We start from the raw sequence: 277,846 nt of genomic DNA, 5'->3' as shown, positions 1-277,846 counted from the left end.
CAACCCCATTGACTATAATGGGGACGGGGGCGGAGCCCCGGCGCAGCACGGCAGTGCATGGCGAGAGCCGCCGGACTAAAAAGTCGGATATGCAGAACTTTTAGTCCGGCGGCCTTTCGCCGTGCTGCGCCAGAGCTCCGCCCCCGTCCCCATTATAGTCAATGGGGATGGAGCCGCGAAATAGCGGAAGGACGGATCCGACATGGTGAACAGCCTGTCGGATCCGTCCTGCCGCAAGTGTGAAAGTACCCTTAGAACTTGATGGCAGCAACACATCTATCTCAAAATACTTGGGACAGGGTTATGCCTGCCATTGTGTAACATCCCCTCTTCTGTAAACGTCTGGGAGGAGACCAATTGCTGGAGTTGGAGGAATGTTGAACTATTTTTATCTGATTCTAGCTTCTCAACAGTCCTGGGTCTTCTTTGCCAGAAGGTTTGTGCATGATGTGCCAAATGTTTTCTGTTTGTGAAAGGTCTGGACTGCAGGCCGGCCGGTGCAGCACCCGGACTCTTCTTCTGCGAAGCCTTGCCGTGTCTTGCTGAAATATGCAAGGCTTTCCCTGAAAGAGACTGTGCCTGGATGGGAACATATGTTATTCTAAAAGCTCTATATACTGTTCAGCATTGATAAGGCCTTTTCAAATGTGCCCACGCCATAGGCGCTAATGCAACCCCATACAATCAGAGATGCAGGCTTTTGAACTGTGTACTGATAACAAGCTGGATGGTCCCTCTCCTCTCGAGTCCGCTGAACACGGATCCATAGTTTCCAAAAAGAATTTGATTTATCTGACCACAGAACAATTTTCCATTTTGCCTCAGTCCATTTTAACTGGACTTTGGCCCAGAAGATGATGTTGTTTCTGGATTGGATTGACATATGGCTTCTTTTTTGCATTATACAGCTTTAAAAAAAAGAATTCCCACAAAATTTTAACAATGAAAGGTACATGATGTAAACTGTAGTGAAGGTCATTTTCTTACCTGTGACTCCTTTCCGCTATTGAGATCCGTCATTAGGATCTCAAAAGCGGAGGAAAACGCTTCAGTTTTGTCCCCATTCATTGGGGACAAAACTGAACTGAATGGAACGGAATGCATCAGAATTCATTCTGTTCCGTTTTGTCGTGTTCCCATGACGCACACAAAAGCGCTGCAAGCAGCGTTTTGGAGTGCGTCATGGGGTACTGATCAGGACGGATCAGTCATGGAATACAATGTAAGTCAATGGTGACGGATCCGTTTTTTTCGGACACAAAACGGATCCGGCGCCTGTTGACTTACAACAACGTCTTGTTCATTTGGGATATAATACAACCTGATCCGTTCTGAATGGATGTAGACGGTTGTATTATACACCGGATGTGTTTTTGCTGAACCCATGATGGATCCAGCAAAAACGCAGATGTGAAAGTAGCCTTGGCGAGCCTCTACCCATCCTGTTTCTGAGACCCTCTGCCTCTCTAACATGCTCTTTTTATACCCAATCATGTGACTTAGTAGCAAATTGCTCCTCCAGCTGTATTTTATTAGTACCATGTACTTTTCCAGCATTTTGTTGCCCCTGCTCCAAAGTTTTTGAAATGTGTTTCTGCCATCAAATTCTAAATGTTTTTGTTTTTTTGTGAAATGGTAAAATTTCTCCCTTTGAACATTTGATATGTGTTCTATGATCTATTGTGAATAAAATATGGATCTATGAGATTTGCAAATCATTGCATTCTGTTTTTATCTACATTTTAAGAGCTCATGCACACGACCGCAAAACACGGATCCGCAAAAAAAAACTTGGTTTACTGTTCTTATTTGATATCCATAGGAAATGTTATGTTTTAAGGAATAGTTTAGCTTTTGTAATACCTGTATATTGTACCATCCTGTGTTTGTTCCAGTACATGAGATAAGCCACCATGTTTGTCACATTACAGGCATAGTGTACTCTGGCTCCACTACAGTACCACACTCCTTATGTAAAAAGGACAGATTTTACAATTTTTGTTTTTCATATAAATGTATCTGCAGTTTTTCTGACAACATGCTGTTAATTATATATTGTGGTCCATTTAACATATTCTGTTGCACTGACCATATTACTCTGTACAGAGCCCTTTTGCCTAACGGTTGTTATAATCAAATAAAACCTGTCCAAACTGCCTTCTGTGTTTTTTTTTTTTGTTGTTGTTTTTTTTTGGGGGGGGGAGGGGGGTTACAACTTTTCTTTTTTTTTTTTTGTTTTATTATAAAGTATAACTTTTTAAGGGTGGTTTTCCAGGAGTTAAATATTTATGACCTATGCTTAGGATAGGTAATCAACTTCTGGTTGGTGGGGGTCCGAGTCCGACTCCCAGCACCCTCACCTGTCAGCTCTTTGAAAGCTCCACAGGACTCAGATAAATGGTACGTCCACTTTACAGTATACCAACCAAATTGCAGTATATTGTATAGCGGCTGCGCTTGATATTGCAGCTCAGACTCAGACGGGTCATATCCCCATTTTCACTCAGGCAGCCCCTGCGATATGAGCATCAGAGTATTTCATGCTCCCATGCTCTTCCTTTCCCTGTGCTGTATCGACAGGGCAAGGGCTGTTTGTTTATATTTTTTACACTGCTAGGCAGATGCTTCCGCCTAGCAGTGTTCCCGGTGATGTCACTGGCACTTATGGGCCAGCTCTAGCGCTGCCCTAGCCCGGTGGCGGCACCGGGCTCACTGCTAGGCGGGGGCCTCTGCCTAGCAGTCCCTATGGGGAGCCTTGTATGTCACCGGATCTCCAGAAAAAGCCTTTGCCCTGCGCGATTCAGAGCCCCATGTCAGAGGGGCTGCCTGGATGAAAACGGGGATATGTCCGGAATCAGCAATGAACCTGGACAACCCTTTTAAGCACTCAGTCTCCCATATGTTTGCACAAAGTAGCCCCTGCTCTTTGTCTCCATGCTTGTCAATCTTGGGTATATGGACAAAAGTATTGGGACACCTGACACACCTCTTAATCATGGAATTCCAGTGTTTCATTCCATTCCATTGACACAGGTGTATAAAATCCAGCCCCCAGCCATGCAATCTGCCTTTACAAACCTTTGTGGAAGAATGGTTTGGTCTAAAGAGCTCACTGAATTCCAACATGATAATAGGAGGCCACCATTTCAGCAAGTCAGTTCACAAGATTTCTTCCCTCCTAGATACCGTATTCCAACATCAACTGTTAGTGGTATGTTTGCAAAGTGGAAGCATACAGGAACCACAGCAACGCAGCCATAAAATGGCAGACCACATAAAGTTACAGAGCGGGGTCACTGAGTGCTGAGCATATAGTATATAAAAGCTGCCAATTCTCTGTTGCCTGAATAATTGCAGAGTTCAAAAACCTCCTCTGGCATTACCATCAGCACAAAAACTCTGCGGCTGTAGCTTGATGGCATCAGTTTCCATGGCCAAGCAGCTGCACGCAAGAGTAATGCCAACTGTCAGATGAGGTGGTATAAATCACACAACCAGTGGACTCTCGAGCAATGGAAACGTGCTCTATGGAGTGACGAATCACGCTACTTTATCTGTCAGTCTGATAGATACGTTTGGATTTTACAAATGCCAGGAGAACCTTACCGGCCTGATTGGATTCTGGTGGAGGAGGGATAATGCTGTGGGGTTTGGGGGTAAGAGGGTGTGTTCTCCAAAATGTCACACATGATGGCGAGTGGAAACTCAGTGTTTTTTCCTGAATTAAATCTCTGCAAGTGTATTTCCATGGGCTGCTTTACAAAGATATTAAATAAAATAAAAAATATAAAAAAAAAAGGCACATTTTTGTTCCTATTGAACTGTGAGTGGTGAATGTTCCTCACTGTGTGGATATGTTGTCAATTTTGCTGCATGTCTTTTGCTTGGTTTGAACCGATGCGTATTGTGGAGAGCGAGGTGGAGCTCTAGCAGGTAGCAGTTGAGGAACGTTGTGTAGACGTGGATTATACGAAAAGAAAAAAATGTTTTCAGCTCACCATAATGGCATGTAAGAAGCCCACTGGAGTATGATTCCACTCGGTGCCCAGGGAACGCTGTCTTGGCCACAGGTGCTAATCCACAAAATAAGAAGAAAAGTCTCCAGCCCTCGAGGGGAAATATTTTGCATTAAACATCCATTTATTGAAAATCCATTAAAAATACATAACACGGAGCCCCGGTCAGCCTGCGGATGTTTTTATGCAAAATATTTTTTTTCCCTTCGAGTGCTATACATTTTTCCACTTATTTGGTGGTGTAGATGTGGATACAATTGATCGGTTGTTCTTCAGAGGCCTGACCTCACCCCCATCAAACAACTTTGGGATGAACTAGAACGGAGATTAAAAGCCAGGCCGTCTTGTCCAACATCAGTGTCTGACCTCACAAATGCTCTTCTGATGAATGGTGAAATCAAAAATTCCCACAGACACTCCAAAATCTTGTAGATTGGTCGCTATGGGCAACTTAGCCAGTTTTCCTTTATACCAGTTTTGATAAATCTCCCCCTATGTATTTGAGAACCGCTTATCACCTGCACTAAAACTTTATAAAAAGTGCTTTGAGCAAGAAATACCCTGGTAATAATTAGTGATGAGCGGCAGCGGCAATATTCGAGTTTGTGATATTTCACGAATATTTGGGCGAATATTAGCCATATATTCGAGAATTCGTTAACTCGAGACATTATTTTCTTGATTGTGGAAATCGGCAATTGAAAAATTTGCATTACGAAAATTCGCAATCAACACTACTCCTAAAGTCAAAGTTACTGCAGCCTTCTCATTGGCCCACAAGCAAGAAGCAGGGAGGGATCATGTGTACTGATTTTAAAAAGAAATCTCAAATATTCGAAATTATGAATATATATCACTATATTCTAAATGTTTGCGAATTCTCGAAGTGGCGATATTCGCGATACAAATTTGCAATTCGAATATTCGTGATCGACACTAGTAATATAATATTATTTGTAATTAACTGGTCATAGATATTAGATTACAACCTTTTCTGCAAAATTTACAGAGAACCCAATAGCTATAGGGAGTTGTCTGAAACCATCAGCATCTCTTCAATTAAGCTGAATTTTTTCTGTCCGACCTCGTTATTTTGCTCTGGGATAAGCAGTGACAGAGATGTCTGCCACCTGCTCCCTTCTCTAGGATATTATATTCTTGTTTATTTGAAAGTTCTCAGAAAAGACAATGAAATGTCTGTCTCTTACTATGGAGAGCTTTGCGTTTCCTCCTGCAATCCCCTGTTGCCTCGATTCCCATAAAAGTGAACTACGGCCTAGGAATAAGCTTCTATCCAGCTCCTGCCATCTGCGGAGTGTAAGAAAACAGCTTAATTACCTGTCTGGAAAACATGGACAGTACTTGCTGCGCAAGCGTTATGTGCATAACCCTGATATTCCACATCAGCATTTCTACTTAATTACTTTCTTTGGAATATGATGATAACGCTCATACTACGCTCGATATAAATAGCTCCCCTGTATGCACACATTTACACTATATCAATAGCAGTCAATTCATGAATTTGCATTTAGAATAGTAGTCACGTAGACCTACAACAAGCGTCCTGTCCGGTCCGTTTTAGTAGAAATTTCCCCATTAAGTAATAGTGGAGCATCATGTCTTAGGACTCTTCACTGTGACATTCCTCTGTTATTTCTCCTGGAAACTTCTGAGTAAATTCACAACTGGTTGCTACCATTTCCCCTGTCAAAGGTCTCATGTGTGTTTTGCGGTCCGCAAATTGCAGATCCGCAAAACACGGATGGCGTCCGTGTGCGTTCCACAATTTGCGGAACGGCGCGGACAGCCATTAATATAACTGCCTATTCTTTTGCGGCCCCATTGAAGTGAATAGGTCCGCATCCAAGCCGCAAACACTGCGGCTCGGATGCGGACCAAAACAATGGTCGTGTGCATGAGGCCATAGGGTGTATTCCTACATAGTTTGGTGCTGACTGCACAGTGTAAGGCTTTATTCACACAGTCAGGGTTCGTTCACACGTCCGTGTTCGGTCAGTGATTTCCATCAGTGATTTGTGAACCAAAACCGGATGCGGCTCTAAACACAGAACAGGTGCAGATCTTTCCATTTTATACCTGATCTCTGTGTAGCCTCCACTTCTGGTTTTGGCTCACAAATCACTGATGGAAATCACTGACCAAATGCTGAAGTGTGAACGAAGCCTCAGTATTTGGTCAGTGATTTCCATTAGTGATTTTTGAGCCTAAACCAACCGTTATACCTTATCTCTGAGTAGCCTCCACTCCTGGTTTTGGCTCACAAATCACTGCTGGAGATCACTGACCAAAACACTGACTTGTGACTAAGGTCTGATCCACACCCTCAACTGTTAAGACCCTTGTAATGTATTCATACATTTCTTGGAGGAATAACAGGAGCAGCACAATGCAGAGTTCTAAGAAAAGATGCTACACGATTTTTATATTATGGCAAATACGAGTATTTATTAAAACAGACATGTCAGAAGATTTCACAGGTTTTCTTTACTGCGTGATTTTACGCTGGAGTTAGGCGCTGTTCACACATGTGTAGTGATTTCCATTCATAACTTGGGTTCCACTCCGAAATCAGCAAAGCATGATGTGGTATTCGTGCTGTCAAATTAGATGAAACTGCCAGCTTAGGTCTCCAGTGCCAGTTTGAACATAGCCCATGATATATCTCATGACAAGGGGAAGTACAAAGAGTGACGGCTGCTGCTCTCAAGTCGGCCATGACAATTTGGAATTTCCCATTGGTGGTAACTAATTGAAATTCCAAATGTATGGATTATATAAAAGTTTTTGAGAGACTTTTCTGAAATCTGAAAGGCATTGTTCCTTCTTCAACTGAGCTTTACAACATGCTGTCGAGGTCCGGGCATACGGTATAACCTACAGGCATGTTTTCTTTTCTTCCTGTGCATTAATGAAGAGTAATGGCAGCACTCTAGTCCAGAGTTGTAAAAAAAATGTATCATTTTTTCATCCGTCCATGATTCTCAAGCTGTTGGTATAGAGCGAAGACTTTCGGGGTCATTTATCAAACTGGTTTAACGTAGAATTGGCTTAGTTGCCATAGCAACCAATCAGGTTCCTCCTTTCATTTGGGGCGTTCAAAAATGAAAGGTGGTATCTTATTGGTTGCTATGGGCATCTAAGCCAGTTCTACTTTATACCAGTTTGATAAATGACCCTATTTGTACTTAACACATTGCTCTTGTTAGCTCACAACCACTTTCATTACCGCTATAATGACCTGAGTCTTTCTTCTTTTTTACTATAAGCAGCTGCCAACTGACCCCGTTATATGACTGTTTTTTTGTTGTTGTTGTTGTTTTATGATTTACAACCGCATTCATTCCAGTTTAAGCTTAACAGAAGTGATTATTTCCACAGTATTTTTCCATAATCTTCCTTTGAATTGGTACAAACCCCTGGACAGCATCGCTCCATAGTGCCTCTCCCTCCCTAATTGAGATTGGGCATCCTCCCCACTTCCTTTGACCCCATCCATACTCCATCCTGACCTCGACAGTTACCCAACCCCATCTAAATGGCATATTACCCCACATGTACAGTGGCTGATTTTAGGGTTTTCTTTTTTAACTTACAGCTTTTCAACTTGATGATAACAAGAAGCAAAGTATTACACTTTTTGAAAAAAAAGAGCAGATTTTCTCCTACTTCAGGTGAAACACTTGATTAAACATAAATCCCCAGACTTCTATAGGCATTTCTTTACTGAAAAAATCACAAAATAAATTGGTATAAAAGGCAAAAGATGCTCAAGACCCCAAATGCTGTTGTGCATTTCTACCCGGGGGAGCAAATCCTGCACATGTGATCCGTTGCTAACAGCAATCCCTAGCAAAAAATGCATACAATGGAGGATGCCCGCAATGGACCACATGTAAGACAAATGTGCGGATGTGGCTATAAGAAACAGAAAATCACTGAAAATGGTGAACTGCAATGCTAAATGCAATTGACAATATATGGCTAAACCCTCACACTGATATTAAAATGAGACTTTCGCCAATATATTCTTATATCAAGAACATATCGGAGCCAGTGCACCCCGTCAAGATATCTCAAAATAGCACGGGACCGAACGCTAACCTACCTATGCTGTATGGACAATTTATGATAGGTGCATAAAGTCCGACACACAGCCAGCAGATCCCAGTTACACATACAATGGGAGGATGGAAGAGGCTGTGAGTCCCACCTATAACTGGCTCATGTGACGCAGGCTGCCCAAGTACACCTGAATGTTACCCATAGATGAAAATGAAGGCACATTCAGACCTGAGGTTGCCCCACCTCCAGGCATACATATATATACAGACAAAATCACAAAATAAATTTATATAAAAGGCAAAAGATGCTCAAGATGCACATTTTTAACCAGGTGAGCAAATCCTGCACATGTGATCCATTGCTTACTGCGTCACATGAGCCAGTTATAGGTGGGACTCACAGCATCCTCCCTCCTCCCATTGTATGTGTGATTTCACGCTGGAGGTAACTGGGAGCTGCTGGTTGTGTGTCAGACGCTATGCACCTATCATAAATTGTCCATACAGCATAGGTAGTTTAGCGTTAGGTCCCGTGCCATTTTGAGAGACCTTGTAGTAGAAAATTGCAGCACACAGTATTTTTCTTTGCTTGTTTTAATCTTGCATACAAGATTAAAACAAGCAAAGAAAAATACTGTGTGCTGCAATTTTCTAATACTTGATCACGACTAAACAAGTCCTTGCTGGCACCAGCAATCACGGTGTGCGGTACTCGAAATTTAACATTTTGAGAGACCTTGACGGGGTGCGTGGGCTCCGGTTTGTTCTTGATATAAGAATATATTAGCGAAAGTCTCATTTTAATATCAGCGTGAGGGTTTAGCCATATATTGTCAATTGCATTTCTTTACTGAGTGGTATCACTCATACTCTTCCCAGAAGGGCTCCAGGGGCATCTCTTTTGCTAAGCACAGTTCCTTTGAATTCATGTCTCCGCAGGGAGATGCTGGTGGTAGGTTTCTATTTCTAGAAGGGAAACTTTAAAGTACCATGGTTGGGTTAGACCATCTATGTGCTCCAAATGAAAATTACACTTCATGGCTTGATGCTGTTCTCTTGGCTCTCTCTTTAGTCCAGGAGGGAACTTTAATGGGAGGAGGCAACGTAAATGTCACTTTAGTATCACCAATTGTAGGTGATTCTAAAAGGTAAAGCAACCTTCTCACACAAATCCTTCAGCACAATACGCAAATTCTTAGACTATTTGAAACTTATTCATACTTGGCGACTTCTCAACTCCCATGACGGACCAAACTCTGTTCATACCATCATATGACTAGACTATATATTTATACAATGTATATTGAAATAGACCGGCACTCAAACATATGGGTTCACGTAGGAGACTAGGCAGGTGAATGTTGAATAAAAATGGTGCAACTTATTACAACTCTAACATAAAAACATACATTGACATAAAAATGGATATGCAAAATCCTATGTGGGGTCGTGGATATGCTATCTTGTAGATTGAGTCCGCAAAAACACAGGTTGATAAGTACGTAGCAGCTAGTTGATATATGGATAGCGTCCCGCTATATAGGTAAGTCCTATTGTACTGGTAAATCCTATTTAGTGTAGTTCGTAGCAATCAATCTCATAGTATAACTTGTTGAGTACTCACTGTTTGGTAGTGCGCATACTTGTGGCGTCCCACGTGTCAAGGCGCTTACCTCGTTGTGGATTAAGTCAGGTACACACGGCAAAAATGGTTGCTTACTGATAGCATAGATCGGAGTTGTTACCTTTCTTTCGTATAATGTGTAATACAGACTCAAAATCGCAGGCCGAAAGTCGCAATGAATCTTCGATCTTTTTTTCGCTAAAAACGAAGTTTGCCTTACTTTCGTATGTTGCTATAGATAGTTTGCCATTGATAAATTCAATCACCAGTGAGTATTCATTTGTGCTCTCGAGAAAATGTTTTCATCAATATCTTTCAACAATGCATGGCCATGCTTGAAGTTTCGGACTCTTTATGAATAAGCCATAGATCCCAGACGCGTTTCGAAATAGATCCCTATTTCTTCCTCAGGTTAAACCCACTGAGGAAGAAATAGGGATCTATTTTGAAAAGCGTCTGAGATCTATGTCTTATTCATAAAGAGTCCGAAACTTCAAGCATGGCCATGCATTGTTGAAAGATATCGATGAAAACATTTTGTCGAGGGAAAGAAGTGGAATGTTATGCAATGGCCAAGTCAATCACCTGACCTGAATCCGATTGAGCATGCATTTCACTTGCTGAAGACAAAACTAAAGGGAAAATGCCCCAAGAACAAGCGGGAACTGAAGACAGTTGCAGTAGAGGCCTGGCAGAGCATCACCAGGGATGAAACCCAGCGTCTGGTGATGTCTATGCGTTCCAGACTTCAGGCTGTAATTGACTGCAAAGGATTTGCAACCAAGTATTAAAAAGTGAAAGTTTGATTTTTTATTATTATTAATATTATTATTATTATTATTATTATTATTATTATGTCCCATTACTTTTGGTCCCTTAACAAGTGGGAGGCACATATGCAAACTGTTGTAATTCCTACACCGTTCACCTGATTTGGATGTAAATACCCTCAAATTAAAGCTGACAGTCTGCAGGTAAAGCACATCTTGTTCGTTTCCTTTCAAATCCATTGTGGTGGTGTATAGAGCCAAAAATGTTAGAATTGTGTCGATGACCCAATATTTATGGACCTGACTGTATACTATCTCATAGTTGAGATTGATTGCTACAAAGTACACTAAATAGGATTTACCAGTACAATAGGACTTACCTATATAGCGGGACGCTATCCATATATCAACTAGCTGCTACATACTTAACCTGTGTTTTTGCGGACTCTATCTACAAGATAGCATATCCACGACCCCACATAGGATTTTGCATATCCATTTTTATGTCAATGTATGTTTTTATGTTTGAGTTGTAATAAATTGCACCATTTTTATTCAACATTCACCTGCCTAGTCTCCTACTTGAACCCATATGTTTGAGTGCCTGTCTATTTCAATATACATTATTTACCGACTTTGAAGGGGTGATTCAGTATAGACCTTGGCGCCTTTCCGTGAAATATAGAAAGTGAGCCATCTTACTACCAATTTTATATATTTATACAGCTGGCCTTAGTCCCCTATCTAAGACATAGACATCTACACATAAATAGACAACAGGTTACATTTAACATGTTTAGGAATTCGTATCTGGCCAAGAGAGCTACTGAACTGGAAAGTTGTTAACAAGGAAGGTCCAGACTTTATGTGGTGTAGTCTAAGGTCTCAGATTCATTGAGTTTTATTTTTTTATTTTTTTATTAAAGTTAGAAAGATCTCCAACATCCCAAAACAGTTCTTGGATCCTAGGAAAGGTGGTGGAATGGTGAGATAGATGTAACATAAAGTCATATGCATAAGCAGCAATTATACTGCATGATACAGTAGGTTTCAAAATAAAAACTGCATGTTATTCTAAGTGGAAAAGGGGTGTGGACGCATCTATCTCTATCGAGGAAATCAAGGCTGTAATTATGAATAGAAAAAAAACGAAAAAAGAAAACCCTAAAGATATAAGAATTTACTATGGCCCCAAATCTGAATTGGAAAATGCATGATTGTGGCACTGTATGTGGTTATGCCCAGACATCCAGAAATGTTGCAAGGGAATTGAGGACCTGAATCAAATATTGTTTAATATATCATGAATTAATAAACCTTTCTTCTCAATTTTTTTTTTCATAATGAACTTGATAATATAATACTCGACAATAATTATAAACATAACATATCCATTTGTTACCACAAAAATAACTCTTAATTTCCGGATCTACAGTATGCAGAACCTCCAAAATATAAATATTTTTAATGCCTTAAAACCTATTGCATGCAAAAATAGGGACCTATAAAACTTAACTTTTAATCTTAGTGCAATTAAAAAATATAAATGAAAAAAAAATACAAATCCCCCTATTGTGGGGTACTTAAATAAGGACAGCAAATAAAGCTTACTGCAAAACCACAGACCTCCTGCTAAAACCTCAGGGGGAGGAGGAAGGTAACCCCTACCAACAATGTATGCAGTACGTATATTGCAAAGAATAATTAGAAGGGGGGGGGGGGGGTACTTTCTTTGACTGTTATGGTCATCTTGTGTATTTGGAGATCTTCTAACTCACCCCTGACTCAGGACGAGTCCCACTTTTGGTTCTCAGAGTCTAAGTCGTGCTTCTTTGTTTTGATTGCAGGCTGGTTGTGGCAAGTAATAAAATGAAGAATAAAATCCAGACGGGTTGGGATGCCCAACATGCCGTGTATGGATAAAGCTGGACTCTTCAGGGGACTTCAATGCCAGTAAAGTAATTATGAATCAAAAGCTTAAATTGGTATGGACAAAAAAAAAATAAAGAAATTAGCCAAAACTGGGGACTGACCCGGTAAAATGGGCCTACTCGCTTAACATCATGGGCCCCTTGTCAGTATATCTAGGGCCTAGGTTGCTGTCATTGGGCCTGGGTCCCAGACATCTTTCTTGCGGTCTAAGAATGACAGGTGGTCTCTCAAGGTATAGGAGAACCACTCTGACATACGAGATGCTTACTGTATATATAGAAAACATGGCACCTAGTGTCAAACATCACTCTGCACCCAATGCCGTGCGTCATGCCCGTCATCGTATAACACATACTTGCCCAAATCGGGCACAGGGAAACAATCCAATGGGGAGCAATAAGTATCCAGGAGATCTAGGACGCTCCCAAAAGACAGTGCAGGTAGATTACACTGCACCTTGTGTGGTGGACATAGACGTGCGCCAGGGGGTGCCCTTAGTTTTTGTTGTGATGCCAGTTGCATTTCGGCAACAAGAGACAGAGTCCACTTAAGTAGGTGGTATTGGTGGTATCCAGGTGTAGGAATGCCAGAGTGGTGTAAGGGTAGCCTATAATGTCCCTTTAGATGTGGCTGTGCATGTGTCACGGTGCTCCTACCTGGATATCCTGGAACCCCAGGGGTAGTCGTCCGAAGCAGTGCAAGGGATAGTTGATGAATGGGATGAAGAAATGAATGGAGTCCAAACTTGTGTTTTAGTTAATAACAGCTTTACTTGAATAAAATTTTATCAGGGAACAATCTTCCAACTTTATCTTGGTGACCAGAGGGTAATATAATGTCGGGGTAGTTGTTAATGAATTTATGCACCACCAAATTCAGCATATATACGCCAGGCAAAGGATTTGCGTCAAACCAGCTAGTCCCAGAGCTGCAACGAGATTTCGCCCATTATCGCACACCACCAGGCCGGGCTTGAGGCTCACTGGCAGCAACCACTCATCGGTCTGTCCTTCTATACCCCTCCACAGCTCCTGCGCGTTGTGGGGTTTGTCCCCCAAACACATCAGTTTTAGAACCACCTGCTGACGTTAACCCCTGGCTGTGCTGAAGTTGGTGGTGAAGGTCTTTCGCTGACCGGATGAGTAGGTGGTAGAAGAGGAGGAGGAATCCAAGGAGGAGGCAAAGAATAATGCCCTGCGATCCTTGGTGGTGGAAGGACATGCTCCAAACCGCTATCCGCCTGGGGCCCAGCCGCCACTACATTTACCCAGTGTGCAGTGTGAGATATAGCACCCTGCCCGTGCTTACTGGTCCACGTATCTGTGGTTAGGTTGACCTTGACACAGATGGCGTTGCGCAGTGCACACTTGATACTATCCGCCACTTGGTTGTGCAGGGAAGGGACGGCTCGCCTGGAGAAGTAGTGGCGGCTGGGAACGACGTACTGTGGAACAGCAACCGCCATCAGCTGTCTGAAATAGTCCGTCTCCACCAGAAGGAATGACAGCATTTCAAAGGCCAGTAGTTTAGAAATGCTGGCATTCAGGGCCAGGGATCGAGGGTGGGTAGGTGGGTACTTCCGCTTTCTCTCCAGGGTTTGGGAGATGGAGAGCTGAACGCTTCCGTGTGACATGGTGGAGATGCTTGGTGACTGAGGTGGTGGTGTTGGTGGCACATCCTCTGTTTGCTGGGCGGCAGGTGACACTGTTACTCCAGAGGTGGAGGAAGAGGCCGAGACAGCAGCAGAAGAGGGAGCAAGAGGGGCCTGAGCCCTTTCTTGGTTTTTAAGGTGCTTACTCCACTGCAGCTCGTGTTTTGCATGTAGATGCCTGGTCATGCAGGTTGTGCTCAGGTTTAGAATGTTAATGCCTTGCTTCAGGCTCTGATGGCGCAGCGTGCAAACCACTCGGGTCTTGTTGTCAGCCCATTGTCTGAAGAACTGCCATGCCAGGGAACTCCTTGGGGCTGGCTTTAGTGTGCTTGGTCCCTGGGTGCAGTGGGCAGTAGCAGGCGAACTGTCTTCAAGATGGCCGCTCTGCTTTTGCACCCTGCTCCCTCTTTTGCTGTGCTGTTGGCTTGATGTGACCACTGCCTCTTCCTCCGAACTATGAAAGTCACTGGCATGACCTTAATTCCATGTGGGGTCTAGGACCTCATCGTCCTCCACATCATCTTCCACTCAGTTTTCCCCCCTGCCCTCCTTGTCGGTCTGTACACTGCAGAAAGCCGCAGCAGTTGGCACCTGTGTTTTGTCCTCATCAGAGACGTGCTGCGGTGGTCCTCCCATGTACTCATCCTGAAACATAAGTGGTTGGGCATCAGTGCATTCAATGTCTTCCACTTCTGAGGCAGGGCTATGTGGATGGCCCTCGGAAACCCTGCTAGCAGAGTCATCAAAAAGCATAAGAGACTGCTGCCTGACTTGGGGCTCAGACTGCTTGGCTGATTTGCAAGGGGGTGAGGTGAAAGACTGATGGCATGGGCTGCAGGTGCCAACTCTGATCTTTTTGCAGAGGACTTGGTGGGAGATAATGTGAAGGAACTTGATCCACTGTCAGCCACCCAATCTACTAGCGCCTGTACTTGTTCTGGCCTCACCATCCGTAGAGCGGCATTGGGGCCTACCAAATAACGCTGCATGTTCTGGCGCCTACTCGCACCTGAGGAAGGTGTTTCACTTGGACGTGTAGCTGGCACAGAACGGCCACGTCCTCTCCCTGCAGCAGGAGCTCCACCAACACCACCACGACAATGTCCACGTCCCTTATTTGATGTTCTACTCATTATTTGCATTCACCCACCAGGTGTCAATTAAACTGCCAATAGTCAACAATTAAGTTCACTAACAGTAAGGCAGTGCCCATTTCATAAACAGAATAAATTTCTTTAGGTCACACACTATCACCAAAAGTTTGAATTTTCAAACCAACAATTTAACTGCAGAAGATAATGGTTTAATTTGACTGTCAGAAACGCAGCGTACACCGCAAATGTGCAATCTACCACAAAACCAGTGTTTATTGCAAACAACTGTAGAAATGCAGTATTTCACAGGTAAATTCTAAAATAGCTAATGCTGCGTTGTACGCAAAAGTGCTCTGGGGCAATAGTACAGCGTTTTTTGGCAACCAACTGTGTAAATGCAGAGTTCCACTGGTTACTTCACATGAAAGAAACACAGGGTAGGCCTCAGATCTGCTATGTAGGCCGAAACCAGTGTTTATTGCAAACAACTATAGAAATGCAGTATTTCACTGCTTAATTATGAAATAGGTAATTCTGCGCTGTACGCAAATGTGCACTGTGGCACTAGAAAAGTTTTTGGGGCAAACAGCTCTAGAAATGCAGTATTTCACAGCTTAATTATAAAATAGGTAATACTGCGCTGTACGCAAAAGTGATATCTAGCACAAAAATTGTTCTTTTTTACAGCACCAAGGTAACGGCACTATTTAACGGTTTTATTGGACTGTCAGACACGCAGTGCTTGTGGCAGACAGATAAAAGAACTTGCTTTAGGTCACAAAAATGTGTGACAATCTGACAGACTAATGTAATTGAATAATTTTCAATGCCAGGTATGCACTGCCAGCTGTAGGGGTACTTGACCTGGCAAAAAAGGGAATTTCACCTCCACTGAGCTACCAGAACAGAAGTAGACTAATGTCCCTGGCACACAGGCAGTTAGCATGCAGTTTCAAGGTGACTGCATTTGACAAAATGGCCGCCTACGCCAACAGATGGATTAAAAATTATTTTGGAGTATTACTGGGCTCAGGGCTGGGTACAATATTGTAGCATAGCACCCTCAATTATCGCCATAGTTTGCAGATTGTACAACACCAGAATTCTGCCCTAATCTGTCCCTCACAGCAGCAGCAGCTTTCCCTACACTGACAAGAGCAGAGTGATGTGCGGCGCTATGTGACTCCAGCTTATATAGCCATGCCTACTAATATCACAGCCATGCCATTAGTAGGCATGGCTGTGATGGCCTCTTAGGGCAAGGTAGTTAAACGCTTGTTGATTGGCTGCTCTGCAGCCTTTCAAAAGGCTCCAAGATATCGACGAACACCGAACCCGAACTTGAACTTTTACGGAAATGTACTTTACAGTTCGGGTTCTCTCAGCTCTACTTGTAGATAGTTCCCCTGTTGCTGATATCTTAATTATAATATCTAGAAAGGGCAACGTAGTCTTGTGGATTTCATAGGTAAACTGAAGACCAATGGGATTATAGTTGAGGTACTCTACAAATCTCCCAAAGTCTTCTGATCCACCATTACAGATGACGAACACATTATCTATGTACCTCAACCACAATCCTATATGAGTGGTGAGTACTGATGTCTCATATCCAAAAACCAGGGCCTCTTCCCACCAGCCAGATTGGCATACATTAGTGCACAGGGGCTACCCGTCTCAGTGCCCCAGAGCTGGTGGTACACCTGACTGTCAAATAAATAATTCCTAGTCAAGATAAATTCCATAATTTGGAGAATAAAGTGACTGTGGGCAAGGAACAGACAACCCTGGGAGTTCAAAAAGTACTCCACTGCGCGTAGGCCCCACTCATGTGGAATTGACGAATAAAGGGCCTTAACATCTATGCTTGCCAGGAAAGCCCTTTCCCCTAGTGTGATGCCCTCCAAGTGCTTGAGCAGGCCCATTGTGTCTCTAGCATATGGGGGGAGTGCCATGACAAACGATCCCAATACCTCATCAATGTAAATACCAAGATTCTGACAAAGACTGTTGACCCCAGACACAATGGGCCTGCCCTGCAGGAGTTGGGTGCCTTTATGTACCTTTGGCAAGCTATAGAATGTTACCACTTGTGGGTACTTTGGTAACAAAAATTTCAGTTCATCTTTGTTGATTATCTTAGCTTGTGTCAAAATGTCCTTTAATTCCCTACAATATGTGTCAGTTGGATCCCCTAGTAACACCTTATAACATGTTCTGTCTTTAAAGGGTTTCTACCACTTTGTTTTCACATAATTAGCTTTCAGACACTAGCTATCTGCTAGTGTCTGCTCTACCAAACCATCCTAATAAAATAGTTTTTGGGGCAGCCGTTTCGCAAAAAAAAGAACTTTTATTGATATGCTAATGAGCCTCTAGGTGCTATGGGGGCGTCATTAGCACCTAGAGGCTCGGTCTACCTTCACAAAATGCCGCCCCCAGCGCGTCCCTCCAGCCCGCCCATCTCCTCCGGAATGCGATCCTCCCTGTGAGCGTATGTATTCGGCGCATGCGCAGTGAATGTCTGACCGCTTCCCTGCTCAAACATCTCCACTGCGCCTGCGCGATGACGTCATAGTGCTCCGAGGAACAGGCGCAGTGGAGATGTCTGTGCAGAAAGCGGTCAGACATTCACTGCGCATGCGCCGAATACATACGCTCACAGGGAGGATCGCATTCCGGAGGAGATGGGCGGGCTGGAGGGACGCGCTGGGGGCGGCATTTTGTGAAGGTAGACCGAGCCTCTAGGTGCTAATGACGCCCCCATAGCACCTAGAGGCTTATTAGCATATAGATATAAGTTATTTTTTTAGCGAAACGGCTGCCCCAAAACCTATTATATTAGGATTGTTTGGTAGAGCAGACACTAGCAGATCGCTAGTGTCTGAAAGCTAATTATGTGAAACGAAGTGATAGAAACCCTTTAAGCAGGGAAAGGCACCTCTCCTTATATTCAACGGTGTCCATGATTACAATGTTGCCCCCCCCCCCCCCTTATCGGAGGGCTTAAATACAATTGTCGTGTCTTTTTCAAGCAAATCAAGTTGGAGTGGAGGCGCTGATTCTCTAAAGATTCAAGATCCACTGTGGTCAAATTTAGAAACATGTCAATACACAAGATATCTGAAACTGGTGGCATTTTGACACTCTTATTTTAAAAAAACCTATCCTATTAAAGGGGAAACTGTCTCCAGGAAATTTACTGATAATGCTGCTCATTTGCACATGGATTAAAAGTACTTTTTCTCTAGAATGAAGCAACACATCACTAAGTGAAAGGTACCATTACATTCAGCCGAGCTAGTCATACAAGACATTGTGCCTGGTTTACTCACGCATTTCCTGATGACAAACTTCTTTTAATGTAATCGCTGAGCATTAGACAAAAAAACTTTTACCTAAACATGAAAAACTCCTTATATCACTGTAAGCATGTGCTAAAGTGGGGGTGGGGGATGGGAGGGAGGTTGGACATAACATATAATAATTGTCTTGTTTTTTTCTTTCATCTGTAAAGAAATAATAAATAAATAAATACATCTGGCACGTGAATGGCAGTTCTTAGTCAGAAAACAAAAATGTGAGAGAAAACTCATTTTTGACACAGTTCCATATTTTAGATGGGAGGGAAATTCTGTGGAAAATTGTTTTGTTCTGACAAATACTTTGAAGTAATGAACTCTCAACATTCACTATAAAATAATCGTTTATGGATTTAGTTATGCAATCCATTTCAAATAATGTTCTTTCTTGGATTTGTAGTACAGTGAATTGAGAAAGTCTTCAGACCTTTGCACTTTTTGTTATGTTGCGGCCTTGTGTTAAAAGTACCCCATAATGAGAAAATGAGAACAGAATGTTCAGAAATCCACTAATAAAATCACCACCAATCCTGGTAGGTGCCTGATTGGCTTGTTTATGTGGTAAATATCCTGTGTGTATTACGAAGAGCTGTACATATACCTGTAGTTACTACACACAGTAGTTTAGGGAGCAGTGGTCGGGCATGCTAGTTGGATTCTGGACATTGATAGCTAGTGCAGCCACAATACCCACCTTATTCTTCTCAGTTGCTATTGAGTCGACAGGCCCAGGAGAGGTCGTTCTGTTTAGTGTAAGGTACCCATCTGTAGAAGCCACCTTGACGCCGGTAGATGGGCCTGACACATTTGATCAAAAATGTATGCAAAGAGGTTCCATTTTTCATGTATAGTAGTGTAAGCATCCAAAGGGTGAGGTTATTGATGGTAAGTATGTGTCAATGAGGCTGCTGCTCTCAGTGATGTAAATCCTGGAGGTAAATGGCAACCAGTGATGTTAGATCGCTGAGTCTGTGGTAGCTGGAATTTGGGTCCGCGATTTAGGAGTGACTGAAGAGTTTGGGTGGGAAGGTCACTCCCATACTCCATCTCCTGTGTTACCACCTCACCCAGCTGGAAGCTAATTTAAAAGACACACTGTCAGTGTGTGTTTGGTGTTGGTCTGCAGAGGACTTAGGAGCATTCCTCTCCACAGTGTTCCTGAGAAGGGAAAAGACAAGATTCTGCACAAAGGTGACGCCTGTATTTTTGCCTGTTTAAAAATTTAACTGTTATATGACACATGAGGGCTGAAGATAAGTGCTTTATGTGACTGAACTTTGATGGGCTGAAGCCAAGCCATCCGGTTGGAACAAATTTGAGTTGTGTTTTTTCCAATAAAACCCTTATGTTGCATCCAATCCTGCCGACGGCCTACCATTTGTACAGCTAATCTCTATAGTAGCTATAGTGCCACTTTAATCCAGAATAATCTCTAATCCTTAGTTCTATTGTTTGCATGTGTAATGGTGTGCTGCCATACCTTTTTTGTTTAGTGTGTCTACATGTGATGGTTACCATCATGAAGTGGTGCATTACCAGCCTGTTAATAGGAATTCACAGCTTTACATATTGCACTGGTGACATTACTTTGCATTAAAGTAAGCACATTTTCATAAAACACAATTACAGTGTCTAGCAGTGTGCTTCAGGACACTGCATGGAGACTTACTAGAAGTACTCCATTTTTATGGAGACTTATTGGCAATGCTCCATGGGAAACTAATATGCAAATGCAATGGGTGGCCCCCTAGGGCGATCGAGTCCCAGTGGTTAGGAATGGCGAGTGGTATGTTGTAGCCCTAATAGTTTGTGTCACAAAGCTTCTACCTGGATACTTGTTTACTGTCGCTCCCCGGGGTTAGGCTCCGTAGCAACAAAGGAGTTGTAGTTGGTGGAATAAGTAGAGTCCAGACTTGGTGAAGTTTAACTGTTTTACTTGAATAAACTTGTGTCATCCAAGCAATATTTGATCTTTCTCTTGGCTCCAGCAGGCTCAGGATAAACTGGCAGGTAAACTTGGATACTTTGCTTTCTCTCTCTCCCTCTGCTGTGCTAGTCTCTGGATCCCGTCTGATTACTGGACTTTCTAGAGGTCCTGGTACCGTTGAGTGGGGTGCCTTTGGTTGCTGACCCCCTCGTAATACTCAGTCTATAAACTGCAAGGAGTCAGGGTGCTTCCCCTAGAAGACCCCTGCTGCTAGAGGGGAGAACACCCCTCAATGCACCATGTTGTCTGGTCTCCTTCCAACTCTCAACTAACTACAGCTTTCTGCAACCCCTCCCTTGGCGGGAAGCAGGACTAGCCCGATTCTTCCCAAAAAGGGGGATAATGGAATGGTAAGTTCCATTCTGACTAAAGATCTCTGCTAGGTTCACTGCCACGTGCTGGACAACCAGGCACATTACATGTAATAATAGCTTTTGCAGATAACAAAATGACACTTTGCTGGTGGTGGTAAAGTTGGTATACAAACCAATACAATGGCAGCAAACAGGCTAGCAATAGGAATGTAGGAGTGGTGGTGTCCCTCTGGGCTACTATACAAAGAGGCATTTTCCAAGAAACAGAACCATCTCGACAGCGCCCCCTATTTCGAATCCCAAGGCTTGTTGAAAAGTCAGCTCTTGACTCATAGGGAGCCTCTTCCAATAGATGGCTCTGGCGAGATGGTTTTCTTTTTTGGGAGATACTTCTTTGCATATTCGTTGCCCATTGAGCACTGCCAATGGAGTGCTTCCAGTAAGTCGCCATACAGGACTGGTCTCTTTAATCTAATGTAGGAAGAAATTGTCTCCTAAACTACATTGTAAGAACTATTTATGTTACTTACGTAATGCCAACATATTCCACAGGGCTTTATAGACATAGAAGTGTGGGATGAAATCCATGCAAACAGATGGAGAACATAACGACTTCATGTAAGTGTTTACCTTGGTCAGATTTGAACCCAGAACCCCATGACAATAAATTCTTACTCTGCACCTCCAACATGGTACAAAATATGATGTATATGATCATCAAGAGGGCAAAGGAACAAGTCTTTAGCATCACTATTAATATCATTATATTGTTGATGAACAGGAGTTTCTACAACATCTTGAACCAAAGGATGCAACAATATTCAGTTTATTTGTGGTAACGAAAATGCTTCAATATCAATACAAAAGACACATCTTCATACAACACTTATAATCTGCAACAGCCCAATACAGAGAAAGTAAAAAATCCCAGTATTTTATAAAGATATCACATCATATTATTAAAAAATTACAGTGCCTTGCAAAAGTATTCACCCTCCTTGACTTTTTTCGTATTTTGTTACATTACAGCCTTCAGTTCAATGTTTTGTTAATCTGAATTTTATGTGATGGATCAGAACATAATAGTCTAAGTTGGTGAAGTAAAATGAGAAAAATATATAAATAAAACTATTGTTTAGAAATAGAAAACAGAAAATTGGCATGTGCGTATGTATTCACCCTCTTTGTTAGGAAGCCCATAAAAAGCTCTGGTGCAACCAATTACCTTCAGAAGTCACCTAATTAGTGAAATGATATCCACCTGTGTGCAATCTAAGTCTCACATGATCTGTCATTACATATACACACCTTTTTTGAAAGGCCCCAGAGGCTGCAACACCTAAGCCAGAGGTATCACTAACCAAGCACTGCCATGAAGACCAAGGAACTCTCCAAACAAGTAAGGGACAATGTTGTTGAGAAGTATAAGTCAGGGTTAGGTTATGAAAAAATAGCCAAATATTTGATGATCCCCAGGAGCACCATCAAATCTATCATAACCAAATGGAAAGAACATGGCACAACAGCAAACCTGCCAAGAGACGGCTGCCCACCAAAACTGACGGACCGGGCAAGGAGGGCATTGATCAGAAAGGCAGCACAGAGACCTAGGGTAACCCTGGAGGAGCTGCAGAGTTCCAGAGCAGAGACTGGAGTATCTGTACATAGAACGACATAGGACATAAGCCGTACGCTCCATAGAGTTGGGCTTTATGGTAGAGTGGCCAGAATAAAAGCCATTACTTTCAGCTAAAAACAATAAGGCACGTTGTGAGTTTGCGAAAAGGCATGTGGGAGACTCCCAAAATGTATGGAGGAAGGTGCTTTGGTCTGATGAGACTAAAATTGAACTTTTCGGCCATCAAAGAAAACGCTATGTTTGGCGCAAACCCAACACATCACATCACTCAAAGAACACCATCCCCACAGTGAAACATGGTGGTGGCAGCATCATGCTGTGGGGATGTTTTTTAGCAGCCGGGACTGGGAAACTAGTCAGAGTTGAGGGACAGGTGGACTCTGTGCGTGATTTGAGGCTAGGGCGGAGGTTCACCTTTCAGCAGGACAATGACCCCAAACACACTGCTAAAGCAACACTTGAGTGGTTTAAGGGGAAACATGTAAATGTGTTGGAATGGCCTAGTCAAAGCCCAGATCTCAATCCAATAGGAAATCTGTGGTCATACTTAAAGAATGCTGTTCACAAGCACAAACCATCCAACTTGAAGGAGCTGGAGTAGTTTTGCAAGGAGGAATGAGCAAAAATCCCAGTGGTAAGATGTGGCAAGCTCATAGAGATGTATCCAAAGCGACTTGAAGCTGTGATTGCCGCAAAATGTGGCTCTACAAAGTATTGACTTTAGGGGGGTGAATAGTTATGCACATTGACTTTTTTTATTTTGTCCTATTTGTTGTTTGCTTCACAATAAAAAAAAAAAGAAAAACATCTTCAAAGTTGTGGGCATGTTCTGTAAATTAAATGATGAAAATCCTCAATCTATCCATGTGAATTCCAGGTTGTGAGGCACCAAAATACGAAAAAAGTCAAGGGGGGTGAATACTTTTGCAAGGCACTGTATATGACATGTAAGGCAAATCCACATATGAATGTCAGTAAACCCCAGAAGGGGCCAAAATGTCTAACACTAGCAATCAATACAAAGAGGAAGACTCCTACCATGTACCAGATCCCTCAAACAATTGTTTGTATGGAATTTCTAGATTGGTTGTCTGGTGACCGTGACCACAGTGGCCGCAGGTTCTTTTGTTGATCCCTTTACATTATACTGTTGGAAGTCCCTCAAAAGGATGGCAACTCATGAGGTCATGTTCCCACATACATGTCACATACATGTCAATAATCACATATACACTCACCTAAAGAATTATTAGGAACACCATACTAATACGGTGTTGGACCCCCTTTTGCCTTCAGAACTACCTTAATTCTACGTGGCATTGATTCAACAAGGTGCTGATAGCATTCTTTAGAAATGTTGGCCCATATTGATAGGATAGCATCTTGCAGTTGATGGAGATTTGAGGGATGCACATCCAGGGCACGAAGCTCCCGTTCCACCACATCCCAAAGATGCTCTATTGGGTTGAGATCTGGTGACTGTGGGGGCCATTTTAGTACAGTGAACTCATTGTCATGTTCAAGAAACCAATTTGAAATGATTCGAGCTTTGTGACATGGTGCATTATCCTGCTGGAATTAGCCATCAGAGGATGGATACATGTTCTCATTCTGTTTACGCCTAATTCGGACTCTACCATTTGAATGTCTCAACAGAAATTGAGACTCATCAGACCAGGCAAAATTTTTCCAGTCTTCAACAGTCCAATTTTGGTGAGCTCGTGCAAATTGTAGCCTCTTTTTCCTATTTGTAGTGGAGATGAGTGGTACCCGGTGGGGTCTTCTGCTGTTGTAGCCCATCCGCCTCAAGGTTGTGCGTGTTGTGGCTTCACAAATGCTTTGCTGCATACCTCGGTTGTAACGAGTGGTTATTTCAGTCAACGTTGCTCTTCTATCAGCTTGAATCAGTCGGCCCATTCTCCTCTGACCTCTAGCATCCACAAGGCATTTTTTCCCACAGGACTGCCGCATACTGGATGTTTTTCCCTTTTCACATCATTCTTTGTAAACTCTAGAAATGGTTGTGCGTGAAAATCCCAGTTGCTTAAATCACCTTTCTTTCCCATTCTGACATTCAGTTTGGAGTTCAGGAGATTGTCTTGACCAGGAGCACACCCCTAAATGCATTGAAGCAACTGCCATGTGATTGGTTGACTAGATAATTGCATTAATGAGAAATTGGTGGACTCTGCACCTTTCAGAGAACTGATGGCTTGTGCCGAGCCGAGGTGGAGAGTCCCAAGCTGTCATTTCTTTGCCAAAAAAGCAGTACCAGCCCTGCACAAATATGCACAACACAAGGTGGGCCAGTCCTTGAGCCTGTTGGTGTCTGGCAAAGTGCACGGCAGCGCCGACGTGTGGAGCTGTAACTACGGTCATGGACAATATAGGTCCTACTGGGTAAATGTGGTTCCTGCCCAGCCAAACCAGCAACTTGGCCAGGTGACGCCGCTTCCGCCTCCACGTTCTCACGCCGTTGGTCCTGCAAAAATGTCCGCCTCTGCCTTCTCATCCTTCACCGTCTCCTCAGGCTCCACTGCAGGGACAATTCACAGTGCTCCTCCAGCATACCACACGTGCAGGGCATGGCAGTGTCACGCTGTTCTACAGCTCATTTGCCTGGGCGAACGGAGTCACACAGGGGAGGAACTGCTCAATGTTCTTCATCAAGAAATCAAATCCTGGATTTCTACGCGACAACTCAAAATCGGAACCATGGTGACCGACAACGGGAAGAACATGGTGTCGGCGCTGAGTCAAGGAGGGATGAGCCATGCACCCTGCAAGGCGCACGTGTTCAATCTGGTTATCAAGCGGTTCCTGAAGTCTTCCACCCATCTGCAAGACATCCTAAAAATGGCCAGGAAACTTTGCATGCACTTCAGCCACTCGTACACCACCAAGCACACCCCTCCTTGAGCTGCAGCGGCAGAACGGCGTCCCCCAACATAGGCTGATATGCGACGTTTCCACCCATTGGAATTCCACCCTCCATATGTTGGACCGACTATACGAACAGAAAAAGGCCATAAACGATTTCTTGATGATCCAAGCGGACAGGAGTACTCCCCTGTGTAACTTCAATGTCAGCCAGTGGCAGCTCATGCGTGACAACGTCATTCCACTGCTTAATATCCTTGAACAGATGCTGGTACATCTTGCTAGTTAGGGGACTGGAGACGTGGCACCTACATCTTACAGCCACATGAGCCCTGTGGGAGCTGAACTGGAGGAGGAGGACATTGGAGCATTAGCAGTGTGTAGCGAAATGGGTGGTTTTTCTACACAGGTGACAGGAGAGGAAGAGCAGGAGCAGCCGGAGGAGCAAGAGGGAGATGAAGAAGACGAGGCAGATGACCCAGGCATACCGTGGCAGTATGCAGTGGAGATGGAGGCAGGGAGTCACTCCAAGTCACTTGCACAAATGGCCAGCTGCATGCTCACTCACATTCGGTAGAGGGATGACTTCATTCTCTCCAGTCCCTCACTACCGGTCTAAAATGGGGGCATTTTTTTACACCCGCTGAGAGGGAGGACAAACTGTACTACTATAGAGACATCCTATGTAGTCAGTTGGCCGCTGCCTATCTGCGCCATCATCCATCCTCTCGCAGGTCTGACCGGGAGGGCCTTCTGCACGCTCGTTTCACTCGCAGGGTGGGGGTGGGGGGGGTAGGAGCAGTACCAGTGCCATCAGCAGCAGCTTGAGTCTAGAGTCGATGATAAGCAGCTTTCTTAACCCGCCTAGTGAAGAAACTACTCACCAGCAGCAGAAGATAGACCTGGAGCAGAACCTGAACCAGCAGGTAGTGGCATACTTGGACAGCATCCTGCAACCCCACATTGAAGATTCACTGGGCCACTCTGTGGTCTCCTCATGCTGCTGCTAAATCAACACTATGTCACTGGGCCACTCTGTGGCTTTCTTATGCTGCTGCCACCTCAACACTATGTAAATGGGCCACTCTTTGGTCTCCTCACACTGCTACTTCCGCCACCTCCCCACTATGTCACTGGGACACTCTGTGGTCTCCTTATGCTGCTGCTATCTCAACACTAAGTCATTGGGCCACTCTGTGGACTTCTCAAGCTGTTCTCCTATCCTCCCCACTCCATGACTGGGCCACTATTTTGCCTTTTTGGCCTGGTTGACATAATCATTTATTAACTGCCCAAATAAGTTAAGTGTGCAGTGATTCTAAGAGCGACACCTGTCATATGTGTGTCATACTAACTAAGGCCTCATGCACACGGCCGTTGTTTTGGTCTGCATCCGAGCCGTCGTTTTGGCGGCTCGGATGAGGACCCATTCACTTCAATGGGGCCGCAAAAGATGCGGACAACACTCTGTGTGCTGTCCGCATCCATTGCTCCATTCCATGGCTCGCTAAAAAAATATAACATGTCCTATTCTTGTCCGCGCTTTGCGGACAAGAATAGGCATTTATATTGAAGGCTGTCCGTGCCGTTCCACAAATTGCAGAACGCGCACGGACACCATCCGTGTTTTGAGGATCCGTGATTTGCGGACCGCAAAACTCACCATGGTCGTGTGCATGCGGCCTAAGAGTATTGTTTTGCTACCACAGCAGACTCTCTATGCGTGTTACTGCAAGGCACAGTGTTCCACACCACTATACAGGCTCTCTGCAGCCAGGAAATAGCTGTTTCTTAACATGATTCGCAGCAAATAAATTCGGATTGAATCAAATATTTTCAGAAAATTTGGCGAACCGACCAAATCGAATTTTTGAGAAATCCGCTCAGCTCTAGTTATCATAGCTGGTACAGCAACGTTAGTCACTACACAAAGTTCAGAGGGTTTACGTTCCACCTTAAAAAACTATTCACTGCATGAAAGAACGTTTTGTGTATATATGTTAAAAGGTTATACTTTATTTCATTTCTCATTAAAAACGATGTGAAAAAGAAAAGGAGTAACTCTCTATGGTCAAAGTAAACTTAGCGTAGGTGGTGTAGGTCTGATACCAGGCATATAGCTAGGGCTCATCAAACTCAATAATCTCCCTAGTATTGGTATAAAACCCCAGGGTTTTGTACAGAATAAACCCGTGGGGTACCGGGGAGGTATGAGCCTGACCCAAAATATCAAGCTGGTTGCCCACATAGATACCAACCTCCTGAGAGAGAGGACCTCCCGCACGGTGTCATGGGCATCATCAAACGTCACAATTATGCCGACCTGATCATTGTCCAATTCCTTCACTTTTGATACCAGTAGGGCATCGCGGTTCACCGCTAGTGAATGTTGATGTGCTCTGGCCAGTACGTGCTGTGGGTAACTCCTATTTCTGAACCTGTGTTGAAGGTCCCTGGCCGCCACACGATAATCCGACACCTTAGAGCAGTTGCGACGTAACCGCAAATACTTAGGGATGTCTCTCTTAAGGGCTATAGGATGACAGCTGTCCCACTGTAGTAAGCTGTTGGTGGCGGTCTTTTTACGAAATAGGAGAGTCCCCAAGCACCCCTCCTGGTCCCTGAAAATTGTCAAGTCAAGGAAGGTAATCTGGTCCTCATAAATTTCGGACATAAAGTACAGTCCCAACTCGTTTTTGTTTAAGTCTTCTACAAAATTGTCAAATTCAGATTTATTTCCTGACCACAAAATGAGAACGTCATCAATATAACGTTAGCTCTATGGTATATTTTCAGCTTTAGCTTTTTAGCAGTGATTAATGTATCAATAGAGATCTTTGTCATATTTTGTGTACACTCCAAATGATAAAATGAAGGCAACATTATAATATTTGTCAAAATCGTTATATTTGAGCTGTACTGTTAGTCTTACAAAGCGAATATTACTGGTCACTGACATAAAACATATGATATACATGAATATATACTGATCCTTGATTGAAATATGTCAGAATGTATCAGGTTTTATAATGATTTATAGTGTATAATGAAAAAATGCTAGGTACAAGATGGTGAGAATCAAGTGGATTCAGTTTATAACTGTTTGGGCTCATGCACACGAGATGTTGTTTGGGGCTGCATACGAGCCGCATTTTTTGCGGCTTGGATGTGGACCCATTCACTTCAATGGGGCAGCAAAAGATGCAGACAGCAATCCGTGTGCTGTCCGCATCCGTTGCCCCGTTCCATGGCCCTGCAAAGAAAATATAACATGTCTGTAAAACGGACAAGAATAGCCACTTCTATAATGGGCGGCCCGTTCTGTTCCGCAAATTGCGGAACAAACAAGGGCGGCATCCGTGTTTTGAGGATCTGCAACTTGCGGACCGCAAAACACGCCGCTGTCGTGTGCATTAGCCTTACATTGTGCACAAACATAAACATAGACCTTGTAATGAATTTCTTGTAGATTTACAACCGATTCAATATTCTAAATACAGACAATAAAATACATATGGACGGAGTCTTGTGTAGACCTTGTCAGAGGAGGGAATAAATAAAATAATGCATGGACTGCAGTGTACATGTACTCTATGCATATAGCCAATTGTTAATGGTACATTCTTCTTTCTATATGTAACACTTACTACATGCAGCAATTTTCACATTAGCATTATGGTAAGCTATGACAGTTTACTTGGATAAATCCCTCTGAATCATGATGCATAATGAATGGTAAGCTATGACAGTTTACTTGGATAAATCCCTCTGAATCATGATGCATAATGAAATTGCTGTATATCTAAATCTGAGTTTTCCATCTGTGTGGCAAGTATAGCTCTACAGATTATTGTAGAAAACTGCAATATGGACGGAATAGGGGGAAAATTCACTTAAATTGAGCTATACTGCAGTACTACACAAAGCCTTTGAACAACACCTTTACAATAGTGATGGAAAGCAATCCAGTAGAGATGAGAACATTTCTTAAAATTTGATTGAGGTCCGAATCGAACAACTGCATAAATTTGACCCGAATTAAAAGTGCCCCGATCGCCTGCAAGTTTGTTTCTCTCTAACTCTCTCTCTTTTTACAAAAAAAATTACTTCTTTCCAACCCTAACCTTTTGGAATATCAAAGTCAAATTCTTCAAATTTTGGAATCGATTTGCTCATCCCTGAAGTTTGGGGAAAAAGGTTTATTTAAAGAGGACTTTTCACCACTCCTGACACGCCTGTTTTAATAGCTTCATGCATTTCTCATGTAATACCCATTCTGGAGCATCTATTCCTATGTCTCTATGTTGTGCCATTCCTGTATTATTTCTACTAGAAGTTATGAATGAATTGCTAGCAGTCTGCAGTAAGGGTACAGAGAGGTGGTAACCAGTTGGGGTGTGTACCTGCACAGATTTACTCTATCCAATCAGTGCTGCCATTTTCAGTCTGTGCAGGTACACACCCCCAACTGGTTACCTCCCCTCTGTAGCCTTACTGCAGACTGCTAGCAATTCATGCATAACTTCTAGTAGAAATAATTAAGGAATGGCACAACATACAGACATAAGAATATATGCGCCAGAATAGTTATTACATGGGTAATGCATGACGCTGACGTGTAAGGAGTGGTGACATGTCCTCTTTAAACATGCAAATTTTAATACTAAGGCCCCTTGCAGACAAGCGTGTCCGGATTAGGTCTGGATGCGTTGCGTCTGTGATTAGGGAAAATCACGCGAGTACGTACGCAATTTCAGTCAGTTTTGACTGCGATTGCGTTGCTCAGTTTTTATCTCGCGGGTGCAATGCGTTTTGCACGTGCGTGAGAAAAAACTGATTGTGGTACCCAGACCCGAACCCGGACTTCTTCACTGACGTTCAGGTTTGGGTTCGATGTTCTGTATATTTTATTATTTTCCCTTATAACATGGTTATAAAGGAAAATAATAGCATTCTTAAATACAGAATGCTTACTAAAATGTGGATTGAGGGGTTAAAAAAATAAAATAAAAACTCACCTCATCCTGTTGTTCACGCAGCTGGCATCTTCTTCTTTCAGGACCTGCCAAAGGACCTTTGATGACGTAATCGCGCTCACCACGTGGTAAGCAAGGTGATGTCAGCGCAGGTCCTGCTGAATGATGATAGAAGGATCTTCTATCTTCATTCAGCAGGACCTGCGCTGACGTAATCGCGCTCACCACGTGGTAAGCGCGATTACGTCATCAAAGGTCCTTTGGCAGGTCCTGAAAGAAGAAGAAAGAAGACGATGCAGGCTGCGCGAACAACAGGATGAGGTGAGTTAATTATTATTATTTTTTTAACCCCTCAAGCCACATTTTAGTAAGCATTCTGTATTAGGAATGCTATTATTTTCCTTCATAACCATGTTCTAAGGGAAAATAATACAGTAAACTAACTTTTATCAATTTACTTACATCATCTCCTAGCAACCATGCGTGAAAATCGCATTGCATCCGCACTGAATCCTGACCCATTCGTTTCAATGGGTCTGTGTACTGCATTGCGTGAAAATCGCAGCATGTCCTATAGTCTGCGTTGTAAACGCAAGTAACTTAGCAACAGGGAATGGATTTCAAAGACAGGAAGGGAACTTATCAGTGTCTGTCTGCAGGCACTGCAGGGGAGAGGTATTATTTGTGAGACTTCTCTTGCCCTTGCTGAGCCAAAGAAAATATGCCAAAGGCCCCAAAAGATCTGGATGTCCCAAAATTGATCAGCATGGTGAAGAGCGGCCATGTATTTGGGATATCAGGTCTGCCGAATACCTGGACCTTTCAAAGAAAGAAGCATGGCCAGAAATTGCCAAAGAAATGTTTGCGACAGTTTGGGAGAGTAGTAATGCCCACAGACGGGAGAGGTTTGGCAAGTAAAAAATGGACAATCTATACATGTGTGATTATAGCTTTCCTCCCTTTTCGCATAGCACACGGCATACGTTATCCTCTGTAATTTTTTTATTTTGTGGTAATAATTTTTGGATTTGCATTTTTATTACAAGTTTTTGAAGTAAAGAGTCGCTGGAGGAGCTGCCGGGGCCAATTCCGTAAGGAAGTTCTCCAAGTATGCAGTGGCTTCGGCACTTCGAGGAAAAGGCCATACCGTTATAAGGACCAACTGATGTTCCTGCGGCCATTAATAGAGCAGCGTCCGTAAATAAATTATAACCAATGATAACAACATGTATATCAGTACACACTGTATGTTTACTATGTGGGTAATGTAATTTGTTCCAATGTGTAAATTAGAAATGTCATAGTTGCTGCTAGGAAGCAATCCGATTACTCCTTGTATTTACATAAGTAGTTGAAAAATATTGCAAGTGGAATTGGATTATTTGCAAAGGCCATCTATAGCACTTCTAATTTCCATAATGTAGCTCCATGACCACATATGTAATATGTTGGTTACTTAAACATGACCTGTCAGTACTCCTGACCTGGGGTTTAAAATAGCTTTATGTATTCCCCATGTCATAAAAATTCTAGAGCATATATTCTTATGACTCTTTATGTAGTGTCGTTCCTTTATTATTCCTTCTAGAAGTTATAATTAAATAGGTTCTGCAGTTTTTTTAGACTGATGATCTATCCTTTGGATAGATCCTCAGCATCTGATCGGGGGAAGGGGGGTCCCGGGTGTCGGGACCAAAGGACAGATCATCAGTTTAAAATAACTGCAGAACCCTTTTAAATGGCTATTTTACACTTCAATAATTGAAGGGTACAGAGGGGTGTTACCAAGTAGTGGTGGTGCATCTGCACACACTGATTCTATCCAATCAGTGCTGCAATGTTTAGGTGTGCAGGTACACAACCCCAAACTTGTTTCTACCCCTCTGTACCCTTTAAAAATTAATAATAATAGCAATTAATTCATAACTTCTATTCACATAATAAAGAAATGGCACAACATTGAGCAATTCACAATAGAAGTTCCAGATATGCTATTAAATGGGTAAGGCCTTGTTCACATCACCGTTTCTCCTCTCCGTTCTCCGGCTCCGTTGAGGAGCAGGAGAACGGAAAGGACGGACTCTGCAGATAACTGAGACCTAACTGAGCGTAACGGAGCCTAAAGACCCCATAGACTATAATGGCGACGAATGCAGGACTTTAGTCTCCACTCAAAAATCATGTTCTGAGCGGACACCGAAAAGGAGAACGGAAAGGAGAAACGGTGATGTGAATGAGGCCTAATACATAAAGTAATGAAAGAACACATGTTCTGAGTGGTGATCGGTCTTATTTAAACTAGTGTTATTTTGGAAAAGTATTTTGCTGATGCTAGTAATATAATATTTATTTGGGTACATATTGGTATGGTCATATATTAATTATTTTTTTTAAGAACGGAGGCCAACCTTGAGGAGGAGCCTGAAGACAGAAGTGCTGAAGACTCCATGACATGCAATGAGGAGCCTCCGGCATGTGAAGGTCCTGAAAAAAGTGGTGAAGGGCTAACCACCTCCACCAGCTCTCAGCCCCCAGCCTCCCAAGTTTGCCATTACATGGACTCCGCCGCAGAACACTGCGTCCTGCTGAGGCAGTTCCACATCCCCTGGAAGATCATTTTGATCTTTATGCTAGAAGCCTAGCACCTTTCTTGCGAAGTCTGCCTCCAGAACGTATCTTAAGAACCCAATCGGCTCACGGGATAGTTCTGGAGGCAGACACGCCACCTAATGATCCTTGGGAAATTTTTGCTGCGCTAGAAAGTTGGCTCAGCAATGTCCACATGTCTTGCCCCCGCCACATTCAGGGTCCACAGGTGCTCCAACAATTACCACAAAATAGACAGAATCATGGGCCCCTACCTTGCTCATATGGGCAGCCTGGCCCATCATCCACACTAGCTGGCCCCTCTCAGCTATCTGGAGCACCTGCCCAACCGACCTACCTTGGGCAACAGTTTCTGTCTCCGCCTTTTTCACCTAGCCGGTTTCTCAATTTGTAAGACTTGATTATTTTTCTGTTTTTCTGTTTTAAAAATCCCCCCCCCCCAAAAAAAAACACTCTGTTGTAAAATAAACTGAGTTTTATTTTCACCAAATGTATTGCTTTCTCTCTTTATTAAACACATTAAATATTAACATTTAGGTATCACACACACATATAAAACTTTAATAATTGTACTTGTTTACTATTAATATAAACTACATACACGTAACTATATAAAAATATTTATAAATCATTTACACACAAATATAAATTGATTCAAACCAAAAAAAAAATCATCATTTATTGTACATTTCGGATTTGATAAAACATATCTTCATATACAAATTCTACACAATTTTAGGTCTGTAGGCACAAGATAGTATAGACCAGTGATGGAGAACCTATGGCACGGGAGAAGCGCCACTCATAGCCCTCTCTGTGGTCACCTGCACCCTGGCAAAAGTCTATGGTGTACCAATATGCCGTAGACTTCCCCATCACTGGTATAGACAATATAGATGGAGTTTTCTCATATGACACATGTCATTATAGTTTTTTTTTTTTTTATGAGGCCAAATACTACTTTATTCATTATGATATTGATACTGACATACTTTTAATATTGCTTACATTTGACAGTAATAGTAATGAAGTATTTTTGCATATTTCACATACCGTGTATAAAAACATTACATATTGAACCTAAAAATAAAAACAAAAATCAACCAACACAAGCAATATAAAAAAAAGAAAAATTAGGACATTTCATTAAAATAATGTATGCTGGGGGCTTATATATCTGTTGGCATTAAAAAGGTGAATAAAGAGAATGGTTTGTTTGTTTTTCAAGCGCATGAAAAAGGCATGCAATCCGCAAGTCACCCGCGCGGAAAAAAATACAAAACTGACTGCATCGTACGATTTTGCCTGAACACACCCGCATCGCATCCGGCCCTCACCTGCGGCGCCCGTGTGAAAGAGGCCTAAGGATTCAGTACTAATACCCTGTGCATGTACAGAGAAGCCAGTATAAGCAGCAATTTCCAGTTATCACAATACTTGATTCATTATTCATAAAGCTGCAACACTGAATCTAAAATTCACCTCAAATCGTATAAAATAAGGCTGGATGGAAATGTTCTTTTGCTCCATTTATAATAACGAGACATTACAAGATAAAAAAAAACAAATAAAAAAAAATCGGGATTGCAAATTGATGTTTTTTTTTTTTTTTTATCAACTTGAGATCATAGTATTATAGGCTAATCTGTAAGTAATCAGATTTACTAGACCGGGCCTGCAATCGGTGAGTGCAGGGACTCATCTTTACAAGACAGAATATATGGAGCTTATTTTATTATAGATGAGATTTATCTTGACATTTCTACAATTTTCCTTTGAGCAGCATACAGCAAATGACTCATACTCGATTTAATGTGCACAGTCCTGTCTCTTGGTTTCAGTAATAGCTATTGACTCTGCATTAGTTTAGCTGTAATTTCAGTGGTTGATTAGGTTTTACAGGACTTTGGTGAAATCATTGGTATTTAGTATATTCTTTATATTCTTTGTAATTAGAGCTCTGATAATGGAAATTATAGTACCCAACTTACGGCTCTTCTGCTGTTGCAAAACCCAAATAAATTACTTTAAAGTACCCCTGGGGCTGGGACTTTGCACTGTGCTACATACACATATATTAAAAGCACTTGATAAGAACTATGGAAGTACCTCCTAGAGACATAGGGTAGGTATATTATTGTATTTGCGCTTAGATACTGTCATAGAACGTACCAAAATTATTAGTGCATGCTCCCTGGTACAGAATTTAGTCGTTTTAGAAGTATTTTGCGCCTAGGTGCAAAACACACTATTAACAAATATAGCAGAAAATAAAAATGGCAAAACATTCTGGTGCAAAATACAACACTACTAATACATCTCCCCCATGGTGTATACTCCCAGGCAGAAAACCTATAGTCTATATACTGAATACTCAAGAAAAATCACCGCTCGGAATAGTATAGGTATAAGTAAACACTGTCTCTGTGTGAGTAAATGGCGTGCGCATCTGATTTGCCAATATAGGTAGTCCGCAAATCCCTACTTCCATAATAATAATAATAATAATAATAATAATAATAATGTGTCTCTCAAATGGAATACAAATAGATTTTTTGACATACTGTATGAACAACATTGGGGCATTTATCAAGTAATTTACACCACAATAGTGTCGCAATAGTGGCCCTTCACTCCACTTTTTTAAAATGGCGAGAAAATGGGGCGGGAAGGGGGCGGCCAGAAATCTACGAGGTGTTAGTCTGTTTCACGGCCTGCGGGAAGATGTGCAAATCTATGAGAGGCCTGCGCCTCTCCGCTGTGGAAAACGCTGGTCTTTATAAATGTGCCCCTCTGTATGTCAATTATATGATCAGGCAATCTAGTCAAATATAGGGGAGCCTAAGAAATTGTGGCTTGAGAGATTTTCTGTGAAACTGGCTATATTTGGTAAAACATAACCATCCTTTGGAATGTAAGAACCCTAATGAAAAAGCGGGGTCCTGCACTTTTTTTTTAACGGGGAGGTTTGGGACTTGGCTATTTATGATGTACCCATAGGGTTAGGAATAAATATCAGTGGCAGACCCGCTACTCAGCTGTTTTCAGGCGCTAGAACTAGGAACCGCTCCATAAAGTGTGTGGTGACCGCGCCTTATTACCCATTCACCCATTGTTACATTGAAGAAAGCAGGATACACAGTGTTAACCTTTATATACTTCTCACATACAGATGAGCAACTACTACCCTCAGCCGCAGCAGTTTTACTGTGTTGTCATAAATAGCTAATCACCCATTTATTATAATGGGTCATGAAGATTCCATAAACATTATACAAAGGTTATGTATTTCCACAACCAGTATAATTTGCTATTATTTACACAATTTGCAACAGGATTTGTTACTATGTTAGTTGTCACTTTTGAATTATCGTCTCAGAAATGGAAAAAGATCTGTATCTTCTATGATTAAACATAAGCACTAAATGTTGACAACCGTGTAATATATGCTTAAAAATACGGCTGTGTGCATGAAGCCAAATTGTGAGCACCTCTTCTTAAGAAAATGCTGTTTAATAGTGGCATCCATTGCTGTTAGATTACTTATAGTCTAGTATTAGCAAATAAATATGCACAGAATCACTGAGAATAAAACAAATGAAATACAAGGGGAAGTCAAACAAAATAGTTTGACTATGGTAGTTACGTCCCTGTGGCCACAACGTGTAGGTGGACTAAAAACGGGAGTCCAATCAGTAAAGCAAAGGCAATGTGCCAACTGAATTTCATTATGGCTACATGTGCACAAAATCAGTGATCTCCAGCCTGTGACCCTCCAGCAACAGTATAGAAGTGGTGCTATGAAGTGTGACAAACAGAATGGAGATTTCACCTGTGATGTTGTTGCTGAGGATTTATATATTGAAAATGGTGTAGCACATGGATTCCTAAGCTACTACCAGATGGACAGACATCACTTATGTTGGTGAAAAGTGTTGGCAACTGTGTTTAGGTGAAATTCACTTCTTGTAATGCAACTATCAATGCAAATCGGGAAACCCTTAAAGTGAACCTGTCATGGTGAACATGGTGTCGGAGCTGAAGGCAGCATGTTATAGAGCAGGAGGAGCTGAGCAGATTGATATGTAGTTTGTGGGAAAACAGGAGAAGGCTGGGAACCTAACATGGCCCTGGAAAAAAACAAAAAGTAGCCTCATGTTGTAGATGGGTCCAAATTGATAGAAGGTAGGACAAAACAAGCACACAGGGACAACAGGAGTAGGCAGGGGCCAGCAATAACTTAGTGCATCACAAAAGACTGCCTGAGCAGAATCAAATACCACAGTGCAGCACAAACTACCATGCTCGCCACAGTATTCAACTGTATCACCATCCTGAGGACAGTGATCTAGTTTAATTTAGAAGAGCGGCTGCTGTCCAGGTGTATTTGTTTCTGATGCTCCTACTGGCTGTACCAGTCAGAGACCATGAAAAGGGCTTGGGTGGCCACTCTGGCCATCGGCCCACCAGGAAATTTCCCTGTAGGGTCTATAGCCAGTCTGCCCCTGAGGAGAAGGATTCAATAAAATTTGTATTTCATTAATTTAAATCTCTGCTCATTTTTGGCTTTTAAGTCAAGGAGACGGTCCTATCCGTGATTGACAGCATTCCCTCTATGACTGTGTATACAGAGATAGCTGTCAATCACTGATAGGACCAACTCTATGACTTCAGTCACTGATAGGACCGTCTTCTGGACTTTAAAGCCCAAAATGAGCAGAGATTTAAATTTATGAAATAACAGTTATACTGAATCCTTTCCCTACAAAACTACATGTCTCTCTGTATATATTCTATAACTTTCTGTCTGTGGATTACACTGCATTTTCATGGTGACATTTACATCTCAAGAGGCTACTGTACAATTGCTCACCAAAGGTGTTTTGGTTCAAAATGTCAATGCTTGGCCAAACACTGTTAGTGACGCTGTTGATCTCTAGGGCTGTGGGCAACATAAAATCGCTTTTCAAAAATAGCTATATGAGCAGGACAAGTATTTTACCTGCACCAAGGGAGGGCCAAAGCTGCTCTGTGCACCCATGTTTCTCCTGCTTCCTCTGCCAGCCCCTTACCTGAAGGAAGTTCATTCCTTGGTCTACTGGTTATAACAAGAGGCACCGCAGAAACAGTGATCATACTGAAAAGTAATCCAAAACAGTCTAAAGTAACAACAAATGGCAGGGAACCTTACTTTTTCACTTCCCATTACAGTTATGACTGGCAACGATAATGTTACGGAAATACATGGATATATCCAGGAAATATGTCCCTTCCCTGCTATGTAAAACACCTGCAGATGTGGCAGGCGCCTGGCTGTCTTACTTTCCAGTTAGTAATGTCAACTATGCACCAGTGTTATTTTCCCAGACCACACCATAGTAACTAATATAAGCAAACAATTGACTCATATTCTATTATCACAATTAAAGCTGATTTCTCAGCAATCCTATATGCTACTTATCATAGGACACCAGGGGTAGAGGCTTTGCTGCTGACCACAGTAATGTAAAGGGCAAGATATTGTGGTGAAATATTTTATAATAATAATGCCTCAATGATGCACCAGGAAAGCTTTTCGTCAGTACCCAAGAACTGGGGAATTATTCAAACATCCATTTTCAGAACATCTCCTACCAATGGTCAGTGAAAACTACTGAAAGAACACGGATGCCATCCATATTCTGTCAGTGTTTTTCACGGACTTCCATTAATTTGCTTGGCCTGCACCACGGACCAAAGTAATGCATGTTTCCATTGCTTTGCCAGTGACCCAAAGTCACTGGAAACGCAAGGATGTACAACATTTTGAACACATTAAGATCAATGGGTCCGTGTGAGGTCCCATGTGACTCATCTCTTGGGCTACATTCACATAACAGTGAAAAAGGCTATTAAAAATGGATACACTGTCAGTTTTTCATGGCCATTTTGCATCAGTGTTTTCCTATTGTTAATCTGTTTTTAATGGCGGTTTTGCATCAGTTTTTAACGGCCGTTAAAAAATGGATGAATTTCATAGATTTTTTTTTAACATCTCAACCTCTGCAGTGCCCTCAAAGTATACGTTATGCATCCCATAGTGCTCCCTGGACATCAAATGGCCCCCGTAAGGCCCCCCCCCCCAGTATGATTAATGGCTCCCATTAGTGACCCTCAGTGTGATTAATTAGTGCTCCCCAATATGAAAAACGCCTTCTCTTAGTGCTCCCCAATAGGAATAATGCCACCTTTTAGTGCTCCCCAGTCGGAATAACGCCCCATTGTAGTGCTCTCCATTCTGTTTGTGCAGAAGAAAAAAAAAAAACCTCATCCACTTGAACACAGGAGGACACTCGTTCTTCATTGGAGACAGCAGGACCTGATGTTGCCAGCGTGGCGAGTATTTTTCTTTTTTTTTTCTTTAACCCCTGAAAAGCCACAGTGTACCTGCGTTTAACAGTCATTAGACGGCTGCACTCCTGTGTAAATGGCCAATAAAAACAGCCCCATTGATTTCACTGATGTTCCTCTGGCTGTGAAAATGGCCAAAAATAGGACGTCCTTTTTTGTGATGGACGCTATTCACTGGCTGTTAAAAAAAAGATTAGTTGTAAAAATGACTGTCACACAGCCATTTTTAAAGTACCCTTGCATGTAGTCTTAGGCTCCAGACAGAATGTAACGCCCTTAATCCCCCCCCATCATCCCAATTATTGAGTTCAGGCGTTTCAGCCATACCCATTGCAAGCAGTTGAATGAAATCACACAGTCACGTAATCTCCATAGACAAATAGTGATAGTAATATGAGGCATACTGATGAGCTCATTGACATTAGATAGGGCACATTTATCATAGGGTTTCACCTCTGTCAAGTGGAAGTATCTAGGATCAATAACAACTCAACCACAAAGTGGTGGGCCTCACAGTCTCGCAGGGCAGGACTGCCGAAGGCTGAAGCTCTAAACTGCCTCTGTAAGTGACATCAGTACAAGAGCTTCATGAAATGTTTTCAGGCTTTGGTTAGAGCCCTTTTTCCAGTGAAGGTTAATTCTACAGCCTACAAAGATATTTTAGACAATTGCCAACCGTTTGGAGAAGGTTATCGTCTGTTCCTACATGACTTTGCCCCGTTGCACAAGGTGAGGTCTATAAAAACATGGTTTGATGAGAAGGAACTTGAATGGCTGCACAGAGCTCTGACCTCAACCAAAGATCATCCATCAAACACCTTTGGGATAAATATTATCAGTGATTGTGAGGCAGACCTTCTCATCCCACATTGGTGTCTCACCTCACAAGTGCTCTTTTGGCACAAATCCAAAATCTGTGCTCAGCTGCATCTTTCCACTTCTGCATTTAGATAAGGCATCATTGCTCATGGACTCCTTTTAAAGCAACTACCAATGGTTACATTGGCACATAAAACCTAGCTTATACAAAAAAAAGTTGCCTTAAAGTGTAGCCATAAAAAATGACAAACATACAATACCATTTAGCAGATACAATGCAGATCCAGATTGTATCCAGAAACTAAAAGTATTTTAATAAATGCGTAAGAAAACATATCATTTACAGTTTTCAGAAAATTTGATAAGAATAGCAAAAGCAAGAAGTACTTACACAAATAAAAAATGAAAAAAATATAGTCTTTGGACTTTACATAATTTATCAAAGAGGATTCTGTCACCATTTTCTACCTATTACAGAAACACAGTGAAGTGGACAGACCATCTAAATCATGGCATAGGTTACTTGTATTCTCTAGGCTGGTCTATGAGGATGTATGGCACTGAAAAATCTCTTCTGCTGACTAGATACAGTACTGTGCCAAAGTATTAGGCAGGTGTGGAAAACATTCAGCAAAACAAAATGCTTTCAAAAATGGAAGTGTTCATTGTCTACATTTAAATTTATTCTGCTGCAGGACAACCACCCCAAACATACAGTCAATATCATTAAGAACCAGCTTCAGTGTAAAGAAGAACAAGCAGTCCTGGAAGTATATTATATGGCCTCCACAGAGTCCTGATCTATACATTATTGAGTCTGTCTGGGATTACATGGAAAGACAGAAGGATTTGAGCAAGCCTACACCCACAGACAATCTGTGGTTAGTTCTCCAAGATGTATGAAACAATCTCTCTACCTAGAAGAACTGATGAGGTTTTGAAGCCACAGGGTGATAACACCAAATATTGGTTTGATTTAGATTTCTCTTTTGTTCATTCAGTTTGCATTGTGTTAATTAATAAAAATAAACTATTAACACTTCTAACACACCTGCCTAAAACTTTTGTACTCCAGTCCCAGCAGGAAAGAACATATTTGGCTTCTGACCCATACCATGACTCTACTAATTAGAAATAAGTATCAAAAGCCCTGGTCTCCTCTTACGTGGCAAAGAGTCCTTTTGGGCCTTGTGCAACTGCAACCTCTCCACTTTGTATACAGTAGATACACCCCTAGTTACCACCTGCCATTGCACGGAGAACCTGCCCACTCCCCAGTGTTCATTTCATAAAGAAGGAGATGGTGGCAGATCCTATTTAATACATGAAAAGCTTATACAAATAGAAGCACAAGGCTAATACTTTTAAGTCGTAGCGACTACGCTCCCACATAGTGGGGATCATTTTACTTATAAAACATTCATGTCACGGACAAACATGAAAAACATTCTGTTGCACTCCTCCCACACTGTATAAATATGTCCCAATGTCCCAACACTACTGGTTTACCCATGACCATTACCAGATCGTATGACCTTGTACAAGGTTGGCATCAGGTGGTACCTTCGTATTGTTTCCATAGTCTCATAAAGCTCCACTTGCAGTTTCCTGCAATGATCTCTGATACAGACACCTTTGAAGGAATTAGCAGTTAGATATGATCAGCCCATTAAAAGGGTGGATCTCATATCAACTATTTTGCTAGACAGCATGGATCCCTATCGAACCATAAAGAAAACAAGTACTATTAGATGCACTCTACTACAGATGTCTGTTGTATCTAAGCTTATGGATTTATCCTTAACATACAAATTGTGTTTTTTTTTCTTTCAGGTTACAAAATCTGAACATTGCCCTTTACCACCTTCAATCATAAGGCACCAACATAAAAGATGTATAGACTACATAAAACAATTGCTATGTCTGAACCTAAATCTCATATCCATACATTAGACTTGTCTGGTCCTATCATCAGTCTCAAAATCAGTCCCACTTTTCACCAACATTAGGACAAAGGACAGTTTCTACATCACTGTATTGCCACATGCTTAGTTCTCTAATAATAATTACAAAAAGCCACACAACGTGCTTTTTTAAAAAAAATTGCTATAAATCTAAAGTCTATTGTATCTACAGTTGCTGTAATCTTGAATTTAATATGTTGTTTGAAAGCAGCCAGTTAATGGCTGTCCATATGTCCTATTGGTGCAAATTGGCATAATCTAGGGGTTCACCCATTCTGGACCTCCTTTATTACCCAGAACAGAAAGCGTCTAAGAAAGAATAGCTCCAGCTCTGGCAGACTCTCCCCAGCCATACATTACATAATGAGCTATTCATTAACATGGTTTCATTAGATGGCCCTGCAATAATCAGCCTCGTCTCTTGTAGAGCCAGCCCTTGAATCTTGTAGGACTAGCTCAGATGAATGCAATGATACCTTTTACTTAACAATCCGTTGCTTCATTGTACAAAAAGTACTTTAAATTCATTTTCAAATAAGCATTTAACTGCACCGAGGGTTGGCACAAGGCACTCTGCGCACCCTGGCTCCTCTGTACTCCTCTATCAGCCCCCTCCTTTTTTATTTCATCGTTTCATTGTCAATCATTGTCATTGTCAATCAAGGAGTGGAAGGGGCTGGCAGAGGAAGCAGGAGAGGGCTAGGTGCACAGAACGGCTTTGGCACTCCCTTGGTGCACTTATTTGCACTGCTCAGTTGCATATGGATTAATCTTTTTTTTTTTTCAGAATGAAGCATTATTAAGTGAAAGGTGACATTAGATTCAGCTGAGCTAGGCCTACAAGGCCTTGAGTCGGGTTTAACAAGCAAATTCATGGGGCCAGTTTCTCTTTAGGGCAATGAAGAGGCTGACTATAATCTTCTTCTTGATGGGATTAGTGACAGGAAGTCCAGAGAGATGTGAAATGATTGACTACATTATCTCCCTTCTGACATTCATGCTCAATGTAAAGTCTTGACAAATGCTGCTGTATACCATGCAGTAGCTTAGACTATAAACAGGTTCCCCCACCAGGTTTTTATTTGTTTTTTGGAAAGCCTAGTAGGCTGAGCCTTGTCATAAAATAAGTTTTATGCTACAGGATTAGAAGCCTTATAAACTAAACTGTAAGAAAACTGTTCCAGAAAACATGTTCCATTTTGAGTCTTCTTGTCACATGAACTATGGTCACTGTTGGCAGTAGACCATCTCCATGTGACATTGGCTTTCTCTTGCCAATTTGTAAACACAGCTGGTCATTACTAAAAGAGTTTCCATGCTTCCTTGATGGTTTTTGCATCCCAGTCCAAACTACTGAGTCACCCCAGACATTGTATAATATGAAGTAAAAATGAAGTTTCTTCCAAGGAAGTCATCATGTGATTACTTGCCTCTTTTTATCATTACTGTAAGAGATAAAGATATTTCAGTCCCAGAGGAAATACAATGGCTAAGCACGGAAAGACATATAATCATTGTTTAGTACATTGGACATCTACCAAATTTGAGAAAAAAAAAAAAACGGCAGGAGATTCCAGTATCCCACACAGCTGACTCTATTCATCTTTGGGTTTTATTTTACCCTTTTGCCTACTGGGTAAACAGGATAGTCCAAAAAATAGGTCACTAGGTGACGGTCCAAGTTATTTTACTGGGAAAATATCACATTGTAGTCCTACCTGGAGGCAGCACATTGTAAGGCAGGAGGAGCTGAGTAGATTGGTACTGTTGTTTTGTAAAAAAATAAAATAAAAATCTGTATAACTTAATTTATTCATTTAAATTCTTAAATTAATTCTGGTCAAGTGGGTGATCTTATTAAGTAGGTTCCTTTTAAACCAAAAGCTGGACTGTACATATCACAAAAGGCCCTTATGGACCAATCATGTCAGTAGAACATGAATACTTAAAAAGACCCACCTGAAAGAATAATATCCATGTAATAGCATCCCTAGAATATTGGAGGTTTTGTTTTATTTTTACGTTTTCATTTTTCTTCCCTGTCTTCTCAGACCCATAACTTTTTTATTTTTCCGTTCAAATAGCCATATCTTTGTTCATGCTTGACCACAGCATTTAAAGGGTTAAATGTATGCAATTGGCCTTATTGCCAGTCACAGACATTAGCCCCGGGGCCTCTGCTGTTTGAAAAAGCAGAAAGCTGCCTGTTATGGAGCCCGCTGTGTTTGCGAGCAGGCACCTTATTTAAAACATGTACTTCCGACTTACATGTACAGTGGCTGTATTTAAGGGGTTAAAGTAACCTTAAAACATTATGTAAGTAATGAGATGTGTTGAATTAAAAAAAAATCTTACAAAGACATTTCACTTAATTTGAGTTACAAAGCATCTTTGAAATCAATGAAAGAGGAGAAAAGGCGGAAGTCTTTCTTTAAAATTCATTGGAAGAAATCACAATGGTTTAAAGGGGTTTTTCAAGATGTAAAAAAAAAATAATAATACAGAAAGCAGTAGCGGCAGGTATAAAATACAGGAAACATCCTTATTCACTTTTTAAATGTCCCCCATTTCTGCTTGAACTTCAGCGGTCACATGCCATTCATTATTCATGTGATCGCTGCAGCCAATCAGAGCTGTGTTTTTCCTTTCATTTTGTACCACTTTCTGCTCTCTGCCAATCTTTTAAAATCTTGTAAAACCTTTTAGCTTACTTTCCATTTCATATAATAATAATAGCAATTATTAATTAGATGTGCCATTACTGTATATCCCATGATGCTTCACATCCACATTTTCTGTGCAAGTATTTTTCAAAAGTTAAGATTATATTAATCCAATAGAAGTAGAGTGCTCAATCAGGCCAGCGATATCTATCAATGAGGCTGTCTATCTATCTATCTATCTATCTATCTATCTATCTATCTCAAAGGCAAAGGACTGTTAACTTTTATTTAGGACATGCAATAAGGCAATTGTCCTTAATTATTCATTTTTAGTTGATTTCACAGTCTTCTTTCTAATCTGGCCTAATGAACACTTGCTTAAAGTGGTTGTTCCACACGATATGCCATAAATGCCCAACAGAGGCAGATTCCACCTCTCTGACCCAATCTCATGAATGGGTCCCTGTCTCACTCTTCCAGAAAGAGGTGGTCTTGCATGCGCAACTCTCTTCATTCATTTTGGTGGGACATGAGAAAATCGCTTACTCAGCTATTTTCAGATCTCCCCTAGAAGTGAATGGAGATAGCCATGCAGGCACGGCCACCTCTCCATTCGCATCAGCACAAGACTGGGCCAGGTTCTTTGCATATGTCCTGCATCTGACATTTTTTAGCGGTTTTCCCTCTACAATCTGTCTGTAATTCTATTATTTTAGATCAGGTGGGTGGAGGCTAGCTGGAATCATGTCTACCCATAGACTACACATGGATTTTCTTTGCAATTTTCTTGTGCATAAAAACAGCTAAAAACTGATATAAATATAATACTTAGTACAGTTTTGAGCCCCACCCTATAAGAAAGGCAGGACCTATTCTTTACATGAGGAGGAAAGGCAATTATTTGTTAGTGTAGGGAAATGTTCTTCACGGTAAGAGCAGTCTACATTTGGAAAGCCCTACCACAGTGCCAATTTGGCACTTATTTCACTGGTCGTGTGGCAAAGTGTATCACATGGACTAGCTACATGGCACATGGACGTGAATTTTAGCACAAATTCTATTTATTGTATAGCCACATAGATCACTGCTGTAGGAGATAATATAAGGTGAAGAAGGACCGGCACTCACTTTCTTGACAGTATGGAGAAACTTTTATTCAAAGCATAATAGCATCATCATCGTCAAGAAAGTGAGTACCGTTCCTTCTTCACTACAGGTGAAACTCGAAAAATTAGAATATCGTGCAAAAGTCCATTTATTTCAGTAATGCAAATGAAAAGGAATTGCATTAATGCAGCTGAAAATTAGAATATTGTGAAAAGGTTCAATATTCTAGGCTCAAAGTGTCACACTCTAGTCAGCTAAATAATCCATACCCCCCTGAGCAAAATTGAGACTTTGGGGTTTCATAGACTGTAAGCCATAATCATCCAAATTATACTAAATAAAGGCTTGAAATATCTCGTTTTGCATGTAATGAGTCTATCTCATATGTTAGTTTCACCTTTTAAATTGCATTACTGAAATAAATGAACAAATTTTTTTAGTTTCACCTGTATATACTAGTGGAAAGCTTTCCCTGGATGCGCGCACCACGTGCAAACCGCAGTGCCGACCGATCTTCTCCGATGCTATAGGACATAGATCATTGCTATGAAATGCAGTAGAGACATAAAATTGTCTAAAATTTCTAACCCTCCTAAAACATTCATCCGTCGATCTAGTGCAGCCATTATCTACTATCTTCAATCATTTTAATAAATAAGACCTACTGTATATCTGCATCATACAGTAAAGTATGTACGTGACTAGCATGTTTTTTTTTAACATTATAAAGTGTTAATGAACAACTCACAAAGCCATTAATAGTTTTCAGAGTGATTTGAGAACTATTTCACAACAAAACATCAAATATTAACCAACTTGACACTGAAGTCATTGCATACAGTTTACTGTAATATTTTACTAGAGGGGGTGGCCTCACTGTACAGTATATTGAGAAGTGATGCAATTTTCGGATTTACTTTGTGTATAAATTCCTTAAAAAGGGGGTTTCCGGGAATTTCATATGACTTATCCTAAACACAGATCATCAGTTGCTGATCATTAACGGTCCGACTCCCAGCACCCCCGTCGATCAACTGTTTGACCCCCAGCGACCTCCTCCTAGGATACCTAGCACACTGCTGTCCATTGTATAGTGACTGTGCTTGGTATTGCATCTCAATCCTATTACTTTAATGGGACTGCTGCAGCCATGAGACCAATGGACGTGAGGTCACTGGCCGAGGAAAAGGCCGCAGTTGGTGCCAACTGTGTAAAAGAGCCAGTATCCACCATGTTTGGAGAGGGCTCAGCTCCTGAGCCTGCACCATACACCCCTTGCCCACCTATGACAAGGAGTGTATGGAGGAACATGTGCAAAAGGGCGAATAATTACAAGCAGAGATTTTGAAAACTGAAATGAATTGATATACAAAGTACTGAAAACCTAAAAGAAAACCAGTCTTTGTTGGCCATAGCAACCAATCACACAGCAGGTTTCATTTAATATTCTGCTCTAGACAAATGAGGGCAACAAAGACAATTTTATAATTCTGCCTCTAGTTTTATGCAATTGTCGGCACCAGCTGTTTGTATGGAGATTATTGTATAAAGCTTGCCGATCTCCTCATCTGCTGCCCTAGAATCAGCGAGTGGGGCCCGTATTTCTTCCATTCTGATATAAAACATAGCACTTTTAGGTTAACTATAGCAGAGTTGGTTTGGTAATGAGTTTGCCAAATAACTATGGCAAGTCAGCAGGGGCTTCATAAATGTGCTCATTAAAGGGATTGTCTCACTTCGGCAAATGGTATTTATCATGTAGATAATATTAATATAAAACACTTTTGAATGTATTGTTATTATCCATATTGTCTCATTTGCTGGTTTTATTAATTTTTCCATTGCATTATACACTTCTTGTTTCCATGGTTACGACCACCTTGCAATCCAACCATCGATGGTCGTGCTTGCACACTGTAGGAAAAAGCGCTATCCTATGTGCACTCCCATGGACCTGGCTACCAGATAGGCAGGCTCTTTTTCCTATATTATGCAAGCACGACCACCGCTGCCATATTGCAAGGTGGTCGTAACCATGGAAACGAGAAGCGTATAATGCGGAAAATGATGGGAAAATGAATCAAGCCAGCAAAGGAGGCAGTATGGGCAATCACAATACATTAGTAAGGGCAGGCTCACATCACTGTTATGAATTCTGTCATTGTTGTCCATTATAACATGGTTATAACGGAAAATAATGGAATTCGTTAGACGAAATTCAAAACAGAAACTATTAGAGGCATTCCGTTTGGATCCATCTTAATACAGGTTTATGGCATTTGTAACGGATCCGTTTGGTTTGCTCTATGCAGGACGGAAAAGAAAGACCTGTCAATTTGTCATCTATCATCTGGAGTTTTCGTGAAAAGAGAAATAGGTTACCATTAGTTGAAACCAGGATAATCCGTAGTGATGAGAATTTGTTGAGATGACAGATGTGCACACGGTAGGAGCAGTTGTACAAAGTTTTGGCTGAAGGTCACCCATTGTTCAGTAAAAGTTATATTTACAAGTATATTGATTTCCTTCGGAGAACCAAGTTATTTGATAAAGACCATTATGTGCAGTCAGTGGAAGCGCTGAACTCTTGCCAACTTGCTACGTATCTTTGAAGGGTGTCATTTAGTTTGCAGATTTCCCTGCGACACTTGTGATTACGAGGAGTTTTGTGCTCTTGCGTGTGTCTTTTTCTTAGTCGTTTCTGTTTCTGGAAATTAAATGGAAAAGTGGATCATTAATTTTCTCTGGAGTTAAAAGTGCAAAAATGGGGAAAAGTTATTGCTGTTTTTCCATACAAACTTCAATGACACATTTTCCCCAATTTAACCACCTAACCCAGAGTCCAGTTCCTGCTCTGGGAAAAGCACTTAACTGTTCTGCCCGAGCACAGCTTGGGCAGAAAGGGAATGGGGGGGGGGGGGGGGGTATCTGCTTTAGCTGCTCATATCTCCTGCTTGGTAGCAGATAGAGACATGGCATTCCAGGCTTTCAAACAAGACCAAAATGATTAGCATTAGCACATCATTATCAGGAGATATCACTGTTAGAATTCAAGTTGGGAATAAATGCAGCAAAACCTGCTTTTACTTTCACTTTCAGCTGCATTCACTGCATCCCAATTTCAAACAGTAATTTCTTCCCATGTAGAGAAGATAATTCTGGTATTGTTCAAAAGCTTTTAATGTCAGCTTTCAAACAATACAAAGTCCATATCTGTAGCTGCTACCTATGCAGAGATATGAGCAGAAAAAGAAGCCACTCCCTCCCCTTCGGTCTGGTGGAGGTGGGGGGCAGTGAGGGAACTGCAAGCGGAAAGACAAGATAATAAAAAATATATAGAAGTTTGACATTATCATTATTGTAGTGACCCACATACTAAAGTTATGCTAGTTATACCACACAGTGAACGCTGTAAATAAATTTCACAAAATAATGTTAGCATTTTGCTAATATCTTTCCCCCTAAAAATAAAATAATAAAAGTAATTTAATACACTATATATACCCCAAAATTGTTCCTAAAAACCTACTACTAATCTTGCAAAATAAAAAATAAAAAATTTGAAGAAAAAATTATAAAAAGTTATGACTGCTGGAACACGAAGAGGGAAAATGTTACTGGTCCTTAAAGTGGTTGTCTCATCATCGACAATGGGGGCATATCGCTAGGATATGCCCCCATTGTGTTATAGGTGCGGGTCCCACCGCTGGCACCCGCACCTATATCGTGAATGGAGCCCCGCAAGTGAAGGAGGGCGCACTGCGGATGCGCAGCCTCCCTACATTCATTTTTTAGGGGGCCTGCGAAAATAGCCGAGCGCTGGGTCGGCTATTTCCGTCGGCTGCATAGAAATGAATGGGGAGCGGCTGCGCATGCGGCACATGGAGTGTGCTCGAGCGCGATGCTCGAATCTCCTCCCCGCACGTTTGTTGGCTGCTACACAGTCAATAAACATGCGAGTAAGTACTGCCACTCACTGTAATGCCATGTTGGTTACTGGCATTACAGTGATTGGCTGGCCGGAACACGTCGTCGGGTGCTATAAGAGCACCTGATGACACGTGATTCGGCCAGTCTTAGTCAGGGAGAGCTGTGCTGTAGGACTGATAGTGTAGGGAATTGAATAGAATTTTTTTGTCAGGCAGGGTTGGTGTTAGAGACCCAAAAGTCCCTTTAAGGACTATTGTTGTATCTGGAGCAATATATATTTTTAGAGCAACCTGCGCTAAATAGCTTGCAATTGTTTGGCCGCTAGAGACAGCGACATTATCTGCGCTACATCTCCTGTGTAACGTGTGTGCAGCGCAAAAATATCTCTGACATCCAGTGTACTTTTTCTGTAGACAGTGTTCGCTGCGGGCCGCGAGATTATCTGCGCTACATATCCTGTTTAACGTGTGCACATACTAAAAATATTTGACATCTAGTGTACTTTTTCTGTAGACGCTGGGAACAGCGACATTATCTGGCTACATCTCCTGTATAACATGTGCGCATACTAAAAATATCTGTGACATCCAGTGTACTTTTTCCGTAGACAGAGTCTGCTGCGGACAGTTACATTAACTGCGCTACATCTCCTGTATAACATTTGCGCATCATAAATATCAGTGACATTCAGTTTAATTTTTTCGCCGCTGGTGACAGCGACCTTACCTGCACTACATCTCCTGTATAGCGTTTGAGCATCATCAATATTAGTGACATTCCCTGTAATTTTTTATTAGCTGCTGGTGACAGCAGTGACATTACCTGCGCTACATCTCCTGTATAAGGTTTGCGCAGACTTCAGTAATGTGTATCAATACAATTAGCATTTGTTAGTAGAGTCTCATTCCATATCTTGACCAGAGCGGGTATGTAAATCAGATTTATTTAAATCAGATCACTTATATCTCCTGTATAACGTTTGCGCATCATAAATATCAGTGACATTCAGTTTAATTTATTTGCGCATACACTTGCATATATACCATTTAATATGCAGAAGGCGAGCAGTAAGGGACGGGGAAGTGGCTGTGCTGCTGATGGTGCACGCAGAGGCTGTGGCCCTGGGAGCGGTGAAACTGTGTTTGCTGCCAGAGCACAAGAAACACACTCATCCAAGATACCTAGCTTCATGTCCCAGTTTGCAGGATCGAGCAGGACACCCCTCTCGAAGTCAGACCAGTGCGATCGATTGGATTGCAGCAGATAATGCTTCCAGTCGGTTAAGCACCACCCTGTCTTCCACGAAGTCCAGTCTCAGTAGCCAAGAGTCTGGTCAACAGAATCCTCACCCTGATCCTCCTTCCTCCTAACATGGAGAGTCTTGTCAAACAAGTGATCCCACACTTGGATATTCCGAGGAGCTCTTTTCACCGCCATTCCTTGATTTGGGCCTCTCGCCAAGCCCGCTTGACGAGGGACATGAGGAGATTGTGTGCACCGATGCCCAAACTCTTGAGCAATCACAGTCACAAGAAGATGGCGGTTGAAAATGGCAATTAGAGTTTCACGAGGTGGATGATTATGATGATGAGACACAGTTGCCAATAAGTCGATGGCAATTAGCGTCTAAAGAGGTTGACGATAAGGATGAGACACAGTTGTCAATAAGTGAGGTTGTTGTTAGCTCAACAAGTCAGGAGGATGACCAGAGTGAGAAAGTGGAAGAGAAGGTGGTGGACGATGAAATCACTGACCCAACCTGGGAAGGTGGCAAGCCGAGCGAGAACAGCAGTACAAAGGGGAAAGGGAACCACAGCACCGCAACAGGCTGAAAGAGGCAAAGGAATGGCAAAAGGAAGAAGGCGGGCCACACCAAACAGGCCCGCAACTGTTCCCCGAAGCATCCCCTTGCGGCAATCTCCCTTGCCAAGGGGTAGGTGTTCCGCAGTCTGGTGCTTTTTTGAGGAAAGTGCAGACGATAAATGAATTGTCCTTTGCAACCTGTGCCGTACCAAAATGAGCAGGGGCGTGAACACCCGCAACCTCACCACCACCAGCATGATCCGCCACATGGCATCAAAGCACCCTACCGAGTGGGCAGCAGTCCCTCATTACTCAGTCCTCAGCCGCCACTATTTTTCCTGGTGTGCCGTCCCCGCCTTACACCAGCATGTGTCCTGTAACATCACCCGTGACACATGGAGTGCTTGTGGCCAGGGACGCTACATTTCCCTGACGGCACACTGGGTGAACGTTGTGGAGGCTGGGAGCGAGTCGTACAGGTGCTACCGACGCCAAGGATTGCGGGCCCTACTTCCATCAAGATTTCCGCCACCACCTACATTAGTGGCTCCAACCCCTCTTTCTCCTCTTCCACCTCCTCCACTTCCACCTCTGAATTATCATTTTGCAGCACCAGTCATCCATCAGTCAGTAACTGGAAGCAGTGTAGCACTGCAGTGGGGAAGCGGCAACAGGCCGTGCTGAAACGAATATGTTTAGGTGACAAACAGCACACCGCCGCTGAGCTGTGGCAGGGTATAAGGGACCAGACTGAGCTGTGGCTCTCGCCACTCAACCTACAACCAGGCATGGTTGTGTCTGATAATGGCCGTAACTTGGTGGCGGCTTTGGAGCTTGGCAAGCTCACACACATACCATACATAAAAGATGAGTAAAAAAAGACGGGCGGCACTCACCACTGCTGTAGTTGATTCCTTAATTCTTCATATAAAGACAGGTACAAACAATAGGGCTGGGGCGTAGTTATTCTGACACAGAACGCCAAGCAGCGACGGCCGTTTCGCGCTAATTCGCTTCCTCGGGCCACTGACCTGGAGGCTTGGCGTTCTGTGTCACAATAAGTCCGCCCCAGCCCTATTGTTTGTACCTGTTTTATATGAAGAATAAAGGAATCAAGTACAGCAGTGGTGAGTGCCGCCCGTCTGTTTTTACTCATCTTTTATGGATTTGATGGAGTGTTATTAAGGACTGAGCACCACGTACGCTGCTATATGACAAGGCACATAGGTAGCCATTAACTGTGAGAGAGGCATTAAGCAGTGCCGCCCCGTTTCACGTTTTCTTTGGATCACACACATACCATGCCTAGCCCACGTGTTCAACTTAGTGGTTCAGCAGTTTCTCAAAACCTACCCCAATTTGCCTGAGCTACTGGTGAAGGTGCACCGCGTGTGTGCCCATTTCCGAAAGTCATCTACAGCTGCCACCGGTCTTGCAACTCTGCAGCAGCGCTTGCAATTGCCAGCTCACCGACTGTTGTGCAACATGAGCACACGCTGGAACTCCACGTTCCACATGTTGGCCAGGCTTTGTGAGCAGCAGAGGACAGTTGTGGAATACCAGCTGCAACATGGTCTTTGCCTTTCAAGTCAGTTTCTGCTCTTCACAAGCGACGAGTGGGCATGGATGTCTGACCTCTGTGAGGATATAAGCAACTTTGAGGAATCAACACAAATGGTGTGGTGAGCGGCGATGCCGCTATTATCAGCGTAACCATCCCACTTTTGTGTCTACTAAAACGCTCGCTACTCACAATGAAGGAGGACGCTTTGCATGTGGAAGAGGTGGAAATGGGGGAAGACAGTACACAGGGTGATAGCCAGATCACCCTCGGTTCGTCTTCTCAGCGCGAATTGGATGATGAGGAGGAGTAGGAGCAGGAAACAGTTGCCTCCGCTACAGAGGGTAGTACCCACAGCAGGTTTATCTGTTCAGAATGAATAAGCCGAAGAGGAGGCAGAGGATGAAGAGATTGAGAGTCATCCTCCCGATAAGGACAGCGAAGTCTTGTCTGTTGGGACTCTGGCACATATGGCTGACTTTTTGTTATGCTGCCTTTCCCGAGACACTCGCGTTATATGCATTTTGGCCAACACCGATTACTGGTTTTTCACCCTTTTCGACCCCCCCGCTACAAATAGAACTTCTCTTCTCTCATTTCTGTGGTGGAAAGGACTAGCAAAATGGTGCAATACCAGAAGGTCCTTGTGGAAAAATTGCTCCAAAAATTTCCATCTGACAACGCTGGCAGCAGAGTATGTAGTTCCTTGGGCAACCGAGGAGTAGAGACAAGGGGAACACACAGCAGTTCCAACAGAGGCAAGGCAACACTCTCCAAGGCCTGGGACAGTTTCATGACACCCCGCCAGCAACCTCACCCTGATGCGCGGCCTAGTGTCTCAAGGAGAGAAAAGTTTTGGAAGATGGTGAAGGAGTATGTAGCAGACCGTGTCAGCGTCCTCAATGATCCCTCTGTGCCTTACAACTATTGGGTGTCCAAGCTGGCGATCTACGCCTTCGATGTGCTGGCCTGCCCTGCCGCCAGCGTTTTGTCAGAGCGGGTATTTAGTGCTGCTGAAGGCATAATAACTGATAAGCGCACTGTCAACTGAAAATGCTGACAGGTTGACTCTCATTAAAATGAACAAGGCCTGGATTGCCCCTGACTTCTCTACTCCACCAGAGGAAAGAGGCTGAACATAAAAGCACTTTAAATGTGGCTTTTATGGTGTATTGAATACACTATATTCCCATGCACCCCTTCCATCACAAAAAAGGGTATATGGTTCAATCTTTCTTTTCTCGTCCTCTTCCTCCATCATATCAACATGCTTCTTACGCTGCCCTCGCTCCTAATGTTTTCGAAGGTAAGCTCAGCAGCAGGCCCTCAACCATAATTTTTTCGATGGTCAGCTCAGCAGCAGACCCTCACCCCTAATGTTTTAGATGGTCAGATCAGCAGCAGGCCCTCGCCCCTAATGTTTTAGATGGTCACCAGCAGGCACTCGCCCCTAATGTTTTAGAGAGTCAGCTCAGCAGCAGACCCTCACCCCTAATGTTTTAGATGGTCATCTCAGCAGCAGGCCCTCGCTCATAATATTTTCCATGGTCAGATCAGCAGCAGGCCCTCACCCCTAATGTTTTAGATGGTCAGCTCAGCAGCAGACCCTCACCCCTAATGTTTTAGATGGTCAGATCAGCAGCAGGCCCTCGCCCCTAATGTTTTAGATGGTCACCAGCAGGCTCTTGCTCCTAATGTTTTAGAGGGTCACCAGCAGGCCATCAATCATAATTTTTCTAGGGTGTGTATGATGCCCTCCTTTATGTGTAATAAATGGTGTATTGGAGTGCCGGTTCCTTGTAATTTTTGGAAGCCCTTTCACTTAGTGCATAGGCTTTATGAGTCTAGGAGTCCCACTACCTGAACAATTGTACCACAATGTGAATGAGGCTCTCCTTTATGTGATATACAGGTTGTATCGGAGTGCTTCTTCCTTGTAATATTTGGCAGCACTTGCACTTTATATACAAGTAAATATACAGGAAAGAATGTTTCCTAACAATTTTTTCCTCTAAAATCGATTTTATCTTCGGTTTTGTGAGTATTATTGTCAGTCTGTAAAAAAGGGCGTATTACTCGGACAACATCGTTCCCAGCATCGACCTAGGAGTCCAAGATGCATCCAGACATCCTCCCCATGCTGTTCCCGAACCATTTCAGTGGTGTTTCCATCAATTTCTGACCTTTTCATGTGAACCAGACACCCTCCCCTCTTCAGAGCAGGGGGTGCCTGGTTTAATGCTCGGGTTCTCCCATTGACTTCCATTGTGCTCGGTCAACACTAGTCATCAATATCTGGTCAGTGGGGATCTGACTCCCAGCACATCCCCCCCCTCTTTGAAGAGGCCTTGGTGCTTCATTGAGCACTGCGGTCTCTTCCTAGGACAGTGATGTCACATTCATCAGTTACATGACCTATTTGCAGTTTAGGCCTATTCAAGTGAATGGTCCCTGGCTGCAATTGAAAAAACATCTGCTATACAATGTACCAAACAGCTGATCAGCACAGGGGGTGGAGGGTGCTATAAGCTGGACAATGATCTGATATTGATGGCCTATCCTGATGATATGCCATCAATAGTGATCTTGGGGAAAACCCCTTTAAAGTGTTACTGTCATGTTTCTTCTTATACCACTGTTTTCCTTGAGCCATTAGTTATGACTGTTTTGAACCCTACAATATAAGGATCTTCTCAAGATGGCTCTAAAACTGCTTTCCCTCACTTCACGTACACACTTGCTTAAGCCAGCAGCTTCCGACCAGCTAATCATATTAATTAATGAGAGACATGCCTCCTTACTCTGAAGCCTAATGCAGGCATGCAGTGGGAAGGAGCTGGAGACAGACAAGCCATAGTAACGGTCTTTTAAGGGAGCAGTGGAAAGGGACAGGGGACATTAATGAAAGCTGTTATTATAAGGTAATTACAGATCTTTTGACAATCATTGACAGACTAACTCACGTATGCATGCCTAGCTCTAATAAAACTAGCAAATAAAAAAAATATGACAGTTACACTTTAACTGTGTTTATAGGTTGTAAGGTGTAAATCAGTGTTTTCAAATCTCTCACTCCATGTAACATAATAATATAGTAACATCGTTTATAAGGCTGTCCATCCAGTTCAGCCTGTTATCCTGCAAGTTGATCCAGAGGCAAAAAACCCTGTGAGGTAGAAGCCAATCCTTCCCGACTCCATTGAGGCAATGAGAATAACTCCCTGGATCAACAACCCTTCTCCAGAAATCTAATAACTATAAAATAAAGAAATAAATAAATAAAAATACAGTAAAAAACAGTTCCATGTCAAATGCCCTCAAAAGACAAGGGGCGCTGCCTCCGACTGGAGAAGAAAAATTTCAGTCTCCAGAAGCGTCAAAACGTTTTCACTGTAAGAACGGTGAATCTGTGGAATAGACTTCCTCAGGACGTGGTCACAGCAGGAATAGTGGACAGTTTTAAAAAGGGTTTAGATGTATTCTTAAAAGTAAATGACATTAATGCTTATTAAAATATGTAGAAATCTGAGTCTCACTTCCTTCTGGGATTTGCGTCCCCATCTATCCCTTGGTTGAAATTGATGGAATTATATCTTTTTTTCAACTGTAATTACTATGTAACCTGTAATATTATTACACTACAGAAATACATCCAGACCCTTTTAGTGAGTTCTCCCTTACCACCTTGTCAGACAGAGAGTTCCATAGTCTCACTGCTCTTACAGTAAAGAATGCTCTTCTATGTTTGTGTAGAAACCTTCTTTCCTCTAGATGTAGAGGATGTCCCCTCGTCACAGTCACAGTCCTGGGGATAAATAGATGATGGAAGAGATCGCAGTACTGACCCCTGATTTATACATAGTTATTAGATCGCCCCTGAGTCGTCTTTTTTTCCAAAGTTAATAACCCTAATTTTGATAATCTTTCTGGGTACAGTAGTCCACCCATTTCAGTTATTACTTTAGTTGCCCTCCTCTGAACCCTCTCCAGCTCTGCTATGTCTGCCTTGTTCACAGAATTGTATGAAAGAAGACCGAGGGCTGGGCCCACAGGTACAGAGGGAACACGATGCCACACAGACACAGACACCGACACAGACAATGGTTCTTTCCCAGCAGTTGAGTTTATTGAACAATGTAGTGAACAAGAAGCTGAGAATATATAAAACAGATTGGTACACAGAGAATAAACAAAAAGTAAATTTAAAGGGACACTGACAGGCCCAATAAGCATAATTATCTATATATATGCATGCACAGGTCTTCTAATGTGTATTAAAAACATATAAGTCTAACCCCTGTCCACCTTATGAATACTGCAAACTGATGTTTTATAACCTGATGTAATCGCTCTTCTTTCTGCCCAAGGAGCGGCGTTTCAGCTTCACTTCTGCCCAGCCAGCAGCACCCCAACCGCCGTTTTGAAGCGCCGCCCAGCTCATCAATATTCACTTCGCTGGGTCGGGCGCAATCGCATTAACCTCTGCAGATGTCTTTGAGAGCAGCGCTCTGAAGCGCTGCTCAGAAGAGTGCCCGGCGCAGACGCAGAACGGAGAGGCTGAAGCGGCCACAAAGAAGCAGAGGGGACGCAGGCGCGATGTGATCCCGGCAAGTGAGGGTGCCGGGCGCATGCGCAGGAGCTGAAAGTGAGTCCGATGCCCATAGCTTTCTATTGGGCATGCGCGGGATCTCGGAACGTCGGGGACAGCAGAAGCCACCCAGTGAAGTAAATATTGATGAGCTGGGCGGCGCTTCAAAACGGCGGTTGGGGCGCGGCTGGCTGTGCAGAAGTAAAGCTAAAACGCCGCCCCTTGGGCAGAAAGAAGAGCGATTACATCAGGTTATAAAACATCAGTTTGCAGTATTCATAAGGTGGACAGGGGTTAGACTTATATGTTTTTAATACACATTAGAAGACCTGTGCATGCACATATATAGATAATTATGCTTATTGGGCCTGTCAGTGTCCCCTTTAACACTGTCTAACAATAAACAAGTAACTGTGATGTTTTCCCTAAAGTCCATTAAGCAGCCTAGCTGCACTTGTATGTTCCTGGACAAGTTCCTCATTGGGGTGCACCCTAAGTATTGTGCAATACTATTTGTAATCCACAGGGAAATTATGTCTCTCTCTTGTAACTTTAATCTTTACTCCAGCTCCCAGCATATAACACCCTATGAGCAGCCAGTGAGATAGGACAGTGTCAGTGTATGAGTCCCTTAGGACTATGCATTAGTTTGCAGCCCGTACACCGCAATGTAACTGTACTTGGAGCATTATTGTATGTCCAAATGCCACTTCAATGTGGTGCAATGTGACGCGGCACTTATAGTTCCTCGAGCAGGTTCTTGGTGCTTTCTCTTATTTCCTGGTCCACTCCAGAACTGGATCCTACAGACACGACACTCCTGGGGTCATCGCTAAAAACCTCCCCTTCGTGCTGTTGCCAGTCTCCACCGTGAGCTGGTCTATTCCCTTCCAGATTCAGCAGAGATGATCCCTTGTGGTTTCCAACAGCACCAAGCAAAGCCTCCGTCTGCTCACTTTCTGCTTCTAGAGGAGCCTCCTCCACTTACACAGGGAGAGTGTGATGCAATAAGTCATTTGCTAAGTGCAGTGTCAAACCTGCATATTCAGTTTGCTATCACACTTGTAAGGGTCCAAAACAGCCCATAAATGAGCTATTTTCAAACTTTGCAAACTAAATAGGTTATTAGTATTCCTCTGATAGACAGTTCCAATGTAGACTTTTATCATCTTATCCTTTGCTGCCATCTACTGACCAAAGTAAGATGTTGCAGTAATTATACAATTTACAACATAGCAGAGTAATAAATTAAGGTCCCTTGCCCCACATCCTTACATGTACACAGTACATGACTAGTGATTTGTAAAGTGGAAGGACTATGTACTCATCATGGGCATCTATGCCCCTTTTATTGCAAACCATACTCTTAGGGTCCATTCACACGACCTCAAGTGTTTTGCGGTCCGCAAATTGCGGCTCTCCTGCCATGCGCGTTCCGCATTTTGCGGACCGCACATGGCCGGCACTATAATGGAAATGCCTTTTCTTGTCCATGTCTGCGGACAAGAATATAACGTGTTCTATATTTTTGTGGGCACCACGTGCTGTCTGCATCTTTTGTGGCCCCATTGAAAATGAATGGGTCCGCACCCGTTCCACAAAATTGAGGAACGGATGTGGAGCCATTTTTTGGACATGTGAACAGAATAGGGCCCAATACTGACCCCTTTTGTACCTAAATAGAGACAGTGACCCAATCTTAGTGTGTATCATTAATAACCACCCTCTGTTTTCTATCACTGAGCCAGTTACTTACCCACATACATTTTCCCCCTGTCCAAGCATTCTCATTTTATATAATAACCTTTAATGTGGTACAGTATCAAATGCTTTGGAGAAGTCAAGATATACAACATCCATTGACTCACCCCGGTCAAGTCTAGAACTTACCATCTCATAGAAACTGAGTAATTAAATTAATTTGACAGGACTGATCCCTCATGAAGCCATGCTGATACAGCGTTATACACTTATTTGTACTTTTTGACAAAATAAAGCAGCGCTCACATGTGTGCACAATTTATGAAGCACTGACACGTCCAGGATTATTGTATTTGTATTTATATGTATTATATGTATTTGAAATAATGGAAGCTGCTCTAGGTTTTGTATTTTACCCCAGTATGGAAATCACATGACACCTTATCGTTTTGAACAGGTGTGTTATTTTTATTTATGCTTTTACTTATTTTGAATATTGGCACCACATTTGCTAAACACTAATCCTGTGGAACACTCCTTGTCAGAAAGATTATTAAAATCAGGGTTATTCACTTTTGAAAAAACTCAGGGGAGACCTACCGTATTTTTCGCCCCATAAGACGCACTTTCCCCCCCCAAAAATGGGAGGAAAATGCCCCTGCGTCTTATGGGGCGAATGCTGACCAGTTTAACATCGCTGGCTGCGATGTGCGAGCGGAGGAGGGACTGGGAGGAGGAGCTGGGGGCCGGCAATTGCGGCGGGGCGGTACAGTCACTGTACTATAGCCCCGTCCCGCCGCTCCAGTGCTGCACAAATATAAAATGTATTATTCAATTAAAAGTTATTAAACATGGCCCCCTCACTCCCAATAGTACCGTATATCCTAATAGCTTCTGTAGAATGCCGGCAGGCAGGCCGGGCGGGCGGCAGCGTAACTCCCTGATGTCACGTGCCTGCACCGCCTACTTTATGAATGAAGCAGACGGCGCAGGCAAGTGACGTCAGTGAGTGACGCGCCGGCCGCCCGGCCTGCCGGCATTGTACAGAAGCTATTAGGATATACGGTACTATTAGGAGTGAGGGGGGCATGTTTAATAACTTTTAATTGAATAATACATTTTATATTTGTATACTGGGGGGGGGGTGGCGGGGGGAATCTGTGGATAACATGGATTAAGGGGTGGGGGTTTGTGGATGGCACTGTTATGGGGTGGGGGGGTCTGTGGATGGCACATATATAACAGTGCCATCCACAGATCCCCCCTGTAACAGTGTCCGTCATCCACAGATCCCCCCTGTAACAGTGTCCGTCATCCACAGATCCCCCCATAAGTGTCCATCATCCACAGATCCCCCCATAAGTGTCCGTCATCCACAGATCCCCCCATAAGTGTCCGTCATCCACAGATCCCCCCATAAGTGTCCGTCATCCACAGATCCCCCCATAAGTGTCCGTCATCCACAGATCCCCCCATAAGTGTCCGTCATCCACAGATCCCCCATAACGGTGTCCTTCACAGATCCCCAGTAATAGTGCGCCATCCACAGACCACCATTAGTTCCAAACCCACCAAAAGCACACCTTTTGGTTAAAAATAATTTTTTTCTTATTTTCCTCCCCAAAAACCTAGGTGCGTCTTATGGGCCGGTGCGTCTTATAGGGCGAAAATAACTATGTATAAATATATCAGGGGTCAGTACTGAGATCTCTCCCATCATCTATTTATCCCCAGGACGGTGACTGTGACGAGGGGACATCCTCTGCGTCTGGAGGAAAGAAGGTTTGTACAGAAACAGAAGAGGATTCTTTACAATAAGACTATGGAACTCTCTGCCCGAGATGGTGGTAATGGTGAGTACACTTAAAGAGTTCAAGAGGGGCCTGGATATATTTCTGGAGTGTAATAATATGACAGGTTATATTTATTTGATTTATGGAGAAGGGCCGTTTATCCAGGAAGCCATTCTGATTGCCTGATTGGAATTGTGAAGGAAATTTTTTCCCTTAAGGGAGAAAAATTGGCTTCTACCTCACAGTTTTTTTTCTTGCCTTCCTTTGGATCAACTTGCAGGATAACAGACTGAACTGGATGGGCAAATGCTTATTTTCAGCCTTATAAACTATGTAACTATGTTATTATAGAATCCTTAAATATCAGAAATAAGAGTCTGTATATGAGATTATGTAAATGTACTATGTGCAACCTGCACATCTGTTGTTCTGTCAGGTCTATTGGTTAGTAATAAGTCCAGTATGGCCATCTCTCTAGTCTGATCCTGAACCAGTTGGGAAAGGTAGTTGTCTTTGGTTATTGCCAAGAACTTGTTTCCTTTGTGAGATCCATATGTTTCAGTTTCCCAGTCTATATCTGGAAAGTTGAAGGCCCCTTATAATATTGACCTCATGATTTGCCGCTTTATCTATCTCATTTAGTAGTAGATTTTCTGTGGTGGCCCAACAGAGTACTAGAACCTCCTTTCTATTATCCATTTCCCCAATACATTTTTCTTTCACTCTAATATTATAATCACTTACTTGTATCATCAATTTAAAAAAAAATAAACATCATGGGCATCACCACTTGTGAAAACGCCCGTACTATGGCCGATTCGTTGTTGTTTGGTCCCACAAAATATTCAATAAAAAGTGATCAAAAAGTCATACACATCACACTCCCAAATGGTATCATTGGTATAATTTATCACAGATCACCCTGCAAAAAAGATCCCTAGCACTGCTTAGTACACATAAGAAAGTGTAGGCAAAACTGTGGCAAAATGTTTCTATTTTATAATTCCACCCCATTAGGAATTTTTCTCTCGATTCCCACTACATTATATGCAACCGTAAATGGTGCCAATTAAAAGAACAACTTGTCCCACACAAAACAAGCCCTGAGTTGGCTATGTGAATGGAAAAATATCTAAATTATGGCTTTAGGAAGGCTGGTAGTAAAAAACTAAAATTAAAAAACAGAAAGTCGCCCAGTCGAGAAGATTTTGAAGCAGACTGCATTTATGTCTGTAGATCATTCAGTGATACCGTATGCGCCAAATACATGAAAAAAATCTTGCAACAATGGTTTTCAGCTTGTTGCTTTCTAGTTGTTGCACACATGCAACTTCCATCATGCTGGGAGTTGTAGTTTCACCGCAGTTGGTTAACCACAGGTGGCAGAATTTCACTTCATACCTTTCTGTTTTGCTGATACAATTAGTGCGCTACCTTGCTCCATAATTAGCATTACAATAGTCATACAAAGTGCACCATCCCCTGAAGACACCGGTGTTCTGATGAATCATGTCGAGAGGCAGTGTTTGTGTGTGTGTGCTTTTTAGCTCAGTATAGGGGCTCAGAACTGATGTATGCATTAAGGAAGATAAGTAAGACTAGCAAGTGACATTGTAGGCAAAGCAAGGCCAGTGGGAGCACGCACCCAGCTGCCACGCCAGTGATAATCATTAACGTATACCACTGCAGAGATATAGCAGTGGAAACAACCATACTGTAAATACACAAAAATGGGACTGCACTAACCATTTATACTTTTGAACTATCTTTTGGGAATATTTTTAATGTGCTTATGTAAAAGTTTGGCGTTTTTGGAGTCAGATGACTAATTGTAAATATACACCCTAGTAGTATGACATAGTCATTGGAAACTGCTGCAAAGTCCCCTATATGCTATTCTAGCTTAGGAAATATAGACTTCTTTCTCACCTTTCTTATAGGTTTGACGCAGAGATAGTCATTGTTGTGCTGTACAAGATCGTTTAGTCTACTTTTCAGTTCAGCAATTGCAGATGACTTATTGGGCTTTAGATGTCTTGTGTAGTGCCCGAGTAAGCAGCCCACGTAAAACAAGTTCTGTCAAATAGAAGAAAAAGGCAAACATAAGGTATTTACACAGAACTGAAGATGACTGACCTGCATGGTTTCACCTTCAAGAGCTTTACTTGTCAAAACTGCTCAATACACATACAATGCATGCACCATGAAATCAATTATGTGATGATCCAAAATCTACAACTCTACTTTTAGTTTTTACAGCATGTGCAATCTTTTTTCATTTTATTTTTAATACAGAACAGAATATTAGTAATAAAATGTGTATCAATTCAGTAAAAAGCAGAAGATGTGTGGACTGAAATCAAAGCAGTAGGAAAAACGGTCAGAATTGTCTAATTTTGGCCTTCAGAATGCAATAGATTTTTTTAGTATTTAAAGGACATCTGTCAGCAGATTTGTACCCATGAAACTGGCTGACCTGTTACATGTGTGACTGTTTTGGGTGACTAAAATAATAGATGGAGGAGGTGCCGTAGACATCGCTTATCTAGACTTTAGTAAGGCTTTTGATACTGTCCCACATAGGGTTCTTATCAATAAACTGCAGTCATTGGGCTTGGACTCCCATATTGTTGAATGGATTAGGCAATGGACAACAGAGGGTTGTAGTCAATGGAGTATATTCAGACCAAGGTCTTGTTACCAGTGGGGTACCTCAGGGATCTGTTCTGGGACCCATACTGTTTAATATCTTTATCAGCGAAATTGAAGAAGGCCTCAATGGTAAGGTGTGTCTTTTTGCTGATGACACAAAGATTTGTAACAGGGTTGATGTTCCTGGAGGGATACACCAAATGGAAAAGGACTTAGGAAAACTAGAGGAATGGTCAAAAATCTGGCAACTAAAATTTTATGTTGATAAGTGCAGGATAATGCACCTGGGACGTAAAAACCCAAGAGCAGAATATAAAATCAGTGATACAGTCTTAACCTCAGTATCTGAGGAAAGGGATTTCGGGATCATTATTTCAGAAGACTTAAAGGTAGGCAGACAATGTCATAGAGCAGCAGGAAATGCTAGCAGAATGCTTGGGTGTATAGGGAGAGGCATTACCAGTAGAAAGAGGGAGGTGCTCATGCCGCTCTACAGAGCACTAGTGAGACCTCACTTGGAGTATTGTGCTCAGTACTGGAGACCATATCTCCAGAAGGATATTGATACTTTGGAGAGAGTTCAGAGAAGAGCTACTAAACTAGTACATGGATTGCAGGATAAAACTTACTAGGAAAGGTTAAAGGACCTTAACATGTATAGCTTGGAAGAAAGACGAGACAGAGGGGATATGATAGAAACTTTTAAATACATAAAGGGAATCAACAAGGTAAAAGAGGAAAGAATATTTAAAAGAAGAAAAACTGCTACAAGAGGACATAGTTTTAAATTAGAGGGGCAAAGGTTTAAAAGTAATATAAGGAAGTATTACTTTACTGAGAGAGTAGTGGATGCATGGAATAGCCTTCCTGCAGAAGTGGCAGCTGCAAATACAGTGAAGGAGTTTAAGCATGCATGGGATAGGCATAAGGCCATCCTTCATATAAGATAAAGCCAGGGGCTATCCATAGTATTTAGTATATTGGGCAGACTAGATGGGCCAAATGGTTCTTATCTGCCGACACATTCTATGTTTCTATGTTTCTATGTTCTATGTGCACTTGGCAGCCGAAGACATCCATGTTGGCCCCATGTTTACATGTGCCCGCATTGCATAGGACTAACATATGAACATGGGGCCAACACAGATGCCTTCAGCTATCAAGTGCACATGCAACATTTCAGCCAGTTTCATGGGTACAAATCTGATGTTCTTTAAAATTCAAAAAGAAAAAGAAAGAACATGGATCCACCATCCATATGCTATGAATTGATCTATTGCTTCTCAGCAGAATTCACATTGCCTAACAGCGTAATTAATTGTACACAACACCATCATCTATATGCAAGGCAATTTGTATATGTTTTGATCAAAATGCATAAGCCCACCCACCACATCAAGGTTGCCTCTTTCCAGTGGATCCCTACTTGTAGTTTGGCACAGCACTACGTGACAACCTCTGCTGCCTCAACTCCACACCAGCAGGAGGCTTGATCCAGCAGTCCAACAGCACCCCTGCTGTCATACTCAGCCCCCTTGGCACTGGGCCCCTCCAAACCACAGGCACAGCCCTGCAGCAACAACAGCAACCATGCAATCCTACTAATGGGTAAGGGTAACAGATTATGTGACAGATCATTGGTCAGATGACCTAATACACACAGATCTTTTGTTATACACACCAACAATTGGTCTGATTGAAATGATATTGATCAGATAATCTGTTGATGTAATACAGTCCTAATGGAAAGCGCCGGGGACATCAGATTCCTTGTCCCTGTCCTGCAAAAGGGTCTTGGACCGCCACTGATCAAGAGAATGGGAGAGCTCAGTCCCCTATTGTACACATCTGATCATATATGAGAAGAATGTTCTCACATGTGTGGTCAGCTTTTAGTTCCTCTCCTCTCTGAAGCCAATTGCTTTGCCTAAGGCTTACTATTATTCCTATAGTGTCTGCGACAACATCAGTGTTTCATCTGTGGCAATTTCCGTGCAGGGTCAGTATGTTTGTTTTTTGCGTGTCTTATGTTTTTTACGTGTACTGTTAACTTGAAAAGGTGATTTCCAGAGCATATCTTGCAAATGGTCAGTCAAGACCACTGTTAGGACACAGGTACCATCCACATCCTCTCTGTGGTTTTCATGGATTTATAGACTTCAATGGGCATGGAACACAAAGGAGGAATTGATAATATATTTTATATACTTTGCATATGACAGAGGGAAATATACTGAAGTACAATTCACAGGCATACAATTAAATATGAAGAATGGATTCATAATAACTTTTTTCTTTACCTTGAATTGACAACAATATGTTTTATTTCTGGAATTATTGTAGCAGTTTGCGCTAAAGTTTCTTCGTGTCTCGTCTACCTAACAGGAAAAACAAAATGAAGACACTGAAGTATAGAGTTGATTAAAAAAGATTTGTTCTTTTCATGGTACTCCAAGATACTGGCAAGAAAATACCATAAAACATAATTACCTATAGCAGTGAGTGTTTGCAAGTGAAGGAAAGAGCAGCTGTTAAATACCAGACCCTAGTATTTCTTAGGAAAATACACCAGAATGTGGAAAGAAATCTGAATCTAGTCCTTTCTAGTAATAGGAAATATATAAATATTTATTCTATGTAAGTCCCAGGAGTTCACCTGTTTATCCCTGTTCTACTCAGAAGGGACTGGTGGGACACGTGCCATCGGTGCTAAGTGTGGCTAGTAGGAAAGTAATTAGAAAGTGCTGGGCACCATGCCAAAATTTGGAATGCACCCACTCCCACCTCCCTACAACTTCCGCTCACAAAGTCACTTCTCCCTATAGGGTATAAAAACCAAGGAACATAAAATATGGCATGGGTAACACACAGTGATAAGGCTCTAAGTAGTAGATGTTACCTACAGCCCTATGTACAGGTAACAACGCCAGGGACATTACTAGGTATTTAGAACTGGCATGTGCTAAGGTTACAAGCATATTGCCCCAAACTTCCAGCCAGGACCAAAGCTGTTGCTTGAGTACACTGACTCTTCTCCTGCAGCTGGGCAGACAACACCCTACATTAGCTACGGAAGTTAGGGAAACCACTGTGTGAGAGCAGGAAAGAGGAACTGGATGGATCAGAGCTGCTGAGAAAAACCACTGTCTGGTGCGCCCATGCCCCTAGTCAGCTCAGCTTCTGTAGAGGAAAAATGGTAGTCTATTCCTTTACTCCAAACAGAGCCCTTGCTTCAGAGGAGCAGCCTAGAACAGGTTCTGTTATTTGCTTGTAAGTCCTCACTGTGCTGTGCCACTGATTGACATTCTTCCCCGTTCCCCCATGCCCCTGCCCCCCCAAAAACATATCCACTAAACAATGGCTTAGAGAAAAATTCTCCTCCCTAGACCCCAAGTGGGGCACACCCTGATTCTGGGGCTCCTGTTTGACAGTAGCTGGGATGCTTTGATGTTAGGTGTTTGGATGGGTACAAGGCAGGGCGTGCAGAGTGTAATGGCCAGCGTATGGTATGGGAGTCAGAAAACCAGTACAGAGAGTTGTAGTACATCCAACTATAGCAGTCACAATTCCAACTGTAAACAGTGCCATTCTCTCCTAGATAACGGTGTATGGATTTAGGCAAGGATGGAAGTTTCACCCTCTTTCCTCCTCTCTCAGTAGAATCTATGGCGAGTAACACTACCTTGGAACTGAGAGCAAGGGTTTCCCAGGAACATCTCCTACAGATTGCAGGATAAGATGTCGCACTAAGAAACCGGAACTCCAAAAAGAGGTGCTCCTATCCTAACGAGAAATGTATATATATATGGATAGGGCACTCTCAGAAATCAAGGACCATGCAAAGATACAGGAAATATGTTTATTTATGCTAAATATAAATGGATGATCAACAATCAATAGCTTATAGCAGATAATGGTAATATATTAATAAAAGAATAGCAGCATAATAGATATGTTTGAATACACCACTCCTAAAACACCTGCTTGGCATCTGGTCACAAATTGCGCAATTTGTGACCAGATACATTTACCAACCATCGACTGCAACCGACCCGGAAAATATGGGATTTAATATCTTCGAAAGTTACCTACGCGATTTGACGGCTAACACATAGAGGGACCGATACATCACTGGCCCACGTGTTGAATAACAGCCCGCCAGTGTGGTCTCCATTAAGAAAAAACTCCCGATACCAGAGTGCTACAACATCGCCGGCACAACGCAGGGAGCGACAATATCCCAAGGTTCGGTAAAGTCTGATTCGATGGAAGCTGGATTAAAGGTAAACAAATAATCGCTTGCAAGCTGTTAAGTAGCGGGACGCCGCTACCCATCCTGTTTTAGCGGGACGCCGCTTTATTCAGGAAAGTTTTTACAACGAAATCAACCATAATCAATGTTTATAGGACGGATTGGTTTTGGTGGAATTAAGTAAAGAACTTAGAAGTTTTTTTTATCGATTACTAGTAGTGGACACTATTGACTTCCGATTATTTTCTTGCAGTTCGAATTTTTGCAGCTTACCCGATTTCTATATCATTGAGTCATTGCTATTGGGATTGTTCATATTCGATTATATTGCTGCCACTTACCCATTTGATCGTACTTTGCTGCTATTTTTTACTGCTTGCATTTCACTGTTTGTATTCTGCTGCTATTTATTCACTGCTAACCAAGCAGGTGTTTTAGGAGTGGTGTATTCGAACATATCTATTATGCTGCTATTCTTTTATTAATATATTACCATTTATCTGCTATAAGCGATTGATTGTTGATCATTCTTTTATATTTAGCATAAATAAACATATTTCCTGTATCTTTGCATGGTCCCAATCCATATATATATATATATACATCTCCTACAGATTGCAACACGTCCTTGGCCTGCTGGTGGCCAGATTTATTGCCAATCACGCATTTATGGGACCAGCTGGGATGCCAGCTTTGAGAACCTATGAGTGCGCAGGATCTACAGGCCCAGATGCAACAATCTGTGGGCAAATGTGCCACAAGATAACATATAGAACCATTGTGCCTCCATGCCCAACTGTATCTCATCTTGTATCCAGACTATAGGTTGCCCAACAGAGTACTAGAGCCTCCTTTCTATTGTCCATTTCCCCAATAAACTTTTCCTTTCGCTCTAATATTGTAATCACTTTCATTGTTTTCACACATGCATCCAAAATGCAGCTTTTGCACTACACATATACACAATATGCTAAAATTGTGCCATTGCGCCTGTGTATGCCTTATGTTGTTAATATTGTATCATTACTACTCTAGATTACAAGTAATTTAAATGCTAGTTCATCTAAATGACTTAATCTACAACCATTTTCACCGACTACCTTTGTGAAATTGTTGCATACATCCACAAATGTTGGACTTGTATCTTTTCTTGTGTTGCAGCAAGTGCTAAAATTCGTCTTCAGTGAATCTTCCTGAAGGAAAGAAAAATACAACATTATTTAAAGGGGAGGGGACAATTAGAGATGAGCGAATTTTTTCAAAAATTTGATTACTCTGGTTCGCCGATATTTCAGAAAAGATTTGGTTCGATCCGAATTTATTTGTGGCGAATCGCGTAAAAAAACTGCTATTTCCTGCCTGCAGAGAGCTTTATAGTGGTGTAGAACACTGTGCCTTGCAGTAATACGCATAGGGAGTCTGCTGTGGTAGTGAAACAATACTGAAAGTCAGTATGACATGTAGATGACAGGGGTCGCTCTTAGAATAACTGCATACTTCACTTATTTGGGCGGTTACGGGGCCAAAACTGACCAAATAATAAGTGTAAACTCAGTCTTACAGGTCAATGTTAGCGCCAGATATAAAGAACTGTGCAGAGGCCCAAGTTCCTACTATAGCATGAAAGAGCGCACTCCTTTTACACCAATTCACTGATTCCAAATAGATGTCTACAGAACCTGTTCTATTAAACGCTTATACAAGTAGAGCGTCCCCCGACAGAGTGGAGAAGGTGTCAGCAGTAAGTTTGTGTTGACGTCACTGATTATTTTGCCCTCCCTCTGATCTGTCAGAATAACCCCCAAAAAACGGATCCTGTCTGTGGAGCATCCGCCTTCACTCGGTCAGCATTTGGTCAGTAATCTATCAGTATTGCTAAAGCCCCCCAAAAAAAAGGAGTGGATCCAAAAGAGAGATGACACGTGAATGGAATATTTGCATGTCTTATGTGTTTTGTACCCACTCCTGCTTTTAGCTACCAAATCATAAGCCAATTCTCATGCAAAATAGGGACCATGTCATACAGGCCTTTCAGCTGTTACATAGACAGGATCCGTTGTGCATCTAATTTTTCCTTCCTTCTGACAGATCAGAAGAAGGGTCAAATAAATGATGATGTCAGCCAGGCCGAAAGGCAAAATAGTGGCCCAGTTATCTAGCGGGGAGGGTGGGAACAGCATGAGGAGACCACAGAGTGGCACAATGACAGTGTGGAGGTGGCAGCAGCATCAGGAGGTCACAGAGTGGCACAATGACAGAGTGTGGAGGAAGTGGCAGAAGTAGCATCAGGGAGGAGGACACAGGGTGGCACAATGACAGTGTGGAGGTGGCAGCAGCATCAGGAGGTCACAGAGCGGCACTTTGACAGACTGTAGAGGTGGCAGCAGCATCAGGAAACCACAGAGTGACAAGGTGACATAGTGTGGAGGTGGCAGCAGCATCAGGAGACCACAGAGTGGAAAGGTGACATAGTGTGGAGGTGGCAGCAGCATCAGGAGACCACAGAGTGGCAAGGTGACATAGCGTGGAGGTGGAAGCAGCATCAGGAGACCACAGAGTGGCAAGGTGACATAGCGTGGAGGTGGCAGCAGCATCAGGAGACCACAGAGTGACCCGATGACAGAGTGGGGAGGTGGGTGGCAATACCAGTACCAGCTGAAGATGGTGGGTGAAATTAGGAGCACTTGGCATCAGGTGGGTGGCAGCATCAGAATAGTAGCTGAGGCAGGTAGCCAGAAGAAACCGGTCTCTTTTGTCAAAGTGTTGTAGTGACACCATGGATGATCTAATCTGATGCATCAGGCATTGGTGGGTGGAAACCCTGGCTGATCCATGACTAATTCATCTTGACAAAGGTCAGTCTCTCCACATTTTGGGTGGACAGGTGAGTTCTTCCTGGGGTAACTATGGCCCCGCCGCACTAAACACCTGCTTTGATGCCACACTACTGGCCGGGCAGGAAAGCTTTTCCAGGGCAAACTCGGCCAGTTGCGGCCACAAATCCAGTTTGGCTGCCCAGTAGTCCAGCAAATCTTCAATGATGGCTGGCAGGGTAAACTCCAAGTATGCCACCACCTGCTGGTTCAGGTTCTGCTCTATGTCTAGCTGCTGGTGAGTAGTTTCTTCACTATGCAGGTGAAGAAAGCTGCTCATCAGCGACTGTAGACTCAGGCGTTTGCTGATGGAGCTGGTACTGCACCCGCCACCACACCCCTCCCCAGCAGCCATGGCAAGGGAAGAAGGCTTTAGAACATATAACTGCATGGCTGAACGGCAAATAGGCCCTCATTTTATGCCACTTATACACGCCACAGACGGCTTTAGAACATATAACTGTATTGCTGATACAGTTGCACCCCAATAACAAGAACGATTTTCTGGAATTACAGAACTGTATAATGGCAATTTGGATCCCCAGTCAGTGCAGCAAGGTGTAATAGGATTGTTCCTATTACCCAGGCTGTAACCTCCCGTACTGAACCCTGTTCAACATAAATGCTGTGGAAGGATTCCTCCCCAACCTTTCCCTACAGCGTGAATAATCTTTCCCTGTACATGTAAAAATATTTTTTTTAGCAAAATGAAGTTTTTTCTAGCATTGTCCCTAGCGCCTGCTGACGTCTCTCCCTGTACTAAGTACACTGGAAAATGGCAGAATCCAAGATGGCTGAGGCTATTTAAAGGGCTGTGACGTCACAGGGCTGGCTGGCTGCTGACTGGCTGCATGCATGGCATTATGGGTTATCCCGCCTTCCCAGAGTTCCTTGCTCCATGTCCTCACACATGCAGCAGCCATTTTAGGAAAAAATGCCATTCGTTACCACGAATCGTGAGGAAATTCGGATTAGGTGCAAATTGAATTTCCTAAAATTCAGATCGAATTCCACTTCGTCAACTTCGATTCGCTCATCTCTAATTATGAGCCAAAACCAGGTGCAGGTCAAAAATACAAAACAGGTGCAAATCTTTCAATTATACCTTATCTCTATGTAGACTTCACTACTGGTTTTGGCTCACAATAACTGATGAAAATAACTGACCAAATAACTGATGTGTGAACGGGGCCTTACAGATGTTAATTATATGTGCAACTATAACAGAAACATCAAGCTGTTTGGAGATAGAATAATATAGACAAACATGTTAAAGGTAAAGGCTTTCCTAACTCTCCCCTTAGCTTTCTTTGGTCCATGTTCAGTGTGGTACACATCATGGCACCAAACAGCATTATAACCATGTTATAACGGAAATCAATAATGGAATTCATAACGCTGATGTGAACCCGCCCTTTATTTAACATATCCCTATGGTCAAATTATTTTCAATCTTTTCTAGGGGTACCATATTTGTCCAGGCCAGTTTCATTACTTTGTTTTTTTAAATTATTCTGTTGAACCACAATTCAAAAGCAATGTCCATTAGTTGATTTTCAGTACATTTTTATTTATCATTACTTTTATCAGTTTCAAGTTATTTCAGTGACCATTGTGGGTTTTTCTTTCTTTAATGGAAGGGTACTAACATTTTGGTCCATGTGTGTAGCTCTGTTATACACTGACGAGCAAAAGGTTAACAATGTTTGGAACTTTTGACTTTCAGGCTCCATATCTCACCATCCACTACCGCTTCGAACGTGAGACTACCATTATTTTACCATCTGCATAACTAATTATATGTTAAATAGTTGCAAGTCCAAATAATAATGCATGAGATAGCTAAGATGATTGTCTATAAACTGTTGGTAGTCTCATATTTGAAGCTGTAGTGGATGATGAGATATGGAGCCTGAAAGTCAAAAGTTCAAAATATTTTTACCCTTTTGCTCGTCAGTGTAAATGGAAACTATTATATACAGTGGATATAAAAAGTCTACACACCCCTGTTAAAATGTCAGATTTCTGTGATGTAAAAAAATTAGACAAAGATAAATCATTTCAGAACTTTTTTCCACCTTTAGTGTCACATTAACTCAATTAAAAAACAAACAGAAATCTTTTAGGTAGAGGGAAGAAAAAATATAGGGAAGAAAAAATATAAAAATAAAATAATATGGTTGCATAAGTGTGTACACCCTTAAACTAATACTTTGTTAAAGCACCTTATGATTTTATTACAGCACTCAGTCTTTTTGGGTAGGAGTCCATCAGCATGGCACATTTTGACAAGGCAAGATTTGCCCACTCTTCTTTGTAAAAACACTCCAACTCTGTCAGATTGCGAGGGCATCTCCTGTGCCCTCTTCAGATCACCCCACAGATTTTCAAATCTGATTCAGCTCTGGGCTTTGGCTGGGCCATTCCAAAACTTTAATCTTCTTCTGGTGAAGCCATTCCTTTGTTGATTTGGATGTATGCTTTGGGTCGTTGTCATGCTGAAAGATGAAGTTCCTTTTCATGTTCAGCTTTCTAGCAGAAGCCTGAAGGTTTTGTGCCAATATTGACTGGTATTTGGAACTGTTCATAATTCCCTTTAGCTTAACTAAGGCCCCAGTTCCAGCTGAAGAAAAACAGCCCCTTGGCATGATGCTGCCACCACCACTGGCACTGCGGGTATGGTGTTCTTTTGGTGATGTGCAGTGTTGTTTTTGCGCCAAACATATCTTTTGGAATTATGGCCAAAAAGTTCAACCTTGGTTTCATTAGACCATAACACCTTTTCCCACATGCTTTTGGAAGACTTCAGATGTGTTTTTGCAAAATGTAGCCGGCTTGGATGTTTTTCTTCGTAAGAAAATACTTTTGTCTTGCCACTTTACCTCATAGCCCAGACATATGAAGAATACGGGAGATTGTTGTCACATGTACCACACAGCCAGTACTTGTCAGATATTCCTGCAGCTCTAATGTTGCTGTAGGCCTCTTGGTAGCCTCCCAGACCAGTTTTCTTCTCGTCTTTTCATCAATTGTGGAGGGACGTCCAGTTCTTGGTAATGTCACTGATGTGCCATATTTTCTCCACTTGATGATGACTGTCTTCACTGTGTTCCATGGTAGATCTAATGCCTTGGAAATTCTTTTGTACCCTTCTCCTGACTGATACCTTTTAACAATGAGATCCCTCTGATGCTTTGGAAGCTCTCTGTGGACCATGGCTTTTGCTGTGGGATGCGACTAAGAAAATTTCAGGAAAGACCAACTAGAGCAGCTGAACTTTATTTGGGGTTAATCAGAGGCACTTTAAATGATCGCAGGTGTATACTGACTCCTATATAACATGAATGTGAATGCAATTGCTTAATTCTAAACACAGCTACATCCCCAGTTATAAGAGGGTGTGCACACTTATGCAACCACATTATTTTAGTTTTTTTTTTTCTTCCCTCCACCTAAATGATTTCAGTTTGTTTTTCAATTGAGTGGTACAGTTTATAGGTCACATTAAAGGTGGAAAAAGTTCTGAAATGATTTATCTTTGTCTAATTTTTTTTCAGAACAGAAACCTGACATTTTAACAGGGGTGTGTAGACTTTTTATACCCACTGTATAAATGAATCCTCTTACCTTTGCTCTGGATTTAAATGGTTTTCCGAGATTATATAACTGATGACCTCTCCTGAAATAATTTTTTATAGTAACTTGAGAAAATAACATGAACAGTTGTACATACCACATTCTCAATGATCCTTGTCAAGACAAACCGATGAGTGATCAACATTGCGGTTTTATTGTATACACAGGAATGGGAAATGGCTCTTGTCAACAATATTATCAGGAAGGGAATGGCGATACTATATTTGAGGAAAACTGAAAATAAAGTAAAAGAAAAACTGTTCAGAAGAGTAATGATTTATAGCAATTTTTGTATGGAATGCAGCCACAATTTTTGCTTGTATTTATATCAGACACATTTAGGCCCCGATTTATCATGCCTTCACTTCAAAATTCTGGCTTCAAAAAAGTCACTCACACGACTTACTCCAGTTTTGAAATGTGGGTGGAAAAGAGAGCGTGGTTTGAGTTTCGCTCCAGATTTATCATTGAGCCTTTTTTTTTAAGTCACAAAAGAAGTTGCAGTTTCACTCCAGGAGGAGGGTGGAGTAGGAAAACTAGAGATAAAAGCAGACGGAATATGAAGACAGATGCATTTTGCGACTTTTTAATGCCACTTTTCTGGAGCAACCTAAATGATAAATCTCCCCCTAAATGTTTACCCTAACCCTGTGACTGCTATAATCAACCAAAGTATTGATGCAAACTATAGGAAAGCACACTCAATCTTTGCAGTTTAACCCTTTTATGACCACCCATTGACTATATACATCCAGGCGGTCGTCTTTCATCTCTGCATAGATATTTTAAAATGGCCTTGCAGAGATCGCAGCTGCCTGTTATTCGTGCAGCTGTGGGAGTGGGGATCCAGCTCTCAGTGACAGTCCGGTTGTCCTTAGAGAAGGCAGGGATGGTTTTTCACTGTCCCTTCCTTCACCATTGCTCTATATACAACGCTCGACGAGTGCTATGTATAGAGATCAGGAAGCAACGATGCCACTTCCTACTCTGGTCCCAGGGGTCATTCGATCCCTCTACAGCACTGGTGGCCAAACTTACAGACACAAAGAGCCAAAAAAAACAATGTATGACTACCAGAAGCCACAAGCTATACATTTACACACAAGTCACCATATTTTTCGCCCTACAAGATGCACCTAGGTTTTAACAAAGAAAAATAAGAGAAAAAAAAAGATTTTTCATCTTATCTGAGGTCCAATAAAAAAAAAAAATTTTAATGTTTCATTAGCAGAGAAAAAAATAAAAAATATATTTTTCATCAGAACTCAGATCAGACTCCTAAATCAAATCCCTAATCCTCATCTGACCTAAAATAAGATCCCCAAACCTCATCAGACCCTTAAATCAGACCCCCAATGCTCAGATCAGACAACACAAATCAGACTCCCAGTGTCAGATCCTCAGTGCTCAGATATCCCCCCTTCTCAGATCCGACCTACCATGCTCAGACCTGACCAACCCATGCTCAGACTAGACCCCCCCATGCTCAGATCTGGCCCCCCCCCATGCTCAAATATAAACCCCCATGCTTAGATCCCCCCCATGCTCAGATCAGACTCCCATACTCAGACCAGACCTCCATGCTCAGATCAGACCCCCATTGCCCAGATCAGGACACCCCCCCATTCTCAGACCAGAACCCATCATGCCAGTTCTATAATTTAAAAAAATCTCTTCCCTCTCCTGATCAGGCACTGGGTTCCTGCTCGGGCACCTGCTACTCTGCAGGTCTGACATGCTCTCCACTGTGACCTGATAAGCACAACGTCAGGTCATAGTGCGTGTCTCCACGTACTACGTTCTCACACTGTGTGCATCAGGACGTAGTGGAGAGTGAGCTGCAAAGTAGCAACAGTTTCCATATGGTATCCTGTGGCACATTTCCCCACAGTTTTTGCAGAGCTATGTAATGAAGGTGCCACCTGCATCTGTATGGTGAGACAATGAAACTATGGGAATTACTGAATCAAACAATCCTCTCTACTGGTGGTCGCTCTCAGCTGTTCACCTTGTATGCGTGCCCTTGTGTAACCAATGCTCCCTAACAGCTAAGTCAGAATAATCTAGATGGCAGACAGTTCATCAAAAAAGACCATCCTCCTTCTCTCATCCCAATAATGTGCCCCCTATCAAAGTTGTTCAACTGGGCAAAATGTCTTGGAGCGTGTTGTAAAGGCATGTCTGGCAGTTAACCATCTCTCACCAAGAGGTACACTACCCAAAAGTAGCCTCTGAGAGCCTTTTTATAGGGCAGTGGGGGAAGCACTTTTACACTCTCTTGTGGCAAGACCCAGTATCTAATCAGAAAACACCTGTAATCATTTACACACCTACCAGAGACATAACTGCATGACGAGTGCTGCAGCAATACAACATTTCTTTTGTATCTGGGATTTTTTTTTTTTCTATACGTAATATATCATTTCGTATGAGAAAAAAGTATTTTCTCCTTTTTCTTTTCTTTTAGTTCACCATGCTATCAGCTGATCACTGGTATAATTATATATATATATATATATATTACACTGCAATACTGCACTTAAGTGTTTTATATCTGTCAGTAAAAGACTAATAGGAGTGCAAAGATGGCAGAACTAGAGACTTTTATTAATACATCAACTGCAACAGAAATCAATTGGCACTTCAAGATCTTAGTAGTGCTGATGGAGTGACAAAAAGAGATCTCTATCCAACCTCTTATATCGATGTCAATTCATTTGGCTTTAATTCACCTAACACAAATTATTACTACTACTATTATTAGTAGTAGTAGTATTATTATTTATCAAAAATTAAAAAATTGCATATAATCCTGCAATTTTCACACAGGCCACAAGGTTAAGGAGGTTGTCTCACTTCAGCAAACGGCATTTACTGACCAAGACACTTACTAATGTATTGTGATTGTCCATATTGCCTCCTTTGCTGGCTGGATTCGTTTTCCAATCATATTATACGCTGCTCGTATCTAGGGGTTATGGCCACTGATTCATCGCAGACACGAGGTGGCAGGGAGGAGATCTGCTTTGCAGGCGAACCTATGAGCGCTCCAACGCTCCCGACACTTTTTCATATAGAGTGCCAGCACGCCTGATTCATTGACTTCTATGGTAGAGTTTTCTAGGCAAGCTCTATGACCTGTGCAGACATCAGGAGGGAGCTGATAAGCTGTGATATCACCGATTGTAAATGGTTGATCCTGCGTTATCTATACAGAGGTGTTACTTGTCATTGTAATCCTGCCTGTGACTATAATGATAATGGCTACTGAAAAGTTACCTGTACAGAACAAGAAATCATGACTAGGGATGAGAGAACTTCAAGTTTAGGTTTCAGTTCAGGTTTGCGGCGAATTGCGCTATGGATTCTGTTACCACGAACCTTAAGACAATTTAAGGATGGAATGCATAACCTTTCGAGGCATTCCGTTATGCATTCCTTCATAACAAAAGTATATGGCCAGCATAAGAGAACTCCTGCATTACGGAAACTGGACGGATCCGTTATGCTGGCCATAGACTTGTATTATGACTGAATGCATGACGGAACGCCTCTAAAGGCATTCCTTTATGCATTCCGTCCTTTAATTGCGTTATGTTCCGTGGTAACAGAATCCATAACGCAATTCACCACAAACCCGAACTTCAAAACTTGAAGTTCGCTCTTACCTAATCATGACCTATTATTAAACCTAGTGGCCAGGGTGAAAATTGCAGGATTACATACATGTTATATATAGATATTGACATGGAAAAATTAAAACAAACTCGCCAAAATTTCTAACAAAAAACAAAAATTTACACAAAAATGTTATTTAAACAGTAGGTCATTTTCTGATGACACTTTCCCTCTAATAAAGACAAAATGCTCCATTTTAATGGTGGTTTTTTATGGATGCCGTACTGAAAAATGACCATTAAAAATGCCCCCTTGCATTCTAAATGGACAAAATAGGACATTTTTCACAGGCATCATGATATAATATGGAAGCCTGCATTCCAGCTGTGTGATGTCACCTACAGTGATATCAAGAAGAATTTAGCTCTCGTCTCCTTTTGCATATTTGGCAGACTAAATGATTTCTAGAAAACCTAGGTAAACACTTCCCTTTATAGCACAAGGTTACCCAGACACTACTTGTAAATAAGAGTGGCATTATTGAATAAAGGAAGGAAACCTCCAACTTAAAGCAAACAGGATCTTAAGCTTTTACAATTCACTGTTTGTCTTAAATAAAAATGTAAAGTCCGGGTCTTATTTTTTTAGTGTAGCAACCTGTTCCTCTGCTTTTCAGGAAATTTTGCTTTCTGTAAGGTTTGGAGAGAACACATAAGAAGACAATAGAGGAAGAATCAAAATTATAGGGCAAAAACCTGGAATACCATAAGTTGTTGTTTTTTAGCAGATTTCACTTAACCCCTTAAGGACCGGGCTCATTTTCACCTTAAGGACCAGGCCATTTTTTGCAAATCTGACCAGTGTCACTTTAAGTGCTCATAACTTTAAAACGCTTTGACTTATCCAGGCCGTTCTGAGATTGTTTTTTCGTCACATATTGTACTTCATGACACTGGTAAAATGAAGTCAAAAAAATTATTTTTTTTGCACAAAAAAATACCTAATTTACCAAAAATTTGGAAAAATTTGAAAAATTTCAAAGTTTCAGTTTCTCTACTTCTGTAATACATAGTAATACCCCCAAAAATTGTGATGACTTTACATTCCCCATATGTCTACTTCATGTTTGAATTGTTTTGGGAATGATATTTTATTTTTTGGGGAAGTTATAAGGCTTAGAAGTTTAGAAGCAAATCTTGAAATTTTTCAGAAATTTACAAAAACTCAATTTTTAGGGACCACTACAGCTCTGAAGTCACTTTGCGAGGCTTACATAATAGAAACCACCCAAAAATTACCCCATCTAAGAAACTACACCCCTCAAGGTATTCAAAACTGATTTTGCATACATTGTTAACCCTTTAGGTGTTGCACAAGAGTTATTGGCAAATGGGGATGAAATTTGAGAATTTCATTTTTTTGTCTAATTTTTCATTTTAACCCATTTTTTCCACTAACAAAGCAAGGGTTAACAGCCAAACAAGATTGTATCTTTATTGCCCTGACTCTGCCGTCTACAGAAACACCCAATATGTGGCCGTAAACTACTGTACGGCCACACAGCGGGGCGTAGAGTGAAAGGTGCGCCGTATGGTTTTTGGAAGGCTGATTTTTATGGACTGGTTTTTTGACACCATGTCCCATTTGAAGCCCCCTGATGCACCCCTAGAGGAGAAACTCCCTAAAAGTGACCCCATCTAAGAAACTACACCCCTCAAGGTATTCAAAACTGATTTTACATACGTCGTTAACCCTTTAGGTGTTGCACAAGAGTTATTGGCAAATGGGGATGAAATTTGAGAATTTCATTTTTTTGCCTAATTTTCAATTTTAACCCATTTTTTACACTAACAAAGCAAGGGTTAACAGCCAAACAAGACTGTATCTTTATTGCCCTGACTCTGCTGTTTACAGAAACACCCCATATGTGGCCGTAAACTACTGTACGGGCACACAGTAGGGCGTAGAGTGAAAGGTGCGCCGTTTGGTTTTTGGAAGGCTGATTTTGCTGGACTGTTTTTTTGACACCATGTCCCATTTGAAGCCCCCCTGATGCACCCCTAGAGTAGAAACTCCATAAAAGTGACCCCATCTAAGAAACTACACCCCTCAAGGTATTCAAAACTGATTTTACAAACGTTGTTAACCCTTTAGGTGTTGCACAAGATTTTATGGAAAATAGAGACACAATTTCAAAATTTCAAATTTTTGGCAGATTTTCCATTTTAATATTTTTTTTCCAGTTACAAAGCAAGGGTTAACAGCCAAACAAAACTCATTATTTATGGCCCTGATTCTGTAGTTTACAGAAACACCTAATATGTGTTCGTAAACCGCTGTACGGGCACACGGCAGGGCGCAGAAGGAAAGGAATGCCATATGGTTTTTGGAAGGCAGATTTTGCTGGACTGGTTTTTTTGACACCATGTCCCATTTGAAGCCCCCCTGATGCACCCCTAGAGTGGAAACTCCAAAAAAGTGACTCCATTTTAGAAACTACGGGATAGGGTGGCAGTATTGTTGGTACTAGTTTAGGGTACATATGATTTTTGGTTGCTCTATATTACACTTTTTGTGCAGCAAGGTAACAAGAAATAGCTTTTTTGGCACGTTTTTTTTTTTTGTTATTTACAACATTCATCTGACAGGTTAGATCATGTGGTAATTTTATAGAGCAGGTTGTCACGGACGCGGCGATACCTAATATGTATACATTTTTTTTTATTTATGTAAGTTTTATACAATAACTTCATTTTTAAAACCAAAAAAATGTTTTAGTGTCTCCATAGTCTAAGAGCCATAGTTTTTTCAGTTTTTGGGCGATTATCTTGAGTAGGGTCTCATTTTTTGCGGGATGAGATGACGGTTTGATTGGCACTATTTTGGGGTGCATATGACTTTTTGATCGCTTGCTATTACACTTTTTGTGACGTAAGATGGCAAAAAATGGCTTTTTTTACACTGTTTTTATTTTTATTTTTTTTACGGTGGTCATCTGAGGGGTTAGGTCATGTGATATTTTTATAGAGCCGGTCGATACGGACGCGGTGATACCTAATATGTATACTTTTTTTATTTATGTAAGTTTTACACAATCATTTCATTTTTGAAACAAAAAAAAATCATGTTTTAGTGTTTCCATAGTCTAAGAGCCATAGTTTTTTCAGCTTTTGGGCGATTATCTTGAGTAGGGTCTCATTTTTTGCGGGATGAGATGACGGTTTGATTGGTACTATTTTGGCGTACATGCGACTTTTTTGATCACTTTTATTACCTTTTTTGGGAAGTAAGGTGGGCAAAATTTCAATTTTCTCATAGTTTTTATTTTTTTATTTTTATGGCGTTCACCGTGCGGGGAAAGTAACATGACCGTTTTATAGATCAGGTCGTTACGGACGCGGCGATACCTAATATGTGTAGTTTATTTTATTTTTTTAATTTTTATTCAGTGATAAATGTTTTTTTTTTTATCTTAACTTTTTTCACTTTTTTTTTACATTTTTTTGACCCAGACCCACTTGGTTCTTGAAGATCCAGTGGGTCTGATGTCTGTATAATACAGTACAGAACAATATATATTGTTCTGTACTGTATTTTACTTACACTGAACAGATCTGTGCTTTTAGCACAGATCTGTTCAGCACCATGGACAGCAGGACGCCTGAGCAGGCGTCCTGTTGCCATGGGAACCCTCCCCGTCTGCTCAGAACTTCGCAGACGGGGAAGGGTAAGCACGGGGCTGAGGGGGGCTCTCTGGGAGCTCTCTCCCTCTCCATCGGGGGGCTGCAAAGGCACAGCAGCCCCCCGATGGAGAGGGAGGGAGCTCCCTGACGATGACAGTTAACTTTTTCCATACAGCGGTCCGTACGGACCGCGGTATGGAAAGGGTTAAACGGCTGACATCTGCACAGATGTCAGCCGTTTATACCAGGGTGCCAGCAATGTGCTGGCACCCTGGTATAACCACTAGACACCAACGATCATTCATGGGGAGGCGGGCGGGGGATCGCGATCCCGCCTGCCGCACCGCCCGCCTCCCGCAACGCCCCCACCGCATGCGACACCCCCCCTGCACCACCCGCCGGCATCAAATCATGCAGGGGTGCAGGGGGGGGTGAATAATAATGATTTTAGCCACTCTAAAGTTTCTGATCCCCGCGGTCAGGGACCGCAGGCATCAGAAACTGCAAAAAGCGCAGCAAACCGCAGGTCTGAATTGACCTGCGGTTTGCTGCGATCGCCGACACGGGGGGGTCACATGACCTCCCCTGGCGTTGTCACAGGATGCCGGCTGAAGAATTTCAGCCGAAATCCCGTTCCGTTTAACCCCTCGGGCGCCGGAATCCCGATTTAAAAGTTAGGACGTACCGGTACGTCCTTGGTCCTTAAGGACTCGGGAAATAGGGCGTACCGGTACGTCCTATGTCCTTAAGGGGTTAAAGGGCTTCTGTCACCCCACTAAAGTCATTTTTTGTTTTTGTGGGCTAGTTAAAGGGGTTGTCCGAGTTATGAAAAAAAATTATATAGCACTGAAAATCTGATATATAACTGAGCTAAGCAAGTTTTATGCCAAAAAATAAAAAAAAATTCCTCATTTCCCTGGTTCTTTTCTGGCCCTTTGTTTACATGCAATAAAAACAATCTGTGCCCCTCCCCCTGCTCTTCTAAGGGAGTGAATACAAGAGCTGCCCTGAGTGACATGTCTGCCTGCTGGGAGACTCTGCAGCATGTTGTATGTGTAGGACTACAAGTCCCAGCTGTATAATGACACTGCTAAGGGAGTGGATACAAGAGCTGCCCTGAGTGCTGGGAGACTCTGCAGCATGTTGTATGTGTAGGACTACATGTCCCAGCTGTATAATGACACTGCTAATACACACAGGATCTTCCCCCTACCTTCTTGTGCAATGCGCTCTCTAGTCTGTAATTTCTCTGCAGGCAGGCAGTCTCCTCACTGCCTGCAGAGCTGTGCAGCTGAAGGGGTTAAGATTCCTAGGATAGAGCACACAGCCGGCAGTGGAGGGGGCGTGGCCAGCACAGTGACTTCTCGTTTACAGGCTTGTAAACGACCTTTATCAGAGCAGGGAGAGAAGCCGACATCACAGGTCATGTGACCCTCAGTGAAATCTGAGAAACCAGCCACTGGAGATAAAGTGAGTGAATTGGAAAGCTGTTACATTTGCTTAGTTAGGAACATAGAAAGAACAAAAAAATAACTCGGATAACCCCTTTAAATTACTTATATTGCGATATATGAAAATATAATGGTCTTACTTACTTTGATTCAGCAGTTTCTTCTAAAAACGAAGTTTTATAATATGTAAATTAGGTCTCTACCAGCAAGTAGGGCGTCTACTTGCTGGTAGCAGCTGCAGAAAACCGCCCCCTCGTCGTGTTGATTGACAGGGCCAGCCGGGATCTCCTCCTCCGGCCAGCCCTGTCGGCATTTCAAAAATCGCGCGCCAGTGTTGAATCGGCGCAGGCGCTCTGAGATGAGGAGGCTCGTCTCCTCAGCACTCCCTCAGTGCGCCTGCGCCGATGACGTCTTCTATTTCGATGATGTCATCGGCGCAGGCGCACTGAGGGAGTTCTGAGGAGGCGAGCCTCCTCATCTCAGAGCGCCTGCGCCGAATGAACACAGGCGCGCGATTTTTGAAATGCCGACAGGGCTGGCCGGAGGAGATCCCGGCTGGCCCTGTCAATCAACACGACGAGGGGGTGGTTTTCTGCAGCTGCTACCAGCAAGTAGACGCCCTACTTGCTGGTAGAGACCGGATTTACATATTATAAAAGTTTGTTTTTATAAGAAACTGCTGAAGGAAAGTAAGACCATTATATTTTCATATATCGCAGTATAAGTAATTTAACTAGCTCAAAAAAAAAAAATGACTTTAGTGGGGTGACAGAAGCCCTTTAAACTTACTACATACTGGTGAACAGGAGATAAATGTTAGTCATGGTAAAACCCCTCTAAGGCCTCCTTCACAAATATTCACCTTTTTTTCTTTTTTGTGTGTAGTGGTTTACATTTTTAGGTTTTTTTTGGGCTGTTTTTATTTTTATTTTTTTTAACTTTATACTAGCAGGCATTTTGCAGCTTGTTTTTTCCATAGAGATGACTATGGAGAAGATGCCTGAAAAAATACCATACCTAGAGCATACCGTTTCTAAATACATACATTCTAAAAATGTACCATGCAAAAGACACCATGGGGAAAAGAAAAAAAGAGAAAACATTTGGCAGTAAATTTTATAATCCACTCTAGACTTTAAAGTAACATCTAGCCACACAAAAAGTGTAGAAAAACACCACCAAATGCAGCGAAAAAATTTAATTGCCCCCAAAAACTATACGTGAAATCAACCTAAAGGGATATTCTGACTGAAATTATATTTGTCTATCCATTAGGTAATATTGTAAATACTATGTAGGTGGGATTGTAATCTTTGGGACCTCCATGGATCTCCATAGCCCCCTGAGTCTCCTGTTTCCTCAAGGCCACAACAATGATAAATATTTGACAATGAAAAACAAGGAGGTTCGAACAAGCACATTCAAAGCATATGGCCCTGCACTCGGCCTGCCTCTCCATTCAAAGTATATGGCACTGTGCTTGGCTTTGCAATAGAATTTAGATGGCAACTTGTGTCCCACTAGTAAGACCCCCACCTATTTTTTTCTTTTAATGCCACCTATTTGTCATTTATCTAGGAGAAAATACTTTAGACTGGAATAACCATTTAAAGAAGTTTTACGACAAATGACATATTTGCTATGGGCCCCACTGCTAGGACCCCCTTTAATCACTAGAATATGGGTCCTTAGTCTCCCAATCCGTTTCACTGCATGACCACATTTAAGGTTATGGGGATGTGCATGTATGTATAATTCAGGGGTGAAGGGAAGCAGCTTGGCGGAGTGTTCTGGAGAGTGCCCTTAGTGTTTCCGCCGGCAGAGGTCAGTCAGGGAGGTGTCCTGTCATGTACTAAGGAGTAAGTTGGGCCCTGCAAGCTGGAACATGCTAGGTGATGGAGCTGCTTGGACCCCAGGAGACAGTTAGAAGAGCTGGACTGTGTACAGAATTCCACTGTTTAGGCTGCCTTCCGATCCCTCTTGCACATTGGGACTGTGTACCATTCAAACTGGGAAGACAGGTAAATTTACTGTTTCCAGCACATGCCCCGTGTCTGTGTTATATCTGCCAGGTCGCCTGGGGAGGACTGGGAACTTAAAGTCACCCTGGTGTGGGGTTTTGCTCTGGTAGATAGGGTAAGCGGGCGCAGTACAGAGGCAAAATACAAGTTCTTAACTCAAAAAGTCAGTGTTTATTCACACTTGAGGCAATTGCACAAAACAGCACCTAACTTTGCAGTCTTGGTGTTAATTCACACACAATGGAAAGTTCATATAACCCAAGTCACCTTGCGGGCAGCTATGCCTCCAGTAGTCCACAGCAGGCTTTAGGGGCCCGTTTTCCCAGTGTGCGTCTCTCAGCCCTCCAGCACGGCACAAAGCCTCAGATTCCCAAAACAGAGACCTCTATGCTGAGCTCAGCTGCCTATTTAAAGGGTTTCTATCACTTCGTATGACATAATTAGTTGTCAGACACTAGCGATCTGCTAGTGTCTGCTCTGGCCAACCATCCTACTATAAAAACTTGTGGGGCAGCGGTTTTGCTAAAAAACTAACTTTTATAAATATGCTAATGAGCCTCTAGGTGCTATGTGGGCGTCATTAGCACCTAGAGGCTCCGTCTACCTTCATACACAGCCGCCGCCCAGCGCGTCCCTCCAGCCCGCCCATGTCCTCCTCCGTGTGACGCAGCGGACGAGTACTCACGCATGCGCCGTGTGCGGCTGTATTCGGCGCATTTGAGATCTCAGCTCGGAGCGGTCAGACATTCAATGCGCATGCGCGGCTGTATTCGGCGCATGCGCATTGAATGTCTGACCGCTCCGAGCTGAGATCTCAAATGCGCCGAATACAGCCGCACACGGCGCATGCGCGAGAACTCGTCCGCTGCGTCACACGGAGGAGGACATGGGCGGGCTGGAGGGACGCGCTGGGCGGCGGCTGTGTATGAAGGTAGACGGAGCCTCTAGGTGCTAATGACGCCCACATAGCACCTAGAGGCTCATTAGCATATAGATATAAGTTAGTTTTTTAGCAAAACCGCTGCCCCACAAGTGATTATAGTAGGATGGTTGGCCAGAGCAGACACTAGCAGATCGCTAGTGTCTGACAACTAATTATGTCATACCAAGTGATAGAAACCCTTTAAGGCTACTTTCACACCTGCGTTAGGTGCAGATCCGTCTGGTATCTGCACAGACGGATCCGCACCTATAAATGCAAACGATGGTATCCGTTCAGTGCGGATCCGTCTGCATAACAGCTTTTTCAGATCTGAGTTTTCACTTTAGATAAAAAATAGATGCCAAAGTACTCTAGTAGATATTAAGAAAACATATATAAAAGTAAAAAATAAAATAAAAACATATATATATAAAAAAAATATTAAAAAAAATACATATATATATAAAAAAAAAAAAAATATATATATATATATATATATATATAAAAAATGTTGATAGGAATACATATATATATATAATTTTTTTATTATATATATATATATATATATATATATATAGATAAATAAAGGGGGGGGAAAGCCCACAACAGGAAACATCATAAAGAATAGTTGTTTAATACTTCGTGTACTCTAAACTTTCGTTTAAACCAAAAGGTGTCAGCGTATTCAAGCGGTAGATCCAGAACATTTATTTTCTGGCCAGATTCTGAAACGAGGATGGGAACCATTCAAGTGGAGTGACCTTCAGGATATGTGGATTTCCTTCATGTATTTCTGAAAAATGTCTGGATACACTGTGAATTAATACTTTCCTTTTTATATTAGACCGGTGTTCGTTCATGCGTTCTCTGACCGTCTGAGTCGTTCTGCTTACATATTTGAGTTGGCAGGGGCACTCTAGTAGGTAAATAACGTCTTTTGTGCTGCAACTCAAATGGTGTTTAAAAATAAAGGGTTCTTGTGTGTCAGGGATATTTATTTCCTCCCGTGTTGAATCATCATACAACATTTGCACCTTATTCTATTGCATTTGAAGACGCCTAGGGGGTCATCCTTAACTACCATGGATCCCACCAGGTGTCTATAGATGTTTGTTTGGGCGTATTTTCCTTTCAATTTAGGGCAAGAGGGAGCTAGTATATTTTTTAAGGTGGGGGCTCGTCTAAATGTTAATGATGGAGTAGAAGGAAGGATTTTCCCTAGTATAGGGTCTTTCTGTAGGATAGGCCAATGTTTGGCTAATATCCCCCTAATCTTTTTGTGTTCTACATTATATCTGGTGACAAGATTAGATTGAGTATCCATTCTTTTGTTAGTACGCTTTTTCTTTTCACCATTTTTGGGTTTGAGGGCTTCTTCCTGATCTAGCTGCAATGTCATTTTCTCAGATCCTTCTATAAGGGATTTAGGATAGCTTTTCTCTTTAAAACGATTTTTTAGGATTGTTAGTTGTGCCTTAAGAGTCTGATCCTCTGAACAATTCCTTCTCAGGCGTTTCATCTGGCTGAAAGGAATGTTCTTCTTCCATTTCAGATAATGACAGCTAGTAAAATATAAAAAACTATTGGCATCCACTTTTAAAAAAAAAGTTTTGTCGTGATTTTATTTTCAGTGGAATCAAGATTGATGTCTAAAAAGATTGCTTCTGTCGGATGGTGTTCCAAACTGAAGGTTAGACCCCAGTCGTTAATATTAAGTACATTTAAAAAGGCTTTAAGTTCGATATCAGTGCCCTCCCAGATAAAAATAATGTCGTCAATATAACGACGATAAAATTTAATCTTAGGGTTATGCAGAAGATTATGTGATTCTTCGAAAAGACCCATGAGGAGATTGGCGTACGAAGGTGCAAATTTCGACCCCATCGCGGTCCCTTTCTGTTGGATATAAAATTTCTCGTTAAAAGTGAAATAGTTATAGTGAAGTATAAAATCGATCCCCTTGCAGATAACTTATTTTTGTACATTAGGTAATGTCAAGTCTCCTTCCAAAAAATGTTTAATTGCCATTAGGCCTAAGTCATGTTTGATGTTGCTGTAAAGGGAGGTTACGTTAAAGGGTAACCCAGATGTAATTCTCTTTCCACTGTACATTCTTTAACAGATTAATCAAATGAGAGGAATCTCTGAAAAAAGGGTAATGATTATACATATTTTTGGAGAAAAGAATCCACATAGGCCGAAAGATTGGAAGTGAGGGAATCTATTCCTGATATAATGGGTCTACCTGTTTTTTTTTTACAGATTTATGTATCTTGGGTAAAAAGTAAAAAATTGCAGTAGCCAGATGGAAAGGTATAAGAAACTGTTTTCCTTTTTATCTATGATCCCTTAAGAATAGCCTTGCTCGATTAATGTTATGAGGGATTTTTTAAAAATATCTTTCGGGTCCCCATCCAAAGTTCTGTAGTACTCAGGGTCTGTAAGTATTTTATTGGCCTCTCTCAGATAGTACTCAGTATCCATAATTACAACCCCCCCTCCCTTGTCAGCATTTTTAATAACAATTTTTTTGTTGCTTCTCAGGTTCTTTAAAGCTCTTTTCTCATTGGTGGTTAAATTTTGGTGCTTGGCCACTGGGGGTTGTTTTTTTTTATAGTGGTAAGGGATTTAAACTCATCAAGGACCATGTTGTAATAACTCTCAAGGTGCAGTCCTTTGCTCTCTAACGGATAGAAAGTGGATTTCATGGAGAGTTTTGATTGTACAGGAGTAGGGCTGATGGGGGGCTGGGCACCTTGTCTATCTACTGGTTGGGTAGAGGGGTTGGAAATAGGCAGTACAACTTCTTCCGTAGTATTTTCAGTGGCCGTATTAATAAGTTCTTTATTTCTAAAATGGCGCTTAAGGGTAAGATTACGTATAAATTTGTTGAGATCCACAAAGAGTTCAAAAGGGTTGGGTTGATTTGATGGACAAAAGGACAACCCTTTACTCAATAGTTTTAATTCGTCTGTTGAAAGAGTGTATTTAGAAAGGTTAAAAATACCTTTAGCATTAATAGCTTCATCAGAAAGGGAAGCATCTCCTAACGTGTCTATCTCAGAGGGAGTAGGGACCTTTGAAGGATGAGATTTCCCTATTGTAATGGTGGACACTTTATTTTTCTTTTTTTCTTTTCGGGTATTCTTAAGCTTTCCTCCCCGGCATCCTCTAAAACGTTTCGTCTTTTTCTTGATTGGGATAGGGGAGTGAAGAATTGAGTGATCTTGTGATTCTGTAGATCAGGTGTCACCCTGTATGGTAATGGACCTGTTGGTGTAAGGAATGCGGTGAGGTGTTGGAAGCTGCACAGTATGGGTCTGGCAGGTGGTGTGGGAAGAAGTGGAGTGGTATTTGGCGTGATATTCCCTAAAAAAAGGGCGCTCGGACAGATTTTTTGGAAGAGCTAAAAAAAGATCATCGTGAGTAGTGGATGTAGAGTAGGTGGAAAGGTTAAGTATGGATTCCGCTGGAATTTCCTCTAATGATTTTTTAGAGGAATCCCCAATCGTAGTAGTATGTGGGGATATAGCAGCTGGCTTACTTCCAATGGGTGATGTTAGAATGGGAGTGGGCGTGATATGAGTGGACAATTCATGGATGTTGTCTAACGTAGTATTAGAATTAGATGTCTTGGGTACCTCATCATGTGTATTATTGATTATTTGGTTAGCTTTTATTCTACCAATAAAGGACTTATCCTTATTTATTGAGTCAGGGGCTCTCTTAGTTGCTACTGACCTAATTGGATCTGTTGTGGGATAGAAATGATGGGAATCTATCTTATGGTGCTCTTTAGGGGGAACTGTTTTATGGTGCCTATGATAGTTCTTATTGCAAAAGGTTATTCTCTGATTGGGATTTGTAGTAGGACGAGTTTGCTCGTACCCTAGAAAAAGTTGGTGGGGGGACTTTAGTTGGTCCATTCCTGTTAATGTTTTGAGAATGGAAATTCTGTTTATGAGACAATTTACGTTCCCAATTTCTGATTTTATCATGTTGATAATCATTGAGGTCCCTCAGGAGTTTGCTACATTTATTGCGCACTTCATTATATTCAGAGGTCCTCCAAATTTTTTGTTTAACAGACATATTGGGAGGGAAACTTACAGGGGTTCTTATTGATACAGATAACCCTAAATTATCCATGGTGTCCCTAAGATCTTGGCAGATCCTTTTTCTTTTCTGTACTAATAATTTAAGGAATTGGACTGAGCATGAATCGCTAATTTCCAACCATTTTTTAGAAAACACATCATTATCAAAAGTTGGTTTTAACGGTAGTCTAAGACCTCGTGGTATAAGGCCCAAATTGATATAGCAAGAGAGGAAAAAACAGTCAATCTCACTGTGTACAAAGTTTTTGGTGGTGTCAATCAAGTGGTGAGCTTCTCCATCCTTCTGAATTGGCCGTTAGGAGATGCTTCCCTTTCTGATTAAGCTATTAATGCTAAAAGTATTTTTAACCTTTCTAAATACACTCTTTCAACACACGAATTAAAACTATTGAGTAAAGGGTTGTCCTTTTGTCCATCAAATCAACCCGACCCTTTTGAACTCTTTGTGGATCTCAACAAATTTATACGTAATCTTACCCTTAAGCGCCATTTTAGAATTAAAGAACTTATTAATACGGCCACTGAAAATACTACGGAAGAAGTTGTACTGCCTATTTCCAACCCCTCTACCCAACCAGTAGATAGACAAGGTGCCCAGCCCCCCATCAGCCCTACTCCTGTACAATCAAAACTCTCCATGAAATCCACTTTCTATCCGTTAGAGAGCCAAGGACCGCACCTTGAGAGTTATTACAACATGGTCCTTGATGAGTTTAAATCCCTTAGAAATTGTTATTAAAAATGCTGACAAGGGAGGGGGGGGGGGGTTGTAGTTATGGATAGTGAGTACTATCTGAGAGAGGCCAATAAAATACTTACAGACCCTGAGTGTGCCGGCATACATACATAATTCCTCTGGGTAGCCATTTTGTATGCTTCTGGCCTATGTAAAAGAACAGTGAACTCTCATCTTCCTGAAGCCTGGGTCAAGTATGATATAGATGGACACTTTTATTACCACTACTCTGTGAGGCCGGCTATAAAAGGTCATAAAGGCTATACCAGGCCCAGCTCATTCTGTCCTATAAGATAAAGATCAGCTCGCTGTCAAGCCTGGCTGGAGCGTGACGTCATTAATTTCCAGGTCTGGTTTGAGGAGAGCTAATAGCCCTTAATTAGCTCTGGGCATAAAACCAGTCCACTTTCATATTTCAGTTATGAATCAACTTATGCCCTTTCTGACACCAGATCCAGGCTCTACAGAGTATTGTGGTTAATTGGGTATCAAATATGACCAGAGGATGTGATTCTGTAGCTCACCTATGGGTGGTAGAAGAACTACAGGTCCCAGCATTACCGTGTGTGGTCTCATTCTGTATGTAAATAAATAAGGATCGCAAATATGTATTCTGTATAAAAATATGCCGATGTATCAGGGAGATACAGGCTTAAGTATAATCCTCATTGTAGGAACTGAACTTTGATGGGGGTCATAAAACCCTTGGAGGCCAATCCCTAGGCTTCACAGTCACTCTGCTGCCATTGGCTGACAGGAGTAAGTCTCCTGCCCATGGCAGAGTTCATAAAAATCTGTGCACAAGGACAGAGGAGAGAGACCCATGGAACATCACCAGACACTTAATTGGACATTGATGGCATATCCCTGTTCAGAAGAACTTTGAGGGTCTCCCCTGATACATACTGAACGGGGTTTGCAAGGATTCAAAAAGGACATATGAACGACCATCTGAAACCCTCCAGAGAAACTAAGTATTCTTTCACCTTTTTCCCTTTCATTTGAACTGTCGTGATTATTTATATTGTTATTATTATTCTGTAGATTTATAGTCATTTTCATTAGATTTGTATGCACTGCTTTTTACCTCTTATTAAAGATTATAAAATCTAAGTGGCCAAGTCTTCCATATTCTAAGCTGCTGAACAACGTACCTTGCCTTTGAAGAGACGTTACCAGGTAGTTAGTTAAATTGCATTTAGGAATTGTAGCTGGGGTGATTGACTGCGGTTGGTCAGTAAGTGATATCCGGTTCATCCACTGATCTGTGTGATAGTGAATGACCCGGATAGTCGGCTCGTGGACCGGGAACCCACGTGGTGGCAGTTACCGAAGTGTAGTGTGGGGGTGTTAGCCGAATGGTAATACCCCGGTCACGTGAGGTCTCTGTGTGTGCGCAGACTCCGTCACAGACCACTACGTCAGAGCTGTGGGATCCGGAGCGATCGGATCCATAGTTCGTGACACTGAGTACTACAGAACTTTGGATGGGGACCCGACAGATTTTAAAAAATCCCTCATAACATTAATCGAGCAAGGCTATTCTTCAGGGATCATAGATAAAAAGGAAAAACAGTTTCTTATTCCTTTCCATCTGGCTACTGCAATTTTTTACTTTTTACCCAAGATACATAAATTTAAAAAAAAAAAACAAAAACAGGTAGACCCATTATATCAGGGACAGATTCCCTCACTACCAATCTTTCGGCCTATGTGGATTCTTTTCTCCAAAAATATGTACAATCATTACCCTCTTTTTTGAGAGATTCCTCTCATTTGATTAATCTCTTAAAGAATGTACAGTGGAAAGACAATTACATCTGGGTTACTCTTGACGTAACCTCCCTTTACAGCAACATCAAACATGACTTAGGCCTAATGACAATTAAAAGATTTGTGGAAGGAGACTTGACATTACCTAATGTACAAAAAGAAGTTATCTGCAAGGGGATCGATTTTATACTTCACCATAACTATTTCACTTTTGACGAGAAATTTTATATCCAACAGAACGGGACCGCGATGGGGACGAAATTTGCTCCTTCGTACGCCAATCTCCTCATGGGTCTTTTTCGAAGAATCACATAATCTTCTGCATAACCCTAAGATTAAATTTTATCGTCGTTATATTGACGACATTATTTTTATCTGGGAGGGCACTGATATCGAACTTAAAGCCTTTTTTAATGTACTTAATATTAACGACTTGGGTCTAACCTTTAGTTTGGAACACCATCCGACAGAAGCAATCTTTTTAGACATCAATCTTGATTCCACTGAAAATAAAATCACAACAAAAACTTTTTTTAAAAAGTGGACGCCAATAGTTTTTTTATATTTTACTAGCTGTCATTATCTGAAATGGAAGAAGAACATTCCTTTCAGCCAGATGAAACGCCTGAGAAGGAATTGTTCAGAGAATCAGACTCTTAAGGCACAACTAACAATCCTAAAAAATCGTTTTAAAGAGAAAGGCTATCCTAAATCCCTTATAGAAGGATCTGAGAAAAGGACATTGCAGCTAGATCAGGAAGAGGCCCTCAAACCCAAAAATGGTGAAAAGAAAAAGCGTACTAACAAAAGAATGGATACTCAATCTAATCTTGTCACCAGATATAATGTAGAACACAAAAAGATTAGGGGGATATTAGCCAAACATTGGCCTATACTACAGAAAGACCCTATACTAGGGAAAATCCTTCCTTCTACTCCATCATTAACATTTAGACGAGCCCGCACCTTAAAAAATATACTAGCTCCCTCTTGCCCTAAATTGAAAGGAAAATACGCCCAAACAAACATCTATTGACACCTGGTGGGATCCATGGTAGTTAAGGATGACCCCCTAGGTGTCTTCAAATGCAATAGAATAAGGTGCAAATGTTGTATGATGATTGAACACGGGAGGAAAGAAATAAATATCCCTGACACACAAGAACCCTTTATTTTTAAACACCATTTGAGTTGCAGCACAAAAGACGTTATTTACCTACTAGAGTGCCCCTGCCAACTCAAATATGTAAGCAGAACGACTCAGACGGTCAGAGAACGCATGAACGAACACCGGTCTAATATAAAAAGGAAAGTATTAATTCACAGTGTATCCAGACATTTTTCAGAAATACATGAAGGAAATCCACATATCCTGAAGGTCACTCCACTTGAATGGTTCCCATCCTCGTTTCAGAATCTGGCCAGAAAATAAATGTTCTGGATCTACCGCTTGAATACGCTGACACCTTTTGGTTTAAACGAAAGTTTAGAGTACACAAAGTATTAAACAACTATTCTTTATGATGTTTCCTGTTGTGGGCTTTTCCCCCCCTTTATCTATCTATCTATCTATCTATCTATATATATATATATAGAGAGAGAGAGAACAAAGAAGTAGGACTGCACTCCAAGATAGTGATAAAATCAGCAAGTGGTTTATTCACCCATAATATGGCAAGTCTTGCGACGTTTCGGCTCACAAGAGCCTTCCTCAAGCCTCAGGCGTCGCAAGACTTGCCATATTATGCGTGAATAAACCACTTGCTGATTTTATCACTATCTTGGAGTGCAGTCCTACTTCTTTGTTCTCTATACCATTGGGGATTGCCGCTACCCTGCGTTGGACCTTGCACCCACATGCTGGCTGGTGCTCCCACTGGACTTTTTCTTCTCTATATATATATATATATATATATATATACAGTTGCAAGAAAAAGTATGTGAACCCTTTGGAATGATATGGATTTCAGCACAAATTGGTCATAAAATGTGATCTGATCTTCATCTAAGTCACAACAATAGACAATCACAGTCTGCTTAAACTAATAAACACACAAAGAATTAAATGTTACCATGTTTTTATTGAACACACCATGTAAATATTCACAGTGCAGGTGGAAAAAGTATGTGAACCCTTGGATTTAAAAACTGGTTGAACCTCCTTTGGCAGCAATAACTTCAACCAAATGTTTCCTGTAGTTGCAGATCAGACGTGCACAACGGTCAGGAGTAATTCTTGACCATTCCTCTTTACAGAACTGTTTCAGTTCAGCAATATTCTTGGGATGTCTGGTGTGAATCACTTTCTTGAGGTCATGCCACAGCATCTCAATCGGGCTGAGGACAGGACTATGACAGGGCCACTCCAGAAGGCGCATTTTCTTCTGTTTAAGCCATTCTGTTGTTGATTTACTTCTATGCTTTGGGTCGTTGTCCTGTTGCAACACCCATCTTCTGTTGAGCTTCAGCTGGTGGACAGATGGCCTTAAGTTCTCCTGAAAAATGTCTTGATAAACTTGGGAATTCATTTTTCCTTCGATGATAGCAATCCGTCCAGGCCCTGACACAGCAAAGCAGCCCCAAACCATGATGCCCCCACCACCATACTTCACAGTTGGGATGAGGTTTTGATGTTGGTGTGCTGTGCCTCTTTTTCTCCACACATAGTGTTGTGTGTTTCTTCCAAACAACTCAACTTTGGTTTCATCTGTCCACAGAATATTTTGCCAGTACTGCTGCGGAACATCCAGGTGCTCTTGTGCAAACTGTAAACGTGCAGCAATGTTTTTTTTGGACAGCAGTGGCTTCCTCTGTGGTATCCTCCCATTAAATCCATTCTTGTTTAGTTTTTTACGTATCGTAGATTCGCTAACAGGGTTGTTAGCATATGCCAGAGACTTTTGTAAGTCTTTAGCTGACACTCTAGGATTCTTCTTCACCTCATTGAGCAGTCTGCGCTGTGCTCTTGCAGTCATCTTTACAGGACGGCCACTCCTAGGGAGAGTAGCAGCAGTGCTGAACTTTCTTCATTTATAGACAATTTGTCTTACCTTGGACTGATGAACAGCAAGGCTTTTGGAGATACTTTTATAACCCTTTCCAGCTTTATGCAAGTCAACAATTCTTAATCGTAGGTCTTCTGAGAGCTCTTTTGTGCAATGCATCAGTCACATCAGGCAATGCTTCTTGCGAAAAGCAAACCCAGAACTGGTGTGTGTTTTTTATAGGGCAGAGCAGATGTAACCAACACCTCCAATCTCATCTTATTGATTGGACTCCAGTTGGCTGACACCTCACTCCAATTAGCTCTTGGAGATGTCATTAGTCTAGGGGTTCACATACTTTTTCCACCTGCACTGTGAATGTTTACATAGTGTGTTCAATAAAAACATGGTAACATTTAATTCTTTGTGTGTTATTAGTTTAAGCAGACTGTGATTGTCTATTGTTGTGACTTAGATGAAGATCAGATCACATTTTATGACCAATTTGTGCAGAAATCCATATCATTCCAAAGGGTTCACATACTTTTTCTTGCAACTGTATATATATAATTTTTTTACATTTTTTTTAAAATATATATATATATATATATATGTATTCCTATCAATATTTATAATATAGAACATATATATATATACACATTTTTATATATATTTTTATATTTTTTAATATATTTATATACACTGCTCAAAAAAATAAAGGGAACACAAAAATAACACATCCTAGATCTGAGTTAATTAAATATTCTTCTGAAATACTTTGTTCTTTACATAGTTGAATGTGCTGACAACAAAATCACACAAAAAAAAAACCCATGGAGGTCTGGATTTGGAGTCACACTCAAAATTAAAGTGGAAAAACACACTACAGGCTGATCCAACTTTGATGTAATGTCCTTAAAACAAGTCAAAATGAGGCTCAGTAGTGTGTGTGGCCTCCACGTGCCTGTATGACCGCCCTACAACGCCTGTGCATGCTCCTGATGAGGTGGCGAACGGTCTCCTGAGGGATCTCCTCCCAGACCTGGACTAAAGCATCTGCCAACTCCTGGACAGTCTGTGGTGCAACGCGATGTTGGTGGATAGAGCGAGACATGATGTCCCAGATGTGCTCAATTGGATTCAGGTCTGGGGAACGGGCGGGCCAGTCCATAGCATCAATGCCTTCGTCTTGCAGGAACTGCTGACACACTCCAGCCACATGAGGTCTAGCATTGTCTTGCATTAGGAGGAACCCAGGGCCAACCGCACCAGCATATGGTCTCACAAGGGGTCTGAGGATCTCATCTCGGTACCTAATGGCAGTCAGGCTACCTCTGGCGAGCACATGGAGGGCTGTGCGGCCCTCCAAAGGAATGCCACCCCACACCATTACTGACCCAATGCCAAACCGGTCATGCTGGAGGATGTTGCAGGCAGCAGAACTTTCTCCACGACGTCTCCATACTCTGTCACGTCTGTCACATGTGCTCAGTGTGAACCTGCTTTCATCTGTGAAGAGCACAGGGCGCCAGTGGCAAATTTGCCAATCTTGGTGTTCTCTGGCAAAAGCCAAACGTCCTGCACGGTGTTGGGCTGTAAGCACAACCCCCACCTGTGGACGTCGGGCCCTCATATCACCCTCATGGAGTCTGTTTCTGACCGTTTGAGCAGACACATGCACATTTGTGGCCTGCTGGAGGTCATTTTGCAGGGCTCTGGCAGTGCTCCTCCTGTTCCTCCTTACACAAAGGCGGAGGTAGCGGTCCTACTGCTGGGTTGTTGCCCTCCTACGGCCTCTTCCACGTCTCCTGATGTACTGGCCTGTCTCCTGGTAGCGCCTCCATGCTCTGGACACTACGCTGACAGACACAGCAAACCTTCTTGCCACAGCTCGCATTGATGTGCCATCCTGGATAAGCTGCACTACCTGAGCCACTTGTGTGGGTTGTAGATTCCGTCTCATGTTACCACTAGAGTGAAAGCACCGCCAGCATTCAAAAGTGACCAAAACATCAGCCAGGAAGCATAGGAACTGAGAAGTGGTCTGTGGTCACCACCTGCAGAACCACTCCTTTATTGGGGGTGTCTTGCTAATTGCCTATAATTTCCACCTGTTATCTATCTTATTTGCATGTGAAATTGATTGTCACTCCGTGTTGCTTCCTAAGTGGACAGTTTGATTTCACAGAAGTGTGATTGACTTGGAGTTACATTGTGTTGTTTAAGTGTTCCCTTTATTTTTTTGAGCAGTGTATATATAAATGTTTTTATTTTATTTTTTACTTTTATATATGTTTTCTTAATATCTACTAGAGTACTTTGGCATCTATTTTTTATCTAAAGTGTTAACTTTTATGATTTTTTATGATATAAAAAATGAATTTTTTTCTATTATGTTTATTAGCCTTGTCCCTCTCATACTGACATATACACTTAATTTTAGTTACATGTTTAAAATAGTTGAACAGTCATTCTTAGTTCATATCCACTCTATAATTATTTCTTTCCATCCAATATAGATACTTCAGCTCTGTACGGCGTTCTAAAGTATAGAAAATCCAAGCCTCTCTTTCATTAGCGTTCTTTTGACAGGAACCTTTAGCTAACCCCGCCCCTCCTGGTGTCTGCGGCTCATATGCCGGAAACCCGGACACAGTCCGAGGTGGAACGCACTTCTAGCTTATGCGTTCCAAAAACCGGAACTTTAGTCTCCGCCTGCCCGCGGTCCCACAGGTAACACTCTCCTGTTCTCCCTATGTTTTTTAATAGGGCCGACATCTGTACTATCCATTATTTACTACATCCTCTACATGTAATCATCTGTATGTTTTGTCATTTCTTTTTTTGTGTTAGCGACGTCACTTCTGGGACTGGAAGTGACAGTGACGAATTTTTTGACGCCAAAAACTTACTTTGTATATGGTTAATACCTCCACTGAACCTTGCTCCTGAGGAAGGGGTCTGTCATTCCTCGAAACGCGTTGAGCTTACCTAACGGATTTATTAAAGGAATATACCAGAAGTACAAAGTGTTGGACTGCCGTATCTTCCAGCGATTCTACAAGAGAGCCAGGCGAGGGAGGTGGTTGTTTTGGGTGTCTTGAGCTTTATCCCATCACACCCCTCCCTGGTGAAGTGAGTGTGGTGTATATCACCCGTATTATACGTATTCTTGAATACCTTTTAGTGTTTCTCCTTATGATACTATCTACCGGACGTCTGCACCAGATGTCAGATGGTCTAATCATATAGATATTGAATACTAATGGTTTTACTTTTTATTAGTAAGGGGTACTTATTTACTTCTAGTTTTTATCAATAAGTATACACAGCCCCCTACCTTATTGTATTTATCTCTTACGTATTTTATATTACCTTATATATTTTTTATACTAAGTGCATATTCCTTATATACATAATTTGGTAGCAGTTAGGCGCCACTTGGTGATTTTTTTCTCTTTTCTCTACTGGACCCTGAAACGCCAGTGTGAAAGTAGCCTAAGGACAGCCAGGTGCTGCCATAACCCGGACTGGCACTTAAACTCCGGTGACAATGTCATGCTGGATTATGGAAGTGTCCCCAGGGATGTCTGAGAACACATCCATGTTCCGACTAAAGAACTCCCTGACCTCCTGAGTCTGTTTAGAGGAGAGGCTGTCAGCAAGTTTTACTGTGGCAGCCGCCTCTCTTGCATCAGAGGGGCCGGTACCTCTTCTCCTAAAAAACAAGGCCGCGGGCTGGCTTTGGTACAGGTTTCCCTATCTTTCCACGGTTTGAGTAAATTCCCATGGTAAACATGCTCCGGCTTTCGCCACCCTGGCTGGTGTACCTTGTAGTTTACATCTCGAATTTTCTCGAGTACCTCGTAGGGCCCCATCCACCTAGCCAGGAACTTACTGTCCACAGTCGGCACCAGAACCAAAACCCGATCACCCGGGTTAAAGATCCAGACCCGAGCCTGCCGATTATAGACCCGACTCTGGGCTCACTGAGCTGCCTCCATATGCTCCTTAACAAGAGGCAACACTGTCGCTATCTGATCTTGCATCTGGGTAACGTACTCAATGACAATTTTATGTGGAGTGGGTTGTTGTTCCCACGCCTCTTTGGCCACATCCAAGAGACCGTGAGGGTGTCTGCCATATAGCAGTTCGAAGAGCGAGAACCCAGTAGAGGCCTGGGGTACCTCTCGCACTGCGAACATGATATAGGGCAGAAGGAGTTCCCAGTCCTTCCCATCTTTAGACACTACCTTTTTCAACATATTTTTTTATTATTGGTTAAACCATTCTACCAGATCGTCCGTTTGCGGATGTAAACGGACGTCTGTAGTTGTTTTATGTGCAGCAACTTACAGAGTTCCCTCATCACCTTGGACATAAAAGGGGTCCCATGGAGGGTCAGAACCTCTTTAGGTAGTCCTACTCGGGAAAACATCTCTTAACTCCTTAGATATGAGTTTAGCCGAGGTATGTCGCAGTGGCACCACCTCCGGGTACTGAGTGGCGTAGTCTAGAATGACTAAGATGTGTTGATGCCCTCTGGCGGACATCGGTACTGGGCCTATGAGGTCCATAGCTATTCGGTCAAACGGTACTTCGATAATCCGGAGAGGTACTAGGGGACTACGGAAATGTGGCTGGGGGCTAGTTATCTGGCAGTTTGGGAAAGACTTACAAAACTCTTCCACTTCTTTGAATATGCTGGGCCAGTAAACCTGCTGTAGAATATGATCCTGAGTTTTCTGTAGCCCCAGGTGACCCCCGAGAACGTGTTGGTGGGCTAGATATAACACAAGCTTGCGATAAGTCTTGGGGACCACCAACTGTTCAATAGGCTCACCCTGTAGTTGGTTTACCCGATACAACATATCCTGATGAACCACAAAACGGGGAAACACTGACTCTGCCCCTGGTTGTTGTGGTTTACCATCTACTATTAACACATTTTCCCAGTCGCGGGATAGGGTTGGGTCTGGACATTGGGCGGTACCAAAATTATCCCCGGAGACATTGAGGTCTTCCAATTCAGGACCCGGCGGAAAGTCCTCCATATCTCCCATCCTCACACTTAGCAGGGTTGTCTCCCCCTCTTCCACCGAAGTGGCGGTCACCCCTACCGTTGGCCCTTCGGTCTCAGGTTCCCAGGGTTCTGGTCTCCCCCCTGAGCCGGGCCACTCTGCTAGGGTTACCCCTGTCTCATGGGTATCAGTCACTCTCATAGCAGGCCACAGTGCCAGGAAGCCCGGGAAGTCTCTCCCTATTATAAGTTCGGATTGTAAATTTGGGGCAACTGCCACTTCGTGTTAGAGACACCAGGGCGATGGGATAGTCTTTTAAGTCTCCATGGATGCACATGACCTGACTTTCCAGCCAGAATACTCCGCTGGCCGTAGCAGGGGAGCCCTTACTAGGGACACCAGACTCCTTGAGTCCAGCAGAGCCTCCGCTGGAGTGTCTCCTACTTTCACCTGTCACAGGTGGTTTAGAGTTTTGGGGGTACCTGCTGCACACAGCTTCCTGGCATATAGCGACTGACGGTAGCCATATTTAGTATCCATGGTTTCCACCTGATGGTGACAGTCAGCTCTTACATGGCCCGGCTCCTGACACAGCCAGCAGACTATCGGAGCCAGGTCCGTAGAGGATACACCCCGGCTGGGTTTGGATGGTACAAGTCGCCGGGTCTGGGATTGAGATTTACAGGGTTTGACTGCCCCCCTCCCAAAAAAGCTCCCTGTAACAGTCTTAGTAGCCTCGTAGCGCTCCACCAGGTCCACCATTTCTAGTGCGTTGCCAGGAGACACCTGGTCGATACAATGCTGGAGAGGGGGTGGCAGAGCCCTCCAGAAGATATCAGCCAATAGTCTATCCAGCATAGCCGTGGGACTCAGCACATCAGGCTGTAGACACTTTTGCAAGAGGTGGAGTAAGTCATAATACTGGGTCCTCGCAGGCTCAGCCGGCTTAAACCCCCACTGATGTATCCACTGGGCCCAGACCAACACATTCACCCCCAGTCTTGCCAAAATCTCACCCTTTACTTTTTAGTAGTCGGCCGCTTGATCGTCCGTCAAGTCGAAATACACCCGCTGGGAATCGGATGCCAGGAATGGAGCGACGACCTCAGCCCACTGGTCACGGGGTAGCTTTTCCCTGATGGCCACTTTCTCGTACATCGCCAGGTAGGGTTTGATGTCGTCTGCGGGGGTCATCTTAGGAATCGCGCCCCGGACTGCTTTCCGGGCATCGTGTACGCTCAGGGTTGCTCCTGCTGTCTGCAAAGCAATCATGTGTTGTAGCAGCAGTCTCCTGCTGCTGTTTATTAGCCTCGCGTTGCTGCAGCTTTGTCTCTCACTGCTGCAGATTAGCCTCCTTCACAACAGCCTCCATTTTGTCATGGGGCACTGGTTGTAATACAGCTGGTTTAATGTACGACATACAACCGTGCCTGAAAAATGCAGAAACCAAAAATATTGGCGTTCACGCAAGCCTCACTGCTCTTGCCTGCATCCTCCACCAATTGTGGGGTTTCGCTCTGGTAGATAGGGTAAGCGGGAGCAGTACAGAGGCAAAATACAAGTTCTGAACTCAAAACGTCAGTGTTTATTCACACTTGAGGTAATTGCACAAAACAGCATGTACCTTTGCAGTATTGGTGCTAATTCACACACAATAGAAAGTTCATATAACACAAGTCACCTTGCTGGCAGTTCTGCCTCCAGTAGTCCACAGCAGGCTTTAGGGGCCTGTTTCCCCAGCGTGCGGCTCTCAGCCCTCCAGCACGGCACAAAGCCTCAGATCCCAAAAACAGAGACCTCTCTGCTGAGCCCAGCTGCCTATTTAAAGGGAGTCTGTCACCTCCATACCGCCATATAGGCATATTGTAACGGTCGCGTACACACACACACACACACAGGGGGAAGGGAAGTGACCACTGCGCTCCACCCTTACCCCTGGCCCTGCCTACTTGCCTCGCGAGTTCTAATGACAGGGGACAACTGGACGGCAATCCCTAACTTGGAATAAGTGCAGGGATGACAGACAGACAAACAACAGGACGTGAACGGACCGAGTCAATACCAGGAAAGCTACAAAGTACAAAGGGAGCAAGCAGAGAATTGTCAGGAGAAGCCGGGGTCATAAATACCAGGAGAGCAGCAAAGTACACAAGGAGCAGGCAGAGGATCGTCAGGAATTCAGCAGGAGGTAAGTACGCCAGGAAAGACCAAATCACAGGTGGAACCTAAATTAACAGGCAACCTGTGGCCAGCAGGCTGCCTGTATTTATAGTGGGGAGTGAGGGTCATGTGACGTGGCCAGCGTCACATGACCGACAGACCAACCAGTCGAGCACCGAGTGATCAGCTCGGCGCTCAAGGCAGACTTAGGAGCAGGGAGCCACCCAGCTAGTAACGCCGCCCTGGGAATGAGGTCAAACACAGATCCTCATTCCCAAAGCTAAGCAACAGGTCTGCGGGTAATGGGGGACCGAGTGCACCTTCGGAACCCCGTTACACATATACAGTGCTTACATGGCTCTGTAGCACACCTATACAGGATTGTAACGGTACCTTTGTTCTTTTCTTTAGACTTGCACAAGCAGGAAAAACTACGTTTAATTCACATGCAAATGAGCACTCGCAAGTGCCCAGGGGCGGCGTTCAGTGTGTAGGTGCCCAGGCTGCCCTGCCTTCTTTTCACTTTACTCCTCCCCAGCCTCTGCCTTTGCCCTATTGATGAGGCAAGAGACTTGGAGGGTGGGCAAAGGCAGAGGCTGGGGAGGAGTAAAGTGAAAAGAAGGCAGGGCAGCCTGGGCACCTACACACTGAACGCCGTCCCTGGGCACTTGCGAGTGCTCATTTGCATATGAATTAAACTTCGTTTTTCCTGCTGGTGCAAGTCTTAAGAACACATGACGTACCGGTACGGAATGTTTCCCGAGTCCTTAAGGACACATGATGTACCAGTATGTAATGTGTTGTTCCGATCACCGCCGCCCGGTGGTCATGTTACTTTCCCCGCACGGTGAACGCCATAAAAAAAAATAAAAAATATGAGGAAATTGAAATTTTGCCGACCTTACTTCCCAAAAAAGGTAATAAAAGTAATCAAAAAAGTCGCATGTACGCCAAAATAGTACCAATCAAACCGTCATCTCATCCCACAAAAAATGAGACCCTACCTAAGATAATCGCCCAAAAACTGAAAAAAACTATGGCTCTCAGACTATGGAGACACATGATTTTTTTTTTTCAAAAATGAAATCATTGTGTAAAACTTACATAAATAAAAAAAATAGTATACATATTAGGTATCGCCGCGTCCGTGACATCCTGCTCTAAAAAAAATACATGATCTAACCTGTCAGATAAATGTTGTAAATAACAAAAAAAAAAAAAAAACGGTGCCAAAAAACTATTTCTTGTTACCTTGCCTCACAAAAAGTGTAATATAGAGCAACCAAAAATCATATGTACCCTAAACTAGTACCAACAAAACTGCCACCCTATCCCATAGTTTCTAAAATGGGGTAACTTTTTTGGAGTTTCTACTCTAGGGGTGCATCAGGGGGCTTCAAATGGGACATGGTGTCAAAAAAAACAGTCCAGCAAAATCTGCCTTCCAAAAACTGTATGGCATTCCTTTCCTTCTGCGCCCTGCCGTGTGCCCGTACAGCAGTTTACGACCACATATGGGGTGTTTCTGTAAACTACAGAATCAGAGCCATAAATATTGAGTTTTGTTTGGCTGTTAACCCTTGCTTTGTAACTGGGAAAAAAATATAAAAATGGAAAATCTGCCAAAAAAGTGAAATTTTGAAATTGTATCTCTATTTTCCATTAAATCTTGTGCAACACCTAAAGGGTTAACAAAGTTTGTAAAATCAGTTTTGAATACCTTGAGGGGTGTAGTTTCTTAGATGGGGGTCACTTTTATGGAGTTTCTACTCTAGGGGTGCATCAGGGGGGCTTCAAATGGGACATGGTGTAAATAAACCAGTCGAGCAAAATCTGCCTTCCGAAAAACATACGGCGCACCTTTCCCTCTACGCCCTACTGTGTGCCAGTACAGTAGTTTACGGCCACATATGGGGTGTTTTTGCAAACTACAGAATCGAGGCAATAAATATAGCATTTTGTTTGGCTGTTAACCCTTGCTTTGTTACTGGAAAAAAATTGATTAAAATGGAAAATTTGCCAAAAAATCTAAATTCTGAAATTTTATCACCATTTTCCATTAACTCTTGTGGAACACCTAAAGGGTTAACGACGTTTGTAAAACCAGTTTTGAATACCTTGAGGGGTGTAGTTTCTAGAATGGGGTGGTAGAATTTTTGGGTGGTTTCTATTATGTAAGCCTCACAAAGTGACTTCAGACCTGAACTGGCCCTAAAAAGTGGGTTTTTGAAAATTTCGTAAAATTTTCAAGATTTGCTTCTAAACACGTTCTGTCCTCCTCCAGCTGTCTCTAATTAATAAATGGAGCCATCCCTGCCATGCCTCACTGCAGTATTGAACTCTATCACCGTCTTTGTCACGAGGGTATCAAGAGCCACGTCTGACTCCGTTATACCCGGGGTCAGGAAGTCGCAGCGGGTGGCTGTGCGCTCTATATCTAAAGATCACAGTGTTTCTTAGTGATTGTTTTCTGTGTTTGCCTTGCTATCCTTTTTGTCTCTCTCAGGGATCCGTAGCTTCTCCTCCTCAGCTGTTTCTTGTCTGCCACTCCCTACCTCCTTATATTCTCCCCTCACACTTCTCTAGTTGCCAGTTATAGAGCTTCCTGCCTGGACATCTATACTGACCCACTGGAGTGGTTAATCCTGGTTGTCGTTCCTGAGTGCTACCCTCCGGATCCCTGTTGGGCTTATTGTTGTCTCCTGTTGTCGCCCACCTGGGAATATATGTTGAGTCTGTGTTGTCTGTCCTCCCCTTGGTGTTTTCCCTTAGAGTTAGTGGTGCGGACTAGTGTTCCCATCGCCCTGTTCACTACCTAGGGCTCAGCTCAGGGAAAGCCAGGGCTTTAGGCACGTGATCGGCGTACGGGTGAGGAACCCGTCTAGGGACGTCAGGGCAGCCAGGTGCCAGCCGCCAGGTGAGTCAGGGGTCACCATCTTCCCTCTCACTTGGGCAGGGCCTTCCTCGTTCCCTCCCTCTGTGTCACGTATGTGATAGCCACGCCGACCGTGATATTATAACTGGCCCTTACTTTTTGAGAAAAAAAATAAATAAAATTTTTATAATTTTTTGTTTGTTGTTTTTTTTTTTTCTCTCTCTACTTAGAATCCAATATGGATCCTATTGATGCCTTGGCAGAACAGCTTCAAAGCCTGTCTTTGGAGGTGGCAGGATTGAAGGCGTCTGTTCTCCAACAACAGCAGCAAATGCAGCAGACCGCACCCCCAGCGGTTGCTATGGGTAACCAGGTTGTCACTGAACCCAAGGTTGCTCTTCCCGACAGATTTTCTGGGGGAAGGGACAAATTTGCGACGTTCCGTGAGGCCTGCAAATTATATTTTAAGTTGCGCCCTTACTCCTCAGGTCATGAAGAACAGCGGGTAGGGATTGTCATTTCCCTGCTTCAGGGGGATCCGCAATCCTGGGCGTTCTCGTTACCCCCTGGTTCTCAGGCTCTTCGGTCAGTGGAGGGATTTTTTGGGGCTTTGGGTCTCATATATGATGACCCTGACCGAGTCGCCCTGGCTGAGTCGAAGTTACGGAGACTCCTACAGGGAGATCGGTCAGCAGAGGAATATTGCTCAGAGTTCCGTAGGTGGGCTACGGATACTCAGTGGAACGACCCGGCTCTCAGGAGTCAGTTCTGCTCTGGGTTATCTGAAAGGGTTAAGGATGCACTGGCGCTGTATGAGACCCCCCTTTCCCTTGATGCTGTTATGTCCCTCTCTATCAGAATAGATAGACGTCTTAGGGAGAGATCGAAAATTCCGGAGCAATTGGTTACCTCTCCCAAGCAACAGTCAGCCTGTACTGACTTAGATGAGCCTATGCAGCTAGGCGGAACTTCTCGTCAGGTCCGTCCTCCCGAGGTTCGCCGTAGGGGGGGGGCTTGTTTTTTCTGTGGGGGGAGGGGTCATTTCATTAATGTCTGTCCCTCCTTTCTCAAAAACAAAAGACCGTCGGAAAACTACTAACCCCGGGCTGTGCGGAGGATGTCAGCCGGGGGGTATACGTTTCCTCCATACGAACATCTCAATTTGTGTTACCAGCGGTCATTGTTTTTGGTGTTAAGACGGAGTCTATTTCTGTTTTTCTAGACAGTGGAGCAGGGGTAAACTTGATTGATGCCCATTTTGCCCGCACTATGGGTTTGTCTCTCTGTACGCTGCAGAGACCTATTCCCGTATTCGCTATAGATTCTGCTCCTCTGTCTCAGAGAAACCTCACCCACATTGTTCGTAATTTACACTTCGGGTAGGGGACCACCATAATGAGTGTCTTTCATGTTACGTTCTGGAGGGCCTTCCCTCTCCGGTGGTATTGGGTCTTCCCTGGTTGGTAGCGCACAATCCTGTGGTGGATTGGCAGGCCAGGGAGATATTGGAGTGGAGTGAGCATTGCAGAGAGAATTGCTTAAATAACAATTGCTTAATCGCCTCCATAGCTTCCCTACCTACATTTATTTCGGACTTTGAGGAAGTTTTTTCTGAAAAGGGTTGTCAGAAACTACCACCTCATCGTCCTTATGATTGCCCGGTTAACCTGATTCCCGGGGCAAAATTACCCAAGTCCAGGTTGTATAATCTTTCGGGTCCCGAGAGACAAGCCATGAATGATTATATCTCTGAGAGTCTGGCTAAGGGACACATCAGACCCTCTTCTTCACCCGTGGCTGCAGGGTTTTTCTTTGTTAAAAAGAAAGATGGGGGCCTGCGTCCTTGCTTAGATTTCCGTGAGTTAAACCAGATAACCATCCGTGACCCATACCCTCTTCCTCTCATTCCTGACCTTTTTAATCAGATTGCGGGTGCTAAGTGGTTCTCCAAACTTGATCTTAGGGGGGCCTAACAATCTGATTCGTATCAGGGAAGGGGATGAGTGGAAGACAGCTTTTAACACCCCTGAGGGGCATTATGAAAATCTAGTTATGCCTTTCGGTCTGACCAATGCCCCTGCTGTCTTCCAACATTTCGTTAATGATATTTTTAGTCATCTCATCGGCAGGTTTGTAGTCATATACCTAGATGATATCTTAATTTATTCGGCTGATCTGAAAACACATGAGGTGCATGTCAGGCAAGTACTGCAGGTCCTACGGACGAATAAATTATATGCGAAAATTGAAAAATGTGTCTTCGCTGTTCAGGAATTACAGTTCCTGGGATATCTATTATCTGCTTCAGGTTTCCGCATGGATCCTGGGAAGGTCCAGGCAATTTTAGATTGGGATCTTCCTGAGAACCTTAAAGCCCTACAACGGTTTTTGGGTTTCGCTAATTTCTATAGAAAGTTCATTAAAAATTATTCAGTGATCGTTAAACCCCTTACCGACATGACTAGGAAGGGGACGGATTTTTCCAAATGGTCTGACGCCGCTAAAGATGCATTTTCCTCTCTAAAGGAGAGGTTTACCTCGGCACCTGTTCTAATTCAACCTGATGTCTCCCAGCCTTTTATTGTCGAGGTAGATGCGTCAGAGGTGGGAGTGGGAGCTGTATTGTCTCAGGGTCCGTCTCCTGGCAAATGGCGTCCTTGCGCTTTCTTTTCCAAAAAATTATCTTCTGCGGAGAAGAATTATGATATTGGAAATAGGGAACTGTTGGCGATTAAACTGGCGCTTGAAGAGTGGTGTCACTTCTTAGAGGGAGCAATCCACCCTGTCACGGTGATTACGGATCACAAGAACCTTCTGTACCTAGAATCGGCTAAGCGTCTCACCCCTAGACAAGCTAGGTGGTCGCTATTCTTTACCAGATTTAACTTTGTAATCACCTATCGTCCTGGGGCAAAAAATACCAAGGCAGACGCATTATCTCGTAGTTTCCCTGGAGGGGGTAATGTTTGTGATCCGGTACCTATTTTACAAAGAGGAGTGGTTGTCTCTGCTGTACACTCTGTTCTAGAGGGAAAGGTGTTAGAGGCTCAGGGGGACGCCCCGGCCTCTTGCCCCTCAGAGAAATTGTTTGTACCGTTAAACCTGCGTATTGAATTATTAAAAGAACATCATAATTCGGCACTTGCTGGACACCCGGGTAGTAAAGCAACCTTGGAGCTTTTATCTCGTCGTTTTTGGTGGCCAAGGTTGCGTCAGGATGTAATGGATTTCGTGTCTACTTGTTCTACTTGTGCACGCGCGAAAGTCTCTCATACACGTCCAGCAGGGTCTTTATTGCCACTTTTCATCCCCAATAGGCCATGGACACATCTGTCAATGGATTTCATCACTGACTTACCGTTGTCGGCGGGTAAAACAGTTATCTTGGTAGTAGTAGACAGGTTTAGCAAAATGGTACACTTTATTGCGCTACCCGCACTTCCTAATGCTAAAACTCTCGCTCAGGTGTTTATCAGTGAAATCGTGAAGCTTCACGGGGTCCCTTCCGATGTGGTTTCGGATCGGGGAACCCAGTTTATTTCTAAGTTTTGGAAAGCTTTTTGTTCCCGTTTGGGGGTTCACTTGTCCTTTTCCTCAGCTTTCCATCCTCAGTCGAATGGACAGACTGAGCGTACCAACCAAAACCTAGAAACATATTTAAGGTGTTTTGTGTCTGAAAACCAAGAGTTGTGGTCATCATATTTACCGTTAGCTGAGTATGCCATAAATAATCATTATCAGGAGTCCACTGGCAAGTCACCATTCCTTGGTGCATACGGTTTTCATCCCCAATTTTGTACTTTCAAAGAGGGGGGGTCTTCTGGGGTTCCCGAAGAGGAAAGGTTTTCTTCATCTCTTTCATCGGTATGGCAGAAGGTGCAAGTTAACTTGAAAAAGATGAGTGGTAAATATAAATGCATGGCCGATAAGAAACGGTCGCCAGGTCCGGACCTAGGAGTGAATGACTATGTGTGGTTGTCTACTAGGAATATTAAGTTGAAGGTTCCTTCTTGGAAACTGGGTCCTAGGTTCATTGGTCCCTATAAAATAGTAGCCGTCATTAACCCTGTGGCTTTTCGCCTGGAGCTACCTCAGACTTTTAAGATCCATAACGTCTTCCATAAATCGTTACTCAAGAAGTATGTTCCACCTCTAGAACCATCGCCGCTGCCACCTCCTCCTGTCATTGTGGCTGGTAATCTGGAGTTTAAAATAGCCAGAAGTGTTGATTCTCGTCGGGTCCGCCGCTCTCTTCAGTATCTGGTGCATTGGAGGGGTTACGGTCCCGAGGAAAGAATGTGGGTTCCAGCGTCAGAGGTAAACGCCAACAGGTTAATTCAGACTTTCCATGCCTCTCATCCGGAGAGACCTGGTCCTGAGTGTCCGGAGGCCCCTCGTGAAAGGGGGGGTACTGTCACGAGGGTATCAAGAGCCACGTCTGACTCCGTTATACCCGGGGTCAGGAAGTCGCAGCGGGTGGCTGCGCGCTCTATAGCTAAAGATCACGGTGTTTCTTAGTGATTGTTTTCTGTGTTTGCCTTGCTATCCTTTTTGTCTCTCTCAGGGATCCGTAACTTCTCCTCCTCAGCTGTTTCTTGTCTGCCACTCCCTACCTCCTTATATTCTCCCCTCACACTTCTCTAGTTGCCAGTTATAGAGCTTCCTGCCTGGACATCTATACTGACCCACTGGAGTGGTTAATCCTGGTTGTCGTTCCTGAGTGCTACCCTCCGGATCCCTGTTGGGCTTATTGTTGTCTCCTGTTGTCGCCCACCTGGGAATATATGTTGAGTCTGTGTTGTCTGTCCTCCCCTTGGTGTTTTCCCTTAGAGTTAGTGGTGCGGACTAGTGTTCCCATCGCCCTGTTCACTACCTAGGGCTCAGCTCAGGGAAAGCCAGGGCTTTAGGCACGTGATCGGCGTACGGGTGAGGAACCCGTCTAGGGACGTCAGGGCAGCCAGGTGCCAGCCGCCAGGTGAGTCAGGGGTCACCATCTTCCCTCTCACTTGGGCAGGGCCTTCCTCGTTCCCTCCCTCTGTGTCACGTATGTGATAGCCACGCCGACCGTGATAGTCTTGAGGACAGCCATACAATTAAATTCAGGAGGACATCTGCAACTGCTGGCCAGATACATAAATACCTGATGCTCCCAGCATTAATTACAGCTGAGAGCAGCAGATTATGTACCTAGCCAGCGGCAGTGAGGAGGGCTTGGATAACCCACTGGTCATTGGTTCCCTGGGAAATTTCTCTCTTGGGTCTATGATCAGTCCATGCCTACTGGTCACCTTATTTTGGACCATTTACACTCTGGCCACATTATACACATAGTGATTCAGGTTCTAGTGATTGGATGGGATCTCAGTAATTTTCATGTATCACCTATTCTGTGGATAGGAGACGGATGTCATTTGTGGTAAGCCCATTTAAACAAGATGATTATACCTTACTTATTATATACCAAATACATAACAAATACACCCAGTAGATGGCAGCATCACCTGCAGATAAAGCATATAGCTGAGGTTGTCATTTTATTTGTAAGACCTGTAAATGGAGCTCGTTATATGCACATTATAGATGTCCCTCTGTATAGCATCACTCTCCCATGACAGTGAAGCAAAGTGCACATCTCCAGTAATTTCCAAGAGTATATCCCAAAAACATGTCTAAATTATGCATTAGGAATCACTACTCTTTTTTTGCTATAATTTAGCACATGATTTAGCAATAGCCGCTCTAGGCTATATATTAGGGCTGCATTTGAAATGTGTTTGTTGGCTGGTTTTGAAATTTCGAGCCCTAACCATGAGGAGTGAGTTCAAACATGGATAACATTTTTGGAATAAAAAAAAAACAAAAAAAAACAGTCGTGGGGACGTGACCAGCCGCACGCAGTGAGAGCTCAGCAAGACTTCCATCTATTCCTCCCTTTTTGGTCTGGCTGCTATACCCCACACTGGTCTGCCACCATCACAGTGACCTCCACATGCGAAGAGAAACATTTTGAGCCGCTTCGGGGGCCAAATGGACACCATACCATTTGCGGCCTACCCGAGGTGGAGCCTGAGTGAATCCCCGGCCTGTAGTTTCGGCTACGCGTGGTGACGCAACATCCATCCGGAGGTATCTCGGACTTCGGCCTTGATAGTGAGCACCCCCCCCCACATCCCTCTCCTAGCAGCGGTTCACCTTCCCGCAGACGCCTGCACTGTAGCAGATGGGTATAACACCACGTGAGGCGACCTTCTGCTCTGCGGGCCTACAGACTTCCCTTGGTGGCACATAGCCAATCTAGAGCCACCACAACCCACAGTGGCATTTGGGGGCCGCAACATTTACCACCATTTACGGACACACAGGGGCTATCCTTTTGAAGTGTTAAAGATGTGTGAATTTTATTCTATATTTTTTGTATATCTAGGACTGTAATGAGTTAAACTTTTTCTACTCCAAGTGCCTCCCCCCCCCATCCCTCTCTTTGTTTCAAGGCTGGAGAGAAAAGGGGGGGGGGGGCAAAGAGCTGGGCTGTAAGAAGTGTCTGATTTCTCATCTTCTTGCAGGTGTCCCATAGAGTGTGGTAGAGATGCGTAAGCCAATCATATGGCTTGATGATATATATTATTTACTGCCTATAGAGAAGCACCTCTTTGAAGTGTCACATATGACGTATGCAGTATTATTGTTAGATTGTCCGCCATTCCAAAATGGCGATGGTAACGAGATGTTTACATTAGTTCACATTCCAAAGTGGTATTCACTGCGCAAATGCAGGTGAATAATCTCCTCTCTCTTATCTCTTCTTCCTTTTTGACCAATGAAACAATGTTTAAGCCTCAGTGAGGACTGCCCTCTTCTGAAGATGTATAATACGGCTTACCTGATTTAAAAAAAGTTAGAGATTGCTTTGACCAACTTCTGTGTCAGTGTTCAGTCTCTCAGCCACGCGTGGATATTAACCCTTGGGGGGGTACATTGATCCGGAACACCAGAGTGTATCTAAAATGCCCTAATTTAGGGCTGCTTTAACAAATGGCCCCAACGTGGGGCCCCAAGGGCGAATGTAGCATCAAACAGCTGACAAGATGGGCCCCTGAGCTTGACGAACGGCAGAGGGGAGAGGATTGCAACCTCAAAGAAAGGTGAGAAAACTTTTTATCTCATCTGCCTTTCTGCTATTTACTTCGTCATGTTCAGATAGCTCAGTCCGCTGTGGGGTGGTACCCATGTAAGTATAGTAGTCGGCTGTAATGCTGAAAGCCTGGGGTCCATAGAACCATAGTCTGAAATTATACTCTGGTGTGTATATGTTTTGTGTGTGATATATGCGAGGAGTGAGTTGAGCACAGACGGTAAAACCACAGACAAAGGGAGGGGACCGTAACCTACTGGTTTGGAAGGGGGCGCTGTAGCGCTGAGGTGTGGGACAAAGGAACTCCGGCTGACCTGACCAGGAAGACGTGTAGAGCCGTATGACCTTTTTTGATCTAAATGGAAGACTGCAGAGACTACCTGACCTGACCCTAGGAAGATGGTAGAACCTCTCATGACCTTTTTGATCTAATGGAAGACTGCGGTGATATTCTCTACCTGACCTGACCCCCAGGAAGATGCGACGGAGCCCGGCCTGACCCCTGGTTTTGGGGAAGACGTGCGGGGAGTCCCGGCTGACTAGTCAGACGTGATAGTCAGATTTGAGCAAACCAGTGGGGAGGGTCAATCCTTTGTCTGCGGAGGAAAGGGTTAAAGGTGCTGATCACTCCTCTGTTTTGTGTGTGTCAGTTTGTAATACTGTTGTTAAGATGGGTCAGTCCCAGTATTATAAAGAGGGAGATTATAGGATGTGATATGGAGAATTGAAAGTTAAAATGTGACAAAGAATGTTAGAGAAGTGTGGCCCCGGAGAGAAGGTCGCCCGGCTGGCAACAGGGATGAAAATCTGTAAGAAACTGAAGTTAGAGCTTACAGACTGAGGGCATCAGAACTCCAGTGATGTCGATTTATGGCAACTGGAGGGACAAAAAGATGGTCAGTTAATGGAACTGTGAAATAGAGAGATTTACTTTCCCCCCGCCTTCACACAGAAACATTCCTGAGATAAGAAGAGCAGGAAAATGGGGGCAGAAAATCGTATTGAGTAAGTGATGTTATATGTGTAATATTATTATTAGGGGTGCACCGAAATTCCGGCAGCCGAAAATATCGGCCGAAAATGCACCTAATCCACTTCGGCCGATATTGTTACATATCGGCCGAAAATATGGAGTGTGGGATTTGTCACCCACCATCTGCGGGCGGGCGGTTTACTTTGTCACTGCATCTTTATTTTACCTTACAATCGTGAGGCTCCAGTAACTAACAACTCTGCAGGCAGAGCGGAGGCTGGCGTAACGTCACTTACGCACGTGACGCGCCTGCTCCGCCTCCTTCATTCATAAAGTGGGCGGAGCAGGTGCGTCACGTGAGTAAGTGACGTTACGCCGCCCTCCGCTCTGCCTGCAGAGTTCTTACTGGAGCGTCACGATTGTAAGGTAAAATAAAGATGCAGTGAGTGATGCTGTGAGCAGCAGGGCCGGGGCTGTTATGGGTAGGGGGATCGGTCTATGGCACTGCTATGGGGAGGGGGGATCTGTGCACTGTTATGGGGAAAGGGATCTGTGCACTGTTATGGGGAAAGGGATCTGTGCACTGTTATGCCCATAACAGTGCACATATCCCCTTTCCATAACAGTGCACAGATCCCCCTCTCCATAACAGCGCCACCCACAGATCCCCCTCTCCATAACAGCGCCACCCACAGATCCCCCTCTCCATAACAGCGCGACCCACAGATCCCCCTCTCCATAACAGCGCCACCCACAGATCCCCCTCTCCATAGCGCCACCCACAGATCCCCCTCTCCATAACAGCGCCACCCACAGATCCCCCTCTCCATAACAGCGCCACCCACAGATCCCCCTCTCCATAACAGCGCCACCCACAGATCCCCCTCTCCATAACAGCGCCACCCACAGATCCCCCTCTCCATAACAGCGCCACCCACAGATCCCCCTCTCCATAACAGCGCCACCCACAGATCCCCCTCTCCATAACAGCGCCACCCACAGATCCCCCTCTCCATAACAGCGCCACCCACAGATCCCCCTCTCCATAACAGCGCCACCCACAGATCCCCCTCTCCATAACAGCGCCACCCACAGATCCCCCTCTCCATAACAGCGCCACCCACAGATCCCCCTCTCCATAACAGCGCCACCCACAGATCCCCCTCTCCATAACAGCGCCACCCACAGATCCCCCTCTCCATAACAGCGCCACCCACAGATGAATTTCATTCATGAAAAAGAATTATTAATAAAATCATTAAAAAAATGTATTTTAAAAGTATTTGGGCAAAAAGGCAGTTTCGGTTTCGGTTTTCGGTCAAGGGCATCCTGAATTTTCGGTTTCGGACCAGAATTTTCATTTCAGTGCACCCCTAATTATTATAGAAGACAAAGAATTGTTCAATAATCTTCTTTCTTCTTTCCCAAGCAGGCACTGTGGGAATCCAGCTTTTAACAAAATGACTGTATGATTAACATGTATATTGTCTTACAGCGACAGACCATCAGCAATTCTGGGTGTGGTGTGGAAAGCTGTGTTTGTCTGTGCTGCAAGTTTTGGGATGAAACAATGTGGGTTGGAAGACATGAATGATTCAGTGGAATGTGAATGGGTGTGGCTTTGAGTTGTAATTGAGGCGAATATGTGTGAAGACTGATTATGAGCTGTTAATGAAATGTATATGAATGCGTATGGAGAACGGTATTTGTTTTTTTTTAAATATGCGCATTGAGGATTTTATTTTATTTTTTCTTGGAAGTTTTTGGGTTTTTATTGGTGCCAACAGCATTGATCAAGCTGTACATTTTTTTATATCGAAGTCAATGAAAAGTTTTTATGGGCCCTTTGTGTGTTCATGCCTGTATTGTCAGATCTGTTTGTTTCAATGTTTGAAGTTACGTGTTACATGTTAAGTGTTGTGCTAAACATCAGAGCTCTGTTCTCATAGATAGCTAGCACATTACTGACGGACAAAGGGAGGACCACAGCGTCCGACTGAAGGGGGTGGACTTAGATGACTCAGAACGGAGGGAGGATAGGGGTGGACGTTACAGACAACGACAGCCCTTGTGCCCATCCCCTAGTTATAAGACACTCCCATGGAAGATGAGAAGTCCTGTTTTGTTTTCCAGTCTATTAATTCCGCGATAGGGAAAGTTGGATACTTCTGTAAGCCAAAATGCAAAGTAACATCAAGCGGCATTGGGTGGTTCAGTGGTGCCAACCATAGGTAGTGTTCCTTTGGTATTGCTTCAGCCCTGATGCCAAACGCCTCATTGAAGTGAGGAAAAAGTAAGTCTGCCACCCTGTGATGGGCCTGCAGAGTCTGTGGGACCCAGATCCCAGAAGAGAGAGTGTTGTGCTGTGTTTGGTACTCCTCGTCCACACCACACGAGAGGATTGTATTCTATGTTGACCATGCCCGGATCACTGTCCGTCCCCACAGACACCCATGTTTTGTTGTCATAAGGAGAACACAAAGACTGTCACGGCCATGGCTATGACCGTGACTCCTGAACCGCATGCGGTTGTCAGCGGTTTTCATTGGTGTTCAATCACAGGTGAGGGCTGTGGTATTGGCCTCACCTGTGGTTGCCGCTGGCAACAGTATGTATGTGGCAGCGTAGCAGGCTGAGCTGTGCCATGCAGCTCGCTACGCTGCGCATGCGGTTTTGTGTGTGATGTGTGGATGTGTGCACTGTGTTTTATGTTATTGTGTGCACGTTCCCTTTAAGTGGTGTTTTCCCTTCCCTGGTGTTGGAAGGGTTAATCCCCTTCCTAGTGTGTGTGATCACTGGGTGTGTCCGACTGTGGGGTGTGGCTTCTTGGCCTATAAAGCCTCACTGCTTTTGCAGGCCTTCAGGTTGCTTCAGCCATGCTTAGCTGAGAGCAGCCTCATGTATTTATTACCTGCCAGTAAGAGCCACCCCTGTGGTCATAAACCTTAATGTCATAACCATATTGTGCTTTAGTTATTTCCAGTTATGTGTGATGTCCGTGTGATGTTTTATATGTGATTTTGTGCAGCTATGGATCTGGGTCCCTGTGTAGGGATGCGCTTGTGATCTGCACCCTGCTAACACAGGGATCCAGTCAGCAAGGCTGTGGCAGGTAGGTGGAACTCCTTGTTCACCTGCCATATCCATAGAGCTGTTTATGTTTCCCCTTTTCCTGCAGTTTGGCCGTTGAGACTCCTGCTCCTCCGTGTCTAGGAGGAGTGGGCTTGTCTTACTCAGCTCCTAGGTGAGGGTCATCTTGAGGGCTAGCAGGGACTTCTAGGTTCCGGAGCATGAGCCCTCCTACCATCAAGGTTGGCTCATGTAGCTAGGAGCCAGGGTCAGGTTAGGGATGCGTTTAGGAGGTGACCTGCTCCCTAATCCTGTCTTCATGGCCAAGCAGCCGTAACATCACCGGGCTCCACACGGCTGAGGATTTCCCCCATCCTCAGCCGTGACAGTATGACCACAGTCGCTTCTTACGTGGCGATCCCTCGAAAGAGGGTAAAGCATGCACCGCTATCTGCGGATGGGGTGCATGCGCGTTCTCCGGAGGGAGAGCGTTATGGGGCTCACCATTTACGGCGCGGTGAGTGGCATTCCCCGCCATTCCTCGCTCACCGTTGTCCGTGTTGGTGTCCCCTTTTGTTTGTCTTTCCCCTCCCCCCCTCCCACTGTTTTTTATGCCTCACCAACTTTCCCATTTTGTTGTTGGGAGGGGCTTTGAGGGGTGGGAGTATGCATTCCCTCGAAAGAGGGTGAAGCATGTACCGCCGTCTGCGGAAGGGGTACATGCGCGCTCTTCGGAGGGAGAGCGTTCTGGGGGTTTCGCCTCTGACAGCGCGGTGAGTGGCGTTTCTCCGCCATCCCATCACCGTTGCCTCGTGTGGCGTCCCCCTGATTTTACTTACACGTGGTGTGTGTCAGGTATGCGGTATGCATACCTTCGAAAGAGGGTGCAGCATGCAGTGCCATACCCTTGTGGTCTGCATGCGCGTTCTCCGGAGGGAGAGCGTTCCTGGGGGTTCTCCGTTAACGGCACGGTTGGTGGCTTATTCCCCGCCACCTTACCTTCCGTGTCCGTGTTGGGGATCCCTCGTCCCTCTCCATGTTCCCATCTCTGGTCGTCTGCTGGCAGCACTCCGTAAGTGGTCCGGCTGCGTGCTGGTTAGGAGTGTCTGCTGGCAGCGACTGGAGTGGGGACGTGAGTGAAGAGTCCCCTCGTTCACTCTCTGTGGTTCTCCTCCCTGTGTCGCTGGTGCGGGCTGCAGGCCTCGTCGGACTGGCTGTGTTGTGTGCTGGGAGAGGATGCAGCTGACAGTGACATTTTGGGAACCGTGTCTGAGAGTGGACGTCCCCTTCTCCCATCCCCTTGTGTGAGTCCCTCACATGTTTTTTTTTTTATTGGTGGGGGGGCTTTGAGGGGTGGGAGTGTCACGGCCATGGCTATGACCGTGACTCCTGAACCGCATGCGGTTGTCAGCGGTTCTCTTTGGTGTTCAATCACAGGTGAGGGCTGTGGTATTTGCCTCACCTGTGGTTGCCCCTGGCAACAGTGTGTATGTGGCAGCGTAGCAGTCGGAGCTGTACCATTGCAGCTTGCTACGTTGTGCATGCGGTTTTGTGTGATGTGTATATGTGTGCACTTGCTTTTTATGTTATTGTGTGCACGTCTCCTTTAAGTTGATGTCTTCCCTTCCCTGGTGCTGAAAGGGTTAACTCCCTTCCCAGTGTGTGTGATGTCACTGGGTGTGTTTGACTGTTGGGTGTGGCCTCTTAGGCCTATATAGCCTTGGTGTTTGGCAGGGCTCAGTAGGTTGCTTCAGCCATGCTTAGCTGATAGCAGCCTCCTGTGTTTTCCAACTGCCTGTGAGAGCCACCCTTGTGGTTCATAAACCATATGTCACATTTTAGTTTTGTTAAGTTCATGTGTGATGTCTATTTGATGTTTTCCTGTTCTATCTTGTGTTAGTGCAGCTTATGGATCTGGATTCCTGTTTGCACAGGGATCCAGTCAGCAGGGCTGTGGCAGGTAGGTGGAACTCGGATAGTTCACCTGCCATATCCGTAAGTTTGTTTGTGTTCCCCTTTTTCCTGCAGCTTGGCCAGTGAGACCCCTGTTCCTCCGTGTCCAGTAGGAACAGGCCGTCTTACCTTGACTCCTAGTCCAGGGACCGGTCGGAGGGTGAGTTAGGGATCCGAGGTTCCGGAGCATGGGTCCTCCTACCTTCAAGGTCGGCCCATGCAGCTAGGAGTTAGGGTCAGGTTAGGGACGCTTTAGGAGGTGACCTGCTCCCTAATCCTGTTGTCCTGGCCGAGCAGCCAAAACATCAACTGACATCGCACGGCTGAGGATTTCCCCCATCCTCAGCCGTGACAAAGACAGGGAGGGGGGGGGAGTTAGATCAAGATTAGGAAACAGGAAATCCAGTATCGGCTCTACTTTTAAACATTTTTAGCAGATTCAGTCTGGCCCAATGATATCCCTCATTCTGGGTGATAAAGAAGTAGTCCCGTTTTTGATAGATACTGGAGCAGCCAAGACAGTTGTGCACAGCAAACATGGCCTCCCCTGATTTACTCTCCAAGGACACCAGTCTTTGGGTAGAAGTGGAAAGTGGATGGGAAAGTAGTACGCTCCCTTTTTCAACAGAAACCATCCACATTAGATTTGCCCCTAACCAAGATGCGCTTGCCCGTTTGCTGCTCAGTGGTAACGCCCTTTGTTGCCTCCTAGGTGCAGATTTGCTTGCAAAAGTACATGCTGGTATCTCATATCAGGAGGACGGCACTGTGAAGCTTACAGGTGCCCTCAACGACCAGGAACTTTGTTTGTTAACGACCAGGAACTTTGTTTGTTGGCCATTGGTGATAAAATTCCCTGGTCCATGTTTGTATCAGTACTCCCAGAAGCTGAAAAAGCAAAACCACTCACCATTGGATGGTACATGACCTACATGCCGTTAATGAAGCCACAGTTTCTAATACCCACAGCGTGCCCGATACACACACCTTGTTGGCTCATGTTCCCATTACCCCTACTCACTCCACTGTGATTGATCTGTCCTTTAGTCCCTACCGCCTCACAGATGAGGTGGTAGATGCTTTATATGCCTAGAATTGGCAATTTTGTGTACCCCCCACACTGGGCCTATCAGATTATTACATTTAGATTGTATTGTTATGAAGTGAGTGGCCATGACTCAGCTGTCCTCACCCAACTGCATGGCCAGCAATAACGCCCCGTAGCATATTATTCAGTCAGACTTGATCCCGTGGCCAGAGGTGCCCCTTTCTGCATCAGAGCTGTAGTAGTTGTACTAGCTATGCTTGATGAAAGCTCTGAGATAGTTCTGAACCACAAAGTGATGGTGATATTACATCTATCCTCATGAACGTACAATCCAAATGATTGTTTTGTTGCCCGTTATTTGAGAATGCAGTGTTCCATTTTGTTGCCTGACAATGTTGCTCTCCAAAGGTGTAATGCTTTGGACCCAGCCACCCTGTTGCCTCTGGACCAAGGGGGGAGGGAAGAGTTAGGGCACCGCACTTTAAACTTTTCTTCCAGATTCAAAGGAAGAGGCTCCTGACTGTTTGCAGATGATGTCACAAGAGGTAGTGGGATTTGGTAAATCAGCCATTAGGTAATCTAGATCATGTGCTCTTTGTGGATGGATCGAGGTATGGCCAGGATGGCAGGTACTACACAGGTTGGGCAGTGGTGATTAAACGTGAACTACCACACATGTCTGCTCAAGAAGTGGCGCTAAAAGACTCTGAAGATGGCTTGCAGATATGCAGATGGAAAGAACAGCCAACATTTACACTGATTCCAGGTGTGCTTTTGGGATAGCCCATGACTATGGGCCCATATGGAAAGCCAGAGACTCCTTGATCGCTTCAGGTAAACCCATCGAAAATGGGGAAGCAGTGAGGTCTCTGATGGAAGCCCTCTTGTCACTAACATGAGAGGTGATGATAGCAACGAAAGGCCACTGTAAACAGATGCAGAGGAGCCAAAGGGGAAAGCCACGGCAGATCAGGCGGCAAAAATGGCTGCCAAATTACCTAAGCAGACCCCTGTCTTAAGTGGCCACAGTTCAGGTCCCTGAAAGAACTCCTCCTGTCTCCCGAAAGTTCTTAAGACCTTACAGAACCAGATGGGGAAGGAGGAAAGGGACTGGTGGATGGAAAAGGGGGGACTACAAATAAGAAGGGAAATTTTACCTTCCCAGGTCCCTCTAATCCACGATGGCACAGGCAACCCATGGAGTGACGCACCAGACAATAACTGCTATGTGTGATTTAGTACGTAGCATATGGTACGCCCCAGGGTTCAGCACTGTAACAGTCAGACATACTCAAGGATAAACGGTTGTGCCCACAACAACCCAGGCAAGGTGGTTAAGGTACCCAAGAAACACGTCTTGCTTTTTGTATCTGTTTCAACGTTTACAGACTACCTTCAACTACACAAGGTGGGCATGTATGAGTATGTATTGATATGTGACTTGTTTTCAGGATGGCCAAAACCGTACCCAAAGAAGTAAAAAAGATGATGGCCGAAGTTGTGTGCAGGTATTGGGTACCTTAAATTATTGAAAGTGACACAGGTGTTCACTTCACAGGTGAAGTGATGCAGGAGATGATGAAGGTTTTGGGTGTAGGACAGGCCTTACATGCTTCGTACCATCCACAAAGCAGCAGTAGAGTAGGGAAAAGGAACTGAACGGGACACTAAGTTAAAGATTCAGAAGCCTTAGAGTGCCTGCTGGTAGCCCTCTTTTAGTAAGGTATACGCCTAACCGTGAGACAGGCCTTTGTCCCTATAAGGTCCTTTTTGGGTCAGCCCCTAGGATAGGATTTATTTCCCACAGCAGCTTCAGATGCAACATGGTTGTCTGACAGATTATGTGATCAGTTTTGTACAAGCATTTGACTAAAGTACATTTTCGAGTTTTTGCTTCACTTCCAGGTTTTGATAAAGTACCAGGAACCCACCCACTTGTGTCTGGAGATTGGGTGGTAGAAAAAGACACGTTAGGAAAGTCCTAAAACCCTGGTTTGATGGTCCATTCCGAGTGTTGTTGACCACAAGCACAGTGAAGCACAAAGAAAAGCATAATTGGATTGATTTCAAGGAAGTGTTGAGACTGGTTTTCCCTTGTGTGACTGTTGATCATGACTCAAAAGAATATGAAAATTGTATGAAAACATCGATCCAGAAAATCAGAAGCATTGATGACCTCCAGTCTCCCCCATATAATGTCAACGCCAGTTAGGGAAAGATCATCTGACTTCCCCGTGCTCAAATCCAGTGTCACGGGAGGCTGTTCACTAGGGATGGCTTGTCGTGGAAGCTGGTGAAAAGGAGGCGGAGCATTGGGACAGATGGTTAGGTTTAGGGAGAGAATGAAATTCAAGGGGGGACTGTTAAAGATGTGTGAATTTTATTCTATATTTTTTGTATATCTAGGACTGTAATGAGTTAAACTTTTTCTACTCCAAGTGCCTCCCCCCCCATCCCTCTCTTTGTTTCAAGGCTGGAGAGAAAAGGGGGGGGGGGGGGGGCAAAGAGCTGGGCTGTAAGAAGTGTCTGATTTCTCATCTTCTTGCAGGTGTCCCATAGAGTGTGGTAGAGATGCGTAAGCCAATCATATGGCTTGATGATATATATTATTTACTGCCTATAGAGAAGCACCTCTTTGAAGTGTCACATATGACGTATGCAGTATTATTGTTAGATTGTCCGCCATTCCAAAATGGCGATGGTAACGAGATGTTTACATTAGTTCACATTCCAAAGTGGTATTCACTGCGCAAATGCAGGTGAATAATCTCCTCTCTCTTATCTCTTCTTCCTTTTTGACCAATGAAACAATGTTTAAGCCTCAGTGAGGACTGCCCTCTTCTGAAGATGTATAATACGGCTTACCTGATTTAAAAAAAGTTAGAGATTGCTTTGACCAACTTCTGTGTCAGTGTTCAGTCTCTCAGCCACGCGTGGATATTAACCCCTGGGGGGGTACATTGATCTAAAATGCCATAATTTAGGGCTGCTTTAACAGAAGTAAGGACTTAATCTGGACTTGTTGTCTCAGACCCCTATTTGCCCTCCTACTTGCTCTGACACAACCACCCTGAAGGGCTGTCCTCAAATTTTTTATTGGACCGTGTTTACCACAGTCTACACCTTTCTTCCTTATTTACCAGCTTATGGTCTTTGGCACAATTTTTACAGCCTACCAGTGGGTAACTGAAGCCTCTATGTGCGGTCTATAAGAAGGGGGGGGGGGGGGGAATACATTGTTGACCGTGTAACCAAACACCTATACAACTTAGTGTTCACAGCCATTGATATGGTGAAAGGGGGAAAGTCAGAAATGGCTAGCACACCAAAACAACAAAAAACGCAACATGACCTACAAAAGTTTCTCAGCAAAAGATCCCCCCACCCTACACCCTCTCGAAAACAACATGCAGCTGCAGCTCAGCCTGCTGACCTGGAATCATCAGATGCAGAAAGTCATGGTAGGGAAGAATCCCATGAAATGGACCCATAGCTGCACACGACCCTTAAGACTTTGCAAAAGATCATAGAAGTGGCTCTGCAGACCATACTCTTTCAGATATTAAACAAGATGTTAGAGAAATTGGTGGTCGAGTTTAACACCTGGAAGAAAACCAGATTTCACTGATTGCCCATGGAGAGGCTACAACAGCAGCTCTACATGCATGCCAGGCGCATATGAATAGTCTATTAGCCTACATAGAGGACCAGGATAATAGAGGCAGAAGGAATAATTTGAGAATAAAGGGAGTACCAGAATCCGCCACTACAATGGACGTCATGGACACCACGTACTCTATCTTGAGCCCCTTGATGCCCCAAAATATTGCTGGAGATATGGTGCTAGAACGTGCCCATAGGACACTAAGAGCTAAGCCAAAAGACGGTGAACCACCAAGAGACATTATCTGTAAGATCCTTAACTCTCACCACAGAGAGGCTCTATTACGAGCTGCTAGGGACGCAAAAGACTTAACCTTTGAGGGTTAATTTATGCGTTTTTCCAAGACCTATCACAAGTCACCCTTAACAAAAGAGGGCAGCTGAAACCAATGACATAGGCCCTCCAAGCAAATGGATATCCTTACACTGGCTATTTCTCTTTGGCCTAGCATTTACAGTACAAGGTACTACCAAATATATCTGTCGACCTGAAGATATCATACCTTTCTGCGAGACTATCGGCCTGGACCCCTCAGATGTTCCTTCCTGGCTCAAGATTACTGACATCACAGAGCTTCCTAAGCTGCCTGAAGCATCCCCTTGGAAGACACCTAGGAGCCAGCACCCCCGGAAACGACTGGCAATTCCAGTGGACTCAGATGCTTGTTTGCACTGCTCAGTTAATCATCCAAATCTGTTACGCTATTCAAAGATATTTTAATTTTAATCAATATGCTAATTAGGACTGCAAAGCACCCCAGTTCCTCTGCTGTCCTGAGTTTTCTACGTTCCCCTTCCCCTTGACCAACAGAGCTAGGCATCATCATTGTGCCCTTGCCCTGTAATCCTACACATGCACCACTGATTCTATAATCAGCATATGCGAAGTAAGCCTCTCTGGAGCAGCTAAACCAATGTAGATGTACTAATCGGCAGGATCAACCCCACCAGGCAGTATGCTTGTTTTAATAGGGTTGGTCCTGTGGCCAGGTCCTCTTTCCTATAAGTCTATATCTGGATACGCAAGGATTTATCACAAGTAGTGCTGAATAAAGCAAATAGACTTTATATTGTTTGAGAAGGCAGCAAAGATACAAGTACTTACATTATGTTCAGGCTTTTGTGGTACACATGCACAGACAAACATAGCGCAATCTTTCCTGACTCTCCTGTTCTGCATGCTTAGCAGGCAGAGGACACGGTACGCACCAGGCCCCCTACTGGTCACCAGAGGCACCGCACTATGCAATATTTCCCATGCAGCACCTCAATATAGCCAACACAACCCACTTTATTAGTCACATGTAGTAAGGACTAATAAACATGAATTAAAACTTTTTAATAAAATACAAAATGGCTAATCCCGACTTCCAAGATCCCTACTAGTATTCGTATTGGTCCTTTTGCATTTTATGGCTGCTCACAGTGTGGATTACATGCAGTTTTATCTGCTCTGATTTTACTACAGTACCAGCAAAGTGAAATATTTGACAAATCTCATGTGCACTTTGCTTTTTTTCCCTTCCGTGTGCAAATTGACCTGTTGTGCAGATTTTAAAATCCGCAGCATGTCAGTTGTTTGTGCGAGTCCCCACTTTCTGTAGAGGGGTTTCCGCCATAGACTTCAATGAGGTTGTTAACATAAAAGGAAAATATGCGCAAAAATCCACAACAAACTGCGATAAATAGTGCAGATTTATGCGGTGGTGGTGCAGATTTAATGCAGATTTTCAGCACACAAATCTGCACCATGTGCAGCCATCTGAAAGAGTATTCCGGTTGTTTCCCCTGTGGATAGGGGATTACTATTAATCGGTGGGGGTCCTGTAGCTGGGACGCTCACCAATCACGAGAACGGGGGCCCATACCCCGTGCAGCCCCCTAAAATGAACAGAATGGCCGATCGCACATGCTGCGGCCGCTTTATTAATTTCTATGGCAGTTCTGGAGATAGGTGAGCGCTGTACTCGGCCATCTCCGGGAACTCCAACAGAAATGAATAGAGCGGCCGCGAGCATGTGCAACTGACTGCTCCATTCATTTCAGGGGAGCTGTAAGGGGTATGGGCCCTTGTGATTGGTGGGGGTCCCAGCAGAAAAACCCGCACCAATTTATTTGTTATTTCCTATCTTGTGGAAAGTTATGTAGAGGCGCTGGCCTAATTCTATTCCAGCTCTCTTAGGCTGGGTTCACACGGGCGTTGCGGGAAAATGTGCGGGTGCGTTACGGGAACACCTGCGATTTTTCCGCGCGAGTGCAAAACATTGTAATGCGTTTTGCACTCGCGTGAGAAAAATTGCGCATGTGTGGTACCCAAACCTGAACTTCTTCACAGAAGTTCGGGCTTGGGTTAGGTGTTCTGTAGATTGTATTATTTCCCCTTATAACATGGTTATAAGGGAAAATAATAGCATTCTCAATACAGAATGCATAGTAAAATAGCGCTGGAGGGGTTAAAAAAAAATAAAAAAAATGTAACTCACCTTAGTCCACTTGATCGCGATGCCCGGCATCTCCTTCTGTCTCCTTTACTGAACAGGACCTGTGGTGACGTCACTCCGGTCATCACATGATCCATCACCATGGTAAAAGATCATGTGATGGATCATGTGATGACCGGAGTGACGTCACCACAGGTCCTTGACCGGTAATGAATGCTCACCACAGGTCCTGTTCAGTAAAGGAGACAGAAGGAGATGCCGGGCATCGCGATCAAGTGGACTAAGGCGAGTTACATTTTTTTTATTTTTTTTTTAACCCCTCCAGCTCTCTTTTACTATGAATTCTGTATTCAGAATGATATTTTTTTCCCTTATAACCATGTTATAAGGGAAAATAATAATGATCGGGTCTCCATCCCGATCGTCTCCTAGCAACCGTGCGTGAAAATCGCACCGCATCCGCACTTGCTTGTGGATGCTTGCGATTTTCACGCAATGAAAAACGCTGAATATAGAGCATGCTGCGATTTTCACGCAATGCAGAAGTGACGCGTGAAAAAAAACGCTCATGTACACAGCCCCATTGAAATTAATGGTGCCGGATTCAGTGCGGGTGCAATACGTTCGCCTACTGGTGTAGACTGTGAACGCAGCCTTACTGGTGTAGACTTAAATTATTTTCTACGCCTAAAACAGGAGACAGGCCAAAAAAATGATAAATGAGGCAGGCCAAAAATTGGTGTATATCCATTCATAAATTACCCCCTTGATCTTTTTATCCATTACCAATACTGACCTCATATTGCTAGGTGGCATTGCTCACAACTTTTGAAAAGCACAAAGAGGGACAATATGCTCGGTGCGTGTAGCACACTGTGGGAATTGTTTTCATACTAGGCCACACCTCTAACTCTGCCCAAAATATTACTATACTCACCTAATCCTGCGCAGTCCCTGTAATGCTCCCACATTGTAATTATCCCCCCTTTGTGCCACCACACAGTAATTATGCCAACATTGTGCCCTGTCGCAGTAGTTGTGCCCACAGTGGGGACCTCACAGTAGCAATGTTCACATTGTGCCCCTCACAATAGTATTGCCCACACTTTGCCGCTTTACAGTAGTTATGCTCAAATGTGCCCCCTTAACAATAGTTATGCCCAGGCATGTGCCCCCTGCACAGTAGTTATGCCCAGATATGCGCCCCCTTTACAGTGTTTATACCCAGATATGTAGATATGTGCCCCCTGCACAGTAGCTATCACCAGATATGTGCACCTTCACAGTAGTTATGCCCAGACATGTGCCCCCTTCACAGTAGCCATCACCAGATATGTGCTCCTTCACAGTAGTTATGCCCAGACATGTGCCCCCTTCACAGTAGTTATGCCCAGATATGTGCCCCCTTTATAGTAGTTATGCAAAAATATCTGCCCCCTTCACAGAAGTTATGCCCAGATATGTGCCACATTCTCAGGAAGAAAAAAAACAAGCAGTAAGTACTCAGTTCCTCCGATAATCATCACAGCTCAGCCTGCGTTCCCCATCGAGCTGCTGGGCTGTGTAGTAGGAGCACAGCCTGGTTCCTGGGCCTGCACCACTCCTCTCACACAGCCCAGCAGTGGACTAGTGGGGGGGAGGCTCCCTGCTTCACCATTACAGGCAATTGTCTCTGCATCCTATGGACAGAGAGACATCTGAGAGCAGAATATACCTCGGCCATTCCGGGACTGTGGGACAGCCACCCAAATCCAGGACGGTTGGGAGATATCGGATGGGACTAAAATACTTTGGAATAATACAGGCAGTTTTTGGTACACTCCCCCCCCCCCCCCCCCCCCAAAGCCAGGAGTAGATACAGAGTGAAGTGTAATTTTTCCATTATCATTTTCCTTCCTCCCCTATAGGTAAAATAATCCCAAAATACATCTGGAGTATGCTGCATTTTGAAAAGAAACTGGCACTGGGCTAAAAAAAAACCCCACTAAAGAACCACCACAAACAGCCGTTGACACTATACAGATACATTTTATTGAATTATTCAATGGCTATACAGAATTTTGAATGACATGCAATTACAAAAGTATTCAAATTCAGGTGCTGGTTTTAAATATATAGAATGTAGAATTTTTAGCGAGACAACCCATGTAAATTTTTTCTTTCATCAATGTATCCTCACTTAGCAGCTAAGGCAGGTTCACACTAGCGGCAAGGAACTCCAGCAGGCTGTTCCGGCGGGTGAACAGCCTGTCGGATCCGTGCTGCCGCTAGTGCACGCGCTCTGTCCGCATCTGTAGGTCTGTTCTGCAGCCCCGGAATGTCCTATACTTTTCCATTTTGCAGACGATAGGACATTTCTACAGGACTTTGAAAAAATATGGGGCCATGCACAAGGCCAGGATCCGTGTTTTGCAGATCCATGATTTGAGGACCGCAAAACGGATACAGTCGTGTGTATGAGGCCTTAAAAAAAAAGTTTTACTTATTCGATCTTTTTATATTCTATATTACTATTTTATACTTTAGACATATTACGATTATATTCCATATTACTATTAAATGGCAGTGACCTATGTCATGTATCTAGCAGAAGCTTTCCATGCTTCGCTGAATTCTCTGCTGCTCACATAAAATATTTCCCTAGCCTACAGCATACCTCTCACTGATATATTTACCCAAAAAACTTGTATAACAAGAACATTCAGCTCAAGTGGCAGATACTCCGCTGTAGTGCTTTTGGTCTGTTTCTCCAACAAAGTAATTGCTGAAAGGCTGAATCATCAATTCTACAAATATTCTGTCAGCGACAACGTGAAAGATGACAGTAGGATGTTAGGAGTATGCATATATTCTTAAAGGAGTTAACCCAAGAATAGTATCCCTATGCAATTAAAAGGGGTTGTCCGGGTTCAGAGCTGAACCCGGACATATCCTTATTTTCACCCAGGCAGCCCTCCTGATGTTAGCAGCGGAGCATCTCATGCTCCGATGCACTCTCTTGCCCTGCGCTAGATTGCGCAGGGCACGGGCTCTTTTGTTTACAATAACACACTGCCGGGAGGAGGCTTCCGCCCGGCAGTGTGTTCGGTGACGTCATTGGCTCTGATGGGCGTGCTTTAGCACTGCCCTAGCCGTTTTACTGGCTAGGTCAGCACTAAAGCCCGCCCATCAGTGCCGGTGACATCACCGGGCCTCCTGGCAGCCTCATGAAAAGCCTGGTTTGTGCCGGAACTCCTAAAAATGACTTTGACTTTGCGCGATTTAGCGCAGGGCAAAGGAGAGCATCGGAGCATGAACTGCTTCGATGCTCAAGTCAAGGGGGCTGCTTGGGTGAAAATGGAGGTATGTCCTCCTTATTACCCCTTTAATAGGGCATTTCAGTTGAAGTATTATTGCAATATACATGCAATAATAAGTGTCCTTTTTTTCAACACCCCCCCCCCCCCCCCCATTTTTATTTTTCCATTCACATTAGGGCTCATCCTTAGGGCTTATTCACATGAACGTGGTTTGGTTTCTGCATCTGAGCCGCATTTTTTGCGGCTCGGGTGCAGACCCATTCACTTCAATGGGGCTGCAAAAGATGCGTACAGCACTCCATGTGCTGTCTGCATCCGTTGCTCCGTTCCATGGCCCCGCAAAAATTATAGATCATGTCCTATTCTTGTCCGTTTTGCGGACAAGAATAGGCATTTCTATAATGGGCCGTCCATTCCGTTCAAATTGCGGAAGGCACACGGTCGGCATCAGTGTTTTGCGGATCCGCAATCAGCGGACCGCAAAACACGGCACATTAATGTGAACAAGCCCTTATTCTGCAGCTTAAGATGATTACAGAGATACCAAACTTCACTTTTTGAACTGAATTAGGGCTCATGCACACGACCGTATGTATTTTGCGGTTCGCAAAAAATACGGATGACGTCCGTGTGCATTTCGTATTTTGCGGAATGGAACAGCTGGCTCCTAATAGAACAGTCCTATCCTTGTCCGTAATGCAGACAATAATAGGACATGTTCTATTTTTTTGTGGAACAGAAGTACGGACATATGGAAATGGAATGCACACAGAGTCACTTCCGTTTTTTTTGCGGAAATAAAGTAACTTTTTGATGATATTCTAATTTATTGAGATCCACTAGTAACGCGCTAGGAATAGAGCCAATAGAGCCTCTGCCAATCCCTTCACTGGCTCCCCATTGCCCAGCGAATTCAGTTAAAAATACTAACAAATACATACAAGGCCGTCCACAACCTGTCCCCTCCCTACATCTCTGAGCTACTTTCCCGATACACCCCCACACGCACTCTCCGATCCTCACAAGACCTCCTTCTCTCCTCTTATCACCTCTTCCCACAATCAACTCCAGGATTTCTCCCGTGCATCCCCCATACTCTGGAACTCGCTACCCCAGCATATCAGACTCTCACCTACAGTGGAATCCTTCAAAAGAAACCTGAAAACCCATCTCTTCAGACAAGCCTACAACCAGTGACCCTGCTGCCTCTATACCGCCATGACCAACTTAACCCGCACCTACTGTGTCCTTCTCCCATACCATGTAGATTGTAAACCCTCACGGGCAGGGCCCTCTCTCCTTCGGTACCAGTTTGTAACTCGTCTTTTTTATGATTAGTGCAATTGTCTGTATTATGTATGTGCACCTCTTTTCATATGTACAGCGCTATGGAATGAATGGAGCTTTAATAATAAATAATAATAATAATAATAATAGAGAGAATTCATGTATATACATGGCTGCTCATCAAATTCATGAAAACAGATCTGCATAAAACAGTTACATGAGGTGGACCGTAGGTGAAAGCAGGGCCAATTTTAGCTTTTCTGCTGTGTCCCCCTCCCATTAAAAATCAAATGTATGAAAGCCAAGTAGGCAACTGAATATACAGGGCACATAAATATATACCAGCAGTGAATATACTGCACACACCAATATATAAAGAGGAAAAAACACAATACAACAGCACTGTGCAAACACAAATAAAGTACAATAATGCCATAGTTATAGAAAATATTCTGGTTCTAATGCTATGTTTGTTTTTTTAAACCTGAGATTCTTTGCAAATACATTTTGTACAAAATTATTTGTCTGCACATAACAGGTAGTATTTAGTGTTAGATTCCTGTCTTATAGAGATCACCTTGACGTTTGGCAGATGGGCCCAAATAATTCTGTACAAAATGTATTTGCCAAGAATCTCAAGTTTACAAAATGTGTTTTTTTATTTGTGTTTCTAGGCATGGCGGAGTGCACCTGTGCATTGGGATGTGCTGACTGACCCCTTTTTTTTTGCAGACACACTAATATATACCAGCAGTGAATATATCAAATACACCATGTAATTCCGTGGGCTCCTATGACAAGTTTTGAAGAAGGGACACAACAAAGTCTCTTCAACACTGTTTATTGCTTGCTCCAGCCAACTTACAGTTCAGTTACAGCCAGATCGCAGCAGGGTCAGGTAAGGCTGGGTTCACACCTGAGCATTTTACAGCGCGTTCCTACGCGCTGTAAAACGCTCAACAGGCAAGAACCAATGATTCCCTATGGGAATGGTTCTCACCTGAGCGTTTTACAGCGCGTACGAACGCGCTGTAAAACGCCCTACGCCCCAAGAAGTACAGGAGCTTCTTTGGGGCGTATGGTCGCGCGTTCCCGTACATAGACTTCCGGGAACGCGCGACAATGGGAGTTTGCTTGAAACTGGCCGCGAAAGTGAACGCCTGATAAAATCGCACTTACAGAGCGCTCTTTCGATACGCTCAGGTGTGAACCCAGCGTAAGGGTCAGTCCACAGGCCAGTGTTTGCTTCACACGTGCCTTACAGTTTGTGATCTGCAGCCTCTCAATCCACAGACACACCCTGCTTCCTGATGCTCAATTTTCAAACACAATCGTGGACATGAGCTATGTATAAACCCAGAGTGAATCGGGGGAGTAAGCACCTATCCAGCACTTTGCTTACTCCCAGTAAAAGCCAGGCCCGGATTAGCTGTTACCAGCTATACTAGGTAACAACATTGTCCACTATATATCTTAGTGGACACTCTAGCTTCTGGCTTCCACTCCACCAAGGCCGGGTACCTTGGTGGCACGTCTCAGGTGCACCACAGCAAACCACAATATGGATCTCCTTAATAGGTTTCTTGCACAATTCTTGGAGATACATACCGTCCTTTATATATGAGGCCTGTCACTGCCTCGCATAACCCCCCTTTGTTCAAATCTGTTGGGGTGAACATCTGCACCAACACATGATGCTCGTGACAGGGCATCTGCATTACCCTGCAGCTTTCCCGCTCGATGTTCCACCGAGAAATAAAAATTCTGCAAGGAAAGAAACCCTCTGGTTACCCAAGCATTTCTCTTCTTGGAATTTCTCATCCAGACCAATGGTGAATGGTTCATCACCAAGCGAAAATATCGCCCCAGCACGTAGTACCGTAAGGACTCCAAGGCCCACCTGATGGCTATGCACTCCTTCTCCGCTATGCTATATTTTTATTTTTTTCTGGGGTAAGCTTTTTACTCAAATAAGTCATGGGATGTTCATCTCCGTTCACTTTTTAAGACAGAACTACTTCAGACGCGTTTGGACAATGAATTTGTCCTTAAAGTTAGGATTGGACAGGACGGGCTGTTCACATAGGGTCAAATTTCCTTCCTTTCAGCAGATCGGTCAGGGGTGCAGCCCTCCCGGCGAATTTGGGTATAAACCACCTATAATACCCAATTATGCCACGAAATGTTTTGACTTGCTTCATCGTGAGAAGTCGGGGCAAATTTTCAATGGCCTCGACTTTGTTTATTTGAGGTTTGATGATCCCACGGCCAATCACATACCCCAAATAACGAGCCTTCTCTAGCCCTATGGTACACTTTAGAGGATTTGCAGTCAAGCCCGCATTTCGGAGTAAGTCCATGACTGCCTGCATATGGGACAAATGAGACTACCAGTCTCCACTATGGATAATGATGCGTACTTCAGACGAGGTTTTAAGACTATGTCCATTAACCTCTGGAACGTGGCAGGGGCCCCATGTAACCCAAAAGGCAAAACATAGTGGTAAAGTCCCTCCGGAGTGACAAAGGCAGTCTTTTCCTTTGTTGACTCTGTCAGAGGTACCTGCCAGTAACCCTTGGTTAAATCCAGCGTCGTGAAGTACTGGGCCTGGCCCGGTCTTTCAATTAGCTCGTCAACTCGGGCATTGGATAAAGATTGAACTTTGACACTTCATTCAATTTCCGGAAATCGTTAAAAAATCGTAACGATCCGTCCGGCTTTGGAAACAACACAATGGGACTGGCCCACTCGCTCTTGGATTCCTCGATAACTCCTAGGCTAAGCATCTTCTGTACCTCTTCTGTAATGGCGTGTCTTCGGGCCTCTGGCACACAGTACGGTTTCACTGGTACCCTTACCCACGGCTCGGTGACAATGTTATGCTGGACCACTGATGTGCGACTGGGCTTTTCTGAAAAGACATTGGTATTCTGCTGCACTAACTTCCTGACCTCCTGTTTTTGTTATTTTGACAGGGTTTCTGCTATTTTTACTCCAACCTCTGTCGGGACTGACGTTGGAGGGTCTACACTAGTTCCAACCAGCACCTCAGTTGCCCACAGGGATTCTCAGTCCTTCCATGCCTTTAGCAAGTTTATGTGATATATTTGTTCTGGTTTTCTCTACCCAGGGTCATATATTTTATAATTAACTTCGTACACTTTTCCCCGAACTTCATAGGGCCCTTGCCACTTGGCCAGAAACTTGCTCTCAACAGTGGGTACAAGTACAAGAACTCTATCTCCTGGGGAAAATTTCCTGACTGTGGCCTTTCTATTATACCCACGGCTCTGAGCTACCTGAGCCCCTACTAGATGTTCTCTCACAATGGGTATTACGGATGCAATCCAGTCCTGCATATCTGCAATGTGCTCTATTACACTTATGGGGAGTAGGCGCCTGCTCCCATGTCTCTTTGGCAATGTCCAGCAGGCCTCTGAGATGTCTGCCATATAACAGTTCGAACGGGGAAAACCCTCTTGAGGACTGGGGTACCTCTCAGATGGCGAACATCAAATATGGAAGCAACATATCCCAGACCTTCCCATCTTGGGATAATACCCTTTTTAACATACTCTTTAGGGTTTTATTAAACCTTTCCACCAGCCCATTTGTTTGGGAGTGGTACACTGATGTACGTAGGATTTCTTTGGGCAACCCAATGCAGCAAAACATGGCAAATAGTTCCCTGGCAATAAGTTTGGCTGAGGTATGGCGGAGAGGAATAGCCTCCGGATATTCCAATACCACTAATATGTGTTGGTGGCCCCGGGCCGACTTTACCACAGGCCCCAAAAGATCCATAGCGATCCGCCTAAAAGGTACCTCTATAATGGGAAAAGGTACCAGTAGACTACGGAAATTCGCTGTGGGAGCAGTAATCTGACACTCTGGACACGACTCACAAAACCTCCTAACCTCTTCATAGACACTATACCAGAAGAACCGCTGGAGTATACGCTGTAAGGGATCATCTCTTTTCAGGGGTCACACTCACAGATATCTTCGCAGACACGGTTATAATGTCCAAACTCTTGCTTTATTTCAGACACTTTAGCAAAGCACAGGTTACGAAGTCGCAGCTTCAACTTATCACGTGTGACATCCACACAAAATAACAAACCCTTGCCCGGCTAGGCTCTAACTAAACACATAAGCGTAACCCTGACTCACCTAGAGAGCCTTGTTCACACATTGAACACAAATGTGGCTTTCCTCAGCCATACAGTCCAGCAACCTCCAGGCTGTGACACTTCAATACCTTTTGAGGGATTGTGGCCCAGTAGTCCTCCTGACTTTGGCCTCGTGATCCTTGTTTCACAGGCGTCAACGCGTCCCCCAAAGTTCAGGCTATCGACTAGCCTCGTGGCCCCCCAGCCCACCCAGCTGAGACCACTCACACAGAGCCTCACCCAATTCCAGATTAAATGGAATCCCTGGACGTGAGCATGCGCTAAGTCCTGGACTGGAGCATGGGGAACAGGCACCCACCCAACACATTGCCTGTTCTCAATAAAAGCCCGCCGTGAAATAGCTAAACCAGCTACACTATCTATATGGTGTCCCCCAACTATTTTAGTGGATACCTGGACTAGGGCTTTTACTCCACAAAGGCCGGGCCCCTTGGTGACACGCACCTGGTGCAAAAAACACCTCAATGTTCACATTGCTACATATCCCCCCCCCTCTGTTCAAACCTGTGGGGGTGAAAACATGTACCAACCAGATGCTCGTGATAGGGCATCCACATTATACTGCCATCTTCCGGCTCAACTTTCCCCCTGGAAGAGATGGCCAGCGTCGCAGGCTTCACTTTATTTTGCCAGACCCAGGCCATCAAACCTTGGTCTGTCATAAACACTGCCTTCCTACCTAAACTACAGTGACTAAGGGCCTCCTCCGTCTCCTCTTCACTGGAGAACTTAGCTTTCTGGCTTGCTTCTTTTCTAGATTTCTTCTTAGGCCCACAACCTTTAACTTCCGCAACCTTTACAGCCGCGTTTTCCACGGGGAGCTCCCGTGTCTTCCTTTGGTTGAAGATCTGACTGGTCAGTTTTTAACCACCCTTCAGCCGCTCTAATGTCACCTGGTGTTCACACTCACTTTGTTTCTTTATTCTATCACCAGATAGTCCTTCTCTTTTTTCTTTAGTCCCCACAGGGGTTACCTCAGGTTTGGCTTCAGTATCAGAGTCTTCTGCTTCTTCAGTGGCTCTCCCCACTTTGGCAGACCCCTCTTCAGCCTTATCCTTAGTCTTTGGAACATCTGAGAATTTCTCCCACTCCAACTCATTGGCTTTAGCTTCTTCAGCCTTTGAGTCTCCTTTGGAGTCTTCATTCACTTTGTTAGCTTTCTCATCCTTCTCAGACACGGCATCATATACTTCCAATCTGAACCCCTCCTCCTCTTTCTCATCAAGGTCGGAGGTACTGGGGACACCGGGGTCTTCACTAAACTCGTCATCTTCTGGTATTTTCTCCATAGGCTCACCCAGGATATTGTTCTCCTTTCGGGCAGGATTCAGGAGAGCCAGTCCATCGTAGTAGACAGGATCCTCATACTGGTCATCCGTCTCCCCGTATTTCTTCCCCAGAAGACTGCTGGCTTTCTGGAGGGCATTGACAGCAGAGGAAATGTCTTTCATGACCAGGTCCTGGCCACACACTGCCATGAATCTCTTGTCCTCTGCATCCACATCAGTCCCATCAACTGGTTCAGCAGATACATCTTCCATCTTCTTCTCTGCCTTGGCCGGCACCACGGCGCCACCGTCTCCAGTCCCATTCTTAACAGGCTCTGGCTTAGACTTCTTGACGTCTTTCACAGGTTTCTCATTTTCCACCTGTTGCTCGAGAGCAGGCTTAGATTTCTCCAACTCATAGACGTTCTTCCAGACGTCATCTTTTGAGCTCATGAGATTTTCCATCTTTGCTCTGAGTTGCCTGTTAAGCCTCTCAAATTTATCTCGCTCCTCAAGCACTTTTCCAAGGGCTCTGGCCAGGGAGAGGGCTTTGGTCTCCTTCTGAGCATCAGCCTCCGCTCGGTCACGTTCTTCAGCATATCGATGCAATATGTATTTCTCTTCAACCAGGAGCTGGTCAAACTTCTGTTTCTTCTCCAATCTAGACACAGTTTGTCTCTGGTGGTTCAAGTCCACCATCCGATCACGCAACTCTTGATCAAGTTGAGCCATCCTGGCTTCCAAATGTCTTTTCTCCTCCAAGAGAGCATATTTTTCTGAGGCGCTGTTTAAGACCTCATCAGCCAGCTCATCCCTTTCCTGCTCTGCATGACGTCTGGATCGCTCAGAAGCTGCAAGTTCCTCTTGAAGTTGGAGAATTTCCGCTTCTATTTGTGACTCTAGATCCTTCAGTTTATTCATCTCTTTCTGAGTCTCTTCCTGTGACTCCTCTGGAGCTTTCTGCAGTTGTTCAGCGATTACCGCTAGTCCCTTCTTTAGTGTATCTAGGGACTGTGCAAAGCGAGTGAAAACATTTTCAAGTTTGTAGCTGTACTGACTTGTCAGGTCATCTACCCCTGCCTGGGTATGGGTCTCAGACACTAGGTTGCCGTCTCCCCACTCAGCTCTCGTCACGTCAGGTATAACTGTCATCTGGTCGCTACTAGTAACCACCTTAGTTTCACCAGAAACTGACATGGCAGCCTCACTCTCTGAGCTGCTATCAGCCACATTACATATATCACACGTCCCACTCTTGTCATTATCATCCGTGACCTCTAGGGGCACACATGAGCTAATCCCCACATTGGACATTTCCTCAGTAACCAAAGAACCCAGTGGAGACTTCTGGTACGTGTGGTACATACTCTAGCCCCGCCACATTGTCTACAATGGGGTCTACTAGTGGTGTTCCTTCAACATTTATCAACACTTTTAAATCAGACACATGTTTACCAACAGGGGGAAGCTTCTTCCCCAATCACAGCCTGCAAAGGAAAAGACATGTCATTATTATCACATATTTCACATGACATCACATTCCCATTATGCATTTCGGCAAACATGGTACCATCACTTTCCACCTTATCAGCTCCACTGTTTCTAATGGTCACTTCATTTAAAGGGCTAGGTACCAGTTCTGCGGGAGTTACGTGACCGACCGCAGAAGTGTTTCTACCCCACAAATCACGGAACAACCTTCTCTCATGTACGGGCGAATTTACGGCAGCAAGTCCATCAGTCCCAGCTGTCACTATAGCCTCACACTCAGTGAGAACTACCTGACAGTCTTCATTAGCCGCATGTCTGTCGAGCATATTTATCACTTTATTTATCTCACGTTTTCATATTTTGCTACCTCTTACCAGGGCCATCATAGGGTCTCTAATTTTTGCCACCCCATGCCTAGCCTTGGTCACGGGCATTTTGGGCAACACAACCTTCTCCTCTGCAAAATCCTGCAAGGGAACAACCGCAACAGGCTTACCCGCCTGTTCAGACCCTGCGTTTTCTCCAATGTCACACACTTCCAAGACAGTTCCTCGCCTCGGTGATTTATCACTCACCGTCCCAGCAGGTATCCCCTGCCGTCGGCTCACTGTCACTGGGTCTGTCACATAATTAATAATAGGAATGATCTTACCCAGCGATGTCACGGGTTCGGCAGTCCCAGAATCCAAGAATACTCCAGGAAACTCCATTACAAAATCACCTGCAGACTCCTGACTGCAGTGGTTGCTACGAGAAATGCCGTGACTCCATCCTTTTTCCACCATACAGTCCAGCAACCTCCAGGCTGTGACACTTCAATACCTTTTGGAGGATTGTGGCCCAGTAGTCCTCCCGACTTTGGGGGACGCGGTGACGCCTGTGAAACAAGGATCACGAGGCCAAAGTTCAGGCTATAGCCTAGCCTTGTGGCCCCTCAGCCCACCCAGCTGAGACCACTCACACAGAGCCTCACCAGAACTCTGCTTCACAAAACACTCCAGAGTGAGACACACCCAATTCCAGATTAAATGGAATCCCTGGACATGAGCATGCCCTAAATCCCGGACTGGAGCATGGGGAACAGGCACCCACCCAACACATTGCCTGTTCCCAATAAAAGCCCGCCCTAAAATAGCTGAACCAGCTACACTATCTATATGGTGTCCCCCAACTACTTTAGTGGACACATGGACTAGGGCTTTTACTCCACCAAGGCCGGGCCCCTTGGTGACACGCTCCTGGTGCAAACAACACCTCAATGTTCACAGTGCCACAACGCTTTAGTGTCTTTTTGACCCCAAGATGACCTCCCATTACATATGTGTGAGCCAAGTCTAATACTGCCCGGCGGTAGGGCTGTGGTACTACTAGCTGCTCCACTACCTCCTGATATTAATGGTATATCAATAGGATATGTGTTAAGATGGCAGTCACTGTGTTCCCTTCAGTGGACATGGCCGCTTCCTTGCTTACCCTTTCCTCTGCTCCAGGGTTCTGCCTGTTTGGACCCATCAGCATCCATTGCCTCCTGTGCGACTGGTCCAACCGCTGGAGTAGCAATGCTTCATACACTCCACAGCCAGTGGCCTACTTCCAGACACTTTGCTTCCCCCTGTATGAAGGGTGAAAGAATATGCTCTTTCAGGCCCTTAAAGGGCCAGCACGGTCACACCCTAATCTGTTTTACCCAATGGCAGACCTCTCCAGGGTATTTAAGGTACTTTCCCTTGTGGGAGGGTGCCTGAGCAAAAGATTCTAGTACTCTAATATCCTGTAATGGTGCAATATTGCTTGTCTGTCTTCCCATTTACCAACCTCTGCTATTTTCTGGATTTTGACTCTTCAGTGCCTGACCTGATCTCTGCCTGTTCGCTGTTTGACTCAGCTGCCCATCCTGACCTTGGACTGACTATTGTATTACTGGTGTTTTTCCATGCTCTGATTTTGGCCTGTTCCTGACTGTAGTTTTGCCTGATCCTTTGGTGTTCTGCACCATTGTTCCCCCCATGGGTCAGCAGTCTACCGAACAGAGACAAGGTGAAGAGATAGCGGTCTGATGGTCCCTGTGCATTAGAGTCCAGATCCCTGAATAGGGGTTAAAGAGTGAACATCGGGAGGGCACTAACACCAAGTCAAACCTGTTCAGTAAACATAGTGGATCCACATCCACTTTGTAACAATATGCCATTAATGTCCGATATGTGTGGATCCCTCCTCTGAATCCGTTCCTATCTCAAGATCGGGGCCCGACTGTGTATGAGGAACACACCGCACATGCACAGTATTCTTATTATGGATTGCTAAGGGACTTCAGAAAATAGCAATAAATGTAGAGGACATTTCACATGCTCATCTGCCCCTCCAATTATGGCTTCGGGACTTCCAAAAATAGACAAGCTAGTACCCCGCTATTTTTGGAAGTCTCATAGCAGAGAATGGAGAAAGCTGCACATGCGTGGCTTGCTCTCCATTCATGTGCAGTCCCATTTTAATGGGAATAATCCTTTCAGCAATGTGTAAAACTTATAGTGACAGTATCCACTAAGATTATTGTGACGGTACTTTAGAAAAAGAAGTCACAGCTGGCTGCAGAGTATGAAGTCGGTTGCCACCCATACAGGATTCACACGGACAGTCCGGGTTTGTAATCCTGTGTCCGGGTTCAAGCCTTTCTCAAACCCGGACACAGGATTCATTTCAAACTGCAGTGCAGACTGTCTGACTTGCTCGCTCACAGTCCTGACAGCTGGCGGTGAGTGAGCGGCGGCGAGCTGTGAGCGGCCGGCACTCCGGGACCGGCTCTAACCTGAAGAGGATGAGGCCACCAGTCAGGATGGATTGGAAGCCGGAGAGCTGGGGGCTGCGGGTGGTCAGGAGCAGGAGCACGAAGACTCTGCTGAAGGAGAGCAGCCAACCCTTGCCCCACAGCATGGCGGCTGCGCCGGGACTGAGCTGCTCTCACTCCCAGATCAGGCCAGATAACAATGAGATGAGCCGCGGGCCTGCGCTCCTCCCGTCCCTGGCTCTTCTGCTGCGCTCCTTTCCTATCACGACACCTCGCCTCTCCTCCGGTCTCCGTTACCGGGCCCAGGAAAGCTGCCGGACTCTCACACAACACTCTACAGTCAGTTTGCCCACCTCGAGTGACGGTTCCCGGGGCGCTAATGGGGGCTTTAATATTCCTGGGGAGCCACAGTATGACAGCGACTTCAACCCCGTGTTAAGCCACGCCCCACAACCACACCCCCTTTGGGGTGTGGCTTAACTTGCCCGGTATTTTATGTTGTGAAAGGTGGCAACCCTAGATAGACTTATGGACTTGAGGCGGGTTAACAAGTACAGTGAATACATCTAGAATTTATGTGGTGATATAACACATGGTACTGTAACTGTTTTTGGCTTTTGTGGGAGCAGGCCTGAGTTTGTCCACTGAGATGTGAGCTGGAAGCTGTGATTAATGAGAAAGTAACAGTGAACCTGAAGGGAAGCTGCTCAGTGGGTGCTGAGAGCTACAGCTAGGAGAATATTAGGGTGTACACAACTGGCGACACAGACCAAGGGATCCACAGTTGCCAGAACAAGGTCAGAATGCTGTCACGGGAGGATGGTCAATGAGCTGGCTGGCAGAAGGTGTCTTCTGGATTGTGTCGTTGTGGGAGACTTCAGCCCTAAGTTGAACCAATGCTCAGAGACTATGTGGGCTGTGTGAGACCTCAGCTCTGAGAGGAACTGAAGATCAGACAGCATGGACTGTGACATTTTAGCCCTGTGGTAAGCCAAAACTCTATGGGCTTAAGACTTAAGCCGTCAGCTTTGAAGGGGGGCAGTAGTTGGGTTAGGCTAGGCTGTGTCAGGGTATGTTCACATGTCTAAGATTCACAGCAGAAAAATCTATAGCAGAAACAGTAACTGAAAACAGGTTGTTTTTGGTGGCAGATTTATGATTTGGTGGTGATTTTAGAGGAGTTTTACAAAAGTTTAAGAACAATTTTTGAGTGAGGTTGATCTGCATCCCTATTGACTTCTATGGATTCCAGAATAACATCTGCTTCAAAGAATTAATATGCCGCTTCTCAAGCATTTTTCAAATCAAATACTTGAAAACACTCTACTATTTGTACAAGGTTTGCACGTGGTCGAGTTTTTTTTCTTACACTGAAGTCAATGGGAAAATGTTGATGGAGTGTCCAGTTTTAGTGTTCCGTGCAATATGCAAAATGGCTTGTCTAACCCGGTCAGTATCTCCTAGTTTTAGGTGGGTCGGGCTGTGGCAAGAGGTACCCCTCCACCGAACCACTCTACTGTAGGGTGGGAGATTCTGCTGCACCTAAGATGACTGCCAGCTATCCTCGGTGGACTTGTGAGGTCCCCAGCAAGACTGGCCAAAAGAGTTTAAAAGTGTTCACGTACTGTGTGTCCAGGGGCATAACTGCCACCGTTGCTGCCATAGTAGGCTTCTATGGGGCCTGAGGTGTCAGTGGGGCCGACTGCAAACCTGGTCTAATAGTGGAGGATGCACAGATTTACTTACACTTTATGCAGCACATCCTCCACTGTCCTCTCATACCTTGAACTTCAGCCCGTGAGGTCAGAGAGAAGAGGGAGGGGAAGAGCTCACAGAACAGCAGTATGCAGAGGTTAAAACAGGACACAATTCTCAGGGTCCTGTCTGTGCCGTGTTCCCTTTCTGCTGCATGTAATGTATGCTGCTGCAACTCTGCTTCTTCCTGACCTGACTCCTTGACTGTCCTGGGATGGGTTGGTGGGTGTAATAAATCTGTCAACTAAGGAGACTGCCTGACTGCCTTTCAGATGATTAAAGATTAATGTGTGCGAGTGGGTAAACATGCAAGTGTGTGTATAAATGTGCGTGAGCATAGTGCGATTGTATTGGGCAGGAGAATACTGTATGTCCTGTGATTTATTTATATATATACGGTGGTCCCTTTAAGACTGTTTACTGACTACTATCGTATAGAACATAGCTGCGAAGTGTCCAAAATTTGCCAGAAATGTCCCTGATTTTCAGAGATAGCCCTGGCTAATTTGGGCTGTCCCTGACCGAAAATGGATGTGGATAACACAAACCCCACCCACATGTAGGTGTTTCCATGCAGGTTTGGGGTGTTTCCAGGGCGGGGCTTATAGGCCCCAAATTGACAAATTTAAATGTTGGTAAGTATTATAGAATAACGTAGTTTAATACACTATTCCATACCCTTTTTTCCTTGTCAGTGGTGTCCAGACAAGGATTTTCTCACACTGCATACTGACAACGCACAAAACTGCCATTTTTTATCTTTACTTTGTGGAGGCACTATGGACAATAAAAAAAAAAAATAACCATCTAAATAGTCCCTAGCTAAATAACCACTACTAAATCTCCTGACAAGCCAGGTCTGATATTCAGGTGGTCTCTGTTGGGGATGCAACAGCATGTACCATATACAGTATTGTGTATTATTATCACTTGACCAGTAGATGGCGCTGTACATTAAGGTTACCAGTTGTGTATATCTGCAAAACTTGTTGGTTTCTCTCTCTCTTCTTATACCAAGATGGCTGCTGTTACAGTTTGCTAAAATGTTTTGTATGTTTGGAACTTAATCCACACAAGTAAACCAAGTTCTGCCTCATCACAAGCTACTAGTGTCTTCTCTAATACATAACCAACAGGTCATGGGCCCAGCTCTAGACACTAGAAAAAGTAAAACTACAAGCAAGTAAGTGCTGCATCTACAATCCTACTAAACCCTGTGTGAGGAAACAAGAGCTGCATCCAATTCCCTGAAAGATGGCAAGTGCTTCAGATATGAAGTTTACAATAGCAAAGCTCAACAATACCAACTACCAGCTGTGGAAGTTTAGGCTTGAAATGCTGTTATCCAAAGATGACTTGTGGCAGGTACTAGATACATACAGACCCAATGTCAACCCGGAAGAATGGGACAGGAAAAACAGGCAAGCAAAAGTAGTCATAATCCTGTTAGTGGAGGATGATCAACTCATTTATATAAGGAAAGAAAACACAGCTAAAGGTATGTGGACTGCATTACAACAACTGCATGGACGTGCAAGCCTAAACAGTAAACTATATCTACTGCGAAAACTGTATAAGATGAGGCTGGAAAAAAGGCAGGAAAAGGGTGAACATGTAAAGGCTATGCTAGAGATTGTGAACCAGCTGGGTGCAGTAGGTGAAGAAATGAAAGACAATCATGTAGTAGCATTACTGCTATGCAGCCTTCTAGAATCATACAGTGCCCTTATAAATGCTCTAGAAACTAGACCGGAAACTGAACTGATGCCAGAATATGTTAAAGGGGCTCTGCAGTTTTGTTTTAACTGATGATCTATCCTCTGGATAGATCATTAGCATCTGATCGGCGGGGGTCCCGGGTGTCGGACAGCTGTTTGAGAAGGCAGCGGTGCTCCAGCAGTGCCGCGGCCTTCTCACTGTTTACCGCTGGCCCAATGACGTCACGACTAGTATCAACTGGCCTGGGCGGGGCTAAGATCCATTCAAGTGAACAGAGCTTAGCCTATCCAGAGGATAGATCATCAGTTAAAACAAACTGTAGAACCCCTTTAAGGGAAAATTAATTGAATACAGCAGAAGAAAGGAAAATCTGCATAGTGAAGAGAACGAGAGATCAGAGGCAGTTCTGAAGGTGCGTGAAGGCATAAGACAAAGCAAAAAGGCCGGTCCGCTGCTCGGTCCCCATTGACTATAATGGGGACGGGGCGGAGCTCCGGCGCAGTACGGCAGTTCGCAGTTAGAGGCCGCCGGACTAAAAAGCCGGACATGCAGGACTTTGGGGACAGAGGGCGGTCCGGCGAAATAGCGGAAGGACGGATCCGACAGGGTGAACAGCCTGTCAGATCCGTCCTGCCGCAAGTGTGAAAATAGCCTAAAACCCTTGCAAGCAATGGACTCACTGTCCAGTTCAGAGGTAATGAATGCACAATTCAAAATGGAAAGCAAATTCTAGCAAGAGGAAGGTTAAATGAACATCTGTACAAACTCGTCACTGAAAGTGAGAAGGCTAAAGCGGCCACTCATACCCCACATGACAAGTGCATCCACCTGTGGCATAGAAGATTGGGCCATCGAAACCCAGAAGCCATAGAAGTCATTCTGGTGGGCTACAGTGAGCAGAGTTACATGCACACGACCGTATGTGTTTTGCGGTCTGCAAAAAAAAACTAAAACGGATGCCATTCATTATTTTATTTTTTTGCGGATCCATTGTAACAATGCCTAAGACGGACAATAGGACATGTTCTATATTATTTTTGCGGGGCTACAGAACGGACATACTGATACGGACAGCGCATCCTATCCGCAAAAAAGACAGAACGGACATGGAAACAAACAACGTTCGTGTGCATGTAGCCTAAGGCCTCATGCACACGACCATTCAGTTTTTTGCGGTCCGCAAACCGCGGATCCGCAAAAAACGGAAGCCGCCCGTGTGCCCATTGTAAAAATGCCTATTCTTGTCCGCAAAACGGACAAGAATAGGACATGCTATAGTTTTTTTGCGGGGCCTCGGAACGGAGCAACGGATGCGGACAGCACACGGAGTGCTGTCCGCATCTTTTACGGCCCCATTGAAGTGAATAGGTCCGCACCCGAGCCGCAAAAACTGCGGCTCGGATGTGGACCCGAAAAACGGTTGTGTGCACGAGGCCTAAGAGATAAAGAATCCTTTGTCCAAAGACCAACACAGTAGGTCACAGTAAGCCGCAGTGTTTATTTTGATTTGCGCGCTGAATCAGCAAGAAACGCTGACCCATGCGAAACAGAAAAAGAGCCAGAACAAGAAGTGGAACTTACAATCAACAAGTCAGTAGAACCCACTAAACAACAATAAATCGGAAGATCCTCTCAGATGACAAAAGGGATACCACCCCACAGGTCATCATATGCTGCTAAAACACATCAAACACAGGAGCCAACATCCCGGGAAGACATCGAAACTTTGCCAAGGGAACGTCATTGTTTTCTACAAAAGAGACTGAATGTCTTATAATTATGCACATGCCGTCGAGAAGGGGTGTTGGGGACGAAACAGCATGTACCATACACAGTATTGTGTATTATCACTTGACCAGTAGATGGCGCTGTACATTAAGGTTACCAGTTGTGTATATCTGTTAAACTTGTTGGTTTCTCACTCTTTTCTCTTTCTACCAAGATGGCTGCTGTTACAGTTTGCTGAAATGTTTTGTATGTTTGGAACTTAATCCACGCAAGTAAACCAAGTTCTGCCTCATCACAAGCTACTAGTGTCTTCACCAAAAGTCTCCACCAGTAAAAAATCAATCTGACCGCTGCAGCCAGTCACTAGCCTTAGCAGTTTTGTACTACACATGCAAGCTGAGATCTGCTATTGGCTGCCATAGTCATTTGGATATATGCCATTTCACCACTGCAGCAATTTAAGACTGGGGGGACCACCAAACTGTTGGCTCAGTCCTGTTGACAGGAATATTTTTTCTGTCATGTGTAACGGAAACAAACAGAACGGTTATTTGTCCCCATAGACATGTATTAATGCCTCTTAGAGGCTTCAGTTTTGCATTCCATGCAAAAATTCTGTTTTAGCGGAACCTATAATGGAATTCCATAACGTGAATGCGAATTTATAATTTACTATTTTTGCTATGATGATAAATATGATGTATGGATATACACTTTTGTCTAACTTAATATAAACTGTTGGATGACTTAGTTTGAGAGAATTTTAGGCCAATTTGTGGAACAATTTTCGATCAGAACATTGCATCATTGGCCATGCCCAGTTTCCATCGAGTCAAAGTGAAGACAGGACAGTACCACTTGTTAGTTGATTTCAATAAAGAATGGCGGTGCTCGCAGTGCCAGGCCCCGACCTGAGGGCCCCCTTGGTAGCCCAAACAAAGATGAAAAACCGCAGCACTCCCAGTCTTGAGTCCAATTTTGTGTTTATTAACACCGAAAAAAATTGCAACGTTTTGACACCAAAGTCTTTTTCAAGCTATACGCTATATGATATAGCTTGAAAAAGACTTTGGTGTCGAAACGTTGCTATTTTTTTTCAGTGTTAATAAACACAAAATTGGACTCAAGACTGGGAGTGCTGCAGTTTTTCATATATTTTTTTCAGTTTCCATGGAGGCCACACTTTACCTTTCTTTTCCTTTCTTTACCCGACACCCCTTTTCAGACTAGGTACAGAAACGTTCTCTAAATCTAGATGCAACAAATTGCACACTTATATAAATACTAGACATTAAGCCCGTTACAATAAAGGGTGCTAGAACAGTAGTGCATGAAATTGGTAAAAAGTAGGGAGAAAAAAATAAGTATACATATTAGGTATCGCCGCGTCCGTATCGACCGGCTCTATAAACATATCACATGACCTAACCCCTCAGATGAACACCGTAAAAAAAAAAAAAAAAAAAAAACTGTGCTAAATAAACCATTTTTTTTCATCTTACATCACAAAAAGTGTAATAGCAAGCGATCAAAAAGTCATATGCACCCCAGAATAGTGCCAATCAAACCGTCATCTCATCCCGCAAAAAATGAGACCCTAACTAAGATAATCGCCCAAAAACTGCAAAAACTATGGCTCTCAGAATATGGAGACAATAAAACATGATTTTTTTTTGTTTCAAAAATGATATTATTGTGTAAAACTTACATAAATAAAAAAAAGTATACATATTAGGTATCGCCGCATCCGTAATAACTTGCTCTATAAAAATGTCACATGACCTAACCCCTCAGATGAACACCGTAAAAAATTTAAAATAAAAACTGTGCTAAATAAACCATTTTTTGTCACCTTACATCACAAAAAGTGTAATAGCAAGCGATCAAAAAGTCACACACACCCCAAAATAGTGCCAATAAAACAGTCATCTCATTCAGCAAAAATCATACCCTACCCAAGGTAATCGCCCAAAAACTGAAAAAATTATGGCTCTCAGACTATGGAAACACTAAAACATGATTTTTTTTTCCTTCAAAATCCGCATCCGTGACAACCTGGTCTATAAAAATATCACATGATCTAACATGTCAGATGAATGTTGTAAATAACAAAAAATAAAAACGGTGCCAAAAAAGCTATTTCTTGTTATCTTGCCTCACAAAAAGTGTAATATAGAGCAACTAAAAATCATATGTACCATAAACTAGTACCAACAATACTGCCACCCTATCCTGTAGTTTCTAAAATGGGGCCACTTTTTTGGAGTTTCTACTCTAGGGTTGCATCAGGGGGGCTTCAGATGGGACATGGTGTCAAAAAACCAGTCCAGCAAAATCTGCCTTCCAAAAACCGTATGGCATTCCTTTCCTTCTGCGCCCTGCCGTGTGCCCGTACAGCGGTTTACGACCACATATGGGGTGTTTCTGTAAACTACAGAATCTGGGCCATAAATATTGAGTTTGGTTTGGCTGTTAACCCTTGCTTTGTAACTGGAAAAAAATTATTAAAATGGAAAATCTGCCAAAAAAGTGAAATTTTGAAATTGTATCTCTATTTTCCATTAATTCTTGTGGAACACCTAAAGGGTTAACAAAGTTTGTAAAATTACTTTTGAATACCTTGAGGGGTGTAGTTTATAGAATGGGGTTATTTTTGGGTGGTTGCAGTTTTGCCCACAGGATTGCCGCATACTGGATGTTTTTCCCTTTTCACACCATTCTTTGTAAACCCTAGAAATGGTTGTGCGTGAAAATCCCAGTAACTGAGCAGATTGTGAAATAGTCAGACTGGCCCGTCTGGCACCAACAACCAAGCCACGCTCAAAATTGCTTAAATCACCTTTCTTTCCCATTCTGACATTCAGTTTGGAGTTCAGGAGATTGTCTTGACCAGGACCACACCCCTAAATGCATTGAAGCAACTGCCATGTGATTGGTTGACTAGATAATTGCATTAATGAGAAATAGAACAGGTGTTCCTAATAATTCTTTAGGTGAGTGTAAAGATTTTTTTTTTCATCGGTAACCTTACTGCTTCTTGCTTGTGAGCCAATGAGAAGGCTGCAATGTCTGTCAGAGCTTAGCAACATCCCTAGCAACCAATAGGAAAGTTGCCTACCCCTTACTATATAAGAACCTCCCCAGCAGCTGTTACAGTTTGCTGAAATGTTTTGTATGTTTGGAACTTAATCCACGCAAGTAAACCAAGTTCTGCCTCATCACAAGCTACTAGTGTCTTCACCAAAAGTCTCCACCAGTAAAAAATCAATCTGACCGCTGCAGCCAGTCACTAGCCTTAGCAGTTTTGTACTACACATGCAAGCTGAGATCTGCTATTGGCTGCCATAGTCATTTGGATATATGCCATTTCACCACTGCAGCAATTTAAGACTGGGGGGACCACCAAACTGTTGGCTCAGTCCTGTTGACAGGAATATTTTTTCTGTCATGTGTAACGGAAACAAACAGAACGGTTATTTGTCCCCATAGACATGTATTAATGCCTCTTAGAGGCTTCAGTTTTGCATTCCATGCAAAAATTCTGTTTTAGCGGAACCTATAATGGAATTCCATAACGTGAATGCGAATTTATAATTTACTATTTTTGCTATGATGATAAATATGATGTATGGATATACACTTTTGTCTAACTTAATATAAACTGTTGGATGACTTAGTTTGAGAGAATTTTAGGCCAATTTGTGGAACAATTTTCGATCAGAACATTGCATCATTGGCCATGCCCAGTTTCCATCGAGTCAAAGTGAAGACAGGACAGTACCACTTGTTAGTTGATTTCAATAAAGAATGGCGGTGCTCGCAGTGCCAGGCCCCGACCTGAGGGCCCCCTTGGTAGCCCAAACAAAGATGAAAAACCGCAGCACTCCCAGTCTTGAGTCCAATTTTGTGTTTATTAACACCGAAAAAAATTGCAACGTTTTGACACCAAAGTCTTTTTCAAGCTATACGCTATATGATATAGCTTGAAAAAGACTTTGGTGTCGAAACGTTGCTATTTTTTTTCAGTGTTAATAAACACAAAATTGGACTCAAGACTGGGAGTGCTGCAGTTTTTCATATATTTTTTTCAGTTTCCATGGAGGCCACACTTTACCTTTCTTTTCCTTTCTTTACCCGACACCCCTTTTCAGACTAGGTACAGAAACGTTCTCTAAATCTAGATGCAACAAATTGCACACTTATATAAATACTAGACATTAAGCCCGTTACAATAAAGGGTGCTAGAACAGTAGTGCATGAAATTGGTAAAAAGTAGGGAGAAAAAAATAAGTATACATATTAGGTATCGCCGCGTCCGTATCGACCGGCTCTATAAACATATCACATGACCTAACCCCTCAGATGAACACCGTAAAAAAAAAAAAAAAAAAAAAAACTGTGCTAAATAAACCATTTTTTTTCATCTTACATCACAAAAAGTGTAATAGCAAGCGATCAAAAAGTCATATGCACCCCAGAATAGTGCCAATCAAACCGTCATCTCATCCCGCAAAAAATGAGACCCTAACTAAGATAATCGCCCAAAAACTGCAAAAACTATGGCTCTCAGAATATGGAGACAATAAAACATGATTTTTTTTTGTTTCAAAAATGATATTATTGTGTAAAACTTACATAAATAAAAAAAAGTATACATATTAGGTATCGCCGCATCCGTAATAACTTGCTCTATAAAAATATCACATGACCTAACCCCTCAGATGAACACCGTAAAAAATTTAAAATAAAAACTGTGCTAAATAAACCATTTTTTGTCACCTTACATCACAAAAAGTGTAATAGCAAGCGATCAAAAAGTCACACACACCCCAAAATAGTGCCAATAAAACAGTCATCTCATTCAGCAAAAATCATACCCTACCCAAGGTAATCGCCCAAAAACTGAAAAAATTATGGCTCTCAGACTATGGAAACACTAAAACATGATTTTTTTTCCCTTCAAAATCCGCATCCGTGACAACCTGGTCTATAAAAATATCACATGATCTAACATGTCAGATGAATGTTGTAAATAACAAAAAATAAAAACGGTGCCAAAAAAGCTATTTCTTGTTATCTTGCCTCACAAAAAGTGTAATATAGAGCAACTAAAAATCATATGTACCATAAACTAGTACCAACAATACTGCCACCCTATCCTGTAGTTTCTAAAATGGGGCCACTTTTTTGGAGTTTCTACTCTAGGGTTGCATCAGGGGGGCTTCAGATGGGACATGGTGTCAAAAAACCAGTCCAGCAAAATCTGCCTTCCAAAAACCGTATGGCATTCCTTTCCTTCTGCGCCCTGCCGTGTGCCCGTACAGCGGTTTACGACCACATATGGGGTGTTTCTGTAAACTACAGAATCTGGGCCATAAATATTGAGTTTGGTTTGGCTGTTAACCCTTGCTTTGTAACTGGAAAAAAATTATTAAAATGGAAAATCTGCCAAAAAAGTGAAATTTTGAAATTGTATCTCTATTTTCCATTAATTCTTGTGGAACACCTAAAGGGTTAACAAAGTTTGTAAAATTACTTTTGAATACCTTGAGGGGTGTAGTTTATAGAATGGGGTTATTTTTGGGTGGTTGCAGTTTTGCCCACAGGATTGCCGCATACTGGATGTTTTTCCCTTTTCACACCATTCTTTGTAAACCCTAGAAATGGTTGTGCGTGAAAATCCCAGTAACTGAGCAGATTGTGAAATAGTCAGACTGGCCCGTCTGGCACCAACAACCAAGCCACGCTCAAAATTGCTTAAATCACCTTTCTTTCCCATTCTGACATTCAGTTTGGAGTTCAGGAGATTGTCTTGACCAGGACCACACCCCTAAATGCATTGAAGCAACTGCCATGTGATTGGTTGACTAGATAATTGCATTAATGAGAAATAGAACAGGTGTTCCTAATAATTCTTTAGGTGAGTGTAAAGATTTTTTTTTTCATCGGTAACCTTACTGCTTCTTGCTTGTGAGCCAATGAGAAGGCTGCAATGTCTGTCAGAGCTTAGCAACATCCCTAGCAACCAATAGGAAAGTTGCCTACCCCTTACTATATAAGAACCTCCCCAGCAGCCATTTTCTTTTGTTTTTTGCAGTTGTGAGAGAGACAGCAGTGTTATTGCTGTGCTCTGCAGACTCATCTGGATCCTTATTTAATTACAATAAATAGTTCGTTAGATTATATATATATATATATATATTACAGATAGTTAGTGGGAGATGGTCAGTGTAGGTTATATCCTGATATAGTGTAGCTGATAGGTTCCAGTGCAAGGTGTTAGGTAGTGTGATAGGAATTACTGTTTCTCTGCTGTCCATACATACATGATACAGACATAGTGCTGTGATGTCACCAATCAGTAATATCTACTCAGACCTGATAAAATGTGAAGTTGCATGTATTGCACCAAAAATATGCGCTTCATTAGTGACGATTTACGCAATTCCGAATACACAGGAGCACTCTATCAGGCGTTCTTCCTCACAGTCACGAAAGTTGCTGCCAACCATTTTCTCCAGTCTCAGGAAACTTCTAGCAGCTTGACAAATGTAGCAAAAGTGACCCACGCCTGTATTGTGCGCGCAATATGCGCATATTAGGCTACTTTCACACTAGCGTTCGGGGCTCCGCTTGTCAGTTCCGTTTGAAGGCTCTCACAAGCGGCCCCGAACGGATCCGTCCAGCCCTAATGCATTGTGGGGGCGGAGGCGGATCCGCTCAGAATGCATCAGTCTGCCAGCGTTCAGCCTCCGCTCCGCTCAGCAGGCGGACACCTGAACGCTGCTTGCAGCGTTCGGGTGTCCGCCTGGCCGTGCGGAGGCAAACGGATCCGTCCAGACTTACAATGTAAATCAATGGGGACGGATCCGTTTGAAGATGACACAATATGGCTCAATCTTCAAACGGATCCGTCCCCCATTGACTTTCAATGTAAAGTCTGGACGGATCCGTCTGAAGCTACTTTCACACTTAGAATTTTTTCTAAGCTATAATGCAGACGGATCTGTTCTGAACGGATCCAAACGTCTGCATTATAGGAGCGGATCCGTCTGTTCAGACCCCAGACGGATCCTCTCTGAACGCTAGTGTGAAAGTAGCCATACATTGCCGATTTTCACCATCAAGAAAATAATGACTGGAGATAGCGAATTCTAAAATTCGCGAATTTATGGTGAATATTAGGCAAGAAATTCCCAAAATTTCCCAAAACTAATATTGCCTATGCTACTCATCACTACTGCCTGTACAGAATATAGGCAGGGAGCAACTAAAGGAGCCCTGAACTCAGCCACAGTCACCAAACATATAGCCCCTATCTGTACAGTCTTCCCACCACCCTGTAGGAGTTCCTCATTACACCAGCCACTTATCTCCTTGTAGGGAGGGATGAAATATGGAGAAGATCACCCCTTCTTCTCCCTTTATTTTCTAAAAGTATGGACTGCAGGCCCCCCCGTCTGGAATAATTTTAATATCAGCAGCATGAATCATCCTTATGTGATGGATGCTGCCACCTATTGGCAAAACAATTATCTCCCCTCTAAAACTGGATATTTATTTCAGCATATTGATGCAGAAGATGTGGGACCCTTCCCTCCATGTCCTGAGCAGTGTAAGGAACATGGGACTACTGCTTGCTCCTATTTAGGGAAGTTTAGGCAATGTAGTTATGTTATGCTTACATCCTTCAAAATGGTGGGGGCCCTGGGGTGGGAGCCCCGGGTGTCCTTCCTTTAATTCGGCCCTGCCCATACGCCATGCGATTCCCCACATTATACATTATAGTCAAACAAATACTTTTGTACATCTGAATTCATTTAGAGCCATGTGAAAAAATAAGGGCACCTTATGTAAAAAAAAAAATTATATATATTAACATTTACCCTAAAAAAAAAAAAAGTATACACAACTGACTTAAAGGGGTTGTCCAAGTTATATTTATTGATGACCTATCCTCAGGATAGATCATCAATATCAGATCGGCTGGGGTCCGACACCCAGCACCCCCGCCGATCACCCTGTTTGAACCCCTGTTTGAAGAGAAGGCGTGCACCGTGCCAGCGCTGCCTCCTCTTCATTGTTTACCTGCTCGCCATTGCATCTCCAGCGGTGAGCAGGTGTAATTACACCCAAGCCGTCCCATTCATTTCAATGGTATGGATCGCTTCTATATAAGTGCATCAGATCAGACAATAATTATATGCTTAGGGAATAGTCAGATATAGGCCCCTTGCAGACGAGCTTTCCTCCCGCAGCTAATCCGCATGGCAGCTCCCGTCCTGACCTCCCAGCACTGACAGGGTCACATAGCATTATATTGATTTATGATGCTATGTAACCCTTACAGTTCTGGAATGTATTGGATAAGACTGACAGCATTATGCCAGTGTTATCCAATACATTCCAGAACTGTAAGGGTTACATAGCATCATAAATCAATATAATGCTATGTGACCCCCGGCTGCGCTGGGAGGTCAGGCCGGGTGCTGTGTTGCGGACTCGCTGCGGGGGGAACGCTCGTCTGCAAGGGGCAATAGCGTTTGTGTTGCGGTTCTTGTCACAAAGCCGAGATTTGTGTGGCCAACAGCACCTGAAGTTTTTGAGAATCAGGCAGCATAATTGCTCAATCTGAATAAACCCTTAGGCCCCCTTCACACAGGCGTCGCGGGTGAGGGCCGGATGCGATGCAGGTGCGTTCAGGGAAAATCGTGCGAGTAGGCACGCAATTTCAGTCAGTTTTGACTGCGATTGCGTTCCGTTGTTCAGTTTTTTCCGCGCGAGTGCAATACGTTTTGCACGCGCGTGAGAAAAAACTGAATGTGGTACCCAGACCCGAACCCGGACTTATTCACTGAAGTTCGGGTTCGGGGTTCTGTAGATTTTTCTGTAAATTTGAAAAATAATAAAAACATAACTCACCTCATCCACTTGATCGCGCAGCCGACATAGTCTTCCATCTTCTTCTTTCAGGACCTGCAAAGGGACCTTTGATAACGTAATCGTGCTCACCACGTGGTGAGTGCAGTGACGTCAGCGCAGGTCCTGCTGATCGAAAATAGGAAGGATCTTCTATCTTCATTCAGCAGGACCTGCGCTGACGTCACCGCACTCACCATGTGGTGAGCACGATTACGTCACCAAAGGTCATTTTGCAGGTCCTGAAGGAAGAAGAAGAAAGAAGACTATGCCGGCTGCGTGATCAAGTGGATGAGGGGAGTTAATTTTTTTTTTTTTTTAACCCCTCAAGGCACATTTTACTAAGCATTCTGTATTAAGAATGCTATTATTTTCCCTTATAACCATGTTATAAGGGAAAATAATACAGTGAATAGACTTTAATGGGGTCCGGGGTTGCTCATTCCTATCATCTCCTAGAAACCATGAGTGAAAATCGCACCGCATCCGCGGATGCTTGCGATTTTCACTCAGCCCCATTCATTTCTATGAAAATCACCGCTCATCTGCACAACCCCATTGAAGTAAGCTGGTCCGGATTCAGTGCGGGTGCAATGCGTTTACCTCACGCATTGCACCCACGCAGAATTCTCGCCCGTGTGAAAAGGACCTTAGGGTACGGCCAAACGGTCAGGTTTCCTGATGCACTTTTGGAAGCCAAAACCAGAAGTGAAATAAAAAAGAGAAGTCATACCTGTCCTTTATACTTTCTCTCTTTTTACAATTCACTCCTGATCTTGGCTTTCAAAACTGCATTATTAAACCTGACCGTGTGGCCCTGTCCTTAGAGAGGATCTTAGGGAACAAAATGGAACTGCCTTCTTGCGGCATTGCCAATCACTAGGCAGAAAACCACATGCATTTAAAAACAATGCAGATTTTGCCAACAAAGCTTCTACAGGTGAAACAACTTGACCTAAACCACATTGCAAAACTGGAGCAATTTGCGATAAAACAAATAAAAGGCAAATCCATTTGTTAAAGTTATTGTTTTATGAAACTCAAGACCATGGCTAATGCTAATGGGTTCTTATGGCTCATGGCCCCCAAGTGCCCAAGAGAGACATCAAGAAACAACTCTGTCTTGAAACCACTTCTGGTTTTGGCTTACAAATACTGATAAAAAATATTGACCAAATACTGGCCATGAAAGTGGCTTTAGGGCAAAATATGTTCTGCTTTAGGCCTCATGCACACGACCGTTGTGTGTTTTGTGGTCCGCATTTTGCGGAACGGCACGGACAGCAATTAATATAACTGCCTATTCTTGTACACAAAACGGACAAGAATAGGACAGGTTATAATTTTTTTTACGGACCACGAAATGGAGCAACGGATGCGGAAAGCACACGGAGTGCTGTCCGCATCTTTTGCGGCCCCATTGAAGTGAATGGGTCCGCATCCAAGCCGCAAATACTGCGGGTCGGATGCGAACCAAAACAACGGCCGTGTGCATGAGGCCTAAAGCAGAACATATTTTGCCCTAAAGCCACTTTCATGGCCAGTATTTGGTCAATATTTTTTATCAGTATTTGTAAGCCAAAACCAGGAGTGGGTCAAAAACACAGAAGAGGCACAAATATTTCCATTACATTTTTCTCTGTAGGTTCTGTCCCTGGTTTTGGCTTAGGTTAGTTTCACACTAGCGCTTGTCAGATCCGGCAGGGAACAGCCTTCCGTATCTCTCTCTGTATCCAGCATTGATGGAAGCTACAGGGATGCCGTCCAGCCCCCTTAACTATAACGGGGACTGGCGGAGATCCGTCCGAAACCTGGCAAATATGCAGAGAATTAGCTGGACAAATACCACTGCCCGGTATTTGTCATCTGGTTTTGAAGGTCCATTGACATTTAATTTTAGTTTTAAAAAAAACTAATTCCTACTGTATGTCTCAGCCAGACACCTGTCTCCTATGATGGACCCTAAATATACCAGTAAATCCACTAAAGACTGGCTCAAGAAAGAAATGGAGGGTTTGACAAGTAGTGTTTGGCGCGAATATTCGAATCGCGAATTTTAATCGCGAATATCGCCACTTCGAGAATTCACGAAGATTTAGAATATAGTGCTATATATTCGTATTTGCGAATATTCTCGTTTTTTTTTCTTCTTCAGTAACCCCCTTCTTACTTGTGGGCCAATGAGAAGGCTGCAATGTCTGAGCTTAGCAACATCCCTAGCAACCAATAGCAACGTTGCCTACCCCTTTATTCTATAAGAACCTCCCCAGCAGCCATTTTCTGTAGTTTTATGGAGTTCTGAGAGAGACAGCAGTGTCATTGCTGTGCTCTGTGCTTTCCACACTACATTAGATAGTTAGATAGCTTATATATATATTACAGATAGTTAGTGGGAGATAGTCAGTGTAGGTTATATCCTGATATAGTGTAGCTGATAGGTTCCAGTGCAAGGTGTTAGGTAGTGTGATAGGAATTACTGTTTCTCTGCTGTCCATACATACATGCTACAGACATAGTGCTGTGATGTCACAACAATACTTAATATGTAATCAGACCTGCTAAAATGTGAAGTTACACGTATTGCGCCTAAATATGCACATCATTAAATGCCAATTTGCGCAATCGCAAATATATTGGAGCACTCAATCTGCATATAAAGCTATTGTAATGTTCTGCTATGCCAACCATTATCTCCAGTCTCAGGAAACTTCTAGCAGCTTGAAAAATGTAGCAAAAGTGACCCACGCCTGCACTGCGCGCGCAATACGCGCATATTACATTGCCAATTTTCGCAATCAAGAAAATAATGTTGAATTCTCGAATTCACAAATTTATGACGAATATTCACCCAAATATTCGCGAAATATCGCAAATTCAAATATTGCCCCTGCCGCTCATCACTATTGACAAGTACTGTAAAAGCCAAGATCTAAATCCCATTGAGACTCTGTTGGAAGGGTTAAAAATAGACTGTGTTTGCAAGAAATCCTTAAAACATTGCACAGCTAAATAATAAATTCTCAGTGCATAGGTGGAAAAAATGTCTTACTATGTCTATGTCAGAAACTAGTAGAAAGTTACACAGTTGAGTCACATTATTATGACCGCTTCCTACTTTTGAGATCAGCAGCGCATAGCTCTTGAAGGAAGTCACGGGACGTGTGGCTGGCTTGGTCGGTATATAAAGTCTGCACACATATCCCCGCACACATATGGGTTAAAGGGACAATTTATCAGAGTTGCAAAAATGGATCATTATTGGCTTTTGGACCATAGCTGGCAGTGTGTAATTTGTTAACTGTTCGCGTTCTGCTGGGTTGAAAGTGTATGGTGAGTGAACAAGTGGTAGCCTACCAGGACCTTATTGAGTTACTCCCAGCCTGTCTAGCTGCTGTCTGTGCTGCACACGGTGGTTACTCTGGATATTAGCTGGTGGGCATAATAATGTAACTCTACTGTGTATAAGAAATGGCTTCTGGAGGAATACTAGATCCACAGGATGACATATCTGAGACTCGTTGTCTAATAAATTATTGTCATGTTGTTAGTATATTTTGCACAAATGCATCTGCTTTATCTTTATTTTTTTCCCCTCTCCAAGCTCTGGCATGAAATGACAGCAATAGTACATGATGTCTGAGTGACACTGTCATACATATGTAATGACCCAGAGTGCCATTACCACTCAGCACCCCACAACTGTCTCCTATGGGCTAACAGTGTCATGACGGGGGTATTGGTTATATTTCGCTCGCCCCTACTACAACTACCTGCTCTCACCTGTTCAGCCCACCCATTATACCAATACACCCAACCATCCCAAAAAGACTCGGACAACTGTTGGAATCTATTGGCCACAGCAGCCGTTTATTAATATAAATACAAACATAACATAAACCATAAATATTCCCAACAATGACTCCTCCTAACGGGGGAGGTCCTTGAAGCCCCAAAAACCCCCACCTGCCGACCCGGGGTGAGCTATTTTGCCTCCAGCCGTTACCCCCAGCTCGGAAGCACCACAGAATCGCCCCCCCCTCAATCCACCTCAACAGCTCGGCCACCATGGGAGTCCAGCCCCAACCGTGGGGGCCCTCCCAATGTCCTCCAGTTCCACTGTAACCAACTCCAAGGACCCCCCACCGCCAACGACACTGTGACAAGACCGATCCATTCTCCACATGCACATATCGCCTCCCCCCAGCCAAACTTAAAAGGGAGGGTGGGAGGGAGCTTTCTAAGGTAACCAAAATGGCTACCGTCTTCTTCCCCCCTACTCTATTTAACCCCTACGCCCCTCCCCTCCTGCTTAAACCCACCAATACGACCCTCCTGCATCCACCCCACCCCCTGCTACCCCAATCCTAATCTCCCTGGGGCTCCCTAACCAAACCCCCCGTCATGTGGGCCTAACTTTAGGGGCCCCCCTTTCTCCCCCCTTCCAGTCCGGCCATTTCCTTTTATGCATTTATTGCAGGTCCTATACAAAGTGTATTGTTATTCCTATGTAACTGTTATTGTTCATATAATGGACTCGGTTTACCAGAAGGTGGCAGCAAGCATGGCAGAGCTACATTGGCAGAGGATGGAACCTTCTTTCCATTCTAATTCTCCCTATAGGGAGGGGAGGGTTTTAGTTAGAGGTCAGTGGAGAGTACCCCCTGCTAGGGGAAGGAAGCAGGTCCATGTCCCCGCTGGACGTGTCCTGACTAAGACAGCTAGAGGACCTTCAGCTCTGCTGGATATTGAGGCCACAGCTTGGAGCCTCTGAAGCCAGGAGGAAAAGATCCCTGGTAGTAATCTAGAGACAGACTACAGAGAGAAGTTGCAGCATAAAGAAAAAAGCAAAGTTATACAGTAAGCTTGTCAGCACAGCAGAGCCAGAGAGCAACAGATGTAGCAAGAGGAGTTTGCCTGCCACAGTTTTCTTAATGCTAAAGCCTGCTGGGAACCAAGACAAAGCCTGAAACTGTTGGAGAAACGTTTATTCAAGTAAAGCTGTTATTGAACTTCATCACAAGGTCTGGACTCAATTTATTTCTTCAAATCCCTTGATTATTCCCCCTATTTGCTCTGCTTCGGACAACAACGCTTGGGTTCCAGCATATGAAGGTAGAAGCACCGTGACACGTGCACCAACATTAAGAGAAATTTAGGCCACCCTACACCACTCTGGCATTCCTACACCTGGGTACCATCTACTACATCAGTAAAAGGGGCCCTGTGCCCTTGTTGCTTCACTGCAACTGGCGTCACAAAAAACATTTGCTTTAAGGGACCCATGGCAGTTGCCGTGCGTCGCATATAGATATGGATAAATGCACATTTGATGGCGTTAACATACAGCGTGTTAAAAAACACACTGTGCCGGCAGTAGTCGACCCATTATTGAGTAAAAGCAAAATACCATTAAGTTGATGTTATGGAGGAATCCCAGCCCTTATGGAGGGATCCACATGGGCTAAAATTTCGTTGCACTGCACAGTGATGTAGAATTTGTTTAAAAAATTTTGTGGCACAGAATAACATTTTCCATAACAGAACGTGGTAGTTAGGGATGATGAATTTGTGTCCAGTTGGTGAAGCGATTTGTCTGGTAATACCGTTGCAGCTCCAAACATCAATGATTGCAATAACGACGCAGAATAATTTTTTCTCTAAAAGAACATATTAGCTATGATAAATTTAGGTCAAGTAGGTGAAGTGATTTGTGTGGTTCATTCCGATCACCAACGACACACCTCCCATATGGCAATAATCGAGCTGCCATGTTTGATCCATTCAGCAAGTTCAGCCCATCTGGTTTTAACCCTAATACAAGGAGGTATTTGACCCCAAGCGTTCCAGGGATCGACGTGTGTCTACACTTTGCTGACAGGTGTGGGTTACCTGCCCAACATCGTTCGTCATAGGAATCGGGGATTGTAATACTGGAGCAGACTAATTTATTTAATAAAAGACTAATTTATTCGCTAAAAATCAAATTTTTCCACTACAAGACTAATATTTTCGCTAAAAGAGTATCGACTCGTGGGCAACTCTGCTGTGCGAAGAATGAATTTATTTTCACTGCCCACAGGGTGTTAAATAAGACCGCTCTGTAACACTAAATCACAATTTGGCTAACAGAAGCTGTTAAATATCAATGTGGACACACCACAAATAGAATGAGACACGTGTATCATCCCAATTTGTAAATGAGGGTGTGACGAATACCGTACCCCGACTGACGTCAAATACGTAGGGCCAGCAAGATACAGTATAGTCACTGGTTACCAAGGCGTGACGTTACGCCGTCCCTGAGGAGCAGGTAAGGTCAGTTTGGTACAGTTTTCGCAGACTCCTCCTGTTCACACGGGCACAGAGAGGCAACAAGCTGAGGGAGCCTGGTCACTGCCCCAGAGAAACAGTGCTTCCTCAGCCCGGGAAGACTGCCACCAGCTTCTCGTTTGATATAAGCCCGGTCCGCTAACAGGATTATATAGGGTGAGAAACCAACCCGCAGTAGCATATAACTATGCCGAAACACGGACGTGGGAATTCATGATCGAGATACCAGACAGCACAAGATGAAATTATATAGTCCTTTGGGTTGATGAATAATGGTTACTGTAATGCTTGGCCGTCGTCACCTGGGAGGCAGTGATGTCAGCCATTTCCCGGTCCCATCCAAACACGTGATGCAGTGTGACACCCCCCTTCAGAAAAAGACACACCCGCTGTCTTGCATGGGCCTTTTGACCTGTAGCTGGCCCCTCCCCTCCCTGCCTCTGGGAGGGGTCCACTCCTCCTCTTCTGGTGCTGGCAGCTAAGGACCCACAAAACTCATTAGGGCTTATAGCTCCAGACCAGAAGGTCACAGGAAGATAGTTCTGGGACCAACGGATCCGCTTGGGTTCCAGCTACAGGTAGAGTCCAAACATGGTACCATTAGGTTTCTGTGGGGATATCTGTATATCTCCCCTCCCAGGCCTCCTATTACCAACCTACGTCCAGGACCATGTTTGTCTTGCCCACAAGGTCACAAATATATATCTGGTTTATGCTTATGATGGACAGGCGATTCAAAATTCCTTATGAATCGCCGATTCCATGATGTCTGAGGGGTATGATAGATCTGGGCAAGGGCTGAGACCCCCTACAAAGAGGTTTCCCTGTAGGATTAGCTGGCCTCCGTGCTGGCTGGTTGAGGTGTGAATTTGTACGCATGTGCTGGAATGCTCTAAATTCCTCACACAGGGCCTAAAAGAATTGCTTATCTATTAATCAATGTGTCTATCTATAACAGAACAGATTAAGTATCAATGGTGCAGCAGATGAACTAGGCAAATGCGCCTATATATTAGACCATCTGTTGATGATGAGTCTGACGCACAGTAAGTCTATGTATAACTGAAGAGATTAAAGGGAACCTGTCACCTAAAAAACTCCTCCCATGTAACAGCAAAGTTTGAAGTCAAGGGGGCAGCGGCCTCCTCGCTTCAAGTCAAGATAACCAGACCCCCTTTCCCTGCCCCTTCACCTCTGAATGACAGCCGCACACGTGAACGTTTAATGCACACTCACACTCGGCCGGCTTTGCCGAACATCAAATGCTATCACGGGGTGCCAATGTGTGTAAAGACTGGCTGGGGCCTGGTATAGGCCCCAAGCATGCCTCAAGTTTTTTCCTCTCTGGCGCAGCCTGCTAGTCAATGTCAGTATAGCACTGACATTAAAATGCAATGCTCTATAGCAGGGGTGCACAACCTGCAGCCCGCAGAGCCAAGATTTGCGGCCCCCGTCCTCCTGGACAGAAACACAGCTGATCGTAAAATCAGCTGTGTTTCTGCCTGCAGCGCCGCGCGATAGATCATTACAGCTCCTGCCCCTGCACTATAGCAGGAGCAGGACGGTCGTCGGCTGTCAGTGACAGCGGGGGAGCAGAGGAGAAGGCAGAAGTAGTTATCAGCGCTTCTGCCTTCTCCTCACACAGGTGAGCGCTATGTAGGGTGGACCCGGCTTGGGGGCAGAGGAGCGCAGAGCTGCAGGGTTAGGAGACTTGATCAGCTCTGCCTGTGTACAATGCCCCCACCGCAGGCTGGTTACCCCTGTAACTGGGGCTCCTTTTTATGCCCTGGTTACAGTGGAAATAGTGCAAAAAAAAAGTCTGTGTCCCCAAAAGTCTTTCAGTGACCTCTTGGGGACAAATTATGTGATAAAAATATATTAAATAAGTTCAAAAATGATTTTAAAAAATATAATAAATCACAAATAAATAAAAAAATAATAATAATATGATGTGGCAAAAAAATGTAAATTATAAAAAAATATATATATACGAATAAAAGAAAAAATTGCTAAGTAAAAGAGTGTTCACTGTTCCCCAAGTCTTTTTATGACCCCTTGTCATTATGTGGCAAAAATACATTTAAAAAAAATAGAAAATTTTTAATAAAAATAAGAAAAAAATAATAAAATACAAATAAAATTAAAAAATATAAAAATTGCAAAATAGTAGAGTGTTAATTGTCCCCCAAAAGTCTTTTTATGACCTCTTGGGGGAGATGTAATGTGGCAAAAATATATTTAAATAATAAGTAATAAACCAATTATAAAAAAAATAATACAATAAAATATTATTAAAATACAAATAAAAGTAATAAATAAAAAGGAAAGAGTGAAAAATTCACAAAAAGTGTCAGTGTCCCCCAAAGGTCTTTTTATGACCTCTGGGGGATATTATTTGTAGCAGAAATATATTAAAAATTAAGTTAAAAAAATTATAAAATACATAAAAGAAAATACACCCACACCAACCAAAACCGTTGCCATTATCGCCCCATTTATGTGAAACTAACTATACATATAAATATAACTTGTATTCGGATAGGCTTAAGATAAGTACGCCTACCTACCTACCTACTATGCTAAGCAGTAGGGGTATGCCGAGACTGCTGTACGGAGAGTAGGCTAAAGGGGCCCACCCCATTGAGTAGTTAGAATAAAAGGGGACTTGGGAAGGTCGGCAGAAACGAGCCGCCGGTAAGGTAAGGAGGAGGCTGCGGCTTATAAGCAGTATAGGCTGGGTGGATTTGATTTAAATCAAAATGATTTAAATCACGATTTAAATCACTAGTCAGTAAGGCTTGATTTAAATCATAGTTTTCTACATAAAGACTAATTCTTGCTGGTATAACTTATAATATGCAAGTAGATGAAGATTTAAACAACTTTTCATATTAGTTTGATTATGTGAAGAAGAGGCATGTGATCTCTGCTGAGTCAAATTCAGTTTTGAGAACTGCAAAAGTAAACCAAGCATCTGTGATAATATCTTGTAGGCAGAGAAACTGCCCAATAATCTTACAAAAACCTCTGGAAGAGCATGACATTGTGAATGGATTAATGGAATTTATTTAGCAAAAAAATTACACATATAGAAACATAGAAACAGAATGTGTCGGCAAATAAGAACCATTCGGCCCATCTAGTCTGCCCAATATACTGAACACTATGGCCCTATCTTATATGAAGGATGGCCTTATGCCTATCCCATGCATGCTTAAACGCCTCCACTGTATTTGCAGCTACCACTTCTGCAGGAAGGCTATTCCATGCATCCACTACTCTCTCAGTAAAGTAATACTTCCTGATATTACTTTTAAACCTTTGCCCCTCTAATTTAAAACTATGTCCTCTTGTAGCAGTTTTTCTTCTTTTAAATATTCTCTCCTCTTTTACCTTGTTGATTCCCTTTATGTATTTAAAAGTTTCTATCATATCCCCTCTGTCTCGTCTTTCTTCCAAGCTATACATGTTAAGGTCCTTTAATATTTCCTGGTAAGTTTTATCCTGCAATCCATGTACTAGTTTAGTAGCTCTTCTCTGAACTCTCTCCAAAGTATCAATATCCTTCTGGAGATATGGTCTCCAGTACTGAGCACAATACTCCAAATGAGGTCTCACTAGTGCTCTGTAGAGCGGCATGAGCACCTCCCTCTTTCTACTGGTAATTCCTCTCCCTATACACCCAAGCATTCTGCTAGCACTTCCTGCTGCTCTATGACATTGTCTGCCTACCTTTAAGTCTTCTGAAATAATGATCCCGAAATCCCTTTCCTCAGATACTGAGGTTAGGACTGTATCATTGATTTTATATTCTGCTTTTATTCAGCTTTTTACTCCCCAGGTGCATTATCTTGCACTTATCAACATTAAAGGGAGTCTGTCATCAGTATTTCACTTTTTTAACCCTTCCCACAGCTCCCTAGCATGCTTACATTTAATAAAAACGTTACCTCTGGCATTAATCCTTGACTTATAAAGATCGTTTTTGATGGTTCTATAACTTATGCAAATGAGGGCTCGCAAGTGCTCTGTAGAGCGGCATGAGCACCTCCCTCTTTCTACTAGTAATGCCTCTCCCTATACATCCAAGCATTTCCTGCTGCTCTATGACATTGTCTGCCTACCTTTAAGTCTTCTGAAATAATGACCCCTAAATCCCTTTCCTCTGATACTGAGGTTAGGACTGTATCACTGATTTTATATTCTGCTTTTGGGTTTTTACGCCCCAGGTGCATTATCTTGCACTTATCAACATTAAATTTTAGTTGCCAGATTTTTGACCATTTCTCTAGTTTTCCTAAATCCTTTTCCATTTGGTGTATCCCTCCAGGAACATCAACCCTGTTACAAATCTTTGTGTCATCAGAAAAAAGACACACCTTACCATCGAGGCCTTCTGCAATTTTGCTGATAAAGATATTAAACAATATGGGTCCCAGAACAGATCCCTGAGGTACCCCACTGGTAACAAGACCATGGTCTGAATTAGGGTTGGGCGATATACCGGTTTTTCGATATACCGCTTTATTAAAAAAAGGTCGATATGGCGATATCGCCGTTTCCTAATACCGCGGTATATTTCGTGACGTCACAGCTTTAAAAACTGAGTCCGCGGCGCCGCTGCCCTCCCCCATCATTATCTATATCTACCAGCGGCTCCTCCTGCTTGCTCTGAATGTGCTGTGACTGTCTCCGCCCACCGACCGACGTCTAACGTCGGAATCAGGTGACGCCCCCAGGCTGAGACTAGAGCAGCGCAGTACATACAGACTACAGCAGCGAGTGGTAAAAGGTTTGTAATGTCACTCCAGTCCACTCTGCCTATTACCCCAGTTATATGTCTTGGCCCACAGCCCACTCAGTCCTTCATGCCTGCCAGCGGCTGCATGCTCTGCAGTGAGCCATCATGAGTCCCTCGACTCCCTCCAGTACCTCCCGGCTCCCCCATGACATGATGAGCATGACCAACAAGAAAGAATTATGGTGGTGGCAGCCTGGCAGGCAGGTGACAAGTCACAGTCACACAAGTGGCCATAAGACATGGGGATGGGGCAGCTGCTGCCCCCCAGCCCCATACTCTAACTAAGTAATGTCTCCTTTTGTGGCTGCTGCAGGCGCAGCTGCCCCCATACTGTATGTAATGTCTCCTTGCGGCTGCGCTCCTTGTGGCCCCCATACAGTATAACGTCTCCTTGTGGCCCCCCCCTACAGTATAACGTCTCCTTGTGGCCCCCCATACAGTATAACATCTCCTTGTGGCTGCCCCCATACAGTATAACGTCTCCTTGTGGCTGCCCCCATACAGTATAACGTCTCCTTGTGGCTGCCCCCATACAGTATAACGTCTCCTTGTGGCTGCCCCCATACAGTATAACGTCTCCTTGTGGCCCCCATACAGTGTAACGTCCCCTTGAGGCTGCCCCCATACAGTATAACGTCTCCTTGTGGCTGCCCCCATACAGTATAACGTCTCCTTGTGGCCCCCATACAGTGTAACGTCCCCTTGAGGCTGCCCCCATACAGTGTAACGTCTCCTTGTGGCCCCCATACAGTGTAACGTCTCCTTGTGGCCCCCATACAGTGTAACGTCTCCTTATACTGTATGGGGGCAGCCACAAGGAGACGTTACACTGTATCGGGGCAGCCTCAAGGAGACGTTACACTGTATGGGGGCAGCCTCAAGGAGACGTTACACTGTATGGGGGGCCACAAGGAGATGTTACACTGTATGGGGGGCCACAAGGAGACGTTACACTGTATGGGGGCCACAAGGAGTCGTTACACTGTATGGGGGCAGCCTCAAGGAGACGTTACACTGTATGGGGGCCACAAGGAGACGTTATACTGTATGGGGACAGCCACAAGGAGACGTTACACTGTATGGGGGTAGCCACAAGGAGACGTTATACTGTATGGGGGCAGCCACAAGGAGACGTTATACTGTATGGGGGCAGCCACAAGGAGATGTTATACTGTATGGGGGCAGCCACAAGGAGACGTTATACTGTATGGGGGCAGCCACAAGGAGATGTTATACTGTATGGGGGGCCACAAGGAGACGTTATACTGTATGGGGGCAGCCACAACGTCTCCTTGTGGCTGCCCCCATACAGTATAACGTCTCCTTGTGGCTGCCCCCATACAGTATAACGTCTCCTTGTGGCTGCCCCCATACAGTATAACGTCTCCTTGTGGCTGCCCCCATACAGTATAACGTCTCCTTGTGGCTGCCCCCATACAGTATAACGTCTCCTTGTGGCTGCCCCCATACAGTATAACGTCTCCTTGTGGCTGCCCCCATACAGTATAACGTCTCCTTGTGGCAGCCCCCATACAGTGTAACGTCTCCTTGTGGCCCCCATACAGTGTAACGTATCCTTGTGGCTGCCCCCATACAGTATAACGTCTCTTTGTGGCTGCCCCCATACAGTATAACGTCTCCTTGTGGCTGCCCCCATACAGTATAACGTCACCTTGTGGCTGCCCCAATACAGTATAACGTCTCCTTGTGGCCCCCATACAGTGTAACGTCTCCTTGAGGCTGCCCCCATACAGTGTAACGTCTCCTTGTGGCCCCCATACAGTGTAACGTATCCTTGTGGCCCCCCATACAGTATAACGTCTCCTTGAGGCTGCTCCCATACAGTGTAACGTCTCCTTGAGGCTGCCCCCATACAGTGTAACGTCTCCTTGTGGCCACCATACAGTATAACGTCTCCTTGCGGCTGCCCCCATACAGTATAACGTCTCCTTGTGGCTGCCCCCATACAGTATAATGTCTCCTTGTGGCCCCCCATACAGTATAACGTCTCCTTGTGTTTTTTTCTTTAAAACGGGTATTTATCGCGATAAATTCTTTTATATCGTTATCGTCTGAATATTTTTGATATCGTCCAACCCTAGTCTGAATATACTCCATTGACTACAACCCTCTGTTGTCTGTCCCTCAGCCACTGCCTAATCCATTCAACAATATGGGAGTCTACGTACAGCCTTATTCTACATAATTAAAAAACTAATCTTTATTTCATGATGGAATAACCTTTGGATGGTAATATATTTTCCTCAAAGAGCATTTTATATAAATAAATCAAAAAAATCTGATTGAAATCAAAAAAATCCGATCCTACAGCATAGGAGAAAGAGACGCCTGGAGGTTCCCCTGGGTGGAGCCTAACTATGAAGATACCGGAGGCTATAACCGGAGAACGGAGCGGCGCCCGGGGATGATAGTAAGTGCAGGGAGATCCCTGGGCGCCGCTCTACACGTCTGTATAGTTAGTTTAGATGTTTTATTCTGGTGAAAGGTCCTCTTTAAGGTTGTAACACTAATTATGTATTACATGAAATAGCTGTGAATAATCATGTATCTGATGTGATATTAGATAATATTTTGCTAAATTATGCATTTGATTCACTTGTAACACTTGTCACTTTATTAACTATCATGACTATGATCTTTTTATGAATATTTGGATGTTTTAAACACTGATTTCTGTACAAGAATTATGTTGATGTATTAATTGGGCTGATTGGTACACCTTCATATGTATGCTGTGCACTTTTTATCAATGCTTGAGAAAGGCTCATGTATGAGCCGAAACGTCGCTTATTGCCTCCACATGGGTGAATAAAACACAACTGTTTTACTGAAGAACCGTCTGGAGTGCAGTCCGATTTTTTTATTATATATTTTTTTTTTTATATATACAGTACAGACCAAAAGTTTGGACACACCTTCTCATTCAAAGAGTTTTCTTTATTTTCATGACTATGAAGGCATCAAAACTATGAATTAACACATGTGGAATTATATACATAACAAACAAGTGTGAAACAACTGAAAATATGTCATATTCTAGGTTCTTCAAAGTAGCCACCTTTTGCTTTGATTACTGCTTTGCACACTCTTGGCATTCTCTTGATGAGCTTCAAGAAGTAGTCCCCTGAAATGGTCTTCCAACTGTCTTGAAGGAGTTCCCAGAGATGCTTAGCACTTGTTGGCGCTTTTGCCTTCACTCTGCGGTCCAGCTCACCCCAAACCATCTCGATTGGGTTCAGGTCCGGTGACTGTGGAGGCCAGGTCATCTGGCGCAGCACCCCATCACTCTCCTTCATGGTCAAATAGCCCTTACTTTCAAAGTTTTCCCAATTTTTCGGCTGACTGACTGACCTTAATTTCTTAAAGTAATGATGGCCACTCGTTTTTCTTTACTTAGCTGCTTTTTTCTTGCCATAATGCAAATTCTAACAGTCTATTCAGTAGGACTATCAGCTGTGTATCCACCTGACTTCTCCTCAACGCCACTGATGGTCCCAACCCCATTTATAAGGCAAGAAATCCCACTAATTAAACCTGACAGGGCACACCTGTGAAGTGAAAACCATTTCAGGGGACTACCTCTTGAAGCTCATCAAGAGAATGCCAAGAGTGTGCAAAGCAGTAATCAAAGCAAAAGGTGGCTACTTTGAAGAACCTAGAATATGACATATTTTCAGTTGTTTCACACTTGTTTGTTATGTATATAATTCCACATGTGTTAATTCATAGTTTTGATGCCTTCAGTGTGAATCTACAATTTTCATAGTCATGAAAATAAAGAAAACTCTTTGAATGAGAAGGTGTGTCCAAACTTTTGGTCTGTACTGTATATTTTTTATTTTTTTGCGAGTCTGTGGCCGTGACCGGCTAAAGTCTAACCGAGGATATCATAAACACGTGATAGACTTGTCCAACAGACAGACTTGCCATAACCAACTTGGTAAGTGGAATGTGAGTACGCACCCACAATGCTACTGTACCTAGCAACTGCTTCCTTGCTGATGTAGTGACTGAACGTACCTAAACATGTAAAACTGAGTATTAGCAACTGTACAAAACCCCCTAGTCTTAAAATCTACTCCCATGATGCATAATAGCTTACTTTGGCCCTGATGCCAAACGTGTCTACTAAGTATAGCTGCGTCTGCTGGTACGAAGCCGTGCAGCGGGTGGAGAGAAGGAGCCACGAACCTATGGACGCATATATGAAAGAAAAACCTGTAGACAATTGACCCAATAATTGATAAGTAACACACTGCTTGAGATGAACTCACTAGTTCATGAATCAGAAAAAAGAATGCAACCAAGGTCCCTCTGCGGCCAGACATAAGCCTGATGGGACTGAATATAGCCTATGTACTGCCCCGTCCTATGACGTTAAACAATACCGGATATACATATAAAACACTCCTAATCATTCTTAACCCCCCTTCTTTTTTTTTTTTTTGTAACACCTCTTTCTCCTTTTTTTTTTTCTTTCCCTATTTAACCACTGTAATACTGCACAACCATAACCAGGATGTATCAAGACATGACAGGCAAATGTGAGCTGTAATACCACTGGTGACCAGAAGATGGCATGCTGGGACAACCTAAGGCAGCAGAGCGCGGCTCTGAACACATGGAAGCCGGCTCTGCCGCCCGCAGAGACGTGCAGGTAACCACATGCGTTGTGATGGTGCCGATCCCTCCTCCCCTGCCCAGAACTGAAGCCGCAAGGCCCCGATCTTACCGCTGGAAGAAGTGAACGCTGGGATGTAGACACTGATAAAAAGGCAGAGACCGTATACTCACGTGCGTACCGGCGCCCGGAAGTGACGCAGAAACGAGCCGCCGGTAAGGTGAGGAGGAGGCTGCGGCTTATAAGCAGTATAGCCCCGCCTCCCCTCACACAAATGCGGCAAATAGCCATTTGCCTATAACAAAACGACTAACACAAAATAAGGAACTAATTATTATAATTTATTTTGGTGTCAGTTTGCATATTTAAAGAATAAGGAGCTATAGTTTAAAAAATATATATATTTAAATTGCTTTGTGCAGTTTTCCCCCCAAAAAACTAAAAAATAAATTATAAGGCCCTATCTGTCAAGTGAAAAATTGTTGCAAAAATTATTTTGGTAGTCCCAACACATAAAAAAGTTACAACCGTTCGAACCACCAGGTGCACAAAAACACACAAAAAAGTGTCTTTTCAGGCCTGCTTATTAAAGTGTTAACCAATAAGCGCTTTCCCCACTAGTAAGAGAAAGTGCTTACTGGTTATTGCAGGGCGCCTGTAACTGGCAGGAGGCGGTAATAACCAGGGAGCACGGCCTCTGCAGTGAGGGAAATCACTGATTTATGAACAAGTTCCTGCAGCGTGGCCCCTGAACCAGAAGATGCATACTTACCTGCTCCATGCCGCCCTGCCCCCGCTGCCTCCCTGCTCCATGCCGCCCTGCCCCTGCTGCCTCCATCTTCCGGTTCCTGCACTTTTACACCTGTCCGTGCATGTCCATGGTCACATACACTGCTCCAGTCAATGACTGGCTGCAGCAGTGACACTCTGCTTGTGGCCACATCACCGCTGAAGCCAGTGATTGGCTGCAGAGGTAAATGTGACCATGGCCATGCACTGACAGGTGTAATTAGCGCCGGGAGCAGGTAAGTATAACTCTTCGGTTTAAGGGGCCATGCTGCAAGAACTTGTTAAAAATTCATTTTTACTGGGAAATCCCTTTAAACCAGGGTGAATTAGCCATAGATCTCACAGGGAAATTTCCCAGGGGGCCGCCTGGGCCCACCTCACGGCCAGCCAGCGAGAGTTTTTGGGGATGTATTTTGTGCTCATGGGGGCAGTATTGTGTGATGAACTGTGGGGCAGTATAATGTGCCACAATATGGTATTGCTGGCCCGGACTTCCATCAATTAGTACCCGACTACAAAACGGGGCCAGCAGCGAGATATTCAGGTCAATTACTGGAAACACGTCTTAATAGGGACACTCACTCATGATAACTGGCGGTATAATCGTGCCGCACATCTCTCTGTGTGATCAGGGATGCGCTACTGATAGTCAATATAACTAAATGAAGGAGGAATGACTGATAGCGATCATTCCTCCACAGTCACTTTACATCGGCCTGTGTACATTGCGGCCCCTTGAAATAGAGCGATGTGACAATAGGGCTCTCAGACCAAAAAAGGTTGTGCACCCCTGCTCTATAGGGATAGTGCATTTTGAAAGCAATCAAAATATTGCAAGTTATAGTCCCCTTGTGGGAATATTAAAGGGATTCTGTCACCTCGTTTTAGGTTATAGAGATGCGGACATGCATGGCTAGATCGCCGCTAGCATGTCCGCAATATATACCTGTCCTATAGGGCTGTGTCCTTTTATTGTGTTTTAAAAATAGATTTTAGAGATATGTAAATGACCCTTGTAAGGTGCCCAAGGGGCCGTACGAACCTTCCTGTTGCCCAGCCACGCCCCCCTGTGAAGGAGGCCAGCACCGCCTGCGTCCTCCGAATCTCCTCCTTTCGTCACAGTTAGATTGCCGTAATCTCACGATGCGCGAGCTCGCACATGTGCAGTTCCTTCCCTGAGGCTGATGCCAGCACAGGGAAGGAACACTATACCGGCACTGCGCATGCGAGAGCTTGCGCATCGCGAGATTACGGCAATCTAACTATGAAGAAAGGAGGAGATTTGGAGGACGCAGGCGGTGCTGGCCTCCTTCACAGGGGGGCGTGGCTGGGCACCAAGAAGGTTCGTACGGCCCCTTGGGCACCTTATAAGGCTCATTTACATATCTCTAAAATCTATTTTTAAAACACAATAAAAGGACACAGCCCTATAGGACAGGTATATTGCGGACATGCTAGCGGGGATCTAGTCGTGCATGTCCGCAGCTCTATAACCTAAAACGAGGTGACAGAATCCCTTTAAGTGGTAAAACAAAAATTAAAATAAAAAAAATTAAAAAAACTAAATTCTAATTTAAAAAAAAACATGTTTTTCCATTGAAAATACAATTTTCAATGAAAAAATAGCAAAAATAAAATCTTCCCCAAATGTATGGCATAACCGCATCCGTAACTATTTGAACTACACAAATATCATGTATATTAACCCCTACAGTGAACGCCATGAAAAAAAAATGGCAGAATTACTAATTTATTCTTAGTTGCCACTGAAAAAACTTAATACCAAGCGATCAAAAAGCGTAATTTACCCCAAAATGATACCAATGAAAAATACAAAGTGTCCCACAAAAATTAAGCCCTCACACAACTCCATAGAAAGAAAAATAAAAAAAAAGCTATGGTTCTTGGGAAGCGGCAATGCAAAAAGATTTTCTTCCTTTTTAAAAAACGGGGTTTTATTGCACAAAAGTAGTAAAGCATAAAAAAAAACTATATGTATTTGGTATTGCTGTAATCAAAGAATAAATATTGTAAGGGATCACTCTCTCTCAGGGGGTTGCAGTCACAGACTTTCACAGACAACCGGATTTAATGTCCAAACTGGTGCTTTATTCTGGCACTTCAGCACCCACACAAACATAAGCATCAAAAATGAAACAAACACCTGACCGTCTGGGCTCTAACTAATACACAATAGTTTCCCTGACACACCTCAATGAACAGGGTCTCAGGCTCCAAGCCTTAGCAGGTCTGCTCATCAGACACCAGTCCATACGGGAAGAGATCAGGCTTCACATAGCCTCGTGGCCCCTCAGCCACATACGGCCCAGCAGCCTCCAGGCTGTGACCACACCAGCACCCTTGGGGGGTAGATGGTCCAGAAGTCCTCCCGACTGTACGACTCTCTTTCTGTAGGGGCTCCACAAAGTTCATGCTTTTACAAAGTCTTGTGGCCCCTCAGCCCTCCTGGCTGAGACCACACAGAGCCTCTGTAGGCCTCTGTTTCGAAGTTTTCTCTCTCCAGACTGACACACAGAGGGTTGGTTTTATCTCTCCTTGATTACAGCAGGCCTCACCTGCGATGACCTCAGGTAAAAGACAATACCCGGACTGGAAGGGTGTGGACTGGCAGATCCCACTACCAAACCTATCCACCAGTCCAAATGAAATCCAGCCCAGAACAAAATATAAACAAAACTGATTTTCTGGATTTTATTTATGCTTGTTATATTTTTAATTTTGTGAGTATAATAAATGAATTTTTATAATCGCTCACCTAAAGTGCTTCACTATCCTCCGCTTTTCTCTGGCTTATGAGAAAACATTTTGAAAAAACAAAAATAGGGGTGGGGAGGAGGTATAGGAGAGGCGCCAAAAACCGAGCAAAAATGCACTAAAAGTTTTTTATCATGGTGCTAGAGTGCTAGCATATTATGCATATAGGTCAAAAGCTTCTATATATAAAAAAACATAAAGTAAAATAATAATAATAATTGTTAAAAAAAACAACAATTTTTTAATTGAAATAAAATTGTAGAAATAAATGAGGTCCCTGCTGTGGTGAGCACAGAGGGTTTAAGGTGGAGGTTAAAAACCAAGGTTAAAAGAAAGGAATAAAATGGATGAATAAACATCCAGTGAGGCACTTACTTCACTGGGGGGTCGTCAGCAGGATAAGCATAAAACACCTGTGACGATTCCCCCCTGGCCAGGATCGTGTGTAGAGTCTTAGTGAATGATGGCAGCAAAGCGGTGTGCTTCTGATCAATTCACCTTTAATATGTAAGAAAAAGGGGCAGTAACGTTTTAAAATCTATCTTTTATTCGGACGATTAAGAACTAAGATGGTGAGCCCCTACTAGACAAACCACATAACAATGACGAACAATAGTAAGGTCACTTTAGGTCAGGTCCATTTAGGCCCAGGGATGGGAGCAAAAATGGAGGTGACCAAGATACATATACACTATTGAAAGGCCCTGGGTGGTGTACCCAAGGTCTACTAGTATGCCAATAGGCAGAAAAAACAGGGTGGGTCTTACCGGTAAGGATGCCCTGGTCGTATGGTCCACTGTTCAAAACAGGTGTCTTTGAACCTGGTTGCGACCGTCAGTCGGTTGGGTCTTGATGGCTGAGGGCAACAGGGAAAAATCTAACCCTGTAACTGCCCTACTTGGCCTGTTGTACCCTAACCACCTAACACGAGGTCCTGGCCCCGCAAGGGGTGGCCCCGTCCGGAACCTGACCCTGAAACATGCACCCTAGATGGCCCTGTGAAAAGAGGGAAAAGGCCAAAGAGGGGCTAAGACTATCAGGATGGTACGGTGTATAAAGGGAAAGAAAAAGTCCTTAAGAACTATTGTAAGGATTTGTTCATAATCCCATGGACAGATATGGGGATATATTCATGGTCCCTACGCGTTTCATTGATGAATATATAACACCTTATGATAGATACAGTTCATCTACTTCTACACGACCCCCTAATTCATCAGGGGACAGGGGTAATGGAGAGAGGAAAAGTACCCCACTCCTGTGTCGGCCGTAGGATGTTAGCGGACAGAGGGGAGGGGGAAGGAACAGAGATTATACCAGCTTGAGTGGACGTATACAGTCCAAGTCAGCACAAGTACCTATAGAAGGGAAAACATAGAGAAAAGCCCACTCAGGTACAAAGTATAACCATAATTTCAGCAGCTGGCATATTAGAAGCAAGTTACTTACTGTGTCTCACGTGGAATGCGTATGGCCTATACCAAGGAGGATTGCAGGGCAGCTAGATACACTGCCTGTCTGCCGGCGTCTGTTAGCGCCAGTGGTGTGCGCTCAGGGGTTTAAATGTGCAGAGGGGGCTGGCCGTGCGTCTGTTTAGGGGGCGTGGCCGCCGCGCACGCTTAGGCTTGTATATTGCATGACGCGGTCGGCCACCTCCCATTGCACATGCGCACTGGCAGGAGGGGGCGGCCATTCGCGACGCTCGGCAACTGCAGCGTTACAGAATCAGGGGGCGTGGTCGAAACGGAACGCCACGCCCGCCGTCCGATGGGAACAGCGAAGGTGGGAGGAGTCACTGGTAAAACAAAGTGACACCTACTACCAACCCTGCGCTGGTGTTGGGGATGGAATTATACATCAACCCCTGTGTGGGACCTAAGGGGGGCATTTATGGCAGGTTAACTATCAGGTCTGGACGGAGTGCCATGACACTACAAATGAGCGATAATGTTTACAACTTATATGTGGATTTACTTAAATACACCGCTCAAATCTGGCAGTGCAATCATGACTAAAATCCGCATATATAGCAACATAGTGGAAGTGAGCAAACCCGAGGTGATATAAGCCTGAGACGGGTATAGGGCTATACCAGTCGTCTCGGATCAGGTCCCAGGGACAGGTGACGGTTATTCTCTCTCCATTACCCCTGTCCCCTGATGAATTAGGGGGTCGTGTAGAAGTAGATGAACTGTATCTATCATAAGGTGTTATATATTCATCAATGAAACGCGTAGGGACCATGAATATATCCCCATATCTGTCCTTGGGATTATGAACAAATCCTTGCAATAGTTCTTAAGGACTTTTTCTTTCCCTTTATACACCGTACCATCCTGATAGTCTTAGCCCCTCTTTGGCCTTTTCCCTCTTTTCACAGGGCCATCTAGGGTGCATGTTTCAGGGTCAGGTTCCGGACGGGGCCACCCCTTGCGGGGCCAGGACCTCGTGTTAGGTGGTTAGGGTACAACAGGCCAAGTAGGGCAGTTACAGGGTTAGATTTTTCCCTGTTGCCCTCAGCCATCAAGACCCAACCGACTGACGGTCGCAACCAGGTTCAAAGACACCTGTTTTGAACAGTGGACCATACGACCAGGGCATCCTTACCGGTAAGACCCACCCTGTTTTTTCTGCCTATTGGCATACTAGTAGACCTTGGGTACACCACCCAGGGCCTTTCAATAGTGTATATGTATCTTGGTCACCTCCATTTTTGCTCCCATCCCTGGGCCTAAATGGACCTGACCTAAAGTGACCTTACTATTGTTCGTCATTGTTATGTGGTTTGTCTAGTAGGGGCTCACCATCTTAGTTCTTAATCATCCGAATAAAAGATAGATTTTAAAACGTTACTGCCCCTTTTTCTTACATATTTGCTTTACAGAGCAGTACACTTGAGAGAGGTGTTTCTGAACCTTCTCTCTCCAGGGACCACCCTCCTTCCTTTCAATTCACCTTTAATAGCAGATAAGTGGCTCAACGCGTTTCGGGGATCAATGTTTCCCCTTCATCAGGAGCAAGTGGCACTACTTAGACTTCAGTCACCACCACTGTCGGCGCCTACTGTCAGACACAAGGGGATTTTATTTCTCTCTAGATCCTTTAGTGTCTGAATAAACTTCCTCCTTTTTTCCTTCTTCTTTTCATTTATGAGAAAACAGGGATCTATGAGAAAATCAAGGAATACCAAAGAAGGTGTTTTCTGAAGCCTATGGAGCTGTAGTGACACAAGTGGTGATGAATACGCACACTGTGAATGGAATCTTGTGAGTATATTATCTGCTTGCGGTTGGAAAACACAGTGGCAGTACTTCACCATATGGAGTTTATATTTGCACCCTGCAGGCACTTGTAGATTCCGAGGAGGATTTTGTTACATCTGATGAACCTGGTGAAAACCCAGTTTTTTCCTTTAAGTCCGAGGAGAGAAGTTTGTAAAAGAGAGGAAAAGAAAAGTAATATTCTCTTGGCAGCGCAGTCTCTTTTTGAGTCAACGATACATCTGTCACTGCATAAGCAAGCAAGTATAAAGGTCGCCATTCTGGCCAGGGTGCCGGAGGAGCCAATTCTTTCCACTGTATGAGTGTCAGCGTCTCTTCAAAAATACATATTAGGGGGATGAGGGACATCTGCAGCATGAACGGCATGAGCCGCCAGTGCCCAATCTGGAAACAACACATGCTCCCTGCTGAGAGGATTCACGGCTTTACGATGCTCGCACATAAGCTCGAGCAGGTACAATGTTGAATACTAGCTAGTTGAAACATTGCAGATTAAGCGGTGTATCTGCATACTATTCTGGCACTGCAAGTCCAGGAAAGCGTTCCTCACCACACGAGAATGGCTGAAAATACTTTGCCAGCACCTTGAGCAAGCCAGTGCATTTTTTAAAAGGCCATGCAGGGAGCATATGTTATTTCCCCCAGGTTCAGGGTGGGCCAGGATGTTGCTCTAATTGTCGCTGATCACCTTGCCCAGTTGGAGCCGGTGAGGTGACAGCCAGCTGGCTGTCTGCAGCCCAAACGGTGAGGGCTCTCACAAAAGTTGTCAACAGGGAGAATCTCTTAACTATCTGCCATAGGGGTGGGGTTTTCTTACCACTTTTTAGGAAAAAGGAAGGCAACCCACTAGGAAGGGACAGTAATGACTGAGAGGAGTCCACTGAAAGCCTTCTTTGGGGCTGCAAGTAGCAGGAGAAATGATGCCACTTCTGTCTCCATGGCACAGTCTCGGACTCTGAAGTCACCTCCATATCATCCTACTGCAACTGAGAGGAGGAGTGAGCCATCCAGTCCACAATCTCCTCCTCTTTCTCCTCAACTATAATGTTGAGCCTTTCCAAAGCCAGCAGGGACAACTGCAGTCTACCACTACTACTGTACTTCTGGCCGTATAGTTGCTGCTGCTATTATCCATATTCTAGCCCTGGGTCTTTCAATTGGAAATTTTTCGTTGCCTGGACATTTTTGGCCCTCTCAGATAATGTTGGGCACTACCCTGTGTATTGGTGTAGTAATCACATATATATGCTGCTTAATTAAACTGAACCCTACCAAAAAATATTAAATTGTAACCCGGTGAAGAAATAAATGAACGTGAACGGATGATTAAGGGCCAGGCCTCGCGCTCAATTTCATGTTAACACTGATACAACCACACGTATATATGCTGGTTTAATTAAATTGAACAAGTCCCAAAATAATATATAATTTCAACCGTGTGGAAACTAAATATACATAAACAGACAATTGAGGTCTGATCCTTAATATCTGGTTAATGCTCCCAGGTAAATTATTACCCTGGCCTGTGTACTGGTGTACTGATCACCTATATGCTGGTTTAATTACATTGAACAAGTCCCAAAAAATAAAAATTTCAACTGTGTGGAAACTGAATAAATGGAAACGGACGATTGAGCCTAAATGCTCAATTTCACGTTAACACTCACAGGTAGATTGCTGCTATACCTGCAGTAATCACCTATATATGCTGCTTAATTAAACTGAACCCCACAAAAAAAAAAATATATGAAATTGCAACAGTGTGGAAAAATAAATGAACGTTAACGGATGATTAAGGGGCAGGGCTCACGCTCAATTTCACATCAATTCTCACAGGCATATTGCTGCTATACCTTGTGTATTTCTGCAGTAATTACATAAATATGCTGGTTAATTAAATTAAACAAGTCCCCATAAAATATATTATTCATTTCCAGCTATGTAAAAACTGAATATATGGAAACGGATGATTGAGGCCTGACCCTAAATATCACCTTAACACCCCCAGGTAAATTGTGACCCTAGCCTGTGTACTGGTGTACTGATCATCTATATGTTAGTTTATTTAAAGGGATTCTGTCACCAGGTTTCACCCCTGTCAGCTAAACATATGCTGATGTTCAGGGCCTCATCACAATTCCTAATGTGGGCTTATAAATGTGATCTGTAGCCTTATTTTGCTAAAAAAAACTGCTTTTACTAACCTGTCACTCAAAGAAATAAGGTGCCCAAGGGGATGTCAAACGATGCAAGGTGCCCGCCGCACCCACCGCCGTTCGTGCCCAGCGCCGCCTTTCCAGACTTCTGCGCCGCCTCCTAATCCTCTGTGCCGCCTCTCGCTCTCCCTCCCCCTGCTGTAAGATCTCGCGCGTGCGCACAGGGCTCTGCCTGATACGCCCGTGCGGACTTCTCCATTTGGCTTCTTACAGCGAAGTGTGCATGCGCCGGCACTTCGCTCAACCCCCTGTATGACCTACACTCTGGCGCCAGCCTCTCAGAGCCCTGTGCGCACACACGAGATCTTACAGCAGGAGGAGGGGGGAGGGAGGGAGAGCGAGAGGCGGCACAGAGGATTAGGAGGCGGCACAGAAGTCTGGAAAGGCGGCGCTGGGCACGAACGGTGGTGGGTGCGGCGGGCACCTTGCATCGCTTGACATCCCCTTGGGCACCTTATTTCTTTGAGTGACAGGTTAGTAAAAGCTGTTTTTTAGCAAAATAAGGCTACAGATCACATTTATAAGCCCACATTAGGAATCGTGATGAGGCCCTGAACATCAGCATATGTTTAGCTGACAGGGGTGAAACCTGGTGACAGAATCCCTTTAAATTGAACAAGTCACAATAAATTACATTTCAAATGTGTGGAAACTGAATAAATGTAAACGGACAATTGAGTCTTGACGCCCAATTTCACGTTAACACTCACAGGTAGATTGCTGCCCTACTCTGTGTATTGTTGCAGTAATCATGTATATATGCTGGTTAATTAGATTGAACAATCCCCCAAAAAGTAAATAATTAAATTACAACCGTGTGCAAATGGACGATTGAGGCTTGTCACTCAATTTCACAATAACACTCACAAGTAGATTGCTGCACTACTCTGTTCATTGCTGCAGTAATCATGTATATATGCTGGTTAATTAAATTGAACAATCAAAAAAAAATATTACAACCGTGTGAAAATGGATTTCATGGAAATGAACAATTGAGGCTTGATGCTCAATTTCATGTTAACGCTCACAGGTAGATTTCTTCAGTAATCACATATATGCAGGTTAAAAAAAAAAATTCATTCCAACTGAGGGGAAATGGAATTCATTAAAACAGATGATTGAGGCTCAATTTCACATTAACACACACAGGTAGATTTCTGCCCTAGCCTGTGTATTGGTAAACTGATCACCTATATGCTGGTTAAATTAAACTGAACAAATCCCCAAAAATCAACCGTGTGAAATAAATGTAAACGGATGATTGAGGCGTGATGCTCAATTTCACGTTAACACGTTGCTGCTATACCTTGTGTATCGCTGCAGTAATCACGTTTATTCATGAATGGTTGTTCTAAACAGCTCCATAAACTTGAGCGTGGTACTGTAATAGCATGCCACTGTTGCAACTGGTCAGCTGAAATGTCTTCGTTCCAAAATATTCCACTATCAACTTTGAGCAATGTTAATTACAAAGTAGAAGTAGGAACCACAGAAACTCAGCCACGAAATGGCAGAACAGGTAAAGTTACAAAGCAAAGTTGCTGAGTGCAGAGGCACATAGTACATAATAATCGCCAAAACTCTGCTGGCTCAAGAATTACAGATTTGAAAACCTCCCCTGGCATTAATATCTGCATAAAAACAGTTCCAGGAGCTTCATGGCATGAGTTTCCATGTCTAAGCAGTTACAAGCATCTGCAAGAACAATGCCAAGTGTTGGAGTGGTGTAATGCATGCCACCACTGTTACATGACTGCATTGCTCCAATTTTAAAGTTTGGAGGAGGAGGGATAATGCTATAAGGTTGTGTTTCAGGGGTAGGCCTATGGACCTTAGTTCCATTGAAGAAAAATCTTAATGCTTCAGCATGCCAAGACATTTTAAACAATTGTATACTTCCAAGTTTGTGGGGACAGTTATAGGAGGGCCCCTTTCTGTTCCTGCATGACTGTGCCCCAGAGCATGTAGCAAGGGCAATAAAGACATGGTTGAATATAACTGGTCTGCATAGAGCCCTGACCTCAACCACATAGAACAATGTTAGGATGAACTTATGGGTTAGGGCTCATGCACACAACCGTATGTATTTTGCGGTCTGCAAAAAACAGATCCGCCAAAAATACGGGTGACGTCCATGTGCATTCTGTATTTTGGGGAACGGAATAGCTGGCCCCTAATAAAACCGTACAATCCTTGTCCGTAATGCGGACAATAATAGGACATGTTTTATTTTTCGGCGGAACGGAAATACGGAAACGGAATGCACACGGAGTAACTTACACAGAAAGAAAATACGTTTGTGTGCATTAGCCCTTATTGTGTGAAAGATCCATTTTTCCTGCATATCTATACACCAATACTATTCATTTGCACAATAGTGTAAAACATATCTGAATATAAATATTTCTAATATCCAAATTTCATCAAATAATAATATACAAGGTGGGCTATAATACACAGATAGCAACCAAACGTTTTCTGGATCAATATTATAAATGTAATCTACAGTATACCGCAGATAAAAAAAAAGGACATTTAAGGAGCAAAGAGGGTCAGAGACATGAATCAAAAGCAGGGACTGTACCTCCAAAAGAGGGACATTTGGGAGGTCTGCTTACAATTCCCCTGTATTACACTATACACTGCACCCACATATCTACAATTCTCCTGTATTACACTATACACTGCACCCACATATCCACAGTTCTCCTGTATTACAATATCCACTGCACCCACATATCCACAATCCTCCTGTATTACAGTATACACTGCACCCACATATCTACAGTTCTCCTGTATTACAGTATACACTGCACCCACATATCCACAATTCTCCTGTATTACAGTATACACTGCACCCACATATCCACAATTCTCCTGTATTACAGTATACACTGCACCCACATATCCACAATTTTCCTGTATTACAGTATACACTGCACCCACATATCCACAATTCTCCTGTATTACAGTATACACTGCACCCACATATCCACAATTCTCCTGTATTACAGTATACACTGCACCCACATATCCACAATTCTCCTGTATTACAGTATACACTGCACCCACATATCCACAATTCTCCTGTATTACAGTATACACTGCACCCACATATCTACAGTTCTCCTGTATTACAGTATACACTGCACCCACATATCTACAATCCTCCCGTATTACAGTATACACTGCACCCACATATCTACAATCCTCCCGTATTACAGTATACACTGCACCCACATATCTACAATCCTCCCGTATTACAGTATACACTGCACCCACATATCTACAATTCTCCTCTATTACAGTATACACTGCACCCACATATCTACAATCCTTCTGTATTACAGTATACACTGCACCCACATATCTACAATCCTTCTGTATTACAGTATACACTGCACCCACATATCTACAATCCTCCCGTATTACAGTATACACTGCACCCACATATCTACAATCCTCCCGTATTACAGTATACACTGCACCCACATATCTACAATCCTCCCGTATTACAGTATAAACTGCACCCACATATCTACAATTCTCCTCTATTACAGTATACACTGCACCCACATATCTACAGTTCTCCTGTATTACACTATACACTGCACACACATATCTACAATCCTTCTGTATTACAGTATACACTGCACCCACATATCTACAATTCCCCTGTATTACACTATACACTGCACCCACATATCTACAATTCCCCTGTATTACACTATACACTGCACCCACATATCTACAATCCTTCTGTATTACAGTATACACTGCACCCACATATCCACAATTCCCCTGTATTACACTATACACTGCACCCACATATCTACAATCCTTCTGTATTACAGTATACACTGCACCCACATATCCACAATTCTCCTGTATTACACTATACACTGCACCCACATATCTACAATCCTTCTGTATTACAGTATACACTGCACCCACATATCCACAATTCTCCTGTATTACACTATACACTGCACCCACATATCTACAATCCTTCTGTATTACAGTATACACTGCACCCACATATCTACAATCCTTCTGTATTACAGTATACACTGCACCCACATATCCACAATTCTCCTGTATTACACTATACACTGCACCCACATATCTACAATCCTTCTGTATTACACTATACACTGCACCCACATAACTACAATCCTCCCGTATTACACTATACACTGCACCCACATATCTACAATCCTTCTGTATTACAGTATACACTGCGCCCACATATCTACAATTCCCCTGTATTACAGTATACACTGCACCCACATATCCACAATTCTCCTGTATTACAGTATACACTGCACCCACATATCTACAATCCTTCTGTATTACAGTATACACTGCACCCACATATCTACAGTTCTCCTGTATTACAGTATACACTGCACCCACATATCCACAATTCCCCTGTATTACAGTATACACTGCACCCACATATCCACAATTCTCCTGTATTACAGTATACACTGCACCCACATATTCACAATTCTCCTGTATTACAGTATACACTGCACCCACATATCCACAATTCCCCTGTATTACAGTATACACTGCACCCACATATCCACAATTCTCCTGTATTACAGTATACACTGCACCCACATATCTACAATCCTTCTGTATTACAGTATACACTGCACCCACATATCCACAATTCCCCTGTATTACAGTATACACTGCACCCACATATCCACAATTCCCCTGTATTACAGTATACACTGCACCCACATATCCACAATTCTCCTGTATTACAGTATACACTGCACCCACATATTCACAATTCTCCTGTATTACAGTATACACTGCACCCACATATCCACAATTCCCCTGTATTACAGTATACACTGCACCCACATATCCACAATTCTCCTGTATTACAGTATACACTGCACCCACATATCTACAATCCTTCTGTATTACAGTATACACTGCACCCACATATCCACAATTCCCCTGTATTACAGTATACACTGCACCCACATATCCACAATTCCCCTGTATTACAGTATACACTGCACCCACATATCCACAATTCTCCTGTATTACAGTATACACTGCACCCACATATCCACAATTCTCCTGTATTACAGTATACACTGCACCCACATATCTACAATCCTTCTGTATTACACTATACACTGCACCCACATATCTACAATCCTTCTGTAGTACAGTATACACTGCACCCACATATCTGCTGCACCCATGTATTACAGTATACACTGCACCCACATATCCACAATTCCCCTGTATTACAGTATACACTGCACCCACATATCCACAATTCTCCTGTATTACAGTATACACTGCACCCACATATCTACAGTTCTGTATCTCAGAATACACTGCACCCACATATCTGCTGCACCCATGTATGTCCACAGTCCTCTCACACTGCACATATAATCCAGTTCGTGCCTTCGCTTATTGCACAATATGGTAATAATCATTCTGAAATCTGATTTCCCAGCAACACTAATTGCTTCCAATAAAGAGCAGGAGGTAAAGTTTCGTTATGAAAATGTGGGAAATTCCCAGGTTTGCAAGGAATAAAAAGTCAGAGAGGAAGCAGAAGAGACTGTCACTGTGTCCGGACTGCACGAGGAGAAGGAGCGGCGGCAGAGACTGCCTACACCCGGGCACCACAAGCCACCGTCCCCGACCACTGCAGGGTCCAGACCTGGAGAAGATCTGAATGGGGTTGTTTCTGCTGCATGTACCATGTGGATATTTGCAAGGAGCAGTCATTTCTGCAACAACTCTTCCACCTGACACTAACCTAACAGAGGAGCCCTGAGGGCAATACCAGGGCACAACTACTTCCATGTGGGGAGCTCTATGCCCGGGCACCACAAGCCGGGAACTATGGAAACTCGCCTGGCACAGAGAGAAGGCTGCTTACCATTTACCATTGTCTGGGAGGTGGGTATATGAGCTGGTGGGTTGTAGTCATCTTGAGGTGTCTGGTAGAAGTGGCTGCCGCCCAGCACAGCCCATGTCAGGAGTCTGTGACTGCAGTCTGCAGCTGTGTGAGCGCCATGAGCGAATAGCATGACCAGGCAGACTCCATGTCCCTCCTACGGCTTCCCTCCTGAGCTTCCGTGTCTCCACTTTCAGTTTCTACTAACCTTGGAATGAATGGCCGCTGGTGTGTCCCGTGCAGGCTCGGGTGTGATTAGACTGTTAACTGCCTGTGTAGAGGAAGTCCTAAGTTCTAGGCTACCCTCTAAGGACCTTGTGCCTGCTCCTCAGGGATTCCTCCAGGGTCAAAGTGTGGGGCTACCACCTGTCATGGTTCCTTGGTGCCTGCGTTTGTAGCACCCCTCACCCATTCATCTGAATGCACACCCTGGTTAATGCAGACCTATTTTGTTAATCTACTTTCACACTGGCGTTTTGGCTTTCCGTTTGTGAGATCCGTTCAGGGCTCTCGCAAGCGGTCCAAAACGGATCAGTTTGCAATCTGAATGGAAAAGGATCCGCTCAGAATGCCTCAGTTCAGTCTCCGTTCTGCTTTGGAGACGGACCTTTTGGTGTCCCGTCTGATGAAACTGAGCCAAACGGATCCATCCTGACACACAATGTAAGTCAATGGGGACGGATCCGTTTTCACTGGCACAATAGAAAACGGATCCGTCCTCCATTGACTTTCAATAGTTATGTTAAAGATAATACAAACGGATCCGTTCTGAACGGATGCAGACGGTTGTATTATCTGAACGGATCCGCACAAAACGCGAGTGTGAAAGTAGCTTTATTTGCAGTCTAGAGTCCGCTCACACTTGTGAGAAAAATATTTCCTTTAATGATTATACATTTTTATTTTACTAACGACAAGTGCAATGACCGTAGCATTCTACGCGTTGGACAGAAAACCGGAAACCTGATATTTTTGCCATGGAAGTCAATGCAGAGAACAGATTGAAATGGAAGAAATCTGTAGCCATTTAAAAAACCGTAAGGGCAGCGGTCAGCAACCTTCGGCGCTCCAGATGCTGTGAAACTACAACTCCCAGCACACAAACTTTCCTTGTCTGTTCTTGTATCTCCCATATAAGTGAATGGAGCATGCTGGGAGTTGTAGTTTCAGAACAGCTGGCGTGCCGGAGGTTGCTGATCCCTGCCATAAGGGCACGGCCACATGGTCTGGTTCTGCATGCAGTTTTGGAAGCCACCTCTTGCATTTACGTTCCGTTTTTTGCTTTACGTATATGGAACCATTAATTTCAATGGATCCGGAAAAAAAAACGGAAGGTGCTCAGTATGCCTTCCATTTCCGTTCCGTTCAAAGATAGAACATTTCCTATTATTGTCCGCATAACAGACAAGGATACTGCTGTTCTATCAGGGGCCAGCTGTTCCGTAAAAAAACGGAATGCACATGGACGTCATCCGTATTTTTTGCGGACCCCAAAATACGGAAAAAGCCATACGGTCGTGTGTATGAGCCCTAAGTGTGACACTGGTGTGAGCATACACATGTTTCCTCCTCCCCCTCCCTCGCAGACACACACACTTGCCGGATTGTGAGAGGCCCTTCCCCCAGCCCCGTGCTGCCTGCATGAGATCCTGTGGCTGATAGGAGATGGAGGGGGGTAGGACAGACCGTAGGATGGGACAACTGGAAGTGCATGGGTTAATGCACAGGAATTCATTCTTTCTGTCTGATCATCAGCCCAATCATCTGCTTGTTCGTGGCGTTCCGTTTTTCCGTATGGCATATACAGTATACAGTAATTACATAGATAAAATTGGGCTGGGCATAACATTTTCAATAGATTGTTCCGCAAAAAACGGAAACGGAAGACATACGGATGCATTTCCGTATGTGTTCCGTTTTTTTGCGGACCCATTGACTTGAATGGAGCCACGGAACATGATTTGCGGGCAATAATAGGACATGTTCTATCTTTAAACTGAACGGAAATACGGAAACGGAATGCATACGGAGTACATTCCGTTTTTTTTGCGGAACCATTGAAATGAATGGTTCCGTATACAGAACGCAAAAAACGGCCAGTAAACAGGGGGAAAAAACCGGTCGTGTGCAGGAGGCCTTACACAGGACAATTATCAGGATCCAGCGTCGGTATAAAGGGTCATCCCTTATAACTGTCCCGATCCTAAGCCCCTAATACTAGCACAGAGATGCATCATCTCTCTATAAAGCCTAAGGTTCTGTTCCCAACTGAATCAGAATATAAACTGCAGATTCCGTCACGTTGGACACAAATCGTAGTACCGTACACAGGGCAATTGTTTATGGCAGAATGATGGATACCTTGGCAGAACCTGAAGGACTCCGAATAGCGCAGTCCATTGTGCGACAAATCTTTCTTAAGGTTTCTGTTTGCTGTCAGTGAACAGAGTGAATTCCATTCACAAACAGTAGGCTGAAGCCTCGGAGTGAAAAGGCTTTGATATACAATGGGACACATTCGGAACTGCCTGCCGTCAAAACGTATGCCAACTGATGGCATTTGTAAGACTGATCAGGATCCTGATCCGTCTTTCCGGTGTCATCCGGAAAAATGGATCCGGCATTTATTTTTTTCTCTTTTTTTTTCAGTCTGTGCATAAGGACAGATCCGGCATTGCGGTATTTTGAATGCACTAATACATTCCTATGGGGAAAAAATGCCAGATCAGGCAAGTGTTTTTGGGCCGGAGATAAAACCGTAGCATGCTGCGGTATTATCTCCGTTCTGAACAGTCAAACAGACTGAACTGAAGACATCCTGATGCATCCTGAACGGACTGCTCTCCATTCAGAATGCATGGGGATAAAACTGATCAGTTCTTTTCCGGTATAGAGCCCTAGGACGGAACTCTATGCCGGGAAACGCTAGTGTGAAAGTACCCTTAAAGGGGAGAACCAGCAATAAATGATCTGCCGAAGTGTCGTAGAATTTTATCAGAAGATCTCATTGGGGGAGTTTGTGAGCTCAGACCTGTGAGTGAATCTCTGACTCAACATTTGATGCTAAAGTCCGTGGGGTTGAACGTCTGTGGGATCTGCCACAATACAGAACACCCCTTCCATATTATTCTCATAGCTAGGAGTTAGCATTAAAAGCCATAGTATTTGCCACTCAGCTTTACCCCAAAACATAGTACGAAACTACTGGAGATGGGATCAGGTTGTCAATTGTAAAACTCACAAAGGAGATTTACATTTCATACCCTAGGGCCTCATGCACACGACCGTTGTTTTATTCCCTGTCCATTGCGGCGTTTTTCGTGATTTTCTGCGGACCCATTGATTTTCAATGGGTCCGTTGAAAACCTCGGCTAATGCACCGTTTGCCGTCCGTGATCCGTGGTTCCAGTCCGTCAAAAAAATATAACCTGTCCTATTATTTTTGCGGAAAACGGTTCACTGACCCATTCAAGTCAATGGGACCGCTAAAAAACGCGGAGGCACACAAGATTGTCGTCCGCGTCCGTTTTTTTCCTATCATTTGCATGGCAAACCTGTCTTAGACTTTTTTTTAACTTTCCTTTATGTCTGGTGATCCTCCAAAAATAAAGGAAGACACACGGAAACGGATCACGGAACAACGGAACCCCATTTTGCGGAACGGAACACAACAACGGTCGTGTGCATGAAGCCTAAGGGCACCTTCACACTCAGTTGCCAAAATTTCTTCAACAAAACCCACAGAGTGTGAAGGGACCCTAACGTTCACACAACATTTTTTTAGCGCTGTCTTTCACATGACCAAAAAAACACTGAAATAAACTGCATATAAAAAAGTAACAGCATGCTCTATCTATCTTATAGCGGAAGCTGCGCTGATTCTCCCATTGAAATGAATGGGGCGCTGAAAAACGCGCCAAAAACCACACACAAAACTGCACAGGAACTGATTTTTTTTTTTCAGCGCTTTTTCAAAATCTGTTATCTGAACATACCCTAAGGGTGGCTGCACATGGTGCAGATTGGTATGTAGAAAATCTCCAAGAAATCTGCCCCAAAACCACACAAAAAACCCCCACACATAAATCCACACTATTTATTGCGGTTTTGGCACTTTTTTAATGCATTTTTTTATGTGGTTTTTGGTGCAGAATTGATTTGTTTTGCCACGGATCCATTGAAAAGGGTGAAATACACACACACAAAAAACTCAACAATTGTAATGCTGCAGATTTCAAAATCTGCACGACTGGTCAATTTCTCCACCTAACAAAAAATGACAGTGTACATGAAATTGATCGTATCTCATCCATTTTGGGCACTTTCACACTGGCTTTGTTGGATTCCGGCAGGCAGTTCCGTACAGTGACTGAAGACATCCTGATGCATCCTGAACGGATTACTCTCCATTCAGAATGCATGGGGATAAAACTGATCAGTTCTTTTACGGTATTGAGCCCCTAGGACGGAACTCTATGCCGGAAAAGTGTGAAAAGACCCTTTGCTGGTAGTGTATTACACTGAGGTTTTTCTGCACGAACGTAATTCGACTCGTGTGCAGCCACCTTTATAGGACGGCACATTTATGTTGACAGGAAATGCGGCTAGTAGATCAGACCGCGAGTCACTTCTAGCGTGGTTTTAAAGCGTGAGATATCAGAGTAGTAGGTGAATACTCAATGCAAGACGGATGCTAAAAGCTATATTAGAACTGATAATTCTGCAACAATTGGCAATTTTTTATGCAATATGTTGCTGATGTTTTTAAAGAATACTTTCTGGTATAACATACTTGCCAATTTTTATGTGTGGTGAGTGATTTTCATCCTTTCTAATGATATCTGTGATGTAATGAATTCCTTTGAAACTCTCAGAATTTTTTTTTGCCTTCTCCATGAGGGCTCATGCACACGAACGTATTTTCTTTCTGTGTCTTTTCCGTTTTTGTTTTTTTTTGCGGACCGTATGCGGAACGATTCATTTCAATAGGCTCGCAAAAAAAAAACAGAAGTTACTCCATGTGCTTTCTGTTTCCGTATGTCCGTATTTGCGTTCTGCAAAAAAAAATAGAACATGTCCTATTATTGTCCTCATTACGGACAAGGATAGGACTGTTCTATTAGGGGCCAGCTGCTCCATTCCGCAAAATACGGAATGCACACCTACGTCATCTGTATTTTTTTTTTTTGCAGACCGTAAAATACATACGGTCGTGTGCATGAGGCCTGGCACTGTGCCCGCCTGATCCGGAGCAGGACAAGAATGCTAAAAATGCTGGTTACTGCACACAACATACCCTGTATTGTGACGGGAGCCCGTGCATACTGCTTGGGTAGACAACCCAGGGCCCACAGACTATTGGACTGTCATAGATACAGCAGTATAGTAAAAAATAAAATAAAGCTGAAAATTTTTAAAAAAATATTTGGTATCCACGACCATAAAAACCTGCACAATAAACATTAAACATCATTTATGATGATTGGTTTATGGTAGGTAAAAAAATATAAAAACTGTTGTAAAATTCATGAAAACAAATGTCAATTTAATCTACTAGATTTACAGATCATTCTATGTGATTATGAATATTAGTGAATCCCTTGTATTTAAACAGAAATGCCAATATAGTACAGTAAGAGGTCTTGTCTTGGACGTTTAGGGAGCTGGGTTGACACACACTGGGATATTTTTGCTATTATATATTTTAAGCCGTCTAAAATGTTGGTGTTAGAACAGGCAAAAGTAATCTTATTGGAGTGCTTGACTGCGTGTGGACAACTATCTCCAAGATTAGGGGGAAAAATACATTAAAAGATTTATAAAAATGTTAAGAGCTGATAAGGAAATTATATTACATCGAAAAGGTACCCAAGCACAATGACCGTCTCCGAACCCACTCCTATTTTATAAACCTTTTGTTTATTTATTTTTATCACGTCATTGTCTTTGCTCAAAATAAAAAGGACTATTTTTTCTTTTGACTAAAGGGAGGATTCTATAATATTCCATACACAGACGTCTCTGTTCAGACATATTATATAATGTAGTATTTGCCTAATATTGATGTATTATCAAATGTTTGTGCACACCCTAAGTTTTAGGCTTTGTGGGCCCTATAACGGAACACAGTAATGCCTCATCGCCCTTTATTCATTATAATAATTGTACGTCAATCTTCACTTAAACGTACTTTAACCCCTTCCTAGACCATTACAGAATAGTATGTCTCAAGTTCCTGCACATTGAGCTGCATATTTGTCAAACACCATGGCAGAAGGGAGCCCCCCTTAAAAGGGTGATTGCTTGTCCCAGCGGTTTCATTTTGGGGCTCGGACCATCTGAGTTGATTATTCTGGTATCCAATATATGAAATAGCTTGAAAAGGGGCCTTGTCTGAAGTGTTTTGCTGCCATTTGCAATAAGTATTGAGGAGAAATTGAATCTGTATTTGTAGAAATATTTTCTGCTACGGAACTCGTTTGGATTACAGTACCTACTTGGATTCATTCGGGAGTCAAATCTAATGATAGACGGTCTCAATTGTATGTTAAATATCTTAAATTTTTTTTTTTTACTTTTTCACATATTTCCACTATAATACAATAAAATAAAAAGCAATAAAACAATGCATTGCAAAAACACTGAAAAAAAAGCAATTACACAGTTTTTTTTTTTTACAGCAAACACAGGTCCTCATAAACGATTGTCATTCATTATGATGATACCAGATAAGTATATATTACTTTAGTGTATGAAATGGGATTTTTTTTGAGTTACAGTGGGGGAAATAATTATTTGACCCCTCACTGATTTTGTAAGTTTGTCCAATGACAAAGAAATGAAAAGTCTCAGAACAGTATCATTTCAATGGTAGGTTTATTGTAACAGTGGCAGATAGCACATCAAAAGGAAAATCGAAAAAATAACTTTAAATAAAAGATAGCAACTGATTTGCATTTCATTGAGTGAAATAAGTATTTGAACCCTCTAACAAAAAAAGACTTAATACTTGGTGGAAAAACCCTTGTTTGCAAGCACAGAGGTCAAACGTTTCTTGTAATTGATGACCAAGTTTGCGCACATTTTAGGAGGAATGTTGGTCCACTCCTCTTTGCAGATCATCTCTAAATCCCTAAGGTTTCGAGGCTGTCTCTGTGCAACTCTGAGCTTGAGGTCCCTCCATAGGTTTTCGATTGGATTAAGGTCCGGAGACTGACTAGGCCACTCCATGACCTTAATGTGCTTCTTCTTGAGCCACTCCTTTGTTGCCTTTGCTGTATGTTTTGGGTCATTGTCGTGCTGGAACACCCATCCACGACCCATTTTCAGTTTCCTGGCAGAGGGAAGGAGGTTGTCGCTCAGGATTTCACGATACATGGCTCCGTCCATTTTCCCGTTTATGCGAATAAGTTGTCCTGTGCCCTTAGCAGAAAAACACCCCCAAAGCAAAATGTTTCCACCCCCATGCTTGACGGTGGGGACGGTGTTTTGTGGGTCATAGGCAGCATTTTTCTTCCTCCAAACACAGCGAGTTGAGTTAATGCCAAAGAGCTCTATTTTGGTCTCATCAGACCACAGCACCTTCTCCCAGTCACTCTCTGAATCATTCAGGTGTTCATTGGCAAACTTCAGACGGGCCTGCACATGTGCCTTCCTGAGCAGGGGGACCTTGCGAGCCCTGCAGGATTTTAATCCATTGCGGTGTAATGTGTTTCCAATGGTTTTCTTGGTGACTGTGGTCCCTGCTAATTTGAGGTCATTAACTAACTCCTCCCGTGTAGTTCTAGGATGCTTTTTCACCTTTCTCAGAACCATTGACACCCCACGAGGTGAGATCTTGCGTGGAGCCCCAGAGCGATGTTGATTGATGGTCATTTTGTGCTCCTTCCATTTTCGAACAATCGCACCAACAGTTGTCACCTTCTCTCCCAGCTTCTTGCTAATAGTTTTGTAGCCCATTCCAGCCTTGTGCAGGTCTACAATTTTGTCTCTGACATCCTTGGACAGCTCTTTGGTCTTTCCCATGTTGGAGAGTTTGGAGTCTGCTTGATTGATTGATTCTGTGGACAGGTGTCTTTTATACAGGTGACTAGTTAAGACAGGTGTCCTTAATGAGGGTGACTAATTGAGTAGAAGTGTCTAACCACTCTGTGGGAGCCAGAACTCTTAATGGTTGGTAGGGGTTCAAATACTTATTTCACTCAATGAAATGCAAATCAGTTGCTATCTTTTATTTAAAGTTATTTTTTCGATTTTCCTTTTGATGTGCTATCTGCCACTGTTACAATAAACCTACCATTGAAATGATACTGTTCTGAGACTTTTCATTTCTTTGTCATTGGACAAACTTACAAAATCAGTGAGGGGTCAAATAATTATTTCCCCCACTGTAAGTGTATTTTTGTAAAAAAAGAATGTATTTATTTTTTTACTATTTTTTAACATGACCTTTTTATCTGTTTTAATTTTTTAATCTGAAAATTTGATTAATTTTTATTTTTTAACTCTAATTTGCTAATATGTACACACCAGTACATTAGCCTTGATCTCTGCATTCAAAGCCTTTATTAGTGGAGATCAGAGGTTTCTTTGATCTCTGCTGTTAGAACAGGGCTGCGTGTTAGGCCCCTTTCACACGAGCGAGTATTCCGCGCGGATGCGATGCGGGAGGTGAACGCATTGCACTCGCACTGAATACCGACCCATTCATTTCTATGGGGCTGTTCACATGAGCGGTGATTTTCACGCATCACTTATGCGTTGCGTGAAAATCGCAGCATGTTCTATATTCTGCGTTTTTCACGCAACGCAGGCCCCATAGAAGTGAATGGGGTTGCGTGAAAATCGCAAGCATCCGCAAGCAAGTGCGGATGCGGTGCGATTTTCACGCACGGTTGCTAGGAGACGATCGGGATGGAGACCCGATCATTATTATTTTCCCTTATAACATGGTTATAAGGGAAAATAATAGCATTCTGAATACAGAATGCAAAGTAAAATAGCACTGGAGGGGTTAAAAAAAAATTAAAAAAAATTTAACTCACCTTAACCCCTTAAGGACATAGGACGTACCGGTACGCCCTATTTCCCGAGTCCTTAAGGACACAGGACGTACCGGTACGTCCTGACTTAAAATCTGTATTCCGGCGCCCGAGGGGTTAAACGGAACGGGATTTCGGCTGAAATCCTTCAGCCGGCATCCTGTGACAACGCCAGGGGGGGTGATGTGACCCCCCCGTGTCGGCGATCGCAGCAAACCGCAGGTCAATTCAGACCTGCGGTTTGCTGCACTTTTTGCAGTTTCTGATCCCCGCGGTCCCTGACCGCGGCGATCAGAAACTTTAGAGTGGCTAAAATCTATATTTTTCGGGGGTGTCGCATGCGGTGGGGGCGTTGCGGGAGGCGGGCGGTGCGGCAGGCGGGATCGCGATCCCCCGCCCGCCTCCCCATGAATGATCGTTGGCTTCTAGTGGGTATACCAGGGTGCCAGCACATTGCTGGCACCCTGGTATAAACGGCTGACATCTGTGCAGATGTCAGCCGTTTAACCCTTTCCATACCGCGGTCCGTACGGACCGCTGTATGGAAAAAGTTAACTGTCATCGGTCAGGGAGCTCCCTCCCTCTCCATCGGGGGGCTGCTGTGCCTTTGCAGCCCCCCGATGGAGAGGGAGAGAGCCCCCAGAGAGCCCCCCTCAGCCCTGTGCTTACCCTTCCCCGTCTGCGAAGTTCTGAGCAGACGGGGAGGGTTCCCATGGCAACAGGACGCCTGCTCAGGCGTCCTGCTGTCCATGGTGCTGAACAGATCTATGCTGAAAGCATAGCTCTGTTCAGTGTAAGTAAAATACAGTACAGAACAATATATATTGTACTGTACTGTATTATACAGACATCAGACCCACTGGATCTTCAAGAACCAAGCGGGTCTGGGTCAAAAAAATGTAAAAAAAAGTGAAAAAAGTTAAGATAAAAAAAAATAACATTTATCACTGAATAAAAATTAAAAAAATAAAATAAACTACACATATTAGGTATCGCCGCGTCCGTAACGACCTGATCTATAAAATGGTCATGTTACTTTCCCCGCACGGTGAACGCCATAAAAATAAAAAAATAAAAACTATGAGAAAATTGAAATTTTGCCCACCTTACTTCCCAAAAAAGGTAATAAAAGTGATCAAAAAAGTCGCATGTACGCCAAAATAGTACCAATCAAACCGTCATCTCATCCCGCAAAAAATGAGACCCTACTCAAGATAATCGCCCAAAAGCTGAAAAAACTATGGCTCTTAGACTATGGAAACACTAAAACATGATTTTTTTGTTTCAAAAATGAAATCATTGTGTAAAACTTACATAAATAAAAAAAAAATATACATATTAGATATCGCCGCGTCCGTATCGACCGGCTCTATAAAAATATCACATGACCTAACCCCTCAGATGACCACCGTAAAAAAATAAAAATAAAAACAGTGTAAAAAAAAGCCATTTTTTGCCATCTTATGTCACAAAAAGTGTAATAGCAAGCGATCAAAAAGTCATATGCACCCCAAAATAGTGCCAATCAAACCGTCATCTCATCCCGCAAAAAATGAGACCCTACTCAAGATAATCGCCCAAAAACTGAAAAAACTATGGCTCTTAGACTATGGAGACACTAAAACATTTTTTTGGTTTTAAAAATGAAGTTATTGTATAAAACTTACATAAATAAAAAAAATGTATACATATTAGGTACCGCCGCATCCGTGACAACCTGCTCTATAAAATTACCACATGATCTAACCTGTCAGATGAATGTTGTAAATAACAAAAAAAAAAACGTGCCAAAAAAGCTTTTTCTTGTTACCTTGCTGCACAAAAAGTGTAATATAGAGCAACCAAAAATCATATGTACCCTAAACTAGTACCAACAAAACTGCCACCCTATCCCGTAGTTTCTAAAATGGAGTCACTTTTTTGGAGTTTCCACTCTAGGGGTGCATCAGGGGGGCTTCAAATGGGACATGGTGTCAAAAAAACAGTCCAGCAAAACCTGCCTTCCAAAAACCGTATGGCATTCCTTTCCTTCTGCGCCCTGCCGTGTGCCCGTACAGCGGTTTATGAACACATATGGGGTGTTTCTGTAAACTACAGAATCAGGGCCATAAATAATGAGTTTTGTTTGGCTGTTAACCCTTGCTTTGTAACTGGAAAAAAAATATTAAAATGGAAAATCTGCCAAAAATTTGAAATTTTGAAATTGTGTCTCTATTTTCCATTAAATCTTGTGCAACACCTAAAGGGTTAACAACGTTTGTAAAATCAGTTTTGAATACCTTGAAGGGTGTAGTTTCTTAGATGGGGTCACTTTTATGGAGTTTCTACTCTAGGGGTGCATCAGGGGGGCTTCAAATGGGACATGGTGTCAAAAAAACAGTCCAGCAAAATCAGCCTTCCAAAAACCAAACGGCGCACCTTTCACTCTGCGCCCCGCTGTGTGGCCGTACAGTAGTTTACGGCCACATATGGGGTGTTTATGTAAACAGCAGAGTCAGGGCAATAAAGATACAGTCTTGTTTGGCTGTTAACCCTTTCTTTGTTAGTGGAAAAAATGGGTTAAAATTGAAAATTAGGCAAAAAAATGAAATTCTCAAATTTCATCCCCATTTGCCAATAACTCTTGTGCAACACCTAAAGGGTTAACGACGTATGTAAAATCAGTTTTGAATACCTTGAGGGGTGTAGTTTCTTAGATGGGGTCACTTTTAGGGAGTTTCTCCTCTAGGGGTGCATCAGGGGGCTTCAAATGGGACATGGTGTCAAAAAACCAGTCCATAAAAATCAGCCCTCCAAAAACAAAACGGCGCACCTTTCACTCTACGCCCTACTGTGTGCCCGTACAGTAGTTTACGGCCACATATGGGGTGTTTCTGTAAACGGCAGAGTCAGGGCAATAAAGATACAATCTTGTTTGGCTGTTAACCCTTGCTTTGTTAGTGGAAAAAATGTGTTAAAATGAAAAATTAGACAAAAAAATTAAATTCTCAAATTTCCTCCCCATTTGCCAATAACTCTTGTGCAACACCTAAAGGGTTAATAATGTATGCAAAATCAGTTTTGAATACCTTGAGGGGTGTAGTTTCTTAGATGGGGTCATTTTTGGGTGGTTTCTATTATGTAAGCCTCGCAAATCGACTTCAGACCTGAACTGGTCCCTAAAAATTGAGTTTTTGTAAATTTCTGAAAAATTTCAAGATTTGCTTCTAAACTTCTAAGCCTTATAACATCCCCAAAAAATAAAATATCATTCCCAAAACAATTCAAACATGAAGTAGACATATGGGGAATGTAAAGTCATCACAATTTTTTGGGGTATTACTATGTATTACAGAAGTAGAGAAACTGAAACTTTGAAATTTGCAAATTTTTCCAAATTTTTGGTAAATTAGGTATTTTTTTGTGCAAAAAAAAATAATTTTTTTGACTTCATTTTACCAGTGTCATGAAGTACAATATGTGACGAAAAAACAATCTCAGAACGGCTTGGATAAGTCAAAGCGTTTTAAAGTTATTAGCACTTAAAGTGACAATGGTCAGATTTCCAAAAAATGGCCTGGTCCTTAAGGTGAAAATGAGCCCGGTCCTTAAGGGGTTAATCCACTTGCTCGCGTAGCCCGGCATCTCCTTGTGTCTCCTTTGTTGAAAGACCTGTGGTGAGCATTAATTATAGTTCAAGGACCTGTGATGACGTCACTCTGGTCATCACATGGTACGTCACATGATCTTTTACCATGGTGAATCACCATGGTAAAAGATCATGTGACGTACCATGTGATGACCGGAGTGACGTCATCACAGGTCCTTGAACTATAATTAATGCTCACCACAGGTCTTTCAACAAAGGAGACACAAGGAGATGCCGGGCTACGCGAGCAAGTGGATTAAGGTGAGTTAAATTTTTTTTTATTTTTTTTTAACCCCTCCAGTGCTATTTTACTTTGCATTCTGTATTCAGAATGCTATTATTTTCCCTTATAACCATGTTATAAGGGAAAATAATACAATCCACAGAACACCGATCCCAAGCCCGAACTTCTGTGAAAAAGTTTGGGTTTGGGTACCAAACACGCACGATTTTTCTCACGCGAGTGCAAAACGCATTACAATGTTTTGCACTCGCGCGGAAAAATCGCGGGTGTTCCCGCAACGCACCCGCACATTTTTCCACAACGCCCGTGTGAAAGAGGCCTTACACTCATTGCTCTGTTCCTAAAGGCACCAGCACCGTAGCAGTGCCCTTATGATTTACATGATGCTCACCATGAAGCTCCACTCACATGCCTGCTACTCATGATGAGCATCCTGGTCATTAGTCCTCGAGAGGTTAACAGTAGAAATAATTTTTTCTTCTATTCAAAAGGTAACAACGCACCAATAATCGGGAATTCTGCTAATTCAGTATCATAGTATTAGAGAATGTTAGTATGAAACTGAAAGAATATATTTTAGAAATGTGTTAAATTGTGTTCTGTGTGATCTATCCATGTAGAAGCCAATTTTTCTCACCTATTTTGGGTGGTTGTTTTTCTGTATATAAATATAAAGGTGCAGATTTACTAATTCAGTTTGATTAGACAGTGTAAGGGCTGTTTCACACGAGCGGATGCCGTGCGTGACATCCGCTCCGTGAATGACAGCCAAGACCCGATGCAGACTGCAGAAGCACGGAGCATTAACATGACTGATAATGCTCCGTGCCTCTCTGTGATCTCTTTACTACGAAATCACAGTGACAACTTTATCTCACTGTGATTTCGTAGTAAAGAGATCACAGAGAGGCACGGAGCATTATCAATCATGTTAATGCTCTGTGCTTCTGCAGTCTGCATCGGGTCTTGGCTGTCATTCACGGAGCGGATGTCACGCACGGCATCCGCTCGTGTGAAACAGCCCTTATAAACCTAAGGGATAATGTATTATGAGAGTAATCTTTTAGTCACATTTTTGTAATGTCTTTGTAGTGTTGTTTTTTGCAACATTTTAAAAAGTTGCAATTGATAAATCTAGCTAAAAATTTAACTTTGCCCACAAAACATCTGTGTGCCCCTATGTAAATACAAAGGGGCACATTTATTAAGACCGTTGTTTTAGACACCTGTCTTAATAAAGCCCCATAGCTGCGCATGTATTCGGCGCATGCGCAGTGAATGTCTGACCGCTCCCTGCTCAGACATCTCCACTGCGCCGATGACGTCATAGTGCTCCGAGGAACAGGCGCACTGGAGATGTCTGTGCAGAAAGCGGTCAGACATTCACTGCGCATGCGCCGAATACAGACGCGCACGGCGCATGCGCGAGAATTCGTCCGCTGGCTCACAGGGAGGATCGCATTCCGGAGGAGATGGGCGGGCTGGAGGGACGCGCTGGGCGGCGGCATTTTGTGAAGGTTGACCAAGCCTCTAGGTGCTAATGACACCCCCCATAGCACCTAGAGGCTCATTAGCATATCAATATAAGTTCATTTTTTAGCGAAACGGCTGCACAATAAGCTATTATATTAGGATTGTTTGGTAGAGCAGACACTAGCAGCCCCCCTCCCTCCCTCCCCTGTATTATATTCATTGGTGGCCAGTGCGGCCTCTCCACTCCCCCCCCCCCTAATTAAAATCACCTTCCCCCATCATTGGTGGCCAGTGCGGGGAGGGAGGGGGGCCGCACTGGCCACCAATGAGTTAAATACAGGGGAGGGAGGGGGGGTTGCACTGTAAACCAATGAATTTAAAACTGGGGAGGGAGGGGGGTCTGCCCCTCCTGCCAGGCAGCACCCTGTATTTAACTCATTGGTGGCCAGTGCGGCCCCCCTCCCTCCCTCCCCAGTATTATATTCATTGGTGGCCAGTGCGGCTTCCCCTCCCCCCCCTAATTAAAATCACCTTCCCCCATCATTGGTGGCCAGTGAGGCCTCCCCTCTCCCCCCCCCCTAATTAAAATCACCCCCCTATCATTGGTGGCCAGTGCGGCCTCCCCTCCCCCCCCCCTAATTAAAATAACCTTCCCCCATCATTGGTGGCAGCGGAGAGTTCCGATCGGAGTCCCAGTTTAATCGCTGGGGCTCCGATCGGTTACCATGGCAGCCAAGACGCTACTGCAGTCCTGGCTGCCATGGTTACTTAGCAATAGAAGCATTATACTTACCTGCGCTGTCTGTGACCGGCCGGGCGCTCCTCCTACTGGTAAGTGACAGGTCTGTGCGGCGCATTGCTTATACTGCAGTAGCGTCTTGGCTGCCATGGTAACCGATCGAAGCCCCAGCGATTAAACTGGGACTCCGATCGAAACTCTCCGCTGCCACCAATGATGGGGGAAGGTGATTTTAATTAGGGGGGGGGAGAGAGGGGAGGCCGCACTGGCCACCAATGATGGGGGGGTGATTTTAATTAGGGGGGGGAGGGGAGGCCGCACTGGCCACCAATGATGGGGGAAGGTGATTTTAATTGGGGGGGAGAGGGGAGGCCGCACTGGCCACCAATGATGGGGGAAGGTGATTTAATTAGGGGGGGAGGGGAGGCCGCACTGGCCACCAATGAATATAATACTGGGGAGGGAGGGGGGCCGCACTGGCCACCAATGAGTTAAATACAGGGGAGGGAGGGGGGCCGCACTGGCCACCAATGAGTTAAATACAGGGGAGGGAGGGGGGCCGCACTGGCCACCAATGAATTTAAAACTGGGGAGGGGGTCTGCCCCCTCCTGCCTGACAGCACCTGATCTCTTACAGGGGGCTATGATACGCACAATTAACCCCTCAGGTGCGGCACCTGAGGGGTTAATTGTGCGAATCACAGCCCCCTGTAAGAGATCTGGTGCTGCCAGGCAGCAGGGGGCAGTTATTACACAGTTCTCAGTATATTCTAACTTGAAGCGTCCCCATCACTATGGGAACGCCTCTGTGTTAGAATATACTGTCGGATCTGAGTTTCATCTAACTCAAATCCGATGATATATTCTAACATAGAGGCGTTCCCATAGAGGCGTCCTTCATGTCCGTGGATCCTCCAAAAATCAAGGAAGACCCACGGAAGAAAAAACGGTCACGGATCAACGGAAATCCGTTTTCCGGACCGCAAAAAAAAACGGTCGTGTGCATGAGGCCTAATAGTATCAGAAACATTATTTGCGGTACTGTAGATGTCACCTGTTTAGAGGGTTGTACATATTGGCAAGTTTTACACCCAAGCCACACTTCCAAAAACCTTGACACTCAAGACAGTTCACAGATTTCACAGAATCCGAAATATACATGGAAGGTACCAAAATATTACCAATGGTAATAAATCACTAACCTGGTCCAAAATATTTTTGGTAGCGAGAACTTTATCCGCTATTTTGTGATATTCTAACGAGTAAAAAGTGGAAAAAGTAATAGTCGCAGTGTCACTTTGGTGTTTCGGACATTGATTCAGGAATTGTAGTAATAGTATAGTAATACATGCAAGGTTTATATCCACGTGCACATAAACAGGAGTTAGTAGTATGACATTCATTCTGAAAATCTGCAGTGTCTGAACATGCCCTAAGGGCCCGTGTATATTCCCCAACAGGTATGCTACAAATGGTAGAGAAAGGGTGGCATCTTAATATAGTGTAACACGCAAACGGCTTGCAATAAAATTTAGTAATCACAGCACCCCAAATTATATCACCATTCACCACCAGTAAGGCCTCTTTCACACGGGCGAGATTTCTGCGCGGGTGCAATGCGTGAGGTGAACGCATTGCACCCGCACTGAATACGGACCCATTCACTTATGCGTTGCGTGAAAATCACAGCATGCTCTACTTTGTGCGTTTTTCACGCAACGCAGGCCCCATAGAAATGAATGGGGCTGCGTGAAAATCGCAAGCAAGTGCGGATGCGGTGCAATTTTCACGCATGGTTGCTAGGAGATGATCGGGATGGGGACCCGATCATTGTATTATTTTCCCTTATAACATGGTTATAAGGGAAAATAATAGCATTATTAATACATAATGCTTAGTAAATTAGGGCTTGATGGGTTAAAAAAAAAATAATAAAATTTAATTCACTTGTTCACGCAGCCTGACTTTTCTCTTCTTTCTTCTTCTTTGCTGTGCAGGAGGAAAATCACCTGTGGTGACGTCACTGCGCTCATCACATGGTTCGTCACATGACCCATCACCGTGGTGATAGATCATGTGATGAGCGCAGTGACGTCACTACAGGTCTTTTATCCATGTCCTGAAGAAAGAAGACAGAAGAGATGCCGGGCTGTGCGAACATATGGATTAAGGCGAGTTAAATTATTTTTAGTTTTTTTTAACCCCTCCAGCCCTATTGTACTATGCATTCTGTATTAAGAATGCTATTATTTTCCCTTATAACCATGTTATAAGGGAAAATAATACAATCTACACAATACCTAACCCAAACCCGAACTTCTGTGAAGATGATCGGGTGTGGGTACCAAACATGCCGATTTTTCTCACGCGCGTGCAAAACGCATTAAAATGTTTTGCACTCGCGCGGAAAAATCACGCATTTTCCCACGTCACACCCGCATCTTATCCGGCCCTAAAACATAACGCCCGTGTGCCTAAGAGTTAAATCTAAAAAATTCATTTCATGGTGATGAAGAGTAAATTTCAAGCCATAGAGGGGTTCTACAATTTTTTTTTTTTTTTACTGATGATCTATCCTTAATAATTGTCTATCCAAGGTGTAGAACCCCTTTAAGATAAACTAAGGGTTGGGCGGACACCACAGGGCCTATCCAGATAAGCAAGTCCTCAATGTAGCCTCCATACCAGCACACGTATGACAAAAAAGGATCGGCGGGTGACTGAATGCTGAGACCCCCACCATTCGCTAGAACAAGAGGACAGAGAAGCGCTCGCATAGATCACTCTCTGTCCTCGCTGATTTCGTCTCCTGCAGCGATGAGAGAGCACTCAGTGAGCTCTTCTCTCTCACCTCGTTCCAGCTATAGGTGGGGGTCACAGTGCTCTGATATATATCGCTATGACCTATCAACTGTTTTTTAAAAGTTAAGTGACACTTTAAAAGTGGCAATGCTCAATAGAAATATTAAGAAAATATAAAAAATGTGTGAAGCTCTATAATAGACCAAGGATGCACAACCAGTTCTGGTCCAAGGGCTACATTGTTAGATCCAGTCCAAAGGGCCGAAATAAAACCTAAAGGGAGTATGAAGATATTTATGGTATACCAAAAGTGTAGGGTATAAATGTCTGATAGGAACAGTTCTACTTCAAGAATTCCCACCTATTAGGAGAATGAGGGTCCCCTTCTCCCCTATACACCCTTCAGAAAAGAAGAGACCATGCATGCAGGTGGCTCTCTCCTTTAGTATATGAGGGTTGCTGAAACAATTAAGTGTCACTACAAAAATAAACTATAATTGAGGTAGCCATACTTATAAATAGACCTACCACCCCATCTACTCCTCTCTGGAGACCCTCCCCCTCATTCTGCTGATCTATGGGAGACCCAAAGACCGCTACACAGTGCTGCATTAGTACTTGCCAGTCCCTGCAGTAGCATTACCACACACATATATTAGTGCCACCCACAAGGTAAGTTCACATAGTATTCTTTGTGTCTAAGGCTACTTTCACACTGGCGTTTTGGCTTTCCATTTGTGAGATCCGTTCAGGGATCTCACAAGCGGTCCAAAACGGATCAGTTTGCTTTCTAATGCATTCTGAGTGGAAAAGGATCCGCTCAGAATGCATCAGTTTGCATCCGTCCCGTCCCCATTCCGCTTTGGAGACGGACACCAAAACGCTGCTTGCAGCTTTTTGGTGTCCGTCTAATGAAACTGAGCCAAACGGATCCATCCTGGCACACAGTGTAAGTCAATGGGGACGGATCCGTTTTCACAATCTGGCACAATAGAAAACGGATCCGTCCTCCATTGACTTTCAATGGTGTTCAAGATGGATCCGTCTTGGCTATGTTACAGATAATACAAACAGATCTGTTCTGAATGGATGCAGACGGTTGTATTATCTGAAAAGGATCCGTCCATGACGGATCCGCACAAAACACGAGTGTGAAAGTAGCCTAGGTCGGCCAAAGGGATATCCAAAGACTGCAAAAAAAATTAATAACCTAAAATCCCATTATCAGATGAATGGAAGAATGATTTCTCAAAACCACAGGTAAGTGATTCATAAAGCATTGCTTTTAGGCTCCGTGCACACAGCTGTTTTACTGCTTCATGTACTATATTCTATAAAATAATACATTTTTTTTTTTTTTTAAGTTTTGTGTAATTTTTTCACACATTTTGCCATAAAGGTACTTTTTTAACTTACAATATATTATCATACTTAAAAGGGGTATGCTATGATTACAGTGTAATTCATACGAAGCTTTCTAACAAAGCTAGAACCAGCCCTGTACCTCTCATGGATCCAGAGATCTTATTGATGTGCTAGGTTTTCTTCAGGATGGTCGCTCAGGGGCATGTCCTTATTCAGATGGCATGTCCTTCCTTCAGCAGTTCTCTCCATATAACACAGCTACCAACAGTAGAAACAGCTGGTGGAAAATGAAGGATGCAACTGAGCATGTGCGACCATGTTTATTCAACTCAGTAATGGATGTGCACATTTATATACAGAATAAAACGTGAAATTTTAATTAAAGGGGTATTCCCATCTCAAAGATTGGGGGCATATCGCTAGGATATGCCTTCCATGTCTGAAAGGTGCAGGTCCCAACTCTGGGACAGGCACCTATCTTTAGAACAGAGCTCTTCATTCATTCCTATGGGAGTGCCGAAAATAGCCAAGCGCAGCGCTCGGCTATTTTCGGCAGTCCCATTGAAATTAATAGGAAGTGCATTGCACAAGCACGGCCACTGCTCCATTCCACTTCAATGGGGGCTGATGGAAGTAGCCGAGCTAGTGGCTAGCTCTGCTATTTTCGGCTCTCCCTTTGGAATAAATAGAGGGCGGCCACACATGCTCAGTGTGCCCTCCTTTACTTTGCAGGCTCTATTCTAAAGATAGGTGTGGGTCCCAGAGGTGAGACTTGCACCTACCAGACATCCTAGCGATATTCCCCCAATGTCGCAGCTGGAACATTTTTGTAACAGAAAGGAAATTACAAAAGTACCTTGTTTTGCATGGTGATTGATATTAAAATAACAGTTAATGTTGAAATAAACCCCTTTAAAATGCCAGTATTTTATGCTTGTAGGTAGCAATATACTGCCCTATATACTTCTATGAAAACCAGTGCAAAAATAAACCTTGATGTAAAAAAAAAAAATGAAAAAAACATTCAGATTCACAACAAAAAATTTTTTTTATCTGTCACCTTAACTAATCCCCAATTGTTAGAAGAATTAAAAAAACTGATAACAAAGTTACCCCTGCCGAGACCCCCAGTGATCAGATGTAGTATGTGGGGAGTTTTCAGTTTTCCTGTAGCGTCACCACAGGGAAAAGTAAGCATTACACAGTGCCATTCAAATCAAGGAGTTGTCAGTGTAAGGGCTTGTTCACATGACCGTGCCGTGTATTGCGGATCCGCAAAACACCGGATGCCACCCGTGTGCCTTCCGCAATTTGCGGAATGAAACGGATGGCTCTTTATAGAAATGCCTATTCTTGTCTGCCAAATGGACAAGAATAGGACATGGCTTATAATTTTTGCAGGGCCACGGAACGGAGCAACGGATAGGGACAGCACACGCAGTGCTGTCCGCATCTTTTGCGGTCTCATTGAAGTGAATGGGTCCGCACTCATGCCACAAGAAAATGCAGCTCGGATGCGGAACCAAACCATGGTTGTATGAATGAGCCCTAATGCAGAACAGGACAGATCTTTCAGAGAGGGATGCTCTAGGTAAGTGCTCTTCACTCTGGCCAAGAGATGAAGATCCTGAACAGTGGACCCCATCTTTCATCTCAGAATTGACTACCGGGGTACATGAAAATGGTTTTTCAGATAAGAACATCTGCTTAAATTGTGGAAAATATCCCGGCACTGAATTGATTGATAACTGAATGTAACACATTTTCTTATTCTAACATATCACTAAGAAACCAAAGTAATTTCCCGAGAGTTTTTGAAACCTCGGACTGTCCCTTGAAATCAGTGAAAGTTGGTGACTGATGTCATTATGATAGGACTGTCCAAGACAAGGAGATACAATTCCTTCATGTTCATGTCAGTCTTTTAAATGTGACCTTGCAACCAATATGAAGGAAAATAAGTGGACCACTTATGAGATGCTTGGGCTGAAGATGCCACATATAATTATTATGTGTACACTTGAGGAAAACATAATATACTACAGGGGGGCCAACCAAGAATTGCAGCCAATTCATAGAAACAATCAGCGTCAGACTGGCCCACTCGAGTACCACAGGATCCTCCGGTGGGCCCATGCTCTGATACAATAGTGGGCCCTAAAGGTCCAGAAGACTAGGATTTACTTATTTGAAACAAAACTTATTAGCCTTTATTTATGATATGGGGTTGGGCCCCGAGAAAAATTCCTCTGGTAGGACCAAGGAACCCCAGTCCGACCCTGGAAACAATGATGGTAAGAATTCAGGAACTGTGACGCTGATGGCCTTGTGTGTCAATAAGGTGTGTATTTCAGTAATACTAAGATATAATAAAGAGAAAAGATACAGTTTCGTTAATGATTGATATGAAGTCGGAATAATACAGTGCCCTTATGTACATGACATTATCTATGTAGAGCACTGGCCTACATTTATTAATAATTACATTTTTGCTCCATTGTTTTTAGATATGGGAGATGGTAAAAATTCACCCAAAGGCCTCATGCACACGACCGCTGTGTGCATCCACGTCCGTTCCGTAATTTTTCACAGTTTAGCGGAGGTCCCATTCATTTCTATGGAGCTGTGAAAAAAAACTGATAGTCCTCCGGTTTTTCTCCGCGTCTGTGATTCCAGTCCGTCAAAAAAATATAACCTGTCCTATTCTTGTCAGTGGAAAACGGAGGACGGACCCATTCAAGTCAATGGGTCTGTCAAAAAAAAACTGATGCACAACTGGTATGTCATCCATGTTTTTCTACAAGACCTTGGTGCAATAAAATTACACTTTTCATTAACTTTTTTTTTTCCCTGTCAGAAAAAAAAAAAAGGAAGACACAAGGAAAAACAACTGAAGCAAAATCGGACACGGACCACTGAAGCCAAATCACTGACAGTGAAAAAACACTGTCGTGCGCATGAGGCCTTATCCCCCAATTATCTATAGGAATAAGCTCCTTCCTACGAAAACATACTCATCCTTTAGAGCAGCACATTTAAGAGTACGACCAGCCAATAAGAACAACAAAAGAATATATTTTCTAATGGGTTTTATTTCATTTTTTAAAGTATTTTTGTAGGATGTGTCTAGTTTATTAAAAGGGGCACTCTTAACAAATGTGGTACATTTAAAAATGTCTAGAAGAATTTTTTTTGTTCCTAAATTTTGCACTTATTTCCATTTCCTATTTGATGATGTCAAATATTTCTCCTGCAAGAACATTTTTTGCCTCTTTTAAAATTTGTCAAGAAAGGCAAAAAAATGTCAACTCTTCCTGCAAAAAACGAGCCCCTGCATAAGACGATCGGCAGAATAAAAAAAAATAGGGCGTTCAGAAAATGGAGACACAAAAAGATAATAAAAAAAAAAAATGCTTTATTATGTAAAACTGAAACAAAAAAACAAAGTAAAGTAGACATATTTGATATCATTGCATCCGTTACAACCTGCTCTATAAAAATAGAAGGAAGAAGTATAAACCGCAAAGTGAGGCAGTATGGGAGGGAATATAAAGGGAGACAATTAGTGTAAATAGGTGACAGCTGGGAGAAGGAAAGGAGATGACAAAGTGAAACCAAAACAAAGAACGTCATGCAAGAGGTAGAGAAGAACGTCTATCAGACCTCAGGACTGGCGGTGACACAGATGAATGTGGTAAAAAATAAAAAAAACAGTGCATAACCATTTCTTGGTTACCTTGCCTCACATAAAATGTAATATAGAGCAATTAAAAATCATATGTACCCCAAAATATTACCAATAAAACTGGCACCTTATCCCCTAGTTTCCAAAATGGGGTCACTTTTTGGGAGTTTCTACTGTAAGGTGCATCTGGGGGGCTTCAGTGCCCTTACCACTGGAAACCTGTTGCTGGTCAGGTATAAGGACAAGAGGGATGTCCTTGTTCTGTCCACAATTCATGGTAACGGCATCACCCCTTTCCCTGTGCAAGGTACCGCGGCAACGGTCCTCAAGCCCGATTGCATCGTCGACTACAATCAGTATATGGGAGGAGTTGATCTCTCGGATCAAGTCCTCAAGCCATATAACGCCATGCGCAAAACCCGGGCATGGTACAAAAAAGTTGCGGTCTACTTGGTACAGGTTGCCATGTACAACTCTTTTGTACTATCCTGAAGCGCTGGCAGCACAGGGACATTCCGTCTGTTATATGAGGCAGTCCTCAAGGCCCTGATCTTTTCGGACCGGGAAAGAGCAGGCCGGAGTACCTCGGGAACTGTAGGCGCCCGGATCGTCCCTGGCCAACACTTTCCAGGTGTGGTCCCCCATACTGGAAAGAAGGGACGAACCCAAAAAAAAGTGCAGAGTGTGTCGCAGGAGGGGGATACGGAAGGACACCACTACTCAGTGCGACACGTGCCCCGATCATCCGGGCCTCTGCATTGACGGTTGCTTCAGGGAGTATCACACTTCCATGGAGTACTAAATTTATATCCCAATTTAGCACTGACATCGGATAAAAAAAAACTGATTCTCAGACTTGAGACACCCAAAAAAACAAATAATTTATTAAAAGTAGACATATTAGGTATCGCCGCGTCGGTAATAATCTCCTCTATAAAACTACCCCATGACCTAACCCCCCAGATTAACACGGTCCAGAAAAAAAGAAAAAAGTGCTGTGTGGCCGTACAGTAGTGTACGGCCACATATTGGGTGTTTCTGTAAACGAGTCAGGGCAATAAAGATACAGTCTTGTTTGGCTGTTAACCCTTGCTTTGTTAGTGGAAAAAATGGGTTAAAATGGAAAATTAGGCAAAAAAATGAAATTCGCAAATTTCAACCCCATTTGCCAATAACTCTTGTGCAATACCTAAAGGGTTAACAACGTATGTAAAATCAGTTTTGAATACCTTGAGGGGTGTAGTTTCTTAGATGGGGTCACTTTTTGGGAGTTTCTACTCCAGGGGTGCATCAGGGGGGGTTGAAACAGGACACGGTGTAAATAAACCGGTCCATAAAAATCAGCCCTTCAAAAACCAAACGGCGCACCTTTCACTCTACGCCCCGCTGTGTGGCCGTACAGTAGTTTACGGCCACATATTGGGTGTTTCTGTAAACGGCAGAGTCAGGGCAATAAAGATACAGTCTTGTTTGGCTGTTAACCCTTGCTTTGTTAGTGGAAAAAATGGGTTAAAATGGAAAATTAGGCAAAAGAATGAAATTCTCAAATTTCATCCCCATTTGCCAATAGCTCTTGTGCAACACCTAAAGGGTTAACGACGAATGTAAAATCAGTTTTGAATACCTTGAGGGGTTTAGTTTCTTAGATGGGGTCACTTTTAGGGAGTTTCTGCTCTAGAGGTGCATCAGGGGGCTTCAAATGGGACATGGTGTAAATAAACCAGTCCATAAAAATCAGCCTTCCAAAAACCAAACGGCGCACCTTTCACTCTACGCCCCGCTGTGTGGCCGTACAGTAGTTTACGGCCACATATTGGGTGTTTCTGTAAACTGCAGAGTCAGGGCAATAAAGATACAGTCTTGGTTAAAATGAAAAATTAGACAAAAAAATGAAATTCTCAAATTTCATCCCCATTTGCCAATAACTCTTGTGCAACACCTAAAGGGTTAACAACGTATGTAAAATCAGTTTTGAATACCTTGAGGGGTGTAGTTTCTTAGATGGGGTAATTTTTGGGTGGTTTCTATTATGTAAGCCTCGCAAAGTGACTTCAGACCTGAACTGGTCCCTAAAAATTGAGTTTTTGTAAATTTCTGAAAAATTTCAAGATTTGCTTCTAAACTTCTAAGCCTTGTAACATCCCCAAAAAATAAAATATCATTCCCAAAATAATTCAAACATGAAGTAGACATATGGGGAATGTAAAGTCATCACAATTTTTGGGGGTATTACAGAAGTAGAGAAACTGAAACTTTGAAATTTGCTAATTTTTCCAAATTTTTGGTAAATTAGGTACTTTTTTGTGCAAAAAAAATATTTTTTTTTAACTTCATTTTACCCGTGTCATGAAGTAAAATATGTGAAGAAAAAACAATCTCAGAATGGCCTGCATAAGTCAAAGCGTTTTAAAGTTATCAGCACTTAAAAGGACACTGGTCAGATTTTCAAAAAATGGCCTGGTCCTTAAGGTGAAATAAGGCTGTGTCCCTAAGGGGTTAATGACCAGATCACTTTTTACAATTCTGCACTACACTACTTTCACGGTTTATTACTCGGTCATACAACTTACCAACCAAATGAATTTTACCTCCTTCTTCTCACTAATAGAGCTTTCATTTGGTGGTATTTCATTGCTGCTGACATTTTTACTTTTTTTGTTATTAATCGAAATTGACCCAAATTTTTGCAAAAAAATGACATTTTTCACTTTCAGTTGTAAAATTTTTCAAATAAAACTACATTTCTATATAAATTTTTCTCAAAATGTATTGTTCTACATGGCTTTGATAAAAAAAAATGCAATAATTGTATATTTATTAGTTTGCGCAAAAGTTATAGCGTTTACAAACTATGGTACAAAAATGTGAATTTCCGCATTTTGAAGCAGCTCTGACTTTCTGAGCACCTGTCATGTTTCCTGAGGTTCTACAATGGCCAGACAGTACAAACACCCCACAAATGACCCCATTTCAGAAAATGATGATTTTTTTCTTTTTTTTTTCTTACAAAGTCTCATATTCCACTAACTTGTGACAAAAAATAAAAACTTCCATGAACTCACTATGCCCATCACGAAATACCTTGGGGTGTCTTCTTTCCAAAATGGAGTCACTTGTGGGGTATTTATACTGCCCTGGCATTTTAGGGGCCCTAATGCGTGAGAAGTAGTTTGAAATCCAAATGTGTAAAAAATGCCCTGTGAAATCCTAAAGGTGCTCTTTAGAATTTAGGCCCCTTTGCCCACCTAGGCTGCAAAAAAGTGTCACACACGTGGTATCGCCGTACTCAGGAGAAGTAGGGCAATGTGTTTTGGGGTGTCATTTTACATATACCCATGCTGAGTGAGAGAAATATCTCTCTAAAAGACAACTTTTCCCATTTTTTTTATACAAAGTTGTCATTTGACAGAGATATTTATCTCACCCAGCATGGGTATATGTAAAAAGACACCCCAAAACATATTGCCCTACTTCTCCTGAGTACGACGATACCACATGTGTGACACTTTTTTGCAGCCTAGGTGCGCAAAGGGGCCCTTTTAGGAGGGCATTTTTAGACATTTGGATTCCAGACTTCTTCTCACGCTTTAGGGCCCCTAAAATGCCAGGGCAGTATAAATACCCCACATGTGACCCCATTTTGGAAAGAAGACACCCCAAGGTATTCCACGAGGGGCATGGCGAGTTCAGAGAAGATTTTTTTTTGGCACAAGTTAGCGGAAATTGATTTTTATTTTATTTTTTTATCACAAAGTCTCCCTTTCCGCTAACTTAGGACAAAAAGTTCAATCTTTCATGGACTCAATATGCCCCTCAGTGAATACCTTGGGGTGTCTTCTTTCCAAAATGGGGTCATTTGTGGGGTGTTTTTACTGCCCTGGCATTTGAGGGTCTCCACAATAATTACATGTATGGCCAGCATTAGGAGTTTCTGCTATTCTCCTTATATTGAGCATACGGGTAATGAGATTTTTTTTTTCTGTTCAGCCAAAATCTCTGCCAAAAAAAAAAAAGAGGGGAAATGCATCTGCCAGGACATAGGAGCTCCGCCCAACATCCAAACCCACTCAGCCCGTATGCCCTGGCAAACCCGATTTCTCCATTCACATCAATCGATGTGGATGAATAAATCATTGCCGGGATTTTTTTTTTTTAGATATATATACAGTGTTTGCCAAAGCATATGAACACCGCCCCTCAGCTCATAAGCCTCGGCAAAGGTATCTTTTTTACTTCAGAGGAGAAATCTCGTCTTGCAGCGCCGCATACACCGACTTTTGTATAATCTGACAGCAGCGCAATGCTTCTGTCAGAATGCACATTAGTGCTGCAGCTGGTTCATCGGTTGGTCCACCTAGAAGGTAAAAAAACAAAACAAAAAAAACAAAACAGGCCGCAACGCAATAAATTTAACTTTATATAACATTTGAAAAAGAACATTAACTTTTAAAAACTTTTTTGAACTTTTGGAACATTAACTTTTTTGCTTACCTGTGATTTTTTTTAATTTTTTTTTACCTTTTATAGGACAAACCTCTCCTTCCCCATGGGACAATGTGCAAAGCGCAAATCGCCCAGAGATGTGGCGAATTACATTATGCACTTTGTCCCAGGTGAAAGGAGAGGTTTGCAGCAGCTGTGAGTGAAAGGGCCCTAAGAGCCCTGTGTGCCTGTCCTGTGTAACGCAATCCCTATGCTCAGTGTACCTGTGTGTAGTACTTCCGGAAACACTCCCCTAAGCATAGGGCAGGGTGGTCAGGGCAGTAAGAACAGAAATAGCGGGTGTCACGCCTTACTCCACTCCTGCTACAGAGACGACATTTTTTTCGGGGTGGCGGTTGGTTTGAGGTACCAGCAACGACACTGGGGAAATGTCGCTCGTGTAGACGGCTCACTACACTGGTGGTTGGGGCCACGGAACCTCCTGGATACAGGAGGTTCTCGAAGATCTCTTCCTGAAATTTGAGGAAGGATCTTGTTCTCCCAGCCTTACTGTAGAGAACAAAACTATTGTACATCGCCAATATTGTACATCGCTGTGTTGTGGACACAGAGGGGCTTTTCAATGATTCCAGTTGCTCGTTCAATTTCGATTGTGGTGTCTGCGTGAATGGAGGAGAGCATGTAAACGTCACGCTTGTCTCTCCATTTCACCGCGAGCAGTTCTTCGTTACACAAGGCAGCCCTCTCCCCCCTTGCAAGACGGGTGGTAACGAGCCGTTGGGGGAAGCTCCGGCGACTAGGTCGCGCGGTGCCACAGCAGCCAATCTGTTCTAAAAACAAATGCCTGAAGAGGGGCACACTTGTGTAAAAATTGTCCACATAAAGATGGTACCCCTTGCTAAATAACGGTGACACCAAGTCCCAGACTGTCTTTCCACTGCTCCCCAGGTAGTCAGGGCAACCGACCGGCTCCAGGGTCTGATCTTTACCCTCATAGACTCGAAATTTGTGCGTATAGCCTGTGGCCCTTTCACAGAGCTTATACAATTTGACCCCATACTGGGCGCGCTTGCTTGGGATGTATTGTTTGAAGCCAAGGCGCCCGGTAAAATGTATAAGGGACTCGTCTATGCAGATGTTTTGCTCAGGGGTATACAAATCTGCAAATTTGGTGTTAAAGTGGTCTATGAAGGGCCGAATTTTGTGGAGCCAGTCAAAAGCTGGATGGCCTCTGGGACGAGAGGTGCTGTTGTCAATAAAGTGCAGGAAGTGCAGAATGGTCTCAAATTGTGTCCTGGACATGACAGCAGAGAACATGGGCATGTGATGAATTGGGTTCGTGGACCAATATGACCGAAATTCATGCTTTTTTGTCAGGCCCATGTTGAGAAGAAGGCCCAGAAAAGTTTTAAATTCGGAAACTTGGACAAGTTTCCACCGGAAAGACTGGGCATGGCGGCTATAAATTGAGTGGCATACCGATTTGTTTCTGCCACGACTAAGTCCAAGAGCTCCGCAGTCAAGAACAGCTCAAAAAACCTCAGTACCGATCCGATCTGAGCTGTCTCAACCCGAATTCCAGACTGGGCGGTGAAATGGGGAACTACTGGTGCGGCTGAAGTTGGGGGCTGCCAATCAGGTTTTGCCAGCACCTCAGGGACTCTACGGGCCTATCTGTGCGGTGGCTGCGACGGGGAAACTACTGCACGTGCCAACGTACCAGCTTCAACTGCCCTTCTGGTGCTCGCCACTTCACCATGTTCTACGGCAGTGCTGGTACTAGGTCCAGGATGGGCTGCGCTGATGGTGTATGCCTCACCACGTAATCCGACAGCGCCAGCCCCACTCTGCTGCCCTTCAAGCGGATCCTGCGCAACCTGTGGTCTAGCAACACGGGGCCGGGTACGCCTGGTGGTATCAGGGACCTTAACCTCCTCATCCGAAATTTGGGTCAGACTGCCACTGCTTTCTACAGGTTCGTATTCTGACCCGCTGGATTTGTCAGATGAGGGTTCCCATTGCTCATCCGACTGGCTCAGAAGCCTGTAGGCCTCTTCAGAAGAATACCCCTTGTTTGCCATTTAGTCAACTAAATTTAGGGGGTATTCCCTGAGACTACCCAAGAAAAAAAGCAAGCCTGTCTTACAAATGGGAGGCTAGCGAAGTACCGGAAGCCGCTGCTGATAAAAAATATCAAAACTGATTTTTTTTATCGCCGCAGCGCTTGCAAAGTGATTGTGCAGTGATAAAAAAATATAAATAATGTTTTGTTACTGCGGCGGGGTGGGCGTGGGTGAACGCACGTGTGGGCGACCGATCAGGCCTGATCGGGCAAACACTGCGTTTTAGGAGGAGGGCGAACTAAGGTGACACTAATACTATTATAGATCTGACTGTGATCAGTTCTGATCCCTTACAGATACTATAAAAGTACCAATGCTGATTAGCGATACGCTAATCAGCGAATCAGTGACTGCGGTGAGGTGGGCTGGGCGCTAACCGACGCTAACTACCTAACAAAGGGGCCTAAACTAATCTAAACCTAACAGTCAATACTAGTGGGAAAAAAAAGTAACAGTTTACACTGATCACTTTTTTCCCTTTCACTAGTGATTGACAGGGGTGATCAAGGGGTTAATTGAGGTGATGGGGGGTGATCTGGGGCTAAGTGTAGTGTTTGGTGTGTACTCACAGTGATGGATGCTCCTCTGCTGGGACCAATTAACGAAAAGGACCAGCAGAGGAGCACAGAAGCCATTAACACCTTATATTTATAAATATAAGGTGTTAAATGGCTTCTGATTTTATTTTTTTAAAGTCACCAACCTGCCAGCGACGATCATCGGCTGGCAGGCTGGTGACGAACTTCTGATGTAACGATTCCCGGCCCGCACTGCGCATGTGCGGGCCGGCTCTGCCTGAAATCTCGCGTCTCGCGAGATGACGCGCCAGCAGGAATAACAGGGCCGCCGCCAGGACGCAATCCTGCGTGCGGCGGTCCTGAGGAGGTTAATTTGAGGGTATTTACATCCAAATCAGGTGAACGGTGTAGGAATTACAACAGTTTGCATATGTGCCTCCCACTTGTTAAGGGACCAAAAGTAATGGGACAATTGGCTTCTCAGCTGTTCCATGGTCAGGTGTGTGTTATTCCCTCACTATCCTAATTACAATGAGCAGATAAAAGGTCCAGAGTTCATTTTAAGTGTGCTATTTGCATTTGGAATCTGTTGCTGTCAACTCTCAAGATGAGATCCAAAGAGATGTCACTATCAGTGAAGCAAGCCATCATTAGGCTGAAAAAACAAAACAAACCCATCAGAGAGATAGCAAAAACATTAGGCGTGGCCAAAACAACTGTTTGGAACATTCTTAAAAAGAAGGAACACACCGGTGAGCTCAGCAACACCAAAAGACCCGGAAGACCACGGAAAACAACGGTTTTTGTGGACTTTTGGTAATGCATGGAAAATAGGAGCTATGGGATGTTCCACAAAAATGTATTCCCTCTCTCTGGTACTAAGACAGCCACACGACAGCCCCAAATCCAGGAGATTCTTCATTTCTAATTGAAAAGCCCTTAGTGGGTCACTGGACAAGCGAACATAGACCCCAATGTCATCTAACATAGTGGTTACAAGGGATCCATATAAGCCTTTGTCCAGTACAACCACAGACCCCCCCTTGTCTGCCTCTCTGATAATGATGTCCTCCCTTTCCCCTAGATCCCGAAGGGCAATTTTTTCTGCTGTGGTCATATTAGAGTATCCCTGTGCTCTAGAGGTATTGTATAAGAGACATAATTCTCTCTCTACCAATTCCTGGTATTTATCAAGAGCAATTGATCGGGATTGGATAGGGTAAAAATCCCTATTGTGTGTTTTAAAATGTGGGGAAGTATTAATGTAGCCCTCCTCATCGCAAATGGCAGTTTGAAGGGAGTTACATTGGACCAATTCAGCAAAACTCATGGTATTACTATACAATGTGGACATAGCATTAACAGTGACAGATCAATTCACCCTTAGGGATACTGTGAATGGTATGGGAGGGATGGCATGACTGGGCCAATAATATAGTATTCCCAGCAGGTTGTTTCCGGTGGGTGAATGTATTAACTGTGTGGGTGGAGACCTCCCCCCTCAGGCACAGATCCAAAAACTGAATCTCAGTTGGATGAGTGTGGAAAACAAATTGTATGGAGTCCACCTTGGAATTAAAATATTCCACGAGCTCCGGTATGGACGCCACATCGCCAGACCATACCATCAGCAGGTCGTCGATGTAACGTCCATACCAGAGCAGCCAGCCTGCATTTTGCAATTGCACATGCAGGAGACGTGTCCCATTTACAAGTCAAGGGTATAGAAAGGGTTTATTTGCCGCCTAGGGGGGGAGATCACAGGAGGAAACTCCTTAACAGGGAGGCCTTCTGGATCTTCCAGCTAGGATCTCGCCAGCCCCATGGGCTTAACAAACGCCATGATCTCATCTTACAGTACTGACATGAGATCATGGCGTTTTTCTTTCTTTCTTGTCCCCTGTGTATATGTATATTTATTGACCCTATGACTTTTGCTCTTTTTGAATTTTGATTTTCACTCATTACCATGATCATTGTTTCAATGGTAGCATTCATACCTCAGTCTCTTTCTCACGTTTGCCTTGATTTTGGTTTATAAGGTTTTTTAACTTTGTCAATTTGCATGGGAACACCCCCTTGTGTCTCCTCCTCCCAGGTGATACTCATTAACCTGGGGTTAGTTTGGGATACATAAGGCGGGTGCTCCCACTTCATATGCATGTTTGTCATGAGGAAGGACCCACATACCTAAGAGGTCTGAAACGCGTAGAGTTTTTTGTACACTTGTTCACTGATTTTACTTCGCTGGAATAAAAGATATTATACTTCACCTGAAGTGAGCCGGATTTTTCTTCTTTGTTCTTTGGATTTTCACCGCACCCAGGTGCGACATCCGTGCACCACAGGTGATTCAACCATTTCAGGTGAGAGCCGCCTTACAATTTTCTATGTTGTAATTCCTACACCGTTCACCTGATTTGGATGTAAATACCCTCAAATTAAAGCTGACAGTCTGCAGTTAAAGCACATCTTGTTCGTTTCATTTCAAATCCATTGTGGTGGTGTATAGAGCCAAAAATGTTAGAATTGTGTTGATGTCCCAATATTTATGGACCTGACTGTATATTCTCATGTACAGTTGTCCCTCAAGATACAAAAATAATTGGTTCCAGGATGACCATTGTATGTTGAAACCATTGTAACTTGAGTAATTGGTTTCAAAGCACTAAAATGTAATTAAAGATAAGAGAAAATGAAGATTTAAGAAAAATAAGCAGATATCTGAGACAGAGAAAACAAGTCCTTACATGTAACATCCAGGACTAGCTGCTAACTAGCAACTAACCCAGCTATTTTACCAGAGAAGTGGCCTTGATTGCTTGGATCAGAGTCTGAGGCATTGTGTGTTGATTCTAGTTTCAACTTATGATGGCTTGAAAATATTGTATCCTGAGGCCATTGTATCTGGAGGGATCACTGTGTACTGTGTAAATGGAATAATTTCCTCTGATGGGTCACACCCATAATATATAATATTTTTTTTCACCTGCCAACTTCAGCAAGGTTATATCATATCTATTTTCAATAAATGTCTCCCATAACCACAATTGACTTATGAATAATTTTCTCTGATGGGTCACACCCATAATATATAACATTTTTCTTTCATCTGCCAAAGCTATACCTCTGTCTCCAAACCATCATTCTTTCCACCCAAAGAGGAATACAGGTTGGTTGAAGACAAACAAAGAGGAAAACAAAATAAAAAATAGACTTCAGCAAGGTAACACCATATCTATATTCAATAAACGTCTCCTATAACTACCATTGTGACTTATGAATATGATTTTTCCACCAAACTATCTAACCATACAAATCCTAATTATTCATTGTACCTTATGTTCACCAATGTTACCAATAATTTCAATTAAGATGCTCAAAAATGGTTGGATCCAAATTGGTGTATAATATATTAGGTGCTGAATCATACACCGAGTCACCCAGTGTGAAGAATTCCTAATATAATTCACATTAGTGCATATAGTCTAAATTTGCTTACCGAAATGTATCTTTCCTTGAGCCCAAAGGCAGCACAACACAAAAGGTTAATATCTTGCTCTTCCCGTCCAGGACAGAAGATAAATCATTAGTAAATCAGACTAATTACTCTCCTGTAAAGGAATGCACACCCACTAGGTAGTTGTGTTTTTTCCAAGCAATGTCTTTTTCAGGGAGGGATATTTGTGCTGCTTTTGGACTCAAGTAAATATAAATTTAGACTTTCCTTATCGTCCTACAGGCAGCACAACACAAAGGGATCTGAAAAGCAGTATTAAACAAGGGGGGGGGGGGGGTCTAAATCGCAGCCATTAATAATCACCTGTCCACAAAGGCTGAATCGCAAGCACCAGATACATCCAACTTATATTGTTTTGTAAAGATGCATGGAGAAGACCATGTAGAGGCTCTGCATAATTGATCCAATGTTTTTTTTCCCCCTCTTTTCTCTGCCCAAGCGACTAAATAGACTGAGTTGAGTGTGCTGTAACTCCACCTGGTAACTGGAGTACTCTGAATTTAGAAGCAGACTTTAATAGTATTCTCAATCCAAGCAGTGTAGCTTGCTGTCTTTTATACTACTCTATATAAACAGCTGGTCAGCTGACCTGAAGGACCCTGGTTCTCCAATGACCAGTAGATGAAGTTTGTCTTGTTCAGCTGATTTCTTAACTTATATTCATTTCAGATGAGAGCTTTGGTGGGATAAAGGGCATCAGCCTTAAAATCGAGTCTTCTTGATGTACTTTCAGATATGGCCCTTGCAAAGTCTGACACCTTCTTGGCTGATGCACATGCCAACAGAAATAAAACTTTCCAAGATACCAACCTTACTGGTGCTTTTGTAAGAGGCTGAAATAGAGATTCAACCAGGGTCTTGAGAACAGCCCGATCCCAGGCTGGAATAGGCTTAACCGATTAAATTAAATTGAATAAAGAACGTAAAAAAAAAAATAATAATGCATGAAAGCTCCATCTATGCAAGCAATGGGGGTTGTGAAATGCACTCTTACAGTATTGGATTTTAACCCAAACTGGAAACCTTCCTGTAAAAAAATGTAAGACTTCAGACCGATCAGGGTTCTGCAAAGTTTCCTCCACCACATCTTACAAGCTCTTCTACAGTCCTGAACCGTCCAATACCAGGCTATAAGCTGAAACATCTTCGGTGGATTCTGTAGGCCTGCTTGAACCAGAAGGTTCTGCTGGACTGTATCTCCAATAATTTCCTCTGGAAAGTTGCAGCCAGTGAGAGATCATGCCCTCTTGGCCAGATGAGCACTATGGCTATGGCTGAGACTCCTGTCTTATTTTCCTGAGCACTCAGGATATGAGAGGAAATGGAGGAAAATTTGGATGAAAAATTCCTTCCCAACTGAAAGACAGGCCATCTATTATTTCTGGTGAATCTGCTGGATTCAGGGAGCAGAATTTATTGAGCTTTGTATAGGAGGCTTTCCGCTTAGCATCTAAATGGGGGTACCCCATCTGCACACAATCTGTTAAAAATACAGTCGCTGAGACTTCAACTGCGACCTAATTAACAGATCCATCTGAATATTCAGAATACCTTGAATGTGGATGGCTGTCTACGGTTTGACATTCCACTGCCCAAGTCAAAATCTGACTGCATTCACTGTACCGTGGATCAGAGCGAGTCCTGTGCCAATTGTTCATATAGCACATAGTGAAGATTATCTGTTTGCTCCCCCACTAACTGATTCTTGAGCCTCCCTTAAATGAAGAGCTTGATATATTGCTCACAGGTCTCTCATATTGGATCACAGATACATCTCTTGAGGAGACCGCCTCCCCCGAGCTTAAATAATGTGGAAGTGTACTTCCCGACCAGAGTTATCGGAATGGCCAGAAAAATCTACTTTGTTCAGTATTTCTTGGACGAAGCCATCAATACAGGTCTTCCCGAGTTTCTGGCTTGATTGCCACAAGATAAACCAGACTTGATAAACATTTGTTTCTTCCTGAAACAATGCTGGTTTGCAATGTACACTAATGCCCATGTTACAGCATCTATCTAAGAGGTCAGGAAAGTATATATTTGTAGACAGAGTGGCCCAGTTATTTCTAGTTACTCCACTGGCACTTGGTGATGGGACCTTAGAACTCACATCCACCTTGATTTCTGGATCTGCTCCTGTGAGAGATTAAGCAACCAGTTTCTGGAGTCTAACTGGCAGCTAAGGGCTGAGTTAGTGCCACCACTTAGTAAAAACACCAGGCGATGAAACCAAAGGCCAGTGAATTAAAGATGAGATACCCTGGTAAGTGATTGCTAACCTGAGAACTTGCGATGGGTTGACAGTAACGTGCATATAAGTATATATGAGATCTTGGCTATAAAATCGTCTTGCTGGTGAATGTTACATCATGAAATTGTTCCGAGAAGGTATTTATTTAAACTCATCAGATCTAACCTCCATCTTACCTGTGGCCTTGGCGCTACATACACTCTTGAAAAGACCCAAGAAATTTCCTGGGAAAGAGGTCAAGATTTTCCTGTGAAGTCCTGAAACAACCACCATATGAGGCTTTGTGAAGGGTTGACCATTTTGCCTTGGGAGTGACCTGGGTACAAGATTCTATACAGGAGTCTGAAGTAATCCTTGCCCAATTTAAGAAAAGGTTCTGTAATCCCACTGGAAGCCTGGTGTTCTAAATTAGATATTTCCCTGTTCTACGTGTATAGACACAGCGCTCCAGCTCACAGCCGCACTAGTGCTAGAGCGCTGCCTCTACACACATGGAGGGCAGCGCCATGTTGCTCCAATATCTCTAGACAGTTCATACTATGCTTCTGCTGTAGGGCTCCTGAGGAATTATTAGAATGAGGAACGCGTCAAACCACGGCACAGGGAGCAATAGCATAATTAGCAATTATTAAAATGAGCATTTAGCGGCAGCATCTGTAAAAGTAATCCTTGACAGACTACGAAGGGTATTTGGCTGGACTCCAGCTGCATGAATAAGCAGCAAGATTGAAATGTCCAGCATTCTATGGGATACACTGAAAAGTTACGATGTGTTATTGAGCAGATACTGTAGCCAGTTGGGTTATTTGAAGATAGACTACTGTAGCACAGCTGGGGTTTTATTATGATACCCAGTAGATGCTGGAGCCTAGTATCATTGGTACATATTGTGTAGCCCTGGGTTCTGGGGAAATTAGGCAGTTTGATCGAGCGGGTTTATCTTTGCTCTATACCTGTATCACACATCTGTACCATTGATAAATATATATTAGTGAGTGTTTAACATATCCCTTCCTATTTTAATTTCAAGTGATACCTAAGACTTTTGTGTTTTCAGTTTAGCGTCCCCAGTTTGCAGTAACTATAACATAACAATTCTCTCACACATACATAAAAGCTATACATGAGCCATTCCAAGACCCAGGATCCTTAGAGCTGCTGTGATTCTGCTGCTGCAGTAAGATCTCACACTGTGCAGAGCCACAGATGCAGCTGAGCTAAAAATGACTCTGATAATACATGGCACAGTTATTTCATACCATTTTGACAAACTATTGAAATACATTGAAAGAGTTAGTTAACCTCTTGTGCCATTTTTTACTTAACATGTTACCTAGAGATGAGCAAATCGAAGCTGAAAGTGAAATTGAAAGTGGAATTCAATCCGAATTTCAGGAAAAAATTGATTCGCACCGAATCCGAATTTCCTCACGCTTCGTGGTAACGAATCAAATTTTTTCTTAAAATGGCTGCGCACTTATGAAGACATGAAGAAAGGAACTCTAGGAAGGAGGGATCACCCATAATGCCATGCATTCAGCCAATCAGCAGCCAGCCAGCCCTGTGATCTCACAGCCCTATAAATAGCCTCAGCCATCCTCGGATTCTGCCATTTTCCAGTGTACTTAGTGCAGGTAGAGACGTCAGCAGGCACTAGGGATAGTGTTAGAAAAAACTTAATTGTGCTAAAAAAACGATTTACAAGTGCAGGGAAAGATTATTCAAGGTGTAGGGAAAGGATAGGAAGGAATCATTTCACAGCATTTATGTTGAACAGGGTTCATTAGGGAAGGTTACAGCCTGGGTAATAGGAACAATCCTATTACACCTTGCTGCACTGACTGGGGATCCAAATTTTCATTATACAGCTCTGTAATTCCAGCAAACCGTTCTTGTTATTGGGGTGTTACAGCCATTAACAGGGTTTATTGCAAGGAAATATTTCTACCACTTATTTGTAGGGTTGAGCGAACCCCTGGAAGTTCGGGTTCGGCTGTACTTCGCTGCAAATTTCGGCTTCGGGACCCAACCTTGCCCCCGAACCCCATTGAAGTCAATGGGCACCCGAACTTTGGGGCACTAAAATGGCTCTAAAAAAGTCATAGAAAGGGCTAGAGGGTTGCAAAAGGAAGCAAAATAGGGGTAAGTGCAGGACAATTGCCCTGCAAACAAATGTGGATAGGGAAATGAATTAAAATAACATAGAATTAAAATAATGATCTTGGACTAGGAGGCAGAGGTCAAAGTGGAGTAGGAGGTTGAGGAGGCGGTGGACGTGGCGGTGTAGGTGGAAGCGGTGGTGGAGGAGGAGGTAGCCAACACTATTTTTGTATTTATTTATTTTTGTAATAAATTTGGGAAGACCCCAAAACATTGGGAAATATAAAAAAGAAAACAAAGAGAAAGTGCGCTGGAGTATAACAATGGCTGGGTGCGGCCGGTATACTTGTCTATTCTGCGCAAGGTACGGACAAGTCCTGTGGGATCCATGCCTGGTTCATTTTAATAAATGTGAGCTTGTCCACATTGACTGTGGACAGGCGGCTGCGCTTGTCTGTGATCACCCCCCACCGTGCTGAACACACGTTTGGACAATACACTGGCCGCAGGGCAGGCCAGCACCTCCAAGGCGTAAAGGGCAAGCTCAGGCCATGTGCCCAATTTGGAGACCCAGAAGTTGAATGGGGCAGACCCATCAGTCAGTACGTGTAGGCGTGTTCACATGTACTGTTCCACCATGTTGGTGAAATGCTGCCTCCTACTAAGACGTTCCATATCAGCTGGTTGTGCTGGTTGTTGTGGCGTGCTGACAAAGCTTTTCCACATTTCGGCCATGCTAACCCTGCCTTCTGAGGTGCTGGCGGTGCCCCAGCTGCGTTGGCGACTTCTTCCCCCTCCTCTGCCTTGTGCTTCCACTGAGCCCCCGGTTTCAGGTGGAAATGCCATCAGCAGCGTGTCTACCAGAGTGCGCTTGTACTCGCGCATCTTCTGATCACGCTCCAGTGACGGAATTAAGGAAGGCACGTTGTCCTTGTAGCGGGAATCCAGCAGGGTAGCCACCCAGTAATCAGCACTGGTTAGAATGTTGGCAATTCGGCAGTCATTGCGCAGGCATTGCAGTATGTAGTCGCTCATGTGTGCCAGGCTGCCCAGAGGCAATGACAAGCTGTCCTCTGTGGAAAGTGTATCGTCTGTGTCCTCTGTATCCCCCCAGCCTTGCTCCAGTGATGCCCATGAGCCGCTTTGGGTGCCACCCTGCTGTGAACACGGTTCCTCCTTCTCATCATCCTCCTCACTCTTCAGAACTGTGCCGTGGCTGGCTAATTGTGTACCTGGCCTCTGTTAGTGCAGGAACCCACCGTCCGAGCCACTTATGAATGACTGGCATGACAACCGTGGAAATGATCCCTCTTCCTCCTCTTCTTCCTCCTGTGCCACATTCTCTTCCATCATCGCCCGAAGCGTTTTTTCAAGGAGACATAGAAGTGGGATAGTAATGCTGAGGACTGAGTCATCGGCACTGGTCATGTTGGTGGAGTACTCAAAACAGCGCGACACGGCACACACGTCCCGCACGGAGGCCCACTTGTTGGTGGTGAAGTGGTGCTGTTCCGCAGAGCGACTGTATGCAGAGCGACTGTATGCTGCAGCTCAAACTCCACTATCGCCTGCTGCTGCTCGCACAGTCTCTCCAGCATGTGCAAGGTGGAGTTCCACCTTGTGGGCACGTTGCATATGAGGTGGTGAGCGGGAAGGCCGCAGCAGCAGGGTGAGAATGCCGAAAGCGCGCACAGACGGACCACAGTTTCTGCAGCAGCTCTGACATATCAGGGTAATTTTTCAGGAACCTCTGCACCACCAAATTCAGCACATGCGCCAGGCAAGGAATGTGCGTTAAACCGGCTAGGCCCAAAGCTACTACAAGATTTCGCCCATTATCGCACACCACCAGGCCGGGCTTGAGGCTCACTGGCACCAACCACTCATCGGTCTGTTGTTCCAGGCCAGTCCACAGCTCCTGCGTGGTGTGGGATTTTCCCCCCAAACAGATGAGTTTCAAAACAGCCTGCAGTCGTATCCCCCTGGCCGTGCTGAAGTTGGTGGTGAAGGTGTTACGCTGACAAGATGAGGAGGTGGTAGAGGAGGAAGCGGAATAGGAGGAGGAGGCAACAGGAGGCAAAGAGAAACGTCCTGCAATCCTCTGTGGCAGAAGGACATGCACCACACTGCTATCCGCTTCAGGCCCAGCCGCTACTGCATTTACCCAGTGTGCAGTTAGGGAGATATGACGTGCCTGCCCGTCCTTACTGGTCCACGTATCGGTGGTTATGTGGACCTTGCCACAGATGGCATTGCGCAGTGCACACCTAATTTTTTCCGCCACTTGGTTGTGCAGGGTGGGGATGGCTCGCCTGGAAAAGTAGTGGCTTGGTGATGGTGACGGATGTGGTGTGTTGCTGCCACATCCTCTGTTTGCGTGGTGGCAGGTGCCACTGTCACTCCAGAGGGGAAGGAAGAGGCCGAGACTGCAGCAGAAGAGGGACCAGGAGGAGCCTGAGATCTTTTGTGGTTTTTGAGGTGTTTACTCCATTGCAGCTCGTGCTTTGCATTTAGATGCCTGGTCATGCAGGTGGTGCTCAGGTTTAGAACATTTATGCCTCGCTTCAGGGTCTGATTGCACAGCGTGCAAACCACTCGCGTTTTGTCGTCAACACATTGTCTGAAGAACTGCCATGCCAGGGAACTCCTTGGAGCTGGCTTTGGTGTGCTCAGTCCCTGGGTATAAAGGGCAGTAGCAGGCGTACTGGCTAGGCCACTCTGCTTTTGCACACTGCTCCCTCTTTTGCTGTGCGGCTGGTGCTGTGTGATTACCACCTCTTCCTCCGAACTGCACACTTCACTCGCATGACCTTGATTCCATGTGGGGTCTAGGACATCATCATCCTCCACATCATCTTCTACCCATTCTTCACCCCTGCCCTCCTTGCCAGTCTGCACACTGCAGAAAGCCGCAGCAGTTGGCACCTGTGTTTCATCATCATCAGAGATGTGCTGCGGTGGTCCTTCCATGTCCACATCCTGAAACATAAGTGGTTGGGCATCGGTGCACTCAATCTCTTCCACTTCTGGAGCAGGGCTATGTGGATGGCCCTCAGAAACCCTGCCAGCAGATTTATCAAAAAGCATAAGAGACTGCTGCATGACTTGGGGCTCAGACTGCTTGGCTTATTTGCAAGGGGCTGAGGTGAAAGACAGATGCCCATGGGCTGCAGGTGCCAATTCTGCGCTTTCAGCAGGGGACCGGGTGGGAGGCACTATCAGCCACCCAATCTACTACCGCCTCTACTTGTTCTGGCCTCACCATTCGTACACCGGTATTCAGGCCTACAAAATGACGCTGAACGTCCTGTCGCCTACGTGCACCTGAGGAATTTCTTTCATTTGGGCGTGTAGCTGGCACAGATCGAACACGTCCTATCCCTGCAACAGGAGGTCCACCAACACAAGGCAGCACCACGACCAGGGCCTCATCCCTTATTTGATGCTCTCCTCATTCTTTGAGGTCACCCACTGAACTAACAGACAGATTAACTATATTATTTTCCCTGTCATGTATGCAGTGCAGGTGTACTTCACGCAATAAATGGGTATATGACGTGCACCTAAATAACAGACGGATTAACTATATTAATTTCCCTGTCACATATGCAGTGCAGGTGTACTTCACACAATAAAGTTTTATTAAATGCCCGAACACCCAAACTCAAACCCGAACCTTTCCGGCAAAGTTCAGGTTTGGGTCCGGGTACCAAAAAACGGGTACAGTTCGGGTTCGCTCAACACTACTTATTTGCCCTTGTGCGGTGCAGTTATATGTTCTAAAGCATTTTTTGGCTTGTATTAGTGGGGATAAAAGGGCTTATTAGCCGTTGTGTGGTGAAGTGCGAAAATTACAGCCCTTTTTGGCATGCATTAGTGGCAAAAGTAAAATACATTTGCCGTTCAGCGGTGCAGTTATATATTCTAAAGCCCTTTTTGCTGTGTATTAGTGGCAAAAGAAAAATATATTTGCCGTTCAGCAGTGCAGTTATATGTTCTAAAGCGTTCTGTGGCGTGTATAAGTGGAAAAAAACAAGGGCCTATTTGCCATTCAGCGGTGCAGTTTTATGTTCTAAAGCCCTTTTTTTTGTGTATTAGTGGCAAAATAAAAATATATTTGCCATTCAGCGGTGCAGTTATATGTTCTAAAGCCTTCTGTGGCTTGTATAAGTGGAAAAAAATAAGGTCCTATTTGCCGTTCACCGGCACAGATATATGTTCTAAAGCCCTTTTTGCCGTGTATTACGGGCAAAAGTAAAATATATTTGCCGTTCAGTGGTGCAGTTATATGTTCTAAAGCCCTTTTAGGCGTGTATTAGTGGCAAAAAAATATATATTATTTGCCATTCAGCGGTGCAGTTATATGTTCTAAAGCCCTTTTTGTCGTGTATTAGTGGCAAAAGTAAAATATATTTGCAGTTCAGTGGTATATGTTGTAAATAATCAAAAATAATAGGAAGCTCACCGAAGTAGAGCACGGCCCGCTACCATCCAATAGCTATTAAATCTCAATATATATAAACTAGTGGTTGGCTCATAAGACAAAAAACAAAATAAGCCATCTGTAATTACCCCCTGGACATCCTTGAAAGGATTCTATAAATGTGGAGTCTGCAGTAATTGCAAAACAATGAAGTTCCCCCAAAAAACAATGAAAATAATCTCTAAAACGAATAGTTTTGAATGTGAAATAAATGAATTACTAAGATGTAATAGCGAGGCAGTGATCTACATTTTGGAATGCCCATGTGGCAAACAGTATGTGGGTCGCACAAGTAGAACCCTCAAAATCAGAATTTCCGAACATGTAAATAATATCAAAAAAGGTTATGAGAAACACACCCTTTCACACCATTTCAAACTGTACCATGCCAGTGACCCAACAGGTCTGAAGTTTCCAGCAATCCAAAAAGTCAAGAAAGACTGGAGGGGGGGTGACTTCATATCCAAGATGTCAAGATGCGAATCAAAAAAGATTTATGAATTCGGCACCTTGGTACCTAGGGGACTTAATTTGGAATTACGAATCTTTGGGTTCCTGTAGGTGGTTCAGTGGTGGGACACTACGACGCCAGGCTGTTTATCAGCGCGTTGGGGTTTCCTGCTCCCTTCCACTGACACTACTAACTACATAGCAACAAACATTGTGTCAACCTTTTTTTTTAAAATATATATAAAATTATTATTTTAAAAGTTTATATAAAATATTATTACTAATATTGAGTAATATTTACTATTTTATCGTGTTGATTGTATAACATGATATATCAAACACAAATACGGTATTGTATAATGTGAATGAACATCTAATATTGTGTAATATTTACCATTCTATTGTGTTTATCGTATAACATGATATATCAAATACAAATGGGGTATCGTATAATGTGAATCGACATTTAAAACCACACAATAGAAATGAAATAGTAACGGTCCACTCCAGTTTTTTGCATCCATCACTAGCTCTATATAAGAATTGAAGTGTCCCTCTTTTTAATATACATAGCCACTGAGGAAGAAACAGCACGGTTTTGAAACGCGTTTGGCGTGAATAGCTGCAATTTCACTAAATCATCCTGCAACATTACGGGAATCTATTATAAGACACATAAAATTACATTGAAGCGCTTTGGATAACCGCTACGATACCAACAGCATCCGGAAATCCCTATCACGCATGCTTGAGGTGCCGGTATCAACTAGCAAGTACCGAAAAGATCGAGGACGGAGAATCCCACAGATACCCCACCGGCACGAACACCATCTGACCAGCGGCAATTTGGGGAACCGGTAAGAAGTGCAATAGCGCACAACTCTGATACAATTAAGCCAATAGCAGTATATGAAGTCGTGCAACAAACAAACCAACTATATTGAATGAGAGAAAATACTGTATGAACGGAACTATCACAAGCACTTTATGAATTGTGCAGACTTGATTGCTAATAACCTTATACTGTATACTTATGGCCATATCGGACATTGATAAATAGTAAAGAGAATATATTGTTCTAGATTCCAATATAACGTTGCAGGCTATTACTTGGATAAATCTTAAATATAAGCTACCTTGGACATACCTATACCAGCTTTGTACAACTGCAGCTATACTACAAAAATTGATGAGTTGCGTGAGCTCCGCAACTCAGATTATATGAGGGACCGTGACTAATTGTCATTGATGCATGTTTAAATTTTTTAACTGTCTTAAGGCACCTTTTTAATATCACTGTTGATTGTTATTTTTTATATTATTTCTGATATTGTTGCTATTTTGTGTAATAGAATAAATGAGATTTCCTGACTTCTTATGAGCCGACCACTAGTTTATATATATTCTAAAGCCCTCTGTGGTGTGTATAAGTGGGAAAAAATAAAGGCCTATTTGCCGTTCAGCGGTGCAGTTATATGTCCTAAAGCCCTTTTTGTCGTGTATTAGTGGAAAAAGTAAAATATATTTGCCATTCAGCGGTGCAGTTATATGTTCTAAAGCCTTCTGTGGCTTGTATAAGTGGAAAAAAATAAGGTCCTATTTGCCGTTCACCGGCGCAGATATATGTTCTAAAGCCCTTTTTTGCATGTATTAGTGGCAAAAGAAAAATATATTTGCCGTTCAGCGAGTTATATGTTCTAAAGCCTTCTGTGGCGTGTATAAGTGGAAAGAAAATATGGGCCTATTTGCCATTCATCGGTGCAGGTATATGTTCTAAAGCGCTTTTTTTGTGTGTATTAGTGTGAAAAAAGGGCATATTAGCACAGGGGAGTGGCAGAGGCCTAAATGTTTCTGGTGCAGGCAGCAGAGGTCGCAGTAGAGTAAGGGGCCATGGCAGCAGGGGTCACTTCAAGAGGCCTGGTGTCCCAGTGTCAGCTACCGGTCGTGTCTTGACCAGCAACCCATCGATTCTTGAATGGTTGACTTGATCTTCGACTTCGTCGCAAGCAACATCAGATACCCCCAGCCAAGAGTCAGTGAGTTCGTCAGACACAACCCTTAGTTGGCATGGCCCAGGAGCAGGCCCTGTACCCTCACCTGTCCTCAACCTGCCTCTGTCTATTTCTGTTCCCTCAGCCAGAGAAGTATTGTATGCTGTGGATTCAGAGCCACTATACAGTGAGGACGAGCTACTAGAAGATAGTCAGCAGTTACTGGCAAGCCAAGATGTGGAGGAGACATCCACCGCTTCCTCCACTAGGCGGGCAAGCAGTGATGAGGAGAGAAGCGTAGGAGCTGGTGTTGCAAACGGTCAGGCTCCTGACCCAGAGATGGTTGAGGAGAACATCAGTGATGTGCAGACAATACTCGATGATGATGATGTAGCTGATCGCACATGGGAGCCGGGTGACGAAGGGGCTTCATCATCATTGGGAGAAGTACCATGGTGACCGACAAAGGGAAGAACATGGTGTCGGCACAGCGTAAAGGAGGGCTGAGCCATGCGCTCTGCATGACACACGTGTTCAATCTGGTTGTCAAGCAGTTCCTGAAGTCTTCCACCCATCTGCAAGACATCCTAAAAATGGCCAGGAAACTTTGCATGCACTTCAACCACTCGTACACCGCAAAGCACATCCTCCTTGAATTGCAGAAAGGCATCCCCCAACATAGGCTGATATGCAACGTTTCCACCCGTTGGAATGCCACCCTCCATATGTTGGACCGACTGTATGAACAGAGAAAGGCCATAAACGATTTCGTGATGATCCAAGCGGACAGGAGTACTTCCCTGTGTAACTTCGATGTCAGCCAGTGGCAGCTCATGCGTGACTGCCTTTTGCTCAGGCCTTTTAAGGAGGCCATCTTATTTGTCAGTCGCCAGGACTGCGGGTTGAACAACGTTATTCCACTGCTTCATGTTCTGGAACAGATGCTGGTAAATCTGGCTGGTCAGGGGACTGGAGACTAGATCTTCCGGCCACATGAGCCCTGTGTGGGCTGAACTGGAGGAGGAGGAGGACATTGGAACACAAGCAATGTGTAGTGAAATGGGTGTTTTTTTTACACAGGTGACATGAGAGGAGGAGCAGGAGCAGGCAGAGGAGCTACAGGGCGATGAGGAAGACGAGGCAGAGGACCCAGACACACCGTGGCAGTATACAGTGGAGATGGAGGCAGGGAGTCCCTCCGAGTTTCTTGCACAAATGGCCTGAAGCATGCTCACTTGCGTAGTAACAGCCGTATTGTTACCATTAGGCAGAGGGATGACTTCTGGCTCTCCACCTTGCTGGACCCTCGCTACTGGCCCAAAATGGGAGCCTTTTTTACACCCGCTGAAAGAAAGGACAAATTGAACTACTATAGAGACATCCTATGTAGTCAGTTGGCCGCTGCCTATCTGCGCCATCGTCTATCCTCTCGCAGGTCTGAGCGGGGGGGCCCTCTGCGCTCATGTTCCACTGCCATGGCTGCTGGGGAGTGGTGGGGTGGCAGGAGCAGTACCAGCTCCATAAGCAGCAGACCGAGTCTAGAGTTGCTGATGAGCAGCTTTCTTACCTGCCTAGTGAAGAAACTACTCACCAGCAGCTAGACACAGAGCAGAACCTGAACCAGCAGGTGGTGGCATATTTGGAGTGCACCCTGCCAGCCGTCATTGAAGATCCGCTGGACTATTGGGCAACCAAACTGGATTTGTGGCCGCAGCTGGTCGAGTTTGCCCTGGAAAAGCTGTCCTGCCTGGCCAGTAGTGTGGCATCAGAGCGGGTGTTTAGTGCGGCGGGGCCATAGTTACCCCAAGAACTCGCCTGTCCACCCAAAATGTGGAGAGGCTGACTTTTGTCAAGATGAATCAGGTGTGGATCAGCCAGGATTTCCACCCACTAATGCCTGATGCATCAGACTAGATCATCCATGGTGCCACATCAACACTTCGACAAAAGAGACTGGTTTCTTCTGGTTTCTTCTGGCTACCTGCCTCAGCTACTATTCTGATGCTGCCACCTGCCTGATGCCACACATCTGATGCCAAGTGTTCCTTCTTTCACCCACCATCTTCAGCTGCTACTCGTATTGCCAGCCACCTCCACACTATGTCACCTTGCCACTCTATGCTCTCCTGATGCTGCTGCCACCTCCACACTGTCATTGTACCGCTCTGTGGCCTCCTGATGCTGATGCCACCTCCACACTCTTTCATTGTGCCACTCTGTGGCATCCTGATGCTGCAGCCACCTCCACACTGTCATTGTGCCACTCTGTGGCCTCCTCCTGATGCTGGCCCCACCTCCAGACTCTGTCATTGGGCCACTCTGTGGTCTCCTCATGCTGCTTCCACCTCACCACTATGTCAAAGGGCCACTCTGTGGACTACTCATGCTGTTCCCACCCTCCCCACTTCATGACTGGGCTACTATTTTGCCTTTCGGCCTGCATGACATCATCATTTATTTGACCCTTCTTATGATCTGTCAGAAGGAATAAAAAATGAGACCCTCATAAAACGGATCTTGTCTATGTAGCAGCTGTAAAGCCTGTATGGTCCCATCAGACTTGGCTTGTGATTTGGTAGCCAAAAGCAGGAGTGGGTACAAAACACAGAAGACATGCAAATATTCCATTCACATGTCATCTCTGTTTTGGATCCACTCCTGTTTTTTTTGGCATTAGCAATACCGATGGATTACTGACCAAATGCTGACCGAGATGCTCAATAGACAGGATCCGTTTTATGAGGGTTATTGTTCTGACGGATCAGAGGAAGGGCAAAATAATCAGTGACGTCAACACAAACTTACTGCTGACACCCTCTCCACTCTGTCAGTGGGCTCTACTTGTATAAGCATTTAATAGAACAGGTTCTGTAGACATCTATGTGGAATCAGCTGATGACGGTGTAGAAGGAGTGCGCTTCTTCTTGACGCTAACATCCACCTGTACGGCTGAGTTCATATTTGAGTTATTTGGTCAGTTTTGGCCCCGTGACTGCCCAAATAAGTGAAGTATGCAGTGATACTAAGAGCGACGCTTGTCATCTGCATGTCATACTGACTCACAGTATTATTTCACTACCACAGCAGACTCCCTATGTGTGTTACTGCAAGGCACAGTGTTCTACACCACTATAAAGGCTCTCTGCAGCCTTTTTTTTTAACGCGATTAGCTGTCAATAAATTTGGATCGAACCGAATCTTTTACCTATCAAGTTTAGCTCAGCTGCACCTGTATACTTCTACTCCAAAATGGCTCCTGAGGTGGAGACACTGCTGCAAACCTGAAGGCAGTAACAGTACTTGTAACAGCCAAACCAGCACTTCTCACAGGGACACACCCTGAAACATAGATAGTTTGCAGGGAACACCCGATGCATATGAGAAACTCACCAGGAACCTCCAAGATAAATCTCAGCTCAATCCTCCCATGGAATCCCCCGATGGGAAAAATAAATCCTGGAAACCACTTCCAGATCAGTAATGTTATACAGTTAATTCTGGAGCAACCCTCCAGCTCTATAACATGCATATAACTCTGGAACCAAACTTCCAGTTCAGTAATGACCTTTGCAACGTCCCACTAAAGGGCCACGCGTGGGGTATCCCTTGCCCCTTGGGAGGTTTCTATGAAATATGTCCCTCTTATAGAGCAAGTAAACGTGACGCCAGCTGCGGTTAGGCAGCGGACGCTCAAGGCTCCCTTTGTAGATGGTAATGTTGGTACCCAGAGGTAGGATTGCCAGAGTGGTGCAGGGTGGCCTACAGTCTCTGTAGATGTTATATACACGGGTCACGGTGTTCCTACCTGGATATCTGTGGATCCCAGACCTGAGGTGGTCCAAAGCAGTGCAAAAGGGGTAGGTGAACTTGGATGGTGGATGAGTAGAATAAATAGAGTGTAGACTTTGGGGTAATGTTGAACAGTTGCTTTTACTTGCCATAAATTGGTAATCCAAACAGCTTCCAAACAGTATCTTGGTCATCAGCAGGTATTGGCTTAACTTTAGCAGGTAAATACTTCTTCTGCAGCTATCTCAGCTCTGCTATGGGGTAGCTGAATAAATAGGAAACTCTTCCTCTTCTTCTGGAACTTAAGTTAGCTGTAGTTTGTAGTCTGTCTTATAATCCTAGGAACTTCTTGTCCTGGCTTTAGAGTACCTCAAGCTTTGGCATAGCTTGGAAGGAGGCAATGCAAGCCCAGGAGGGGACAAGCAACCATGTAGACTTCAGAGACAGGGCCTCTGGGCCTAGCAGAGCAGGCAGCGCCCTGCTAGTGTAAGGTATGTCAAAACCAGGTACCCCATAAATATAAACTAATACATATTACATTTCCAGCTTAAGCAATCCAGGAGTATAGCTGTGGTAATAGAAAAGTCAAACTCATGGCATTTCTATTAAATCACCAGTAACATAGTAACATAGCATATATGGCCGAAAAAAAGACATTTGTCCATCCAGTTCGGCCTGTTATCCTGCAAGTTGATCCAGAGGAAGACAAAAAAAAAACTGTGAGGTAGAAGCCAATTTTCCCCAGTTAAGGGGAAAAAAATTCCTTCCCGACTCCAATCAGGCAATCAGAATAACTCCCTGGATCAACGACCTCTCTCTAGTTACTGTAACCTGTAATATTATTACACTCCAGAAATACATCCAGGCCCCTCTTGAATTCCTTTATTGTACTCACCATCACCACCTCCTCAGGCAGAGAGTTCCATAGTCTCACTGCACTTACTGTAAAGAATCCTCTTCTATGTTTGTGTACAAACCTTCTTTCCTCCAGACACAGAGGATGTCCCCTCGTCACAGTTACCGTCCTGGGGATAAATAGATGATGGGATAGATCTGTGTACTGACCCCTGATATAGTTATACATAGTAATTAGATCTCCCCTCAGTCGTCTTTTTTCTAAAGTTGAATAACCCAAATGTTGATAATCTTTCAGGGTACTGTAGTTCCCTCATTCCAGTTATTACTTTAGTTGCCCTCCTCTGAACCCTCTCCAGCTCTGCTATGTCTGCCTTGTTCACAGGAGACCAGAACTGTACACAGTACTCCATGTGTTGTTTGACTAGTGATTTGTAAAGTGGCAGGACTATGTTCTCATCACGGGCATCTATTCCCCTTTTGATGCAACCCATTATCTTATTGGCCTTGGCAGCAGCTGCCTGACACTGGTTTTTACAGCTTAGTTTGCTGTTCACTAAAATTCCTAAGTCCTTTTCCATGTCAGTGTTACCGAGTGTTTTACCATTTAGTATGTACGGGTGACTTGCATTATTCCTTCCCATGTGCATAACCTTACATTTGTCAGTGTTAAACCTCATCTGCCACTTATCTGCCCAAGCCTCTAATCTATCCAGATCCATCTGTAGCAGTATACTGTCCTCTTCAGTGTAAATTACTTTACACAGTTTAGTGTCATCTGCAAAAAATGATATTTTACTGTGCAATCCTTCTACAAGATCATTAATAAATATATTGAGGAAAATAGGGCCCAATACTGACCCCTGATGTACACCACTAGTGACAGTGACCCAATCTGAGTGTGTACCGTTAATAACCACCCTCTGTTTTCTATCACTGAGCCAGTTACTTACCCACATACAGACATTTTCTCCCAGTCCGAGCATTCTCATTTTATATACTAACCTTTTATGTGGTACAGTGTAAAATGCTTTGGAGAAGTCCAGATATACAACATCCATTGATTTGCCGCTGTCATGTATAGAACTTACCTCCTCATAGAAACTGATTAAATTAGTTTGGCATGACCGATCCCTCACGAAGCCATGCTGATATGGCGTTATTTGCCTATTTTCATTGAGGTGCTCCAAGATAGCATCTCTTAGAAAACCTTCAAACAGTTTACCCACGACGGATGTTAAACTTACCAGCCTATAGTTTCCGGGCTCTGTTTTTGGACCCTTTTTGAATATTGGCACCACATTTGCTATGCGCCAATCCTGTGGAACATTCCCTGTCAGTATAGAGCAGTGGTTCTCAACCTTTCTAAAGCCGTGACCCCTTAATACAGTTCCTCATGTTGTGGTGACCCCCAACCATTAAATTTTTTTCCTTGCTACGTCATAACTAATTTTGCTACTGTTATGATGACCCACCAAAAATACGCACAGACACCAATACACCAAATGTTAATTCAAATACACAAGTATTCATTCATAACCACAGAACTTTAGCATAAATACAAAATATTTGTAAACCAAATAAATAACTTTAAAATAAATAATAAACAACAAATACCCCCTAAAAAATAAATCAGTGGTGCGCACAGTACCCCTCAAATAAAAAACTCAGTGGTGCTCACAGTACCCCCCCCCCCCCCCAAAAAAATAAAATAAAATCAATGGTGCTCAGGGTACCCCTCAAATAAATAAATCAGTGGTGCTTCAAGTCCCCCCCAAATAAATAAATCAGTGGTGCTTCAAGTCCCCCCCAAATAAATAAATCAGAAGTGTTCAGGGTCCCCCAAATAAATAAATCAGCGGGGCTTCAGGTCTCCCCCAAATAAATAAATCAGCGGTGCTCAGGGTACCCCCAAATAAATAAATCAGTGGTGCATCAGGTTTCCCCCAAATAAATAAATCAATGGTGCTCAGGGTCCCCCAAATAAATAAATCAGAAGTGCTCAGGGTCCCCCAAATAAATAAATCAGCGGGGCTTCAGGTCTTCCCCAAATAAATAAATCAGCGGTGCTCAGGGTACCCCCAAATAAATAAATCAATGGTGCTCAGGGTCCCCCAAATAAATAAATCAGAAGTGCTCAGGGTCCCCCAAATAAATAAATCAGCGGTGCTTCAGGTCCCCCCCCCCCAAATAAATAAATCAATGGTGCTCAGGGTCCCCCAAATAAATAAATCAGAAGTGCTCAGGGTCACCCAAATAAATAAATCAGCGGGGCTTCAGGTCTCCCCCAAATAAATAAATCAGCGGTGCTCAGGGTACCCCCAAATAAATAAATCAGTGGTGCTTCAGGTCCCCCCCCCACAAATAAATAAATCAATGGTGCGCAGGGTCCCCCAAATAAATAAATCAGAAGTGCTCAGGGTTCCCCAAATAAATAAATCAGCGGGGCTTCAGGTCTCCCCCAAATAAATAAATCAGCGGTGCTCAGGGTACCCCCAAATAAATAAATCAGTGGTGCATCAGGTTTCCCCCAAATAAATAAATCAATGGTGCTCAGGGTCCCCCAAATAAATAAATCAGCGGTGCTTCATGTCCCCCCAAATAAATTAAGCCTTGCTCAGCCAAATAATTAAAATAAAATTAGCCAGGCTCAGCCAGGCTCAATTAAATCATTGGTGGCAGTGGTGCTCAGCGGCGGTGTCATTAATGAAAAAACTCGGACCTCAGCAGACAGGCGGCCCGACTTACCTGTCCAGACGTCAGGCTCCTTCAAGCACAGGCAGTGATAGGACATCACTTCCTGTGCGCGAGGATAAGGGGCCGCTGCCGTTGTGCGGGCGACCCACAATAGGAAGCCTCAGACGACCCCCCGGAAAGGGCCGATCGACCCCCAAAGGGGTCGCGACCCCTAGGTTGAGAACCACTGGTAAAGAGTCTGAAAATATCAGAAATAAGGGTCTGGCTATGACATTACTTAATTCTCTTAGGATACATGGGTGTATGCCATCTGGTCCTGGCGATTTGTCTAATCTTTTTAAGACGCCGCTGTACTTCTTCCTGGGTCAGACAGGGCACTTTAAATGGGAAATTTACTTTTACATTCTGCATTTCATCTGACAGTTTATTTTCCTCAGTGAATACAGTGAAAAAAAAAATAATTTAATAGCTTTGCTTTCTCCTCATTGCTCTCTGCAACTCCCCCCTCATCACTCTGTAAAGGGCCGACACCTTCAGATTTATACTTTTTACCATTTATATAATTGAAGAACATTTTAGGGTTAGTTTTGCTCTCTTTGGCAATTAATCTCTCGGTCTCTAGCTTGGCCGATTTTATTAGTTTTTTACATATTCTATTTTTTTCCTTATAGTTTTTCAGTAGATGGCAGCAGAGTGTTTAAAGCCTGAATGACGAGCACATTTTCATATAACACTGCTAATAGCAGGGGGAACTAAAAGACAGACCTTTTGTTCCGGGGCAGACAGAATATGCAGTTGCTCTCCTGACTAGTGTTGATCACGAATATTCGAATGGAGAATTTTTATAGCAAATATAGGCACTTTGAGAATTTGCGAATATTTAGAATATAGTGATATATATTCGTAATTTTGAATATTCGAGATTTTTTTTAAATCAGTACACATGATCCCTCCCTGCTTCTAGCTTGTGGGCCAATGAGAAGGCTGCAATATCTTTGACTTTAGGAATAGTGTTGATTGCGAATTTTCGTAATGAGAATCAATGAGATCGTGAAATCTCAGATCCGATGGTATATTCTAACCCCCAGGCATTCCCATGGTGATGGGGACTCTTGTCAGGGAGGAGTATGCCAAAGTGGAACAACTGTACAGATTTAAAAAAAAAAGACGAATATTCTAAAAAACAAATATATTCGTTTTTTAGAATATTCGTAATATTCAAAAACAAGAATATATAGCAATATAGCGAATATTCAAAAAAACAAACAAATATAGAGCAATTTAGCTAATATAGTGCTATAATCTTCTTTGTCTAATAGTTGTAATTTTTTTCTCATCTAAAGTACAGATTGGAAAAAAATGACAACTATTAAAAAAAAAAGATTATAGCACTATATTAGCTAAATTGCTCTATATTATTATTTTTTAAAAATATTCGCTATATTGCTATATATTCTTACATCTATCTGTACAGTTGTTTAACTTTGGCATACTTCTCCCCGACAAGTGTCCCTGTCACCATGGGAACACCTGTGGGTTAGAATATAAAATCAGATCTGAGTTTTCACGATCTCATTGATTCTCATTATGAAAATTCTCATTACGAAAACTCGTATTACGAAAATTCACAATCAACACTACTCTGTTTGGCTCGGTTTGCCCTTTGACTGTTGGGTCTTGTGCTGTTGTGTTTTCTTGGTGGACTGGTCCTTTCCTTTGTCTCTGTGTTTGGCCTCTGCTGGGTCTTTGCCTTTGGCTGTTGTTTTCGCCGTGCTTGGCCTTTGCTGGGTCTCTGTCTCTGGCTATTGCTTTTATTGTATTTGGTCTCTGCTAGGTCTTTTTCACTGGCTATTGTTTTCATTGTCTCTGTGGCTCTGGCTGGGTGGTGGATTTCGCTTTGGAGCTGTGTCCCCTCTGGGACTGTTGTTTATTTATATGATAATCTAATGTTCTATATTGAGCCATATTATTACCGATATCGTTTTCAGCAACTTGATTAATTATTTATGAATAACCTGTATGCCTGACATGTTTTACATCTTTTGGTGGGTGACAGCGGTATAGGCCAGTGGATTACGGCATGTGCCTTCCTGCTGGCTCTTTCCCTGTTATCTTTATTTTTATGTACATCATGATATGTTATATATTTATTATAATAAAATGAACTATATTTTTTGATTACTTTGAAAATAAAAAAATTAAAATCAACACTGTTCCTAATGAATATTCGAATTTGCGAATATTCTACGAAATATTTACAAAATATTACCCCTGCCGCTCATCACTACTTCTGACTACCCGACTGAGGGTCATGCTTGTCATTGCAGGTAAGAGAGCACATATTTAGGGCAATAAACAGGGCAAATGTGATTTAATTCACATCCCTGTAATCAGCAAAGGCTGCTGGTGATGCTGTGTGAGTAAATAACACACTGCACAAATGTTAGTGGATTACATCGCATCTCATGGCGCCAGTGTATTGTGAATGTGATTGTTATAGGATATTATGTTAATATTTTATATTATACTGCACTATTTGTCTACTGTGATGCAGATTGAGTAATAATAGATCTGCACATGGTTAATCGTTTATTATTTTATATAAGGACGTTATACCTGTATATGAGAATGTTATTACTAAATAGATAGATGTGTATTAATATGTAGGGACAGAATATGCAGTTGCTCTTCTGACTACCCGACTGAAGGTCATGCTTGTCATTGCAGAAAATGTTTCAAATAAAAGCACTTCTGGTTTCACCCAGCCCGCTCACTCACACATTAGAATTATTGACCATACTTTTAGCTAGGGTTGCCATCCGTACGGGATTGACCTGGACAGTCAGTGCGGCGCGGGCGATGAGTGAGCGGCCGGCGGGTCAGCTGTCAGCAGCGGAGGACATCAGCTGACTGAGCCTGTCCCGGCGCGGCGATCAGCTGTGACTGTGCAGGAAGGAATAGTGGCAGGGCCTGTGACCTCATCGCTGGAGGCTGGACTGGAGGCGGAGCTGCAAGCTAGACTCACTCCTCTCCCTCCTCCCTCCCTCTCCTTCTCTCTGCTAGTCAGTACTAGAGAAAGTGACATCAGAGAGGGAGGGAGCGTGGGAGAGGAGAAATTATTCTCTGGCAGCCGCCTGCACATAGAGCTGCTCCACTCCAGGCAGCCCAGCAGCAGACTCTTCTTTTTTTCATCTGGGAGGGAGACCAGTCAGTAAAAAAGGTATTTAAAACATTTGAAGACAGTTTTTAATAAAAAATATTAATTGGAAGGGGGAGGGGGGCATGCATGGCACTTGTTAGTATTGCACATATGTAAAACAACATGCCCCCATAAAAAGATGCCACAGGTAACTAGTGTGACATGTTTTGTGGGGGCATCTTTTATGTGCAATAATACATATCGTCCAAATACAGACATCCAAATTTCATGCAAAATCCATTGGCAAGTGCTTTTGGGGCCATGCAGGGTCCCCTTCATCAGGCCCAGATATGCGCTTGTCGTTTCAATGACAACTATCAATAAAATGGATTTGCACTATAGATGTACCGCCGAACTACCGATACCGATACTAATATCGCTGCCAATATAGAGTATTTGGGCGAGTACTTGTACTCGCCCAAATGCTTCGATACCTTCCCCGATATTGGAACTTCCGGTCGGAGGGAGATGTCCCTCTGACTGGCAGCGCCAAGGGAGTATACAGCCGACTTCCTTTCCAATCAGGAAGCCGGGAGGTGGGGTATCTTCCACCTCCTGGCTTCCTGATTGGCTAGGAAGCCTGCTTTACTTGTTGCTAGGCAGCCTGGCTTCCGAACCAATTAGCAAGCTGGGCAGTTTGTCATGACTCGCGTCCCGGCCTCCTGATTGGTCAGGAAGGTACGCTGCCTACAAAAAAGTGAATTTACCCAAAAATTCCCGCGAGGTGCGAAAGTGTTTGGGTTTGGCTTGAAGAAAAGGTGGCAACCCTACTTTCAGCATATGTGCAACACTAGCCAGCACACAACCTCTCCCTAAGGAGGGTGGACCAGAACTAAACCACTAACTAACTAACTAAACTCCTCCCTCTAGCTACAGAGGGCTGGAAGGAACTAGAAGGTTCCTCTCCAGGGAAGCTAATACTGCCAATGTTGTTGTCGCCATCTGCTGGTGGACCAGGTTATTACACTTGAACATAATAATTTCAGGAATAAATATGCACGTTGTCAGGCTATGACACAAAATACATCAGATACAATGTATTAGCACATGGAAATGGTAGCAAGGTGTCAAAAGGAGTAGTAATGGCACTCTGGGTCATTACACCTGCAGTTAACTTTGGAGCACATCTCCATATTTTTACCCATAGATATAACCAGGGGCGGATTGGGAACCTAAAGTAGCCCTGGAAAAAATACTTTAAAGTGGCCCTATGTTGTAGGAGGGTCTAAATTGACAGGAGGCGGGGCAACAAAAGTAGAGGGGTCAGCAATACCATAACGCAAAATACCATATACCACAGGCACTGTGGTATTGCAGTTCAATGTACTGCCCCAAAAGCTCTGACTTGGTCATCAATATCGGCTTTATTCTGTCCTCCTCCAGTTGTCTCTGATTAAGATATGGAGAAGAGGGCTTAGGAGGTACAATGTGGGACATAGTTGAATTTAGGAGGGCTTGTTGCTGGCCGGGTACATGCGTACCTCATTCTCAAAGTGTTAATTACCATTTAGAGCTTATTAAGTAGTTAGGGGCAGTGATGGCGGCTTGGGCGCCCCCCTGGGCATCGGCCTACCGGGAATTTTCCCTGTAAGGCCTATGGCCAATCCGCCCCTGGGTATAACTCCTTCCTTTAGTGTATCATTTATTTTTCTATATAAAAGTGAAAGTAACTTTTCCTTCCCTTTTCCACACAGGCAGTGTCGGACCGGGGTACTTAGGGCACACCAGTGTGCCAAATGATTCTGGGGGCCCACCTTAGGGCTCCTGCACACTAACTTATTTTTTTTTCCATGTCTGTACCGTTCACTTTACTTCAATGGGGCCGCAAAAAAAAAAAGACTCTTTGTGCATTCCATGTCTGTATGTCCGCATGGCTGTTCTGCAAAATGATAGAACATGTCCAATTGTCGGCATTACAGACAATGATAGGACTGTTCTATTAGAGGCCGGCTGTTCTGTTTCGCATAATGTGCGCACACCCGGTATCCATGTTTTGCGGATCCGCAATTTGCAGACTGCAAAACATCCAACGGTCGTGTTCATGAGCACTTACAGTGTTAACAAAATATTAAAGATGAAGTATGATGGCAGACATTCACAGCAAAATGCACAAACATACATGTGGCAGAATTTACACATATATGGATATCCAGTCAGAAACAAGACAAATGCAGCGCACACCAATCACTCATTGGACACATGTAGCACACAAGACACTTATACATGGCTCACATGCCACTGATGCATATGTCACATACTGCACATACACCACTGATGCATAGATCATATATAGCACACACCAATCACACATAGGAAACACGCAATGCACACACCAAGACATTTATGCCTAACCCTATTAAGTGTAGCAGACTTAAAGGGTTGTCTCACTTCAGCAATTGGCATTCATCATGTAGAGAAAGTTTATACAAGGTTCTTACTAATGTATTGTGATTTTCTATTTTGACTCTTTTCCAGCACATTATACACAGCACGTATCCATGGTTTTGACCACCATGTAATCCAGCAGCGGTGGCCGTGCTTGCAGACTGTAGGTAAAGGTGTTGGCCTATGCGCACTTCCAGCCTTTCTCTATAGTGTGTAAGCACAGCCACCACTGCTGGATTACATGGTGGTAATAACCACGGATACATGCTGTGTATAATGTGATGGAAAGGAGGCAATATGGACAATCACAATACATTAGTAAGTGCCTTGTATCAACTGCATGATAAATGCCATTTACTGAAGTGAGACAAACCCTTTAACCCCTTTAAGCATAATTGTCTGGCATGAAATTTACCAAATCTTAACCTCATCATATTGTACATAATCTACATTATAATTAAAAGGGTTGTCCTACCATAATGACCTATTGCCTATCTACAGGATAGGTGATAAATATCAGATTGCTGGGGTCTGACTGCTGGAACACCCATTGATCATGGAAAAAGGGGTCCTCCTGAGACATTCAATTACATTACCACCAATCTACTGTATGTACACAAGGGTCTCAAGACCACGTTCCCTTGATTATGGGGATCCCAGAAGTCAGACCCCCATCAATCAGACACTTATCACCTGTCGTGTCATAGCTGTTGGACCTTTTCACATTCCCTATCCTTAAAGGTTTTCTTTGGGTGTAAAAAAATTAAAAATAATTAAAATAAAAAATCTGGCACAAAATATGTGTCAAACTAAAATAGAAATGCTCGCCTGTTAAAGGGCCTGTGTCCACTTTTCCAGTTATCCTCTATCCACAGGATCGGGGATAACTAAGTGATCAGTGGGGGTGTGAACGCTGGAGCCCCCACTGATTCCCCTTCTTGATTGAGTGACAGGTCGAGCATATGCCCTGCTTCTCCATCCATTCTCTATGGGATAAAGTACAGCATTGGCTATTTCCAGTGGTCCCAAAGAGAATAAATGGAGCAGCAGGGCGTATGTGTGGCCTGCCACACCATTAAAAAAGGGGGGACAGGACCCATTCCTGCGATCAGTGGGGGTCACAGAATCGGACGCCACTAATCATATAGTTATGCCCTAAGGTGTGGAGAGGATAACTTGAAAACCTGGACAACCCCTTTAAATCCTGCACTACCAGTATCTCTTTAAATGACAGCAGTGATGCCTGTAAATACGGAATATTATCACTACCGCCATATAAACCATATGTGTCAATACTGGTGAATGTGACACACTATGCAGAATTTTTCAGTCATAAGTTCAACTACTTTTGCAGGTCATAACCTTTAACAAAGCCCAAGCAATGGTGCTAGAGGAGCAACGTGAGCAAAGGGCACAAACGGAGGGTCATAACTGAAACAAAGGCATTTGGGTCACCTGAGGCAGGGTAATAACAAAAAGGGGAAAGCAGTCGGCACTCCTCTGGCAGAGTCGTGGTGCACGCGTCCAGGGTATGAAAGGCCCACTTACAATATGGAACAGAAGACCGGCACTTCACAGGTGGAATCTTCAAACTTTTATTTCAGCATAGGAGGAAATAGCACAGATGCGACACGTGTTTCGGCTCAGGTGTGAGCCTTTGTCAAGCATAATGAACTATTGCATGAAACACATTTAAATAGGCCGCCTACATGGGCGTCGAACGTGATGAAGTCACATCACCATGGGAACGGAGATACAAATCATAAGGTGCAACAATTCTCTACATTGTTGCAACAAGGTACTATGCTGTATGTGATACAATTACATCTTTAAGAGTATTACAGAAAAGAGAAATCAATAGTAGACATGGGATACAATAAATCTAGAAATTACAATAAACATATTCAATGTAATGATAATAATAATCATCTATTTGAGAACTAAATAACCCACTGGCTGTCTCAAAATATCAACATATAAAATCTTGCTGCTCTTTTTTCTTTTTTTCAGATGCTTCATTATTTTCATTTTCTCTGTGACTGAATGAATAAAGAATATATATAGTACATTAAAAATGTAATTACAGTAGAATTTCCTATTGGATCTTACAGGAATGCACTCAAATCATATTCTCGATTTAAACCTTTCGGTTCAATGGTCTGCAGGGTGTGAATCCAAAAACTTTCACGTTTTTTCAGTAACAGCAACCTGTTGCCACCTCTGCGCGGTGGCAGTACCTGCTCAATTATTTGAAACCTTAATTGCAATTTTGTTGTATATCTGCTAAAATGCCCTTGTGGCTTATTGTACATTGGTGAGACATCTGTCAGAATGAAGGACAGGTTCAGTAATCACAAATCCACCATACGTAAGAAAAATTTGCTATTGCCTGTTCCCCTTCATTTTGACAGGTGTGCTCACAATGTCTCACAATTAAGGTTTCAAATAATTGAGCAGGTACTGCCACCGCGCAGAGGTGGCAACAGGTTGCTGTTACTGAAAAAACGTGAAAGTTTTTGGATTCACACCCTGCAGACCATTGAACCAAAAGGTTTAAATCGAGAATATGATTTGAGTGCATTCCTGTAAGATCCAATAGGAAATTCTACTGTAATTACATTTTTAATGTACTATATATATTCTTTATTCATTCAGTCACAGAGAAAATGAAAATAATGAAGCATCTGAAAAAAAGAAAAAAGAGCAGCAAGATTTAATATGTTGATATTTTGAGACAGCCAGTGGGTTATTTAGTTCTCAAATAGATGATTATTATTATCATTACATTGAATATGTTTATTGTAATTTCTAGATTTATTGTATCCCATGTCTACTATTGATTTCTCTTTTCTGTAATACTCTTAAAGATGTAATTGTATCACATACAGCATAGTACCTTGTTGCAACAATGTAGAGAATTGTTGCACCTTATGATTTGTATCTCCGTTCCCATGGTGATGTGACTTCATCACGTTCGACGCCCATGTAGGCGGCCTATTTAAATGTGTTTCATGCAATAGTTCATTATGCTTGACAAAGGCTCACACCTGAGCCGAAACACGTGTCGCATCTGTGCTATTTCCTCCTATGCTGAAATAAAAGTTTGAGGCAGGGTAATAGTGGGGATCCTGGAGCAGGGGTAACTGGAGAAGAGGCAATATTAGTATTTCATTTAGAGTGGGGGCATCTAGAGATTGGACATTTATGGGGGTGCACCTAAAGCATAGGCATTAGGGTCTCCTGAGGCAGTGTAATAGTGGTAATAATATCCTGGAGCAGAGTTATTAGGGGGGCAACTGAAGAAGAGGCAATATTAGGGGTGCATTTAGAGTGGGGGCATTGGGGGGCATCTGGAGCTGTGGCACTAATGGGATGCACCTAAAGAAGAGGCATTGGGGGGACCTAGGGCAGAGTCCCCCCAATGCCAACTCTGCAGAGAGCAACACACATACACAGATCTGAGTCTACTATAAACAAATCACCTATTTCCTTCTTACAGTCTCCTACAGATCACTACTGTCACACACCTGAGAAATCAGCCCAGTACCGAAGAGGAGTCCTTCTCTCCAGTAACCACAGTTTTCTAACAGCAGGGAGGGCAGGAGGATGGCCAGACATGTTCTGTCCTCCTTTACTGCCAGCAGCCTGGGAAGCTTAGAATTACAATTACAATTTACACCAGTAAGAGGCTCGCACTCAGTAGTATTATAAATGTATAAATTCTATTAGCGTCTCCATATGAGACACACCTCCCCCTGAAGAAGCCTTGCGTGAAACGTACGTTGGGGTTGCTGGAGCACTACACAGGTATTTTGTCTATGTCTCTACAGTGAACTATTTAGCTTTAGCTATCTATGTACTCTGTTATATTTGCACCTTGCACTTTATATGTATATCTTGGTTACCATATATGATACCCTTACTTAGCTTCTATAGTTTTGCCTGGCTATATGTATTTTTGATATCCTGCTTGGCCCACATGCACACATGTGCTATACTTATACACCCATTGTCTGTATCCATTTGCCATTCTAGGTGTTAGTTGTGCTCCGTGTTATCTTGTGTGCTCGTTTTACCACCATCTACTGTTTTCTATGTGTTTTTATTGTGATTTGTCTCATATGGAGACGCTAATAAAATTTATACATTTATAATACTACTGAGTGTGAGCCCCATTTTTCTCCCTTTGGCGTACTACCATACGTGCTGGCTCTGCACGGGTACTCACTTCTGTGAGTCATTTATTATTGGTGCTCACCAGTAAGAGGCTGCATCACTGTGCGATACTGCCACCTAGTGGCTACAATAATGATCTCTCCTGAGAAACAAGAGAAATAATTCCTCCTCCTTCTTATCTCCATGCGCAGAAGACTGGGGGCCTACCGAGGAATCCCCCGCCTTCCCGGTGGGCCAGTCCGAGCCTGCATACAGGTATCAGGTTCACCAATTAATTGCTCACTACATTAAATTACTATGTGTACTGTATATCTATTTCTGTATTTCTATTTCTATGGGCCATAGAGAATCCCATCTCTAAAAAACTGGCCAACATAACAATAAACCCTTATAGATCCAAAAATGGCTTTCCCTGTACTTAGTTGTCCCCCCCCCCCCCCCAACAGCCTGTTCTACCAGCTACCAGATGGGGTTAATATACATTCTTTCTACCTATGCCAGACTTTAAACAATAAACCCACCACTGAGACCACTCCAACCCCCACACATTTTAAACAACTCTAATAAGGCAAAATAATCAACATAGGACCTTATCATGTTCCCATTTATTTAAGAATCAAGACAGCTAAATTTGAGGCCAAGTAGTATAGCTTCACATTTGGAATCTACAGTCCCCCCTTCCTTGGTGGTAAGGTCAGGATAGTAATATAAATTTCACAACATCCTTAACCTTTTACCATGACCCATAATTAATTATCTAATACCCTGAATATTTTATTTTTAATGTATAATGGAGCATTAGTCAAAACATATATTATTGTAATAGAGGATGAATGATCATCTAAATTAGACCGATCTGTCTTAAAAGGAGCTTGTTCCAGATCCCAATCTTCAACCAAATTATCTTAATGGAACGAGTTCAAGTAAGGCCTCATGCACAAGGACGTTTTTTTGTGCGGTCCGCAAAACGGATTTCCGTTGTTCCATGACCGTTTTTTCGTCCGTGGGTCTTCCTTGATTTTTAGAGGATCCACGGACATGAAAAAAAAAGTCATTTTGGTGTCCGCCTGGCCGTGCGGAGCCAAACGGATACGTCCTGACTTACAATGCAAGTCAATGGGGACGGATCCGTTTGACGTTGACACAATATGGTGCAATTGCAAACGGATCCGTCCCCCATTGACTTTCAATGTAAAGTCAGGAGTCCCTATTATACCATCGGATCGGAGTTTTCTCCAATCCGATGGTATATTTTAACTTGAAGCGTCCCCATCACGATGGGAACGCCTCTATGTTAGAATATACCATCGGATTTGAGTTAGATCGTGAAACTCAGATCCGACAGTATATTCTAACACAGAGGCGTTCCCATAGTGATGGGGACGCTTCAAGTTAGAATATACTGAGAACTGTGTAATAACTGCCCCCTGCTGCCTGGCATCACCCAATCTCTTACAGGGGGCTGTGATCCACACAATTAACCCCCTCAGGTGCCGCACCCCCCCTCCCTCCCCCAGTTTTAAATTCATTGGTGGCCAGTGGGCCCCCCTCCCTTCCCTGTATTACTGTACATTCATTGGTGGCCAGTGGGCCCCCCCTCCCTCCCCTGTATTACTGTATATTTATTGGTGGCCAGTGGGCCCCCCTCCCTCCCCCTCCTAATTAAAATCCCCCCCCCCCCATCATTGGTGACAGCGGAGAGTTCCGATCGGAGTCCCAGTTTAATCGCTGGGACTCCGATCGGTAACCATGGCAACCAGGATGCTACTGCAGTCCTGGTTGCCATGGTTATTTAGCAATTTGTAGAAGCATTATACTTACCTGCGAGCTGCGATGTCTGTGACCGGCCGGGCGCTCCTCCTACTGGTAAGTGAAAGGTCTGTGCGGCGCATTACTTATAGCACAGACCTGTCACTTACCAGTAGGAGGAGCGCCCAGCCGGTCACAGACATCGCAGCTCGCAGGTAAGTATAATGCTTCTAAAACTTGCTAAGTAACCATGGCAACCAGGACTGCAGGAGCATCCTGGTTGCCATGGTTACCGATCGGAGTCCCAGCGATTAAACTGGGACTCCGATCGGAACTCTCCGCTGCCACCAATGATGGGGGGGGGGGGAGTTTAATTAGGAGGGGGAGGGAGGGGGGCCCACTGGCCACCAATGAATGTACAGTAATACAGGGGAGGGAGGGGGGGCCCACTGGCCACCAATGAATGTACAGTAATACAGGGGAGGGAGGGGAGACCACTGGCCACCAATGAATTTAAAACTGGGGAGGGAGGAAGGGTGCCCCCTCCTGCCTGGCAGCACCTGATCTCTTACAGGGGGCTATGATACGCACAATTAACCCATCAGGTGCGGCACCTGAGGGGTTAATTGTGCGGATCACAGCCCCCTGTAAGAGATCGGGTGCTGCCAGGCAGCAGGGGGCAGTCATGTACACAGTTCATAGTATATTGTAACTTGAAGCGTCCCCTTCACTATGGGAACGCCTCTGTGTTAGAATATACTGTCGGATCTGAGTTTTCACGAAAACTCAGCTCTGAAAAAGCTTTTATGCAGACGGATCTGCGGATCCATCTGTGTGAAAGTAGCCTATGTCCACGGACGCGGATGCCAATCTTGTGTGCATCCGTGTTTTTTCACGGACCCATTGACTTGAATGGGTCCTAGAACCGTTATTTGTCAAAAAAATAGAACAGGTCCTATTTTTTTGATGGACAGGAAACACGGATCACGGCCGCAGATGAACAACGGTGCATTTTCCGAGTTTTCAATGGACCCATTGAAAGTCAATGGGTCCGCAGAAAATCACGGAAAACGGAACAACGGCTACGGATGCACACAACGGTCATGTGCATGAGGCCTAACTGTGAGGATTCTGTGACACATAATTATCTCAAGGATTTAAAGTTGCCCAGGTAATCCAAAACTATCATTTTATATCCCTGTGTTGACATCTCTTAGTGCAGGGGCAACATTTGAGATTTGCTCCAATTAATAAGGATCCATGAAAAATTACCAAATTCCTTGATAACTTCCATACCATATTCAAATGGCTTTGTTAAAAAAAAAAAAAAATTGCAAATCGTCAGCCTAAGGCCTCATGCACACGACAGTATTTTTTTGCGGTCCGCAAAACGGGGTTCCGTTGGTCCGTGATCCGTGACCGTTTTTGCAACCGTTGTGCTTCCGTGTGTCCGTGTTCCCGTTTTTTTTGCGGCCCGTCATAAAACATGGTATGGTTTAAAGAATGTGATTTTAATAGCTCCACCCTGGATACTGGTATAAATGAAGGGCACCTGAGTTTGGTTTTGTGGCCACTTTCCAGAGTACAGAGGTTATTTTGGCTGCTTCTCTTTGCTGTATCACCATGTCATATTCAGAGGAAGAGTTCTTACTGCATTGGGTTGTTTGTCGGCCATGGGGACCGCGCACTCCTTTGTTGAATGAGCAACCTGTTAGAAGGCGACGATTTTGGGTCCATCCGATTGTTTCCCAACGCTACCGGAAAGGACACTTCCATACCCTCCACAATGATCTGCGGCAGCATCCTGAGAAGTTCTATTCCTTCTGTCGGATGTCAGTGGGTACATTTGATCGCTTGCTGTCGTCTCTACGTACTGTCCTTACCTTCATGGACACCAATATGAGGCGCAGCATTTCTCCTACGGAAAGGCTCATTGTCACGTTGAGGTAAGCAATAAAGAACATTTTAACTTTACACAGTAATGTGCAGTGCTTGGGTCAGGAGTAACATGTGCTTTAAAATGGCTGCTGTAAAACATGTGCTACTGTTTGCTTTATTAACGTTTCTATTTTGGGTTTTAATCTTTATCGAGCTGTTTTTTGCTTCACCCCTTTATTCCCTGCCACATAAGAATCCATTATTGTAATTTTTAATTTCTTTTGGGCAAGTTTTAAACGTGTGTTCAGCTAACGGCCTCCAGACACACCATGAATCCTCTGCACTCGCAAGTAGGTTTTGTAAAAGGTTGCTTTAGTCATTCAGTCAGCCATGTTCCAGCAGGCTGTAACCTGGCTGTTTGATTTTTTTTTTTTTTTTTTTTTAAATGCTGTTGGGTGCCTTGGATTTTTGTAGTGTCTATAAGAATTGGGTTCCTCGGTCAGGATCTGTAGCTGCGTGCACCACCCTATTTGAAGTCTAGATACCAATCTGTTCCATATTTTTGAGGATTGTGCTGCTGTCAACACCTGCGATTGTCTGCTATTGTACTCTTTATGCCTAATGTTCTCATCTTTTTGGACTTGCGCTTGACTATCTGCATTTCAAAGGGGCTAAACACAGTTGTTGGAACTTACTTGTGGTAGTCCTGGCCACACCCCATTTGCTGATTTGGGTTTGCACTTTGCATTTTAAACCGTAAAGGGAGTTTAAGCAACCATGGTCAAGGGGCAGTGATGGCGAGCCGTTTTGAGACCGAGTTGCGAAAGATCAATCCCGATCCTTCCAGTTTAATGCAAAATGTACACACGGCCAATTTGCATGAATACTGTAGTCCAATATAGTTTAGCGATTAAGCCTTTTCGCATTGTGCCCTAAATGCCTAGTGAAATTCCAGGCTGCCTGTCGTTTTCATAGTGTGCCCTGTGCTGATGAATGCTTTGGAAAGTCTAGGGAGTTTTTTGGAAAACCCTAGACTTTTCAATGGTTGTGGGTGCCCACAAAGAGGGCCTCTGGAACCTGTCCCATAGGTTTCCGCTTCTCTACACATATGGTGTTTACAATCATGTAGTGTATACAACATTCGACTAGAATCATGAATCTGTGGTTTCCTTGCATTTACTGATGCCTTTTTCCTTTTTGCTTTGTCAACAGATTCCTTGCCTCTGGGAACTCTTTTGCATCCCTGCATTTTGAGTTTCTGTTAGGAACCTCGACGATATCTCGGATTGTACGTCACACTTGCCATGTCATCTGGCAGCAACTCCGAGAGACGGTGATGCCGCAGCCCAAGGTGGACGATTGGGTTCGGATCGCTGAGGGCTTCAACATTTCTGCGCAGTTTTCAAACTGCATTGGGGCAATGGATGGCAAGCACATCCGTGTGAAGAAGCTGCCTCACTCAGGGAGCCGTTACTTCAATTATAAACAATATTTTTCAGTAGTGCTGATGGCTGTTGCTGACAGTCATTACCGGTTTATAATGGTTGATATCGGGGCCTATGGAAGCACTGCGGATGCTCGCATCTTTAGTGCTTCTAGAATGGGTGAGCGGCTTCGTGCCAACCAGCTTGCCCTGCCCGAGTCCAGAAGACTGCCCGGATATGCAGGTCCGCCGGCTCCATTTGTCATTGTGGCGGATGAAGGGTTTGCATTGACTCCCCATGTTATGCGGCCCTTTCCAAAGCATGGTTTGGATGTCAGGAGGCGTATATTCAACTACCGGTTGACTCGTGCCCGTCGGTATGTGGAGTGCGCTTTTGGGATTCTCTCTAGCAAGTGGAGGGTGTTTTTGTCATCCATACAGATGGATCCGGAGAATGTTACCCTGGTGATTCAAGCTTGTATTGTTCTACACAACTTCACCAGGATTCACGAGGCTTCCTCTTCGGTTGACCTGGAAGATCTTCCTACGTCTTCAGATTTGGGTTTGGAAAGGACCCTGCATAGACGACCTGGGACTGCAGGCATTGCAGTTCGGGAACTCTATGCAGACTACTTTTTCAGCCCAGAGGGGTCCGTGCCATGGCAGAGGGACGCTATTCGTGGCAGTATTTGAAATCTTCTGGGCTCTTTAGTTTTTAGTTTTTTGTATAGATAGATTACGTAAAAATATTGTGATAGTTGAGTGTAGGGACTCGCAAGATAATGAGGACCCTTGACGTGGGCTTGCGGGCTGAGATTTTTTGGACATATCATATTGAATTCTGCATATAACTATTTGGAAACGATGCTTTGGTCAAATTGATTAAAACATAATTTTTTGTGTAGTATATTGTCTGAAAAATCTTCTAATACCTCACCTTCAAAGTTGCCCTAAATAAAGTTTTTGTCAATCCAAATAAAGTGTTGTTTTGTGAGCTCCTGTGCGTGTAATTTTAAAAAATATTACATTTGTAAATGGAAACTGTTTGGTGTATTGTGCAATAAAACAAAACAGACCACAATTTTGGGCCAAAAACACAGTTTTATAAAAAAAATGGCCTTCACGTTCAAGAATGATATACAAAGTTGCCCAAATTAAGGGCCAAACATTTTACAAACATAAACAAAATTATAAATGAAACAAATCACATATCCAGCAGGTCCTGCGTGAAGGAACCCACTGGATAAGAGGACCGTGGCCTTCCATGGGCCTGCTGTGGTGGTCCAGGTGGCAAACTGCCCGGGTAAAGGGGCTGAGCCACACCTTGCCTTTGACCCTGGGGTAGGCCATACTGGTGGTGTGGGTGGAAAGAAGGTGGCTGGGTGTGTTGTGGAGCAAATTGAAAGGGGTCAGGTGGTGGGGGCTGTGCGGCATCCTCTAATTCCCTCCTCATGTTATTTAATTTCTCTAGAATGTCACCATGATTAGGAAGGGTGAACATTTTGAGGACCACGATCAAAGAAGCCAGGCACTGGTGTTGGTCATTTGGCGAAACAAGCTTCAATAGGGGCCCAAGTCCCCTAAGCATCTTATCCTCCACACCATCACTCCGCCTCTGGGCAAGAAATTCAATGAGGCGTGCATCAATTGCCGCACGACTCTCTTGCTCAGAGGTGGCAGGAGGGACTTGGCGGCGACGTCTTGGCTGTGGCTGAGGATTCCGCGATGGACTGGCTAGTGGTAGGGGGGCCTGGGCCAGTGTGGAGTCGTCCAGGTCCTCCGCCGGCGTAGGTGCTGGACTTGTTTCTGGTGAAAATCCGGCTGGGCTTTCACTTCCACCTGTGTCGGAATCTTCCGTAGGATCCAGACTGTCCACAGTACTGTATTTGAAATAACCAAAAGTAAAAATTAGATCATTTGCTTTCCACATTTCAAAAGTACATCATTTATATTAGGTGTAACCAGGCGTGTTCTTAAAATAATGTAGAGAGAGTAGCATCATACATCAGATATTTGACGGAACACAATGACCGTCCGCTTTTTGGGGAATAGTGCAATTCCCAAAAAAATTACCTTTTAAATGCAACGAATGGCCAAGTCTTGTCAAGGGCTAATGTTAATGTCATGGTAAACCATTGTTTGCCGTTTGAAGCTGTCCTGCGCCAGTAGAGGAACAATCATTCAAGGGATAAAACCAGTGTGGATATTCTGGCCAACTCGATAGTCTGTGGCCTGCTTCAACCATCCAAACATACATGTTGTAAGGTTTAACCCTTGGAGCACCTCAGTTTCTTCCGAATAAAAAAAAGAACTAGGCCACACTTGAGCATGGTGAGAGTAGTAGTTTTAATGCGGCTGGGCAAGCATTGGTGGACCATCTTTTATACCCATTTTCCATGGATTATGGTATTGACATTTTATATGTGCTAAGTAAGGCATCCATGTCGTGGTTGGTGCTATTACATTAAACCATTAAAGTTGACAGTGCCAATCCCGAATGTGTCCCATTTTCCCAAGCTTTCAAAAGGGCAAAAATCGGTATATTACATGGCCAAAATATGGACACCCTATGAAACCCTTACCGAATCATATTTTTCCAAACTACCATTAAAAAGGTAGTTGGACGCACATTTCTCAAAATTATAAAACCAAAACGACAAAAAACAAAAAAAAACTGAAATTGGTGTGGGAGCAACAGCCGTCCAACACACTGAACATCTGTCTGCAGAGATAATGCATGCAGTGCACACATGTCATCTCGCATCTCTATTCTTGGTCAGATTGCAAACATCAATGTTCCAGAACCATCAAAGAATTGATTCATCAGGAACAAAACAGAGAGGGTAGGCGCTGTCTGCGCACTGCACGTGTCGTCTCATCAGACAGCTCTTCAGCGGTGGAGCCTGGTGTGACTCCACCCCCCAAATGATGTAGAGACTCAGTGTTTCACAACCAGTGTGGCTCCATCTGTTGCAAAACTACAACTCCCAGCATGCCCCGACAGCCTTTGGCTGTGTGGGCATGCTGGGAGTTTGAGATTTGCAACTGCTGGAGGCACACTAGTTGTCAGTCATGTAGACAACCAACACCAGGCATGTACAAACTATTGCCCACCATCTGATGCCCAACTACAACTCCAAGCAGGACTGGTTAGCTTACAGCTATTCTGGCATGCTTGGTGTTTAAATTTTAAAAGAGCTAGGAGCAGTCAGTTATGACATGCCAGGCCTACTGTAAGTATCTGTCTTCCATTCTCCAACTACACTCAACCCATTACTTTTGTGTACACTTTCGGGCACCAAGATTTAAATGCAAGTGTAATTCAAATTTGTGATGCATATAAACCAAAAAATGAAACTTACGGCCTCATATCCATTACCGGTCTTAAGAACTGCAACTGGGCAGTGTAGATGTAGGGGCGCTTCCCTGACGTCCCCTCCCCACTCCGTCCTTTTTTAGAGACCTCCCGCCGGAATTGGTCCCGGCAACTGGCCCAGCGGGTTTTAGTTAGTTTTACTGTAAAAAAAATGACATAACAAACAATTGTGAGTCCCAAATTTGCAAAACCAATTCTCCATAAACTTTTCAAAAATGGTAAAAAAAGAGGAACTATGAACAAAATATATAAAATGGAGAGATTAAACAGCACATGGAACAGTGCAGCTGGTGTGTGGATACTAATGAAGAAGAACAAGGTGGAGGAGACTAGTCGTGCAAGCCATTTGGTCCAAACCAATTTGCAATATATGTGAAGGTGACAACTGTAAGATGCTCAATTACAATGGCACATGGCGCAGGCCAAAAAAAGGTCATAGACATGTGATTATACATGAGTACTGTATACTGTGCAAAAGGAGGCAAAGCCATTTGAAGATAAAAAAAAGGGGGGTATGCAATGTAATAGTCGTCACTTTGGTAAACCAAGTCCAGGCCTTCCTGCAAAAAAAAGCAGGACCACCCCAATTAAAAAAATGGGACCAGAGGGAGTTTGAAACATTATATTTTGGGCACACACAGGGCAAGGACAGCACAACTGCATTGCTAGCACTTACGTAAATCGGCCCGGTCTCGGCTATCCGCCTTGGCCCATTCATTTTTTCGCAGGCTCCGGGCCACTTGCTCCCACGCAGCATCCTTTTTTAGGCGGTCCGAATAGTCATTGGAGCGTGAATCCCAAATCACTGGCCTCTCCTGTACCAGGGTGATCAGCCTCTCCACATTCCAGCGAGGCATGGTGCCAGGAAACTATCAGAAACGTCTGCCTCACCACACAGAGAAGCTTCCAGGCACAAGTGGCTAGAAATTAGCATAACCTGTGACCTTAAACTTCCTGTACATATTTTTTTAGAATTTTATTGGCACAAAGTTTGGCAAACAGTTTGAACATGGCAAAATAAATAAATAAAACGGATGCGGATGCGGGCACGGCTGTCAAACGGGTGTGCAAACGCGTTTTTCACGGCCCCATTGACTTGAAGGGGGCCGCGAACCGTTAGCCGTGAAAAAAATAGGGCAGGTTAGATTTTTTTCACGGCAGGAAACACGGGTCACGGGCGCGGGTGACAAAACGGGTGCAGGCATGAGGCCTAAGGTATAAAAGGGAACTTGTCTTCTCTCCCTCTTACTCCAAAAACCTGATCCTTAGATCTCCCCGGATCTTGATTGCCTGTGGCTCAATAACAGGAGCATAGCTTAAAAATAGATAAAATGCCATTAACCACTATCTTGGCCTTTGGTTGTTTATATAAAATCTTAATCCAGTTATAAATGTCTGACAAAAACCTTAATGATTTAACAGTTCCCAGAGAAACCTCCACCCCACCATGTTAAAGGACTTAACAGCATCTATTGACAGTAAGGAGTGTAGGTTCCCCCCTCCATACCCATTGCAAGTTGGCAAAAACCCCATGGTAATTGTGTTGCATAAACCCACATTGGTGCTCATGTGCCGACAATTTTATCACCCAGTTCAGTCGTTCACAAATACTTTTGCCAAAATATGAATACTGAACAATGAAACAGGATGATAAGAGCCTGAAACGTATCTTTCCTTATCCTGTTTGGGAATTAATACAGCTATAGCCTCCTTCATTAACTCTGCTAGCTTACTCTGGCTATGAGCATAATTTTATACTTCTAATAATCTCCCTACCAAGATCTCTCTCTCTAATTTCTATACATTTTTTTCTGAAGGCCATCTGGGCCCAATGCTTTCCTATTTACTATTTTTAAAATGGCTGCTTCTGTTTCTTATATTGCGATGAGGAGTGATCGTTTTTGCTCTTTAATCAGCCTAAGGATAGACAGGTCCCTCAAATATCCACTTCCAGAATGTGTATCATATTTGACATTGAACAAGAATAGCCATATGTGGCATTCAGTGTAGGGTTTTATGATATGTTCCAGGTTTTTTCTTATTACCCCCCTCCCATGTCTAATTCCAGATATATCAGATTTTGGTTTTTGATCCCTAATGATACTGTAGCTAGGAACTTGCCAGACCTCCCTCACCCCCAATAATGCGTTGCATTTTCAAACAATGTCACATTCTGCGCCTTCTCCACCAAATAATTACCATAATTTAGTATTGCTACCTGCCAAAGTTCTTTCATTTCTGATGTCTTCTTCTCCACAACCTTTCTGTCTTTAACCTGTTGTGTTGTTCTTTTTTTCATTTTATAACCTTTTTTTGTTTTTGAAATTTACTTCTAAAAGAACCCTCTTACAGTATATAAGCTTTCACTGAATTCATGTCTGTTATTGCTGTTCCTACATTATTAACAAAATTGTCATATCTTCTTTTAACCTTCCTTGTTGATCCAACAGCTTCAGCTATTCTGTATTGATGTAAAATACTAAAATACTAAACATAACAGGTAGATGGTCTGAAATTCATGTTGGCTCATAGGAGGTACTCACTGTCCAATTTGCGATTCCCCAAAAACATGTTGATCCATGGATTTTATTAAAGCATGTTATGGATCACTGAAGATGGACCCACTGTTCCAACTCATTTGGCTTTGGGTTAAGCCCAAAAGGCATTATTCTGGCGCTCCCCTGTGTTTTACCCTGTAATCTGTACAGGGATCTGGACATCGCTGCAGGGGAGCAACCAGACCACTACCTCTTGTCATAGACCAAGCATAGTTGGCAGCTGACCCACTTGGAGCAGGGACACTGGTGCAAGCACCAGAGGCTCTAAGCACAGAAAATGCACTAAAACCACAGGTGCAGTCTGAACAGTCACTTAAACTGATAATATAATCTTTGGCAGAACTTGGCTGTAGAAAACTTGGCTGGGTGGCGAAGACACAGGGAATCTGCACCACAATCGCAGAAGCAGTCTAGACAGTCTCTGATACTGGAAGATAATGGTAACACAGAACTGGAGACACTAGGGGAGCTTGTGGGCAGGGTAGGGGTAAAGAGCTACAACCAACATTTTCTCTGTCTTGCTCGTGTTCCATCTTCATCCAGCACACAGTTAAAGACTCCCATCAGAAACATTGGTGAAACTTCTTAATCCATCATAAAATCCTCCAACAATACTTCTTATGGTGGATTAATAAACTGACCACTGTGTACTGAGTGATATTGATGTGAGATCCAATTCCTACTAACAATGGGCAGTTTTTCCTTAGTCGTGTGTGATTCTAATAGACACATAACAGGTAAATTCAGCATTTTCTAAGCAGTTACATTTCTGAATTCTATCCCCAAGAGTCAAGCAACCATTGTCCAACACTAATCACAACCCATTCACAGAGTACAATTTGCTAAATAGAAATTCATCATTATATGGTTGGTTTGGTTTTTCTGAAAATCATAAATAAATAAATGGGTCTAAAAGGAAATACACGCTAACGGATCTGCAACATCAGCTTGTTGACAGTTTCCAATGACTACTACAAAACTATGTGAATAGTAGCCAAGATATAGCAAAGACATTAAATTTATATTTTGTGAAGTCAAGTCAAGGAGGGACTTTAAGTATTTTAATTGCTATTTGGGCTCAATATAATATTAAATTTTATTTATATAGCACCAACATATTTGTGCTGCATTCGGAACATGGCCGCTGATGGATGGTTCCGTCTGTCACTTGTCTTCATGCACTTACACTGGGCATAGACAGGGAAATTAGGCCATGCAACTAGTAATAAGCATTATTAAAAAGGGCTCATGCACACAACTGTATGTATTCTGCGATCCCCCCCAAAAAACGGATGACATCCGTGTGACATCCATATTGCATCAGTTTTTTTTTTTTGCAGATCCATTGTAACAATGCCTGTCCTTGTCCGCAAAACGGACAAGAATAGGACATGTTCTATTTTTTTGCGGAACGGATATGCGAACATACGGAAATGGAATGCACACAGAGTCATTTGATTTTTTTTTCAAGCCCCATTGAAGTGAATGATATGGACCTTTAAAAAAAACGTAATGAATCCTAACATGAATAATTCATGGTTACACACAAGTCTGCTGACCCGCATGCCAGTGCTGCGTTTGGAACATGGCGATGATAGGGGATTCACTTACACAATGTACAGACAGGGAATCCCCAGTGTAAGTGAATAGATGCCACTGATGGACAGAACCCTCCATCAGTGGCCATGTTCTGAGTGCAGCATTGACATTCAGGTGAGAGATCCTGCATGTAAACATGAATTATTCATATTAAACTATTGGATATCAGGGCTAATGGTTTAATAATGTGTATTACTAGCTGCACAGATGTCCTTTTACCCTCAAATGTGCAGCTAGTAAATATAAACTGCCCAACCGGTGGTGGTCTGACACCTCGCACCCTCACCAATCAGCTGTTTCCTGCAGACTTTAGCAAGTATATGTTTCTCCAAGATGTTTGAATAACATTCTCAAAGTCAGTTTGTTTAGGAAATTAATGATTGTAACTCATCTGCCAACTTATACGGCACAATCATCCTATTCATCAACAAAGCTACAATATCAAAGTATGTTGCCTCCTAGTTTGTATTGGCTCAGAAATAACAGTTGCTGGTAACTCTTGGCAAGATGAAACATAGTACATGCGTCAGGAACTTCAGTGGACCAAAACAAAAACTGTTTAAAAGCTTACACATGGTCACAGACATAAAGGGTAAAACTAGTTTCACACTAGCATTAAAGGGGTTATCCCATAAATAAAGTGAAAAATGAAAACATCATATAGCACATGACAACACCTTTCTAACAAAGCTAGAACCAGCCGTGTACCTCACATGGATCCAGAGATCTCCACATTCATTGCTCTGCTAGATTTATAGCAAGCTGGTAGCTGAGGGGAGTGTCTTTTCTGCTGGAGCTAAGGGGGCGTGTCCATGCTCTCCCTATAACACCTCAGGGGGCGTGTCCATGCTCTTCCTATCACAACTCAGGAGGCAGTAGAAGGATGAAACTGAGCATGTGCGGCCATCTCAGTGAGCAGGTCAAATAAATAAGAAAAACAAACAGCAGGTGGCGCTATACAGATACATTTTATTGAATAACTCTGTGACTATACAAAACGTTCAATTACATGCTATTACAAAAGTATTCATATCCAGGCGCTGATTTGAAAATTGTATAATATTTTTTGTGGGACAACCCCTTTAAAGAAATCCAGCAGCCTATTCTGGCAGGGAATAGCCTGCTGGAGCTCTCAGGATCTGGCATTGCTGGACGCTGCCTTAATGCCTGCCAGCTCCATTAATTATAAATTTATCTCTCATCTTTCTGTTAATGCTGCCTATTTAGAAAGTCAACAGTCATCTTATTCTTCTATCCATGGGCCATAGCTTATCAATATTATCACTAATTTATGGTTAACCATTTACTTTCTCAATATATTATTGAATGGTGGAATTCAACAGTCAAAAATACATTTTATTTTATTGCAAGGATAGTCAAGGATCAGTTGATCAAGAACGCATCTGTTTGTGTCACACTGGAGCACGTTGCTGCTGTATCTCTACTGTATTGTGACGTATCAGGGTCTAGGGGGTGAGACATCAGTGTGTGAGAGGTTTAATGCGTTCCACTGTGGAATACTCTCCCCCTGTGAGGATTTCCTCAGCTTTCTCATCTCCTGTGTCCACCTTTTCGTTCAGTGTAGTGTGACCTATCGGAGTCGTGGGGTGGGACATTACTGGGATTAGCATGTCTCATACCATACACGTCAGACCTTATGTTCCACTGTTGAAAGAGCTCTTATTGTAAGACGTCTTCCTCCCACTCCTTCCCGCTCTCCCTTCCTGTTTGGTGGAACCCTTCCTGGATGATCTGTTTCTTGATGCCAACCTTTATCTAGTATGAGCACCAACCCCCTGAGGATCCGCTGTACAGCATTGAAGTGGTGGTGGCCCAGATGAAGTGTTGTGTCACAGTTTACTCTCTCAGGCTGCTGATCCCTGGGGATCGATGCAGTGGAAATATAGCACTGAAGGAGGCCAGAGTTAAACATAACAAAGTCTTTTTTACTAAGGGTACTTTCACCAATATGGACGCAAACTGATGGCATTTGTCAGATTGATCCGGATGAAACAGCAGATCCTTCTCTACAGTGTCATCTGGAAAAAAACGGATCCAGTATTAACCCCTTAACGACTGCAATCCGTATATATACGTGATAGCTGCACATACCCTGTGCAGCTACCACGTGTATAGACGTCATTGCAGTTCTTTAATCCAAGCGCTGCAAAGCGCTTGGATTAAAGCTTCTGCAACTGCCCTGTTGCTGTCACGGACAGTCTAGTAATGCCGGCAAGGGACCAATCAGAGTGGTCCCTTGCCGGCAATTGATCCGATTGGTTAGTCTGTGCAGACTAACCAATCAGATCGCGGCAGTGTTAAAATGCCGGTTTCAGGCTCTGATCTGCCCTCTGCAGATCAGAGCTTGAAATCAGGTAATGTGTCCTGAAGCCCCCGATCTGTGCCCCCTTCCTGTGTGCCTCCAACCCTCCACCACCACCGTGAGCCCTGCCTCTACCATCAGTCCCCGCCCCCCATCCATGTATCCTGCCCCTGATACGGTCCGCCCCCTCCCCGCCCAATACATTCATCCTGCCCCGATCTGTAATTTCTGAATGCTGGCCGATCCCCCCCCTTTCCAGCACTGCCCCCTGCCCCCGATGCTGCCCCCTGCTGTGTGTGATGGCGGCGGCTCCATTCCTGAGCCGCCGCCATCAGCAGCGAGTGTCAGCTCTATGCTGACACTGCTGTAACCCCATAGATGCCGCGGCATCGGCATCCATGGGGTTAATAGAGGGAGGGGGCTCCCTCTCTCAACCATCGGGGCTGCTGCGCTGCGATTTCAGCGCCCGATGGTTGCCATGGCAACCGGACCCTTTGCCAAGGCGTCCGGTGCTGCCACCTATAGGACATCTGGTAGTTTTATACTTTGGAATGCAAGAGCATTGCAAAGTATAGTACAACCATCAGCCCCACTGGATCTTCAAGATCCAAGAGGGAACTGATAAAAAAAAAAGTGAAAATAAATAAATAAATAAAAATGTAAATTTAAAAAATATATTGCCTTTTCCTATAAAAAAAAAAAAAAAAAAAAAACACACATATTAGGTATCACCGCATCTGTAACGACCATCTCTATAAATATATCACATGATCAACCCTGTCCAATAAACACCATAAAAAAAAAAAATGTGTAAAAAAAGCCATTTTTGTCACCTTACATCACAAAAAGTGCCAACACCAAGCGATCAAAAAGGCGTATACAACCCAAAATAGTACCAATCAAACCGTTACCTCATCCCGCAAAAAATGAGCCCATATTTAAGACAATCGCCCAAAAAGTAAAAAAGCTATGGCTCTCAGACTATGGAGACACTAAAACATAATTTTTTGGGTTTCAGAAATGATATTATTGTGTAAAACTTAATAAGAAAAAGTATACATATTGGGTATTGCCACGTCCATAACGATCTGCTCTATAAAACTGTCACATGACCTAACCCCTCAGATGAATGCTGTAAAAAAAAAAAAAAACTGTTCCAAAACAGCCAATTTTTTGGTCACCTTGCCCCATAAAGTGTAATAATGAATGATCAAAAAATCATATGTACCCGAAAATGGTACCAATAAAAACCTCAACTGTTTCTGCAAAAAACGAGCCCCTGCACAAGACGATCGGTAGAAAAATAAAAAACATATGGCGTTCAGAAAATAGACACACAAAAATATAATTTCTTTTTAAAAAATGCCTTATTATGTAAAACTGAAACAAACAAACAACAAAAGTAGACATATTTGATATCACTGCGTCTGTAACAACCTGCTCTATAAAAATAGCACATGATTTACCATGTTGGATGAATCTTGTAAAAAATTTAAGATGACAAAACGGTGCCAAAACAGCAATTTTTTTGTTACCTTGCCTCACAAAAAACGTAATATAGAGCAATTAAAAATCATATGTTCCCCAAAATAGTACCAATAAAACTGTCACCTTATCCCCTAGTTTCCAAAATAGGGTCACTTTTTGGGAGTTTCTACTGTAGGGGTGCATCAGGGGGGCTTTAACCACCTCAGCCCCCAGTGCTTAAACACCCTGAAAGACCAGGCCACTTTTTACACTTCTGACCTACACTACTTTCACCATTTATTGCTCGGTCATGCAACTTACCACCCAAATGAATTTTACCTCCTTTTCTTCTCACTAATAGAGCTTTCATTTGGTGGTATTTCATTGCTGCTGACATTTTTACTTTTTTTGTTATTAATCGAAATTTAACGATTTTTTTGCAAAAAAATGACATTTTTCACTTTCAGTTGTAAAATTTTGCAAAAAAAATGACATCCATATATAAATTTTGCTCTAAATTTATTGTTCTACATGTCTTTGATAAAAAAAAAATGTTTGGGTAAAAAAAAAATGGTTTGGGTAAAAGTTATAGCGTTTACAAACTATGGTACAAAAATGTGAATTTCCGCTTTTTGAAGCAGCTCTGACTTTCTGAGCACCTGTCATGTTTCCTGAGGTTCTACAATGCCCAGACAGTACAAACACCCCACAAATGACCCCATTTCGGAAAGTACACACCCTAAGGTATTCGCTGATGGGCATAGTGAGTTCATAGAACTTTTTATTTTTTGTCACAAGTTAGCGGAAAATGATGATTTTTTTTTTTTTTTTTTTTTCTTACAAAGTCTCATATTCCACTAACTTGTGACAAAAAATAAAAACTTCCATGAACTCACTATGCCCATCACGAAATACCTTGGGGTCTCTTCTTTCCAAAATGGGGTCACTTGTGGGGTAGTTATACTGCCCTGGCATTCTAGGGGCCCAAATGTGTGGTAAGGAGTTTGAAATCAAATTCTGTAAAAACTGACCAGTGAAATCCGAAAGGTGCTCTTTGGAATGTGGGCCCCTTTGCCCACCTAGGCTGCAAAAAAGTGTCACACATCTGGTATCTCCGTATTCAGTAGAAGTTGGGGAATGTGTTTTGGGGTGTCATTTTACATATACCCATGCTGGGTGAGATAAATATCTTGGTCAAATGCCAACTTTGTATAAAAAAATGGGAAAAGTTGTCTTTTGCCAAGATATTTCTCTCACCCAGCATGGGTATATGTAAAAAGACACCCCAAAACACATTCCCCAACTTCTCCTGAATACGGAGATACCAGATGTGTGACACTTTTTTGCAGCCTAGGTGGGCAAAGGGGCCCATATTCCAAAGAGCACCTTTCGGATTTCACTCGTCATTTTTTACAGAATTTGATTTCAAACTCCTTACCACACATTTGGGCCCCTAGAATGCCAGGGCAGTATAACTACCCCACAAGTGACCCCATTTTGGAAAGAAGAGACCCCAAGGTATTCGCTGATGGGCATAGTGAGTTCATGGAAGTTTTTATTTTTTGTCACAAGTTAGTGGAATATGAGACTTTGTATGAAAAAAAAAAAAAAAAATCATCATTTTCCACTAACTTGTGACAAAAAATAAAAAATTCTAGGAACTCGCCATGCCCCTCACGGAATACCTTGGGGTGTCTTCTTTCCAAAATGGGGTCACTTGTGGGGTAGTTATACTGCCCTGGCATTTTCCAGGGGCCCTAATGTGTGGTAAGTAGGTAAATGACCAGTGAAATCCAAAAGGTGCTCTTTGGAATATGGGCCCCTTTGCCCACCTAGGCTGCAAAAAAGTGCCACACATGTGGTATCTCCGTACTCAGGAGAAGTTGGGGAATGTGTTTTGGGGTGTCTTTTTACATATACCCATGCTGGGTGAGAGAAATATCTTGGCAAAAGACAACTTTTCCCATTTTTTTATACAAAGTTGGCATTTGACCAAGATATTTATCTCACCCAGCATGGGTATATGTAAAATGACACCCCAAAACACATTCCCCACCTTCTCCTGAGTACGGAGATACCAGATGTGTGACACTTTTTTGCAGCCTAGGTGCGCAAAGGGGCCCATATTCCAAAGAGCACCTTTCGGATTTCACTCGTCATTTTTTACAGAATTAGATTTCAAACTCCTTACCACACATTTGGGCCCCTAAAATACCAGGGCATTATACCTACCCCACAAGTGACCCCATTTTGGAAAGAATAGACCCCAAGGTATTCGCTGATGGGCATAGTGAGTTCATGGAAGTTTTTATTTTTTGTCACAAGTTAGTGGAATATGAGACTTTGTATGAAAAAAAAAAAAAAAATAAAAATCATCATTTTCCACTAACTTGTGACAAAAAAATAAAAAATTCTAGGAACTCGCCATGCCCCTCACGGAATACCTTGGGGTGTCTTCTTTCCAAAATGGGGTCACTTGTGGGGTAGTTATACTGCCCTGGCATTTTCCAGGGGCCCTAATGTGTGGTAAGTAGGTAAATGACCAGTGAAATTCGAAAGGTGCTCTTTGGAATATGGGCCCCTTTGCCCACCTAGGCTGCAAAAAAGTGTCACACATCTGGTATCTCCGTACTCGGGAGAAGTTGGGGAATGTGTTTTGGGGTGTCTTTTTACATATACCCATGCTGGGTGAGAGAAATATCTTGGCAAAAGACAACTTTTCCCATTTTTTTATACAAAGTTGGCATTTGACCAAGATATTTATCTCACCCAGCATGGGTATATGTAAAATGACACCCCAAAACACATTCCCCAACTTCTCCTGAGTACGGCGATACCAGATGTGTGACACTTTTTTGCAGCCTAGATGCGCAAAGGGGCCCAAATTCCTTTTAGGAGGGCATTTTTAGACATTTGGATACCAGACTTCTTCTCACGCTTTGGGGCCCCTAGAATGCCAGGGCAGTATAAATACCCCACATGTGACCCCATTTTGGAAAGAAGACACCCCAAGGTATTCAATGAGGGGCATGGCGAGTTCATAGAAATTTTTTTTTTTTGGCACAAGTTAGCGGAAATTGATATTTTTTATTTTTTTCTCACAAAGTCTCCCGTTCCGCTAACTTGGGACAAAAATTTCAATCTTTCATGGACTCAATATGCCCCTCACGGAATACCTGGGGGTGTCTTCTTTCCGAAATGGGGTCACATGTGGGGTATTTATACTGCCCTGGCATTCTAGGGGCCCTAAAGCGTGAGAAGAAGTCTGGAATATAAATGTCTAAAAAATTTTACGCATTTGGATTCCGTGAGGGGTATGGTGAGTTCATGTGAGATTTAATTTTTTGTCACAAGTTAGTGGAATATGAGACTTTGTAAGAAAAAAAAATAATAATTCCGCTAACTTGGGCCAAAAAAATGTCTGAATGGAGCCTTACAGGGGGGTGATCAATGACAGGGGGGTGATCAATGACAGGGGGGTTGATCAATGACAGGGGGTTGATCAATGACAGGGGGGTGATCAATGACAGGGGGGTGATCAATGACAGGGGTGTGATCAATGACAGGGGGGGTGATCAATGACAGGGGGGGTGATCAATGACAGGGGGGGTGATCAATGACAGGGGGGGTGATCAATGACAGGGGGGTGATCAATGACAGGGGGGTGATCAATGACAGGGGGGTGATCAATGACAGGGGGGTGATCAGGGAGTCTATATGGGGTGATAACCACAGTCATTGATCACGCCCGTGTAAGGCTTCATTCAGACGTCCGGATCCGTTTTGCAGATCCGATCCATCTATCAGTGGATCCGTAAAAATCATGCGGACGTCTGAATGGAGCTTTACAGGGGGGTGATCAATGACAGGGGGGTAATCAATGACAGGGGGGTGATCAGGGAGTCTATATGGGGTGATCACCACAGTCATTGATCATGCCCCTGTAAGGCTTCATTCAGACGTCCGGATGCGTTTTGCGGATCCGATCCATCTATCAGTGGATCCGTAAAAATCATGCGGACGTCTGAATGGAGCTTTACAGGGGGGTAATCAATGACAGGGGGGTGATCAGGGAGTCTATATGGGGTGATAACCACAGTCATTGATCATGCCCCTGTAAGGCTTCATTCAGACGTCCGGATGCGTTTTGCGGATCCGATCCATCTATCAGTGGATCCGTAAAAATCGTGCGGACGTCTGAATGCAGCTTTACAGGGGGGTGATCAATGACAGGGGGGTGATCAGGGAGTCTATATGGGGTGATAACCACAGTCATTGATCATGCCCCTGTAAGGCTTCATTCAGACGTCCGGATGCGTTTTGCGGATCCGATCCATCTATCAGTGGATCCGTAAAAATCATGCGGACGTCTGAATGGAGCTTTACAGGGGGGTAATCAATGACAGGGGGGTGATCAGGGAGTCTATATGGGGTGATAACCACAGTCATTGATCATGCCCCTGTAAGGCTTCATTCAGACGTCCGGATGCGTTTTGCGGATCCGATCCATCTATCAGTGGATCCGTAAAAATCATGCGGACGTCTGAATGGAGCTTTACAGGGGGGTGATCAATGACAGGGGGGTAATCAATGACAGGGGGGTGATCAGGGAGTCTATATGGGGTGATCACCACAGTCATTGATCATGCCCCTGTAAGGCTTCATTCAGACGTCCGGATGCGTTTTGCGGATCCGATCCATCTATCAGTGGATCCGTAAAAATCATGCGGACGTCTGAATGGAGCTTTACAGGGGGGTAATCAATGACAGGGGGGTGATCAGGGAGTCTATATGGGGTGATAACCACAGTCATTGATCATGCCCCTGTAAGGCTTCATTCAGACGTCCGGATGCGTTTTGCGGATCCGATCCATCTATCAGTGGATCCGTAAAAATCATGCGGACGTCTGAATGGAGCTTTACAGGGGGGTGATCAATGACAGGGGGGTGATCAGGGAGTCTATATGGGGTGATAACCACAGTCATTGATCATGCCCCTGTAAGGCTTCATTCAGACGTCCGGATGCGTTTTGCGGATCCGATCCATCTATCAGTGGATCCGTAAAAATCATGCGGACGTCTGAATGGAGCTTTACAGGGGGGTAATCAATGACAGGGGGGTGATCAGGGAGTCTATATGGGGTGATAACCACAGTCATTGATCATGCCCCTGTAAGGCTTCATTCAGACGTCCGGATGCGTTTTGCGGATCCGATCCATCTATCAGTGGATCCGTAAAAATCATGCGGACGTCTGAATGGAGCTTTACAGGGGGGTGATCAATGACAGGGGGGTGATCAGGGAGTCTATATGGGGTGATAACCACAGTCATTGATCATGCCCCTGTAAGGCTTCATTCAGACGTCCGGATGCGTTTTGCGGATCCGATCCATCTATCAGTGGATCCGTAAAAATCATGCGGACCTCTGAATGGAGCTTTACAGGGGGGTGATCAGGGAGTCTATATGGGGTGATCACCACAGTCATTGATCATGCCCCTGTAAGGCTTCATTCAGACGTCCGGATGCGTTTTGCGGATCCGATCCATCTATCAGTGGATCCGTAAAAATCATGCGGACGTCTGAATGGAGCTTTACAGGGGGGTAATCAATGACAGGGGGGTGATCAATGACAGGGGGGTGATCAGGGAGTCTATATGGGGTGATAACCACAGTCATTGATCATGCCCCTGTAAGGCTTCATTCAGACGTCCGGATGCGTTTTGCGGATCCGATCCATCTATCAGTGGATCCGTAAAAATCATGCGGACGTCTGAATGGAGCTTTACAGGGGGGTAATCAATGACAGGGGGGTGATCAATGACAGGGGGGTGATCAGGGAGTCTATATGGGGTGATAACCACAGTCATTGATCATGCCCCTGTAAGGCTTCATTCAGACGTCCGGATGCGTTTTGCGGATCCGATCCATCTATCAGTGGATCCGTAAAAATCATGCGGACATCTGAATGGAGCTTTACAGGGGGGTGATCAGGGAGTCTATATGGGGTGATCACCACAGTCATTGATCATGCCCCTGTAAGGCTTCATTCAGACGTACGGATGCGTTTTGCGGATCCGATCCATCTATCAGTGGATCCGTAAAAATCATGCGGACGTCTGAATGGAGCTTTACAGGGGGGTAATCAATGACAGGGGGGTGATCAATGACAGGGGGGTGATCAGGGAGTCTATATGGGGTGATAACCACAGTCATTGATCATGCCCCTGTAAGGCTTCATTCAGACGTCCGGATGCGTTTTGCGGATCCGATCCATCTATCAGTGGATCCGTAAAAATCATGCGGACATCTGAATGGAGCTTTACAGGGGGTTGATCAATGACAGGGGGGTAATCAATGACAGGGGGGTGATCAGGGAGTCTATATGGGGTGATCAGGGGTGATCAGGGGCTAATAAGGGGTTAATAAGTGACGGGGGGGGTGTAGTGTAGTGTAGTGGTGCTTGGTGGGACTTTACTGAGCTACCTGTGTCCTCTGGTGGTCGATCCAAACAAATGGGACCACCAGAGGACCAGGTAGCAGGTATATTAGACGCTGTTATCAAAACAGCGTCTAATATACCTGTTAGGGGTTAAAAAAAACACATCTCCAGCCTGCCAGCGAACGATCGCCGCTGGCAGGCTGGAGATCAACTCTCTTACCTTCCGTTCCTGTGAGCGCGCGCGCCTGTGTGCGCGCGTTCACAGGAAATCTCGCGTCTCGCGAGATGACGCGTATATGCGTCCACTCGGAATGAATCAACCACCTCCAGGACGCGTCTGTGCGTACAGCGGTCCGGAGGTGGTTAAATGGGACATGGTGTCTGAAAACCAGTCCAGCAAAATCTGCCTTCCAAAAACCATGTGGAGTTCTTTTCCTTCTGTGTCCTGCCGTGTGCCCTTACATCAGTTTACGACCACATGTGGGGTGTTTCTGTAAACCGCAGAATCAGAGTAATAAATATTGAGTTTTGTTTGGCTGTTAACCTTCAATGTGTTAAAGAAAAAAATGTAATAAAATGGAAAATCTACCAAAAAAGTGAAATTTAGAAATTTCATCTCCATTTTCCTTTAATTCTTGTGGAACACCTAAAGGGTTAACAAAGTTTGTAAAATCAGTTTTGAGTAACTTGAGGAGTGTAGTTTTTATGGGGGGTATCCACTATGTAGGCCCCACAAAGTGACTTCAGACCTGAACTGGTCCTTAAAAAGTAGGTTTTGGAAATTTTCTTAAAAATTTTAAGAATTGCTTCTAAACTTCTAAGCCTTGTAACGTCCTTAAAAAATAAAATAACATTTCCAAAATGATGCCAACATAAAGTGTACATATGGGGAATGTTAAGTAAAAAATATTTTATAAGGTATCACTTTCTGTTTTAGAAGCAGAGAAATCTAAATTTTGAAAATTCCTAATTTTTTTGAAATTGTAGTAAATTTGGGATTTTTTCATAAATAAAGGTGATATATATTGACTCAAAGTTATGACTGTCATGAAGTACAATGTGTCACGAGAAAACAATCTCAGAATGGCTTGGATAAGTAAAAGCATTCCAAAGCTATTACCACATAAAGTGACGCATGTCAGATCTGTAAATTTTGACCTGGACACTGGGGCATCAATGATCTTTGGTCATGAAAGGGTTAATTTTTTTTGCATTTTTAAAGGTCTGCGCATGCACATAATGGACAGCCAGATCCGTTTTGCTGGAACACTTAATGCCGGATCCGGCACTAATACACTTCAATGTAAATAAATGCCGGATCCGGCATTCGGGCAAGTGATCAGTATTTTTGGCCAGAGATAAAACTGCAGCATGCTGCGGTATTTTCTCCGTCCACAAAACGTAAGAGGGACTGAACTGATGCATCCTAAATGGAATACTCTCTATTCAGAATGCATTAGGATAAAACTGATCAGTTTTTTTCCGTTATCGAGCTCCTGTGACAGATCTCAACACCGGAAAACAAAAACGCTAGTGTGAAAGTACCCAAGTGCAACATAGAACTTGAAATACATATAGTAGGCTTTAGTGCAATTCTTCTCTGGCACCAGCAAGGAATCTGGAGGAATATTGGGTGGCTGCAAGTCCACACTTAGGTGATATTAGTCTAGTGGTTGTTTAGTGATGGGTGGCTTGGCTGTAGTCCCTCACCTTACAGCAATGTAAGGACAATTGCATGTATAGTTCTCTCTTGAGAATTTAGTAACAGGCGCACTGTAGGATGTTTCCTTTCCTCTTTGTCTCTGGACAGGTTTTTCCCCTCTTGGCAGGGAGCAGAACCAGCCTACCTTTGTACTCCTGCCAGGAGGACAAGGTGGTGTTCCTGCAAACCTTTGCCACCCATTCCTTGCTGGAAACTGCGGCCAGAAACAAAGAGTAAAATACATAATGTACGGTATAACAATACACAAATTGTAGCACCCCAGGCAGGGCCGGTACAAGGCAGGGGCCGAAGGAGCGGGTGCCCTGGGCGCTACCATTTGCGGACAGGAGGGGGGCGCAGGTGAAGTGCCAGCAGCAGTGGCGTCGCCAGGGGGGGGCCAGAGGGGGCCACGGCCCCCCCTACATCATGCTGTGCCCCCCCATGTGCCCCCCCAACTAAAATGACCCCCCCCCCAAGTGAGCAGCCGCCGCCGGGCACAGGGAGATGAGCGCTTCCATTGCGCTCATCTCCATTGTAAACTGTCTGTGCCAGCGGAGGTGCAGGGGAGGGAGAGGCGTGTCCCTTCCCTTTCCTCTGATAGGCTGCAGGCAGGCACCGAAGTGGAGGAGAGGCCCCGCCCCCTAATTACTCCTGTTTACCTTTCTAAAGCTAAAGGACCTTTGATGATGTCATCACAGGTCCTGTAAGGGAACTGCACAGTGTAAAGTGTAGTTCCCAGGTTAGAACAGTGCATCTGCCAGGACCTGTGATGACATCATCTTCAACATCACAGGTCCTGCAGAATCTAGCAAAGGAACTGCACCAAAAATGGTGTAGTTCCTAGGTTTCAAAGGTACATCTGCCAGGACCTGTGATAACATCATCACAGGTCCTTCAACCCCTAACAGCAAGTATTAAAAGTTCACAAGCAGCTCTGTATTGATCCATACAGACTGGAATGGAGAGGTAAGAGGAGGTCCTCCACTTTTCATCATTTACCCCCCCCCCCTCCATGCCCTGTTTTTACTCATTGCTCACTCATGTATACTACTTCAGACAGTTACCACTACCTCATGTACCTCACAGTGACTATAATGCATAACTGACCACATATTTCTATAAACACTGCATCTACAGTATTATACCTTCTATGTGTCACATCAATACACTGCTCTGTGTATATATATATATATATATATATATATACACACACATACATGCACACACACTGCATATATTACACAGTATTATACATGCAATATGTACAGATATATAGTATATACCGCAGTGCACTGATATGTGAGGTATGAGGTATAATAGATGCTGTGTGTACAGATATCAGTACACTTCTGTATATACTATATATGTGAGGTACGAGGTATAATAGATGCAGTGTGTACAGATATATAGTATATACAGCAGTGTACTGATATGTGAGGTACGAGGTGTCAATACACTGCTGTATTTACTATATACCTGTACACACTGCATCTATTATACCTCGTACCTCACATATTACACTACTGTATATACTGTATACACTGCATATATTATACCCCGTACCTCACATATCAGTACACTGCTGTATATACTATATACCTGTACACACTGCATCTATTATACCCTGTACCTCACATATCAGAACACTAGGGAATATACTATATACCTGTACACACTGCATCTATTATACCGCGTACCTCACATAACTGTACACTGCTGTATATAATATACATCTGCATCTATTATACCTCTTTTGTGTGCCAGGGCTGTTTTGTAATCCCATTCCGGCCCTGATGGCATAAATTATAAAACGCAGCAGCAAGAATAGTTCATGGAACAAAGGGAGGGGCTATAAAAGGGGAATGGGGGCCCAATTTAGATTCCTGCTATGGGGCCCAGTGATTTTTATGTACGCCCCTGGCTGCAGGCACTAGGCCGGCAGCCTATCAGAGGCCGGCGCAATGACGTCATCGTGCCGCCTGAGCCTTACATTACAGCGTGGGACACAGGAAGAGGCTGCATCGCATCGCTGACACTTAGGTAAGTATAAGTGTTTTTTTTTTGTTTTTTTTTACAATAGTGTTACTGGCACATTGGGGGGGCTTATTACAAAACTGGCACATGATGATGGGGGGGACTTTATACTGGCACATGATGGGGGGGGAACTTTATAGTGTCTGTGACTTTCAAAGTCCCACAGTCCTTTGTTCTATTGCTTTAAGTATATTCTTGTTTTGAAACAACATTGATTCTTTCTTAAAAACGGGGGGGGGGGGGGGGGGGGGGGCGCAGTTTGCCATCTTCGCCCTGGGCACCAAATGGCCTTGTCCCAGCCCTGACCCCAGGTCTGGGACACTATATATGTTCTATGGCCACAGTATGCCTCTGCTGTATATCTGGGCACGTGGATGAAGTAAGATACCCTATTGTGGGCATGGTTATCAGAACCTTTATATTACATCTAGTGACCTACCACTGTCTGAGATTAGTGTTGATCGAGCACCAAAGTGCTCGGGTGCTGGAGTAGAACACTTTGGGATGCTCGGGTGCTCTACAGAGCACCCAAGCACAATGCAAGTCAATGGGAGAACCCGAGCATTAAACCAGGCACCCCCTGCTCTGAAGAGGGGAGGGTGTCTGGTTCACAGGAAATGGTCAGAAATTGATGGAAACACCACAAATTGTTAGGAAACATTATTTTCTGTATATTTACTAGTATACAAAGTGCAAGTGCTGCAAAAAATTGCAAGGAAGAGGCACTCCGATACAACCTGTATATCACATAAAGGAGAGCCTCATTCACATTGTGGTACAATTGTTCAGGTAGTTAGACTCCTACTGTTAGGAGTTATACATGTTTACTGCCACCTGTAGGCTATATAGATATGACAGTTTATAACCTTTGTTATATTGTTTGTGTCTGAATAAAGTTTGTTGAATTACCTCACATCGCCTCAGGAAACATGGTGTCAGAAGTGGAGAGGGCTTTGGTGTTTTAGAAACCACTAAAGTCCTAATATCAGAACAAAAGATCAACAAGAATTGTTTCTCTGGTAATTTATTAATAAGAGACACACAGTGTTACAGAAAATGGCTGCAAACAACTTCCCTGTGCCGTCTCCCATGGACTGTAAAGGGGACCTGGCAGTTAACTGGACATATTTCAAATCCCAGTGGGAAGATTATGAGGTGGAAATTGAACTTGATAAGAAAGACTCCGCGGTCAGGATAGCGACACTGCGCTCAGTGATGGGGAGAGACTGTCTGCGTATTTATCAGCACCTCTCACTCTCTGATGCCGACAAGCAGGACACAGAGAAAACTCTGGATGCATTACAGAGCCATTTTATGCCTTCACGTAACATCATTTATGAGAGGTACATATTCAATACCACAAACCAAGGCCCATTGGAAACTATAGATCAGTATGTGACTAGGCTGAGGCAGCTCGCCGCTACATGTGAGTTTGGAGTATTACATGATGAACTTATCAGAGAACAGACTAGTTCTGGGATCAAAAGACATAAATGCTAGAAAGCGAATGCTCAGAGTACCAGACCTGAACCTACAGAGAGCCATTGATATGTGTAGAAGCCATGAACTTACAGAAATGCAAATACAAGAAATGCAAGAAAGCAAAGCTGTACATTATACTGCTAAAACATATAAAAAGCCCATGAAAGAAAGCAAAGTAAAAACAATCAGATGTAGATACTGTGGAAACAACCACCCCTGGGGGAGAGACCACTGTCCTGCATATGAAGAAACCTGCAGTAAATGCAAAAAGCAAAACCATTTTTCTAGAGTATGCAGGCAGAAAGCAAATGGCAGAATACATATGGCTGCACAGATCAAGAGCAGCAGCTCAGAAGAATCAGTATTCACTATTATTCATCAAATAGGAGCAGTAAGCAGTCCAGGATCACAGTGGTTTGTACCACTAGAACTCAGCACTGACAGAGAAGCAGGGGAAAGGTTACACTGTCAGTTAGACTGTGCGGCCACCTGCAACCTTATGACATACAAAGACTATTGCAAAATTGTTAAAGAAGGAAAGCCAACATTACAGAAGAGTAATTTCAAATTAAAATGGTACAATGATACCTATATGATACCTATGGGCCAATGTAATCTAAATTGTACATATAAAGATGAAACATATACACTGCAATTCCAAGTTGTCCAAGGTAAACACAAACCACTTCTCTCAGCAGAAACATGTCAGAAAATGGGCCTCCTTACACTGAATGTAGAACATAATGTATTATTACATGATGACCAGCAAACAACTACAACTTCACCCTTTTCTTATGAAATGATCACAACTGAATATAGAGACATTTTCAAAGGACTAGGGTGTCTACCTGGAGAGTATCACCTAGAAATAGATGAAGCAATACCTCCTGTTCAACACCAACCACGTAGAGTGCCGGCTCCACTTAAAGCAGACTTAAAGGTGAAAATAGAGAGATTAGAGACACTGGGAGTGATAAAAAAGGTCATAGAACCTACGACATGGATAAGTAGTATGGTTGCTGTTAAGAAACCAGGCAAGCTGCGAATATGCATTGATCCCAAAGACTTAAATAAAGCACTAAAACGTTCACATTATCCAATGCCCACTATAGAGGAAATCCTACCAAGTTTAACATATTGCAAAAGTATTTTCTGTCTTAGATGCTAAGAATGGCTTCTGGCAAGTAAAACTGGACACTAAAAGCAGTTATCTCACTACATTCTGGACTCCCTTTGGGCGTTACCGATGGCTACGCATGCCTTTTGGGATTGCTACTGCACCAGAAGAATATCAACGTAGACAACATGAAGCAGTAGAAGACCTGCCCGGAGTGGAAGTTATTGCAGATGATATATTGGTGTATGGCTGTGGTGACACTACAGAGGAGGCCACAAAGGATCATGACAAGAATTTGATTGGACTCTTAGAGAGAGCACGAAAGCTGAACCTAAAATTCAATAAAAAGAAGCTGAGATTGAGGCTATCTTCGGTACCATACATGGGACATTTACTCACAGCAGAAGGCCTGCGTCCTGATCCAGAAAAAGTCAGAGCAATTTTAGAGGTACCAAAGCCTGACAATGTACAAGCAGTTCAGAGACTGCTAGGGTTTGTAAGCTACCTTTCAAAATTCTTACCACATCTTTCGGATGTATGTGAACCACTACGCAGACTGACAGACAAAGACAGCTTGTGGGCCTGGCAATCCAGCCATAATGAAGCCCTCAAGCAAATAAAAGATATTGTTACTAAACATCCAGTTTTGAGATACTACAATGTCAATGAAGAAGTAACAGTCCAATGTGATGCCAGTGAAAGTCTTGGAGCAACACTTTTGCAAGGAGGTCAGCCAGTGACATTTGCATCACGTACACTGTCTTCAACAGAACAAAGATATGCCCAGATTGAAAAGGAATGTCTTGCCATTGTATATGCATGCCCGAAGTTTAATCAGTACTTACATGGAAAAAAATATTATTAACATTGAGACTGATCATAAGCCTCTAGAGAGCATTTTTTAAAAACCTCTCCTAGTAGCACCAAAACGTCTACAGCGCATGATGCTACAGTTGCAAAAATACAACCTTAGGGCTCATTCAGACGGCCGTATGCTGTCCGCAAAAATACTGAATGCTATCCGTTTTTTTGCGGATCCGCAAAAAAAATGAAACATGTCCTATACTTGTCCGTGAAAATCAGGACATGGCCCCATTGAAGTCTATGGGTCCGCAAAAATACTGAATGCTATCCGTTTTTTTGCAGATCCGTTTTTTTGCGGATCCGCAAAAAAACGGATAGCATTCAGTATTTTTGCGGACAGCAT

General features: G+C 43.5%; 1 protein-coding gene across 2 annotated transcripts; it reads right to left on the bottom strand.

Moving 5' to 3' along the window:
- Positions 1–48,365: 48,365 nt before the first annotated feature.
- Positions 48,366–185,752, bottom strand: LOC121001744. Of its 2 annotated transcripts, none has more exons than XM_040432936.1 (6): positions 185,516–185,752; positions 74,767–74,903; positions 69,261–69,353; positions 66,209–66,286; positions 63,186–63,332; positions 48,366–48,587 (listed from the first exon to the last, which is right to left on the bottom strand). In XM_040432936.1, exons 1-6 carry the CDS (start codon positions 185,664–185,666, stop codon positions 48,438–48,440), a joined length of 756 nt encoding a protein of 251 aa, XP_040288870.1. In that variant the 5' UTR covers positions 185,667–185,752; the 3' UTR covers positions 48,366–48,437. The 2 variants fall into 2 exon arrangements, with proteins under 2 accessions (XP_040288870.1, XP_040288871.1); XM_040432937.1 differs by having other exon boundaries at positions 185,523–185,580.
- Between the last annotated feature and the right edge of the window lie 92,094 nt (positions 185,753–277,846).

The sequence above is a fragment of the Bufo bufo genome, chromosome 5, assembly GCF_905171765.1.
Source record: "Bufo bufo chromosome 5, aBufBuf1.1, whole genome shotgun sequence".
NCBI classification, from domain to species: Eukaryota; Metazoa; Chordata; class Amphibia; order Anura; family Bufonidae; genus Bufo; species Bufo bufo.
This window is presented reverse-complemented; position numbering and strand designations above follow the sequence as displayed.

What these genes read in the sequence shown, in the direction of transcription:
- LOC121001744 (XM_040432936.1), bottom strand. Translation starts at nt 185,666, where the DNA reads ATGCTATTCGCTCATGGCGCTCACACAGCTGCAGACTGCAGTCACAGA. An exon ending in CTCCCAGACAATGGTAAATG is followed by an intron (nt 74,904 to 185,515) that starts GTAAGCAGCCTT and finishes CTTTATTTTCAG; the next exon opens with TTTTCCTCAAATATAGTATC. An exon ending in TATGCAACAATTTCACAAAG is followed by an intron (nt 66,287 to 69,260) that starts GTAGTCGGTGAA and finishes TTTTCCTGTTAG; the next exon opens with GTAGACGAGACACGAAGAAA.